General features: G+C 42.5%; 5 protein-coding genes and 1 long non-coding RNA gene across 7 annotated transcripts; 2 read left to right on the forward strand and 4 right to left on the reverse strand.

The window, feature by feature from the left end:
* Positions 1-4994: 4994 nt before the first annotated feature.
* On the reverse strand, positions 4995-6626 carry LOC142194531 (uncharacterized). Its single transcript, XM_075263701.1, has one exon. It carries the CDS (start codon positions 6622-6624, stop codon positions 5251-5253), a length of 1374 nt encoding a protein of 457 aa, XP_075119802.1. The 5' UTR covers positions 6625-6626; the 3' UTR covers positions 4995-5250.
* Positions 6627-18451: 11825 nt separating this feature from the next.
* ITGAE (integrin subunit alpha E) lies at positions 18452-85645 on the reverse strand. Its single transcript, XM_075263736.1, has 32 exons — positions 85564-85645; positions 77780-77891; positions 72206-72318; positions 71546-71616; positions 57680-57806; positions 56462-56548; positions 55002-55103; positions 53737-53852; positions 53097-53251; positions 51302-51455; positions 50737-50881; positions 50389-50456; positions 49470-49611; positions 48115-48257; positions 46948-47088; positions 46621-46836; positions 45826-45956; positions 38924-39048; positions 37852-37997; positions 36818-36943; positions 30716-30789; positions 30502-30634; positions 30208-30309; positions 28333-28412; positions 27961-28038; positions 26695-26767; positions 26504-26605; positions 26200-26256; positions 24174-24272; positions 23609-23704; positions 22066-22176; positions 18452-18544 (listed from the first exon to the last, which is right to left on the reverse strand). The coding sequence occupies exons 1-32, from the start codon at positions 85643-85645 to the stop codon at positions 18491-18493; spliced, it is 3561 nt and encodes a 1186-aa protein (XP_075119837.1). The 3' UTR covers positions 18452-18490.
* Positions 85646-97063: 11418 nt separating this feature from the next.
* Positions 97064-163255, reverse strand: LOC142194555 (transient receptor potential cation channel subfamily V member 1-like). Of its 2 annotated transcripts, XM_075263758.1 has the most exons (17): positions 163001-163255; positions 161878-162114; positions 146385-146682; positions 139413-139555; positions 133812-133964; positions 119205-119345; positions 118395-118693; positions 117076-117252; positions 116138-116296; positions 113360-113455; positions 110009-110079; positions 109026-109191; positions 108456-108522; positions 105991-106292; positions 99958-100085; positions 99459-99568; positions 97064-98830 (listed from the first exon to the last, which is right to left on the reverse strand). In XM_075263758.1, the coding sequence occupies exons 3-17, from the start codon at positions 146606-146608 to the stop codon at positions 98733-98735; spliced, it is 2334 nt and encodes a 777-aa protein (XP_075119859.1). In that variant the 5' UTR covers positions 146609-146682; positions 161878-162114; positions 163001-163255; the 3' UTR covers positions 97064-98732. The 2 variants fall into 2 exon arrangements, with proteins under 2 accessions (XP_075119859.1, XP_075119858.1); XM_075263757.1 differs by lacking the exon at positions 163001-163255 and having other exon boundaries at positions 161878-162211.
* A 45492-nt stretch (positions 163256-208747) lies between these two features.
* LOC142194044 (uncharacterized) lies at positions 208748-233783 on the forward strand. Its single transcript, XM_075263071.1, has 8 exons — positions 208748-208813; positions 211222-211360; positions 212725-212867; positions 227091-227208; positions 227721-227849; positions 228350-228573; positions 231809-231899; positions 233647-233783. Exons 1-8 carry the CDS (start codon positions 208748-208750, stop codon positions 233781-233783), a joined length of 1047 nt encoding a protein of 348 aa, XP_075119172.1.
* Positions 233784-236320: 2537 nt separating this feature from the next.
* Positions 236321-237589, forward strand: LOC142194580 (uncharacterized). Its single transcript, XR_012715041.1, has 3 exons — positions 236321-236407; positions 237258-237333; positions 237553-237589. It is a non-coding gene; the product is annotated as an uncharacterized LOC142194580 (long non-coding RNA).
* Positions 237590-259401: 21812 nt separating this feature from the next.
* On the reverse strand, positions 259402-263114 carry LOC142194532 (polyubiquitin-C). The gene is made up of 2 exons (XM_075263702.1): positions 263007-263114; positions 259402-261807 (listed from the first exon to the last, which is right to left on the reverse strand). The coding sequence occupies exon 2, from the start codon at positions 261798-261800 to the stop codon at positions 259515-259517; it is 2286 nt and encodes a 761-aa protein (XP_075119803.1). The 5' UTR covers positions 261801-261807; positions 263007-263114; the 3' UTR covers positions 259402-259514.
* Between the last annotated feature and the right edge of the window lie 25244 nt (positions 263115-288358).

The raw sequence follows: 288358 nt of genomic DNA on the forward strand, positions 1-288358 counted from the left end.
TGAAGAACATCATTGTGGGGTTGGAGTTGGTCTGGCCCGAAGGCCTGTGAATGCTGTGTTGGCGCTGTGTTAACCATTTTAATCGGTGTATCTAGTACTGATTCTCACTTTGGCTCTGAACTGCATCTGCTGTCCTAACAGATAGCCATAAGAACATACATTCTGGACAACCCCTTTAAACACTATTAGTGCAACATTTAGCATATTACAAAGTGAGTAGTAAAGGTATCTACTGTATACGGATAAAATGACTTAATGGCTAATCCATAAAAACCAATAAGTTATCTAAACTACATTACAACATTAGATGGGTGACTACCACCAGCATCTAGAATGAAAGGGCATTCTCCACACCTTTGTCTTGATACCATCATCTCTGCTAGGCTGATATCATTCCACTGATAAAGATGAGGCTGTAAAGTTCATATACCTTGTAGGACCCTCAGGATTACCAAGAGATATGGAAATCTCTGAAACAGTTCAAGCATGACCAATGTAAGCTGAAGACATAACTCTATGGGAGACTAGTCATTGGTTTCTAAGGCCCACAATGTCATCCTATAAGATCAAAATAATGCGCTTAAAGACAAATAAAAGCAGATAAGCCACGCCCTTACACTATTGTTAGATATAGCTACTGAAACTATAGAGTGGACAGGAGCTTCTTCAGGATCCTGTACAGTACACATTGTATCAAAATAATAAAATGGAGCCGCCCTCAAATGGTATCCCAAGGAGCAGCTTGGCCTGGGTAATGCTGCTGCAGAACATGTAGTACTGTGCTATGCCTGCACTTCAGTAATACAGGTGTTCTACTAGTGATACAGATTGGATACATATCCAGGGGCATAATGCGGCCAATTCATCAGGAGGGGATATTTTTATGCAATTTTCTGACTTGGCTTATTTTTTGCTAGTGGTTTTTTGTGACACTAAACGTCTCATGCTGGCTCATAAATTCACAATTCAGGTCAAAATTCTCTAGATGGATTTATTTTTTGGTCCATTTTCTAAACATTTGGACAAGCCAGCTTCATTTTGGAAGAAGGTCCTGCGGACTGATGAAACAAAGATTGAGTTGTTTGGTCATACAAAAAGGCGTTATGCATGGCGTCCAAAAAAAACAGCATTCCAAGAAAAACACTTGCTACCCACTGTACAATTTGGTGGAGGTTCCATCATGCGTTGGGGCTGTGTGGCCAATGCCGGCACCGGGAATCTTGTTAAGGTTGAGGGTCGCATGGATTCCACTCAGTATCAGCAGATTCTTGAGAATAATGTTCAAGAATCAGTGACGAAGTTGAAGTTACGCCGGGGATGGATATTTCAGCAAGACTATGATCCAAAACACCGCTCCAAATCGACTCAGGCATTCATGCAGAGGAACAATTACAATGTTCTGGAATGGCCATCCCAGTCCCCAGACCTGAATATCATTGAACATCTGTGGGATGATTTGAAGCGGGCTGTCCATGCTCGGCGACCATCAAACTGAACTGAACTTGAATTGTTTTGTAAAGAGGAATGGTCCAAAATCCCTTCATCCAGGATCCAGGAACTGATTAAAAGCTCCAGGAAGTGACTAGAGGCAAAAGGAGGATCTACTAAATATTAATGTCACTTTTCTGTTGAGGTGCCCATACTTTTGCAGCGGTCAAATTTTGGTTTAATGCATATTGCACATTTTCTGTTAGTACAATAAACCTCATTTCAATCCTGAAATATTACTGTGTCCATCAGATATTAGATATATCAAACCGAAATGGCTGCTGCAAACACCAAAATATTTAGAACTAAAAATGATTAAGATTAATAGGGGTGTCCAAACTTTTTCATAGGACTGTATCTATCTATCTATCTATCTATCTATCTATCTATCTATCTATCTATCTATCTATCTATCTCCTATCTATCTATCTATCTATCTATCTCTTATCTATATTTCTATCTCCTATCTATCTATCTATCTATCTATCTATCTATCTATCTATCTCCTATCTATCTATCTATCTATCTATCTATCTATCTATCTATATTTCTATCTTCTATCTATCTATCTATCTATCTATCTATCTATCTATCTGTGTTTGTTTCCATACATGTCTACCATTATACATACTATTTTATAATGTGATGTTTAGGCCTGATTCACATCTGCGTTCAGGTTTCCGTTCGTGGAGTCTGCTTGGGGACCCCCCCAAACGAAAACCTATACGCATTGAAAAGTGGTAACCTTCAGGAAACCCGCGGGCCCCATAGAATATAATGGGGTCTGTGTGGTTTCCGCACAAAAAATGAGGAGAGAAAAGTGTTGCTTGCAGGACTTTTCTCTCCACATTTTTCATGCAGAGAGGGGAACGGAATGGCCCAAATGCAGATGTGACCCGGGCCTTTGTATATTGAGATGTTAAAGGGGTTAGCCAGGAATTACAGTTTTCTGCAAGAAGGTTGGAGAGAGATGCAAAATAAGAAAAAGAAAACCCATACTCACCTGTTCCCGATGTCTCCCGCGGCTGTCCAGTCCAGCGACGGGGGCTTTGTCTGGCAGAAGTCCTTGCCACACGTGACTGCTGACGCCGATCAGCAGCCAAAGGAAAGGACACGTGACATCACAGGTGACTTATGTGAGACATCCCAGTTCCTTTCATTAGGCTGCTGTGGCCCCTGATTGGCCTCATTGGTTACGCTGGTTTCACACTAGCGCCCGGACTCCGTTCTGAGCTTTCCGTCTTCTGCATACAGAAGGCGGAAAACTGTCAGACCGAGTCTGGCCGTGAGCGCCGGTGAGCGTTTTATGTTCTCCGCCGCAGAACCGTTTTTTTTTTTTAAACCGGACACAAAGTACTGCATGTCCGACTCTGTGTCCAGTTTTAAAAAAACGGTTTCGAGGCGTAGAGCATAAAACGCTGACCGGCACTCACAGCCGGACATCTTTCAAACCCATTCAGAGCTAAAAAATTGTCGCCATATTAATTCCAGCACAGATGTCATTTTTCCTTGAGCCCAAACCACACCCAAGCAATATGTTCTGTAAGTTATATTGCCCGATATGTGAATTAGGCTCTCTACTATCAGGTGGCCAATCTTGGGCTCGAGTGGACATACAGGGACCACCCACCGGAGAGCACAGAGCATAATTAGCATATTGGGCGCTGAATATAACAGAAATGTTTGCTCATGAAGACTGGGGGCTAGAGAAAAAATTCTTACAGTGATGGAATCTGAGAAGCAGCGCCTATTGAAGGATCTAAAACATTATTGGTGAAGATGGTGAAAGGTCGTTTTTAAGGACAAAAGTAATAATGGAATATATTTTAAGACATTTGAATGTTAATAAACCATTACTACCGTATATACTCGAGTATAAGCCGAATTTTTCAGCCCATTTTTTGTGCTGAAAAAGCCTCCCTCGGCTTATACTCGAGTCAGCCAAAAAAAAAAAAATTATTTTTTTTTTTTAGGAGGGTGGTAATAGGAGCACTGCACCCTGGTCTATGACCAGCCACAATATCAATGTATAGAATCTCACATAAAATAGTGCAACAAAAAAAAAAAGATTTACAAAAAATAAAAGTTCTTAATCCCTCCTTTCCCTAGAATACATACAAAAAAAGAAAATGACTGTAAAACACACACACACACACACACACACACACACACACACACACACACACACACACACACACACACACACATCAGGTATCCCTGTGTCTGACAGTGCCCAGTCTACTGAATATAGGGGATCTGCAGTGCTCCTATTCTGTCAGGAAGGGGGTAATAGGAGCACTGCACCCTATATTCAGCCAGGCTAAATTCCAAGTGGGGGAAGAAAAAACTCAGTCCTCAAGCTCAGGGAAGGAGCAGACAGACAACCAAAACACCCCCTCCCCTTTCCCAGCAACTACTGCACCCAAAAACTCCAACCATTTAAATTTTTTTAATTTTCCAGTAGCTGCTGCATTTCCCCCCCTAGGCTTATACTTGAGTCAATAAGTTTTCCCAGCTTTTTGTGGTAAAATTAGGGGGGTCGGCTTATATTCGGGTCGGCTTATACTCGAGTATATACGGTAGTCTTGTTGTCACACGTCAGCCATAAATCTTTAGAAAAAAATTAGTTATTACAGGGATAGCATCATGAAAGCAAACCCTTTCTAAAAGGAAGCTAACCCACAGGGCAGCGTTGTCATTTGCCCCTGAAATCAAAGCAAAACTATGTCTGGGGAAAATGTTTAGGTCATACCCCTGCCCACCCATTTGTACATCAGAAAATCCCTCTTTACTGGCCTACACACAGTGTAATGTCCCCTCAACTGGCCCTTACACAGTATATTGTCCCCTTTTATGACCCCAACTCAATACACTGTCCCCATTTAAGCCACACACACACACACACAAAGTACCCCAAGGTATCCCCACAATACACTGTTCCCTTTTATGGTCTCCACACAACATTGTTGCCTTGGAATTTTATTGGAAGTTTGATCTCTTGCTAGGTGATTTCATGGAAAAAGATAACATCAAAACTGGGAATATTTCCCCATAAAAGATAATATTTAAAAGTAATCAATAAAACCCCAAGATAATGCCGAAATTTTTGACATATATCATCATAAAATGCATTCATTGTAAGGAATGAGAAATAACTGGAATTAAGCTTGTTGTTTTGTTATACACTTTTATTCAAAAAGTTAAGATGCTGTCTGGTAACTTCCGAAAAACCCTTTATGAAACCAACATAATGATGAAGAACATTACAGAAGATCAAGTAAGGCACCTAAATGAGCGTATTCATAGTCTATATGTGTACTTTCATCCTTCACCTTTACCAACCACCACTAAGGCAAAACATTAACGAAAGAATGAATCTGTTCTATCACCCTAAGGCTTATTATTATCTGCTCTGAAGTTATTTAGTACTGGCATTACTTGATTGGTTTGGATACCATAATCTCTGTTATAGGCGTAGTATGGTCCTACCACAAGTTCAAAGATTTTGCCTGTTTGGTTTTTGATAATGACGCGGAAATCACCTCTCAGGTGAAGAATCAGATGAAGAGTAGACTCTTTTTGGATGTTGAAGCCTGAAATGGTATGGCCATCTTTGAGTGTCATACCATCTAAGGTCAATATTTGCTGATCTGGTGGGATGTCTATTTCTTTGTCATGTATCTTGGGTTTCACTTTCTCAATAGTGTCCGTAGTTTCTATTTCAAGTGGGATGGTTTTGTCTGTATCGATTTTGATAAAGAACTACATACCACCTCTCAGACGAAGAACCAAATGAAGAGTAGATTCTTTCTGTATGTTGTAGTCACATAGTGTGCGACCATCTTCCAACTGCTTACCAGCAAAGATCAATCTTTGTTGGTCTGGTGGGATGCCCTCTTTGTCTTGGATTTTGGCTTTCACATTCTCAATAGTGTCACTGGACTCAACCTCTAGAGTGATGGTTTTGCCTGTTAAGGTTTTAACAAAGATCTGCATGCCACCTCTCAGACGTAGCACAAGATGAAGGGTAGATTCTTTTTGAATGTTGTAGTCACATAGTGTGCGACCATCTTCCAACTGCTTTCCAGCAAAGATCAATCTCTGCTGGTCTGGTGGGATACCCTCTTTGTCTTGGATCTTTGCCTTCACATTCTCAATAGTGTCACTGGATTCAACCTCAAGGGTTATGGTCTTTCCAGTTAGAGTTTTCACAAAGATCTGCATACCACCTCTCAGACGTAGCACAAGATGGAGGGTAGATTCTTTTTGGATATTGTAGTCACATAGTGTACGTCCATCTTCCAACTGCTTTCCAGCAAAGATCAATCTCTGCTGGTCTGGTGGGATGCCCTCTTTGTCTTGGATCTTGGCCTTAACATTGTCAATAGTGTCACTGGGCTCAACCTCAAGGGTGATGGTTTTGCCTGTTAAGGTTTTAACAAAGATCTGCATTCCACCTCTCAGACGTAGCACAAGATGGAGGGTAGATTCTTTTTGGATATTGTAGTCACATAGTGTACGTCCATCTTCCAACTGCTTTCCAGCAAAGATCAATCTCTGCTGGTCTGGTGGGATGCCCTCTTTGTCTTGGATCTTGGCCTTCACATTCTCAATAGTATCACTGGACTCAACCTCAAGGGTTATGGTCTTTCCAGTTAGAGTTTTCACAAAGATCTGCATGCCACCTCTCAGACGTAGCACAAGATGAAGGGTAGATTCTTTTTGAATGTTGTAGTCACATAGTGTGCGACCATCTTCCAACTGCTTTCCAGCAAAGATCAATCTCTGCTGATCTGGTGGGATACCCTCTTTGTCTTGGATCTTTGCCTTCACATTCTCAATAGTGTCCGTGGGTTCAACCTCAAGAGTGATGGTTTTGCCTGTTAAGGTTTTAACAAAGATCTGCATGCCACCTCTCAAACGAAGCACAAGATGGAGGGTAGATTCCTTTTGGATATTGTAGTCACATAGTGTGCGTCCATCTTCCAGTTGTTTACCAGCAAAGATCAATCTCTGCTGATCTGGAGGGATGCCCTCTTTGTCTTGGATCTTGGCTTTCACATTCTCGATAGTGTCATTGGGCTCAACCTCAAGAGTGATGGTCTTCCCAGTCAGGGTTTTCACAAAGATCTGCATTCTTATCTAGAACAGAAGATGAATAATGATGGATTACATTCACATCTAATTTTCTGACCGAATAAAGTTAAATATGGTGCATTATACGCGGTGTGCTGAATTGATACAATAGATTAAGCACGTTTTTTCTAGTATATTGATAGAATGTAATTAAAAGCAATACATCAACCACACAGATTTTACATTGTGTATATAGTTTAAAAATTTTAGACCTTTGTTTAAGGAGAAAAAAAAATATGTGTTCCTACAAAATATCAACTTAGTGCCTTTGTTGCAGGATAAATTAGTATTTTGGTGAGAAAATATAAATCAGCAAATTTGTTCCTGAAAACAGACGGAAACTGATGACAATCTACTTATGTAGAATCAATGTTGAACAAAAACTGATCGGTTTCTCTAGGACAAAAAAGTAGGAAATATCCTACAAATAAACTATATTTTAATGGATGTCCATCAGTTTCTAGCCATCTACAAAATAGGCCAATGTATCTAGTATTATTTCAAGCATATGTAGGTTAAACAATAAGGTACACTGGTAAGTTAGTAGCGTCATTACCACGTAATTACCTAGTAGAACCTGGGCAGGAAAATACAAAAACTTAAAAAGAAGAGGAATACGATGATTTCATCCACTTTCCTCTGTTTTTAGAATCAGTTTTGAATGCTTTTTTCCAATACATTTTTAATAATATTCAAAATGAAAAAAACAAACAAACAAAAAACATCGTGTGAGCCTTTGAGGAGTTGCTCTACAGACATGATGTCCCAAAAATCTCATAAGATAAAGTGAGTTTACAGATTCTACCTTGGAGATTTGCTCTAGAGACAGGATGTCCTATCTATCTCATACAACCATACATAGTGTAGTAAGTGTAACATACCTTCTTGCTCTCCAAGGGTGACAGCCGAAGTTTGGTTCTGTCGAAGTCTAAGTGGTGAGAGAGTCCAAGTGATCTCAAGCTAACCACAAGCTAATATATATACAGAGTCATGAGTGACGACAGAGAGTAAACCGACCAGTTCTCCTGGTCCAAAATATCGCTTGTCATTGCGCAATGAGTAATTCTTCATCTCTGTAAGTCTTTAATAGGTTGCCAAAAAGGTCACCGCCTTATAATTAAACCTTCCATATATCCATGTGTCATCAGGAAAAACTGCTAAAATGAAGCAAGACAGGAATGACTAGCTCATACCAAGCTGCTAAAGTCGGCCATGTTTCTTGCAATTACCTACAAACAATATGGGACACGTAGAAATTTTCATTTTAGGTAGAGAATATATATGAAGAGAAAGATATGTGGTGTGACACGGTGAAAGGAACATTCCAGGCAAGGATGATTCACAGAATAACACAGATATTCTCCCTTTTATTTTCCATGAATATCAGTCTTGCATTGCCCCTGAGTGCCGGCTCATGTGACAGCGTCTTTGTTTTGCCTGGATGCTACTGAAAGTGTTCCCTCAGGTCTGTAGGAAGTATAGAAATCTGTAAAGGTGCCCAAACATATTACATAACTGTCAACCAAACGTTCATGCAGTCAACGGCTATCTCCCCCAATACCCTGATACAAATTCACGATTGTTTCGGCCACATGTCCATTTGTTATTAATGTAAAGAGGGGACTTATCTCATGCCAGAACAAAAGGATCAGACATTGAAATTCAACATGGTCAATTCTCTTTGCCAACATCAACTGTTGAGGAGAATCGAGAAGATCCCTTATACATTAGATGCTCAGCTGATACCAACAATCTGATCGGTGAGAGGAGGCTGTAGGCAGTACCTGGACCGATCAGCTGTATGGGGCTGCTTCCAGTGCCTGTACTATACACTGCATGGGGTCAGAAGCAGATAGCTCTGATCCCTGCCTAGTGGCCGCGCGATGGTACTGCAGTTCAACTCCTGTTCAAGTTAAAGGGGCTCTATCAGCAAAATTATGCTGTACGAGCCCCACATATGTGTGAATAGCCTTTAAAAAGGCTATCCAGGCATCGCTAATGTTATTTTAACATCCCTCCTCCCGGTTTTAAAATCAAACCATAAAAACATATATGTAAATTATACTTATCATGCATGGTGGGCGGTGATGCACGGTCTGACGTCATCTTCTGGCATGCCTTCCTCTTCTTCTTTCGGCAACGCCCTCCTTGCGTCCTTGAGGCAAGCGATACTGCCCACGCGCCAGATTTGAACCAATCCCGCCGGAAGAAGAGGACGAAGAGCCAGGACTGGAGGGCGTCACCAAAAGAAGAAGAAAGAAGAGGACGGTTTGCCAGAAGATGACGTCGGACCGTGTATCACCGCCCTGCGTGCACGATAAGTATAATTTACATATATGTTTTTATGGTTTCATTTTAAAATGGGGGGGGTGGGGGGGAATAACATTTGCAGTGCCTGAATAGCCTATTAAAAGGATATTCATGCATATATGGGGCTCATACAGCATAATTTTGCTGGTAGAGCCCCTTTAATAGGAGCTGAGCTGCAATACTGACACCTGGCCACTATACAGGGCATAAAGCCAACTGCTTCCAGCTCCATGTTGTGTATAGTACAGGTCTTAAAAGCACCCCTATACAAATAATCAGGGCAAGAGCCGGCTGTTGGACCCCCACTGATCAGATATTTTTGACTTTTGCTAAAGATAGTGTTATGAGGAGGACCGAAGCCTCTGCAGAGCTGTGCGGAAGCTGCCGGCCCTCTCCCTGCTGCGCTCCCAAGTCCCCGTTTCTGGATCTCAGGAGGCAGGCCAGAACCTCCGCAGCATAGTGCATTGTCCAGTTGCCAGTCTCCTCCTGATCCAGACGGAGGACTTCTGGTTTTGGCCTAGCGGCGGGCCGGAGCCTATTTAAGGAGGGCTCTGTCTCCAGACCACCGCTGGCTATTCAGTTGAACTTCATATCCTAGTAGTAAGCATTCCCTGTTCTGATTGCCTGTGTTTTTGACCCTTTTGCCTTGACCTTTGACCTTGCCTCTGCCTCCTGATTCTGTACTCTCCCTGTTCCTGTTAATGACTTCAGCTTGCCTCTAGATCACTGCTCCCTGAACTCTGCTTTGTACTTCGCTACCATTCCTGCTACTGACTCGACCTGCCTGACATTCCATTTAGATTTCCCTCTGTACTGCGTTGCTCTCTTGCTGATGACCCGGACCGTACGACTAAGATTTACTCTCTGCCGCCACCTCCTGACCACCGGCCTCAGCCTTCTGCAATCTGAAACATCTGCTGATAAGAGATCTCAGTGTCTGGTTTACTGTGATTTATGGTGCGCTGAGTGTTTGGTGTTTCCAGACCCGTACCGCTCTGTCCAGCAGTGCAGCCAAGTCCATCCCCACCATCTGGGGCTCTGAAGAACATCATTGTGGGGTCGGAGTTGGTCCGGCCCGAAGGCCTGTGAATGCTGTGTTGGCGCTGTGTTAACCATTTTAATCGGTGTATCTAGTACTGATTCTCACTTTGGCTCTGAACTGCATCTGCTGTCCTAACAGATAGCCATAAGAACATACATTCTGGACAACCCCTTTAAACACTATTAGTGCAACATTTAACATATTACAAAGTGAGTAGTAAAGGTATCTACTGAAACAGTTCAAGCATGACCAATGTAAACTGAAGACATAATTCTATAGGAGACTAGTCATTGGTTGTTTTTTTTTTTGTTTTTTTTTTAATGTAGATTGTGAGCCCCACATAGAGCTCACAATGTACATTTTTCCCTATCAGTATGTCTTTTTTTTGGAATATGAGATGGAAATCCATGCAAACACGGGGAGAACATACAAACTCCTTGCAGATGGTTTTTTGCCCTTAGTGGGATTTGAACACCAGGACTCCAGCGCTGCAAGGCTGCAGTGCTAACCACTGAGCCACCGTGTGGCCCCTAGTCATTGGTTTCTAAGGCCCACAATGTCATCCTATAAGATAAAAATAATGATCTTAAAGACAAATAAAAGCAGATAAGCCACGCCCTTACACTATTGTTAGATATAGCTACTGAAACTATAGAGTGGACAGGAGCTTCTTCAGGATCCTGTACAGTACACATTGTATCAGAATAATAAAATGGAGCCGCCCTCACATGGTGTCCCAAGGAGCAGCTTGGCCTGGGTAATGCTGCTGCAGAACATGTAGTACTGTGCTATGCCTGCACTTCAGTAATACAGGTGTTCTACTAGTGATACAGATTGGATACATATCCAGGGGCATAATGCCGCCAACTCATCAGGAGGGGATATTTTTATGCAATTTTCTGACTTGGCTTATTTTTTGCTAGTGGTTTTTTGTGACACTAAATGTCTCATACTGGCTCATAAATTCACAATTCAGGTCAAAATTCTCTAGATGGATTTTTTTTTTGGTCCATTTTCTAAGCCAAGTTACAAGAGGAGTGTGCTTGCGCAAAACTTAAACTTATACACAATGTAAACCATACTCATATGCCAGACAGTTTTCATAAAAGACACAATAGGCATGTATCTGTTGTCAGGGTCTGGGGTTGCTAGGTGGGGTGGCATAGACACCAAAGTCCAGATTCTTTTACACCAAAACAAAGGTAGAGTTTAAATAGAAAAAATATATACGTAATCAGCTCACCAGTCCATATATAGTTGAAATCTCCTGGGAGACCAGATATCGGAAAGGACTTTTCCCGAAGAAGTACTCCACAAAAATTAGTCAAAATCGGCTCCAACCAGGAAGACAATCCATACACGATCCGAGGTATATTTCTTATTTTAAAAGGTATAAATTTTATTTGTTATCCATTAAAAAAGGTTGTGAACAATCTCGTTAGCTACGCGTTTCGGCGCCATTGCGCCTTCCTCACGGCATACAACTAAATGACAACAACCCACATTTAAAAGAAGTGCAGACAGTTCACTCCTCCCACTTTTTTAACCCCTGAACAATATAAACATATAAACACATTCCATATAAACATTCCATATAAACATTGCCTATACCTCTGATTTAACAAATACAACATGAATCATATGACATGACATTCATCAAACAACATTAAACAAGTAAAGAAAAAGGAAAGAGAAAATATCATCTTACCCTATTTATCCACCCAAAGACCAGGCCCGACTCATCAAGTTCACACGGAAGTATGATCCCCCACATCGGAAGCAAAGAGTCACTCCCACACACCATGGAAACTACAATTCCCATGGGGCTAAGCTTTCTACGCTACATACATCCGGGGTAAATCCCATTACATACCTCACAATTTCCTTTCCTTACTATGTAGCCACTAGTTCATATTAATAAATGAACGACAGGTCAGAGCGTATATTTAAGCCTCCTGGACTACGCGTACCTAGACGCATAATCCAGAAGGCTTCTCTCAGGAGGAGCTTCTTCCTCCAATCTCCTCCCCTAGCCGGTTCTTTCACATATTCAATGGCATAGAATTTTAGACCTGTTGTATCACCTTTATGTAATTGTGCAAAATGCTTAGAAGCCCCCGAAGTATTCTCAGAGAATTTACCACTATCCGTGATGTGCTCAGAAATTCTATTCTTCACTGGTCTAATCAAGCACCCCACATACAGTTTGTTGCAAATTTCGCATTCAACTATATACACCGTATGGTTGCTGTTGCAGTTCATGAATGATTTAATTGGAAAAGTTTCAGTACCGTTAACACCACTAAACGTCCCGAGTGGACGTTGAGGCGGGCAGTGGATACTGCAGCTTCTAAGACACAAATAGCATTATTGGAGGACAAAATTAAGGTTAGGGATGGAGATAGCAGAGAGGGCTTGACCTTCTCTACCCCATATAGCCGACAGTACAAAGAAATTGTGAAGATCTTTAAAAAGAATATAACTATATTGAATCAGGATGCCACTACTAGAGAATTGTTACAGGGTGGCGTTAATTTTGTTGCTAGACGGGGTCAAACCCTGGGTGATATATTATCACCTAGTATGTTCAGAGAGAAACCCAGGGATAAAAGCAAGACCTGGTTGGAGCTGAAAGGGTTCTATAGATGTGGTATGAGCCGCTGCACAATGTGCAAGTTTGTAAAGAAATGTAGGACGTTTAGTGGTGTTAACGGTACTGAAACTTTTCCAATTAAATCATTCATGAACTGCAACAGCAACCATACGGTGTATATAGTTGAATGCGAAATTTGCAACAAACTGTATGTGGGGTGCTTGATTAGACCAGTGAAGAATAGAATTTCTGAGCACATCACGGATAGTGGTAAATTCTCTGAGAATACTTCGGGGGCTTCTAAGCATTTTGCACAATTACATAAAGGTGATACAACAGGTCTAAAATTCTATGCCATTGAATATGTGAAAGAACCGGCTAGGGGAGGAGATTGGAGGAAGAAGCTCCTCCTGAGAGAAGCCTTCTGGATTATGCGTCTAGGTACGCGTAGTCCAGGAGGCTTAAATATACGCTCTGACCTGTCGTTCATTTATTAATATGAACTAGTGGCTACATAGTAAGGAAAGGAAATTGTGAGGTATGTAATGGGATTTACCCCGGATGTATGTAGCGTAGAAAGCTTAGCCCCATGGGAATTGTAGTTTCCATGGTGTGTGGGAGTGACTCTTTGCTTCCGATGTGGGGGATCATACTTCCGTGTGAACTTGATGAGTCGGGGCTGGTCTTTGGGTGGATAAATAGGGTAAGATGATATTTTCTCTTTCCTTTTTCTTTACTTGTTTAATGTTGTTTGATGAATGTCATGTCATATGATTCATGTTGTATTTGTTAAATCAGAGGTATAGGCAATGTGTATATGGAATGTTTATATGGAATGTGTTTATATGTTTATATTGTTCAGGGGTTAAAAAAGTGGGAGGAGTGAACTGTCTGCACTTCTTTTAAATGTGGGTTGTTGTCATTTAGTTGTATGCCGTGAGGAAGGCGCAATGGCGCCGAAACGCGTAGCTAACGAGATTGTTCACAACCTTTTTTAATGGATAACAAATAAAATTTATACCTTTTAAAGTAAGAAATATACCTCGGATCGTGTATGGATTGTCTTCCTGGTTGGAGCCGATTTTTACTATTTTTTTTTGAAAGGTAGAGTTTATTTTCTCTCAAAAAGATAGTGCAGCAACAAAGGAAACAATACAAAAATAAATACCTGCCCGGCTAGGCTCTAACTAAGCATAGAATAGGTTACCTCACCTAGACTAACAGAAATCCAAAAACCAGTAGAATCATTCAGGACACAGCTCCAAAAATATCACCTCTTTCTTTGGCTCTCCAGCCAAGCTCTGCCACAGTCTGCTGCTGGACCAACTTCTTAAGCTCCCTTGATGAGCAGACTCTCTGCAGCTGAGTCGCTGCCGGAACATCCCCCAGCTTTGGACTGGAGGGGGTGGAATGACAGGTTCCACTACCAACCTACCTGCCATTCCTAAAAATCCAGTCCAATACTGGGCATTTACCAAAATGCTCAGCAGACGAAAGTTGTCTGCTGAGAACAAACATTCCTTCTGGAGTTTTCTCATCTCATCCACCTTAGTAGTCTGGGTGAGATGTACATCCCCTCCATTACCTGACCAGCCATAGGCTTACACTGTATAAAAATGGCGAACACCATTAATGAATTTGGTGCACGGTATAATAAAACATGCCACAATACAGGTACAAAATGATGAACAAACTGGCCCCTAAGTGGTGAATATCTTGCAACTTGAGATCGTTGTAAGTTAAGGAACCATTGCAATAGATAGTATACCAGGATGTGCCATCACCTGCTGATCCATTAGGTACCTATTCCAGTCAGTCTAAGAAGGTATGACATTGAGAGGTCCATAACAATGGTGAGTTCAGCACTCCAGTACATAGCCGGTACTATTTTAATAGTCACATTCAGCACAATATCTAATCTGAATACTCCACCATACACTAAAATGAGTAAGATGCTAATAAAAACCATCTATTTTCTTTCTCTTTTATACGGGTCATGACAGACCAGTCTTATCCATCATGGACACTGTAATAATGGACGCCATAATGTTAGGGTGAACATAGGTGGAAGTATTATAAAAGGATATCCCAGTGTAGTATGATTTGTATGAAAAGAATAAGCGGTGTCTTTCCTTTTTGTCTACAACAATCTTCCTAGTATAGATTCTATTTGTCTCCATTTTCCCTCTCCCCTCTTTCCATATCCAGTTGAAGATGTTACAATTCCTTTTTGGCCTGTATTGACCCCTGTGTTAGTTCTTTAGCCTTGATGTCTATGGTCACAGTGTGGTTTGTATAAAGATCATATATTGTAGGTTATGTGAGTATACAATGACTCATAGAAGTTTTGTTTTAGGTGTGGTGCTGAGTAAAAACTGGTGTACATACATCAATATACATATCATTCTCCTGAATGTGCTGTGACCTGTTCTGACGCTTGTACTAGTGAATATTAGATGGTCAAAGGCAACGTGAAAGAAGAGATCCTTAAGCTAGTTGTGGAAACACTATAAGTATATATATTATATAGTATATATATAATATACATATATATATATATATATATATATATATATATATATATATATATACTGTATAGCTGTCCTCTGTTTGTCTGCCTGATCCTGACAAAGCAGTTTTGCAGATATCATGCTGTAAATAAAGTTGTAAATCTCCTCTTGATCTTCTCCATCTTTGGCTAGAGACCAATCAAGGCGCTTAAGCAAGGGGATGGAACTTAAGGCTTAGAAAAGCTTAACATGGTAGTGGAGGAGGAGGAAGAACATGGATGATGTCCTGGGCGCAAGGGAAATTTCTCAGTTTTATCTTTAATAGTACACACATGGACCTAGGATATAGTGTGTTAGTGTTGCATTAAGTGAGGTTCTTTGTCAGCTGACCATAGATACAATGAGAGAAAGGAGATGGACAGCGTTGCAAGTAGTTTCCATGAATTTGCTTTTATATTTATTAGGATCCAACACCAGAATCCATACATTTTAATACAGTCACTTAATAATCAACAGTCATTCCTTGACCGGTGAGTAAAATCAGAATCAACGTTTTGTCAAGACTGCCCTTCATGGTGTACTGGGTGTAGATGTAAGGAAGAAGAAGCAACGTTTTGTCAAGACTGCCCTTCATGGTGTGTACTAGGTGCGGATGTAAGGAAGAAGGATGATAGACGCCGAGCATGGCAATGCAGCGGCCACAACCCGCCATACTTGGCAGCTATCGGGAATATCTCTCTCCCTCACATCTATCTAGCGTAGCACACCTAAATGTCTGATGAAGGACAGTGTTTCCCAAAACATTGCTTCTGATTCTACTCATCAATCAAGGATCAATTGTTGATTCTTAAGCAACTGTATTACAATTCATGGATTCAGGTGTTTGATCTTAATAAACATAAAAAAGCTCACTACGTGGAGTATTGCCTGTCTTCCTTTTCTAAAAAATACTATATGGCGAGTGCCCTTAGAAATTGTGCACCCACCCACAAACAAAGGGAATACTGCCTGACCTACACAATGCATAGATACAGTATATGATAGTCATCACTAATCTAGTTATTAAAAACAATAATTATTGCGCTTTTGTGAAAAGATCAGTTACGACCAGTAGAAGTTTGTAATACTAGACATGTTTCTAGACATGAGCCATAACATAAAGGTGCAAATTACCAATTGTAGATAGTGATTATACAGAAAATGAGTAGCCCCTTTGTCACGTACGTCCTAGCACGTCCTACTACAATGTCATTCTTCTATGCTGCCATAGGGTTTCCTCAGGTTTGTGAAAGAAATACATGAATCACATAGATTGGGATATTGTGTCACATTGAAATTTTCTGAAATCAGACATGAAAGAACAGATCATGATAACCACACACGTGTATTAGAGAGATTTATTCAGATAGATTCTTCCTATTATTCACAGCCATAGCATGCAACATGGCCTATCTACAGGAACAATTTACTATTCACCCTTCATTATCATGACCGGCCTACTAAAAGCCCAAGAACCACTTGCCCTACTTTGTTTATGTTGAACTAGATATTACTCATGCCAATGTTCTCTGTTTGGATGTAGGGGTGGTGTAGTTTTGTTTATGGGTGTATTGGATCATATGATGATGACTATATAATTATATTTATCTATGCCTGAAAACCGGTTCTACAGAACTAGCAAGTCAGCAATATGCAGGACACCGAGTCTGCTGGTGGAGTTGTTTCCCGGGTGCAGTAATTTGAGGATAACAAGCAATGTACAGTACATGCAGAATGATCTGTACCAGTAGTAAAAGTTTACTAGAGAACATGTATTCCTAAGAATTCATTATTCCAAATATATATATATATATATATATATATATATATATATATATATACAATTTATTTACATACATTTATATAACAGGAATTTACATATGTGGATGAAATATGGTTATCTAATCTTTTCTAAAGATGAATATATACCGTATATTCAGCACTTTAAGTGCAGATTCACATTTTGTGTACCCGCATGAATATACTGGAAATGTCATACTTGCAATAATCTAATATACAGTAGCAAAGAAAGCATTGCACAATAAGGACAATATGGAACCCCAATGATCTAAGAATAATAACATAAATATCATTGTAAGGAAACCATTTTATACAATACTGAAAGGTTTATTACAACGTGAACATTTATTGGCTAGCCAGCGGATTAAATTTGTTGGGGTCTCTAACAATGCAATGTCGTATTTGTAATGCAAATGGCAGACACATAAATTACATATCATATACTGTACATATACACCATGGTTGTAGAACATAAATAGCCATGCAGCCATTATACAGATACATACTAAGTTGGCATGTATAGCTTGGGGAAATGTGGGTATTTTCTTCTTTAATAGTCTTATCTTACCTTGTTCCTTACAGGAAAGCACCAAATGTTCATATAGTCTTGTAATAAAGCAAAGAAAACTTGTGGAGAAACTATTTTACTCAGTATACAGATAATATACCGCAGTGAAGGCTGGTGTGACCGTAGCTGTGAATACAGACGGCTTATTTGGTTGATAGTGGCAAATTTTATAATGGATCTTTCTTGAGATAGGAGAACTATAGACAGACTCATCTTCTAGATGACCATCAGTAGGTGCTAAAGTCTTGGAGTGCTGTCTGGCTCTAAACTGAACAGAGCAGGTAGTGGTACAATTTTCAGGCAAGTTACAATGGGTGACATAACACAGAGACAGACAATGTGGCTGCTATTATGGGAGAGATGCCCCCAAAACCTGGTTGGTCTTATCCTCTTCGCTACTGGGTGTTCAGAACCTGTGCAGAACTCCGTTCAACAAAGGAACTACATTGTTAGCAACAAGTATGTGGTGGGAAATTGGGTCACAAAATAAAGAGTGGATCCGGAAAAATAAATCAGACTTGGCACCATATATTTGATCTTCGTCATAGGACCCACCTTTTCAAGGTACGTCATTGGACACCTGAACTTCTAGGTAATTCTGTATTTACTTACATTCCATTCCTTAAACCCCAGCCACAAGGTTCTTTATTTGTAAGCACAGTACTCAGTTTAGCACTTTGGTATACTATAGCTCATGTCACGTTAGCCAATACATGACAACTGTTCTTGAACGTCCAGGTTCGTCCCACAAAAAGGGGAATGCTTCTGCATCTGCCGGACTCGTATTATACAGTATGTGACGTGGGTGTAATAATTTGTCATAAAAGGAGCTGCCATACTCAAAAAGGGATGTGACACCCCAAAAGGGATAGGGCTGTAAAAAGTAGGAGGTGCGTGATGTGGCTCCTGGACAAATCTTTGAAAAAGTTGGCAAGCATGTCGTAGCTTAATTCTCTATTAGTCGCCTTTTTTGTAGACTACTCCGAACTTCATCATCGAGTATATCATTGTGCTTCATTTTGGTCAAAATTTTTATATTTTCTTTTGAAGAAACCGCACTGTGAAAACCAAGAGGAAATAATAATTAAAAACTTCTGTAATAGTCCACAGTTACTCATCAAAGTGTGACACTGACTACAAATGAACGCATCATCTTCCAATCACTTATTTGCATAAAATCTTTGATATGTCATAGTGAGAAGTCAAAAGTTTAGATCACTGGTAGTCTGGGTGCTGAGACTACCAAGTATTGCTGAAACTAAAGTGGGGAAACACTTTGCAGAGTGCTGAGCCTCTTCATCACTGAGCAATCTCCTTGGTTAGATGTAATTTTGGATCAAGGTTCTTTGGGCACACCAAATAAAATTATTCTGGGGCCCTCTGCCCAACAGCCCCTAAGATAAAAGACCAGAGTACCCATCAAATATGGGTGTCAAGGCCCATTGGCGGATTCACTGGCCAGAAGGGATGAGTGGTGAATGACCTCATAGAGATTTATGGGCCCTATACTGCTGACAACTCCTCTTCAGAGAGTCAATCAGAACCAATCGTAGTTTAAAAGACTCAGTAGTCTGTTAAGAGAGCTTTACCTTTATTTCAGTCTTGATGGGGGTCTCAACACCCAGACCCCACCAATCCATAAATCTGAGATATCACTATAACATAGTTTTATAAAATGACATACTCTTTACGGAGACAGGTTGTATTAATCCCATCTGAACTGATACATGAGAACAGTAAATGTTAAAAATATTCAAAAAATTTTAAAATTGAAGGGATTTCTCTCTTAATCTTCTCTTGTCAAAAAACTGAAGAATATATATATATAAATATTCTCCATGAGTCCCAGGTAATCGGTAATTTCCTATGTTTCCTTATCCAATCCTGTGCATGGTTGTATAGCACTTGGCTGAAGTAGAAGTCCCCCCCCCCCCCACTAGGAAAACTATAAGTGGCCATTAGGGTTAAGCGATCAGGATCGGAAAAGATCGGATCCCGATCGGCAATCAAGTAAATTTCACGATCGCGATCGGGTTCCGATCCCGCCTAAAATAGATCGAGAACGGAATTCTGTGTCAGGATCTTGTTTTGTTCAACTCTTTTTTGCCAGCAGTCAAGATGGAGTTTTTTGTGTTTCCTGCCTGTGACTTACCCTGGTTTCCTGATTCTTGACTATTTAGCATGTGTGTTGTGATTACCCAAGTTGCCTGAGTATTGGTTCCAGAAGCCTGTCTTCTACCAAGTTCCTCAAGCTCTAACTGACTGTTCCAAGTTAGTTATTCACCTGCCAAGTTGGTTTCTACCTGTAACTACTACCCCCAGCAAGTCCTCCTGCTACCAAAGACTTGCCATCCACCTGGTCCATAGGAGCCGTGGAACTACTGGCCCCAGCAAGTCCTCCTTCTACTAAAAGACCTTGCTATCCACCTGATCTATAGGAGCCGTGGAACTACTGGCCCCAGCAAGTCCTCCTTCTACTAAAAGACTTGCTATCTACCTGGTCCATAGGAGCCGTGGAACCACTGCCTCCAGCAAGCCCTCCTGCTGATAATAGGACTGCTGCTTCCGGCCAAGCCTCCCTGCCTTCCATTGAACGGACTGTAAGTCTATCTGTGCATTGATATTGTTATACTCCCTGTTTCCAGACACTGGTCTCTAGACTACTAGTAAGGGTATTGCGACATTCCGATCCCGATCGCTCAACTTACCTGCACAGATCCGTTGCCGCTGTCGCTCTCCGTTCTTCTCGGTCCGATTCTCTCTCATTTACTGGCCTTCAGAGCGCCGTGCGTGCCCCCGCCTCACAGGTTAGCGTTACAGACCTAGGAAGAAGGTGGGGCTTGTGGCTTAGGAGAGTGTGGGTGGGTACTGGGAGGGGAGACGTGAGTGATGCACTCACGTCTCCGTGCCCTGTACCCACCGACACTCTCCTAAGTCACAACAAGCCCCGCCTACTCCCAGCATCTTTAACACTAGCCTAGGGAGGCGGGGGCACAGCACTCTGAAGGCCTGTGAATAAGAGAGAAGAGGAGCGAGAAGAACGTGGAGCGGCAGCAGCAGCGATCTGTGCAGGTAAGTGGACACAAGGGGGAACTAAGTAGCCACTACACAGCGTGGAGTCTAAAAATTAAAGCGTTCAATTTTTGTACTCCATGCTGTGTAGTGAATAGAATCGTTTTTAAAATCCGATCTTCAATTATTAAAAAAATCCCATTGACTTGCATTAGGATCGGAGTCGAATGGAAAATGATTGGAAATCGGATTTTAAAAACAAGGTCAAGGTCAGCTCAACCCTAGTGGCCATACATATTAGATGTCAGCAGAACCAGCATTGGTTTATCCAATTCAACTTGTGTAGAACTGCACTTCCCTTGTGTCAAATTTGAGCTGGAATGGAAATGTACGCCAGTTCCAATCGGGTTTAGATTTCTAGTAGTTACTAGTTGAATTTTTTTTTTTTTTTTTATGTACCGTATATACTCGAGTATAAGCCGAATTTTTCAGCCCAGTTTTTGTGCTTATACTCGAGTCAGCAAAAAAAAAAAAAAAAATTTTTTTTTTTTTTTTTTTTTTAGGAGAGGGGGGTCTATGACCAGCCACAATATTAATGTATAGAATCTCCCATAAAATAGTGCAAAAGGAAAAAAAAAGAAGATTTTAAAAACATAAAAGTTCTAAAACACTCCTTTTCCTACAATACATACAAAAGTAGAAAATGACTGTGAAACACATACACATTAGGTATCCCTGTGTCTGAAAGTGCCCGGTCTACTGAATATAGGGGATCTGCAGTGCTCCTGTTCCGTCGGGAAGGGGTTAATAGAAGCACTGCAGATCCCCTATATTCAGCCAGACTGAATTCCAAGTGGGGGGAAGAAAAAACCCAGTCCTCAAGCTCAGGGAAGGGGCAGACAGACAACCAAAACACCCCCTCCCCTTTCCCAGCATCTGCTGCACCCAAAAACTCTGACCATTTTAATTTTTGAAATTTTCCAGTAGCTGCTGCATTTCCCCCCCTAGGCTTATACTCGAGTCAATAAGTTTTCCCAGTTTTTTGTGGTAAAATTAGGGGGTCGGCTTATACTCGAGTATATACGGTAGATTGTGTGCCCCACATAGAGCTCACAATGTACATTTTTCCCTATCATTATGTCTTTTTTGGAATATGGGATGGAAATCCATGCAAACACGGGGAGAACATACAAACTCCTTGCAGATGGTTTTCTGCCCTTGGTGGGATTTGAACACCAGGACTCCAGTGCTGCAAGGCTGCAGTGCTAACCACTGAGCCACCGTGTGGCCCCTTCCTAGTAGATTTGTGAAGAGACCCCAGCCTATTCATACATCTCCAGTTCCCTGCACTAGTTGGACCATTCATAAAGAGTGGCATATTAACACCAGTCTTAAAAATTTTTCCCCTCTAAGTAGGGTTGCATGACTACCAAGGAGGTCACTCTCTGATCATTGGTATCTGGCCATAAAATGATCTTCCATTTTTCAGATTAAAACATTTTGTGTTCCAATAATTTCTTCTTCAATTCAAGTTTTAAACATTTAGTGTCATCTTTTTGTAACTCACCTTGACAAGAATTACAACAATAATTAAAAGAAGCAAAACACCCCCAACAGAACTACCAATGGCCACTGGCAGGAGATTGATGACTTTTGGTTTAAGAATTGTAATGGATAACTGAAAAATAATAGCAGAAAAGAAAATTTATTCCGGTCGACAATGACAAATATTCCTACATAGTAAGAGTTTTCCATTATGGAATTTTAAAAGAAATGAACATACTAAAACATAACATAAAAAACAATATAGATGGGTTTGGAGCTAGGTCGACAGAGGACACTGTCCAAATAATACTGCTATATAATGCACAAAATAATGGCACCATCATATCAAAGTAGCACTGCTATGTACTGTAGTGCCTACATAATACCATATATAGTGCCCTAATAATACCGACCTACACGGCCTGCACAACAGATTAAATAGGCTATTAATACATCTTGGAGATGGTGGTGGAAGACCCTGGATAGTCTAGACCCTTCTAGCTTGGTTTACACCTGCAGTCGGTTTTCCGTTCAGGGGTCCGTTTGGAGTTCAGGGACAGAAACCCCTAACGGAATTCAAATGCTGGTGGGAACCCGGCCTTACAGACAAAACATTTTCTTTATTCATTCTAACTATTGAGGTTTTTAAAATCTCAGAAATAGGCATGAACAGATTTACTTCTTAGGGCTCGTTCACATCTGCGTTCTGCTCTCCGTACTGCAGGTTTCCGTTTCCTGCATAAAACAGAGCAGGAGACGGAAACCTGCAGGATTCTTTCTCACCCATTCATTTGAATGGGTGAGAAAGCTGTCCGGCGGTGAGCATTTTATGCTCTTCGCCACAAAACAGGGTTTTATAATCCGGACACAGAGTCGGACATGCAGTACTCTGTGTCCGGATTAAAAAAAAACGGTTTCGCGGCGGAGAGCATAAAACGCTCACCGCCGCTCAAGGCTGGACCCGGTCTGTGGTTTCCGTCTTCTGGCATGCAGAAGACGGAAACCACAGAACGGAGACCCTGAACGCAGGTGTGAACCTAGCATTACTGGTTCTTGTCTCTGATCTCCCTTGTATCAAAAACAAATGCAAAATGACAGACTACAATAAAAACTCCAAATATCATGTTCCCTAAAAATATTAGGGAACATCTATTTGGTTGTTTAGGCCAGGGCCCCTTTTGGCATAATGCTGCGGTTTGGCCACAGCAGAACCCCTGCAAAATGGATGGGATTTTGGTCAACATGATGTTACATGAAGGTGCTAGAATTCCATGTTGTGAAAACGCTGTGGCACGAATGGCATGGCAAAAAAAAGCAGTGTTTTACGTAATTTACCTGCAAAGTGAATTTGGATAATCTGCAGTGGAGATTATGCAATATCAAAAACGCTGTAAATCACAGAATGTCATTTATACCTACGGAAACACTGGAGTTTTCTGTATAGGTACAATAGAGGCAGAGAGTCTGCAGAGGAAAACTTCCTGTAAAAAACGCTTCTTCCCAACAATTGTGCCACACCTGTCCATTGTGGGTTGTGTTTGATATTGCAACCTTCTTCGACTTACCTGCGTCTTGTGGTCTGGCTCCTTGAGGTTTACATACATGGCTTGGTTATAAAGAATTTCTCCAGTGACATTAAAGACTTCAGTATCCGCTATAAGCTACAAAGAGAACAGAAATATACAAGAGTTACTTAAAGGGAATGTGTCGCCAGGAAGTTATGTTTTTTATGTTAAACATCATTTTTAAGTTTGTTTGGTAATGTTATTTTTAATTTTCCAAATTAATATCTACAGTATATTAAACAAAAATCTTGCCGTTCCAACTTTTACCATTAAGCGTAAAACATTCTGTGACCTCTTGTTTTCTATGGAAGGACCAGAGGCCATAAACACAAGGACTTGGAGCAGACCCTATTCACTTGAAAGGTTTTCTTGGCTTATCCATTGGTCAAAAGTGGCCATTCAGTATAAGTTTTCATTTTGGGGTTCAGATGTGTCAGTTTCTATTGTTACCCCCAAATAACTGCAGTGAACGCTGAACAAAAAGAGTGTAAGAAGACTCACAGAAGAAAGATGAATCAAGGATAGAATTTGGCTTTGTAATGTATAAGAAATAATCTAGCGTTACCTCTTTAAGGTTTTGCAAGAATAATCTTGATGTTATATTTATCTCTTCCCTTCCAGATGTGACTTCACACAAGATAATAAGGCATAGGGTTTCTTCATTCTGATAAATAAAGGCAGATGAATTGGGCATTAATGTACAAAGTAAAGGCATAGAATTTTGTGTTGCATAGTTGGATTATTTTCCAGCCATGCTTACCGTGCAGGGATTGAAGGGTTAAAAAGTATATGTATTTTTGGACATATTCTGAGATGCTTTTGAGACATTTTACAATGGGGTCCGAGTGTTCCATGCGGTGTCCATACAAATTATGCAGACAGAAAAGTACTTCATGAACTACTTTCCTCTCCGCCTGGAGAGAAAATTCCTCTGTGCAGATATAAGCTCAGCCTACCTCTCAGCAATCTCATGTGTATAGCCAGCATAACACTCTGTTCACATGAGCGACATGGTTTTCATCTGTAACAGGAACCATTACTTTAAGATGGAAAGAACTCCATTGAATTATAATGAATTCCATTGGGTTTTCATTGGAATTTCATATTAAGAGTAGCATTGCATGTAGCACTATTCTTGCCGTGAAGAGTCATGGAACCTTCAGTGGATTCTTTGGAAGAATATGTGTGCAAAGACTTAGTCTAAGGCCCCATGTAGTGGGCTATAGCAAAAAGCCTCTATGTAAAAAAAAAAAACACACTGCGGCAATGCATCGTAGATTTTCCAGCAACAATTTTCACAGGAAATCCGCAGAGGTTTCCTCTGTGGACTTTCTGCTTCCATTATACCTATAGGGAAACCACCGGCGTTTCCTTAGGTATAATTGACATGCTGCGATTTCCAAAAACGATTCCCATTCACTATGCAGGGACTGTACAACGTCACGCCTTGTGGGGCCCCAGCCTAAATGACACTACAAGAGGGTGAGGATTGATGGGTCCCCTTTGGTTTAAGAGTCCAGAATCCTTTCTTTACATGCATTCTGACTGTGTCCTATGGAGTACCGTATATACTCGAGTATAAGCCGAATTTTTCAGCACAGTTTTTGTGCTGAAAAAGCCCCGCTCGGCTTATACTCAAGTCAAGCAAAAAAAAATAAATGTTTTTTATTTTTTGTTTTTTTTTGGGAGGGGGTGTCTATGACCAGCCGCAATGGTAATGTATAGAATCTCCCATAAAATAGTGAAAAAAAGAAGCTTTAAAAAAATATAATAAAAAAATAAAGTAAATAAAAGTTCTAAATCACTCAATCCTAAATACCCTATATTCAGCCAGGCTGAATTCCAAGCGGGGGAAAAAACCCAGTCCTCAAGCTCAGGGAAGGGGCAGACAGACAACCAAAACACCCCGCCCATTTCCCAGCACCCAACATCTACTGCACCCAAAAACTCCGACCATTTTCATTTTTGAAATTTTACAGTAGCTGCTGCATTTCCCCCCCTAGGCTTATACTCAAGTCAATAAGTTTTCCCAGTTTTTTTTGTGGTAAAATTAGGGGTCTCGGCTTATATTCGGGTCGGCTTATACTTGATTATACACAGTAAGTTAAATGCAAAGTGTATTCAAAGCCATCATGAACGCACGTGGTTGTCGACTCTTCAAGTAGTCATGCCACTGAAGTCGGTCATACAATCCATTCCTTCCAGACATCTCATTTTTCTGTGTGTTTGCTGGACAGATTGACCTACTATTTTATATCAGTCAGACTATAGAGGATAGTTGGTGAGATTTGATCAACACTTATAGTAAAAGACATAGACCTGGATTTTGACCTTTCTGGCCAAAAGATCTTTCTGCTATGAAATAGCCATGTTATCTCAGTGCAGCTGATCTGTGGGGGTACTGGGTATCAGACTCCCCACAGATCTGATATTAATGGCCTATCGGATAGGCCATCAATACTATAAACCAGATCACCTCTTTAATGTATATTAAACAGTTACTCCGCAGAACCCTACAGATACAGTGGATGTTATTTATGAACATATGGTCTATTATATTGTATATATGATACTGGTCCTATAAAACTTACATTCAATTTATTTCCACATTTGCGAACTTGGGTTTCAGTTTTACATTGAGTTGAATTCTGGAACAAAATACAGAATAAAAGCTTAAGAATAGAAAATATGCAGTATAATATGATTTTTATATCACGATTTATATCGGTTTTCTTATGGAAGCAGAAAGTCCGTGAGGTTTCCTTTCTGTGAAAAGCGCTGCGGGAAAAAACGTGATATGTTGCCGTCACGATTTCCCACAGCGCTTTTTTGCTGCGATATGCCACGTGGGGCTTTCGCCTTAAACATTCTTCAGATCCTGGCCATAGAACACACCTGTTTTTGGAATAGTACTCCTGAAATCTTAACACCTTTCAGGGTAATGGGGACCTGCAATTCCAGGCTCAGTTCAGCAGCAAATGGATTTTCGGCAATCACCTGTGGACAGAATTATACATGTAAGTATCAAAGCCTGGCAAACCAACTACTTGCAATACAATAACCTGTGTATAGCCTCATGCACTTACATGAAATGTGTACTGGAAATCCTCATACGTTGCGTTAACAGATGGTATTGTTACATAGAGGTTAGCCTGTGAGCTAGATCAATAGATACATGATAAGTAGTCGCATTGCATGGTAAAGTAGGCTGTGCCATATATTTCAACCACTGATGTGCCAGCGTGTATCAGTTAGTGCCGGCTTATGAACATTTCTATGTCAGTGGTGGTCTCAGAACCCCTTTTAATCAGGAGTATAGCTAGGGAGTGCTTGGCACGGCATGTGTCAGGGGCATTGTGCACCAAGGGGCTCCAAGCAAGCCACTCTACCTTACCCAGGGTATGTAGAAAAATGTCCGCAATCTAAATTTGACCGTGGAGAGGAAAAGTCAAACTTTGATTCTAGTTTATTTAGCGGCATTGCCATTTTGGTCCAAGCTGTGTATTTTCTACACCAGGCAGATCCAGCCTCTAGATTCTATCTGCAAAATGTTGTATACTGTGTAACAGCGCTACCAGAGGTCACTGCTCTTAGGAGACTCCATTGGCTCCAGACAAACCCCAATGGGGTCAATGGGGTTTCTCTGAGGTCTTGATATCCATTGCATAGCTTATGTAAATAGAAACCCCAATGCAGTGTGAATAGATGTTTTTGCACAGTGTAGCCTAGACAGTATCAAAGGTCTTATCCTTTAAAGAGGACCTTTCACCACCTTCACCAACTCTAGTACTTTGCATCCTTCAATAGGCATCTCTCCACTGATTCCAGCACAGTTGGATTTTAGCTCTATACCCCACTGTACCAAGCAGTGTCCTTAGTTTCAGCGTCCGATATGCTAATTGGGCTCTCTACTGTCTAGTTAGTGGGTTGGCTGCTCCAGGTCCAGACTATCCCCCTGACATTAGAGAGCTAATTCGCATATAGAGTGCTAAAACTAACAGCCCTGATTGCTCAGGAATGGTGGGGTCTATTTAAAAAAAACCAAAAAAACCAAACAACTGTGCTGGAATCAGTGGAGAGGCGTCTATTGAAGGATACAAAGAGTTGGTGGACATGGTGAAAGGTCCTCTTTAGATGCAGATTATTGTTGCTTACTTTGTTATTCCTGTTATAACCATCTTCTTATGGCCCTACCTATTTTTTCCTGAGGGCAGCGAGTGTATATGGGACTATGTTATATAGAGTATATACCTATATACTGTATCTATGTTCGGTATCAATGTTACATAACTGTTATCAAATCTACCAATAAAAAAAAAATTGTAAAGAAAAAACACATCTCAAGGACTTACACGGAGAGGACAGCACTGAAGGAATGTCTTACAGGGAGAACAGTTTTCTGGACCAGCGGTGCTGAGACATTATTAAAGCTGAAACCAATGAAATTATATACTGAGGACCAATAAAAAACTTCATAATCATAAAATAAACTACGGTAGTATTTATTGAGCGCTACAGTACATCACATTTCTGGTATTCTGACAATTGCCAGATCTGACATAGGGTAAATACAACTAAATGTGAGCCATATTTCACTTCACATACTCATTTTTTACTTTCTACATTATGATGGCAGATCAGCCCAGATCCTGAATTTAAAAAAGTGAAAAAGGATAACAAAATTTTTAGAATTTCCAAATATTAGAAGTAGATATTCTACTTACTTGTTAACCACATAATAAATGGCGACCTCCGAAGTAGAAAATTTCTCTTCAGTTAGTTGCCAAATGATTGTAAATGTCTCCTACAAGAAGATAATTATATATTGGACAAAGTCAGACTAGTCATGGTTCTGTTAACCATTTCTTGCCCTACAGCTGGAGGGTGCCTTCAAGCACAGGTGGGAGCTGGGCCTTATTAAAAGGCTTATAAAAAGTTGTCAAAAGCTCAGTCCTGAGCAGTTCCTAGGGGAGAGGAGGAGCTGGATTGTGTCTCAACAACTTTGAAAACTGGTGAGAGTCCAGTCTGTACAGCTATCATTGTTTTTGTCCTGTGTGTTGACAGTGTGGCTGAAGTAAGCCACATGTACAGTTAGGGTATTCTCTGTATAGTTAGTAGCTCAGACGAGCAGGATTTCTGTTATTTTTTTACCTGAAGCTAAGGCTTATTTTGTTTTGCCATTTTTGCAAAATAAATGTACAGGGTAAAACCTGTTTGCACCTGACTTTTTGTGTCTGTCTCTGACTTTCTGGGTCCACTGCTGCTACCACTGAGCCTATCCTCCCACACTATAATGTGAAAAATATGGAGCTGGGGACCACTGGAGACAAAGGTCTTTTCTGCCGACAAGTAGAATAAAGACACATATGCAAAACCTTGCATTTGTTGAGGATGTATCAATTTTTCATATATGGAAACTAGCCTTGCATTAAATGTGTCCCTGTATTTTGTAAATTCAACAAACAACTTGTAGAAAAAAAAAATATATATATATATAGTAGGCACTGCAAAGGAACTCGCCATATTTTTCAATGTGTCTCTCCAATGTAGGAAACTTGCCTAGAGCTTCCCTTATAGAACGAACTTGAAGAACTTTACTGGACTTTACTTACTTATGTTGATATCAAGTTTGACTCATATATCCATCTGTATACCTAATACTCAGATCTGAACACATGTTGAGATCTTGCCAAAGATATAAGTTTCCATGTTTTCATATAATCTATAGATTTCACTTTGGTATGCCATATTTTTGCTTCTACATAGCTCATCATGATTCTCAGCATGCCACATGTGATTGGGCCACAGTGCTGACCCCCGGGCACAGGATGTCACCTAGGAGGCCTGAGACAGGAGCAGTTGCGGGGCCATAAAGAGGTGAAGGAAGGAGGATATGTTTTTTTACTGAGCCTCCTCAGCACTTAAATTGGTCCCGAACACGCCAGAACTCAGTTCTGGCATAATTACAAGCTGGCTTTCAGCGTTCTGCTATAAAAAAAATCAAAGCCCCAATAAGTAAATGTGTCTGAAGCAGAATGTGGAACATAAAAAACATTGTTACTTACCTCTTCTGGCTCTTGAAGGCTTCAGGCCTACTTGGTGACATCCCAGACATCACTGGGGCTGGGGCTTGCATCCTTATGTGTCGCGATGCAAGCCCCAGCACACGTGACGGTCCCGTACATCATTGAAGATGGCCGATGGGGAGTCTGCGGGGAGTACAGCCAGGGGGAGGTAAGTAACAGTGTTTTTTATGTTTGTATCCTCCCCTTGGTCTCTGATTATTATACTCTGGGGTGTGAAAAGACTCCAACGTATCACAATTTCACTTCCAGTTCACAGGTGACTACTCCAAACGTTTTGTGTTCTTATAAGCTCAAAACTTTTGGAAAATTTGTGACGAATCGGGTTGACTCATCTCTAGTGGCCATACCACCAGTGATCAGCAAATTGTCACCTATCCTGTGAATTGGTGAGAACTTCTTCAGTTTGTCTAACCCCTTTCATTATATGGTCGAACATTTTATTCTTCTGGATTCAATCATTATATAGGAACCAGGGTACAAACCGACCTTATATAGGATGTAATAGGAACTTACAGTGGAGGCTCTAAACACCGGATGTCTGATTCTACACGTCATAGTAGAATTAGATGATGGAATGATTTTGGGCGCAGAACATTCGACCCCTGGATTTTTGGGCTAAAAGTGAAGCACATTAAATTATAAACTTTAAGAGATAATGCATGCAGATAGTGAATTATATCATGATTTCAGTAAAGTTAGGAAAGCACCAGTATTACTGATTAAGATACAAGATTATTGACCTATAGGACAGCAGGCTAACAATTCAATAACATCAGATGATATTATAGTCATTTCTGATTCATTTACCGGTTTTATTAAGGTGAAGAGAAGGTTTTCTGGGTAAATTAGCGTCACATTTGTCATATAAGAATGATCGCCAGAGTTTGTAAGGGACAGATTCACCGTCACATCTTTGGTATATCCAATAACCAGCTGATTTCTGAAATGAAAGATAATATATGATGATCAATAGAGTAGGAGTCTATGAGGTATTATCATCCATGAGTGTCACCAGTCTTACCGAGATACTTGGGTGGTCAGTGCCAGGCTCGGGATACAAGTTTCCTTGTTATTGCAATCCTTTTCATACGGTAACTATACACATATACAACAGAGTTACTTGTTATAAGGTCAGGCTTATATAAAATAAATAAGACTATCACTCCTAGCTATACTTATAGTATATGTATCTTCTACTGAGCACGTTAGTACTTACTTTTGGACATATTTTAATCCTTGTATCTCTCACAAACAGATCCCCTTGTATATACTAACTTTGGTAGAGCTGTATTCTGGACTCAGCCAAACCTGTGTAATTCTAAGGATCCATTCACACTAATGCCTAATACAGCTTTTCTTTCTTAAAAGGCTATGTACATCTTTATGGTAGTTTTTTTTAATTATTGCACTAGCAGTTACCCGCGACTTCGTCTGCAGGTTGCAAAAAAGGGCCAAGTTGTCAAATTGTGGTTACAATCCAGGACAAAAGAGGACCCGCACTGATAGGATTAGGTGAAGAAAAATGACTTTATTGGAACAACACACAACGCGTTTCGGGCATACACTCTGCCCTTCTTCAGGTGTAATGGTTCCTCTGCCGCCTCCAAAGCTGCTGTAGGCCCGATCGTCGTAGGTATCGTAATCCGCCATATGGTGGATTACGATACCTACAACGATCGGGCCTACAGCAGCTTTGGAGGCGGCAGAGGAACCATTACACCTGAAGAAGGGCAGAGTGTATGCCCGAAACGCGTTGTGTGTTGTTCCAATAAAGTCATTTTTCTTCACCTAATCCTATCAGCGTGGGTCCTCTTTTGTCCTGGATTGTAACCACAATTTGACAACTTGGTCCTTTTTTGCATTCTCATACACCCTTGTGGTGTAAGGTACCCCGCAGCTGTATCCAACTACAGGATCCCTGCCTGGATCTTGTTGCCTAGAGAAGTGTTGTGTATCTACACAACTCTGAAAGGTGAGCCTAAACTTTTATTTCACCAAACCCTAAAGTCACAGATCTACACTACGGTTTGCTCGGTGTCTTTTTCTTTTTTCGTCTGCAGGTTGGCGGTGGCGCTGATCCGCTTATATGTACGCAATCGCTGCTCCAGTTTCATGTCCCCCTATCTCTGCTTCCAGTTGCTTGTCCCCCCATGTCTGCCTCCAGTTTCATGTCCCCTCATCTCTGCTTCCAGTTTCTTGTCCCCCCCCATGTCTGCTTCCAGTTTTATGTCCCCCATCTCTGCTTCCAGGTTCATGTCCCCCCATGTCTGCTTCCAGTTTCATGTCCCCCCATCTCTGCTTCCAGTTTCATGTCCCCCCATCTCTGCTTCCAGTTTCATGTCCCCCCATCTCTTCCTCCAGTTTTGTGCCCCAGTGTCATGCTGTTCTCTTTCCTGCTCTTTATCTGCCCTCAGTTTCCTAGGCCCCTTACACTATGTCTCCCTTCGATGTGTAACACAAATAAATAGTTGGACTCACCTTCCCACGCTCCCCTGCCGCTCTCTCTGTGCACTCAGTCCACTGATGCCGGCACGCAGAGGAGTCTCCGGGGCCGGCGTCAGGTTCCTATGACAGCCGGAAGCCTTGTGCTGGCTCCCCAGCCTGTCAGTCTTTCGCTATGGCAGGTAGACTGCAATTGAAGCGCCAGTTTTATGCAATGCACTGCAGAATACCGGCACCTCTATTGCAGGCTATGCAGCCAAGGCTGCAATAGAAGCAAAAGACTGAGAGGTCGGGGAGCCAGTGCAAGGCTTCCGGCTGGCATATCAACCTGACGCCGGCCCCGGAGACTCCTCTGGGTGCCGGCGTGGAGAGGGGGCATGGCTGCGCTGACGGATGACATGTGTTGAGGGGGAATGTGGTTGATCCCTGGAACAACCCCCCCCCCCGCCCCCCGGGACAGCGACCTGGGGACACCCCTCCCCCCCCCCCCCGGGAATGCCAGCTTCTACAGCCGAGCCCAAGGGTTCGGAGTTTGGAGGTCACAGTGGAGATTTGGGGTGAGTGACCCACATTTAAAGTAGCCTATTACCCCTTCCTGGGCAGTGTGTGTGTGTGTGTGTGTGTGTGAAATTTCAACAAAATCCATTCAGCCAGTTTGGCTGTGATTGAAGAACAGACATCCAAACACACAAACTTTCACCTTTATAATATTAATAGGATTATATCTATTAAAATAGTTTTCACATAGGGTTTTAATAAAAATTCTTCACTTGCTCTCATATAGTGTAATCTGCTCTTTCCTCTTCTCACAGAGATCCGCCTAAAAATCTGTCTGAGGCTGAGGCCCCACTTTGCGGAAATGCCGCTTTTTTTTTGTTGCAGCTTTTTTTGCTTTTTTTTTGAGCCAAAGCCAGGAGTTGCTTGAGCAAAAGGTAGAAGCATAAGAAGTTTCCTATATGGGGCAACACGGTGGCACAGTGGTTAGAACTTCAGGCTTGCAGCACTAGAGTCCTGGGTTTGAATCCCCTGCCAGGAACAACATCTGCAAGGAGTTTGTATGTTCTCCCTGTGTTTGTGTGGATTTCCTCCCATTCTACAAAGACATACTGATAGGAGGGGAAAAAAAAGTACATTGTGATCCCTATATAGGGCTCACAATCTACATAAAAACAACAACAAAAAAAGTTTCCTCTATATTTCCCATGGTGTAAATGGCCCAATCTGGCCATGGCAGAAATGCCACGGGAAAAAAAAAGTGGTGTTTTACAGTCACTGCAAAGCAAATCCCATCTACATGTTGCGGAAAAATACATGGTACGATTTCCAAAACCGTTGCGGGTATTGGAAATCGCAGGAAGCCAATTACACCTACGGAGATGCTGGTGGTTTCCTTATAGGTATAATTGAAGCAGAAAGTTTGCAGAGGTTCTCTCTTGTGAAACGTACTTTGGGAAAAAACGCAATGCAATTTCTGCTGTAGTTTTTCTGACAGTGCTATGTCCTGTAACGTGGGGCCGTAGCCTGAAGTTCAATGTGTGAATGTCTTCGTGAGAGTTTTACTGGTGTTTAGTCTTTCTAGTCTATTAGCGCCCCCTAGCACATTAGTGTTCATATGCTATGTACATTCTCCATGTAAAGTACAGACAATCTTAACCCCTTAAGGACCAGGCCATTTTTTGGTTTCGCATTTTCGTTTTTCCCTCTTCACATTTCAAGAGCCATAACTTTTTCATTTTTCAGTTCACAGAGTCACATGATGGCTTATTGTTTGCGGGACAAATTGTACTTTGTAATGGCACCATTCAATATGCTGTGCAATGTACTGGGAAGCTGGAAAAAAAATCAGAATGAGGTGCAATTGGAGAAAAAATGCATTTGCGCCATTTTCTTATGGGTTTAATTTTTACAGCGTTCACTGTTTGGTACAAATGACATGTTACCTGTGTTCTACGTGTCAGTACGAACGCGGTGATACCAAATTTATATAGTATTTGAAATGTTTTGATACTTTTAAAAAAATGATAAACTTTGCAAAATAGAAAAAAAAAATTGTGTCATCATGTTCTAACACCTGTAACTTTTTCATATTTCCATGTATGGAGCTGGTTGTGGTGTCTTTTTATGCGGGACAAGATGACGTTTCTATTGATACCATTTGGGGAAAGATCTGATGGTTTGATCACTTTTTATTCAATTTTTTATAGGAGGCAAAGTGTTGAAAAAAACGCTTTTTGGCTGTTTTTATTTTTTTTGCCGCTACGCCGTTCGCAGTACGGGATAAATGTTTTAATATTCTAATAGTTCGGGCATTTTGTAGCGCGGGGATACCTAATATGTTTATGTTTAATATTCTTTAATTACTTTTATAGCTAATCTAGGGAAAGGGGGGTGATTTGAACTTTTATATTTTTTTAATTTTTTTAATACTTTTAAAAACTTTTTTTTTTCTTGTTATACATTTATGATCAGACCCCTTAGGTACCTTGAAACCTAGGGGGTCTGATCGCTCATACTATTCACTGCAATACTACCGTATTGCAGTGAATAGCAAAATCGCAGCACTTCTATTAGACGATGCCTCTGGCATCGTCTAATAGATCTCGGGCAGAGACAAGCCTGGAAGCCTTCAATAGGCTTCCGGCTGTCATAGCAACCGATCACCGCCCTCATGTGACGTTCAGGAGGGCGGCGATCGGGGAAACATGGCGGAGCCCATGCCGCCGGCGCTGTTTACACGCTGCGGTCGCGTTTGACCGCAGTGTGTAAAGGGTTAACAGCAGCGATCGGCTCGGGCACCGACCGCTGCTGTTATTGGCAGGTCCTGGCTGTATTATACAGCCGGCATCTGCCGTGTATGGAGCGAGCTCAGCGTGTGAGCTCGCTCTATACATCCCCATGCGACCCATGACGTACAGTTACGTCAAGGGTCGCTAAGGGGTTAATAATATTATAAAGGTGAAAGTATGTGTGTTTGGATGTTTGGATGTTTGTTCCTCAATCACGCCTAAAGAGGCAAACAAATTTACCTGAAATTTAACACATACATACCTTGGGTCCCAGATTGAACGATAGGCTACTTCATATCCCCGTACTCCACCGGAATTCACGTCCGCCGACGGTGATTCTCAATTCAGCGTTCGCTCAAGGACCTGAGAGATGTCATCCCAGACACTTCAGCTGCAGGACCTGAGATGACGTCATCCCAGGCCCTTCATCCTCTCACCCCATTGGCTGGCGCTGCTCTGTGTGGGCGGAGCTATCAGGCGCACAACAAACAAACCAACATGGCGTCGCTGTGCGCTCCGTAACGGCTGTGCACCAGGGAGACATGCAGGGCTTGCTGCCAGATCACCCTATGCTGCCGCGGACAGGGACAGGCTCGCCTGCGCCGATGTCAAGAAAGCCTGCTGTCCCGCACCGCCTGCGGCCTACAGAGTCTGCAGGTCAGTCGGGTATCTAGAGCTCAGCCACACTAGGTCTGCGGTCGCACACCATCATTCCACACCAGGGCACTACATGTCATGCCAGTGGAGTTAGGCTATTTTAGGGAGGGGGGCCTGCTAAACGGGGGGGGGGGGGGGGTACAAGGAGTGCCTCACAGGTGCGGAGTCATAGGAGGGGGGGACTGCATGAAAAAGGGGGGGCAAGGTTAATCTGGGGTGCCGCATAACGGGGGGGGGGGGTGTTGGGGGTACAAGGAGTGCCTCACAGGTGCGGGGCCATGGGGGGGGACTGCATAAAAAAGGGGGGGAAGGTTAATCTGGGGTGCCGCAGAACAGGTAGGGGGGGGTGCTGGGGGTACAAGGAGTGCCTCACAGGTGTGGGGCCATGTGGGGGGGACTGCATAAAAAAGGGGGGGAGGGTTAATCTGGGGTGCCGCAGAACAGGGGGGGGTGTTGGGGGTACAAGGGGTGCCCCACAGGTGCGGGGTCATAGGAGGGGGGGACTGCATGAAAAAGGGGGGCAAGGTTAATCTGGGGTGCCACGGAAGAGAGAGGGGGTCGGAAGGGGGGGCCTGGAAAAACAAAGGGAGGAGGGGGGTTACAAAAAGGACACCATGGGGGAGCCACAGCCTGCGCTGAAGGTGGGTCGCGCAAACCAGGAACCCTGCCACGGAGGAAGTCGCGGGTACTAGGGGGGGAAGAGGGCACGTTCCTGGGGGGCAAAGGGGCACGGGGTAGGTGGAAGGAGTAACCACAAGGGGAAGCAGGTATAGAGAAAGGGGGGTGGCGGCTGCCAGGAAGGAGAGGAGGTAAACACTTCCAGCGGGCTGCACGGGGTCGGTAACACGGGGACAGGCGGCATGAGGAAGGGGGAAAAAGGGGGCCCAGAGTAGGTAACACGGAAGAAGGGGGCCTGTTCCTGGGGAACAAAGGGGCACGGGGTAGCTGGAAGAAGTAACCCCAAGGGGAAGCGGGTAGGGAGAAAGGGGGGTTGCGGGCGCCAGGAAGGAGAGAAGGTAAACAGTTCCAGCGGGCCGCAAGGTTGGCCCCGAGGGTCCATGGACCCTCAGGTGTAGGAAGCGCCCGCTGCGGACACAAGACAAAGGAACAAGCCTGCGCTCCGCTCCAGGTGCGTCCCGCAGGGGGTCAGGGTTCCGCGGACGAAGTCGCGGGTAAAAGCTAGTAAGACATATACAGACAGTAATATCATCTCCTTGTTTCTGTTACCATATTTTTACCTTAATATAAGTGTAATCTTGATCATAAAAATCCATCACTGGTGGTGGGAGATCTCTTCGCTTGTTAGAATTCAGAGCATAAGATATCTTGACCACAATATCACTGAAACAATCGTATGTACAAGGCTGAAAAGTAGAAAAGCGGACAAGAATTATATACGCTGGGTTGATATGCTGGGTTTTTGTGACAGATTTCCGTCGGGTAACCGACTCATTTTATATACACAGCAAAGTGGATGGGATTCTAGCAAATGCCTTCCCTACTTTGGGGTAAAATATGTGCAGTGGACACGATGCAATTTCCAAAACCGGTGCGATTTTGGAAATCATAGCTTATCAATTATACCTAAGGAAATTCCGTCAGTTTCCTTATAGGTATAATTAAAGGAGAAAGTCCGCAGAGGAAACCTCTGCAAATTTTCTGTGAAAAGCGCCGCAGAAAGAATTGTGATGCGTTGCCACCATGGCTTTTCCCACAGCGCTTTTTTTGCTGCAGGACGCTACATGGGGTCTTAGCCTTAAGATGTGTATACATAACAAAAAGAGCCCCTATACTTTTTCAAAATGTATCGCTACTAGAGATGAGCGAACACTGTTCGGATCAGCTGTTCCGAACAGCACGCTCCCATAGAAATGAATGGAAGCACCTGGCACGTACGCTTTGGCGGCGGCCGGTCACCGTGCCAGCTGCTTCCATTCATTTCTATGGGAGCGTGCTGTTCGGAATGGCTGACCCGAACAGTGTTCGCTCATCTCTAATCGCTGCAAGATCTGCAAAAATACAAACCAGGCTCAGATAGCAGCACAAAAACTGTCCGTAAGTCACTTATCTTTCTCATAGAAATAACATTAAGCAGTTGAATTGTCATCCTCAATAGTACAGGTATCTACGGTGTAAAAAGACTTGAGGAACTACTATTTATAGTAGTAACATAGGTGTCACTAACTAGAGCAGCAGTACAAAGCAATCTCCAAACTCCACCATGTGAATTTAGCCTAATACCATTCTTATATGAGGGCACATATATAGTTACCATCACTGTCAGTGGAAACGAAGTACAATTTTGTTCTGAGAAATAGAGTTGTTTTGTAATAAAAGTTTTATCTTCATGTGAAATTCGTTTTTGCTCCATGAAGACATCCAGCTCCATTTTATAATCGAGAAAGGATTTGTTTAGTTCTGTAAGAAAAACACGTGTGAAGATTACCAAAGAATATAAGTTCTCTTTTTCTATACCGATGTAGCAGAGTTAACCTGAACTTCTGCAATTGGTTAAACTGCTGCAGCAAGATATCTTATCACAGAAGACCAGTGGCGTAACAAGTGTCTTGTGGGCCCGGGTGCAAACTTTTGTTCAGGCTCTCCCCTCTTCCCACTAGTGCCCCATCCTCAGAACCCAGAGTATAGTAATTGGAGGCCGAGGGAAGGTGAATAAAAATAACAAACACTAATATTCACCTTGCCTCACCTTTCCTGGGCATCCTGGGTCCAGCTGTCTTCAGCCATCTTCCCCGACGTCCCTGCTGAGGCCTGTGATTTTGTGTGTTTTTTGGTCCTCAGTGGTCACTTGGGGGTGCACTGATGTCATTATGCTGCTGCGCCCCATGTGACCGCTGGGGCCTAATCAGACAGAAAGGCATCGGTGAGGACGCTGAGCCCAGGAGAGGTGAGTATAACTATTTATTATTTTAAGTCACCTTCACTGGGCTAGTATGTATAGCGTTCAGGAAACCGGGCTTTCCCTGACCACTGTCATGATTGTACAAAGCCACAGCCATCTCCAGCTGGCTGCGGGCCCTGTACCTTGCCGGGCCCAGTCGCGGTCGCACTCCTTGCAAGGATAGTAGTTGACCTGATCCAAAATACAGTCACAGCTGATACAGCTCAGCCACACAATGTGTCTGCAGTATGTAAAAATATACTAGGTAGTTTCTTAAATAATCTACTCAGTATATTATACTGATATGTAGCATGGCTGAGGTGTTGTACGATGAGTATCTGTATGAATTGCAATGAGTGTACTGTGCCATGTCAGGGTGAACAGGGGGGCCCACCTAGCTCAGGGGCCCACTGGTGGATTCACCTGTTTCCTGATGTTTGCTTACCTGTCTGGTTAAAAGGTATCACAATAAAGCACAGATTAACCGTCACATTTTTATTTGCATGAGTTACAGAGATTTTATTCGGCTCAAAAGTCAGGATGGCCCTTATTTTAACCACTGGGCAAGACCTGTAGAGAAATAAATGAATATTTTAGTGAAGCAAATATGGAAATGAGACCCCCTTAGTGGAAAAAGGGGACCTTGCTCTAACAACAACTTGATGCTAAGTTCACACTAGCCTTTGGGCTTTCGTTCTTCTGGTCCACTTGAGGACCCGAAAAATAGCAACCCAATAAGCTTAAAAAGTGGTTACCCATGGAAACCTGCAGACCCAATAGACTATAATGGGGTCCACCTGGTTTCCGCCCAAAAAATGCAAAGCGAAAAGTCCATTTTAATAGTACATTTTCATACCTCCCAACCGTCCCGATTTCCGCGGGACATTCACGAATTCGGTGTCCTGTCCCGCAGTTCCGGTCGGCAGGAGGTATGTCCCGATTTCAACTCATCGCTGTGCTCCGGCTTCGGCGTGTGTAGGCGCAATGTGATGACGTCACTGTAAGGATCCAGTTCTGTTTTTACGTTTCACCTGTCTGTGGGCAAGTCTGCCTCGTTGTAAGATGGCCGCTATAGCTTCGGTGGCCATCTTGCCTGCTCTTGAGGCTATATTAACGAATGCACCTGTGTTCCTCCCTGCTTGAGTATCAGTCAGATCTTTGTCTCGGCTGCCTCTAGCTCTCCGCCTCTATTGTGAAGAGTCCTGTGGTTCTCTTGTTCCAGAGTTCTGCCATTCCCTACCATACCTGCATCTAGATACCTGTCTTCCTCCCGGCTGTTGCCCTTCAGCTTATCCCCTCAGCTGCACATGAGCTCCCCCTGATTGATTCAGTCTCTCATCAGGAAAACCTCTAGTGCTACACAACCTGCCTTTTACTACCGGCCGAACGCTACCCAGCTGTGCTGCAACTGACTGTAAGTTCGTCTCTTCTTTGCTGTAACTATTGTCTGCTGTGCATTTCCCCTATCAGCCATAGGTGTCCACAGAGCATTCACACATAGTGTAACAGGATACTCAAGCCCACAAGATGGAGGCCGCTGAGTCTGGGGACTTGGAGACCCGTGTTAAGAGAATACAGCAATACACAACTTCTTTGTATACAGAGTTGCAGTCGCTAAAGTCCAAGATAAATTCTCTAGAGATACAAGCTAACAAAAATGTGCAGGATCTTGGCAAAGCGATGCAGGACTTGCATACACGGACAACCGCGGTTGAGGCTTTGAAGTCAGCTCCCCCCGTAGTACTGAGCCCCCCAAAATTGCCACCATTTAGGTTTGGTGGGGACCGCGACAAGTACCGTGGCTTTGTAAACCAGTGTAAACTCTATTTTGATGCACATATCGGTCAATTTCCAAATGATCGCGCCAAGGTACTCTGCATCATCATGCTTCTGACACACAAGGCTCTAGCATGGGCAAACCCGCTAATTGAGACCGCTGATCCTTGTCTAGATAGTCTGACTCAGTTCCTTGATGGCATGGCCCTGATGTTTGATGATCCTAATCGTCGCGCCACTGCAGAGACCAACTTACTGGCGCTTCGACAGGGCCGACGTACGGTCACAGAGTATGCCATGGAATTTAAGAGATGGGCAGTGGACACGACTTGGAAATCTGAGGCGCAACTACCGTTGTTCAGGAGAGGATTATCCAGCGCCATTAAGGACGAACTGGCCCGTTCTGAGGCTCCCTCCAAGTTTGAAGAGTATGTACACCATTGCATACGGATTGATATCCGCTTATCCGAACGAAGACAAGAGAGATGGGCAGCAATGAATCGCAGGGACAGCCCACCAGCATTTTCTCCTGCATTTCCCAAGGAACCTTCTAATAGGCCCCCACAGGAGACTGAGCCAATGCAACTAGATGTTGTACAGAGGTCTGAGAGTAATGCTCGTAGGGAACGCCGGCTGCGTGACGGTCTATGTCTCTATTGTGGGGAGTCCGGTCACTTTCTCATAAATTGCCCGAATCGACCTCACAGGACTGTCGCAGCCGTGGCCGAAGGAGATTTGTCTGACTGTGAATCAGAAGCCTCAGAAGCGTCACAGCCTTTGAATGCAGTTATTCAGACCCTGTCGTCGGTGGCTTCACACCTGGAGAAGAGGAAGAAGGAGACCCATTGCCTCCTGCCAATTCAGATTTGGACCAACATTCGTTGGATTTCCACCTCAGCAATGGTGGATTCCGGAGCTAGTGGCAACTTCATGGATCTGGCCTTTGCTAAAGAACATGGTATCGCAACCCAACATAGGGCCTCACCCGTGCTTATGGAGACTGTGGATGGTTCCCCCCTGGTATCGGGGCCAATAGATCAGGAAACCAGATCCCTAAGGGTATCCATGCCGCCTGATCATCAGGAAGAACTATCCTTCATGCTTATCTCCTCTCCTCATTTTCCAGTAATCCTAGGCCTCCCATGGTTGAAAAAGCAGAACCCAGCTATCAACTGGGAAACTAGAGAGTTACGCTTCCCTGCAAAGAAGAAGTCAGCCATTTGCCCGGTCACATCTGTTCCTGACAATCCTTCTAACCTTTTTTCATCAGTCTATTCTGACTTCTTGGGCGTGAGTGACAAGAAGAATGCAGATAAACTTCCACCACACCGGCCATATGACTGTCCAATTGAGCTTTTGCCCGGTGCAGCAATACCGTTTGGCCACATCTATCCTCTAGCCGGGCCGGAGTTAAAGGCCCTCAAGGACTACGTTGATGAAAACCTGGCAAAGGGGTTTATTCGTCCTTCCTCATCTCCAGCAGGTGCTCCAATCTTTTTTGTGAAAAAGAAGGACAGGTCCCTCAGACCCTGCATAGATTATCGGGAACTCAACAAAATCACTGTTAAAAACCGTTATCCACTTCCTCTAATCCCCGAACTTCTGGAACGAGTTCGCTATGCCAAGATTTTTTCCAAATTAGATCTTCGAGGAGCATACAACTTACTGCGGATTAGAAAAGGAGACGAGTGGAAAACTGCCTTTCGGTGTCGGTACGGACACTTTGAATATCTGGTCATGCCGTTTGGTCTATGCAATGCCCCAGCTGCTTTCCAACATTTGGTTAATGACATCTTCCGGGATCTCTTGGATCAGTTCATGGTGGTGTATTTGGACGATATCCTTATTTTTTCCAGCTCTCTACAAGAACATGAGGAACATGTGAAGATTGTTCTGGACCGCCTACGAGTAAACCAACTTTACATTAAACTCGAAAAATGCGAGTTCCACAAGACTGAGATCCAGTTTTTGGGCTATGTAATCTCACAACAAGGATTGTATATGGATATCAGTAAGATCCAAGCAATCATGGATTGGCCGGTCCCGAAGAATACCCGAGAGGTACAACGTTTCATAGGCTTTGCCAACTTTTACCGGCGCTTTATTAAGCACTTCTCAGAGATTGTCAGTCCCATTACCCAACTTACCAAGAAGGGGACAGTGTTCCGTTGGACACCCCAAGCCCAGGAGGCATTTACTCGCCTTAAGTCAAGGTTCACATCCGCCCCAGTATTAATACATCCTGATCCGGAGTTGGCATTTATAATAGAGGTGGACGCTTCAGACAGTGCCGTGGGAGCTGTCTTATCTCAGAGAACAGGAGAGAAGGGTCTCTTGCACCCTTGTGCATACTTCTCCCGAAAGTTATCTTCTGCTGAGAGGAATTACGATGTCGGAAACAAGGAACTGTTGGCGATCATCTCCGCGTTCAAAGAATGGAGGCATCATTTGCAGGGGGCTTCTCAGCAGATTGTCGTACTCACCGATCACCGTAATTTGGAGTTTGTCCGATCCGCAAGATGTCTTTCTCCCCGACAGGTTCGCTGGAGCCTATTTCTAAACCAATTTAATTTTATCATCTCCTATCGACCGGGCTCCCGTAATGGCAAGGCTGACGCCCTTTCCCGGATGTTCTCTACCGAATCGGATTCGGCTCCCTCATTTGAGACTATAGTACCCGACGCCAATGTGGTGGGAGTGATACAGAATGAAGACTTAATTAACGCCTTTAAGGAAGCCTATGTCACTGATCCTCTCTTGTCCCAGCCGGCTAATGACGTTCATCTGACCTTTAAAAATGGAGTATGGTTCCAAGGCCAATGCCTCTACGTGCCTAAGTCTGCCAAACTAAGAGTACTAAGACTGATGCATGACTCCAAGGTGGCAGGTCATAAAGGGGTGCAGAAGACTCAGGAGTTCCTCTCACGATTCTTCTGGTGGCCGGGGTATCAGAGGGATGTTAAAGACTATGTCCGTTCTTGTGTCATCTGTGCCAGATGTAAGACACCTCGGTCTGCTCCGACTGGATTGCTACAACCTCTGCCAGTGCCTTCTCGTCCATGGGGATCCATATCTATGGACTTTATTGTCGAATTACCTATCTCTAAGGGTATGAATACCATTCTAGTTGTGGTTGATCGATTAACGAAGGCTGCCCACTTTATACCTTACCCCAGACTACCAACTGCTAAAGACACTGTGGAATTAATTATTCAAAATGTCTTTCGGCTGCACGGGGTCCCCGACGAAGTCATTTCAGATCGAGGAGCGCAATTCATGGCGAGATTCTGGCAAGGATTTTGTTCAGCATTAGACATTAAAGTCCGCTTGTCCTCTGCCTACCATCCGCAGTCAAACGGCCAGACCGAGAGGACCAATCAGACTTTGGAACAGTACCTGCGTTGTTTCATCAGTCATTTGCAGGATGATTGGCTGGATCTCCTTCCTCTGGCAGAATTCTCCTATAACAATTCCCAGAGTGCTTCTACAAAGGTGTCACCCTTCTATGCCAATCTGGGGTTCCACCCCAAAGTTTTTCCCAGGCTGCCAAGTGATGTCACCATACCGGCAGTTACGGAACGTGTGGCAATCATTCAGCAAAACTTGGAAGTGTTGAAGGAAACCTTGACTGCAGCTCAGGAGAGATATAAGAGATCAGCGGATCAGTCCCGCAGACCAGAACCCATATTCAAAGTTGGAGACTTAGTCTGGCTTTCTACAAAAAATTTAAAACTGAGAGTACCCTCCCCGAAGCTGGGGCAAAGATTTGTAGGACCATTTAAGATAAGTGCCATCATCAGTGCAGTGGCCGTTAGATTAAAGCTCCCCAACACCATGAAAATCCATCCAGTATTCCATGTTTCCCTATTGAAGGCTGCTATCCCTAATCCGTTCCCGGGACGCGCTGCCCAACCACCCGATTCAGTATTGATTGATGGTGAGGAACAATTTTTGGTGGAAGAGATTCTGGATTCTAGAATCCATAGGAACCAATTACAGTATCTGGTCAAGTGGGAAGGGTACCCGCCTGAAGAAAATTCTTGGGAACCTGTTGATAATATAAATGCTCCCCGTCTGGTGTCCAGGTTCCACCGAAGACATCCCGGTAAGCCTGCCCATAGGGTGTCCGGAGGCCACCCCTAAGGGGGGGGTAGTGTAAGGATCCAGTTCTGTTTTTACGTTTCACCTGTCTGTGGGCAAGTCTGCCTCGTTGTAAGATGGCCGCTATAGCTTCGGTGGCCATCTTGCCTGCTCTTGAGGCTATATTAACGAATGCACCTGTGTTCCTCCCTGCTTGAGTATCAGTCAGATCTTTGTCTCGGCTGCCTCTAGCTCTCCGCCTCTATTGTGAAGAGTCCTGTGGTTCTCTTGTTCCAGAGTTCTGCCATTTCCTACCATACCTGCATCTAGATACCTGTCTTCCTCCCGGCTGTTGCCCTTCAGCTTATCCCCTCAGCTGCACATGAGCTCCCCCTGATTGATTCAGTCTCTCATCAGGAAAACCTCTAGTGCTACACAACCTGCCTTTTACTACCGGCCGAACGCTACCCAGCTGTGCTGCAACTGACTGTAAGTTCGTCTCTTCTTTGCTGTAACTATTGTCTGCTGTGCATTTCCCCTATCAGCCATAGGTGTCCACAGAGCATTCACACATAGTGTAACAGTCACATCGGGCCTACAACTATGTGAGTGGAGTGAGAGAGCGGGGGGAGCATTGGAAGGTCAGTATAAGTATTTGTTTGTGTTAAACATTGAGGGGAACGTAATGTAGGGGGCCAATGAAACTTGGGGCATATGGGAGGGGAGAACGGCATTACACTGGGGCAAATGAAGGGAGGGGGAACGGAATGACACTGGGGCAGATGAAGGGTGGAGACATGAATCTGGGGGCAGAGATGGGGGGACATGAAACTGGGGGCAGAGATGGGGGGGACATGAAACTGGGGACAGAGATGGGGGGACATGAAACTGGTGGCAGAGATGGAGGGGGGACATGAAACTGGGGGCAGAGATGGAGGGGGGCAAATGAAACTGGGAGAGATGGGGGGAATATAATTTACAGGTTACTGTAGGAAGATTATACTGTGTGGGGGCACATGAAAAATGAATGAGAATGGGCGGAGTCTACATAAAAGTGGACGGAGCTAATTTTGCCACGGCGCGCCGCATATTTTGTCCCTCTTTCGCCTCTTCAAAAGTTGGGAGGTATGCATTTTAAGCTTCTGTCTGCATCACGGTCATGTTTGGGTTCCCTATATAGTAGTGAGTGGACCTTTGTATAAAACTATTGTAGCGCCCCACAGAGTGTGTCACTACAAATGTCATCTTATGTGATCTACACTGTGTACTGTGAAGGTATAGTGAGATCCAGTCAACCTGTTAGCATACACAAAGTTCCACAGCCACTATCTCTTTAAGAAAAGGGGAGGAGCCTGCTCGCACCGTGAATCTACATAGGCCGAGCTGGGGCGACTCACCATCAGGGTCAAATCTTCAATAGGAACAAGTGTATTGTTAGAAGGGGTGCAACCATTTTACAGTACATGTTATTTAAAAGTTGCAACAACTTACTGAAGAACCAGAACATTTCCCAAGGCCCCGACTGCTATATCAGGATATCCATCTCCAGTAATGTCCAGGCCCCCATCTACTGACTGGCCAAAGAACTGCAACTTCTGTCTGAAATCTGTTGCTCTAATTCTCTGTAATAGAATTATTATATTATAATACATATATGTAACCTTCACATTGTACAGGATTAGAAAAACAGGTCTGCTCTCTTCTGAAAACATCACCACATGTATCACTGGGTTGTTTCGGCAGCTCTGCTCCACTGAAGTGAATTGTGAACTGTAATGCCGTACACAATCTAAGCAAAGGTGTGGTGCTATTCAGAAGAAAATATCACAGACCCTTTTAGGCTAAAATGCTGTGGAAAAACAAAACAGTAGCTGCAAGGTGAATGAGATTCTGTGGCTTTGGCCTAAAACAATTGCAGCAAAATTTGCAACAAAAAAAGCTGCATTTCCACAACATGGGGCATCAGCCTAAATGGAACCACAAAAATAAGCCCTCATACAGCTCTGTGAATGGAAAAATAAAAAGTTATGACTTTCAGAAGGCATGTAATGGCCATGGAGTAAAGGGGATAAAGAAGTGCTATACTAGTCATGAATACTACAATTTACACAAAAAGTTCAACTTCCCTATAGTTAAGTCTTACAATATTTTTCTATCTGGTACCATTACTTGTGTATTTAAAACAAAAAGTAGTGGTTTGAACGCTACCATAGAAGCCTCCTTGAAATGGCTGAAGTGGACTTCAAGGTTTACAGGTAGTCTAATATTCTTTGCATTGACCCATACCTGAGAGGGTGATTTGCGGATATCATCTTTAATACTGTTATAAATATAAACACTTCCAAAAGTATCCGGATCCTCCAAGTGCCCCTCAAGAGGTGCTCCTATGGCAATATCTTGAAATCCATCATGATTGATATCCCCGATTTCAGCTATGGAGTAACCAAACCTTGCAAATGAATAGTATGGTTGCTCCAGTTTGGAAACAAGTGTGAACATCCCCTTTATGGACAAAAAAAAAGATCAATGAACATAAACAAAGAGTAAAACCTCGTGTATGACAATGTAACAACATATAGTGAATGGTTCTAAAGAGAAAAATGGAAATTTTACCCCAACACTGAGCTTATATAGATAGACTCGTCCTTCTTCTCCCTTGATATGGTAAAACGGTGCGCCAACCAAAAGGAAATCTGTTTGTCCATCTTTATTGATATCTATGGTGCAAAGCTGATGACCAAAGTAGGATCCGAGCTGTGTTCACAGGAGTAAAAGGAAAACTATTAATCTTTAAAATCCTTTAAGACTAAGGTGAGCCGCAACAAATGGCAGTCATAATGTGCTGCGGAAAAGAACATGGCGGAAACGCAACACGTTTTTTCCCACATCGCTTATTACAGAAAGTTCACAGAGTTTACCTCTGCAGACTCTCTGTCCGTACATATAATCTTTCAGGGGACATAGCTTTTGAATGTTGCTTTTTTTTATCGCTTTTGAGCGATTCTGTTTGGGGTTTTTTTGTCCAAACATAGTTTAGCATTTTTTTTTTCAGGTTTTTTTTCCTATAGAAAAACAATTGAAAAAATAAACCCTGAGAATATTGTATTTTGAAAATTTGGGAAAATTCATGGTGCCTAGTATGACAGAAAACATACGAAAAAGTCAGATTTTTGTGCAACTTTTTTCTTTTATGTCGTCCTTTCTGCAAGGAAGTGTGACATAGGTGGATCCATCAGATTTATTAGCACTTATGCCAGAAAGCAGGAGTAAATGATGCCTAAAATCTTTGCCACCTTTGATATCTCCCCAGCGGTACATCCTCCTCAAGATCAGGAGATATGAATACATCAGTCATCATAAATCTTCCCAAGTGAATTTCTGAGGAAAATGGCAACAAATGTGGGGCTTTTCGTAAATTACTATTGTGGATAAAGAAGAAGTTTTTTCAGACCAAACCATTTTTTTACAATATCAGTAAAAAAAAATAAAATTCTAGATATAAACACCCAACACACACCTATGATCTATCTTTTTTTTTTTTTTTTTAAAGTAGATTGTAAGCCCCATATAGGACTCACAATGTAAATTTTTCCCTATCAGTATGTTTTTGGAATACGGGAGGAAATCCATGCAAACACAGGGAGAACATACAAACTCCTTGCAGATGTTTTGCCCTTGGCAGGATTCGAACCAAGGACTCCAGGGCTGCAGTGCTAGCCACTGAGCTACCGTGTTGCCGCTCCTACGATCTATCTTTAACTTAAATAAAGAGTAAATTACCTGTTCCCCTGTCAGGGTTTGCCAAAGGTGATAGTTTGTAATATCTTTTTCAAAGACAAGGACTTTCCCAACGTTGGAATGTCTTGGTGCTCCAGCTATATACATTGGAGCGTGCCTTCCTTTTGCCGTGCTTACACTGTATCCTGTTATCAATATTGTGTAATGAAGATTAAAACCTCAGAATGAATGTTCTCCAAATTTCACATATATAATAATTAAATCAGGTAATATCTGATATCATCCAATACCATTGAATAGTCTAAGGACCCAATGGAAATTAATGGATCTGTTTTTAACAGATGTAAAAAGGATTGATGTCTAAGTTAACAACCTAAAAATGCAATCAAAGCCAAGACAGGCAGAACTCTCTTCTAAGCAGGAGTGGAACAAGTTCTGTTCAAAGCAGGGATGGGACAAGTTCTATTCAAATTAGGGGTGGGACTAGTTATGTTCAAAGCAGGGGTGGGACAAGTTTGATTAAAATTAGGGGTGGGACTAGTTCTGTTCAAAGCAGGGGTGGGACAAACTCTGTTCAAAGTAGGAGTGGACAAGCTCTCTTGGTGCCCAAGGTCATGATTTCAGAATGTAATCTACTATTTCAATCTTTCAGTAGATTCTACCATGTGGCACCTCCTCCTCCTCAATTCCTAGCATTCTTAATCATACAAGAAAACTTAATTACACAAGAAATTTAAAGGCAGAATGATGTTTTAATAAAATTGGTCCTTTCTTCTCAGAGGTTTTCTAAGCAACTATCTAATGTACCTTTTTCTAGTCCATCCTAAAGAGGACCTTTCGCCATCTCCACCAACTCCAGATCTTTGCATCTTTCATTAGGTGCTGCACAGTTAGAATTTTTTTCTCTAGCCTCTACTATTCCTGAGTAATCTTTGCTTTTAATTTCATCATCCATTATGCTAATTTGGCTCTCTATTGTCAGGTGGTATTGGACAGCAGGAGGAAGCCAGGGACCGCCCACCTGACAGCAGAGAGCATAACTGTGCTGAAAACATTAGAAATGATTGCTCAGGAATGGTGGCGGCAGGAGGAAAAATAATTGCACCAGAATCAATTGAACAGCACTAGTGATGAGCGAGTAGTATTCGAATACCTCGCCGGCATAGGAATGCGTGTAATCGGCCGAACACCAAGGGGTTAAACACTTCAAATATTCGATGTGTTTAACCCCTTGGTGTTCGGCCGATTACACGCATTCCTATGACGGCAGGGTATTTGATCGAATACTACTCGCTCATCACTAAACAGAACCTATTGAAAGATACAAAGAGTTGGATTGATCAACTAAGGGATATATTTTAGATCTATCTTACTAACATATTTGATGTTCATCTTACCCAAGTAACTGTAGTTTTCTGTCTTTGTATGATCAGATGTCTCACTGAGGAATCTTACTTGCGGTGTCTCAGAATCTGTGAAATACAGCATCATACCACCCGACCAATCGAAGGCTCCAACTGTTCCAAGCACCAGAGTATTCTGCGCAGGTAATAATAGGTTGTTAGTACTGATCATTTACAACATTCATGTGTGACTATAGGCAAATGAGTCAATCGACTCATGTAAGAGAGTCACACATCAATATGCAGTATGTTTGTCTTTGGGACTCTTTGGGTTAAATTGATTCCATTTGATTAACGAGAATTGCGGAAAAACTACATTCACACAACTAATAGTTGTGAGACGTCCATTTTTTAATTGACATCACACGGCAACATTACATTCTATGCCAGTGATGGACCATCAATATATAGGTAATGTCTTATATTTTGTCAGTTTTCATGGATCCCTCCACACACAGTAATGTATGGGGGATAAGTGAAAATGGCCGCCCCATGGGTGCAAATGGACGTTTCACGTTGAAAGTACTGTACAATACAATGTTTTTTGACAGTGAGTTTCCACAGAGGGAACGTAGGGTTTCAGCCCTAAGGTGGACAAGGCAGGTGGAGTAAAGTAAAGCTAAGGGCCCGTGCACACGGAGTTTACGTGCGTGCATTTTAGCATAATACATGAGTATAGAATACGCATGTAAAAATAGCAGTCCCATTGATATCAATGGAATTTTGGTGCGTTTTTTTACACGTGTAAAAAATTACATTGAAGTCAATGGGACTGTTATTTTTACACGTATATTCTATACCCGTGTATTATGCTAAAATTCGCGAACGTAAACTCCGTGTGCACGGGCCCTAAGGGTTTACATCTTTATTCTATGCACAAAAAGATCTTACGAAACATGCATAACTCACATACCTTATCTTTCAAGTGAGCTGAAAATCCAACTTCAGCCAAGTCAAATTCCAATGAATCACCTTTAGTACCTGCATGTGTGCGAAACACATTTTACTCATCTTACTATGAGGTTATATTGTGAAGATATATTGTAAGTGGGTAGTAGGCATATTGTAAAGCAAGCTAAAAAAAAAATCGAATGTATGTAGCCATGTAGTGCTTAAGAGGGTTGTCTGCTATGTACAGCCCATATTCAATGGTCCTTAATAATAATAATAATAATAATAATAATAATTTTGGGCAAATTTTTTTTCAGGAAAACAGGCTTAAATGCTTTAACCCAGGAAATTTTTCAGTTTCAAACTTTACCTTCAATTCCAGCCATCTTCTGCTGCAAGGAAGAGATAAGCCCATCCAGTTTGGAGTAGTCTTCTACTCTTATGACATGCTTTTCATCGTTAGCAATAAGTTTTAGCTCTCTGTAGGCCTTAGTCTTGTTAAATGCTTCTCCAACCTGTAGAGAACAGCAGTGGGGAGATCCATACAATTTTTATTCTTTGAACTGAATGTTCTTCGTTGTTTTCTACATTTTGTATTGTATAAATTTAAAGGGGCACTCCGTGGAGTCAAGTTGGAGCCTACTATTCATTCACACAGAACTAATCACAGCATAGCATTTTATAAATACTGAAAGGAGAAACTTCACGAAACAGACCCCAGAGAGCCCCGAGAGAGCCACATAGGAAATTAGAGTGGTTTTAGAGGCAGATTCAGGATTTCCCTGAAACTTTCAACCCTTGCAATGCCAAGACTGAAGCAGAGGGATATCCACAGCAATTCAACAAGGAATATTGCAAGGAATACTGAAAAACCTGGTGTTTTCCTCTTTTGTACCCAGCCTAATACTGAATAAAAATGTGCAATACATACTAACCCCAATACTAAATCGTTCAATGGTTTGCATTCTTGTATCATTGATGACAGTTGTTAAGTTCACTGGATCCATGAATATATCTCCATCTGTCAATACCAAGATTATTTTGTTGGCACTTTCGCTAGATCCATGACTTTCATTGAAAATATTGTTTCTGTAAAATGAGAAGGAATCAATAAATGTATTGCAGTTGTGACAATAGCACGTTGTATCGTGTATTATGGAATGTTATTATAGTCATTGGAGGACTTGGGAACTTGGTTGTGAGAACCCACTATACTCACTTGGGGCTACTCTTGAAGACATTATGTAAGTGGCCTTATGGTTTTCACCCTGTTACCCCCATACAGAAATTGAGAACCACCAAGTCGCTGCCTGTAGGAGTAGTCTTAGTCCAGTGGCTGTTCACCCAAACAGGTCAAGAGACAATAGGTTGGGGCAGGTGGAGTTCGTTCATCATGGTATTCAGGCAAGAGGTCACATTTACAGAAAAGTAAAGTCATGGGCAATTACAGGGTGGCTTGCCTCAGGTTCATGCACTTTATTTGAGCTTCTCATCCACGCTGTCCCAACTGCAGCATATAGTCACCACCCTCACTAATACTCCTAGGGAACAATAGCTAGACTTCTCCAGCATCTAAAACCGGACATAATATAAGGCCACCCGATAAAATGCTAATCTCCTAGTTTAGTTTAAGTTTTTAGCTTCTACTCCAGCAAAAAATTTTCTTTTCTTTCCACTTTTACTTTGTACCAATTTACCCCCCTCTCCCCTAGCTTATGACTTAATTTGCCTTACCCTTGATGTGATCCAAGATTGCCTCCACTGTTTTGTGTTTCGGGGCGCCTCATCCCTATCTATCTTTCTACAATTTTCCCTACATGGCTTCACAATCAAAAATTTCTGGCAGTATGAACTGAGAGTGTAACGCTAGTTTCTGCCCATCTTACCTATCACAGTATCCTGTTAGGGATGTAGGGGCATAACTAGCAAAGACCCCCCCTTCCCAACTGCATAGTGCCTCCTTCCTGGCCCCCACACAGTATAATGCCCCGTTTAGACACACAGTAATGTCCCAAAATGGTCTCTTCACACTGTATAATGTCCCATAGTGGCCCCTCCACACAATATTATTTCCCATAGCATTCTCTGCCCACAGTGTAATGTTCCATAGTGGCCCTTGCACACAATATAATGTGCCATAGCAGGCTCCATACAATATAATGTCTCACGGTGGTCACTCCACACAGTATTATGTCCCATTGTGGCCCCTCCACACAGTATTATGTCCCATTGTGGCCCCTCCACACAGTATTATGTCCCAAAACTAGAAATTTGGGGGGGAAACCACCCACATGCTATAATTATACTCTGGCTCTCTTGTAACTTTTGTGGACTGTGGTTGTTACTCAATAGTTAAAACTATCAGTAACGCTACAGTAGTCACAAAGTAGCCTTGGCCTTTAGGGGAATCTGTCAGAGTGATTTGGGACACTAAACCAAGTATAAGTCCTTATGATCTGGGGGTTTCCTGTACCAAATTGCCTTGTTATAAAGCCATCCGTGCACTCAATAGAAATAAAAAAGCTTTATACTCCCCCTGCCACTGTACTCTTTCCACCGATGCAGATCTTCACTGAAGCCAGAGGAATACACATCAGCCTCGTACCCGAGTGGTTTAGAATCCCAAATTGTACTGACAGGTCCTCTTTAATGTCAACACTCAGTTTACTCTATATACAGTATATAAAGCCATCAATCATGTATGTTTGTAATGTTACATTAGTTACTCACAGAACATGGAGAAGGGCTGATGCTGTTTTTGTGACTTTTCCAACTTGCTGAATCTTTTGAACCTTATCTAGAATAGAGCGGCTGTCCTTATGACTGTCCAGGAGGTTAAATTCTGTCTGTATTACCTCTCCATACTGTACAACAGCAAACTCACACTGACAAAGAGAGAACAAACACAGGGTAAAACACTAATCTTAGATGGATTACTAGACGGAATGGTATAAATAGATAGATAGATAGATAGATAGGAGATAGATAGATAGATAGATAGATAGATAGATAGATGAGAGATAGATAGATAGATAGATAGATAGATAGGAGATAGATAGATAGATAGATAGATAGATAGATAGATAGATAGATAGATAGGAGATAGATAGATAGATAGATAGATGAGAGATAGATAGATAGATAGATAGATAGATAGATAGATAGATAGATGATAGAGAGATAGATAGGAGATAGATAGATAGATAGAGAGATAGATAGATAGATAGATAGATAGATAGATAGATAGATAGATAGATAGGAGATAGATAGATAGATAGATAGATAGATAGATAGATAGATAGATAGATAAAAGATAGATAATTTTCCTTTTTGTCATTTCCCATGTGAGCGAATGCTTCATCTTACAAACCTCAAAACATTTTTCCCAAATTTTAGTGATCAGGTTTGATATAAAATCCTTGGCCTTCTGGAAGTCATCAGACTTTATACTACCAGATCCATCTAGAACTATGGCAATTTCTGTTCCTATAAAAATGTAAGACATTGTGGTTACAATAGATGTGGTATTGTAGTGAAATACATGAGAATACTATATCTGTTCTAATAATATAAGAGACAAAAAGATGTAAATGTGTTGTATAAAATACATATGTTCAGATGGAGGTGAAGGTTAGTGACCCCAGACGATGGGTAGCCATCCTGCCGGTCTCTTCCTAAGCCTTCACACCATTTTAGATTAGAGGACAGATCATGGCTACCAGCGCTACGTCAGACAGAGGTAGTAGGAATGGCTGGGCATAGGTGGAAGGAAGGCAGCAGTTAAGAGGATCAGGAATACTGCCACCTCCCATGTTATATTTCTGGGTACACCCCAAGAAATCATTCAATAAGCAAAACCATCTACAAAATATGGAGATACATGAAATATTGGTGTAAATACTGAACAAACCCATGAAAGTTACTACACCCTGATACTCAATAAGGGTCGTCAGACCAAGACATGTGTCCTTCTATGTGCCCTATTACAGTATATATATAGAAGTTCCCCTGTGATTTAAAGTTGATAACAGCAAAGTATCAGAACGTTTCTCTCTGACAGACCCGACCCATCTATGAATTACATAGACTACATGGACAGCAGTTCAATGAACAGGTGCCATGTAATGTACTGAAGTTACAGGCAGTGCCAATGGCCCTATAGACTAGTGACTCCATGGCTCGCTATCATATTGGTCTTCAAATGGCATTTTGAAAAAACATATAAAAAGTTATAATCTGTGGAATTTATATATGGAGTTATATTTCGTAAAATTGGGGTCAATTTACTTTGTAAAATACACCAGAATTCTGGTGTAATACGCGCTAAAAAAAAAGCTGTCTAACACAACAGTGGCATTAGTTTTAGACACACTGACGATGAAAAAAGGAGTTAGGTTAAGTTAAGACACCATGTGCCAAAAAACGTGTCAAACTTTTGGTCTTAATCGGAACCAACCAATAAGTGGTGTAAACTTAGACCAGACAGTCTAGTGATAAGCCAGATTTATCAATCACCATCAAATTAAATCTGGCACAGATTAAGACTGTCTAGTCTGATTTTGACCTTCCTAAAATTTTAATTGGATTAGAAGATCTGCAAAGCAAAGTAAATAGGTCACTAAGGAAAATACCTACCTCCTTCATCATCTACGTCATAAGCGTTATTATTGTTATTACTGTTTGCGTCTTGTTTATCGCTTTTCTTCGATTCCAGTAATTTATCAGTAAAAAAATCACCTAAAAAGAAACAATCAGAACTGTTAGTGTGAATATAATGTACGAGGTCACTTGGATACACAACTACTGTACAACCCCATCGTACGCTTCCTGTACGTTCCTGTTGCTGGTTATAAGTTGTTCTTGTTAGAGTGCACTGCCCACCATTGGTCAGAAACTAGGGAGAGTTTAAAGAGACCCTACCAATACCATCACCACCAAGTTTTTACCTCCTTGCCTGCTCATTCCACCTGGCAGTATAAAGTCTAATCAGGCTATGAGGCACCAATACTATAAGCCCAGGTTGCTCAGGAATGGTGGAGGCTAGAGAAAAAAAAAATTCACCTGCACTTGAATCAATGGAGCTGTGCCTACTGAAGGATGCAAAGACCAGGAGTTATTGGAGATGGTGAAAGGGCCTATTCAATAATGAATATACTAGTCAGTCTAGGGTCACGATAACCCAAAAACTAAGGTCAATGAGATATTTAACCCTGAAATCACCAGCATACAAAAATATCCTAAAACCACACTAAGGAACCAAGCTAGTGAGATAAGATCATTAGGGATTGTATTGTTACCATACTTACTACAACTATAATTTATAATTTTTTTACATCAAATAACCAAGTAAAACTTACATTTTACTAGATATCTTGCTCTTTCTAGAAATAATTTAGCATTTAAGGTCATCATTTTTAGTCCGTGTAGTTGCATTAATAAACAAAGTTGAATTATTGAGTTCAAATGGAGCTGAGTAGTACTGCAGTGAATTCTACTTAAAGATCTTTTTTCACCTCCAACTCCTTGTATTGCTCAAATGGCAGTGCTCCACAGATTCTGTCACAGCTGGAATTTCTCCTCTACCCTTACCGTTCCTGAGAAATCAGGGCTGTTAGTTTCAGCATTTTAACCAATATGCAAACTAGTCTTTCTACTGTCAGGTGGGCGGTCCTAGACTAGAGCAGAGAGTCACAGGGAGGGCTAGCGAAATATATACAACTGCGTTGGAGTCAGTGGTGTGTTGCCTATTGACAGACATAAAGATTTGCAGATGGTAAAGGTGGTGAAAGGTCCTCTTTAAGGTTAGACTTCTCCATCTTCTCATTGTTGGAACAGTCTGGGCCTTGTGATACAGATTTGTCTAAATACCTAGGGAAGACAAATCAGGTTAAAGTGACATCCAGTCACAGCTTCTTATAGGCATGTCACTGAGGTCAATATATCACTGCACAGTTGCAGATGTCAACTTAGTCTCCTTTTTATTTTTTTTTACAAAGTAGCTCAATCCACCACAATGGATACGTATACCAAGATGGTTTAGTAAGTTTTCTACAGTATGTGCCATTATTCTGAGTATTAGCTCCCACAATATTCACCTTTATTGAATAATAGTCCACCCATAGGGCCATTGTTGTTGTTGTTGTTTGAGTTCTTGTTCTTCTCCTCCTCCAGGAAGTCAAACACTGCAGGAGATATAATGTGCCAGAATCAGTACAATCTGCAATGTTATTAACTTTGGGTCAAATCTCTAAACTCAATCCAAAGCTCCTGGGCCCCAGTACAAAATACTTTATGAGGTCCCACTCACCACATGTTAATAATAGTGTAGAGAGGATTTTAGGGCCCCTGCGGCTCCAGGGCCTGGTTGCAATTGCATCCTATATAGTTACACCCCTTGTTCAATTTTTTCTGACAACTTTAGAGTCACAAGTTGCAAATGCAGTTTTTGCAACAAAGTTGCAGCAGTTGAAATATGTAGCATCAAAGGCCCGGTTCACATCAGTGCATGGGTTTCCGTTCAGGGTCCGCTTGGAGACCCCCCGAATGGAAAGCTAATCCACATAAAAAAGCAGTTACCTCAGGAATCCTGCTTGCAGCACTTTTCTCTCCACATTTTTCATGCGGAGAGGGGAACAAAATGGCCCAAATGCAGATGTGAACCGGGCCATACTGAGCAAACAATGAATCCTAAGGTACTAGAAGCGTGAAGGTGATTGCTGTTTAAGGCCGGGGCCCCACGTTGCAATAACACCATGCCAAAAACCTTGGCATTTTACATTGCCTCCAAAGTGGATGGGATTCTGACTAATCCCTATCCACACACTGCAGGAAAAATCAGCAGTGGAAATACATTGCATTTTTGTAAACCGCAGCTTGTCAATTATATCTATACAGAAATGTTGAAGGTTTCCATATAGGTATAATAGGAACAGAAGGTTCGCAGAGGAAAACTCTATGGACTTTATGTGAAAAGTGTTGCAATACCCTGCGCAGGTACTGGTGCTATACAATGTATAGTGGTGTTTGTGGCAAACAGTTATGAGGCTGTGGCTATAAACTCTCCCTTTAGGTAAGTCTTGTCTCCATTTCAGGACTTTTCCCTCAAATCATGTTATATACATTGGGTCTCTCATATAAAATTTATTTCACAGAAATGGAGGTAATGTCCCACAGCAACCAGAGATCATCTTTAATGCGCTAAATTGCATCAGGAAAGTGAAATAAGCCTTCAGAATGGTCGCTGGTTGTAATATCATAATATATATAAGACTCTGACCAATTACATGGAGCCATATATAATACTTCATACATACCTGTTGTTGCAAGATCAGGATAGACCCGCTCTGTAACAGAGCCGTTTTCATTGATACGCAGTGAGCAAACTCCATTTATTTCACCTGTTGTGGTTTTTTGTTTCCGACTCTTGAACTGCTGGCACATCTATAAGGGAGTAAGAAAATATTAGTTGCTTAAGATACCAAGCTCAGGAAGATTTACCCTAGATGAAGCTCTATACATAGATTGCAGATTTCAAGGCACCATGGTGTTCTCCCGCAGCGCTTTTCATACAAAGTCCACATATGTTAGCAAATATCTTAGTAAAATGTTTAAAATGTTGAACTTAAAGCTGCATACTTGGTGTCTGAGATCTTCAGGGCCACAGCTGGACTCCATAGGGTATTGGCAGTTGTATTAAAAAATAATGGGGGTTATTTGTCATCTGCACCTTTTTCTGGCCAAAAGATCTCCTGTTTTTTTTAGATTCAATGTTGTGTATGTGTCAGTTAGTTTAGATGCATCTTTATAAGCTGTGGGCACTTTGCTCCTTTGACCCTTTTTAATACTATCTGACCTGACTGTTTTTTTTATGCTGCCCATGTACTGGAGGACATGTGCATCTTTTTTAACCCTTTTTAGAAAGGTACTAGCCATGAATACAGTGTGAAAAGGATCGCTATTAGAGATGAGCGAACACTAAAATGTTCGAGGTTCGAAATTCGAATCGAACAGCCGCTCAATGTTCGTGTGTTCGAACGGGTTTCGAACCCCATTATAGTCTATGGGGAACATATACTCGTTAAGGTGGAAACCCAAATCCGTGTCTGGAGGGTCACCAAGTCCACTATGACACCACAGGAAATGATGCCAACACCTCTGGAATGACACTGGGACAGCAGGGGAAGCATGTCTGGGGGCATCTAACACACCAAAGACCCTCTATTACCCCAACATCACAGCCTAACAACTACACACTTTACACACTCAATACCACCTCTCTGACAGTAGGAAAACACCTTGAAACATGTGTATTTGGCACTTGCAGTGAGGAGAGCTTGTCACCAGCAGTGAATTTGGCCCTTGTAGTAAGTTGAGGTTGGCACCAACATTTGTTTTGAAAATCAGGGTGGATTGAGCCTCTAACCAGCAGAGTTTGGGCAAATTCATGGTGGAGGGAGCCTCTAAAAACCCCAGTTTGGATCAATTCATGGTGGAGGGAGCCTCTAAAAACCCCAGTTTGGACCAATTCATGGTGGAGGAAGCCTCTAAAAACCCCAGTTTGGACCAATTCATGGTGGAGGGAGCCTCTAAAAACCCCAGTTTGGACCAATTCATGGTGGAGGGAGCCTCTAACCAGCCCAGTTTGGACCAATTAATGGTGGAGGGAGCCTCTAAACAGCCAAGTTTTGGGAAATTCATGGTGGAGGGAGCCTCTAAAAAACCCAGTTTGGACCAATTCATGGTGGAGGGAGCCTCTAAACAGCCCAGTTTGGGCAAATTCATGGTGGAGGGAGCCTCTAAAAACCCCAGTTTGGACCAATTCATGGTGGAGGGAGCCTCTAAACAGCCCAGTTTGGGCAAATTCATGGTGGAGGGAGCCTCTAAAAAACCCAGTTTGGACCAATTCATGGTGGAGGGAGCCTCTAACCAGCCCAGTTTGGACCAATTCATGGTAGAGGGAGCCTCTAAAAAACCCAATTTGGACCAATTCATGGTGGAGGGAGCCTCTAAAAAACCCAGTTTGGACCAATTCATGGTGGAGGGAGCCTCTAAACAGCCCAGTTTGGGCAAATTCATGGTGGAGGGAGCCTCTAAAAACCCCAGTTTGGACCAATTCATGGTGGAGGGAGCCTCTAAAAAACCCAGTTTGGACCAATTCATGGTGGAGGGAGCCTCTAAAAACCCCAGTTTGGGCAAATTCATGATGGAGGGAGCCTCTAAACAGCCCAGTTTGGGCAAATTCATGGTGGAGGGAGCCTCTAAAAACCCCAGTTTGGACCAATTCATGGTGGAGGGAACCTCTAAAAAACCCAGTTTGGACCAATTCATGGTGGAGGGAGCCTCTAAACAGCCCAGTTTAGGCAAATTCATGGTGGAGGGAGCCTCTAAAAACCCCAATTTGGACCAATTCATGGTGGAGGGAGCCTCTAAAAAACCCAGTTTGGACCAATTCATGGTGGAGGGAGCCTCTAAAAAACCCAGTTTGGACCAATTCATGGTGGAGGGAGCCTCTAAAAACCCCAGTTTGGACCAATTCATGATGGAGGGAGCCTCTAAACAGCCCAGTTTGGGCAAATTCATGGTGGAGGGAGCCTCTAAAAAACCCAATTTGGACCAATTCATGGTGGAGGGAACCTCTAAAAAACCCAGTTTGGACCAATTCATGGTGGAGGGAGCCTCTAAACAGCCCAGTTTGGGCAAATTCATGGTGGAGGGAGCCTCTAAAAACCCCAGTTTGGACCAATTCATGGTGGAGGGAGCCTCTAAAAAACCCAGTTTGGACCAATTCATGGTGGAGGGAGCCTCTAAACAGCCCAGTTTGGGCAAATTCATGGTGGAGGGAGCCTCTAAAAACCCCAATTTGGACCAATTCATGGTGGAGGGAGCCTCTAAACAGCCCAGTTTGGGCCAATTCATGGTGGAGGGAGCCTCTAAAAACCCCAGTTTGGACCAATTCATGGTGGAGGGAGCCTCTAAAAAACCCAGTTTGGACCAATTCATGGTGGAGGGAGCCTCTAAACAGCCCAGTTTGGGCAAATTCATGGTGGAGGGAGCCTCTAAAAACCCCAGTTTGGACAAATTCATGGTGGAGGGAGCCTCTAAAAAACCCAGTTTGGACCAATTCATGGTGGAGGGAGCCTCTAAACAGCCCAGTTTGGGCAAATTCATGGTGGAGGGAGCCTCTAAAAACCCCAATTTGGACCAATTCATGGTGGAGGGAGCCTCTAAACAGCCTAGTTTGGGCAAATTCATGGTGGAAGGAGCCTCTAAAAAACCCAGTTTGGACCAATTCATGGTGGAGGGAGCCTCTAAACAGCCCAGTTTGGGCAAATTCATGGTGGAAGGAGCCTCTAAAAAACCCAGTTTGGACCAATTCATGGTGGAGGGAGCCTCTAACCAGCCCAGTTTGGACCAATTCATGGTGGAGGGAGCCTCTAAACAGCCAAGTTTTGAGAAATTCATGGTGGAGGGAGCCTCTAAAAAACCCAGTTTGGACCAATTCATGGTGGAGGGAGCCTCTAACCAGCCCAGTTTGGACCAATTCATGGTGGAGGGAGCCTCTAAAAAACCCAATTTGGACCAATTCATGGTGGAGGGAGCCTCTAAACAGCCCAGTTTGGGCAAATTCATGGTGGAGGGAGCCTCTAAAAACCCCAGTTTGGACCAATTCATGGTGGAGGGAGCCTCTAAAAAACCCAGTTTGGACCAATTCATGGTGGAGGGAGCCTCTAAAAACCCCAGTTTGGACCAATTCATGATGGAGGGAGCCTCTAAACAGCCCAGTTTGGGCAAATTCATGGTGGAGGGAGCCTCTAAAAACCCCAATTTGGACCAATTTATGGTGGAGGGAGCCTCTAAACAGCCCAGTTTGGGCAAATTCATGGTGGAGGGAGCCTCTAAAAACCCCAGTTTGGACCAATTCATGGTGGAGGGAGCCTCTAAAAAACCCAGTTTGGACCAATTCATGGTGGAGGGAGCCTCTAAACAGCCCAGTTTGGGCAAATTCATGGTGGAGGGAGCCTCTAAAAACCCCAGTTTGGACCAATTCATGGTGGAGGGAGCCTCTAAAAAACCCAGTTTGGACCAATTCATGGTGGAGGGAGCCTCTAAACAGCCCAGTTTGGGCAAATTCATGGTGGAGGGAGCCTCTAAAAAACCCAGTTTGGACCAATTCATGGTGGAGGGAGCCTCTAACCAGCAGAGTTGTGGGAAATCAGGGTGGAGGGAGCCTCTAACCAGCAGAGTTGGTGGAAATCAGGGTGGAGGGAGCCTCTAACCAGCAGAGTTGGTGGAAATCAGGGTGGAGGGAGCCTCTAACCAGCCTAGTTTGGGCAAATTCATGGTGGAGGGAGCCTCTAACCAGCAGAGTTGTGGGAAAGCAGGGTGGAGGGAGCCTCTAACCAGCAGAGTTGGGGGAAATCAGGGTGGAGGGAGCCTCTAACCAGCCCAGTTTGGGCAAATTCATGGTGGAGGGAGCCTCTAACCAGCAGAGTTGTGGGAAAGCAGGGTGGAGGGAGCCTCTAACCAGCAGAGTTGGGGGAAATCAGGGTGGAGGGAGCCTCTAACCAGCAGAGTTGGTGGAAATCAGGGTGGAGGGAGCCTCTAACCAGCAGAGTTGTGGGAAAGCAGGGTGGAGGGAGCCTCTAACCAGCAGAGTTGTGGGAAAGCAGGGTGGAGGGAGCCTCTAACCAGCCCAGTTTGGGCAAATTCATGGTGGAGGGAGCCTCTAACCAGCAGAGTTGTGGGAAAGCAGGGTGGAGGGAGCCTCTAACCAGCAGAGTTGGGGGAAATCAGGGTGGAGGGAGCCTCTAACCAGCAGAGTTGGTGGAAATCAGGGTGGAGGGAGCCTCTAACCAGCAGAGTTGTGGGAAAGCAGGGTGGAGGGAGCCTCTAACCAGCAGAGTTGTGGGAAAGCAGGGTGAAGGGAGCCTCTAACCAGCAGAGTTGTGGGAAAGCAGGGTGGAGGGAGCCTCTAACCAGCAGAGTTGTGGGAAAGCAGGGTGGAGGGAGCCTCTAACCAGCAGAGTTGTGGGAAAGCAGGGTGGAGGGAGCCTCTAACCAGCAGAGTTGGTGGAAATCAGGGTGGAGGGAGCCTCTAACCAGCAGAGTTGGGGGAAATCAGGGTGGAGGGAGCCTAGTATTAGCAGAATTGTGCAACGCTTATGGTGGATGAGTATGAGGATGCGGAGGAATTGGAGAGGTTGAGTACAGACATGGAGTTTCATGTTGGGGTGCTTTACACAGGTGGGCACAAAAATGAAGGCTCTATCCAGTGGTGGTTCATTTTTATCAAAGTGAGCCGGTCGGCACTCTCAGCTGACAGACGGGTGCGCTTGTCAGTGATGATGCCACCGGCTGCACTGAACACCCTCTCAGATAGGACGCTGGCGGCAGGACAGGACAGCACCTCCAAGGCATATAGGGCAAGTTCAAGCCACAGATCCAACTTCGACACCCAATACGTGTAGGTCGCAGAGGGGTCGGAGAGGACAGGGCTGTGGTCGGAAAGGTATTCCCGCATCATGCGCCTATACTTCTCACGCCTGGTGACACTAGGACCCTCCGTGGCGGCACTTTGGCGAGGGGGTGCCATCAAGGTGTCCCAGACCTTAGACAGTGTGCCCCTCGTTTGTGTTGACCAGTGAGAACTTGGTCGCCTACTGGAGGAACTGCCCTCCCTGCCGCCAACGTCACATGCTGGAAACATCTCCATCATATTCTGCACCAATTGCCTGTGGCAAGCATTGATGCGATTGGCCCTCCCCTCTACCGGAATAAAAGACGAGATGTTGTTTTTATACCGGGGGTCAAGGATAGCAAAGATCCAGTACTGGTTGTCCTCCATGATTTTGACAATACGCTTGTCGGTTGTAAAGCACCCCAACATGAACTCAGCCATGTCTGCCACAGTGTTAGTTGGCATGACTCCTCTGGCCCCACCGGAAAGTTCAATCTCCATTTCCTCCTCATCCTCCATGTCTACCCATCCGCGCTGCAACAATGGGACGATTCGAAGTTGCCCGGAAGCCTCCTGTATCACCATCACATCATCGGACAACTCTTCTTCCTCCTCCTCCTCCTCCTCCTCCATTAAACGCGATGAAGCGGACAGATGTGTGGACCTACTCTCCAGCTGTGACGGATCGGATGCTATCCCTGACTCCTCTGTGTGATCTGAGTTATCCCTGATGTCAATCAGGGATTCTCTCAGAACACACAAGAGCGGGATTGTAAGGCTCACCATCGCATCCTCAGAGCTCACCCTCCTTGTGGACTCCTCAAACACCCGTAGGATGTCACAAAGGTCTCTCATCCATGGCCACTCATGGATGAGAAACTGCGGCAGCTGACTTTGTGGCACCCTAGGGTTTTGTAGCTGGTATTCCATCAAAGGTCTCTGCTGCTCAACCACTCTATTCAACATCTGAAACGTTGAGTTCCAGCGTGTGGGGACGTCGCACAAAAGCCGGTGTTGTGGCACATGCAGGCGTTGCTGGAGAGATTTTAAGCTAGCAGCGGCTACTGTCGACTTGCGAAAATGGGCGCACATGCGCCGCACTTTCACCAGTAGCTCTGGAACATTGGGGTAGCTCTTTAGGAAACGTTGCACCACTAGGTTGAAGACGTGGGCCAGGCATGGAACATGTTGGAGTCCGGCAAGCTCCAGAGCTGCTACCAGGTTCCGGCCGTTATCACAAACGACCATGCCTGGGCCCAGGTGCAGCGGCTCAAACCATATTGCCGTCTCATCGAGGAGGGCATCCCTCACCTCGGAGGCAGTGTGCTGTCTGTCCCCCAAGCTGATCAGCTTCAGCACAGCCTGCTGACGTCTACCAACGCCAGTGCTGCAACGTTTCCAACTCGTAGCTGGGGTCAATCTAACAGCGGAGGAGGAGGCGGTGGCGGAGGAGGAGGCGGTGGAGGAGGAGGAGGAGGGGGGTGTTCTTCTCGTGTCCCTGCCAGGAATGTTAGGCGGGGAGACGAGGTACACCGGGCCAGTTTGGGAAGCAGTCCCAGCCTCAACTACATTCACCCAGTGTGCCGTCAGTGAAATGTAGCGTCCCTGTCCGCATGCACTTGTCCACGCGTCGGTGGTCAAGTGGACCTTTGTGCAAAGCGCGGAACTAAGGGCCCGCCTGATGTTGAGTGACACGTGCTGGTGCAAGGCGGGGACGGCACACCGGGAGAAGTAGTGACGGCTAGGGACAGCATAGCGAGGTGCCGCAGTTGCCATCAGGTCCAGGAAGGCGGGAGTTTCAACAAGCCGGAATGCCAACATCTCCTGGGCCAGCAGTTTAGCGATGTTGGCGTTCAAGGCTTGCGCGTGTGGGTGGTTAGCAGTGTATTTCTGCCGCCGCTCCAATGTCTGAGAGATGGTGGGTTGTTGTAAAGAAGCGCCTGATGGTGCCTTTGATGGTGCAGGAGAAGGAGATAAGACAGGAACAGGGGAGGATGAGGAAGAAGTCAACAAAGTGGCGGAGGCAGATGAAGTGGTGTCCTGGCTCGTCCTCTGGAGTGCATCGCCAGCACAGTCAGCAGTGGCAGAGGCAGTGGCAGTGGCGTGAACGGCAGGCGGCCTTTGTCCTGCCGTTGCTGCCTGCCACTGATTCCAGTGCTTGGATTCCAAATGACGGCGCATTGAAGTGGTGGACAGGTTGCTCTTCTCAGAGCCCCTGATCAATTTCGAGAGGCAAATTGTGCAGACAACACTATATCTGTCCTCGGCGCATTCCTTGAAAAAACTCCACACCTTCGAGAAACGTGCCCTCGAGGTGGGAGTTTTTCGGGGCTGGGTACGAACTGGAACATCTTGGGAGATTCCGGGTGTGGCCTGGCTTCGCCTAAGCTGCTGACCTCTGCCTCTGCCTCTAGCTACCCTTTTTGGTGCTGCACCTGCCTCAACATCCACACTACTTTCCCTGCTTGACATCCCCCCTGTCCAGGTCGGGTCAGTGTCCTCATCATCCACCACTTCCTCTTCCAACTCCTGTCTCATCTCCTCCTCCCGCACAATGCGCCGGTCAACTGGATGCCCTGACGGCAACTGCGTCACATCATCGTCGATGAGGGTGGGTTGCTGGTCATCCACCACCAAATCGAACGGAGATGGAGAAGACTCTAGTGTTTGAGCATCTGGACACAGATGCTCCTCTGTTAGGTTCGTGGAATCGTGACGTGGAGGGGCAGGTTGAGGGACAATGAAAGGAGCGGAGAACAGCTCTGGGGAGCAGGGACAGTTGGGGTTATTGTTCCGTGAAGCTTGGGAATTTTGGGAGGAAGGAGGACAAGACTGTTGGGTAATAGGAGGAGAGGAGGCAGAGTCTGACTGGCTGCTGGACAATGTGCTGTAAGCGTTCTCTGACAGCCATTGCAAGACCTGTTCCTGGTTCTCGGGCCTACTAAGGTTTGTACCCTGCAGTTTAGTTAATGTGGCAAGCAACCCTGGCACTGTGGAGTGGCGCAATGCTTGCTGCCCCACAGGAGTAGGCACGGGACGCCCTGTGGCTTCACTGCTACCTTGCTCCCCAGAACCATTCCCCCGACCTCGCCCACGGCCTCGTCCACGTCCCTTTCCGGGAGCCTTGCGCATTTTGAATTCCCAGTTAGAAACTGGCACTATATACCAGTAGCAAAAATTGTGGGTGCACGTAACCCCAATATATTCTTTGAATTACCAGTCAGAAACTGGCACTATATACAAGTAGCAAGAAATGAGGGTATTTATAACCCCAATATATTTTTTGAATTCCCAGTCAGACAATGGCACTATATACCAGTAGCAAAAATTGTGGGTGCACGTAACCCCAATATATTCTTTGAATTACCAGTCAGAAACTGGCACTATATGGCAGTAGCAAGAAATGAGGGTATTTTTACCCCAATATATTCTTTGAATTCCCAGTCAGACAATGGCACTATATACCAGTAGCAAAAATTGTGGGTGCACGTAACCCCAATATATTCTTTGAATTACCAGTCAGAAACTGGCACTATATGGCAGTAGCAAGAAATGAGGGTATTTGTAACCCCAATATATTCTTTGAATTCCCAGTCAGACAATGGCACTATATACCAGTAGCAAGAAATGAGGGTATTTGTAACCCCAATATATTCTTTGAATTCCCAGTCAGACAATGGCACTATATACCAGTAGCAAGAAATGAGGGTATTTGTAACCCCAATATATTCTTTGAATTCCCAGTCAGACAATGGCACTATATATCAGTAGCAAAAATTGTGGGTGCACGTAACCCCAATATATTTTTTGAATTACCAGTCAGAAACTGGCACTATATGGCAGTAGCAAGAAATGAGGGTATTTGTAACCCCAATATATTCTTTGAATTCCCAGTCAGACAATGGCACTATATACCAGTAGCAAAAATTGTGGGTGCACGTAACCCCAATATATTCTTTGAATTACCAGTCAGAAACTGGCACTATATACAAGTAGCAAGAAATGAGGGTATTTGTAACCCCAATATATTCTTTGAATTCCCAGTCAGACAATGGCACTATATACCAGTAGCAAAAATTGTGGGTGCACGTAACCCCAATATATTCTTTGAATTACCAGTCAGAAACTGGCACTATATACAAGTAGCAAGAAATGAGGGTATTTGTAACCCCAATATATTCTTTGAATTCCCAGTCAGACAATGGCACTATATACCAGTAGCAAAAATTGTGGGTGCACGTAACCCCAATATATTCTTTGAATTACCAGTCAGAAACTGGCACTATATGGCAGTAGCAAGAAATGAGGGTATTTGTAACCCCAATATATTTTTTGAATTACCAGTCAGAAACTGGCACTATATGGCAGTAGCAAGAAATGAGGGTATTTGTAACCCCAATATATTCTTTGAATTCCCAGTCAGACAATGGCACTATATACCAGTAGCAAGAAATGAGGGTATTTGTAACCCCAATATATTCTTTGAATTCCCAGTCAGACAATGGCACTATATGGCAGCAGCAAAAATAGTGGGTGTATATAGCCCCAATTCTATTGCTAGGGGACTTGCAGTGTATTTCTGGGGTGAAGGTGGGGGGGGCACACCGTTGGAACGGGTATCGGGGGTATATATAGGGTATACGGGAATACACTGTCAGTGTATTCCATTCAGGATCCTGGGAAAGCTGGGTTGCGGCGATTGAGCCCGTCAGTGCCACGTTACACTGACAAGCTTCTCCCTGGAATTTAGCTCTTATAAGAGCTGTTGGTTGTCTTCTCCTTCCTATCCTAGCCTGTCCCTGCCTACCCAGAATCTAAGCCCTAGCTAGCTGGACGGAAACCTCCGTCCCCGGTGAATTGCAAGCTCAGAATGACGCGAAGCTGGGCGTCGCTGTTCTTTTAAATTAGAGGTCACATGTTTTCGGCAGCCAATGGGTTTTGCCTACTTTTTTCAACGTCACCGGTGTCGTAGTTCCTGTCCCACCTACCCTGCGCTGGAGCAAAAAAGGCGCCAGGGAAGATGGGAGGGGAATCGAGTAATGGCGCACTTTACCACGCGGTGTTCGATTCGATTCGAACATGCCGAACAGTCTAATATCCGATCGAACATGAGTTCGATAGAACACTGTTCGCTCATCTCTAATCGCTATATAGGCCATGCCCACTTTTTCTTACAAAAATGCATCTGGAAAGAAGGCACAAATACTTAACTACTGCATGTCTGACTCTGTGTCCGATTTAAAAAAAAAAAGTTTTCGCGTCGGAGCGCATAAAACACTCACCGCCGCTCATGGCCAGATATCTTTCAAACCCATTCAAATGAATGGGTATGAAAGAGTCCTGAAGGTTTCCGTCTCCTGCTCTGTTTTGTGCAGGAAACGGAAACCTGCAGAACAGAAACCTGGCGCAGATGTGAATGAGCCCTGAGAAGTATACTGTCAACATACAGGGGTGCAGGAATATGGTGAGCTTAAGTAGCAGTCACTACCAGACCATGGGGTCTGAGAAGGCCTAAAGGTCTTTCTACAGAATAAGAAGACACCAGTATTAGGGTCCATTCATACTGAGTTTTTTGGTGAGGATTTTGGCGAGGAAAAAAAATGCGCTTCAGGATTTAGGAAATGTTTTTTCCTCCAGTACAGTGTATGGAACTTGAAAAAACTGCTAGCGGGGAAAAAACAGCCAGCGGAACCCATAGAACTATATGGGGAGGCGTTTTTTTCCATGTGGATTCTGACATGGATTCAGCGCCAAAATCCTCGCCAAAAAACTCTGTGTGAATGGACCCTTAGTCTGAGTTCACATGGAATTTTTTGGTCAAGAATTTGGTCAGGAATCCGCCTCAAAATCAAGCTCCAAAATAAGCCTCCCAATAGGGAGGCTTTTGTTTGAGGCTAATTTTGAGTTAGATTCCTGTGAACTCAGCCTTATAGCAAGCACATGCTAGGGGGGGGTGGGGGTGGGGGGGCAGTAAAGATTTTGCATTGGGGTCCAGGAGCTTCAAGTTATACTTCGGTTTGCATACATTTGACTATGTACATACTGATAGGGGTCCTGTGGTAGAAGTTGCTACCAGGCCCTGAACTCTCAAGGGGAGCCAATGGGTCGTCTGCCTCATAAAATGTCCCACTATTATAAATTAGACAAGATAGGGGCCCCGGAGGCATAAGTTATGCCTCTGCTTACTGATATATATTATAAAGATTTACAGAATGAGCTATACGAATTTGGTGAGATAAAACTTCTGTGACGAGCTGGCGTATATGAGTACACGTGTACTACTTCTGTAAAAAATATCTATCTGTATATGAAAGAAGTGACACTAACAACTTCTCTCAAAATGCAAAAGTGTGTCATGAGCCCCAAAATTTGTGTTATCCCTTTTATGTACAGTATGTAGGACAAGTCACCATTGACAGTTTTCAGTTTAACACCTGTAATGTATTCCTAAATGTGTCCTGCTGTATGCATGTATATACTCATGTCTATGGCTCATACAGTGTTGGCCAAAAGTATTGGCACCCCTGCAATTCGGTCAGATAATACTCGTGTTCTTCCAGAAAAAGATTACAAGCACAAACTCTTTGGTATTAATATCTTCATTTATTTTGCTTGCAATGAAAAAACACAAAAGAGAATGAAAAAAGTCAAATCATTGATCATTTTACACAAAACTCCAAAAATGGGCCAGACAGAAGTATTGGCCCCCTCAGCCTAATACTTGGTAGCACAACCTTTAGACAAAATAACTGCAAACAACCGCTTCCAGTAACCATTAATGAGTTTCTTACAAGGCTCTGCTGGAATCTTAGACCATTCTTCTTTGGCAAACTGCTCCAGGTCCCCCCTGAGATGTGAAGGGGGCCTTCTCCAAACTGCCATCAGATCTCTCCTCCCCCACAGGTGTTCTATGGGATTCAGGTCTGGACTCATTGCTGGCCACTTTAGAAGTCTCCAGGGCTTTCTCTCAAACCATTTTCTAGTGCTTTTTGAAGTGTGTTTTGGGCCATTGTCCTGCTGGAAGACCCATGACCTCTGAGGGAGACCCAGCTTTCTCACACTGGGCCCTACATTATGCTGCACAATGTGTTGGTAGTCTTCAGACTTCATAATGCCATGTACACGGTCAAGCAGTCCAGTGCCAGAGGCAACAAAGCAACCCCAAAACATCAGGGAACCTCCGCCATGTTTGACTGTAGGGACCGTGTTCTTTTCTTTGAAGGCCTCTTTTTTTTCCTGTAAACTCTATGTTGATGCCTTTTCCCAAAAAGCTCTACTTTTGTCTCATCTGACCAGAGAACATTCTTCCAAAATGTTTTTGGCTTTCTCAGATAAGTTTTGGCAAACTCCAGCCTGGCTTTTTTATGTCTCTGGGTAAGAAGTGGGGTCTTCCTGGGTATCCTACCATACAGTCCCTTCTCATTCAGACACCGACGGATAGTACGGGGTGACACTGTTGTACCCTCAGACTGCAGGGCAGCTTGAACTTGAACTGATGTTAGTCGAGGTTCTTTATCCACCATCCGCACAATCTTGCATTGAAATCTCTCGTCATTTTTTCTTTTCCATCCACATCTAGGGAGGTTAGCCACAGTAACACGGCTTTAAACTTCTTGATGACACTGCGCACGGTAGACACAGGAACATTCAGGGCTTTGGAGATGGACTTGTAGCCTTGAGATTGCTCATGCTTCCTCACAATTTTGCTTCTCAAGTCCTCAGACAGTTCTTTGGTCTTCTTTCTTTCCTCCATGCTCAATGTGGTACACACAAGGACACAGGACAGAGGTTGAGTTAACTTTAATTCATTTCAACTGGCTGAAAGTGTGATTTAGTTATTGCCACCACCTGTTAGGTGCCTCAGGTAAGTAACAGGTGCAGTTAATTACACAAATTAGAGAAGCATCACATGATTTTTCAAACAGTGCCAATACTTTTGCCCACCCCCTTTTTTATGTTTGCTGTGGAATTATATCCAATTTGGCTTTTTGACAATTCTTTTTGTGGTTTTCCATTGAAGACAAATTAAATGAAGATAATAATACCAAAGAATTTGTGATTGCAATCATTTTCTGGAAGAAAATAAGTATTATCTGACAGAATTGTAAGGGTGCCAATACTTTTGGCCAACACTGTAGCTGTGTCTGTTGTCCTTTAGACCACTTCATAACATAGTATGTGTTATACAGAATTTGACCACAAGGTGTCACAAAAATGTTGAAAAGCTATAATCATATACATAAGACTATTCTTCCAAGAAGAGGACCAGCAATCTCCAGTGTATGAAAAAATCACTTCAACTTTATTTATCAAAAATACTTATTTTCTTAAAAAATATACATAAATACACATTTTCAAATTCCGAAAAAATATGCTTTGAACAAACAATTAACTCACATGGTGTGGAGGAGCGTTCAGACTGACGCGTTTCGGTGCCAAATGTACCTTAGTCGTAGGCTACGACTAAGGTACATTTGGTACCGAAACGCGTGAAACTGTGACAGCTCCTGCTTTAATCGCCTATGTATTCAACTCCTCCGGACGCCGATGAATTGAAACTGGGACATACCTCCCGCCGACCAGGACCGCGAGACAGGACACCGAATTCGTGAATGTCCCACGGAATTCGGAACGGTTGGGAGTTATGCTATTATAGTCTTATACTGCAAAAACATTGTGAATGCACCATAAAGGATGAGCTTACATAATAGTGAATACTTACCAAAAAACTGTCGGCATTTCTGGCCTGCGCTAAAACTGGATATGAAACAGGTCTACCTACTTGGCCTTGTCCTAAAAAATAGTAAAATGTCTATGTAAGAAGAAAAGTGCATTGCTGATATGTTATATCATTTATGGCACTCATACTCACTAATGTCCTGAGTCATCTGAGACCTGTGGTGACATGGGTAAGCCAACTATCGTGACGTCATGATGCTTGGCATGCCCATGTGACCGCTACAAGGAGATCCAAAAGAGGTAAGGGAAGGTGAGTATGAACTATTTTTTTTATTTTTTACACCTCCCCTGGACGTCCACAAGAGTCCCAGCGTATAATAAAGTCACTTTCACATTGACAATAACTTCAGCTGTGTTTGCCTTAGGGAGCTAGAAATCCTATAGATCAGCTCCTAGGAGATGTGGTTGTACCGAATTTAGTCAACCCAAAACTTATGTTGGAGCCAAGCCACCCAAACACAAAATTAAACAAATCTTGAGGATTTTGCTCATCTCTAGAATCATCCATTGACAAACAACAGACCCTTGTGGATACAAAGTGGTCACAGATGTGTGAATAAGGTCTAAGTCTGTCTGTGAATCGCTATGTGGAAATCAAAGAAAGCCGTAACATTTTATGGGATGTCTGGAAGATAGAAGATACCTGTTGTATGTTTAATGTTGTCCATTTTACATTGTAGCTGTAGACCCGCATCTTTTAGCTCACATTTATACAGTTCTGGAAGCGCTCCATTCTCAGGGGAGAAAACGTAAACTCTGCAAAGAAAAGAAAGAAAATCTTATTACAATAGGGTGTGACCCGAGTCAGTATATTTATAGCAATGACATAACACGGAAATGAACGCCATTAGCAACACATTAATATAGTCGACGAAGCATTGGGTAACCTTGTCTGCCAAGTGTCTAAAAGTGTCTATGTAGATAACACAGAACAGACAAGCAGAGCAGAAGTGGGCAAGGGGGAACTATTAGGTTGCCCAATTCCTTGTTGGTCTTCAACCACATTTGCCTTACAGGTATGAGGAAGTAAACTCCTACACGAACATGTTATTCGTAATCTAAAACTGCACATTGCATGCAGCCACACTCTTATTCATGGCTGACTGAGTAAGGATGGGATCACTTATAGTTTTGCTGTAGTTTTTCGTGTACTTTTTTTTGAGCCAAAGCCTGTACTGGGATCCAGCAGTAAGGAGAAGCGCAAGTCCTTCACTTGTACAAGTATATCCCCTTTCTTTTTGAATCCACTTCTGGATTTGGCTAACAAAAATACATCAAAAACTATGCAAAAAACTGCCTAGGTTTGAGGCCACACGTTACGGAAACGCAATAATTTTGGAAATGCAGCATAAAAAAACACTGCATTTAACAGGGCCAGCAGAGAATGAGATTGAAATTAATCAAATCCAGCTCAAAATTCAGCATTGTCATGGACCGTCAAAATATAAGTCATGTCCTAGTTTTGGGCGTATTCACAGTCTTTGGCCGGAGCTGCACATTGCAAAAACGCTGCATTTTACATTACCTTCAAAGTAGATGGGATTCTGACTAATCTGCGGTTGCGGTTTTGGAAGTCACAGCATGTCAATTATACGTACGGAAACGGCTTTGGCTTCCCCATAGGTATAATGGATGCAGAAAGTCCGATGAGCAGCACATAGTAATATTAAAAAACAACCATGTATGATATTAAGTTATTGTTACAAGTTTTTCTGAGGATTTTTTCCTGTTTTCCATATTGATAGCTGTGAAGTTGTTTTGCACTTCTTTCATCTGAATGTAGCCTAAGGCTGAGGCCCCACATGCAAAGAATGGAGCTTTTTTTTGTTGCAGATCTTGCTGTGACTTTTTTTTTTAGCCAAAGCCAGGTGTAGATTTAGCAGAAAGGAGAAGTATAAGAACTTCCTATATATTTCCCATTCCTTTGTAGCTATTCTTGGGTTTGGCCCAAAAAACTGCAGCAAAATCTGCAACAAAAAAAAAAGTATCTGTTTTGCATTGTGGGGCCAATTCTCCCCTTCACATGGCAACTATGTTGGAGGGATTTTCTTTTTGCTTTCCTTTTGATCAGCAGTATATACTAATAGTTACTTGTCCAGCACATAGGACGCTTTGTATACTGATTAGAGATGAGCGAACAGTAAAATGTTCGAGGTTCGATATTCGTTTCGAGTAGCCCCTCAATATTTGACTACTCAAATCGAATATCGAACCCTATTATAGTCTATGGGGGGAAAATGCTCGTTTCAGGGGTAGGCAACATTCAATCAAATTATACTTACCAAGTCCACAAGTGAGGGTCGGGCTGGATCCTCCGAGCAGTCTTCTCCCTGCAGCGTCCCCGCGGCATCTTCCAGCTCTGAATTCACTCTGCCAGGCATCAGGCCTGGGCAGAGCCGACTGCGCATGCCCGCACTACAAGCAGACATGCGCAGTCGGCTCTGCCCAGGCCCGATGCCTGGCAGAGTGAATGAAGAGCCAGAAGATGCCGCGGGGAAGCTGCACGGAGAAGACTTCTAAAGGTAAGAGAAGAACCAGCGTTGATTGGCCGACTGTATAGCATTCGGCCAATCAATGCTGGTTCTGCATCAAACTTTTACATTCGAACAGCGAGTGGTACTCGATCGAGTACGAGTATTTCGAATACCGTAGTATTCAATCGAATACCTACTCGATCGAGTACTACTCGCTCATCTCTAATACTGATATCATGCAGAATAAATGATGTGGTGCTGAATAATGAAATACTGCCATTGTGTTACTTCCACCATTTAGCAAAATCCTTCCCCAAGAAACCTCAAACCTGACCTGATGTTAACTGGTCTCACACTTTTGGAGAAAAAAGTAGCACATACTTTATAAAAGAACAAAAGTGTCAAAGAAGTCCTATGAACACTTGTGTATGTGCAAAGCGGCTAAAATAAGGTTCTCACATCCCACGTGCAAACGATGAAATGGAGAAAGGTCACCGCAAATACATGGTATCCAATAAATATAATCTCCTGTATTTTAATACAGAGACAATGGCCTTCCCAGGCTTACAGTAGGACCCAGCAATTCTGTAAACCTTGACGTTTATATTATTATTTATACTTCTACTTAATATTACTTATATTATTCTCAATACTTAGATACATGAGACCACAGACTGGTAATGTGAAGTCATAACAGGACGCGAAAGACACAAACCACAACCTTTGTCATCTCAGACTGTGAGACGAAAAGAATGAAGAATATTTAGCATTTTCCTTTTAACCCCTTCTGGACATATTTGATTTGCATTTTGCATGCTTGCCTTCCAGGACACTTTGCAAATCTGAACCTGTGACAATTTTTACACTTGTGATGTACAATCTACTACATCTACTAAAAAAAGAGTTCCTAGATGACACCTCTAGCTATGTCTACACGTCTTCACAAAACCCTCAAAACTGAAGAAAAGTTTAAGTCGCAAATTTATATTTTACCTCTGATCATAGAACCATTTTGATAAATGTATAGTAGAGGTCAATGAAAGAAACTTTGTAATCTATCTTATTAACCCCTTCCCGCCGATGGCATTTTTTGATTTTCGTTTTTCGTTTTTGACTCCCCTCCTTCTAAACCCCATAACTTTTTTATTTCTCCGCTCCCAGAGTCATATGAGGTCTTAATTTTTGCGGGACAATTTTTTCTTCATGATGCCACCATTAATTATTCTATATAATGTACTGGGAAGCAGGAAAAAAATTCAGAATGGGGTGGATTTGAAGAAAAAATGCATTTCTGCGACTTTCTGACGGGCTTTGGTTTTACGGCGTTCACTGTGCAGCCAAAATGACATGTCCCCTATATTCTGTGTTTCGGTACGGTTCCAGGGATACCAAATTTATATGGTTTTATTTACATTTTGACCCCTAAAAAAAATTCCAAAACGGTGTTAAAAAATTTTTTTTCTAAAAGTCGCCATATTCCGACGGCCGTAACTTTTTTATACATGCATGTTCGAGGATGTATAGGGCGTCTTTTTTTGCGGGGCCGGGTGTACTTTTTAGTTCTACCATTTTCGGGAAATGTTATTGCTTTGATCACTTTTTATTCAAATTTTTATCAGAATTAAAACAGTGAAAAAACGGCGGTTTGGCACTTTTGACTATTTTTCCTGCTACGGCGTTTACCGAACAGGAAAAATATTTTTATAGATTTGTAGAGCAAGCGATTTCGGACGCGGGGATACCTAACATGTATATGTTTCACAGTTTTTAACTACTTTTATATGTGTTCTAGGGAAAGGGGGGTGATTTGAACTTTTAATTCTTTTTATATTTTTTAATATTTTTTTTAACTTTTTTTTTATTTTTTTTTTGCATTTATTAGACCCCCTAGGGGTGTTGAACCCCAGGGGGTCTGATCACTAATGCAATGCATTACAATGCTAATGCATTGCAATGCATTGCAAAAAATCATCATCTCTTTTGCAGGCTGCATAGACCAGCCTGCAAAAGAGAGAATTTGCAGACCGGCTGGGAGCCTTTAACAAGGCTCCCGGCTGTCATGGCAACTAAACGCGTTAACGCGGCGTAATCGCGCACCGTAAAAAAACGCGGCGTACACGCGCCGTAAACGCGCCACAATACGCGGCGCGTTTACTCCGTGTGAAGGGGCCCTAACACTACAATACTGTGCAAGCGGCCATTTTCTCGTGGCCTGTGGGCAGTCTGCTCTGTTCAAGGCCAGAGGCCTAGAAGTTACAAGCCACCGCCGGCAGAAGAGGATGAAGATGGCACTGCTAAAGAAGATGGAGGCGGCGCTGGAGAGATTTCTCTCGCAGCAATGGGGACGCCCCCAGTGCTGTTTGAGCACTGGGGCCTGTCCCCAGTACAGTGAGAGAACTAATTTGCATACCGAGAGAAACCGGGATTGTAGGCGAACGGAGGTGCGGAGAAGATGACGAAAGGTAGGAGAAGAATAGCCTTTCTTATGGCTATTCCAACGTGGTACCTAGAAAAAATTGTGTGTGAGTAATAGGATCCCTTTAAAATCACTGCCTGTCGTCCTGAATAGTGAGACAGCACCCAAAATATGAGACTCCATGGCTCGAACCAGGGTGGCTGAGGAGCCCCCTCAACCACGTGTGGCTACACCTATGGGTAAAGCTTCCCTGGGTTTAAACCTAAATTACTATATGCAACTTTTTCAAAATTTGCTAAATTTGTCTGGAAGCACACCCTACTTCTAACTTTGCCTCAAAAATGCACCAAAAATACTCAGCAAACTCTGGCAGCCTCTGCCTAGAGAATTGTGATGAATTTATTAACCAGTATAAGACAGTTTGAGAAACTGTGTTACAAAAAAATACACTAGTAAAAAAAATAAGTAAAAAAAAAAATTAGGTGCATCTCTAAGTCTGATACTTCTGTCCTGAGATGTTGTTACTTCACTTTTAATGCTATCCACAACCCTGACGTGAGTTTGTGACAGGCCGACCATGCCCACTTTCCTTCCACTTTTCAAAAGTGAAATAAGTGCTGTATCAGTGCAATGTGGGGCAAATATATTTGCAGAAATAAGCACAATAAGCCACACATCTCGATTTTGAAACTTTCTGTATACCAGAATTCTGGAGTGCAGAACTTGATAAATTTCCCTGAAGGATTCACTAGAGTCTACAGACTAATCTGGCTGATCAGATTCACTGAACTGAACTTTTATTTATTTTTTCATCAATTCATAATGCATGTAAAGACAACAAATGTTGTAGTATAGTTTATTAAAGAAAATTGCTTGTTTTTTCACTTATTTGCTTCCTTCTGCCAAAATCTGTATAATAGAAGTCTATGGAGGGGGGAGGAGAGAGGAAAAGGAGAGCTCCTAAAAGACACCTGTACTACAGAGAGACAGTTTTCTTTCACAACACAGCTAGAGTATCAGGAATTACTAGCCATCTTTATCCTCATAGAAATTAATCATTTAATGCTGTAGACAGCCTCAAATCTCTGCCTCTCTTCTTCCCCCCTCCCCTCTCCATAGACTTCATTATAAACTGACACTACTTGTGTAGTATGGACCAAAATCAGAATGAAAAGATGGAGATAATAGTAAAAGACACTGGCATTTTTCTTTAGTGATGTGTATTGCAAATTGCAGTTCTTTGCACTGTGGATTTCTGAAAAAAAAATTTTTTACCTGTGCATTAAAGGCCAATAAATCAAAATTCCTTAATTTGTGACCAACTTACCCTTTTTCTGAATCATGCTTATATTGCATTACATTTTGTCCGAACAGCGACCTCTTCCCAGTACTCCAAACCTTCTTTATATCGATATTAAAACATTCAGATGGAACCAAAACTGTAAAAAAAACAATGATAGAAAAGGTTATTACAAATGTGTTTTTTATTCATCTAAATTTTATGTAGTATAACTTTTAATTCACCTTTTATTAATATATGATAACTGCATGAATAGAACCCAGTGAGGTCTCTTTATCTTACTAATATTATAAATGTGAAAGTTTGTGTGTTTGTGACTCAATCTCGCAAAAACGGCTGAACGGATTTGGATGAAATTTGGCACATAAATAGTTTGTAACCTCGAGTAACACATAGGCTTCTTTTTATCCCGGTAAATGACATGGCTTCACGACTGTTATGAATTTATATTCATATACTATATTACACTGCTCTTGGCAACAGGACTATCAGCTAATTGCATGTTGCTGATAAAGCTGCTCTGTTATTTCTCTATGTAAACACACAGATAACCCTGAGTCCATTGTGTACAAGCAAGTGCATATTATCTGATCTGCTCCAGGCAGCGTGCTGACAAACCCCTTTAATCCAAATTGGCAGTTTGCCAGGAAAGAAGAAAAACTAATTTGTCGCAAAATTCTAAAACAGTGAGAGCTATGAAGGTAGACAGAAGTCACAGAGTTCTCCTGAAGCAGAGCTCAGGGGGATCATTGACACCAACAATACACTCATTATATGGTGTCCCAGCGAGATGCTGAGATGCTGGAACAATCACAGGCACTGTGCGAGGAACAAGTTCAGTGGCAGGCCAGGTTGAGAGCTGCCGAAACGCTGGAGCAGGCAGATCATTGATGCCAACAACACACTCATTATATGGTGTTCCAGCGAGCTGCTGATTTGCCAGAACAATCATAGGCATGGCGTGAGGAACAAGTTCAGCAGCAGGACAGCTTCAGAGCTGCTGAAACGACAAAGCAGGAGAACCATCAACGGCAGCAATTTGCTGAATATAGGCGGATCATCGACGGCAAGAACACGCAGACAAAGTCGCAGACAGAGACTAGTATGCCATAAAGGGTGATGTTCCATTGGATGTATTAAGGTGTTACACATTTACACAGACATGTAATGTGAGAAACCTATTTCTGAAATTGTGCAATGATAAAAGTCACAGTGTAAAGAATGAATCATTTTATAAACTAAACCACATGCTAGACAATGTTTTATCAGACAGATTAACATCTTGTTATAACTGTAAATTTACACTTTTTAGGGTTGCTTTAGGGTATTTTAGAAAATACACTAAAAAGTTTCAATACTACTAATGCATGATAATAAGGTGGGTGTGAAACCTGTCAAGTTTAGAATAACTATACGCTGTCTACCAATAAGTATTTGGACACCTTTGGTAGAATAGAAAAACAATATTTATTCATATTCAATAGTTGGTAGATAGAGATGAGCGAACAGTGTTCTATCGAACACATGTTCGATCGGATATCAGGGTGTTCGCCATGTTCGAATCGAATCGAACACCGCGTGGTAAAGTGCGCCAAAATTCGATTCCCCTCCCACCTTCCCTGGCGCCTTTTTTGCACCAATAACAGCGCAGGGGAGGTGGGACAGGAACTACGACACCGGGGGCATTGAAAAAAATTGGAAAAAGTCATTGGCTGCCGAAATCAGGTGACCTCCATTTTAGACGAATAGTGGATTTCAAATCCGGGTCATATGAGAATGTGAACTTTGTGACTATGAGACAGGGATAACTGTACAGGCAGGGATAGCTAGGGATAACCTTTATTTAGGGGGGAATGTTATTAAAAATAACTTTTTGGGGCTCTATCGGGTGTGTAATTGTGATTTTTGTGAGATAAACTTTTTCCCATAGGGATGCATTGGCCAGCGCTGATTGGCCGAATTCCGTACTCTGGCCAATCAGTGCTGGCCAATGCATTCTATTAGCTTGATGAAGCAGAGTGTGCACAAGGGTTCAAGCGCACCCTCGGCTCTGCTACATCAGAGCCGAGGGTGCGCTTGAACCCTTGTGCACACTCTGCTTCATCAAGCTAATAGAATGCATTGGCCAGCGCTGATTGCCCAATGCATTCTATTAGCCCGATGAAGTAGAGCTGAATGTGTGTGCTAAGCACACACATTCAGCACTGCTTCATCACGCCAATACAATGCATTAGCCAGTGCTGATTGGCCAGAGTACGGAATTCGGCCAATCAGCGCTGGCTCTGCTGGAGGAGGCGGAGTCTAAGCTCGGACCTGAATGGAGACTGGTGTGGAGCGATCTTAGACTCCGCCTCCTCCAGCAGAGCCAGCGCTGATTGGCCGAATTCCGTACTCTGGCCAATCAGCACTGGCTAATGCATTGTATTAGCGTGATGAAGCAGTGCTGAATGTGTGTGCTTAGCACACACATTCAGCTCTACTTCATCGGGCTAATAGAATGCATTGGCCAGCGCTGATTGGCCGAATTCCGTACTCTGGCCAATCAGCACTGGCTAATGCATTGTATTGGCGTGATGAAGCAGTGCTGAATGTGTGTGCTTAGCACACACATTCAGCTCTACTTCATCGGGCTAATAGAATGCATTGGCCAATCAGCGCTGGCCAATGCATTCTATTAGCGTGAACTGAGTTTGCACAGGGGTTCTAGTGCACCCTCGGCTCTGCTACATCAGATTGCTACATCTGATGTAGCAGTGCCGAGTGTGCATCAGATGTGTAGTTGAGCAAAACTGACTCAGCACTGCTAAGTCTCTGCATTCGCATAGGAATGCATTGGCCAGCCTTCGGCCAATCAGCGCTGGCTCTGCCGGAGGAGGCGGAGTCTAAGGTCGGACCTGAATGGAGACTGGTGTGGAGCGATCTTAGACTCCGCCTCCTCCAGCAGAGCCAGCGCTGATTGGTCGAGTTCCGTACTCTGGCCAATCAGCACTGGCCAATGCATTTCTATGGGGAAAAGTTAGCTTGCGAAAATCGCAAACTGACAGGGATTTCCATTAAATAAAGTGACTTTTATGCCCCCAGACATGCTTCCCCTGCTGTCCCAGTGTCATTCCAGGGTGTTGGTATCATTTCCTGGGGTGTCATAGTGGACTTGGTGACCCTCCAGACACGAATTTGGGTTTCCCCCTTAACGAGTTTATGTTCCCCATAGACTATAATGGGGTTCGAAACCCATTCGAACACACGAACAGTGAGCGGCTGTTCGAATCGAATTTCGAACCTCGAACATTTTAGTGTTCGCTCATCTCTATTGGTAGACTCTCCACGAGCGGCAATTACAGCCCCAACCCTCCACTCCAGGGCTTTCCACAAGTCGTATTTTATTCCATTTGGCTTGGAGAAAACAGGTAAGTTCTTTCACCGATTTTGGACGGCTACAGTTTCGGGGATCTGCCAACTCGGGGCACATTCCGACAATCACCGTTTACCTTACACTTCGTAATTAGAGATGAGCAAACAGTCAAATATTCGAGAACCAGCAGAACCAGCGTTGATTGGCCGAATGCTGTACTCTGTATGACATTCGGCCAATCAACGCTGGTCAATGCATTCCTATGGGAAAAAGTCAGCTCGTGCATATCGCAAGCTGACAGGGATCCCGACCAGATAGAGCCCCAAAGAGCTGGGTGAGTAACATTCCCACCTAAATAAAGGTAATCCCTAGCTATCCCTGCCAGTACATCTATCCCTGTCTCACAGTCACATAGTTCACAGTCTCAAATTAACCAAATGTTAAATCCACCATTCGTATAAATTGGAGGTCACCTGATTTAGCCAGCCAATTACTTTTTCCGATTTTTTTTTCAATGCCTCCGTTGTCGTAGTTCCTGTCCCACCTCCCCTGCACAGTTATTGGTGCAAAAAACGAGCTAGGGAAGGTGGGAGGGGATACAAATGTTTACTGCGTATGCCGCGTGGTATTCGAATGGCCTGATATTCAATTGAATACCTATTCGATCGAACGGTGTTCGCTCATCTCTATTCGTAATCACATAGGCCACTGTCAATTTTGGGTAATTCAGTTCACTTGCTATGTCCCTTAAGGATTGACCATTTCTGTGGTACCCCACAATTACCCCTTTCTCGAAATCAAACAACTCTGCACTTTGTGGCATCTTGCATGTAACTAATGCCAATGCTGTTTCCTACACAATATTTAACGGCGGAAGGCGCGACGTACATCACGACCGCAGATGTCTTCATTTGCATGGGTGTCCAAATACTTATTGGTGGATAGTGTACATTGATGCAGCAAAAATAATAATTTTTTGTGTCTAGGTGCAGCTAGTCCAACGGTTGTGATGTAAGTTGTAGCTTTTCAAAGGTGTTGTTAGCATTTTGCAATTTTTTAATTTCGTAAGAATTTGGAATCTTTAAGTACAGAGTGGACACATGTCTGTCTCTGCATGTATAGTGATACTGGAAAGACTTTCAATGACTCCATAGGACCGCCTACTGGACTCCTAGGAATTGAAAGAGAAGGATTAAAGGTAATAAAATTTCAGTTGTATTGAATCTATTCCCAAAAAATTATATATCTTTCTGCTCTGATCCTTCTGCTCTATAAGCGGACATCATAGTCAATGTGACAGGTTCTCTTTAACCTCTTGCTGACATGTGCTGTAATAGTACGGTGGATGTTGGCACTTTAAATATGACACAACTCAGGCGATGAGTCCTCTCTAATTGTGGGCACTAATCCTTCAGATTCCTTGGACATATGTGACCAAAGCATCAAGTCATCAGTGGCATGTTCTTCCGAATAACTGCTGTCTCCCAGATCTGGGTCTTTCTCCATGACTGTTGGGAGCCTACCGATTTCTCAATATACTAAAATACATTAATATTGCAGTATATTGCTCAGGTGACCAGACTCTCTAGGGTTTATGTCGGCAAGGGGGTCTAAAAAAATGTTTTTCAATTTAAAATTTTTGAAATTTAAAAAATTTCAATTCATCTCCCTTACCCTAGGTCATAAAAAAATTAAAGTCAAACATAAACACATTAAGCATGCCCGTGTCTAAAAACTCTCAAACTATAAATATATTTTAAAAATAAAAATGTAATAAAAAAAATTATTAAAACATCATATGATTGCCTAACAGCTGTAAAAAATACAACTTGTCTCACATAAAAATGCCTTACATAGGAATGTTAAAAAACACTGTTTTTTCACAGTTTCACTTCCCATAAAAATTTAATTTAAAGCAATCAAAACATCATAAATCCTTGAAATGGTATAAAAAAAAACCTTACTTCTTGCTCTGAAAAATAAAAAATTCCTTACATACTGTAGCTCTATACTCAGAAATATAAGAGTTACAGGTATCAGAATATGGGGACTTAATGAAATATTTTTTATTTTTCTAAGACAAGGTTCACACCTGTGTCTGGTCTATGTTCGGGGTTACCTTCCCCGAATCCACTTAAAAAAAAATATTTTTCCACCTTTTTCAAGCATAAACCCGGCGGACCCCATTATAGTCTATGGAGTCCGCAGGTCTCTGCAACTAACTTCTTTTTTAAATGGACTAGGTTTCTGTTCTTTGGGTCCCCAAGTGGAACAGAAACCCGAACACAGGTGTAAACCTAGTGTAAGAGATAACAAAAACTGCATAAATCTGGTATTGCCGAAACCGTACCCACCCACAGAAAATAGATAACTTGTCATTTTGGCTGCACACTGAACACTGGGAAAATAATATCCATAAGAAGATGTCACAAGTGCAGTTTTTTCCTAATTCCACCCCATTCTAAAAAAAATTTCAGCTTCCAAGTACATCGTATGGAATATTGAGTGGTATCATTATAAACCCTTTGTCCTGTAAAAAAAACATCTTAGAACACATTAAAAATATAAAACCATTACAGCTTTTGGAAGGTAAGGAGTAAAAAACAAAACCGAAAAAAAATGGCTGCAGCGGAAAGGGATTAAAGATATCACTTTGTGATACAAGATCACGTAACAATATTGTTTTGAAAAGCTAACTATCTTGTGACAGATCTGAACATGAGCAGTCAAGAGAAAAGGCAAGAAGCACACATCTGTAGCTGTCAGTCACCGAATACTACCACCCACTGGACTCCTTAGCATAAAATCAGGGTTCAAGTTATAAAAATATATAAATGTTGCTCAAAGTTGCCAGAAGATCGGTTATCTGGATTTCCATGACAGTATTCTTTTTACTAAATCCTTGTTTTTTACATAATATTCTGGATCATTTTTCCTTAGATCGTTGTGTTGTATTGTTCTCTTCTAGAAATGTATGTATGAATGGTCCAATGGTTGGGAGTGTCCCTATACTGTCTGGATCTGGACTGCCAGACTCTAGGCCTCATTTATGCATTTCTTTATAAAACCAAGGTCCCACGCAGCGAATCGCTGCAAACAAAACGCTGCAATGTGTGGATGGGATTAACCAGAATCCCACTCACTTTACAGGTACTGTAAAACACAGTGGTTTTTTTTTCCGTGGCCGAAATGCTGCATTTTTGCAACATGGGGCCTGCCCTAAAGTAGATATCAAATCCAGTCTGAAGCATCTATCAATCTACGATGATGTAGGTTCAACGATATGGAGCTGATTTATCGTGGCTTGACCAGTAGAAAACACAAAGTATGAAAAATCCACAAATTGCTAATTTTTACGATTTGCTTCGAGCATGCCATCATAGATGATGCAAGAAATCTACACAAGGCATAAACTTATTTTTCGGCACTTGGACACGGGTCGCCCGTGGATACGTGGACACTCTATTCAGATCATTACTCATGGGTGAGCAGTTGAAAAATTCTTTGGATATTATATAACAGACCCTTTACAATACATGTTTTCTGTAGATATTTAGTGTTGTAGGTGTATTATTATCATGGGGATTTTTATAGGACATTTTTTTGGCTTGGGAGTTAATTCACTGCTTAATTATACTGCCCCCATGTGGTAAATCTAACTATTGCAATTTACAGATGAAATTTTCACTAGCGTCTTTTTATATATGATTTACATTAGCAATTCTATTCATCTGGTTGTGATATTGTATCTTTCTAATTCCAATATAATATTGGTATTTATATGGAAATTTAATTATCCACTTAGTGTCGACCCCTTTGGGAAAATCTTCCTGTATTTATGTGTATTTATTCCTTTTTTTAAAAAAAATCAATAAAAATTGTTTTAAATTTTTTCATTACTTTGAGTTTTGTATATACCTCAATTCATTTTTTCCTTTGTTGTGGTTCTACATGGAGGTAGCAATATGTACATTGGTAGGGGTATGGGCTGGTCTATACATTGGTGGTTTACTTCTTTAATAGACATTTTTTCCAGCCGTGCTATGTTTTTGTGTTTTAGTTTCGAATGCTATAGCAGTTGTATAGGCAGCTGGGTATATTTTACTCTGTTACAAAGTTATTTTTAGGTCTATAATATAAAACTGCAGAGTTACACATTTACTATCTCAATTCTGCCAATATCGTAGATATCATATTAATCATGAGATTGGGCAGGACATAGAAGAAGAGCTGAAGATATATATACATATATATATATATATATATATATATATATACCACCAGCAATGCCATGTACAAACTAATACTAACCATAAGAAATCAAGAACACAAAGATGGTCCTGATAGTGAAACATGAGAACCAAGATGTTTTCAAGGGAAACACCTGCTTGAGCAAAGTGTTCCATTGAGAAGGAGGTTATATGATCCATCACCAAGAAAATAAATTTAAATAACTTACATATTAATACAAGGAGACAGCTTCCTATGCTTCCAATCTGAAATTTGAGAGAGGGCCAGGCGTGCTTTGGTAGTCCCAACATGCTGCCGAACTGCCTGATGTTCATAGAGAAATGACAAGTGATAGAAGAGGGAAGATACGAGCTGCTGTATGTCGCCTTGTGGTGTGCCTTGTGTCTGCAGTGCATGCGTTCTCTTCTTGTAAGGACTGTTCCACATTCTGATAAAATGTTCACCACAATTTCTATTATTTTTCAAAAAGGAACTGGATTCTTGTTCTTCTTTTACAAAAAAAAAAAAATAGGTAGCTCTTATAAGTGTCTGTATTTGCATACTGAACACTTAGTGTTGGCCAATAGGCCACTATGACTATCTAATCAAATTATAAAATTCGACCCTCTCTTATATTGCATCATTTGGCTTCAAACTGGTGGTAGAACTTATAGCCCTGTAATTGACATCTCACATGTAAGCACGGACTATAGCTATTAGTTCTTAAGGTAATGGCCTGAAAGAGGATCTACACGGTAATAGCAAGTCTGACTGTCAAACTGTTGCTGGGTGGGGTAAATAGATGAATCTGGGGCAGGTACTGTAGTAATCACGTATGGCATTGCCTCAAAACGACCTTCAGTACTAAAACAACTGAATAGTACTGGTAAATATATTTGTTTAACAAGATATATTAAAAAGTTTCTTACTTTGTTGGCCAAAAGTATTGGCACCCCTGCAATTCTGTTAGATAATACTCATTTTCTTCCAGAAAATGATTGCAATCTCAAATTCTTTGGTGTTATTATCTTCATTTACTTTGTCTTCAATGGAAAACCACAAAAAGAATTGTCAAAAAGCCAAATTGGATATAATTCCACACCAAACATAAAAAAGGGGGTGGACACAAGTATTGGCACTGTTTGAAAAATCATGTGATGCTTCTCTAATTTGTATGATTAACAGCACCTGTTACTTACCTGAGGCACCTAACAGGTGGTGGCAATAACTAAATCACACTTGCAGCCAGTTGAGATGGATTAAAGTTGACTCAACCTCTGTCCTGTGTCCTTGTGTGTACCACATTGAGCATGGAGAAAAGAAGGAAGACCAAAGAACTGTCTGAGGACTTGAGAAGCAAAATTGTGAGGAAGCATGAGCAATCTCAAGGCTACAAGTCCATCTCCAAAGACCTGAATGTTCCTGTGTCTACCATGCGCAGTGTCATCAAGAAGTTGAAAGCCCATGGCACTGTGGCTAACCTCCCTAGATGTGGATGGAAAAGAAAAATTGACAAGAGATTTCAACGCAAGATTGTGCAGATGGTGGATAAAGAACCTCGACTAACATCCAAACAAGTTCAAGCTGCCCTGCAGTCCGAGGGTACAACAGTGTCACCCCGTACTATCCGTCGGCGTCTGAATGAAAAGGGACTGTATGGTAGGATACCCAGGAAGACCCCACTTCTTACCCAGAGACATAAAAATGCCAGGCTGGAGTTTGCCAAAACTTACCTGAGAAAGCCAAAAACGTTTTGGAAGAATGTTCTCTGGTCAGACGAGACAAAATTAGAGCTTTTTGGGAAAAGGCATCAACATAGAGTTTACAGGAAAAAAAAGAGGCCTTCAAAGAAAAGAACACGGTCCCTACAGTCAAACATGGCGGAGGTTCCCTGATGTTTTGGGGTTACTTTACTGCCTCTGGCACTGGACTGCTTGACCGTGTACATGGCATTATGAAGTCTGAAGACTACCAACAAATTTTGCAGCATCATGTAGGGCCCAGTGTGAGAAAGCTGGGTCTCCCTCAGAGGTCATGGGTCTTCCAGCAGGACAATGACCCAAAACACACTTCAGGTCAGCACTAGAAAATGGTTTGAGAGAAAGCCCTGGAGACTTGTAAAGTGGCCAGCAATGAGTCCAGACCTGAATCCCATAGGACACCTGTGGAGAGATCTCTTGATGGAAGTTTGGAGAAGGCCCCCTTCACATCTCAGGGACCTGGAGCAGTTTGCCAAAGAATGGTCTAAAATTCCAGCAGAGCCTTGTAAGAAACTCATTGATGGTTACCGGAAGCGGTTGTTCGCAGTTATTTTGTCTAAAGGTTGTGCTACCAAGTATTAGGCTGAGGGTGCCAGTACTTTTGTCCGGCCCATTTTTGGAGTGCTTAATAAAGTCTTTTATTGTATATGGGCAAGCGCTGGTCTTTGGCTTTTCCTTTGGAGGCTGGTCCTTTTCTTCCTTGACTTTTTTTCATTCTCTTTTGTGTTTTTTTCATTGCAAGCAAAATAAATGAAGATATTAATACCAAAGAGTTTGTGCTTGCAATCATTTTCTGGAAGAAACTGAGTATTATCTGACAGAATTGCAGGGGTGCCAATACTTTTGGCCAACACTGTATGTTTCCTTCTTCCTTTATCAGGCTGAGTTACTTTATATTGAAGTCTATAGAGAGGGGAGGGGGGAGGGGCTGCCAGTAAAGATACACAGACAACTGCTGTTGCTATACTGCAATACTGTACTGACACTAGTGTATCTACAAGATAAGACCTTTCTACTGTACTAATGAGGCAATAAAACAAATAACAGCCCCTCCTCCCACTCCCCTCTCCAAAGACCTTTGTGTGAGAGCTGGATTCAACAAACTAAGATGAGAAGAAGGACAGCCTAATAAATGGAGATGGAAACATATTTCTTTAATAAGATATATTACAAAGTTTCTTATATTCACCTGTACTGTTCATTTATGAAAAGTTCTTTTACAATTGAGAGTGTGCATTAACTACTGTAAGGGCTGTTAGTACGGGATAGTAGAGCTGCAGTCATCCTGAAACTCACAGTATTGTAAATCACTATATTGCTGTGAGTTCAGATCACATGAGCTATGGTCAGGTCAGGAGATACAACCATCACAATGTTTCCTGGTCCAGACACGGACAAGTCACATGATCCTTAGGTTCAGTTCACATGGTAAGGACACAAATGTACATCAGCACAGTCTTGAAATTCTCTATAGGTAAAAGCACATTACTTGTTAAAGGGAGCCTGTCACCAGACCCAAGTGTATCAGCCAACCCATACAAGGTAAGGGTCACCTAAATCAAACAGCGTATTCCCGTTATGAATTAAAACCTCCGCTGCCAAGATCTCGCTGTTTTGTCAATATGCGAATGAGCTCTTTGGAGCAATGAGGATGCTAATGTTGCTCCATTTACATAATAGCAAAAATGACAATATCTTGACAACAGGTACCAGTTCACAAGGGTTTACTGTTTGGCCATTGACAATGACTTTGTTTTTACTTGCACTTAATGTGAAGATCATGTAAATCTACATGTCAGTGCTCAGGTCGCATCGGGATGGGATTCCAACTTGCAGTGTTACCTTGCTTCTATCAAATCCCATCCTCACACAGTGATAAAATACGCGCCGCATACACGCTGCGATTTACAAAATTATTACGGAAATCGCAGCAAGTCAATTATACCGCCTGTTACATTATTTGGGAGAAAGAAGGATAATTAAACTGCCCCCTCCCCCAACAGGTAGATATGGTACAGTCTCTAGCTGCCCATGCAATGTATCATGGGTTGTTAGCAGAGCAAAAAGAAGATGCCAAGAAGCAGTCTGATCAGGTGCTCAGAAATAGATGGAGTAGAGGGATGTGAGGGCAGTACACATAATAGAAGCCTAGAGAGAGACATACCATCATTTGATGGGGACCAGAATGGAAAAGGTTTTGGTTTTTTTTGCTGGAAACATTCTTTAATCTCAGATAATGTTATTAGTTTTTTTTTTTTTTTAATGTAGATTGTGAGCCCCATATAGAGCTCACAATGTACATTTTTTCCCTATCAGTATGTCTTTTTTTTTGGAATATGGGATGGAAATCCATGCAAACACGGAGAGAACATACAAACTCCTTGCAGATGGTTTTTTGCCCTTGGCGGGATTTGAACACCAGGACTCCAGCGCTGCAAGGCTGCAGTGCTAACCACTGAGCCACCGTGTGGCCCCCAATGTTATTAGTTTTAATAGAAAAGCAGGCATTGGCTTCTAAGGAGATACCTTCCAAAAGATGGCTCGAAACCAAGTTTCCCTTTTTCCATGAATGAGATACTATTTGATTCCTAGTAAATCATGCCTGGTCTGTTAGACTGTACACTGCCGGATGGCCTGCAAAGGTAACCTCTGTGGAATTTCTGTCCAAAGTGCTGAGGGAAGGACTGCAATGTGTTGCCGCCACGTTTTTTCCACGATGCTTTTTGCTCCAGATGCCACGTGAGGTCTTAGCCTTAAATAGATGTTGTGTTTTGGCTTTAACCCCAGTCAATATTACTAGCTTTCTTAGGGCTCGTTCACACGGGGGGCGGGGGGGCGGATTTTGACCATATTTTGACTCAGGTAGCCAAGTCAAAATCCGCCTGCCACGATGTCGCGGTCGCGGCTTCCCCCACCCCGGAGTCGGCTCAAATAAATGGGCCGACGCCAGAGGTTGCGGCTGCCAGGTGGAAGCCGCGGTTCAGCGAGCCGTGGAATCTGCCAGAAGAAAGGGCAACTCGGTTTTTTTTTTCCGCTATAGGCAATTGCTGATAGCGGAAAAAGAATGCTAGTAGTCTCCATAGACCACCATTGTAAAGGGGCAGATTATGACGTGGATTCCGCTGTCAAAATCCGCCCCTTTGGCCCCGTGTGAACTAGCCCTTAGAAAACCAGGCATTGATGTATGGTATCTATTCTGCCACAGATGCATGTTAGAGAAATCTCTGAAGATGTGAGATTGTAATTTCTTTATGTAAGCTAATGGCAGATAGCAGAACGCGCTGACATTTCATTCCCAGCGTTCCCAGGTTGCATGTGGAGAGATGCAATGGAGTTGCTTCAGGTAGTTTATTTGTCTTTACCTTGAGAGATGATATGCCATACGGTCAAAACACAATTCCTTTCTGAGCTATACAAGATGGTTGCTCAGTGGTTACAGACTGAATAACACATATCCAGGAAGAAGATGCAACAAGAAGGGAGGAGTAACAGAAACAGAGAATTATGGGAGAAAACTACTTAAAGAGCCCTGCACACAATATCAATGTCTATGCACCAGCATTGCACAAGATATGAAACACACTGTATGAAAGTCAAACAACCAAGAATGAATGATACAATATGAACAAGAATCATTACTTCAACAATACCCCTGCTGTAACAGCATACTCCCCGTCTGAAATCCTTGGATTTCACTACTTAACATAAATGTCCATCTGGTATATTCTGGAACCCTGAAAGACAAAATGCAAAAACAAGGAAAAATAACAATAACTGTGAACATGTATTCAGGAACAGTTGAAAATATTGAATGCGTCAAACGCACGGTATATCGCTGTTCCTGGGATAGTCCAGTGACGAGTCAACTGAGTCAATGTACTTGCAATGTTCTTTGCTTGACTTTCTCATGATAATGCCGTATGAGCAATGTAGTAACATGGTGGTGGGCAGGAATAATGAGAGGATTCTTTTCAAATGTCTCTAACTCGGCCTTGTTCAGGCGACCACCTACCCTTAGCATACCATGTTTGTCAATCACTGGCTTCAAGTTGACAATAGGGCTGCTTTTAGGAATGTCCAGTTTGTCATGGAGACATTTCAGTTCCATGTGAAAGGCACTCTGCTGTACATTACGTATCACTAACTTCTCACTTAGTGTAATGTCTTCTGCAGAGAGGGGCTTGTGACAGATGTGCCAACCATGACATTCAGAGTTATCGTTCTTGGTGTGAAAACACTGTGCATTGTGAACTAACCTTGCGATGGTGCGTACAAGCTTCAGCCATCTAGAAAAGTGTTCAAAGCGGTGATAGTCCAGGCCGGACCTCCTTACAGAACTGGTGATGAGGGTACTCACTTCAGGACGAATCTCGGGATCGTTGTCAGGATCTTGAAGATTGAAGACGTCTTGACCAGATGTTTCTTTTCCTTCGTTCAGCAAGAATTCTGGACCTGTTAACCAAGAGGATTTAGCAAAGGCACTGACCGATGATGGTCTGGTGGCACAATCTGCAGGGTTGAGATGAGATGGAACATAGTGCCACTGCTCAGGTTTAGAGGATTTCCTAATCCTTTCAACGCGGTTACTAACATAGACGTAGAAGCGTTTTGTCTGGTTGTTTATGTAACCCAGGACAACCTTGCTGTCTGTGTAGAATTGAACATTGTCCACATGAATGTCCAGCTCATACCGTATAAAGTCTGCGATCTCTACAGCCAGTACAGCGCCACAAAGTTCAAGCCTCGGGATAGTATGTTCAGGTTTAGGGGCTAGTTTAGCTTTCCCAAACAGAAATCCAACGTGAGCTTTAGTGCGGTTGTCGATTACCTTCAAGTAGGCAACAGCTGCGATGGCCTCAGTCGATGCATCCGAGAATATGTGGACTTCCCTTCTCTGGCTTGTGGTGAGAGATGCTGGAGTGTAGCAACGTGGTATGTGAGTTCTGTCCAAGGCATGTAGGGATTCTTTCCAGGACTCCCACTTTGGCTGCTTGTCATGTGGCAGTGGAGCATCCCAGTCCTCAATCGTCTCTGAGAGCTGCCTAAGTAGGAATTTGCCCTGTACAGTCAATGGTGCTACAAATCCCAGTGGATCATACAGGCTATTCACCACAGAGAGAACTCCACGCTTAGTGAACGGCTTGTCTGCACAATTAACCTGGAAGCCAAGAGAATCGTTTAACAAGTCCCATCTCAAACCCAGACTTCTCTGCATGATCGCTGGGCTGGAAAGCTTTCATGACAGCAATACTGTTGGAGGCTATTTTATGCAACTCTAGACAGCATACCTTGAGTCCTTCTCAGCAAGTCTATGGCTTCCTCAGCAGTGGGCAAGGACTTGAGTGCGTCGTCCACGTAGAAGTCTTTTTCGACAAAGTGACGAGCATCCTTTCCAAATTCTGATTCACCATCAGAAGCAGTCCTTCGTAGGCCATATGTTGCAACCGCAGGTGAAGGACTGTTGCCGAACACGTGCACTCTCTTGCGGTATTCAATCATTTCCTTGTTGGTATCACTGTCTCTGTGCCACAGAAACCTCAGGTAATTCCGGTGGTCTTCTCATACAATAAAACAATGGAACATTTGCTCAATGTCAGCTGTAATGGCAACTGGCTCCTTTCTGAATCTCATTAATACCCCTACCAGGTTGTTGGTCAGGTTTGGACCCGTGAGGAGAACGTCATTCAGAGATACGCCATGATGTTTGGCACTTGAGTCGAATACCACCCTGATCTGCTTGGGTTTTCGTGGGTGATATACTCCAAAGGAAGGAAGATACCAGCATTCTTCATGCTCTTGCAGAGGTGGAGCTGGCTCTGCGTGATTGTTGCGGAATATCCTTTCCATGAATGCCACAAAGTGATCTTTCATCTCAGGCTTGTTTCTCAGCGTACGTTGCAAGGAGATGAATCTAGATAATGCTTGTTCCCGGTTGTCAGGAAGTCTGGCCCTCCCAGTCCGAAAGGGTAAGGGTGCAACCCAATGGTTAGATTGATCTTTGAAGCATTCACTGTCCATTATTTTGATAAAGTCTTTATCTTCCATGGATAAAGCTACTCTGTTGTCGTCTTGTGTTGTGTGAAACACTGTGGCTCCTAAGTCGTCATAAGGTGTAGGGACGATGTCTGGTGCCCTTTTTAAGTTAGGAAGATGCTCCTTTGCCTCATAGTGATGAAGGCATGGCTTGAAGTAGGTTGTGCGTCCATTGTTGAGCACAAAGGTTTTAAAGGAGTTCACTTGAGATGACATGAGACTCTTATCCTGACATACATTGCCAATGATTACCCAACCTAAGTCAAGTCTTTGTGCATATGGAGCATCATGTGGACCATTGCATTGTTGACGTACCTTATGTACTCTGAGAATGTCTCTTCCGAGCAAGAGCAGGATGTCAGCATTCACATCCATAGGAGGAATCTCCTTAGCCAGGTGTCTCAAGTGGGAATGATGATATGCAGCTTCCGGCGTAGGAATTTCTTCCCTATCATCAGGCATCTGGTCACATTCAATTAACGTTGGTAGGGATATGTGAATATTCCTGTTAATTGGAGAGATAACGTATCCAGTGGCTCTCCTGCCAGAAGTCTTTATGCGACCAGAACAAGTGTTAAGAGTGTATGGTATTGCTTCTCCTTCTATACCGAAGATCTCGAAGAACTTAGGCTTTGCTAGAGACCTGTTGCTTTGTTCGTCTATTATGGCATACATCCTGATGGCCTTTTCAGATTGCCCTTCTGGGTAGACATTCACCAAGCACACCTTGGCACAGCACTTGGGACCATTATCCTTGCCACATACTTCCATGCAGGAGGAGGAGACAGTGGTAGTAGCTGAAACTTGAGCCGATGGCTCCCCGCCATGCGCAGTGACGGCTTTAGATGCTGCTTGAGGATGTGAGTTGTCAGATGAAGAGGTAGGATGCATGGCTGCGACATGTTTGTCGCTACTGCATTCAGTACACTTGATGACAGCCTTACAGTCCTTAGCAAAATGTTTTGAAGAAGCACAACACTTGTAACACACTCCTAGCTCCTTGAGCATGTCTCTGCGTTCTTGCAAAGTCTTTGCCCTAAGTCCTCTACACTCTTTCAGGGGATGAGGCCTTTTGTGGATAGGGAACGTACTATTAGGGTCTTTATCTTTAAGGACAGGAGTGTCCTGTTTGGTGGTGCAGGGTGCAGTGATTGGGACGTCTGTCTTCCTAACAGATACTGTTCCCCTTAAGTCTCTACGTTTGCTTGTTTCATACCTTGAACATGATGATGAAGCTGGTAGAGAGGATTCTGTGAAGTCAAAGCTGGGATCATTCTTTTTCCGAGCTTGGTCACTGATAAATCTGGAAAAATAAGAGAAAGGAGGGAAGGACACATTGTGGTCTCTTTTATATCTAGAACCTAGGTCGGCCCATTTTTCTTGCATGCCATATGGTAGTTTGGATACCACTGGATTAACACCATGAGATGTGTCAAGGTAACTCAGACCTGACAGACGTGGGTCCACTTTGGCTAACTCTAATTCCTTTAGTAGGTCGCTCAGATCTTGAAGCTTGCGGTTGTCCTTGTTGGTGATTTTTGGGAACATATGAAGTCTCTTAAATAAGGCACTTTCTATAGCTTCAGAACTGCCATAAGTCTGTTCAAGTCTCTCCCATGCCGCAGCAAGACCTTCCTCTGAATGGCCCGCATGAACTGCTCTCAATGTCTTTATACGTTCTGCAGAATCTGGGCCTAACCAGTTAACAAGCAAGTCAAGTTTTTCTTTGGCAGTGAGGTAAAGATCACTGATCACTGCTTCAAAGGTGGATTTCCAGGCTCTATAATTCTCAGCATGGTCATCAAACTTTGAGAGACTTTTCAGCTTTTGCCTCTGCTTGCCTTTGTGCCATTTCAGCTTTTGCCTCTGCTTGCCTTTGCGCCATTTCTACTTCCTTCTCAGCAAAGGACCGTCTAACACTGGCCTCCTCTGCATCAGCACGGATATCAATAAGCTTGTCATGTAATGCTGACCTTCTGGAACGAGAGGATCTGGAGGATGACATCGTATGTTTGGATGAAGTAGACCGATGGAACCTTACTTCTTGTAGGTGTGCGATGCGGAGTTCTGCCTTATCTCTGGCGTTTTTCACTGCGGCATCTTTCGTTTGGAATAGGTTCTCCCTCTCAGTTAGCTCTGCTATAGCATCATCAAAATCAGCGTTACTCAAGAATGTGACGTATTTTGCGGACAGTCGCTGATAGCGTTCATAGGCGGCAGATAAGCGGTTTAGTGTAGTGACCAATTTTGCTGCGTCACTGTCATGGCGTGAGAGCGCTTCTATATAGTGTTCAGTTCTTCGCCATAATTCATCAAGATTATCACAGAACTCTTCATTAGTTATTTCAAAGTTCTCTCTAATCTTTTGTGTGGGTTTACTGACACGTTTTAATCGCTCAATTTGTACATCCTGAAACATGGAGTCTGTTTCCTGCACATCTGAGTCCCTGATAGCAGGATGCACTGTCCCAGATGCAGTGACAGCGGAATCCACATAGCTCCTTGTGGACATGGTGCCTTTGTGTGGAAAATGTCAATAAAGATGGCACTGCCCCTTATTTCACTGTGGTGAGGAGAACATGTGCTCAAGATGGAGGACAGCTGTGAGCTCCCCTGCAGGCTGTGTGGCGCCCTGCAGATTATGCTGTATTCTGACTGTGCTTGCTTGCAGGCTGTCTGTAGATCCTGCAGGAGCTGCAGATATAGCTTGTTTTAACTAGAAAGCTGTGTTTTGACTATTCTGCCACAGATGCATGTTAGAGAAATCTATGAAGATGTGAGATTGTAATTTCTGTATGTAAGCTAATGGCAGATAGCAGAACGCGCTGACATTTCATTCCCAGCGTTCCCAGGTTGCATGTGGAGAGATGCAATGGAGTTGCTTCAGGTAGTTTATTTGTCTTTAACTTGAGAGATGATATGCCATACGGTCAAAACACAATTCCTTTCTGAGCTATACAAGATGGTTGCTCAGTGGTTACAGACTGAATAACACATATCCAGGAAGAAGATGCAACAAGAAGGGAGGAGTAACAGAAACAGAGAATTATGGGAGAAAACTACTTAAAGAGCCCTGCACACAATATCAATGTCTATGCACCAGCATTGCACAAGATATGAAAAACACTGTATGAAAGTCAAACAACCAAGAATGAATGATACAATATGAACAAGAATCATTACTTCAACAATACCCCTGCTGTAACAGCATAGTATCTACCTTTCAAAAATTAGGGCCAAGTTTTCCTTTTTCCATCAGGGACAACTTATTTGCATATTCCTTTTATGAGATAAACTGCAAAGCCCAGAGGACAATATTTAGGCTCAGATATGATGTAGTCTGGGGGAAAAGCGGGGTCCTAAGCTTGCTCCTGAAGCGCTCTATGGCTGGGTTCAGACAGAGTTTTATGGTCTGGATTTTGACACGGAATCTGCGTCAAAATCTGGCTCAAAAAATTTAATGGGTTCCTTTTTCTGCGAGCGGTTTGTTCCCACTTGCGAAAAAAAGAAGCGACCTGCCCTTTCTTCAGGAGGATTCGCAGTTGATTCAGCCGCAGATGTCCGCCTCGCGACACTCCCTCCCGACTAGGCCCATTCATTTGGGCCTAATCCGGAGCGGATTTGGGCCTAATCAGGACTGCATTGGCATTCAGTTGCAGCTAGCCGTTTTTTTGGACCAGATTCTGAGGCGGCCTAAGCCTTAAAATCCGGACCAAAAAACTCTGTCTAAACCCAGCCTTAAGATTTTCAATTGCAGGAGGTTTGAGATTGTAGTATAACACTCAACAGGATCTTCCCATTACGTGATTTTCAACAGATCATGACCTAATTATTACAGTAATTACTAAAGCAGTAAGGTCATTATTAAGTAATAAATGAGTCATAAAGTAACACCATAGTGATATGTAAACAATATTTATTATGAATAGACATGTAGGACTGATATAAAGGCAGGATTCCATAAAAAAACACATTACAAGTAATATAAAAGCCAATACAATTCTGTCTCCAGTACAGCTAATAAAATAAATGCATCCACGGCCGTACATCTACTGACAACGTGCAAAGGTTATATTTTACTGACAGATAACAAGTAGATTTAAAGCAGAGTATTGTATTGTATATACACCAGCAGACAGTTATAAAGATCCAGCACATTTACTAATGGTTTCCCTTACACCATGCGATGTAGACATCAATACCTAATGAAAATAGCATTTATTTGGCACTCCGCTATCTTCTCGACTTGCTACACCCCTCATTTCAGCAGCTGTGCACAGTTAACTAAATATTTCATAGCAGAAATCTGTATTTTATTTATTAAATCTGAACAATAAATGAACATTTAGAATACAGAGGTTCCAAGTGCTAGAGATCCCACTGCAAACCTTACTGTTGACACTAGTCATAGTCGTAGCAATGTCCCAGCAGTGGGTCATCACTATGGAAAACAAGGGGATAGGGCGTGCCGCGGTATAGTGGACACCCTCCTGTATGTACATTGCAGTATACAGCGTATTTCCCAATGCAGTCTGTATATGAATATTAATAAGCCAGATCCTCTGTAGGACCGTGAATGTCAACCATTACCAAGAACCGTTCCCTGCCTTGAACCAAGTAGAGTAAGAAACATTTAGTAAAGCAGACTACTTTTCAAAAATAGTTTTGTTCTAAAGATTTCTCTTTAAAGGGACTTTACTATCCTTGGTATAGGTCATCAATGTCCAATTGGTATAGAAGTGTGACTCAATGCAACCCCACCAGTTGAGTGATTGAAGTTGAAGGGGTCCTGACTCCTGACCCTACAGATCCAGACGTGACACCATACATTGTGTAGTGTGCAGATCTTCTTCTGGTTCTGAAACATGTTGACCACTTCAATCACCCTATCACATGTGGAATCCCCACTGTCCTGACCTAAGGATAGGTCACAAGTCTGTGATTTTACCCCGACTCATGGACAGCCAATGTCACTATGGAGCACTGGCCTTAAAGTGCATTTCTACTTTAAACAGAACCTTACGGGAGGACGATCTGATAAACCGATCAATTAACCTATTCTGTTCTGTAATCCGGGCTATTAACTCTTTGGTATTATGGAATAAGTTCTACAATGACAATGATAATAGGCAGCCATGACAGTTGTATATGGACTAGAGTGATGGTCATAGCACTCCTCCTCCATATATAACTATGAATCATTACAATTCCTCTTAGTTTGCTTTTTCTGTATTGTGAGATGATTTTTTTTTTCAGTTTTTGATTTTTCAACAAAAATAAAATAAAAAAACAAGGATAATACAGGATGGTATAAAAGTCATACTAAGTACAGAACAATATCCAAGTAACAGGATTGTTGTGGGATGATTTATCCCTTCTCACACCTATAGCAATGAGCTGAAAAGAGAAAGAAATATAAAACCTCGGCACATTTTATTGAATTAGACTTTGCAGTGAATATGACTTGGAATAACTACTATATTGCTATAACAAAACCAATATTGAAGAACATTAGTATCTCCTCAATCTGGTGTATGGCCAATGTCAGTGAGATGTACAGTATCATCGGTAAACATAAGCAGCTGAATATAGGATGACATCGATCTTAGACTTTATCTGATGGACTTGTGGACACCGAATTTAATGGCACTTGCTCTTCCTCTCGTGCTCTTTCTTGAACTCTAGTAACCCAATGGCTCCATCCTGTAAAAATAATAATTATAATTATTATATTGTCTTCACATCTAGGCATATCTATGAAATGACCCTATTTATGTATGTGATAGTGACTACATCTATGTTTTTAGGCTAAATATAATTTCCAATATCATGTTGATGGCCCACCCTTAAGATAGGACCTCAGTATCAGATCACTGGAGATTTGGCATCCAGAAAACCCACTACATGCTATCTGCACAGTGTACAGAGCAGGAAGCAGATGGCTCTGTATACTGTGCAGTATCCGGGCTACATGATATCAGCTGAATTCCCATTCAAGTAAATGGAAGCTGATCTACCATAGCACAGCAAGGCCACTACAAAGAGTACACAGCAATCTGCTGCCAATCCTGTATACTGTGCAGATATCAGCTGATCAGTGGGGGTGCCAGGTGTTGGACCGCCATCAATATGATTGTGATTATCCTAAGGATAGATCATCAGTATCTCATCTTGGAAAATCCCTATTTTTACTCCTTCTTTTAGCCATGTAACTCCTTCTATGGAGTTTGAAAAACTCTCAGTCATAAAAGTATCTAAAGCACATAAGAAATTGCCATGGCTGCCCCTTTTTTGCATTCATTAGCATATAGATAATTATTTGCTTCCTTACCTTTGGGTTGTTTGTACAGTGACTTCAGTTTTGCTGTGTCTTTGTCACCAGGTTCCTCATTAAGGTTGTAGTGATGTTTCCCAAATGATCCCCATTGCATTTCCTCCACCCTACAGAGCAAAAATACAAATTATTTGTTTCGTTTTTGATAGATCTTGGCAGGCGCCTAATTATAAGGGGTGCGGATGAGTCTAGGGTCTAGTAGATGGGGCTGTGTTGAAGATTTTGTATGTGGGCCTGGGAGCCTCAAGTTATGGCTCGGGATCTAATATTCAGTAACTATATACATTTCAATCTGTAGATTAAGTATGGTGGCTGAATGAGTGTGGGGAGTATTTTAGATGTGACTCAGACAGCTATGTCGTGACTTCCCAGAGCTCACCTACACAGACAAGGAAGAAATTTACTCCTAATAGTCAGTCAGATTTACTACACTGGACGTTCCAGACAGAACGGCTTAGGCCTTTTACAAGTCATCAGTAAAGTTACACATTCCTACCTAAAACACCATCTTTCATCTGGTTTTCCTTCAGGTGTCTTCCCTACTGCCAGGCGGCGACCACATCTCAGTTTTTTCCTAACAGACCTTGGCAGGAACCTCTCGATATCCAATATTGTGGCAGCTCTCTGTAGAAAAATATTTTACCACAAATTATATATAGGATTTCATACATAAAAAGCTGAATTGTTTCATACATAATTTTACCCACCCAATAGTATATGGTAATCACACTAGTCTGTATTAAGGGGTTGTCCCATGAACTGAATACCCCAGGACCTTTCTACAGCTCCATATTCAACCTGAGAACAGATGGAATCTACGTGGGCAGGATTGGTGGTGGTTGGCGCTCCGCTTCACTTCAATTTTTTAATGTGTATGTATGTGTATGTGTGTTTAACATACTGTATATATGGGTAGTGTTTATACTGTACATAGAGATATGTGCGTGTAGTATATATGAATATGTGTAATTAAGCATTTATGTGTGCAGTAATATTTTTGCATATTGTATAGTAGTATTATTTCTTTGTATGGTAATGCAGTACTAATATATGTATTACATAGTGTTACAGTTATTGTATAAAGTTTATACTATAAACTATAGCTGTACTATCTATATGTATAGTATATTAATATTCTTTATACATACAATTCAGTTTGTGTTGAAAGACTAGTGATATTATTTCTGTATAGTACTACTATAATTTTGTATAGTGCAGTGGTACTATTCATATACACACTATAAGGGTATTACTTATGAGTACAGTGTAGTATACTATTCATGGGATTCTACCACTAAATCGCTTTTTTTTTTTTGCTTTAGACGTCGGAATAGCCTTTAGAAAGGCTATTCGTCTCTTACCTTTAGACGTGGTCTCCGCGGCACCGTTCCTTAGAAATACCAGTTTTAACCGGTATGCAAATGAGTTCTCCGCAGCAATGGGGGCGAGTCCCAGCACTCAAACAGCGATGGGGGCGTCCCCACTGCTGCCAGAGAGCTCTCTCCAGTGACGCCTCCATCTTCAGTTGCAACCCTGCCTCTTCTGTCTTCCGTGTTGGTCCAACCTCCGACGCCTGCGCAGTACACTCCTGTATTGAACTAGTAGTTCAATAGAGGAGCACACTGCGGCCTCCCAAAAATGGCCGCCAGACACAGTACACTCCTGTATTGAACTACAAGAGCAAGAGCGGCCTCCCAAAAATGGCCGCTCTTGTAGTTCAATTCAGGAGCGTACTGCGCAGGCGTCGGAGGTTGGACCAAGACGGAAGATAGAAGAGGTGGGGTTGCAGCTGAAGATAGAGGCATCGCTGGAGAGAGCTCTCTGGCAGCAGTGGGTACGCCTCCCATCGCCGTTTGAGCGCTGGGGCCCACGCCCATTGCTGAGGAGAACTCATTTGCATACTGGTTAAAACCAGTATTTCTAAGGAACGGCGCCGTGGGGACCACGTCTAAAGGTAAGAGACGAATAGCATTTCGAAAGGCTATTCCAACGTCTAAAGCAAAAAAAAAAGCGATTTATTGGTAGAATCCCTTTAACATTATAACAAGAGACGCCTCTTATAAGATGACGACAGGTATAATTTAGTGCCCAATTTTCTGAAAAAGTCCATAATGACTAGTAGAGATGAGCGAACACTATTCGAAACAGCCATTTCGAATAGCACGCTCCCATAGAAATGAATGGAAGCGGCCGGCTACGTCTATTCATTTCTATGGGAGCGTGCTATTCGAAACGGCTGTTGCAATGTAAGGTTATTCCCATGATCATACCTTTTAATTTAATCATGTTTTAAACATTTTTGCAAATATAAGGAATTCAAAATTTTGCAGAGTTTTGAAATTTGGTTTTTAGCAATGACAGTCTTATTTAGTTGCCAATGGATACAGCAACAAATGCAGAAAATTTCTATGGTCTGGGACTTGTCAGAAACTTAGCCATTTCCTTACTTATCTTCTCATACATGTAGTGTCTCTGCCTGATAATTTGTCCACAATAAGGAAATCCTAGATGTGTTTCTGACAAGTTCCAAACCATAGAAGGTTCCTGCATTCATGGTCATATCAATTGGCAACTGATCTCGACAAAAGACTCTCATCACTAAGATGGTAAGAGAAAATCTTTAAAAAGCTTCAAAGTTTTGCATTACTTATATTTGCAAAAATGTTACACTTTTAACTGTCTACAAATGTAAATCTGGTTATGTTCACGGGAAAATCCCTTTAAGTCTACAGAACTAATACTGAAAATTAGACATCAGACATTTAGAAAAATTGTGATGCAAAGTTGTAGTGTTATTCAAGTGCCAGACAACCACTATGGTGACATCAATCTGATACTAGATTATGTAATTCCTAAAGCAAAATGTTAGCAAATAACATCCTTTTACAGTAATGAAGAGGCAAGAAGAATTAAAGCAGAGGGCACCAGATATCTTTACTATATATTAAGCATGTAGGGTCACTTTAAGCTCTGAGCCAAGGTCGGCTATTCATGCCCATGTGTTTCTTCTCATTGAAGATGGCCAACATCAGTGGGGAGTGCGCCGGAACCCAGGAGAGGTAAGTAACAGTGTTTTTTTTTTTGTATCCTCCCCTGGGTCACCGATTAATATATTCTGGGGTCTGACCCCCAAGTATAATAATTGTTCATGGGTAGTCCCCAATGGGACATAATACTGTGTGAGGTAAGGCGTTCAGGGTGAAGGCCCTTGTCAAAAGTTTGCCAAGGGGCCTTGCCATTCCTAGTTACACCACTGATGATCCATGTTTATTTTTGAATTGGTCAAAATGAAGAAAAATTGGGAATACTCCTTGTATTATATTTTGACTTATCTAACAAAAAAACTTTTCATGCCCACTATGAGATTTGTGCCACAATCTTGTGCCACTTCACCTAACTTTCCAGGGAGACCATGCTAACTTTTGTTACCAGATTCCAAATTTGATGGGTGAGAGTCAAAGCAAAATTGTGCAAATTTGCTGGACATTTTATTGCCTTCTAGTCCATTTTATACAAAAAACTAAGATCAGTGACCTTTGTTCATTGAAGCGTTATCAGTGGTCACATGCTGCACCTCTAGATCTCAAAATAAAGATCTCCTAAGAGAGGTCATATGATATATGTCTGTATATTATAAGCAGTCTGCCGGTGATGTTATCTGTAATCCGCCATCCTCTGACCAGTGTGAGTCATATTTTGTGACAATTATCAGAACTGAGAAGCGTGAGAATAGTTTATGCCTCTGTCTGTAGTGAAGTTCTGTTTTTTGGGGGGGTTTTTCTGCCAGAACTAGGTGAATAGGTTCCATTCATATAACTGTATTACATGTAGGAAAAATCTGCAACATCTACCATATGCTGTGTGAACCAACCCTAAGGTATCATTATAATTGCATAATGAACATTGTTATCTATATCTCATTTCTAAAACTATGACTGCCAAAGACTGACTCTACTGAACTATCATGTCTGAGACCAGAGAAGATTTGATCCGGCAGACATCACAAGTTCAATCAATGTCCAGGTGGTCTGAAAATACACCAGATTTATCACAGTGACTGATGGTGGATGATAAATCTCCATAGGTTTAGACGGTTTAGTCTACATGTATACCATTTTTTGTTGGTTTACTTCAAACTAGAAGTTGACGACACAATTTGGCATATTTCGATGAATTTAAGCCACACACCATTTTCTGAGAAGCCACACACATACAAGTCAAACAAGTCAAAATAGTTTAGCCGCAACTAGATGTGCTACAAACATGCACTAAAGATACACTATGTTAACATCAGTTTTTAGCTGTAACAACAATTGTAGATTTTGGACAGTGTATCTGTGGCATCCAGTCTCTCTCAAACGACCTAGTTGTCCATTTGAAAACTGGGCTTACAACGAGGAAAAAAGCAGCTTGACATCAGTCACAATGTACCAATTACCATTTCAGACCATGGTTTTAAACAAGGTATCTTATTTATTTAGCTTACTTAGCACCATCATAGTCCACTGTACTACATTGTCAGTCACCGTCCCATATAGGGCGCTATGTTTTTGGAGTGTAGGAATTAAGCACTGCAAGGCTAAAGTGCTGATCTATATTCCTACACTGCTGACTATGTCGCAAGCCCTAACCCCAGACCAGACAGGCTGAAGATCAGAAACCTCACCTAATGCTCCATGTACACAACCATGTAAAAAAAACAGAAAGGAGGACACACAGATTAGTCATTCGTGATTTTCACTGACCTGTACATTTAAATGAATTGACCAAGCTGCAAATATAGACAGGCATAGGACCTACTCCTTATTTTGTAGCTCTTTTCTACGGCACAGACACACATCTGTTAAAATGATGTATGTGTGCATGGCGCCTTACAAATGAATGGGTTTATACATTTATCCGCAATTGTAGACCCGTATGGGAGCGTAAAACACAGAGCAGTCATGACAGATGATGGATATCAGAGACATGTGAATAGTTTATTTATGGTCTCCATATTGTAATAGACTGTAGTATTCAGTGACTGCAATTTTTTGTTGTGTAAACTCCCATTTGTGGTGCAAAGATCTCTACTATATATATATATATATATATATATATATATATATATATATATATGCACAGTATACTTTTAAAGCGTGCCACACTTGCCTTTACTTTACTCCGTGCACATTTTATTGAGTGACTACCTTATATGTATATGGTGTTTGTCTTACTATGTCTGGCCTTACTTTGGATCTCTCAGCCAGTCTGTGTATGTCATTTCCTTCCTCTTACTGCGGTGTATTACTTTTCGTTACTGCTGTGTGGTTTGTAAGCAGTGCAGTATAAGCACGTCTGCACACCTGTGACACAGTTTGTAGTGCACAACTCAGTCTATATATCTGTCACACACATACAATGTATACATTAAACTAAAATGAGGGTATCTTCATGAATCCCATTACATCAAATTTAATGTTTCATTAAAACAAGTGAATAAACCATCATTCATGGCCATTATATTTGGGTAGAGGTGCCACATTCTTTCTCAGGCTTCCTACATCTGACTGGCTCCTGCCACAATCATACCCATTGGAGCCATACAGTCCAGCTGGCACGGATTTGTGTTAGGACTGAAATAACCCCTACTATGCACCTTTACTCTTACACTCACGCTACGCTCAGTATCCAATATCTCACTTAATGCTCATAGTTAGCTTTAGGTAATGCTTGTAATCTACCCTAAAAAAACTGAAAAACCACATTCAGACGGGCACAATATGGCTTCGTATTTGAGCTATATACAGTATTTTGCACCACCAATTCCTGATTCCACCACAATAAAGCAAGAAAACATTACCCACGTAGACTCGCTCTTCTCTGTGTTGTCATCAGCATTGTGGTCATGGCTAAGGCTTGTGATTGGGCACGGATATGGGCACGCCAAGCATTATGATGTCATGACGCTTGGCGTATCTGGTTCAGCGCTGGGACCTCTGCTTGGGCCAATGTCGAAACAAAAGAGCACCAGATACCATAAGGAGGCCCAAGAGAGGTAACTATACTAAAGTTAGTTTGAGCAGGTTTTTTTTTTTTTTTTTTTTGTCAGCTCCTGGGCTTCAATCTATTACACTCTGGGAACTGAAGAGAATCCAGAGTATAATCTGGTGGCCATTTTAGTTTGCACAAGACAAATCGCCATTTGTTTGGTTTAGTTAAAAAACAAACAATTTGGAATATTTGGGATGAACCAATGGGATGGATCAATCATGAGCTGATTGTCTCATCTCTAGTTAACACTTCCCACCAGTGTACCAGGAAATTTTCTGGTGAATTTAACACAATAATGACCAAACAAGTCCTGCAGAAGACAACTCAGCTTGTAGCCTTTAAGGTATATTCCTTTTGGGTATATTCACAAATGACTTATTAGACCTTGGTCATACTAAGTCCAATCTGGCCTACAAGGACGACATTGGTGATACACTTGTTCTACTTGTAGTCAGGATTATAGAAAGTATTATAGTCAAAAAAATATTCAACCCACCTGGAGTTTCCAAATGCTTTTACTTTCACTAGAGACTTTGTTCACCGTTTCACTCATTAAAGCAATGAGCATGTTAAGGAGGAGGACGTAGGTGAGGACCACATACAAGATGAGCAGGAACATGAAGAAGTGCTTGAATTTCAGATTCTCATTGAACTCCAGATCTCCCATGCCAATAGTAAATTTGAACAACTCCAGAGATGTGATGTACAGGCCAGAATAGGAGTTCGCTGCTTCTTTCTCTTCAGATTCAGTGCTGTTTCCACTCTGTTGTGGTGCTTCACCGATAAGCGTTACCAAAGCTGTGATAGGCAAGACGGGGGTGTAAATGATTTGTGTTAAGATTAAGACTCAACTACAAACGGTTTAGGTTGGATAGGGTCTAGTGCAAAAACCTTCCATTGAAGGCCCCTCTTTTATGTGACACCACACGGTGCACAAATAACATTGCCTGGTAGTTTACTAAATGCCATTTAGTTACCATACAAATAAACAATGGGGTGAAGCTTCATTCAACACAGCTGCATTTCCACACTTGGAAACCAAGTGTGGGTCAAGTGCAAGTTCCAGGTGCCCGGGTTATTAGGGATTATGGCCACCCACTGAATAATAATAGGAAACAGGGCCGGTGTCAGCACTCAGCACACCTGGGCAAGTGTAGGGATCCAGAGAGGGTGCTGACTGGACATCCATTGACCACTTGCATTAACACAGATTGAAGCGCTCATTGCCTTGGTAAAAGCCCTGGGGGTGGGCAGCAAGTATGGACTTCATCATTACTCCCTGCTATTAGCCCTCTGTAATCCTATCCCTGTCTCTGCTTCAGCACCAGACCAGCAGGAAGTTTGGGTGGAGCATTATAGTGAGGGGCCTAGCATTATAGTGAGGGTGGGAGATAAGGGTGACCATTATAATGTATCTGGGCATATGAGGGCCTACATATTTTGTGGAGGCATAGGGGTATAATCATACTATGTGTGGGGCATAAGGGTCCGTTATACTGCATGGGGCATAATGGAACCATTATTATGTGTATGGGCCATTATACTGTGTGGAGACATAATAAGGGAGCCATTATACTACATGGAGATCAGAAGAGGAATACTATATTATATGGGGGCATAATAAGAGTCAATATACTGCAATTCCAGGAGGTCTGCCGCGGCAAAATTCACCTGATAGCGGATATTTTATGCTGCTGCAGCTTATACAGCAGTACATTGCCACCAGGGGTGAACCTGCATTTTTCGGACGACAGAAAGCCGCCCCCACCCCGGGAGGAGGGGGCGGAGCGGGGGGGGAGCAAAGGGGATGGGGCGGAGCAAAGGGGGTGTGGCTTAGCACCGTTAGCAGGCAGAGAGCAGGCAGGGAGAGGACCTGCTCTCTGCCTGAGCGTGAGGGGAGGCTGCAGCGGCCTCCCCAATCCACCGCTCGGTGCTAAGCCAGTCCAGGACAGCTTGTCCTGGACTGGCTTAGGTAAGCAAAAATGCCGCCCTCCCCGGGGCCCTGGCATAGCGCCGCCTGAAGCGGTCGCTTCAGGTCGCCTCATGGGAGGTGCGGCGCTGAATTTGCCACCACATGAGCTGGGCCCACTGAGGCTGGAGCCAGACCTGACAGGAGTTGATCCCTGAGTGACAGATACACTTCTATGGCGATGTCTATTTCATTTTAAAGTAAAACTGTGATTTGGAACTACTTGTAATGAGTAGCTGGCACTAAACAAAGCAAGGTTATGTGATCCCTGGCACTAATGCTTCCCATATGCAGTGGCATACTAATATCCAGTACAGTGCAAAAGTTTTAGGCATGTGTGGAAAAATGCTACATAGTAAAAATGCTTTCAGAAATAGAAGGGTTAATAGTTTATTTTGTAGATTAACAAAATTATGTGAAAGAAGAAAAGAGAAATCGAAATCCCATCAATATTTGGTGTGACGTTTGAAGAAGGAGTCCTGGGAGTGATGACATGGCCACCACAGAGCCCTGATCTCACCATCATCCAGTCTGTCTGGGATGACATGAAGAGACAGAAGGATTGGAGCAAGCCTACATCTACAGAAGATCTGTGCTTAGTTCTCCAAGATGGCGGGAACAACTGTTGAAAGTATTTTATTATTATTTATATTTATTATTATTATTATTATTATTATTATTTATTTAAGTTTTTTTGTAAGTCTGGTGAAGCCTGCAGACATCGCACCCTGTATATGTAACACAAACTTTACAACAGCAATAGTGACATCTGCTGGTGGAAATAGTGAAAGACGTGCAAGGAATACCATAAGCTTTGACAATATTCAATGGTAGTCTTTTTATTCTATCTAATTATTGTTTAGTTTAGTATCCGATATCTTCCATGATTTTATTAGATTTGTATACTTTTACAATATGTATTCACAGATGAAGCAAGTCTCAGATGTGTGGGGAAACATAATGTGCATGCAAAATCCTACTAATACTATTACCTGCTGCAAAACCAAAGAGGAAGACTATGTAGACCAGAAGGAAGCGAAGCATGTCACGCAGAATCGTCTGAAAGAAAAAGATTCATTTTCAGTATTGGTTGTGTAATATTTGTCCAGCATCTGTGAGAATATATACCGTACTTACATAAACCAGAAATTAACATGTGACCTGTGAGCAACAAAACTGATGAATATAAAGATTTATTAAGCAAAATACAACTAAATTCTGGAATAATTTATACCAAAAAAACTGTCTAATATGCCAAACACCATGTTTACTAAGTGATGTAATGTTAGACTATACAGTATAACAACACGCCAAGTTTATCAAACAGCATCAGATAAATCTGGCACAATTTAAGACTAAAACTTAGACACTCTTAGAAAATCTCCCCCCCGTTAGGTTAGCCCTAGAATCCCCCCCCCCCTCCCCATGAAGGGGCCACAGGCTAGTGAATTCAGGCAAAAAATGAACGGACAGGTTAGAATGTAGATCCTGAGACCCCATTTGGCGATAGCTGTATGACCTAAAGGTGGGACCCACATTTATTAGACAGAGGAAAATCTGACCTTCTGAATCATGACACTGTAGATTCCAGTCTGCTGGAAGCCGCGAGTATAATATAACATGTCCACCCATCCGATCACCAAGGAAAACACCATAAGTGCCACATAGACTTCACTTCCTGCAAGGTAGATGATACCGCTGCACAGCAGGAGCGCCGCTTGAAAGAAGCTGTAAGGAGAAATATTATACGATTATATTGGCTATTGATGCTATAACACACATGAAACACAATTGCTAATAGACAGACTGGCCTATAGACAGCTGCAAGTAAACTGGCGCTCCTCTGTAGCCACTACCCAAGACCCCTGTAGTAAATCACAATTTCAGCCTCTGCCTGCATCCTGGCTGTCTGTAGGAAAATATGGCATATCGTACCCTCTGGGGCACTTGCAGGCTGAATTGCATATCCATAAGAAAATAATTATCTCTGATATTTTTTCTGATAAATGGTGTTATCAGCCACGTGGTGGGCCCAGGTTCACTATTACACACTATTAGGACCCAAAGGTTCAACAGAACTGACAATTTTTATGTCTTAGAAAAGATGCACTGAACGCATCTATGCTCCTACATACTGTATGCCATAAGAGTGTCCAGGCCGGTATGTGTTGCTATATCTTTTTTCCATAGTAACCTATGCTATTTCGTACAGAGGCATCCAGTATATAACCATATACTGCACAGTATACAGTACACTCTGTTTTCACATTAGGGAGTTATGAGTGACATATGCCCCTACATGTGTATACATTGGCACATATTGAAGCCTCCTGACATATAACTTTGAAAGAAGACTGCAATTTATTATCAAAATAGTCAAAACTGTATGAGCAGGACGCACAATAAAAATAGTATAATTTAGGATATCAGTATACAAGGGACATTTTCTGTATCCATTGATGGAAGGTCCTTATTTCCTTATCTGTATCATCTCTCTATAATTACTCCATAGTACCGGTAATTCCACAAATTAGGTGAAACTTACAAAAGAACTTCAAAGTAGCCATCCATCATTAATATTTGTAGCGAAGGACGTCTCTTCCAAAAATATATGATCTGTACAGAAAGAAAAGGAATATATCTTGTAACAACCAAAACCTGATCCAAAGTATATAAAATATACTAGTAGAATACAATATGTTATATTGTTGGTTATGCTAAAGTAAAATTTTACAGCGTCATACTAAAATTTACATTTTCAGAGCTACAGTAAATCTTTTTTTCCACTTAAAATTTTTATTATTTTGTCATTTAACTAATTTGTCGTAACATTGATGTGAACAACAACTTTTTTTTTTCATTTCAATATTTTTATATATTCAATACATAATATGTAGTATAAACTCTAGAGCAAGCAACGTACAACTTTCCATGTGAAAATCACGGGCTCTCTAAATTAATGCCGGCTACTTTAAGTGATTGACCTTGTGCTTTGTTTATAGTCATAGCAAATGCAAGTCGGATTGGGAACTGCAGATGCTTAAAATTGAAGGGCATGTCGCTTGGTAGCAAAGGAATACGCAGAATGCAAACATTTGCTCCCTTAGGGTGCATTCACACAATGTCTTTTGGCACGTAATGTGGCACGTTTCAATGGGAGCGTGGATCGTATACGCGGCGCTATTTTGCGGCCGTGATTTTATGGCCCGCAAAAACTCCCGCGGTGTAGACGTGCCACATTACGTGCCAAAAGACATCGTGTGAATGCACCCTTAGAGTTTCCCATAAGAACAGTGGCTTTAATAACATTGGGCATGAGACTCTTAAAGGGATCCTATAATTAAACTCAATTTTTTGTCCCTAACATGTAGGAATAGCCTTAAGAAAGATGTTTTCTCCGTTCCTGAAAAAGATGGAGGTGGCGCTGGAGAGTTCTCTTGCAGCATTGAGGACACCCCCAGTGCTGTTTGAGTGCTGGGGCCCGCCTCCAGTGCTGCAAGAGAACTCATTTGCATACCGACGAAAACTGGAATTTCTACGGAATGGCGGCGCAGAAAAGACATCTAAAGGTAGGAGAAGAATAGCCTTTCTTAAGGCTATTTCTACATGTTAGGGACAAAAAATTGAGTTTTAATGATAGGATCCCTTTAAGAACAGGTAACGTCAGGCAGAAGTCACCTGCAAAAATTACCATAATTCCCCCATTAAACAGTCGGTTCTCTGCAGCTCTTTCAAGGTGCGATCAAGGGCCTTGACCGCTTTCTTGTGTGCCATGGTACATTCATTCCAAACAATTAGTTTGCAAGTTTGTAATACCTTAGCTTTCCCAGAGCCCTTAGATTGGGTTCAGACAGGATTTTTTGGAGCGGATTTTGACGCAGAGGCCGCCTCAGAGTTTGATCCAAAAAAAGGGATAGCTGCGACTGGATGCCGGTGCAGTGCATACAGTGCACCAGCAGCCAGTCGCGGCATTCTGCTCCGGATTAGGCCCAAATGAATGGGCCTAATGGGGAGGGAGTGTTGTGCTGCGGACATCCGCGACTGATTCAGCTGTGGAATCCGCGTCAAGAAAGGGCATGACGCTTCTTTTTTCTACGAGCACAAACAAACCGCTCGCAGAAAAAGAAACCCATTGAATTCTATGGGAGGCGTTTTTCAGAGCCGGATTTTAATGCGGATTCCGTGTCAAAATCTGGACCAAAAAACCCCGTCTGAACCCAGCCTAAGTGATAATACAGACAACGCTAGATTTAAGGGCAATTATAATGCTGACTGAATCGAGCACCCTCCATCTAAAAGAGTGGCAACAACCCCAGATGATGCAACAGCCAAGGCAATGTCATTTTTTAAGAAAATTTCTGCAAGCAGCAAATTAAAAATATTTTACCAGAACCTCCTGGTGCATCTAGGAAAAATAGTCCCCTGTTTCCACTGGAAATCTGAGCCATAATTGCCAAAATTCACAGCTTTGTACACAAAGAAATCTATGGAACCGCCAAATCCATGGCCCGGAGGCCCGTGATAAATACTATAGTGTGCAAACAGCCACTAAGGATACCAGACATGTTTTGTCAGTATATGTCATGTGTGTGTGTGCACGCCTGTGATCCATGTGTATGTATGCGTGTGTGCATGTACGTGTGTGGTCCGTGTATATGTATGCATGTATGTGCGCTTGTGATCCATGTGTTTGTGCATGCGCAGTGCAAGTGTCCATCCGTGCGGTAGTTGTGTGTGATTAGACATGTGCTCTGTTCGTCCGTATGCGTAGTGTGCATTCATCTGAGTGTGTTTGCATGCATGTGTGGTCCTCTCGTGTGTGCGCGCGCGCGTGTGTGTGTGTGGTGTGCATGTGGTATTTGTGGGGTGGTTTTTGTGTTGTGTGTGTCTAGAGTGCGGCCCCTTTAGCAGCGACTCATTGGCACAGTCTCTATAATCCGTTTGTGTGATGTATTGTGACATTTGTGTGTGTGCTGTCTGTGTGATGTTTATATGATGTTTGTGAGATGTCTGTGTGTTGTGTGTGGTGGTGTGGCCCCTTTAGCAGCGACTCTTTGGCCCCATCGCTATAATCCATTCCTGTCAGTCACAACTGTTGTTTTCCCCTCAGCACTGTCGCTTTCACTTTTCCCCATTATATGTATAGGGCCTAGCTTCAGGGAGCCCAATCTCATGACGGGGGTATGCTAACGAGATGTAACATACGCAATATTCTGCTCCTGTGGGTGGAGAGGGGGCGTGCCAAATTTCACCCAAATCGGGCGAAAACTATGGATTTGTATAGAGCAGACTACTACAGAATTTGAGTTTTATATATATAGACAATATAAATGCAATTTCTGTGTCTATAATGACAAAGTTGCTGTTGTCACATGGCTGTTTTAATACCCGTACAAGTCTATGGTTTTATCTACATGTCTATTTATTTTATTTATTTTTATTTATTAAGGACAATGAAAAAGGTCAAAAGAATGATATGTCATATACAGTATATGTCGATTTCAATAGTAAAAAAAAAACCCAGATGTATGAATACCAAAAACAATGTACATATCGACTTCCCTGGAAATTCCAGGTCCCTCATTGTGTTATGTGGGGTGCCGGAAGTAATTTTTGCCATGAAAGTCCATGAAACTCACAGTTAGGCTCTCACAGACTTACTGTCAAAGAATATATATATAATTTTGTATGTCAGACGGCAGATCATGTGACACAACTCAGGACCCAAATGGTGGCTGTACAGTGAGCAAAGTGTCAGCACTGCTGTTGACAAGACGCCATTACTAACAGGCAAAACAACAAAAAAAAAAGTTGGAGTACTACTATAACCAGAAAATGAATATTTTTGCACATTCAGTTCAAGAACAGGGTATAGATCACTAAGATGCCTTTGTACCTGGCAAACAAAGATGTAAACGGCTCCAAGCATGATGAAGACTTCTCCAGCAACACGTGCATTATCTTTAACTGTTCCTTGCAGTGGAAAGGGAGGCTGAAATAGAAATGTCACATGTTATCTATCATAGACAATGTACAAAAAGTAGCCAGATATTTATAACCTAAAAAGGATTGCCAAGACCCCATGTGTATTGGATGCTGATGACTTATTCACAGGATGAGTCATCAGTTTTGATCAGAAAGGGTCCGACACCCAGACCTTACACCGATCAGCTGATTTGGCTGGAAATATGACGTCCCTCAGGGCCTTGACCCAAACAGGCGTGGAGGTGTGGGGATGAGCGCGCACAAAACGAGTATTCAACCCAACGTGAAAAGGTAAGAGGTAGAGATGAGCGAACACTAAAATGTTTGAGGTTCGAAATTCGATTCGAACAGCCGCTCACTGTTCAAGTGTTCGAACGGGTTTCGAACCCCATTATAGTCTATGGGGAACATATACTTGTTAAGGGGGAAACCCAAATCCGTGTCTGGAGGGTCACCAAGTCCACTATGACACCCCAGGAAATGATACCAACACCCTGGAATGACACTGGGACAGCAGGGGAAGCATGTCTGGGGGCATAAAAGTCACTTTATTTCATGGAAATCCCTGTCAGCTTGCGATTTTCGCAAGCTAACTTTTCCCCATAGGAATGCATTGGCCAGGGCTGATTGGCCAGAGTACGGAATTCGACCAATCAGCGCTGGCTCTGCTGGAGGAGGCGGAGTCTAAGATCGCTCCACACCAGTCTCCATTCAGGTCCGACCTTTGACTCCGCCTCCTCCGGCAGAGCCAGCGCTGATTGGCCGAAGGCTGGCCAATGCATTCCTATGGGAATGCAGAGACTTAGCAGTGCTGAGCCAGTTCTGCTCAACTACACCGTGTGCCGGTCAGTGCACACTCGGCTCTGCTACATCAGATGTAGCAGAGCCGAGGGTGCACACTCGGCTCTGCTATATCAGATGGGCTGACCGGCACACGGTGTAGTTGAGCAGAACTGGCTCAGCACTGCTAAGTCTCTGCATTCCCATAGGAATGTATTGGCCAGCGCTGATTGGCCAGAGTACGGAACTCGACCAATCAGCGCTGGCTCTGCTGGAGGAGGCGGAGTCTAAGATCGCTCCACACCAGTCTCCATTCAGGTCCGACCTTAGACTCCGACTCCTCCGGCAGAGCCAGCGCTGATTGGCCGAATGCTGGCCAATGCATTCCTATGGGAATGCAGAGACTTAGCAGTGCTGAGCCAGTTCTGCTCAACTACACCATGTGCCGAGTGTGCACACACGGCTCTGCTACATCAGATGTAGCAGAGCCGAGGGTGCACTAGAACCCTTATGCACACTCGGCTCTGCTATATCAGATGGGCTGACCGGCACACGGTGTAGTTGAGCAGAACTGGCTCAGCACTGCTAAGTCTCTGCAGTAGCAGGCTCTGCTACATCAGATGTAGCAGAGCCGAGTGTGCACACTCGGCTCTGCTATATCAGATGGGCTGACCGGCACACGGTGTAGTTGAGCACAACTGGCTCAGCACTGCTAAGTCTCTGCAGTAGCAGGCTCTGCTACATCAGATGTAGCAGAGCCGAGTGTGCACACTCGGCTCTGCTACATCTGATGTAGCAGAGCCGAGTGTGCACACTCGGCACACGGTGTAGTTGAGCAGAACTGGCTCAGCACTGCTAAGTCTCTGCATTCCCATAGGAATGCATTGGCCAGCCTTCGGCCAATCAGCGCTGGCTCTGCCGGAGGAGTCGGAGTCTAAGGTCGGACCAGAATGGAGACTGGTGTGGAGCGATCTTAGACTCCGCCTCCTCCAGCAGAGCCAGCGCTGATTGGTCGAATTCTGTACTCTGGCCAATCAGCGCTGTCCAATGCATTCCTATGGGAAAAAGTTTATGTCACAAAAATCACAATTACACACCCGATAGAGCCCCAAAAAGTTATTTTTAATAACATTCCTACCTAAATAAAGGTTATCCCTAGCTATCCCTGCCTGTACAGCTATCCCTGTCTCTTAGTCACAAAGTTCACATTCTCATATGACCCGGATTTGAAATCCACTATTCGTCTAAAATGGAGGTCACCTGATTTCGGCAGCCAATGACTTTTTCCGATTTTTTTCGATGCCTCCGGTGTCGTAGTTCCTGTCCCACCTCCCCTGCGCTGTTATTGGTGCAAAAAAAGCGCCAGGGAAGGTGGGAGGGGAATCAAATTTTTTTGGAGTTTGCCACGTGATGTTCGATTCGAATCAAACACATCGAACAGCCTGATATCCGATCGAACATGTGTTCGATAGAACACTGTTCGCTCATCTCTAGTAAGAGGCCATATATTGGTCTTTTTCACTTTCCACGTGCGAATTTACTACACTATCATTGGCGCTCGGTGTTTCTCCTTTTTTGTTTTTTATAGCTGATTTGGCTGTCAGAGACTGTACACAATTCAAGTGAATAGGAACAGAGTTGCAGTTTCATGACATCTCCTCTACAGTGTATGGCATGGCTCTGTTCATCAAAGGCATTAATGTCTTTCACTGATCACTGGAGGTCCAAGTGATGGACAAGTGACTGGAGCATCAGCCCACCAGCTTTCCATTCTCATGAGACACTCAGACCCCCATTCTCCTGATGGCTTGGTCAGAAAACCATCAATCCAATATCTAACCCTTATTCACATGATATGAGATAAGTGCATATTATTGGAAAACATCATATTCTGTATATCTCTCCATACCTGCCCTTCCAGAGGCCGGTGGTAAGCTGTGGCTGTGAATATACTCATATATACAATGTACATGATGAACTTGAAATAAAATATCTTTCCAGCAAAGGAATCCCACTTCTCCTGTAGCAAATGGTTCAAGGGTTCCAGTACTATCATTTTGTGCCGATTCTATGGAAAACAATCAGACTTGTGTTACATTGCAGTTGATGTTTACTAGACAATGACTATAACTTGTAATGAGAAGATATATTGATGTTTTTGGTTTTTTTAAATAAAAATTGTGACTCTTCCATTGACCAATGGCATGCCATCCCTTGTGAAACTTTTCATCAGTGTATAGTACAAGTGAATTTAAGACACTTTGTAATATATCTCATTTTAGAAATCTGTATATTCTCTACTTATCACATGGAGGTACTTTTTGCAAAGATATCTATGGCGAGGGGAGGGGAAAGAAGCAAGTTGCTGTTGCTACACTTTGATACTCTATGAGTGACAGATCTCTTCTGCTGTATCTTTAAGATAACCATCTACCACTGCACAGAATGAGGCAATATATTTGCCAGCAGAAGACTTCTCCTCCCCCTCCCCTCTCTATAGACTCCAGTTTAAGAGCTGCATAAAGATATCTAAGTAAATTGACAGTCTGATATGGGAAAGGAAAGCATCCCAATGGGAGAAGCCAACTTTTTTCTTTAATAAGATATTTTAGCGTTTCTAATATTCACGTTTACTATTCACTTAAATATGCAAATAATTTTCATCACCCCTTCACTCCAAGGCTAAAAATGACATGTTAACATTATTTACCAAATGTATCTAATTTTTGTTACTCCACGTGGAGCCCCCAGCCTCAAGCAGGCATGTTTTAACCATTTGTTACCCACACTAATGGTATGACTAGCCTTTTTTCTACAACACTTTTGTAAACTTTGAATGACACTCACATAGGCACGACTCTTGAATACAATGGTTTCCAAAACAGAGTCTGGCTCGTGTGTATCCACAGAAGAAATATCATACAGAGAAGTGTGAACTGGCCCATAGGTCCATTCAGTGAACTTCCTAGACAAATGTTTATACTCCGGCTCTTCAATTTCCCTCCGAATGATGTGCTTTAGCAACTAAAAAGATTAAAACAGCCGATGTCACAAATGACAAATATGAAGCTAATATAAAACAGTCACTCACAGATTCACTTTGCATTGAATGTGCTTTAGAGGTAGGGGATCTGAGACCAGCTGGAGATGACTGGGACCCACAGCACCATGAAAGCCTGATTCCCTGACCGCTATCTCCACTATATACCTCTAGCAGAGGAGATAGACACTCATCACTGCTGCCTAATGGAAGGTGCCATGATGTCATGTGATGTATGTACATGCCACCGGGCCATTTTCCATTAGAAGCCTGCCCAGGGATGGTAAGTAAAAATAACAAGCACTTATACTAACCTCTCCTGGCCATCTGATGGGTCCCAGCATCTTCTTCAGGCCTGCAGCAGACATCATGCACCCCAGGGGTCACCGATGAAGCCTGTGAATGGGCACGTGATGTCAGTCGCAGGCCAGAAGAGGCCTGAAAAGGATGCTGGAGATAGCTGGACAAAGCAAGGATGCCCTGGATAGGTGCGCAGGGTCAGTGTTATTTTATTTTACTCACCCCACTGACCATTCACTTATTACACTCTGGGGTCTAAGGAGACCTCAATAATAGCACTGAAAGAAACCATAGGGTTTGTAGTTAAACCAGCTCCTACTCTCCTGGGAAGGCTTTGTATAAGATTCTGGAGTGTGTCCATGGGAATTATTACTCACTCATCCAGAAGAGCAGCCATGCCATGCTCCCACATTTGTCATGCCAATGTTAATGCTTGTAATGCTTGTAAATATGACTCCATATCTAACTGTTGGATATTTTATACTGGGTCAACTAAACTGAATGAACACCTGAGTTCAATGATTAAGATGTGTTGCACATCTATTCCACTTTGCAGCTGGGTGTTATTCTTACAATATGCCAAGTATTTGATTTCAGAAAATGTATGGGTAATGAGATTATTATGAGACAACTCCAATGACATACAATGGTTTAGAATGGTGGACTTTAGGTCAATATTTATAAAGCAGTTCTATAAAATTACTCATTTCTTTTTGTCTTTGGTTTCCATACCTGTCTCAGCTGTTACTGTCAGTTACTGTCAGTTCCTCCAACAAAAAACTTAGAACAACAGTGTAAAGCTCAATAAAAGATAATTTTGACCTACCTCAAGTTTACCCAATTTTGCTGCCAGTTTCATGGGAGTAAGACCGGCCACATTATACTGATCTTCAAGTCTCATCTTTGGATCCATGAGGACTGATTTTTTCAAAATGTCATCATACATGGTAGTAATAATCTCAGTATTCTCTTCAGTGTCATCAGCCACTTTGACCAGAGCATGCAGAACTGTATTTCCATGGCTATCCTTGGCAGATAAGTCCGCTCTCCGGTGTGGGTTATTTAGGAGATAGTGTACAATATCGGGCTGGTTAGTGCAAGCAGCAAGTGAGAGGGGGAGTTCTCCTGAAAAACAAAAGTATGACGGACATCTTATCCAGCATTGCATTTCCCTGCCGTCTCTTCACTATAATATGTACAAGACTAACTTGACCAAATGTTAGAAAAATTAAAGCGGACCTACCTATCAGCTCTAACAATATGTCTGGTTTAGTAAATACATGCATTTCTCAATATATGCGGAAAAAGGACAAAGTAGCACATTTTTGGGCAAAAAACCCTTCACTTCAAACTTCACTTTCTGCGAGGAAACTGTTATGAATTTCCCCCTGTTGATACCTTTCATTCCCCTCATTGTTTCTAGGGTAAAATACTTACACAATATGGTGTCATACAAAGGTATCATATGGCATTACAGGGTATGTCTACACCTTGGTCACCTGTAAGTATGCAGACTCCAAGCAACCAGTGTGCATGAAGCCAAAGCTAAACCATAACGATAGTGTTGCAAACTTATTATTACACATGGTTATTCAACTGATTTATTAGACCATAGCCATATTTGTGAAAAACTTACCAAAGTAGAAACTGACGCCTTTCTTCTTCTGTTGGAAGAACAGCCCATCTGCCGACGCGTGCACATCAGCCTTGTTTTCCATCAAAAGCTTCACCAAATGAAAATTTCTCTTTTCTATTGCTATGTGAAGTGCGGTCTGTCCTATGGGAAACCAAAAGAATAGAGCCATGGCATTACAAATAATAAAAAATGAAAAGCTCAGTGACATGACATGGGCATACAAGTAAAGGGAAGGTTGTCCATCATAGTACGGAAACACCCACTGGACTCCTAAGCTTAGCATGAGCAGCAGTTTAAATAAATAAATAAATGAGAAGTTATATTGGAACTTTTATACCAAAACTATACATAAATCTACTCAGCCCCTCCTCCGCTGTAACACAATGCTGGGCCGACTTTTCATGATGATGGCTTGCCTTTAAATTTCCTGGCACAAATATAAAAGTAACTACCGTATATACTCGAGTATAAGCCGACCCGAATATAAGCCGAGGCCTCTAATTTTACCACAAAAAACTGGGAAAACGTATTGACTCGAGTATAAGCCGAGGGGGGGAAATGCAGCAGCTACTGGAAAATTTAAAAAAATTAAAATGGTCAGAGTTTTTGGGTGCAGTAGATGCTGGGTGCTGGGGGTGCGAGGTTCCCTTGGGACTAATAGACATTAACCAAGATAATGGACCCCTCATATTAAGAGATTGTATACATATTACTCTATGTTAACATTATCATTCACTCATTTGAAAGAAAGACGTCTTATTGCAATGTCTAAAGTATAAGCATTTTCTTGTAGAGCGGTTAAAAGGTACCGTATATATCTGTTGCAGAGTCCCCTGAAAATCGGTGGAGAAAAAATTCCTGCGCAAAGGACTTCTTTCTCCACCGCCTTCAGTTTCAAAACAACAGATATCCGATGGACACCCGACATACCCCATTATAGTCAATGGGGTCCATATGTAACCACTGTTTTAGCGGTCCACCTCTCTGTTGTTTGGGTCCTCCGATGCTAGTGTGAACCTAACCCCAGCATAGCTATATTAGAAGGAATACAATGATCCTCTTTATATGGCCCCAAAACAATAACTGTCCTATAGGTCCAGGAATCATACTTTATACTTCCCTTATTTTTTTCCTCAATAGAAGCAGAACTGAAAATGTCTAGTAACCACACTCTTAGCCTTGTTTGTTAGGTTAGGCAAAGTGTCTCCTGTTTTAGTTTTCATTGTATTTCTTTTTTTTTTTTTTTTTTTTTTTTTTTTTTTCTTTTTTGGTAGAGTTGGAAGGGACCTCAAGGGCCATCAGGTCCAACCCCCTGCGAGTGCAGGTTTTCCTAAATCATTCCAGCTATATGTTTATCCAGATTCCGCTTGAAGATTTCCATTGATGGAGCGCCCACCACCTCCCGTGGCAGCCTATTCCACTCTCTCACTAGCCTCACTGTCAGAAAGTTTTTCCTAATGTCTAATCTGTATCTCTTTCCCTTTAGTTTCATCCCATTGCTTCTTGTACTTCCTTGTGCTAATGAGAATAGGGTAGATCCCTCTGCACTGTGACTACCTTTCAGATATTTGTAGACTGCTATTAAATCTCCCCTCAGCCTTCTCTTCTGCAAACTAAACAATCCCAGTTCTTTTAGCCGCTCCTCATAGGACATGGTTTGCAGACCTTCCTCCATTTTGGTTGCTCTTCTCTGGACTTGCTCCAATATATCGATGTCTTTCTTGAATTGAGGCGCCCAGAACTGTACACAGTATTCCAGGTGTGGTCTGACCAGGGAAGAGTACAGCGGAATAATGACCTCTCTTGATCTAGATTCAATGCTTGTCTTAATACATCCCAGAATTTTATTAGTCTTTTTTGCAGCAGCACCGCACTGTTGGCTCATGTTGAATTTGTGATCTACTATTATGCCCAAGTCCTTTTCCCCTATGCTATCACTTAGTTCTATTCCTCCCATACTATATATGTTTTTTACATTTCTGTTACCCAGATGTAGAACTTTGCATTTGTCCCTGTTACTTTGCATTTGTCCCTGTTACTTTGCATTTGTCCCTGTTATTGTCCCTGCATTTGTCCCTGTTATTGGATTTCTTTACATTTTGCTTCAGTTGAGATTATAGGGCCCAGCAATTCAGACATTGTGTTTCTAAGGGTTTATACTCCGAAGAGACACCAGAGTATAATAGTGGTACGTGGGTAGGGAACCCCAAGATATTTGGAAAATTCATATAGAACAAACTGGTTGACTCATCCCTACACATAACCTGTAAGACGCCAGAAACAGTCCATTACAGCTCTATACTATGGACCTATAGGTATTCCATGGGACAATGCATGGTGCTTCTGTAATGTCACCAAGAAATGAGATAGTATTTGATATTATATAATGATCATGTGCATAGCTATATGGGGTGCAGAGCTACCGGGCCCTGGAAACTCAAGAGACCCCTGCTAGGTGGCCACAGGTTGGCCAAATAAATAGACTGCATTTTATGGCTTTCTACAATTCATATGATGCCTTTAAGGTCTATATGAACAATCTACTCTTTTGTTGGTAATGCTAATCTTTTCATGAATTATTAATATTACAGCAATAGTTTTATGTCTTTACTTCCCCCAAGGTGCACTTTTAGTATATTTATTGAAGGAAAAATTCTGCTGTATATATTTATTTTCTTGGCTTAAAAACATATTGAACTGCTTATATCTCAAGGGACATATACTGTATAACTTTACTCTTATTACTTATAGAAATTCACTAAAGCATTTCAAATCAATTAGAATATATCATTCCAAAAATATATATTTTAAGGGGTTGTACAGGGTTAATAAACAGCGCCACACCTGTCCACACGGTGTGTGAGGTATTGCTTATCTTAGCCATTTTCTGTTCAGTGGAACTGGTATGCAGTACCATACACCACCCATGGTCAATGTAGCACTATTTATAGAAGAAAGCACTACCTTTAAGGCCGGGTTCACACAGGGCATTTTGGACCAGGATTTGACGCAGAGGCCACCTCAGATTCCGGTCCAAATGGGTATGTGCGACTGTATGCTGGTGCAGTGCACCGGCATACAGTCGCGGCACTCCACTCTGGATTAGGCCCAAATGAATGGGCCTAGTCGGGAGGAGGGAGTGTCTTCAGGCGGATGTTGCGAGGCGAATCCGCCTGAAGAATGAGCATCTTGCTTCTTTTTTCCAGGAGCCGGAACAAACGACTCCCGGAAAAAAGAACTGACTGGCTCCCATTGATTTCAATGGGAGACATTTTTTTGGTCAGGATTTTGAGGCGGATTCCGCCTCAAAATCCTGACCAAAATTCCCCGTGTGAACTGAGCCTAAGAGGTGGGCGATTTTATACTTATGGAAATAGATCATAATCTAAGGCTCAATAACTACCAAATAAAACAAAGAATGGTAATAACATATAGGGTGAGTAAGACCTACAGGTATATACAATATCTAAGAGTTCTATCAAGCATAGACTATGCTCATAAAAGTATAACTGATAAATGAGCATCACAAAAATGGCCAAATGGTTAAAAAAAATAATCTTTATTAATGCATCATTAAAGATACAATCATCAGGGTTAAGAAACAAGTATGACAATGACATAACAGGCACCAGGAAGAGTCTTAGGTTCCTACTTGTGCGTCTGATAAAACAGCGGTTATCTGCAGACACCTGCGGACCCCATAGACTATAATGGGATCCACTGGGTGTCTGTCAACTTTCAGCTTTTTTTATATAGAAACTGGAGGAGAGAAAAGTCCTCTGTGCACCCGCATTGATCTACCTCCTCCCTCCTCTGAAGTGTTCAACTGTACTATAGGGACTGGGTTTAGTATTGTGAACACGGGAGAAGAGGTGTTGGTTCCAATCATGTAACACAATCATGTGAGGGTCATACAGGAACCAGCCTGGGAAACCATGGTTAGTTCTAAATAGAATAATTATTTTGGATTTACAAAAAGGGCATTTTTCAAGCATTGGATTACATGTATCAGCCCACAATAAATAGAGCATCAACTGCTGCAACTCTTGGGCTAGGTTCACACGTAAGAAAATGTCACTGAATTTCATACTGAATTTGCTGTGTAATTTGCACAGCAGAAAATTTACACTTCTGAAAATTCAGACGGATTCTGCTTGTTAAAAACCACAGTGGAATCTTTTTTTTTAATGTAGATTGTGAGCCCACAATGTACATTTTTCAGTATCAGTATGTCTTTTGTTTGGAAATCCATGCAACCACAGGGAGAACATACAAACTGCTTGCAGATGGTTTTTGCCTTTGGTGGGATTTGAACACCAGGCTGCAGTGCTAACCACTGAGCCACCGTGGAATCTGACACGGAATCCATTTGATGAATGAGCATGATGGGTTTTTCCGCTAGCTGAAAAAATCAGCTAGCCAAATAAAAACACTACACACTCCCATTGATTTCAGGATTTCATGCGGAATTTGATGTGGATTCTGTGTTAAGTTCCACTACATTTTCCTCCATGTAAACTTACCCTTACAAGTCTTGTACAACATAGAATTACCTATCACATAATACTATTTACCAATCATAGGAAGATCAATAAAAGCCCCCTACCACTAAGGAATATCGTTACTAACCTCCAGTGATATACTCAAGAATTATCTCAGGGATTCGGGGTATAGTGGTATTATTGGCATTATAGTGCATAGAGGTAGTATAGGGATAGAGGTGGTATAGGGATAGAGGTGGTATGAGACAAAGGAGTGTGCCATTGACTGTTTTCTTCCTGGATTTGAAGGTAATCTGTAACAAGAATCTGTAAGTGGGGAATCTTGTATTTATGGGTCTTTTGCTTTGTATTCGGATAATAAACACAAGTTTGTAGCTACATCTTGTGCTAATCCCGTAAATTGCTGAAAGAGCATCTACATATAAATCCACTAACAGATAAGAGCGCCATTTAGTGATTATCAGATTTATCCGTGTTTCTTTCACCTCCGCCTTAGCACAAATAACATTAGCAAAGTATAATTGCCATTAATGTATTGTGATTGTGAAGAATGAACTAAAAGGCATTAGAAGAAAAGCTTTCACATGTATTAATAAGAAATGATGTTTTTTTTCCCTTTCTTGGATTGATTTTCATCTGCTGACCTGACCCATCCTATTTTATTAACTACCTGACAATAGCCACAAATTTAAATATGGTGTGGGATGAGATTTATCTTCAGCATTCCCATATAGTCCAATCATTGATATTATATCATCAAACATTCCCTTATAGAAGATCTTTCAGCGCCTCCAGTAACTCCAGTTCTTTGAATCCTTCCATTCATCTTTGCATCTTGGATTTTTTTCTCTAATCACAACTGTTCCTGAGTATTCAGTGCAGTTAGTTTTGGTACCTGACTTGCTATCTAGATTCTCTAATCTCAAGTGCGTGGTGTCAGGCAGGGGAAGGCAAGGGGGCGTGAATCTGAGTTCTGACACTGATTGGAGCTCTGAGTCACGCCCCCTTGTCTGCTCTTGCCTGACATTAGAAAGTCTAGCATATTAGGCACCAAAACTAACTGCACTGTTTGCATAGGTATGGTAAGGGCTAGAAAAAAAATTCCAATTACACTGGAATCAGTGGAGAGATACCTATTAAAGGATGAAAAGAGTTCAAATTGGTGAAGGTGGTAAAAGGTCATTTTGTGTTCTGCTCCTTTAAGTAATCTGGAGTAGACAACCTTATCACAGAACTAAAAGATTAAAGGAGTTTTCCCAGGTCCTTCTCTCACCAGTTTGCCTGCTGTCTCTTCTTCTCACTACCTGTATTCTTCAACAAGCTTTGACTGTATGATGGATAAGACACAATGAAGTACCTCAGTAGATATAGACATTGCCTTTACCATGATAGATTTATCATCATTGCTAACTGTCTAATATAAATGCAGATCAAATAATATGCATAGTAAATGTTTATTACATTACACAGGTTTGGAAAGAAAAAACTTACATGCTGCCAGGACTTGCACTAATTCAATATTATGAATCATTGTCCGAGTATTTATCAGCAAAATGTCATTAGCTAACATGTTGCTGACCCAAGAGCAGGAGATAACAGCTCTAAAAGCAAGGGCGATCTGAGAACTCAGTCACCCTCACCTCCAAAGAGTCATGTCACCCATCCCTTAATGCTAGATAAGGAGAGATACCTTGACAAGGTTGTCTAAACAATGGGGAGGAATAATACAACAATGTTGATAAATGAAGTAGCATTTGTAAAGCAATGTATTTAGAAAACTCTGGAATTTACATACATTAGCAATCCCAGTTCCATTTGGTTCCAATTGGTGCCTTGTATTTTGTATGTACAGTATGTATGTTTTGACAACCCTATTGCAGTATACACTATATGTACACTTGGTAAGGAGTTTTCTACTGGCGTAATCGCAGGATCCCCACTATTGGCTAAAGCCAAGAGATAACTGTCAATGGAGCCTCATCGTAAGACAACTAGGTGGACTTGGAGAACTTAGATTAGGTTGAGGATCTCTAATGAGAGACACTTTATGAACAGAACATAAAACAGTGAATTACTTTAATCAGCGTTTACAGACTGGAATAGACAGGGGTAAAATACAAAAATAATTTTAAAAAATAAAAATTCACATCAAAATAAAAAAAAAACTCTAAAAAAAAAAGTTATAATAATGACTTGGTTGACGCTCACAACACCCTGGAAGCGGAGGTCAGATGGCTCAAAATTAAAGCTGCTGGCGCTGAGGATCGGTCTAGACGCAATAATATTAAGATCCGTGGTGTCCCCGAGGATGTGGCATCGGAGGACTTGATGGCCTATGTTCAACGTCTCTTTAAGAAAATTCTCCCGCAGCTTACTGAACTGGAGCTCACTCTGGATCGGACCCATCGTATTCCAAAAGCGAACTCTGCTCCTGTGGATGTCCCTAGAGATGTGTTAACGAGGGTCCACTTCTATCAAGTTAAGGACTCGATTCTTGCAGAAGCCAGGAAATGTGGCACCTTACCAGCTCCTTTTGCATCCATTTCCCTGTTCCCCGATTTATCCGCAGCTACTATGCAGGCCAGACGTGAACTGGCTCCCATCACCAAGATCCTCAGAGACCGGGGCATACGGTATCGTTGGGGCTTTCCTACCAAGCTGCTGATTCCCCGCAATGGGGTTTTCCATTCCGTCCCTGATGTGGAGGCGGGCATGTCCCTCCTCCGTAAATGGAAGCTGGCCCCTGCTGACTCTCACCCATCTGTGCCCGAAGCCTCAGTGCGGCCTTCTCATCTTACTAAGGAATGGACTGTGGTGGGCGGTCGTAAGTGAATCTGTTAGCCACCTCGGCGGACTGACTCGCCTTGCCTAATGTTATGACTTTATCCTTTGTTTTAGGTGACCTGTGTGCCTTTCTAATACTCACTCTCGCTGAGTGTTACTGACCTGTTTTTCTCCCCCCCCCAACTGATTACTCTTGGTTATTCGGTGTTTTTTGACACTATGCTATTTTGTTTGCATTCTTTGTTCTTGTTTCATACCTGGAATGTCGTATGCTTATTATGCCTGTTCACACATACTTTATGCATCCTTGTTTTTCTGTGTAGCCACCTGGGTCTTCTGCCATTTTTCTTTAGTTTGTCACTATGGTACTCCGTATCTCTTCACTTAATGTTAGGGGTTTGAATAGCCCCTGTAAACGGAGTTCTGTCTGGAGGGAGGCCCGTCGCCTTCGCTGTGATGTGCTCTTTCTCCAGGAGACTCATTTTTGTGTTGGCAAAAGTCCTAAGTTTTCTAATCCCTCTTTCCCTCATATATATCAGGCTTCTTGCAATGCTAAGCGTAAGGGTGTTCTTATTGCTGTGCGGGATTCAGTAGCTTTTTCCCTTGAATCCACTTTAGTTGATCCCGGGGTCGGTTTTTGGGGCTCAATTGCCTTATTAATAATGTTAAGTATACTTTAGTGACTGTTTATTTCCCGAACCATTCACAGGCGCAGTATTGGAAATCTGTGCTCTCCAAGATTCGAACTTTTGCTACTGGTATTTTGATCATTGGTGGGGATTTTAATTGCTTAGTTGATAATTCTCTAGACTCTTCCAACCCCAAGAGATGCTCCCCTATATTGTCTTCCTCTTTGATTGATCAGGGCCTTTATGACGTCTGGCGTTGTCAACATGGCGGGGAACGAGATTATAGCTATTTCTCTTCTTCGTCCTCCTCTTACTCCCGTATTGACTTCTTTCTTACTGATAAAATTGGGTTGATGCAGACGGAATCTACGGCTATTGGGCTGATCACCTGGACTGATCATGCTCCGGTGTCCCTCTCTCTACATGAGAAGTTTTCCACTGCTATGCCTACCCAGTGGCGCTTGAATGAGTATATCCTAGATCATCCCTCTTATGATGAGCACCTCCGTGAGGCCCTGAGGGAATATTTTTCCCTCAACTCCCCCTCCGTATCAGACCCTCATGTGCTCTGGAATGCTCATAAGGCATATATGCGAGGGTTACTTATTCAGGCGTGCGCGAGGGCCAAAAAGGAACGATCTAAAGACACAGATGCTGCACTTCGCTCCCTATCCTCCCTCTCCGCAATTAATAAGCTTAACCCTACTCCCACTGTCTCTGCGGAGATTAGGCAATGTCAACTCCGATTGCAGGGCCTTCTGGCTTGTCAACAGGACTTAGCTTTTAAGCGATTTCAATGTCAGGCCTATGTGCATAATAGTAGGGCTAGTGCCTTTTTAGCCAGAAAAATCAAACAGTCGCGCCCCAAAACCCGTATTGCTCACCTCATGGATGACTCGGGTACTAAAGTAATTGACCCCTGCCTTATTGCAGAGCAGTTTCGTTTATATTATAAGTCGTTATACAATCTTAGGGATGATCCCCAGACGTACCAACCATCTTGGGAAGAAATCGATCGATTCTTAGATTCTGTGGCCCTGCCCCGCCTTTCCCCTGCGCAGTCTGCCTCCCTAGCCTCGCCTATCACTTTATTTGAAGTTACGGAAGCTATAGCCTCGCTGAAACCGCTAAAATCCCCTGGTCCTGACAGCTTTTCAGGGATCTACTACAAGAAATACGCAGATATTTTGTCCCCTTATCTTTTAGTTGTGTTCAGAAAGGCGGCGGAGGAGCAATGCTTCCTGGAAGAAATGTTGTCGGCCACTATAGTGACCATCCCTAAACCCGGCAAATCTCCCACTGTCCCGGCTAATTTTAGACCTATTTCCCTCCTGAACACGGATATCAAACTGTACGCTAAAATCCTTGCTGAGCGGTTGCTCCTCCTACTCCCCCAGTTGGTTAGTCCTGACCAGGTAGGTTTTGTATTTGGTAGGCAGGCGCCAGACGGCACACGGAGGTTCATAGACCTTGTTCAGAAAGCCGAAAGAGATGGTACACCTTCTTTGCTTCTGGCTTTGGATGCTGAGAAGGCTTTTGATAGGGTCCACTGGGGTTACTTAGACAGCCTTTTGGATAAGTTTGGTATGGGGTCAGTCTTTAAATCTGCTATTCTGGCTCTGTACTCCCACCCGTCGGCTCGTGTGCTCTCATCGGGCTTCCTGTCTGAGCCCTTTCGGATCTCGAATGGTACCCGCCAGGGTTGCCCTCTTTCCCCTATTATCTTTGCGCTTGTGATGGAGCCTCTGGCGGAGTCCATTCGGTCGGCGGGAAATATTGAGGGTATTACTGTGGGTCGCCAGCAGCATAAAATCGGCCTATATGCTGATGATGTCATACTGGCCCTGACTTCTCCTGGTTCCTCCTTGAGTGCTGCTACGGAGGTCCTAGAGGGATTTGGTAGAGTTTCTTATTATAAGGTAAATTCCTCCAAATCACAGATATTGCCTGTTATCATCTCCCCCTCGTTGAGACGGGATCTCAGTTCTCAATTCCCCTACCAATGGATTGACTCCCGTGTAACTTATCTTGGCATCTCCCTGACGGCCCCTAGTTCTGACCTGTTCTCTGCCAATTACATTCCCCTTCTGACCAAAGTTACTTCTCTTCTTGCCTCTTTCTCACAACCGATGTTGTCTTGGGCTAGCAGAATTGCCATCATCAAAATGATGGTGTTGCCCTTAATCTTGTATATGTTCCGTACAGTCGCTATCCCCCTCCCTGACTCATATTTTACCAAGCTTCAGTCTATTCTTTCCAACTACATTTGGGAGGGTAAGAGATCCAGGGTCCGACTTAAGGTGATGACGCGCCCTTGGTCCCATGGGGGTGCGGGTGTCCCAGATGTTAAAAAATATTATATGGCGTCTGTCCTAGATCAACTTAAGGTCGGGTGGGATGAGACTTCTAAATGGCGCTGGGCCGAAATTGAGGAATGCCTTCTGGATGCCCCGCTTATGAGTATTTTACGCCCTAAGGATTCAAGTCCGCCCATCACTTCCCCTCCCTTACTGAGTATTAGGGCCACAGTGTCTGCTTGGCGTTATTTTTTGTCATATACCTCCAGAGAAGACCTGGTCCCTTTATCTAAGCTACCCATACTATATTTAACCTCTTTTCTCCCCCAGCTGCGATGGATGGGTCTCTAGGGGTCTCTATAAAGTTGCTCATCTGTATACGGATGACGGGCTTAAGTCGTTCTCCATGTTACAGGAAGAGTTCCAGCTCCCTAAAACGGATTTCTTTAAATATTTGCAGTTGCGTCATTTTTTTCAATCCTACGAGCCCTCTAGATTGACCTTTCCCAGGTTAGCCTTAAAACTGTGGAATAGGTCCTCGCCTGTTAGAGGTGGGTTATCTGTGTTTTATGGCTTTTTCTCTGTCCCCCCGGAGCGGGTCAAACCTCTTCACCTGCTCTGTTGGGAGGCGGATCTTGCCAGACCCATCCCTCTGTCGGATTGGTATGTGGCAGCTGGGTTTGTTAAACGTGTATCTAAGGGGGCAGCACATTGGGAAACGGCTTTGAAAATCATGCTGAGGTGGTATAGGACTCCGGTCCAAATGGCGCATATTGATCCTTCTTGTTCCAGACTCTGCTGGAGAGGATGCGGCCAAGTAGGTTCCTTCTTGCACTTGTGGTGGGACTGCCCACCGGTACAAACCTTCTGGATAGCGGTATTTCATTTCATGTCCGCCATAGCTGGTTTAGATATCAGTCCTTCTCCTGGTCTCGCCCTTTGTTTCTTAGATATTGGTAGTTTTCCCTCGGAGATGCAGGTCGTTCTGGGGCAGATCGTGCTCGCAGCTCGGGCCATGATCGCTCGTCAGTGGAAGTCCGCTCTTTGTTTGACCTTAGCTGAACTATTTCACCATGTGAACTTGGCATGTACCTTGGAACGTTTGTTGTCTAACAAAAACCATACTTACGCCAAGTTTCGATCCCAGTGGTCTCTCTGGATTTCGTATGTGGAGTCTAATAAGGGTGTTCTTCCTCCTCGGCCTCAGGCCGCCCCCATGGGGACCCCTTGATTACTATTTACCTACTATGTTGTTATCCCAGGTGGCTTTATTTTATTTTATTCTATTTTTTGGATGTATTTTGTGTTTCTCTGGTACTGTATTCAGGTATGTAGTTTTGTTGTTTATGTTATTGTTTGGTTTTCTTGTCCTTTTCTGTTCCTATTCCGTCTCCCCTATTTCTCTCTTTCTTGTTTCTTTTCTGTTCCCTTCTGGTTGTGTTCCCCCTTTCATCCCTTTCTTGTCTTCTCGTAGAATTGGTGTCTTTGTAGCGTTTGTATATCTGGTCCTTTGGTCTTTGTATGTTTGGTCCTGTTTGTGTCATCCGTGTTTTTGGGTTGCAGCCCGAAGTTCCAGCTTACAATGCCTATTCTACTACTTGGACTTATGCTGATTCTTCCTATGTTTGTAATTGCTTTTTTGCTATATTGTAAAAGCTTTCTTCTTCTCAATAAAAATCATATTTAAAATAAAATAAAAAAAAAGTTATAGTCATTAAAGGAACACCACAGTTAAACAATATCCGGTCCTAAAGGCCCAAATTTTCCTAGACCTGAATTAGCTACAAGCTGGCCACCAAGATTTTCTAACTGAATAGAGTAATATTTCCATACTTCTGTAAGTAGTTCAGGGGAGACATAGTTAGTCTTTGGTAATTGTCAACTAGCTGTATTGAAGGAAATGTGTCATATGACTATATTGCCCAATTTTTAAAACTAAATTTTCACATGAACTATATTTTGAAAGATTTTTGATGATATTTGAAAGAGTTTTCCATATCACTACCTATATTTAAAAAAGGAGTCGATCCTGCAATTTTCACCCTGGCCACTAAGCTCAATAATAGCCAATTTTGTAGAAGTTTTCTTTGCAGTGGTCACCTTATTCTATGTAATACATACAGTATTACAATGGAAGATAGCATATCAAATAAATAAATGATTGAAAAAAGTGATAGATTTCATTGTTTGGTTTTGGTTTCAATAAATTAAAAGAAAACAGCAACCCATTCCTTTTATGTAGATAATGAGCCCCATATAGGGATCACAATGTAATATATATTTTTTTATCCTATCAACATGTCTTTGTAGAATGGGAGGAAATCCACACAAACACAGGGAGAACATACAAACTCCTTGCAGATGTTGTTCCTGGCAGGATTTGAACCCAGGACTCCAGCACAGCAAGGCTGCAGTGCTGACCACTGAGCCACTGTGTTGCTCCACAACACAATCCTTTTAACATTATGATCACGAAGCTGATATATGAGACGTCCCTTTGGTGAAAGCAACCCGGCAGGAGCAGTAAAGTATAATACATCATAATTATAAAGCATGAGAGCAGAATCCGTGGGAATGAACATTAAAATGTGATGCTCATTTTTTATGATTACAGAAGCTCTGTAGGTGTCATTTGTATTAAAATTTTATTATGTATCACACAGTTTTATACCCGCTTATGTGGATTACACAATGTTAGCTTGAGGAAGGCTGAGTGCAGAAACAACTGCAACTCTAACATGGTTGACTGCAAGTCTGATTTACGTTCCTGGCCACTCCTGCAGCCTGTCTGTAAACTACATCCTGGGCAGAGAGTGTCATAATCTGCATGGGAAACTCTATTGGAAATAACTCACTGCAAGGAGTATGTACACAGTGACTAATATCCTATCCAGGTTCCTGGGCAGGTCAGACTACGCACTGCATAGACCCAAGTGTACAGATATACTGCAAGACCATGGTGGTGAGGCTTTGCGGTTGAGATGACTGCCTCCACTCCTGGCAATAGTTGTATTTTTGATTCGATTTTTGTCCAAGATATAACCTACAATGTATTCTGTCAAGCAGCGACCGGGAAAAACACCATATGACGTTGTAATGTCTGTCTAAATGCAAACAGATAGACAAACAATGTGCTGAGGTTCAAGCCCAGACACCAAGGCATCTGTCAGCTAAAGGAGGAAGACAAAATGGGAGGAATATCTATAGTGGGCATAGAGGTGGTAGCTACACCTAGGCCCTGATGCCTGAGAAGGCCCAAATGCCAAATAAGAAGGCACTAGTATTATAAATGAGGTATGGTACGTAGCGGGCACTATTATAGATTTTGTCTCTAGGCTCAGAGTTTTAGGCTAATGTCCCACATTGCAGAAACACGGCTTTTTTTTGTTGCAGATTGTGCTGCAGTATTTTGAGCCAAAGCCAGAAGTGGATTGACCAGAAGGTAGAACTTCCTAGATATTTCCCGTTCCTTTTGTTGTAATTCTTAGCCTTGGCTAAAAAAAATGCAGCAAAATCTACAATTAGAAAAATCTCAGTTTCCACAACGTTGGGCCTCACACTTGTAGGTCATGCCTCTGGAGGCTGTAGCTGTTGCCTGCCAGGCATCCAATTATGTTCGGGTCATGCCTACTGTATCAGAGACATTGGGGTAGACTTTTTACGACTGGCTTTTTGTACACCATTCTTAATGAAAACCCTTGACAAACACAAAATGCACTTGATTCACTGAGAGGCTCCAGAAGACTTCTGTACACCAGAATGAAAATCTAAGGGTATGTTCACACAGATTTTTGCAGGCAGATTTTGAGGTGGAATCCGCTTCAAAATCCACCTGCAAAAAGGCCTCCCATTCATTTCAACGGAAGTTCATCGCTTGTTTTTCCTGCTAGCAATTTTTTTCAGCTAGTGGTAAAAAGAAGCGACATGCCCTATCTTCCCGCAGACTCAGCGGCGTCTGCATCTCAAGACTCCCTCCCGATTAGACCCATTCATTCGGGCCTAATCAAGAGCAGGATGCCGCGGCAGGATATCAATGCACTGCACTGTATCGGCATCCCGTTACGGCCTAGCCGCGCAGAGAATTCACTTGGCGGAAAATGTTTCCGCCGTGTGAACATACCCTAAGATAGTCAGGAACTTTCATATATTTCCTGTTTAACTCACAAGAGAAAACTGGCATAAGTTATAATAAATAAAATTATAAGTCTGAGGCCTGTCCCCTGCATCCACATTCAGAGAAAGTGGCAAGTATATAAGGAATGGGGCAAATCTTTGGCACAAGAAAGGGCACTGAGCCATGTATATGCTACATAGCTAGACCAGAAAACTAGATAAGGTGCATTAAAAAAAATCCTCAGAAAAACTCAATAAATATTATATCTCGGCGTGACTTACCATGATAATAGTCATTAGTATATGCTGCATTGACCAGTTCCTCCAGATGACCAGTGTTCTTAGCAGCTTCCAGCAATATCGGGATAGTATTATTCCTTCCATTTCTTAAATTCCACAATGCCTTTATTAAACATGTCTTTCCAGTATCAGGATCTGGGTATTAAAAATAAACAAAGAGTCTGTATCTGGTTTGTGGTTGCACATTACAGAGTTGGATTACACATTTACCAAAAGCCTACTTCAATCCATAACCTTCAGCGGCCTTGTTCAACATGGTTGCACCAAAAGAACAAAAACTCTGGTTACTTTGCCTGGTTATGTGCACACAGCACATATCTTGAAAATGTGATTTTTGGATGTCATAGAATGTTTTTTTAACACTTTTTTTTCCAATAGACAGTGCTCCCACCACTACGACCTACTCATTTGTCAAGAATGGGGTACCCAGCCCCCCTTTTTGTGGCTACTTTTACTTATAAAAGGTGAGTTCAAGGGGAGTTCCAAAAATAGCCACAAGACCTTCTTTCTTGGGATATGCGCAGGTCTCAGAGGTGCATCTATTGGACATTTTTGGTATATCCTATGGATATACCATAAATGTCCAAGTTGGAAACACCCCATTCACTATTGATAAACAGATAAAGAAACATGAGTTTCAAGGAGATCTTCTAATAAGGTACATTACAGATAATTTTACCCATAGCAGTTGATGGATATTTTTTTTTCTTAATTTTAGTAATACCTTGGTTGGTTTTATAGTGAATAAGGTTAAAAAAAAGACACAGGTCCATCAAGTCCAACCTATGATCCTACTGCATTGCTTCTGCTCAGATTTCCTAGTATATGGTATAAAAGATACTTGTCCACTATATAGGGTCACCGCTTGTTACATGTAATGTACAGTTAGCTTGAGGTACAGAGGGAATTTGGATTATAACCTATGATAGATCTCTATAATTTCAATGGGCGCTGCCCTATCTGGAATAACGCTAGGTTCACACTAGCGTTCGGGGCTCCGTTCTGTGGTTTCCGTCTTCTGCATGCAGAAAAACAAACCTGTCAGGGCGGGTCCGGTCATGAGCGGTGGTGAGCGTTTTATGCTCTCCGCCACAAAACCGTTTTTTTAAAACCGGACACAGAGTACTGCATGTCCGACTCTGTGTCCGATTTTAAAAACCGGTTTCGCGGCGTAGAGCATAAAACGCTCACCGGCGCTCAAGGCCGGACATCTTTCAATCCCATTCAAATGAATGGGCTTGAAACATGCCGGCAGGTTTCCGTCTCCTGCCTCTGTTTTGTGCAGGAAACGGAAAACTGCATAACGGAGACCCGGGCGCAGATGTGAACGAGCCCTAAACAGTTTAGTTCTGGGCACCAGTTCATAGAAAGGATGTCCTAGAGTTGGAAAAGGTTCAATGGAGGGCTACAAAACTGATAAGGGGTGAGCGGGACCTCAGTTATGAGGAGAGAATAAAGGAACTAAAGCTGTTGAAATTATAAAATTGAATAAATATATAAATGGTCCATACAAGAAATATGGGGAAAAGCTGTTCCGTATAAAATCCCTTCATAAGACAGGGGGACACTCCCTCAGTCTGGAGAAAAAACCATTTAATCTCAAGAACCAACAAGGCTTCTTCACTGTAAGGACTGTGAGCCGGTGGAATAGCCTACCCCAGGAGTTGGTTCTATACTGTAAAAACTATGAATCTGTGGATTAGCCTACTCAGGAGCTAGATCTATACTTTAAGGACTGTGAATCTATGGAATAGCCTACCCCAGGAGAGGGTTCTATACTGTAAGGACTGTAAAACAGTGGAATAGCCTACCCCCGGAGCTGGTTCTATACTGTAAGGACTGTGAATCTGTGGATTAGCCTACTCAGGAGCTAGATCTATACCATAAGGACTGTGAATCTATGGAATAGCCTACCCCAAGAGCTGGTTCTATATTGTAAGGACTGTGAATCTGTGGATTAACCTACTCAGGAGCTAGATCTATACTGTAAGGACTGTGAATCTATGGAATACAATTACGACTTTATAATAAAAAAAACAATATATAAAATTGAATAATGGAAATGAAATCTGGTTCAAAATATATTAAACTTTCATATGAATGAATTAAAAATATATGTAGAATTATCCATCTGCGGGGGAATCACTGATGTTTTTTTTACGTAGATTGTGAGCCAAATGGGGCTCACAATGCACATTTTTCCCTATCAGTATGTTTTTGGAGTATGAGATGGAAATTCACGCAAACACAGGGAGAACATACAAACTCCTTGCAGATGGATTTTATGCCCTTGGCAGGATTTGAACCAAGCACTCTAGCACTGCAAGGCTGCAGTGCTAACCACTGGGCCATCATGTGGCCCTGATCATGGATGTTTTTGTAAACACACTCTACACCCGTCAGCTACTGTCTTCCATTTCAGACTAGCAGATGTTTGTGACGATTCTTTATTTTCCACTAAATAGGCACAAAGCCTTATCTTTATTTTCTGTGCAGCTGAACATATGAGTTGTTGCCTGGCAGCAGCTATTTTGTACAAGGGCGAGACGAGTTATAAAGAACCTCTATGGGGTTAGTGACAGGAAGTGCAGCCGACGGTCACCACTTTATCTCATACATCTGACATTTTTGAAGGTTTTACTGTATTATCTGTTGACTTCACCTTAAAAGGGTTGTTTTATCCAAATACTCGATAACGGAATTCTGGGCTAATAGAGAGGCGTTATCTGTTCAAGAGCTAAAAACAAGATTAGGCACGTCCATGTATTGCACCAGCACCCTGAAACTGGTGTCTACGATAATTTTTAAAGAATTTTTGAGATTATCTTCAAAAATATATTGAATTGTATCTCTTATGGGCACTAAAACATTTCCTAAAAGTTTTCAAGAACTGTACGAAAAAAAAGTGCAGGCAGCAGAGTAGGTTATGTTCATGTCTGAGTCAGAGGTGCCATCATAGAGTCCAACAAGTGGACAATGTGGTCCATTTGGATCCATTTGTCTCCATCACATGAAGGATCTGGCTCCACCTAGCTTTCTGTTTCTATAGAAAAACTGAAATATTGAAAGCCCAACAGAGATGTGATCTCAGCCTAAGATTGATTGAGAATTTTTATTAAAAACCAATAAAGACAAATACCCATAATAGGTACAATGCATAAATAAAATTAAAAGATTTCCATAGGTATGCATAGACTATAAAGAGAGTGTGTCGTCATATAATTACCTACTGTTTAAATCACGTTTTTATATTAAACATATATTTTAAGAATTTTTGACCATGTTGTTTTTAATTTTCCATGTTATTATCTGTACTTTAAAGAAATTCCAAAGATCTTGCAATTCCAATTCTTGCCACTTAGGCTAGGTCCACATCTGCGTTCCATGAGCACTCATATAATCCATTCCCCACTGCAAGCAGGATTTTTCTCTCCGCATTTTTTGGGCGAAAATTCAGTGGACGCCATTATGTGTCCATGGGTAACCACTTCGTAAGAGGATTGGGTTTTCATTTTTTGGGTCCCCATGCAGACCCCAAGAATGGAATCCCGAGCGCAAGTGTGAACTTAGAACATTGGCCCTTGCTCTGGGGATTCCTCATTCCAAAATTTATATCTATTGACTTCTAATAGGATTCTTTAAGCGTAGTTGTCTATACCAGCAAATAGTGTTCCATTACAAGACATAGCCAGTATTATCAGCTGCTGTTCTGCTTGTAATCATTTTTCGAGGACGCCTATAGCAATAACACAGAACATCAGCTGAGGCATCCTCATGTGACTGGGCATCAGACAAATTGCCTTTTCAGGAAGAACAGTTATATACAGCAGATTAAAGCCCTGCAATAATCCTCTAAGTGTTGGAAATCAATCACAAGTGAAAATCAAGTTACCGAATGAACTCAGCAATTTAATAAGAACACTAATTTTAGGTGAAAGCCCTGCACTATCTCTCATAGCTGTGTGAAATGTTACAATAAGCAAAACTTATCTTATTATGGTCACTGACAAAACACATTTTTCAGGAGTTTATTATGCTGGTAAGTGGAATTCCCATAACCAGTGTGAAGTTTTTTACTGGCTGGAAAAAAATTACAAAAACACTATTTAACAAATATAAATTGTGCAGGCGGCATGTGTTACAGGGTGGTGTATATGTGATTGAAACCATATTGTGTGTGGTTTGACTTTGGGGCTGAATTTTATGACTATTGTTATTTCTCTACTGTTGCAAGAAAAAATATCTAAAAAGGGAGTCTACTGATGCCAAACTCTTCTAAACCACTAATATGTCCAAAGGGGAAGGCTACCACCACCAAAATCTCTTCTAAACCACTTATAGGTCTAAAAAGGGAGTCTACCACCACCAAAATCTCTTCTAAACGTCTTACATGTCTACAAAGGGAGTCTACCACCACCAAAATCTCTTCTAAACCACTTACATGCCTAAAAAGGAATCTACCAACACCAAAATCTCTTCTAAACAACTTATATATCTATAAAGTAGAGATGAGCGAACACTATTCGAAACAGCCGTTTCGAATAGCACGCTCCCATAGAAATGAATGGATGTAGCCGGCACGCGGGGGGTTAAGCAACTGGCTGCCGGCAAAGTCTGCGTGCCAGCCACTTCCATTAATTTCTATTTCTATTCCACCACCAAAATCTCTTTTGAATCTCTAATATGTCTAAAACGGTAGTCTACCACCACCAAAATCCTTTTCTAAACCCCTTATATTTCTAAAAAGGGAGTCTGTCACCAACAAAATCTCTTCTAAACCACTTATATGACTAAAAAAGAAGTCTACCACCATCTAAATCACTTCTAAACCACTCATCTATCCAATTTCCAGCACCCACAACCCCATAGAAGTGAATGGAGCACTGATCATGCAAGTGCATGGTGCTGCATTCACAAGGAACCCTGAGAGGGCCTTTTAGTCCTCCTGATCACTGTAGATAGCGGATAAGTGTCCAAAATGGGACAATCCATTTAAGTTTTAGGCTTTAAGTTTTAAGTTTTATTAGGGTTCCAATTTAGGAAATGTACAGATTAACCTATTTTATACTATGTGTTTGGTTTGAGGGTATATCGTCACCTTATAGGGAGAGACCACCATTTAGGTGTGTGGAGTCTTATTAAGCCATGAGCACTCCACTGTGCAAAGGAACATGGGAAGAATATGCAAATCTGACTTCCATGATGTAATTAGGAAGACAGAGCCTCAGGCATGCACACCAATAGAGGGCGCTCCCTTTAACATCATGCCACCCTTCTCAGAGGCCTTTGTTTTGCAAACAAAGGCCTCTGAGAAGGTCGGCATGATGTTAAAGGGAGCGCCCTCTATTGGTTTGCTTGACTGAGACTCTGTCTTCCTAATTACATCATGAAGATAGACTTGCACATCCTCAGTGAGCGCCCTCTATTGGTGTGCATGCCTGAGGCACTGACTGCCTAATTACATCATGGAAGTCAGATTTGCATATTCTTCCCATGTTTGGTTTGATTAATTTTACTTTACTTCTCTGTGCATACATGGGTGAAATGTCTGAAACAACAAAAGCTCCATGCATCCTTCCATACCTGTAAATTCAGCATTAGTCAGCTTCTTCATGGTTTTTCGCAAATAGTTCTGTAGTCCTGCCAGGTCTTCAGTATCTTCATTAGCCACTGCAGCAAAGATTCTGTCTCTTGTGTAGACATCCTTAGGGTCAATGTCAGGGGTTCTGTTAACACAATAGTATTATTTATACAATAATATAATAAATTGGTTGTTGTAATGGACACTGGTTGTTTCTGTATCTTGTATATCAATTTTAACCTTGTCCAGCTAAAATGCTTAAAGAGGACCTTTCATGTCTTCGGCACACAGTTTTATATACCGCTAGTAATTTTATATACCGCTAGTAATTTTATATACTGCTAGTAGTATGGTGAATTCAGCGCACTGTCAGCTAGTTACCAATATCTCTTCATTGTCAGACAGTCTAGCTGGGCTGTGAGGAACGCCCCTCCTGATAATACTCGTCCATAGCCCCGTACTGTCAGAGGGGGCGTTCCTTACCGTCCATCCATGACACTAAGCTATGAGGAACTAGGCTAGCGTCATGGCTGGGCAGTAAGGAACGCCCCTTCTGACAGTACGGGGCTATGGACAAGTACTGTCAGGAGGGAAGAACCCTGCAACACTTAGTATGAGATGATTCAAGATTTGTCTCTGAACTATTTCCATGGAGATAGACATGCGTATACTGTATAGAAGCTGTATACATAAAACAGGAAAATATAATTTCCCAATAGATACATTGCAACATACTAAAAATGGTTGCACAATTGAACAACTGAACAAATTGTAATTATTTAGGTTCATCAGAACAAGAAGTAAGAACTTTGCGTCATGTTTGCTATAAGCTTTGAATATTTATGACTCATTGCAATGTTTGTAATGGCAACATTAAAGCTCTATTCATACTGAGGTTCACAGATGAGTGCTGCCATCATCTGTAAAAAAGTAGAAAATGTTATACTATGTGACTGATTCCACAGACCCAACTCTCCCATTCAATGGATCCAAGTTTTAAAGGACACCACACTGGTACTGACTCGACTGGAAGCAATTAAAGTCTTGTGGCCTTGGTGCAAACTTTGGTGAAGGGTCCCCTGCCTATAGCTAATTCTTGATAGTCAGTTACAGGTGCTGCAGCAGTATCTCAGATACTTCGAAGGAGTACCCACAACTGCAGTTGTGAATAATACAGTGAGTGAGCAGCGCAGCGAACAGCACGTAAACAATACTGAGAGCTGGATGCTGTGGAAACAGCTGATCTGCATGGTCTTAACAATCTAAGAGATGTAAGATATTGCACAGAATCTGTTTGATAATCACCATGCAATGTTATTACAGCCTGTATTAATAGTGCACGGCTGCTATAAAACAGATGGTTTATAGTGAAGGATCCCCACACATTTTAATATGCTCTACAGTGACCCCCACAGTATAATATGCTCCACAGTAATCCCACACAGAATAATACTCTCCACATTGGCCCCTACACAGTATTATATGTTCTACAGTGGTCCCCACACAGTATTATATGCTCCACAGTGGTCTCCACACAGTATAATATTCTCCACAGTGGACCCCACAGAGTATAATATGCTCTAGTATAATATGCTTCTCAGAGTGGCCAAACACAGTATAAAATGATCCCAAGATCCTCCCTAGAGCCGCTTCAGGTGAACCCCACGAATATTTGCAAGGTTTGGCCTTCTGCTTCAGTGCTATTATTATGGTCTGGGGTCTCCAGATCTGGGGTCTCCAATCACAGGCACCAGCAGTGACATCTGGGGCGTGTTACCTCAGTCACAGGCCGGAAAAACCCTGGAGAGGATGCCCAGGAGAGGTGAGTATAAGTATTTCTTATTTTTAGTCGCCTACACTGGGCTAGCATCTATTGGAAAGGGGCCTGTTAACAATATGTATAGTGTCAGGGAACCGGGCTTTCCATGATGACTATCATGGCAGTCCAGGACCCCAACCATCTCCAGCTGGCTGCAGGCCCTGTACCACTTCAGGCCTTGTAGTGTCTTCTATGCAATCTGCAATACTTGACATTTACTTAGATACAAATAAATAAGTAGACCTTATAGAATAAAGGACTCACATCTACAATGTATGTTATTACTGTTATTATTATTATTATTATTATTATTATTATTAATAATAATAATAATAATAATAATAATCATTATAATTTTATGCACATCATTTTCTGTTCAGTTTCAGACCAATATTATTGTTTGTATAGTAAAAAGCTGTACAATTTTCCAATATATTTTCTGTATCCATTCATCACAGTTTTATAGATCTCTGCTCACTTTCATTTATTCCGCTTACTAGCAGTGGATAATAATCAGTCCATGGTCACGTCATATACAGTCCGTGGTCATGTGATATAACGTCCATGGTCATGTGATGAACACACAGGTGCACAGCTCGCTACAGTCACAGCACAGTAATCAGACATCTGCCTGGTAATCAGCTGTGCACCTGTGTGCTCATCACATGACCATGGACTGTATATCACATGACCACGGACTGTATATCACATGACCACGGACTGTATATCACATGACCATGGACTGTATATCACATGACCATGGACTGTATATCACATGACCATGGACTGTATATCACATGACCATGGACTGTATATCACATGACCACGGACTGTATATCACATGACCATGGACTGTATATCACATGACCATGGACTGTATATCACATGACCATGGACTGTATATCACATGACCATGGACTGTATATCACATGACCACGGACTGTATATCACATGACCATGGACTGTATATCACATGACCATGGACTGTATATCACATGACCATGGACTGTATATCACATGACCATGGACTGATTATCCACTTAAAGTAAGCAGAATGAATGAAAGCGAGCAGAGATCTAGAAAACTGCCAGGAATTGATACAGAAAGTATATTGGAAAATTGGGTGGAGTAGTTCCACTATATTTACAATACATGGATGAATAACAATAATAAGTCAGTTATCTTCTATATAATTATATGTATATATTCTATAATATAAAATATCTAATGAAATATATCATAAAGTAATTGCATATCTGGAGTTTTTGTTTTGGGTGACCTTTATCGGAATGTGCAGTATGAAGGAAGACATGTTATGTCTAAGGATTTATAATGGATAGTCTTATGACTAGTAGCACTGGAGGAAGAGATTGCTCAGAGAAATTAAACAGGTCACACTCAGTTCTCAGCTGAGGGGACGGTGACATGGAAAAAGTTTTGTAAAAATTTCATAAAAATTTTATTTCATACATAGGAGTGAGTCTGTTTCTGAAGACCTATGAATGGATTTCTGCAATGGTACAGTCACAGACATTTCTGAAATAAATGTGCCCAGTGTGTACATGTTCTTATAGTTATTCATGAATTCCGATGCTAAAAATGAGAACTGAACAATAACTTTATGAAGGGGATGTCTGGTTTAGGGTAAATTCACATCTACTTTGTTTAATCCGTTCTTCTGTTCCATTGTATGAACAAGAGAATGGATTAAACCATGAAAGTGTATCCAATTTATGAAGGACAAAAATGGATCCAAAGGCTGTAAGGGGTGTGTTGGGTACCCATTGTTTTCTTCAATATAGCCAGAAAAAAGTCAGGATTTGACTGTACCCTTCCAAAACACATTTTCATCTACACTATTAGGGAATTTTGAGTTAATAGGGGATGGTCCAACATTCAGGACATTCATCGATTATACAGAGTAGAGAACAGTTCTCAGTTCTTTCCTTTCTCTCAAGAACCAAAAGTGTCCATGTGTTACATAGAAGTGTCCACTGGTAGTTCTCCTTGGATTCTCTCCACCCATTTCAGCTTGACTTTTGGGGCACCTATCGTATACTAATCATATAGTAGCATGGTCAGGTTGACAGGTCCCCTTGAGAGTTCATAAATAACCATTTGCAGAAACAGGATTTCATATAAAATTATTGAAAAAGGGAACAGGTATATTTGAGAGGTCGTATCTGGTTCTGTAAATGCCACATACTGAGATCTAAATATAATACTGCAGTTTTCCAAGAGCTAAGGAAGGACTAAAATAATCACTTAATATAGAGAAGTAGGCGCCTCTTACAATGACTCTACCTCTTTGTATCATTAAAGGGGATTTCCCATATTAACAAATTATTTGCTATCTGCAGGATGGAGATAACTTATTACATATCAGTGGGGGTCCCACTGGTGAGAACAGCATTGAGGAGAAGAATGAGCTAATTTTGTCCCTCATTCTGAATGGGTTGAGGGTAGTTATTATTATTGGGTTTTTTTTAATTATTATTGTTTACTTATATAGCATTAATTCCATGGTGCTTTACATTTGGGGGTTACATACAGTACACAAAATATACAGGTAGATATAAAACTATCAATGACCGACTGGCACAGTGGGGTAGAGGGGCCTGCCCGCGAGGGCTTACAATCTATGAGAGAAGGGGGTAGAGACAGAAGGAGAGGGGGAGACTGTACAGATGGCAGTGCGGCGATAGTGTTATTGGAGGTTGTAGGCCTTCCTGAGTAGGGGAGTCTTCAGGGCCTTCTTGAAGCCTGTGATTGTGGGGGTCAGTCTTATGTGTCTTAATAAGGAGTCCCAGAGTATGGGGGATGCACAGGAGAAATCTTGGAGACGGTTGTGTGAGGAACACATAAGAGCAGAGCGGAGTAGGAGGTCATTGGAGGATCTGAGGTTACATGTGGGCAGGTAGCTGGAGATTAGTTCAGAGACATATGGAGGGGACAGGTTGTTATTTTGACCATTTGATGGTGATCATGTGAACATTTATCTTATTCCCTATTTTGTTTGCAAAAAAAAGCTAAAAGGGTCCTAAGAAACCCTGTTTTTAGGGTAATAGCGACCTTGGTCTTTTCCTAGTTTGTGTTTCAGACTTGTTCTGGATGAGTGCTAGACACTTCGTATTTCTACAGCTGGACAGTGCTGGACGCTTTGTATTTCTACAGCTCAGCCCAATTCATGTGACTCACAGACGTAATGTCATTTCCTGAGTTGATGGAGTTGAGCTCAGTATCAGGGTCCTTGATAACCCCTTTAAGCTGTCAATTTTGGATAGACCAGACAATCAGCTAATGTGTATGGAGGCCTCCTGACTACCCCCCGATGAGAGATGTTGGGGGTAAAAAGGATCAGGTAGTTAGATTTCAATATGCCATATGCTCAACTGATACAAGTGTCAACTTCTGGATATGGTGATGGGAGTGAGCCAGATTCCTCCGGTGGCAACTTATCTCCCTTGAGAACAAAAAGCATATGTATAAGAGGGTCACATGTATAAGAGGGTCCAGAGGACTAGCTTGGCCATTATCTTAAGTCATTGGCAGCCTTAATTTGAAAAATAACTAAAGATCCTTTTTATCTCGCAACAAGATGGTGCCCTAGACCGTCACTCTCTCCTAGTCTGTATGGCAGGGATAGGCGACAGGTTATTGATATCATGGGTATTACACTATTTTAGACTACTAGGTATCACTGACTAAAGCCAGGATCTGTGTAATGGAATCTTAAGCCACATTTAACACTGTACTATTTACATCCTGTAAGCCTGACTACAGACACAACCCCATGAGCAAACTACATAATCCTTTTGCAATGCAAATACTGAGCAGAACGAAAAAACCTCATCTAAACTTTACGTGGTTTGTTCTTTCCCTCGTTAAAATAGATCTATGATTTTGCATATCCTCCTCATAAATGTGAATTACAATTTAGGAATAAAGGGTTAATGCACACTATGTCACGTGAAACTTTTTGGCCGTAACAAGTGCATAGTTTTAATGTTACCCTGGATTTTATTTCAGGGGTCGGGGAAGAATCTTTAAATCACCACTAAAAGAGGAGACGAAGTAGAAAATTAGAATTTATGTGATGTCAATGAAATCACACGGCACAGCAAGGGAAAAGAATAAAAGCAAATAAAACCAAGGCAACCAACCTTATTTTTCTAATGCTATGCTGTCAGTTCTGAAATTCACAGGCATGAGGAGAACTCAAGGTTTGCTTAGCATTTGATGAGAACGGTTTCTGTATTTAAACCCATTAATGTAAAAAAATAAAATGAAAAATGACATCTTGCAATTTCTTAAATTCTTTGCAATCGGTAAGTTGTTTTTTAATGCAAATTGTGACAGTCCTTTTATATAATTTAATGTGTCACAGTAAATACAGATTTTTTTTTGCTCGTATTTTTGTATTTTTTTATAATGTTGCCAAGATTTGCAGAAAATCACAGGGAAAGTCTGTTCATGATGGCTCACCCTTCACTAGTAGAGCCTACAACAATACTTGGGTCTTAGATGAGATCGAGGGCTGTCCAGTCCATTCAATACCACATTCGGACCACAAAGGGGCAGGTTTACACAGGGTCCCCCTCTATGATAGTGTAGAGATGTCGAGAGGATACACGAGTGGGCACACTCATCTGATTCCAATGGTGCCATAGTGTGTGTAGCCATCTATCTTCTGCAAGAGAACCATATGGGACCACTAATTTTTGGATTCTAGTAAGGTCCCAGGATTTTCAAATGGACTTTATATGTACCACCCCACCAAAACCGTCTTGCTACAATTGCCTTCATTTTTACGGAAGACTTTCCATTAGAATATTCTTAAATGTGTAGGACTTACATAGCCAGTACATGAACTACAGATATTGGGAGCTAGTGAAGACACTAAACAAATCTCTGCCTTGGCCAGATAATTTAGACATTGGACTACGACAGAAAATATATAGTTGCCCTGGACTCTAATATTCATTCTTAGTAGTATACACAGTTATTTTTTTTCTTCTTTTTTTTTTTTTTATTCTCCATATTTTTTCAATATTTTAATCAATATTTTTGGACCATATTGATTCCAGTTAAACTCCCCAGCACTACTATTAAAAAATCACTCAGATGTAAAATGACATACAAACGATAAACTTACTTGCCACCATTTCCTTGGACTGATGCCAAAAAATCTAAGTTGAAGCCAATATTTGCAGGGATGTTGTCATTTTCTTTCTGCATTGTCGAATCCATTGGCGGTTTAGTTTCTTTCTTTCCATCTTTATCCCCTTTCTCAAAGGCAGCAAGTGTGTCCTTGTCATGAGCCTCTAAGGAGAACCTACGTCTAGGTGTACCAGCGTCTTCAGAATCTGAATTAGACATGGCGTCTTCTGGAGGGGCAGCGCTAAGCCTAGAAGGATCCTGGTAGAAAAGCAATCCGCATCTGCTGCTAATACCTGGGGCACAAAACAATGTTTGGATTAGACAAAGATGGGACAATGACACCGCAGCAGTTTTGTTTACCCACTACCTGTGAGTCACTTGTTGGAGGAGCAACAGCTGTCAGGTGTATACATAAGCAAATGAACAGTAGAACAGTCTTCGTAACCACATTTATACCCAACATTTAGGTTTAATTTCACTGCAGTTTGGTTGCTTCAGTGTTAGATAGGAAAGTAGGTTCAATTTTTTTAATAAAAATCAATAAAAGTGTATATTGAGAAGTGGTCTTAAAGGGGTTGTCCACTTTGTTTAAATTGTCTTCTGAGAATAAGCTTATCCCAGGGTAGGGTGTAAGTCTTGGGAGACTCATAGGGTAATTGCCCCGGGTGCTGATGTCAAGTTGAGAACCAACAAGCCTTGGCTATGGTTTTAAGATATAAGGCAAGGGCAATAAACTTGGAGGAGAAAAGGCTAGGTAAGGGGGTTTCTTAAAGTTTCTTAAAGTTAAACATTTTTCCAAAGATAAGTAATTAAGAATGTTGAAGAGTTTTAACGATTTTCTCTAATCATCTTAGTCATGATTGCCTTTTGTCTTGGTCAATGGATACGACAATAAATGCAGGAACTTTCTATGATCTGGCACTTGTCAGAAACCCAGCCGTGATGTCCTTATTGTGGACAGGTTATCAGGCCGGGACACTATAAGTATGAGAAGATAACCCAGATACAATACAACAAAATCATGAGTATATTTCTGACAATTGCCAAACCATATTAAATTCCTACATGCATGGTCATGTCTATTGGCAACCTATGAAGACAAATGAAAATATCATTATATTAATGAGAAAAAAAAAACCTTTTAATGCTAAAGCCCACATTGCAGATTTTGCAGTGTTTTTTTGAGCCAAAGCCAATAATGGCAACAGAAGGAATGGGGAATATATATAGGAATCTATTAATTAAATCTATTAAATTTCTGCAGAGTGGCCTGAGCCTAAAAGAAATAGAGTAAATTGATGTCCCTGTCCACCCACGTGACTTCTGCATCCAATTACTGACCAAGCAGTATATATCACTAGACCCCTGAGGCTAATGACATGAGGGTAGAATGAGGTGTCATCACTACAGCCAACCAAATACAAACTAGTGTAGAGCACTGGATAAGCAGAGTTGGACTCATGGGGTACTTATCAGGTAAAATATATACAGCCATGGTCAAAAGTTTTGAGAATGCCACAAATCTTCTATTTTCACATGATCTGCTGCCCTCTGGTTTTTATGTGTGTTTGTCAGATGTTTTTATCACATACAGAAATATAATTGCAATCATATTATGAGTAACAAAAGCTTATATTGACAGTTAGAATGAGTTAATGCAGCAAGTCAATATTTGCAGTGTTGACCCTTCTTCTTCAGGACCTCTGCAATTCTCCCTGGCATGCTCTCAATCAACTTCTGGACCAAATCCTGACTGATAGCAGTCCATTCTTGCACAATCAATGCTTGCATTTTGTCAGAACTTGTAGGTTTTTGTTTGTCCACCCGTCTCTTGATGATTGACCACAAGTTCTCAATGGGATTAAGATCTGGGGAGTTTCCAGGCCATGGACCCAAAATCTCTATGTTTTGTTCCCTGAGCCATTTAGTTATCACCTTTGCTTTATGGCAAGGTGCTCCATCATGCTGGAAAAGGCATTGTTGATCACCAAACTGCTCTTGGACGGTTGGGAGAAGTTGATCTTGGAGGACATTCTGGTACCATTCTTTATTCATGGCTGTGTTTTTAGGCAAGACTGTAAGAAAGCCGATTCCCTTGGCTGAGAAGCAACCCCACACATGAATGGTTTCAGGATGCTTTACAGTTGGCATGAGACAAGACTGGTGGTAGCGCTCACCTCGTCTTCTCTGAAAAAGCTGTTTTCCAGATGTCCCAAACAATCGAAAAGGGGATTCATCAGAGAAAATAACTTTACCCAAGTCCTCAGCAGTCCACTCTCTGTACCTTTTAAAGAATATCAGTCTGTCCCTGATGTTTTTTTCTGGAGAGAAGTGGCTTCTTTGCTGCCCTCCTTGAGACCAGGCCTTGCTCCAAGAGTCTCCGCCTCACAGTGCGTGCAGTTGCACTCACACCTACCTGCTGCCATTCCTGAGCAAGCTCTGCACTGCTGGTAGCCCGATCCCGCAGCTGAAACACTTTTAAGAGACGGTCCTGGCGCTTGCTGGTCTTTCTTGGGCGCCCTGGAGCCTTTTTGCCAACAATAGAACCTCTCTCCTTGAAGTTCTTGATGATGCGATAGATTGTTGACCGAGGTGCAATCTTTCTAGCTGCGATACTCTTCCCTGTTAGGCCATTTTTGTGCAGTGCAATGATGACTGCACGTGTTTCTTTAGAGATAACCATGGTTAACAGAAGAGAAACAATGATGCCAAGCACCAGCCTCCTTTTAAAGTGTCCAGTGGTGTCATTTTTACTTAATCATGACAGATTGATCTCCAGCTCTGTCCTCATCAACACCCACACCTGTGTTAATGGAGCAATCACTGAAATGATGTTAGCTGGTCCTTTTAAGGCAGGGCTGCAATGATGTTGAAATGTGTTTTGGGGGATAAAGTTCATTTTCTAGGCAAATATTGACTTTGCAAGTAATTGCTGTTAAGCTGATCACTCTTTATAACATTCTGGAGTATATGCAAATTGCCATTAGAAAAACTGAAGCAGTAGACTTTGTAAAAATTTATATTTGTATCATTCTCAAAACTTTTGGCCATGACTGTATATAGATTTATTTATTTTTATTACCATGGAAAACCCCATCAGCTATAATCAGCCCTTTGTGGCACAATTCACCTAGCAGGAGTGTTTTCCTTTAAAAAGGCTCCGAAGCACAAAACACCTGAAATTGTGTGGTTGTTGCTGCAGTGACCTGCTGGAATGCTTTAGTTCTTCAGTTACCTTTGACCTTTATATTGCAAAGATTGAAAACCATGGGTAAAATTTGCTGCTATAATTAATGTGCCCCCATGCGTATAATGGCCTCATTACACCACAGTAGTATAATGTTCTCCTTTTGCCCACATATAGTATAATGGTCCCTTATGCCCCATGCAGTATAATGTCAACTAATACACCCATGCAATACCCCTTTATGCCCCTATACAGTCCTATGAAAAAGTTTGGGCACCCCTATTAATCTTAATCATTTTTAGTTCTAAATATTTTGGTGTTTGCAACAGCCATTTCAGTTTGATATATCTAATAACTGATGGACACAGTAATATTTCAGGATTGAAATGAGGTTTATTGTACTAACAGAAAATGCGCAATATGCATTAAACCAAAATTTGACTGGTGCAAAAGTATGGGCACATCAACAGAAAAGTGACATTAATATTTAGTACATCCTCCTTTTGCAAAGATAACAGCCTCTAGTCGCTTCCTGTAGCTTTTAATCAGTTCCTGGATCCTGGATGAAGGTATTTTGGACCATTTCTTTCTACAAAACAATTGAAGTTCAGTTAAGTTTGATGGTCGCCGAACATGGACAGCCCGCTCTCAAATGATCTGAAAACAAAGATTGTTCAACATAGTTGTTCAGGGGAAGGATACAAAACATTGTCTCAGAGATTTAACCTGTCAGTTTCCACTGTGAGGAACATAGTAAGGAAATGGAAGACCACAGGGACAGTTCTTGTTAAGCCCAGAAGTGGCAGGCCAAGAAAAATATCAGAAAGGCAGAGAAGAAGAATGGTGAGAACAGTCAAGGACAATCCACAGACCACCTCCAAAGAGCTGCAGCATCATCTTGCTGCAGATGGTGTCACTGTGCATCAGTCAGCAATACAGCGCACTTTGCACAAGGAGAAGCTGTATGGGAGAGTGATGAGAAAGAAGCCGTTTCTGTACGTACGCCACAAATAGAGTTGCCTGAGGTATGAAAAAGCACATTTGGAGAAGCCAACTTCATTTTGGAAACAAAGATTGAGTTGTTTGGTTATAAAAAAAGGCGTTATGCATGGCGTCCAAAAAGAAACAGCATTCCAAGAAAAACACTTGCTACCCACTGTAAAATTTGGTGGAGGTTCCATCATGCTTTGGGGCTGTGTGGCCAATGCCGGCACCGGGAATCTTGTTAAAGTTGAGGGTCGCATGGATTCCACTCAGTATCAGCAGATTCTTGAGAATAATGTTCAAGAATCAGTGATGAAGTTGAAGTTACGCCGGGGATGGATATTTCAGCAAGACAATGATCCAAAACACTGCTCCAAATCAACTCAGGCATTCATGCAGAGGAACAATTACAATGTTCTGGAATGGCCATCCCAGTCCCCAGACCTGAATATCATTGAACATCTGTGGGATGATTTGAAGCGGGCTGTCCATGCTCGGCGACCATCTAACTTAACTGAACTTGAATTGTTTGTCCAAAATACCTTTATCCAGGATCCAGGAACTGATTAAAAGCTACAGGAAGCGACTAGAGGCTGTTATCTTTGCAAAAGGAGGATCTACTAAATATTAATGTCACTTTTCTGTTGAGGTGCCCATACTTTTGCACCGGTCAAATTTTGGTTTAATGCATATTGCACATTTTCTGTTAGTACAATAAACCTCATTTCAATCCTGAAATATTACTGTGTCCATCAGTTATTAGATATATCAAACTGAAATGGCTGTTACAAATACCAAAATATTTAGAACTAAAAATGATTAAGATTAATAGGGGTGCCCAAACTTTTTCATAGGACTGTATAATGGTTCCTTATGCCCCAGTACACTGCCCCTTTATTCCACCATACAATGGTCTCTCATGCTCTTATATAATAGAGTGCCCCTTTATTCTCCCATATAATAACCCTTATTTTCACATATAGTACAGTTACAGCAACCCAGTGGAGGAGCCCAGAGAGTGAGAGCAAAGATGACACTGCCTGTGCCACCTGCATGACCAGGGGCGCTGCTCACACACTCCAATCCCACTGCAGGGCTGTATACAGTCAAGGGGGTCCTGCAGCACTACCTGATGGTGGTGATAGTGGTCTTATTTCCCCCGGGGCACTCCAAGTTGGAAAAGGGACCTCTCTACACTGAGCTGGTCTGGTGTTGTTCAGGAGAGCCCTGATGGTGATGCAGGCAAATGACTCAGGGAATCCAGAATTGCAGTGAACCAAGAAACTGTTTATTTTCAACTGTATCCAGCTGTTAGAATCAGCAACTTTTGCAAATGGGGGTATCAATTGCAGTTCAGGCCCACTGCCTTGTTCATAGGAGGCTGCCCAGGGATGTCACAGGCCAGTGGCGTAACTACCACCGTAGCAGCAGAGGCAGCTGCCACAGGACCCAGGACATTAGGGGCCCGGTGACAGCCGCTACCGCTGCATTTTTTTTTCTTAATAGGCCGGTAACGGACCCTATTTAATAGAGCACGCAGGAATGCGTAGGAGGGGGTCGGTCGAGGTCTTCGGTGTCAGTCGGGGGGGCCCGCATGTCAAAAGTTCGCCACGGGGCCCCGCCATTCCTAGTTACGGCACTATCACAGGCTCTACCATACAAGTCCTCCACTATTCCTCCTCTCGTGCCACTCCCAATTTAGTGACATGGGGATTCTAGTAGAGCAAGGAGTTGCTAACAGGAATCTGGATACCTCAAAGCTAGGCCCAATTGCACACCTCCTGTCAGTTCCTCCGTTGCTCCTCCTGGCATGGCTGACAAATGTTTCTCAGAGATGCTGCACACCCCCCTATTTTAATCTGAGCCGCCCCCGGAGAAACTTAGCCCAGGCTAGGGAGATGCTACAGAGAACAAGACGACATAAAACATGTACACATATGTTGCATCTGTTAAGCGGCAAACAACAACCAAACCATTATCATGGAATAAACAGTAGAACCTGCCACGTCAGACACAGGTATGTAAGTGTCCAATCTCAAGCGCAGTCAAAAGAGCAGATTATTTATTTAACAGAGCATAAGAGTTCTTTGAGGCGCCAAGACCTATCAGCGTCCTTGTCAAGGGCTCCGTAAAACAAATAGGAGACTCCAGGGCACAAGTATGGTAGTGTCCATTCCTGGAGCATGGGGACAGGAAACAACAGATGAACTGGGGCAGTGTCCACAAGTTCGGCACTAGTAAGGGGGCAAAAAAACATGCTGGCTATATTACAGTGTTCAGGGAATTACTCCAGGGTGCTGCACAGTGTCTCCTTATGCCCTTATATAACATCCCCTAATCCTCCATACAGTACAGTACCCCCTTAAGCCATACCCCCACCCCTTGCTGTATGGGGAGAGAGTGGTAAGTGCAGATTTCACTTTCACTCACCGCACGTAGCTCCTCGGACATCCACCCCTTCCCTGGTCTGGGTAAACTATCAGTACTGTAGCAGGGAAGGAGCGGGGGTCCGAGGATCTAGGAGTGGTAATTGAAAGTAAAATCTGCCAGTGCAATGAGCGCTTACATCTGTATTAATAGAAGCTCTATGAAAGCGCTAATGGCCAAACCCCAGTGGGCCCTGGACCAGGTTTGCTGGGTGCTGGCGCCGGCCCTGCTTTACACTACAACTCTTACTGATTTTTAATCCAATAAAAAGATTATGAAACCTATATAACCCAAATATAGTGGGATATTCTTTTCTTATAGAAATACTTCCAGTTAGGGCCCCAAATGCTTTGACACACAACACACAACATGAATGCAGATGGTTTCCCACACTTCCTAATGCAGAAACAAGAGACATCATGTTCTCTTCCCCTTTGACCTATTCAGCTGACAGGATGTTGTCATGAATCCATTCAGTAGTACTAACATATGAGGTCATAGTCTATGAGAAGTAATCATTCACTTGCCAATATGGAGGCCTGAATTTCATCCAAACTACTATTACAGAACAGGAAGAGACTGTAATCATGTGAACTCGTACATGTGGCTCCATTCCATATTATGGAAAAACTAACACAGAGGAAATGTGGTATTTCCTTATGGTAAAAACCGGCCAGATCACAACTTCTATGTTTCTACTTCAGGTTACAAAATAAAAGTACAACCCCAGATGGTTCCTGGGGAGAACATCTGCACTTGTCTTTTTTACTAGTTTGCATAAATCCCCTACTGGGGAGAGATTTCGCAAAACTAGTGCAAAGGAAAAATAGACAATCCAGATCTTATTTTTCACTAGGGTTTAGAAAATGAGAACAAGTTCTAGACGGGATGACACATAAGCCCATTAGGGTAAATCTATTTCATTGAGAGGGGACATGGTATGCAAGACTATTTATCTGGACAGTTAGTATGCAGTGTGGAAGTATGAAGTACGCCTAGACAAGGCTTCCCTTGCCAATAACAGCTGATTGACAAGGGTTACCAAAAGTAAACACCATGTGATAAATGGATATGCACCCAGTTTCTTTTAAAAAAAAAAAAAAAAATCCTACAATTCTGATTCAGGCTGCTAAGCCAAATAATATGCAGACACTTCCTGTTTTCTATTGTTTCAGTCAATGTTATTTGCAGGGTTAATTACCAATTTGCTTTGTCATTACGTCATGAGCCAGCAATTGATATTCCGGTGTGAACGACCTCGGCGAGGGTTTTTATGGTGATTATTTTGTTATGAACCTTGTGCTAGGACTAAGGGTCTTATGCACGGAAACGCGTAAGTGGGTTTAACATGTAGTGTTTTCCATTTTATATTTTCACTTTTTTCATGTTAATTAAAGATTAAGTTTTACATATTTCTTACGACTTTTCGTGTGCTGAATAATTTCTTGTGGTTTGTAGGTTGTTAACCTAAAGGGTTTATCCTGTACCTTCGAAGGTCAGACTCCGATCCACACCGGTGACCCTGGACATGTGAGTGGGCTATGTAAAGTCCATAGGATCAGATCCTAACCCCTGTGTGTTTGACCCATAGTCCATCTCCAGCAAACAGGAAGTCACAGACTATTTTAGGCTTGGTGACAAGAGTTAGAATTGCAACATTTTTATAATTAAAAAAAAAAAATATATATATATATATATATATATATATATATATAGATATATATATATATATATATATATATATATATATATAATTACAAACCCCCCTCTTTTGATAAAATGTGAAGGAGCCTATATTACTTTACTGGGACATCAAAATGTCTGGCCGTGACATCATTATAATTATTTTCTTCATATGTTGTGATGTCACAGTGTACAATGATATTTTTTGTGTGCATTTTCCCTGTACTGTGACATCACTGTTTATATTACTATTGTACTGTGACATCACTTTTGTACTGTGACATCACTTTTGTACTGTGACATGCATTATTCTTGAACTGTGACATTGCTGAGTCCATTATTCCAGTACTGTGACATCGCTGTGTGTATTATCCCTGCTCTGTGGCATCACTGAATGTATTATCCCTGAACTATAACATCACTGTGTATATTATCCCTGTGCTGTGACATCACTGTGACAGCATACCTCCCAACCGTCCCGATTTCCGCGGGACAGTCACGATTTGGGTGACATGTCCCGCGGTCCCAGTTGGAGGGAGGTATGTCCCGATTTCAACTCAGATCTGCGTCCAGAGGACGCAGATCTGAGTTGAACACATATGCGGCTGAAGCAAGGAGCTGACACATGTCAGCTCCTCGCTTCGCCGCTGCGCGCCTCTCTCGCTGACACATATGCGGCTGAAGCAAGGAGCTGACACATGTCAGCTCCTCGCTTCGCCGCTGCGCGCCTCTCTCGCTTACACATATGCAGCTGAAGCAAGGAGCTGACACAGGTCAGCTCCTCGCTTCGCCGCTGCCCGCCTCTCTCCCTGACACATGCGGCTGAAGCTGCTCGCGTGCTCGCTTCGCCGCTGCGTGTCTCTCTCGCTGACACATGAGGCTGAAGCGAGGAGCTGACCTGTGTCAGCTCCTCGCTTCGCCGCTGCCGCCGGCTCCTGGCTTGTAGACGCGATGTACAAGCCAGGAGCCGGCGGCAGCGGCGAAGCGAGGAGCTGACACAGGTCAGCTCCTCGCTTCAGCCGCATGTGTCAGCGAGAGAGACACGCAGCGGCGAAGCGAGCACGCGAGCAGCTTCAGCCGCATGTGTCAGGGAGAGAGGCGGGCAGAGAGTGGCGAGGGAGCGGAGGAGAAGGTAAGTTTAATGTGGAGGTGGAACGTGAATCTGGGGGCAGATGAAGGAGAGGACGGCATGACAGTGGGGGCAGAGATGGAGAGGACGGCATGACACTGGGGGCAGAGATGTGGGGACATGAATCTGGGGGCAGAGATGGAGAGGACATGAATCTGGGGGCAGAGATGGAGTGGGCATGACACTGGGGGCAGAGATGTGGGGACATGAATCTGGGGGCAGAGATGGAGGGACATGAATCTGGGGGCAGAGATGGAGTGGACATGAAACTGGGGGCAGAGATGTGGGGACATGAATCTGGGGGCAGAGATGGAGGGACATGAATCTGGGGGCAGAGATGGAGTGGACATGAAACTGGGGCAGAGTTGTGGGGACATGAATCTAGGGGCAGAGATGGGGGTACATGAATCTGGGGGCAGAGATGGGGGACATGAATCTGGGGGCAGAGATGGAGGGACATGAATCTGGGGGCAGAGCTGTGGAGACATCAATCTGGGGGCAGAGATGGAGAGGACATGAATCTGGGGGCAGAGATGTGGGGACATGAATCTGGGGGCAGAGATGTGGGGACATGAATCTGGGGGCAGAGATGGAGAGGACATGAATCTGGGGGCAGAGATGGAGGGACATGAATCTGGGGGCAGAGATGGAAGAGGGACATGAAACTGGGGGCAGATGAAGGGTGTATATGAAACTGGGGGAGAGATAGAGGGGGGACATATAATTTACGGGTGACTGTAGGAGGATTATACTGTGTGAGGGCACATGAAAAAAATAATGAGTGGGTGGAGTCAACACAAAAGTGGGCGGGGCTAAATTTGCCGCGGCGCGCTACGCGTGCCACGCATTTTGTCCCTCTTTCAGTTCTTCAAAAGTTGGGAGGTATGACTGTGTATATTCTCCCTGTACTGTGACATCACTGTGTGTATTATCCCTGTACTGTGACATCACTGTAGGACAATCTAGATGGACATGTAGGACAATATACTGTAGTCTAGATGGAGAGGTAGCTTCCCCCTTTCCCTTTTCTTAGTAGAAGCAAGACAGTGAGTTGCTCAGCCATCACATCTCAGTAAATTGTGGATTGTTGGCTTCAAAGCAAGTGTGCATTGGTGCTAGGATGTCTAGCTCTGGTAGGTGTCCTAAAACTGCTTCACTGACTTGGTTATTTTATAATGAATATTCCCACTTTCTTGAGGAAATCCTGTGCACACCCCTGAAGTGACGCACCACCCATGATCAACAGTGGCTACCTAATAAGCTGGTACAGAATATATACAGACAATATATACAGACTTACTTCCAGAACAATATAAGGTGATTTAATCCATCCTGGTGCGTCAGAAGAACTGATTAAACAATAAAGATGGATCTGTTCTATGGTTGACTATAATGGAGTCCATTGGGTATCCGTTGTTTTCTTCCCGACATTGTGATTGAAGGATTTTTTTGTCCACGATTTTAGACGAGCTCTGCACTCCAAATGGAGACTCTGACACAAATGTGAACATAGCCTTACATGCGAATCCCTGAAACTTTTTGAAATTACTAGGCTGGCGTGGATGTGTTAGTCCTCCAAAGGAGAAGACACTCTTCAATAAATGAGTGAAAGCTCAGCAACAGTAATGGCATCTGGCCACTGCCATATATATATATATATATATATATATATATATATATATATATATATATATATATATACAGACCAACGGCACCACTGATCTCTACGGGGTCAGGTATCGGCCCACCACTAACTAGATATTTTTGGTCTATCCTACAGAAAGTCCCCTTTATACAGAAGAAGAATTACTGTAGTGAGGTTATACTATATACAACGTTATAATAAACTATAGTAAGCTTTAGTGTAGTAACCCCAGCATGTAAAGTATGAGAAAAACAAATAGTTGATAAAACAATCATTCTGCATTTGCAGAAGCACCACACCTTTTGTGAAACATTCTCTTTTTTCTTTCCGCTTCTGTTGCACACATTTTCCATACATGCAGGTTACATGAATATTTTCCCAAAAGGTCAGTGACTCAAGCCATATCCTGTGCCATAGATGAGTGTCTGGCATGGATTGTATCCAGAAAGGTGCATGACATGAGAAGTTCATTGTTTTCTTTCCAAAATGATACATAGAGATAAGAGAATCCTAAGATTTGTCCATAACTATGTTACTTTTTTGTCCATAACTATGGGACAGAGGTGTCATTAGATATGACTGTTATCAGACACCGCAGAGGATAAGGATGGCTTCTTTTTCCTGCTTGACATATAATATTAATCATATGATACCTTATGAGATTGGGTAAAGTATAAATTTACAAGCACCGCACCCCATTGTGCTCCACAGGGGGACGCTGTGAAAGGTCAGGGCCTCTAGACAATAATGATCATGGGCCCGTTACCAACCATTGTAGCTATACTAGGCTAAGGCCAGACACCATGCCAGAATTTTTATATCTTTGATATCCATATAAGCCTAATATTGTCATACTCCATATCCAGGGCCGGTTCCAGGTTTTTATGGGGCCCTTGGGCGACAGAGCCTCAGTGGGCCCCCTTGTGGAGGAAGCAGGGGAGTCGGGACACTGCACGTCACAGATGAAGCGAGTGACGTCACACAGGAGTGTGGCGTCACCAACACCATACCTCCCAACTTTTGAAGAGTAGAAAGAGGGATGAGCTGAAATCGGGACAGGCAAGTGCTGGGGCGGGCAAGTGCCAGGGGGCCCCCAGAGGCTCTGTGGGCCCTGGCTCTTGCCTGTGCGCTGACGCCGGCCCTGTCCATACCAGCTGAAAACTCCCCTACTGACAGTCCGTAGCTCTATACTGTCAAAGGGGGCGTTCCTTACCACCCAGCCATGACGCTTAGCTGTGAGGAACGCCCCCCCAGTACTAGTCTATGGACGTGTACTGTCAGACGGGAAAGACGTTCATCTCCGTTGAGCGTAATGGGTTATTCCGATCCTGATCTACAGTTTCCCTTTCTCCTGTATAGCTCTACATGGTTTATTACATAGTGTATACCTTGTTATAGATGTATAAAAAAAAGAATACTTCTTTGCACTTCAATGTTACGTGTGTGCGGCTAAATTATTGTTCCTCCCATACAGATTTGGGTTTGAGGAAAAAGAAGAGAAAGTCAAAATGTAAGTTAAAAAGATGGGGGAGTCAGGTCTCTGCCCTGTTGGAGTCCCTGCTCAGCTGTAAGGGGCCCTGGTGGCCAAGTTAGGGAGAAGGTGGCTAAGTTAGTGGGAGTCTTGACTAAGCTAGAGGGCGTCTTGGCAGTCCTTGGCAAGGGATAAATGAAACATGAAATATTGAAGCTAAGTAAATTATGGTATTGATTCGAGTGCTCCCTTTCTCAGTACAAGGGCCTCTAATGTCATTTTCATATAGACTGTAAAGGCGACACTTTAGCTCAGCATTTTGACCAAATATGGGAACTTTTCAGAAAGACGCTGCAACTTGTCTGGATTTCCGCAGTTTATACAGAGTTTGCAAGGCCACGGGAAACTCAAGATGCAAAGGTTTTGAATGGAAGAAGAATCAGCTACAAAAATATATATTAAAAAGTTTAAGCTAAATTCCCTGTATTTGGATATGTAGCTATGTATAAAGAAGTATACACGGTAAGGGGACTGAACTATTATCTTTGTCAGCACTCAGAAACACATGGAAACTGATTCCAGTGGAAAAAGCTGTAACCATTGGCAAAAATCCAGCAGAGTATTCTGGATTCTTGGCTATTTTTAAGGCTTGGCTGAAATGAGGAATAAGGAAATCTCAGTTGAGGAGAATTTCTTTCTAAAAACCAATGTCAAGTCTCAGATTTGATTGACCTTGGAACATTAAAGGGGTTGTCTTAAAATTTGGCAAAGGGCTCATAGTGGGTTAAGATGAAGGCACTGTCATATCACTGATGGCTTAGTGCTTCCATTTTACCAGGTCTCATCTCGAAATGACTGTTTAGCCGATCACCTGATAAGGTGATTGGTCATAGCAAGTCCTAGGACCAAAGGGACCGTGGTCACTGGTAATTGCAAATTAGGGTCTACTAGTCAACACAGTCACACAGAGACCCCAACCAAAGTGATAGTATACCCTAATCTGAATGAGCAGTAAAAGGGCTTATATCCTTGGAATGGATGTGCATAAACAAAACAACAAAATGCTCAGGGTGACAGCGCTGGTCAGATCATTTATGGCATTGGATTTTTCAGACCTGATGACAGATTCTCTTTAATCCTCCTTTGATCACATAAAAATGCTAAAATGCTAAAGATCTTAAACCAGCCCTTGCAGTATATGACAAAAAAGATCAAATCATCAGGTTTCCCTGCTACAAGATGGCACAGCCATTATAGTTCTCAATGTGCAGATGTTAAGGTAGACTTAAAATGGATGCCAAGGGTATTGGTGATATGGAGAGAGACCATCAGTATGATTTCTTGTTACATATGTGATACCAAAGGGTATGTCAAATAGGAACATACCCTACAATAGTGACATAGCTGAGTCAATGGCATTAATAAAATTGGGGACAAGGGTAAAGATGGGCATATTTGTGATTTGGTATATTTGATAAAGATAATCTCATCTCTTACACTATACATATGTTGGCTGTATTCTGTTTGCATTTAGTGATTGAGATATATATATATATATATATATATATATATATATATATATATTATTATTATTATTATTATTATTTATAATTATAATATTAATAATTAATATATAATTGTATATGTAGATATATAGCAACACATATAACATATATTTACATATATACAATTGATTCAGCAAACATATATATATATATATATATATATATATATATATATACACATATATATTTGTATCTGTAAATACAATCAATAACACAAACCTATGTGTAGGGAAGGAGTTAAATCCTGCAGGCTGTAACAAGAATCTCCTTTTCTGTATCTCTTAAAGACAAATGCATGTTCCCATGTAAAAATGACCAGACTAGACCTCAATGTGATGAAGCTTTTCCAGTCTATCAGATTTTGGCAAGCCCCCACAAGCCCTCAAAGCCTCCCAGTAGTGAAGGCATCCAGTACCCTCACATACTTCACTGACTTTAAATGATCCCTATGTGTAGGAAAAATGACATTTTTACAGTAATCCAACCTAACCCAAGGCACATACAAAGCATATATACTATACAAAGACAGACACATCCACAGCAAACACAAGTAAATGAATACATGAGACAGTTTTATGTGACACTGTGTTATACACTGGAGTCTTCATTGCTCTCACACCAGTTCCTGTGGGAACCAACAATAGTTGTTTTTTTCCCATGCAGAATATCCAAGCCCCTAATATCTCCCCCACTGCTGCTCTGCGAATATCTAGCTGACCATACTGAAAAAGCAGAAATTCCTATGTGTAAACTTGTAGCAAGTATGACCGATGCCCAAGACACACCCTAGTTTCTATCCTAGAAGGAAAGAGTAAGAGCTGGTGCTTTACATATGGAACCTATTAGACTTTCCTCTAGAATAAAACACTAATACAATGTACAACAGATGAGTAAAGGTAACAAAGACTAATAAAACTCCTTCATAGACTCTACATAGCATTGGCAAATTGATATAAACAATCTTAAGACATTTGTGAAGTCTTTTCAAGCTACTTCCATCCATGTTAAAGGGAAGATTTTTAATACTGAACCCCTTAGAAGAGCTAATATGGATTTCTAAAGACTGATCTCCAGCCAGTAGCAAAATTAGGGAGACATACCCAGACACAAGATCCAAAAACCTCCTGAAAACCTCTTATGAAAGCTTTTCTTTTTCTTCCACCCTTAATCTAACTCATCATCTTACAGAACTTGACAATCCTCTGGCTGCAAACATCTCAATCTTTTCTTAAAACCTCTAAAAATGAAGACATTGTACCTAGTCCCCCCTCTGTCCTCTCCCCAGCTCCCTGGTAAACTACATCAGCTTGCTTTAGTCTTAAATTTCAAGCTAAAACTAATATGAACAGGTAGAACAGTTTCTACTCAATACTAAGAGATATGAAATATCCACTTACTGTATATAAGAGCAGGTCTGAGATCTCTCTCCTGGCAGATGAAGCCACCAAACAGGCAGAAAGTGACAACCCTGATCAAGTCCTATGTGCAATGTAAAGTCACAGATGAAGATCCAATGCAGAGCAATAGAAGCCTAGCACACTCCTGTGCCTAAAATCCCATCTACAAGCCTTTGCATGCCATTGGATGGACTGTCTGTCTTTATAAGTCACGTTGTATGAGGTTAACCCTATGTGCTGAGGAAAGAAGTGGTGGGGAGATGGAGTAATAGTAACTTTCTGCAGCATTTTCTATGGATATATAGGTTTTAGCTCTTATAGGACCATTGTATAGACCCCTTATATGAACTTTATCTTGTGGTAAGACTTCCCTGGCACCAAGCATAACATCCAATCCCTTCTGTAAAACCCCTCTTACCCCTCCCTTGTTACATCTGAGTGCCCCCTTTTCTTCTAGCTCACACAATCCCTCCCTTTCTTCTCTGTCTGTTCCTCCATTGTGCTCTCCTCTCTTTCAGAGTTATTTGCAGCCCTTATGAGTTCTTAGGTTACTTTTTTTTAGGATATTTATGTCATTCTTTTAGCTGTAAACAGGACACAGTAGTTTTTGTTACTTTGTAGCTGCAATATCTCTAAAATAAACACTTGACAAGAAGAAACAGATCTGTCTGTATAGATATATTTCCTGGGTTGCTGAACCACCCATACTATGCTGGTGTTGGAGATAAGAGCACACCCAACCTAACCACAAAACTTACAAAATGGGGAACTGTAGAGAGGACACAGATGACACCATGTACAGCGCTGTCACATTGCAAACTGACACAGTCCATCTCATGACCATCACTAGTAGTCCTATAGCATACTAGCTATTGTAATATACTGGACTAGCAAAACCACATTGATCCATTCAGATCATAAGGCATATAATGACAATACAGAATATTGAGACTTGTGCTTACATACCCTAAACCAACTGTTCCCCCAGAACTTGGCACTTCTATATACAAGTATTCAGGATATGGATCTATCAAATAACAGACCAGCAATGAATAATGATAAAGATGTTTTATTGTGAACCATTACTTGGTAGAGTCTTAAAGTCTTCTTATCTTCTACTTACATAGAGAACATCCACTTGTGAACAGTAGTTCAATCCATTATCTTCTTCATTGTCCAACCCTTGACTGTTCACTCTCCAGTGCTGAAATGGTAGTCTTATTGCTTCACATTGCAGCCTTGTCCATAGTCACATACCGAAATCTAACCATATGTGAAATAGACAGATCCTTCCTGATAGAAAACTTCTGCCTTCTTACTAATCCTTGACCTTAGTGGCGGCAGATCTAGAAGCGCAGAATGCTCCTGATTCCTCCTTGTGATGACAGGTTTGCACTGTGCTCGGCGCTGGCTACTGCTGTTATGTCTTAGAGACTGAGCAGGAGATGCAGGAAGTTCTGTATAGAAATGATGCACAACTGAGCACCCAGCAAAATAAGAGAACTGACACCAGGAAAGGAGGGGGCTGGAGCTCACCATCATCACTGAAGCCTTATTGTTGTAAGTTTTCCATCATGCCCTTGTTCACATTGTGTCTAGACTCATTCCCACTTTGTATGTGGCTTGTTACTTGGGGCTGCACCTGACATGTTTCTCAATGTAGGACAATTAGATCATTTTCTTTATTAATAATAATACGTTAAGATCTGATAATTCCATATAGGAAACAATGATGAAAGAGTTAATGTGCTTGATGTCATCCCTTTATTGTAGGATTGCTTATCCATAGTCTATATGAGCAGGATATAGCGTAAGACTTATATTAATACTGGTGAATAATGAATGCATTTACCTGTTACCAAAAATTGTGTAAATTGTACCAAATATATAGAATTAGAATGTACGACATAATATATTTATCCAACTTACTAGAAATACTATACATGTTTGTTACCTTATGAACGGAATACATGTCACATGGTCTTTGATGAATTGAATGATCTTCATCGTGTATCTCTAGAAACTTTTTCAGGATGTTATCATAAAGAAGGCATAGAATCTTTCTAAGGCTATGGCCACATGTACCCTGAGGTAAGGTCCATTTCACATCGTGCGTTCCTGCAAGCAGTACTTTTCCCTCTGCATTTTTTGGTCAGGAACCGAGTGGAAACCACACGGACTCCATTACAGTCTATGGGGTCCACTGGTTAAATAAGGTAACTACTTTTTATGCAGATATCTTTCCATTCGGAGGATCCCCAAGAGGACTAACCCAATGGAAACCCAAACACAGATGTGAATCGGGCCTGATTCAAATGGAAAAACCACAGTGTTTTTGCAGGTAAAATGAGCATGCTGAATTTTTCAGTAATACATGAGTTTTCCCCATTTGACTTACATAGAGGGGCAAAAATTCTGTGGCCTCCCCTAAACACATAATAAATGCCCTTGTTACACAGATGCAAACAGAGCTGTATTTCCTGACTCCAATGAAGGGGGCAGAGCTGCCACAATCACCTGGGCACCTATAGCATGTAGCCATCACCACCACTGACACTTGATACCCAAATGGGAAATGAAGTGCAGGTCCACAGAATGTGGCCACTTTCTATACTTTATTGGTGTTATTCATACACCTTAGTACAATATAGTTTGGGAACTATATGATTAACACAACATCATACACTATAGGAGAGATAGACAACCATATAGAACATAGCACAGGATTCCAACCAGCAGACAGGTGCAACATGGGTCCCAATTCAAAATCTGTGCTAGAACCCCCCCCCCCCCCCCCCCCATCCCAGGTGCCTGGATATTACTGCAACCTCTGCACCCCCATTAAGTTATACCACGTCCAGCCCATGACTATATTGTAATATGTCATGATCACTCATTTATAGACCTCTGATATATACAATGAAGGTTTCCAAGTAATGTCAGCAAGCAGAGACTTTGAATACCATGAGGAATTGATACAGAAGGTATATAGGAAAAATGTAGAACTGCTTTCTATGGTGAATAAGCTTCATTTGCAGAAACTGTAAGAGCTCCTTCAGTAAGTGAAGCCGTTAACACCATCCTCCTCCCCGCCACACAGGAAGTGGTGTGAAGAAAATGACAAAATGTGCGATTTCAGTTATTTAAATATTTAATGTGTTTCCTATAAAAGACGCCGTCTACAATGTGTTTGTTTTTCAATAAGTAATGAGGCAGAATTGGCTGGGACTGTTACCCAGCACATTACACTCATGGGTTAATGGCACGTTCCCATTGTCTGTTTTATGTATAACAAGTTCGGGACGTGAAGACAGTTATTGTTATGGCAAAGGGGAGACGAAACAAACTCGTGATTATCAATAATTTGCTGTTCCTATTGTAGTTTCTGTTATGAGACATTGTCTATCTGGAACAGAGTTTCTCACCCTTTTCGGGAAGTTTCAACCAAGGGACACTGGTGTCCGTCATGTTATAGGTTCTGCTCCCTCTGTCCTGCTTTCCTAAGTGGGAAGGAACAAAACCCTTTTGCTTATAGGGGCACCTACTGAGGCCACAGAAAGCTATACGGATTTTTTAGATTCTGACCAACTTCTTGCTTATTAGATTATGGATCAGAAACTGTCTGTCTATTCAGTGCAGACTGCCCACTGCTGTAGAGACCCCCTAACCCAACCTGACATCTTATAACATCTGCCTTTGCTTGTCAGCTACTTTGCCTCAGTATTTGCATTTGGTGGGTGGTTTGGGCATCACTAGCCCCCCAGGAGCATTGGAACCTGTGCATTTGCTAAATCTGTCATTTCCAGAGCACTGGTTCTCAGCCATAGCACATACACCCTAGGATTACATGGCGTACCCCATGGGTACACATACCATAGGATGATCTAGAGCCTGAAAATAGATATTTCCATGGTCACGCTGAAAACCTCAAGTCAGGTACATCTTTACTTTAACTTCTGAATGATACAGTATCTGTTCAGACAGACTGATTTGTACATTTGGGGCTCTGTATGTTGTATTACTAACCATTATCCCCTTCATCTCCAACTGCAATCAATCCACCACTGATTCTGGTACAGTTGGCATTTTTCTGTAGTCCCCACCATTCTTGAGCAATCATTGCTGTTAGTTTCAGCAATGTCTCTGCAGTCTCTTGGTGTTCCCTGTCGTTCTATTCCAGCCCAGGACTACCCGCCTGACATTAGAGAGAATAATTGTGCTGAAACTAATACAAAGGATTGCTCAGGAATGGTGGGGTCTAGAGAAAAAATTATAATATTAAGTAATAATCACTTAATTTATAGCCTTCTCATGAAGACAACCCCTGTCCATATTTCCTATTAGGAAATATGGACATTGTGGAATGGGACCGCACCAGTATGATCTAAAATCATGACCTGGTTAGTGAGAGAGACTTCTATTCTAGTGGACCTGTCCTTGTAATACATGGGCAACCATTCATTTTAATGGCTGGGAACAGGACTTGGAACATTCGGCTGATCACTGCGGTATCTCTAATGAGACAATCCTTTAAGACATTCTCTGCCATTAGTTGATTTTTGAGTGATGAATGAGTCAGTGTTTTGCTGCAAATGCTATTTTGTTAGGGCAGACTTTACAAGTACTTAGCCTGTCAGTTCTGATAGTGTCTTTTGTGATAGAAATTTGGCTACGTTCATGTTAATGAAGGCTCAATATACAAACTACCATCTGAGGTTCATTGGATCCACCAGATGAAATAAATTTATAGACTCATATTCTATCTACACACAGGATATGACATGAATAAGATCACTTATATTACTTGTCAATCTGCCCATGAGAAATAGACCCTAGTACCAAGTGATAGGCAGCTGCAAATGGAATTGTCTTCTGTTGTACATGTAGGACCTATTATTATGTCAGGCATCGGGCCGACCAGAGTCCTCTAGTATTCTGATAGTCTAGCCTTGTAGAGATGCATTCCAGCTTTTATGTAACTCTGTGCTGAGGCCAAATTCTTCAGATAAAGAAAATAATTCTGGAAATAGGTCATATTATTTCCTAACATGAGTAACAGTCAGGCAGGAAAGATATGAACACATGTAAGATCTGTGAAGTATTGAATGATGTTACAGTTCACTCCCTATCTGATGTCATTCCTATACAATAATTAGACATGTTGTAAATTATATATACTCAAGGATATCCAAAATTATACTCAAAGGCGTAACTAAAATCTTGTGGGTTCAGTGAAAACTTTTGTCCGGAGCCCCCTACCCCCTTCCTACAGTGTACTCTTGATAGTGATGGTTACGGGCACTGCAGCACTATCCTAGATACTTGAAAGGAATACAACTATGGTATCCACAACTGCAGCTGCATGCTGTGGGAAACAGCTGATCTGCAGGGTCCTAACAGTCTAAGAGATATAAAAAAATAAGTGGGGGTCCAACACTCAGGGCCCCTACTGGCCAACTGTTTGAAGATACTGTGGTGCTTTTGCAAATGCCATTGCATTGCACAGGATCTGTTTTAGAATCACTATGTGATGTTATTACAGTCTGTGCTAATAGTGCACGGCTGCTATAAAACAGATGGCATGTGATGAGAATAGTGAAGGAGCTCCTCACAGTTTAATATGCTCCACAGTGGCCCACACACAGTATAATATTCTCCACAGGGGGCCCCACATAGTATAATATGCTCCACAATGGCCTTCACACATTATAATATGGTTTACAGTGGCATCAACACAATATAATATGCTCCCCACAGTGGACCTACACAGCATAAAATGCTACCAAGAGCCATCCCAAAGCCACTTCAGGTGAACCCCATGAAATTCAAAAAATAGTTATGAAGTTTGGCCCTCTGCTTTTGTGCTATTATTATACTTTGTGGTCTCCTCAGACCCCAGGGTCTAATATGTAGGGGCCCAAGGAAAGTGATTAAGAATAACAAACACTTATACTCACCTTGCCTCATTTCTCCTGGGCATACTTGTTCCATCTGCCTCTCTTCAGTAGCTTTTTTGGCCCTCTTTTGCCTGCGACTGAGGTGACTCACCCCAGACATCGATGTTGGGGCCTGTAATTGGGCCTCAGCAGTCACATGAAGTGTGCTGAAGTCATGACTCCAGTGCGCCCCATTTGGCGGCTGGGGCCCAATCACAGGCATGTGACCTCAGTTACAGGCCAAAAGATCCTCGGAGAGGATGCTGAGGATTGTCAGAATCCCAGGAGAGGTGAGTATAAGTATTTATTATTTGTAGTCAGTTCCCCTGGACTGGCATCTATAAGATAAGATAAGATAAGATAAGAAAAGATAAGATAATCCTTTAATAGTCCCACAATGGGGAAATTTCAGTGATACAGTTTCATAGATGGTACAGTAGTATATAACAAGAGAGAAACACATACAAGCTCATGGCAGATAGACAAATCCTAGGAATCATAGCAACTAAAAAAGAAACACAGACACACTGCAGGATCATTTAGTTCTCTGTGCGGAGTGATGTTCATAGTACAGCCGAATGTGGTTGGAGGACACGAGGAGGGGGGTCACAGCATGTAGATATAACAGGCAGAAATGGGTTTTTTTTTTTGCAGAGGTGGGGGACATATGCAGCGATCATCATAACATGTGGCAGTTCCTTTGGTAGGTAGTGAGATCTCCTGCTCACAGCTGATAGTTCGGTATCTTGCATCAGCGCTATTGTCCATTAACCAAAAAAAAAAAATGCCCCAAATGTCCTTCATCACAAGCCCTCCTCCTTCTCCTTTCTTCTTACCACTGTGTTCTACTGCCCAGAGAAGACCGAAGCCATCTAGGTAGACAGGGTAAACAGGTATAGGATAGAAGCTTAGTGTTATGTCAGGCCCCTTTCCATTAACAATATATATAGTGGTCGGGGGAACCAGGCTTTCCTTGACTGCTATCATGGTAATCCGGGGCCCCGGACGTCTCCAGCTGGCTGCGAGCCCTGAACCCCGATGTTACACCCCTTCTCACACTATGTAGGTATATTATCACTTTTAAAAGGGCATGAGCATATGGACATCTTTTAATAAGCTAATCACCAAGTACCCAATGATATAACCTGAAGTCACAGCTCTAGAGATCCTGTATTCATTGTTGAGGTCCTGAACATTACTTATTGTCAGTAAGTGTATTCAGGTAATGGCCGTTCGACAAGGCTTGTCACTTGCTATTTCTCTGTGGTCTCTGTTGCTTACTCATGTCTGCATACATTAGCAGAAGCTAAATACTGAACACAGGCCAATTTATGTCAATTGCCATTAAGGTATCCATGTGTTATATGTCATATAAATTCAGCTAAAGGCTTGGTATGTTTAATGGAATGTCAGCAAATCTATAGCAGACAGATTCAGAGATTAGTCCTCTATTTAAATAATGTTGAATGTAATGAGATCAATGAAAATGCCGATATACAGAACAGTAACTCGCAGAATACAACGCCGCCATTATTCCTAAAGTTATGGATGTGCGACTAGATATTAGCATACATTATAACTGAAAAGCAAACATTTACCTGCTGCCATATTCTAGATAGCCGTGTTTGCATAGTTTAATCACTGTGATAAAGATATGAGCCAGTGACATATGCTGCCTATCTGTGCCTGATATCCCCACAATTACAGTCATGGCCATAAGTGTTCACCCCTGACATTTTTCCATAAAATGAGGTATTTATCCCAGAAAATTATTGCAATTAGATATGTTTTGTTATACACATATTTATTTCCTTTGTATGTATTGGCACAACAGAAGAAAAAAAGGCAAATTGGACATAGGCAGGACAAAATTGTGGACATCTTTTCAAATTGGGGGTAAATTACTTTGTTTCTAGCATGTGATACTCTTTTAAACTCAACTGCGGCAAGTAACAGGTGTGGGCAATATGAAAACCATACCTGAAACCAGATAAAAAAAAAGAGAGAAGTTGACTCAATCTTTGCATTGTGTGTATGTACTGTATGTGTCACACTAAGCATGGAGAACAGAAAGAGTAGAAAAGAACTGTCTGAGGACTTGAGAATCAAAATTGTGGAACTATATCAATAATCTTAAAGGGATTCTACCACTGAAACACATTTTTTTCTAGTTAACACGTCGGAATAGCCTTTGAAAAGGCTATTCGTCTCTTACCTTTGGAAGTGCTCTCCGCCGTGCCGTTTGTTCAAAATACCGGTTTGTACTGGTATGCTAATTAGTTCTCTCGCAGCGATGGGGGCGTCCCCATCGCAGGAGCAGCGATGGGGGCGTCCCCATTGCAGCTCGAATACCGACCGCAGCGCCGCCTCTATGGTCTTCTGTATCCTCCCCTTGCTTCTTCAGCGTCTCTGTCAGACGCCTGTTCGGCGAAGATTGACAAACGTACTGCGCATGCGCGAAATTGCGGTGCTCGCACTATGGCTGGGACCGCAATTTCGCGCATGCGCAGTACGTTCGGCAATCTTCGCCGAACAGAGCGTACTGCGCAGGCGTCCGACAGAGACGCTGAAGAAGCAAGGGGAGGATACAGAAGACCATAGAGGCGGCGCTGCAGTCGGTTTTCGAGCTGCAATGGGGACGCCCACATCGCTGCTCCTGCGATGGGGGACGCCCCCATCGCTGCGAGAGAACTCATTAGCATACCGGTACAAACCGGTATTTTGAACGAACGGCGCGGCGGAGAGCACTTCCAAAGGTAAGAGACGAATAGCCTTTTTAAAGGCTATTCCGACGTGTTAACTAGAAAAAAATGTGTTTTAGTGGTAGAATCCCTTTAAGGTATGCATTCATAAAATTGTCCACTTGTCTTTATGAGACCTGATTTTTGCTGCACCTAACCTTTGGACTGCACTACATGGTCTCTCCTACCCTCTGTTTATTGAGTATATTCTTATATGGGTTTCACAGTAGGCTCCAGGATTTTCCTTTGCTTCTCCTATACTTTATATCTCACAACTGCGTTATACTTAAGACTGCAGACAGCATCGCAACCTGAAGACCCACCTCTTAAGGAAAGTCTACAATCTTCAATATTCTGACTGCCACCACACCACACCAATAAATAATAATTCCTTGGTGGAACTTGATATATATACAGTACTTGACAGGGAGGTTTTTCCCGCCATCTTGGAGAACTAAGCACAGATCTTCTGCAGATGTAGGCTTGCTCCAATCCTTCTGTCTGTTCATGTAATCCCAGACAGACTGGATGATGCTGAGATCAGGGCTCTGTAGGGACAGTATCACCACTGCCTTTTATCAGTAATACTATATAAAAAAAAAGTGTACCTTTCTTTGGTTTTGTGACCGATGTCCTATATATGATACTTATCATCCATTTAAAATAGTAAAGCTGATTTTCTGGCGGGATATCTTCTTACCAGTTCCTACTCCAAGGACAACGTTATTTTGTTTCCAATACAAAAGCTGGAACATTTATAGTAAACATTCTGTGATTTCTTGAGATTAATGTTCCATGCAAACGATTTTCACAGACCTTGTAACTTGTGTATCTTCTGTATCTTGTGTTCTTTCTCCTTGAAAGTTCCATAATCAAAATATTCTCAATTCTTTACATGAAAGTATTTTCATAGAGCATAGCATAGGGTAATATTTTTGGTATTTCGTACCAGATGCCTTTCTGGGGAATGTCCTGGCTACGTATAAACATTTAGAGACTTTTGAAGACATTTAATCAGTTTAATGCACCAGAATTCACATTTTGGCCCAAAATTTTGCAGCAAAATCAGCCAACCAATGTATAAAATTAGAAAAAAGGGTCTAAAGGTGCAGAAATTGTATCATCAAGCTTCAACCACTAGGATAAATTTGGCGCATCTGCCTGTCGAAATATTAGACACAATAAATCTGCCCCTTTGTACTTAGCTCTTTGAACTGATCCTCCCAGCCTGAGCTTCCCTGCATTATATAAGAGCCTGCCCCTCCTTACATCTAATGAAAGCAGTATACAGATCTCAGCTCTCCATAGAGAAACTGTAGGGAGTAGGACCTCTGCAGTGCTGTGCTGTGGCTGCCGGCCCTCTCATCGCTGTGCTCCCGAGTCACTGCTTCTGGATCTTGGGAGGCAGGCTGGAACCTCTGCAGTGATGTGCGGGAGTTGCCAGTCTCCTTCTGAGCCAGACGGGGGACTTCCGGTTTTGGCCTAGCGGCGGGCTGGAGCTCATTTAAGGAGGGCTTTGGCTCCAGATCGCTGCTAGATATTCAATTGGACCTCATGTCCTGGTAGCATTTCTCCTGTTATCTGATTGCCTGTGTTTCTGACCCCTTGCCTTGACCTCTGACCCTGCCTTTGCCCCCTGATTTGTGTACTGTACCTGCTCCTGTTTATCACCCCGGCTTTCCTTTAGACCTCTGCTTCCTGAACACCATTTTGTACTTCTCTACCACTCCTGTTACTGACTTGGACTGCCTGACATTCCCTTTGGATTTCCCACTGTATTGCGTTGCCCTCTTGTTGATGTCCCGGACCGTACGACTACGAATTAACTCTGTACTGCCACCTGCTGACCCCCCGCCTCCACCTTCTAGATCCTTGGACCTGCACCGCTACCCAAACATCTGCTGGTAAAAGATACCAGTGTCTGGTTTACTGTGATTTGTGGTGTGCTGTGTGTCTGGGGTTTCTCCGCCCAGCAGTGCAGCCAAGTCCATCCCCACCATCTGGGGCTCTGGTGAACACCCTTGTGGGGTTGGAGTTGGTGCTTCCCAGGGGTTGTGGGACATACAGCGCCATGTTACCAGTGTATCTAGTACTGGTTCTCACTTGAGGCTAAGATCTGTATCTGTTCTCCTAACAGAAACAAGTGAAAGAATAAAGAGGCTCAGGATTTCACAGAAAGGAGCTAGAATGTGTTAATACAGTATATAACTAAATGTATTAAAGTTCTTTGAACGTGTAGTTATGCTTTATATCCCTGACATCCCTGAAATACAAGGCCCTTTAGCCATAGCAGCATTACCTATTCTATTGATAGTTCTGCAACCCATATTGACCGGAGGAATCGGAAAGTACTGTCTACAGGAAAAGACTCTTCATTGACAGCGGTCCATAGATCACGTATAATGATATGGCTGTCTGATCGTTGCTTTGATAGACAAGTGACTGTAATGATACATAGAGAGGAAGCACTTTGCTTAATCACAGTGAGAGTACACGTCCACTTTGTGCAGGACTGCATTACTGCGCTGATTAACAGTCTGAATTACTTTCTATTAAATGTCTGCCTCCCTGAACTGAGAGTGCTTAGTTCAGCACCTAAAACTGCTTCATTATCCAATGTGACATAAGTGACCATCAATACAAAATGATTTCCATTTTCCGAAGCAATTCATGGTTGTAATTCCTAATCTAAGATGCTTACTATATAGCTATTGCTTTTTTTTTCATTTTAGATGTACTGTATATGAGCAGTTAATAATAATAATAGCTGTAGATATTACATATCTTGCTGTATTGGTATATCATTTTATGAAAGAAACCCAAATTCTTGCCGGTCTTTACCACATGCTCTGAGCAGTTGCAGATTTTGTATATAGATATATAGATGTTTCTTCTTTCTATATTTCTCCTGTATACAATACATGTTACTGAACAGTTACACAGTGACTTTGGTTGCTTTAGTTGAAAATAGACACGTCCATCGCATTCAACCTTTCTCAGGTTAATTATATATCAATAAATGCTACATTATTTATCACTCTCTTGCACTTATGGTACCCTCTTGCAGATAACCATGGCTGAGATCAGTGTGCTATCAGTGTGCTATCCGTGTTTTTCCCACACTAACCCATTCACTTCTATGGGTCCCTGCACAAGACCATACAGTAATTTCCATGGATCAGTGTTCAGGACATGAGTCTGAGTCCCAAAACATGGAGCAAGTCCTATTCTGTTTAGTGTTTGTGGCACATACTTGTCTATGAAAGACTAGAAACCACAGATGGAACACGTATGTATTCCGTGTGTCGTCCGTATTAGCGGAACAGTTACCTAGCTACCCACAGGATATTTTTTGTTCAGTGTGTCATCCACATTTGCAGATCCACAAATATAGATGACACATTGAAGCAATGTTGTCTGTTTTTGCGGACATATGGCACTAATACTGACAACACACTGATGACACACAGTCCGCAAAAACTGAACACTGAATACTAGTTTGTGGACTGCAAAATATACATGGTCATCTGCAACTAGGCTTAGTCTCATTGTACAGGACAGTGTGTCTACCACCGGCCATACCTTTCATTCATGTCATCCATGTCAATCTGCTTCCGCAGCCCCATTCATTCAATAAATAGGAGCTGCGGAACCAGGGCTGCAAAATCGGACATTGATGTCTCACGTCATATGCCTTTCCTCCACAATTAATCCCATTTCTTAATTATTTTCTGTGACTTTATCCCTCTTTTAATAATAGGAAAAACTCTCTTGGAGATCTTATCTCACCAGATAACAATAGCAGCTGTTCATTGCATCTTTATGCTATTCTGATCGTTTTAAACCATTATTTGACAGCAGAATCCCACAGCACTGTTCTTTAGGAATACATTCACGGGGTTCCCCTAACCACAAAATGGAACTCTACACTACTTCCAGTGATCATACGTATTATCTCAGTTCCACCATAGACTGTTGTTTAGTTCCACAAGTGATTTTTTAGTAACTTTAGTTGTGTGAGTGCCCTTCTAAATATTACCGCCATAACTATACCACTAATAATACAGTACTGTATATTAATGCATACCGATAGCAGATCTGAGATCAATATAACCATTAACCCATTAATCTAGGTGACACTCAAGTGACTAAACACCTACCAAAAGAAATTAGAGCCAATTGTATATAAAAGTATATCACAAAAGTTATTTAAAAATATCACACGGAATTTTATATTTAATATATTTATTGGTTATAACTATAAGTATTTGTATTAATGTATGTATACCAAGAGAGTAGATCCGCACTTGTATTAATATTTATAAAAGAAAATAGGGGTTTTTTTAGGTGTTCTTATATAATTAGAATAATTTTTTTAGAATAAAAAATACTATAAATATGTATAATAATGTATTAACAAAAGTAAGTATAAAATGTATTTATTCAAGACAAAATAATATGTAAGACTTTCTTATAAGATAGGGGACATATATCGATGACTGTCGCTCTTTCTTTGTATGTATATTTCTAAAACAAGTTAGTTTTGCGTTAAAGGGGTTTCCCAATAAAACTGGATTCAACATCAATATGTTGAAAAATAGCAAAATATAGAAATTCTGAATAATGTGTTATTCCTGTGCAACTAGTTTTAGGGTTTCCTCTTAGAATTTATCACTACCATTTTGTGACTACCATTCTTGGTGTATAATGGACTGAGGAAGACTGGAATGATGTCATAGTAGATATGTGACACTTGCATCCCAGTGGAGATATAGTGACTGCAGCCATTTATGTGAGGTCCAGTATCCGATGCTCTTGTGCTGTCTTAGTAAAGAACAGGGTTGGTGCATGAAAGCTACTGAAATAGCAATGATTAAATATAAGGCTGGGTTCACACTTGCACCTGCTCTCCGTCCCCAAATCTGCTTGAAAAGTCCTGCAAGCATTGTTCCACATTTTTGGGGCAGAAATCCGGAAGACCACATTATAGTCTATGAATTCTGCGGGGCTCCACCAGTAACCGCCCATGAAACAGATTATATTTCCGTTTCTCAAGTCCTCAAGCAGACCTCAGGAGTGGAAAGCCAAACACTAGTGGAAATCTAGTGTTAGTTTGTTGTCTTTGTTTTTGTATTCCATTTCTGGTAACATTTTCAGCATAACAGAAACAATAGCATAACATTAGCATGCCATAAATATATACAATAACGCAATAAGAAAAAAGAGTCATAGACTGGGCCCTAAGTCAAGATAAAATTAAGGTTGGCTGCCAAAAAGAACATCAGTAGGAAGCATGGTGGCTCAGTGGTTAGCACTGCAGTGATGGAGCCCTGGATTCGAATCCTGCCAAGGGCAACATCTGCAATGAGTTTGTATGTTCCCCCTGTGTTTGCACAGGTTTCCTCCCACACTCTAAAGACATACTGATAGGGACTATACATCAGTATAGTCAATAGGGTTTTAAAGGTCTAGCAGGGCTCAAGTACATCCATGATACTTAGACTAGTAGAATCTGAGACTCTCAATTCCAAATTATACTCCGTGTGGGGATACTAGGAGGCATGCTGGAGAATATCATTGGTAGTCCCATGTCGGTTGTAAACAGAATATATTTGGAGATCTTATAGGAAGTAAGACATTTCTGGAAGGGTACAATAATGTCTTCCCCACTCTTGGCAGTCTATATACCATACACCGTTTTGGAAACATTTGAATATATCTTAGAGCATGGAGGATAGCGTGGGTAGTAAGTTTGTAGAGGGCAGTATTTTCACCAGAGGCCTGGCCTTGATATGAAACTGCCCTATTGAGTTTGCGTTTTCCAAGGCCTAGTATGGATAAAATGGCCTCACGCAATTCCTGAACACAGTTAAGACTTGGTTAAATGCCTGTTTTAAGAGAAGTTACAGTGGGTCTTAGTTTTCTTGGTTTGATCCTCAATAAGTTTAGTTTGCTTTGCCAAATCCTTCTTTGAGGAAAAGAATAGACATGGCAGGTTAACAACCAATAAGCAACGCTATATAACAGACTAAAGGTGCTTCAGGGTCTAATGCCCCCGGGAGAGAATATCCTGAATAGAGTGGCCATCACAGAAAGTCTTAGACTACCACATCGCCATATGGCCAGTAGTGACGAACCACTGCCAAATGCAGAACCTGAACTTAAACCTCCTTTTAGGTTGTGCACTTGGGCCCCCCACTTACCATGTACCATCATGATACTGGACTCCTCTCTCTTCTGCCCCAGCTGTTATCTGGGTTTAATAATCTGTGTATAGGAATTATTGAGGAAACCAAACTATACAGGAGAGCTCCTCTTTATTATGTTCCTCAGATCTATTTTTTTTTCCTTCAAAACATGAGATCTGAAACAGTGAGAAATAAACTAATATATCTGAAGGAGTCCAGAAGAGACTGGTCAGAATGGTCCTGTATGTCTGTTAGATACTGGTGCAGTGACATCCTGTATAAACACTGGAGCCCTTACAATGTGCAGAGATAGAGTATATGGACTGTGAAACATCATGTACATGTAACAGTACATTGAGTTTGGGGTATTTTTACACGGCACTGCATTTTCGTGTATCTTGAACTTCACAGTTCTCATTAAATAAGTTTTAAAAAAATCTTACGGGAAAACTTTGGGACAACATTTTAAAGGAGAATAACGAAAACATGTAAGAGATATTAAGTAACCGAAGCATAAAGTATCTACTAGCCTGTGCTATTGTTCCTGCCCTGGGTCTCTTCATTACATGTCTCCATTAAAACAATTCCTCTCTGTACCATGGAACAGTCTAGCCTTGTCATAGGGCATTGAATGGATCCACAATGCTACCGACATCAGTACTCAAACAGTAGAGTAGAGTATGCACTGTCTTGTATGGTGTCCCTGGGGATTTAAGATATCCCCATAATGTACTATTTGTCTGATTCTTATGGATTCTAAACTTCCATAAAATCAGAGGTGGCTTTTTCGTTCGGCTAGCCGCGACAGAATGATATTTGGATTGACATTTGCGTGTTATCGTGGTGCCTTCCATGATACACTCTCCTCTATGGGGGCTTCCGATACATTCTATTGTGATGACACAATTCAGGATAAGATCTGCTCTATATTCATCGGAACAGAATGGAGCACCAGACGCCCCCTCGCGACAGCTTTGGCCTGCAAACTTGGTTGTGTGTATTAGGCCTAAGGATAAGTTTGCTATTCAGTACCCCCTGCTGATCAGCTATTCTGGGCAACTTATACACAGAGAATGGGGCAGGAAGCAGATAGCTGTTTTCTCTGATAGTGGCAAAGCCAAGTTACTGCAGCTTAGCTTCTATAAAATGAACTGGACAACCCCTTTAAGTATTCCCTAATAACTGCCAATGTATTTAGTGCTGGATTAGGTTATGCCGCAAAAACGGCTACTTTTTTTCCAAAAAAAATGTGTGTGAAGCCTCCTGTAGAGTAACCATACCTAGTGATCAGCTGTTGGCCCAATGTTAGTTTACCTGACAGCCATTCCCACCAATCTCCTTGTACACCTATTCTCAGCTTGCAACACTTACACCATGACAAAAGTTCCCTATTCAAAATCAGCATTTTTTCGTCTACTGTATCTAGCCAATACAGCTTGTGGTAGGGAAAAAATATAGTGACACATTCCCTTTAATTTTGATGCAAAGGAGAAATGAAAAAATATTGACTCCAAAAATGGACACTCCCTTTAAGCCTGTGAGTGCCAGGTTACACACAAGCAGGGCAACCTATGTTTTGCATGCTGTATATGAACAATATAATTGCTTGTTAAGTGAACCCCTGACGGCCAGCAGCGGCATGTCCTATTACATAGAGTAGTGTGCAGACACGTAATTATGTGGTGACTCTGATCTACCCACATTGCTGAGCTCTAGTCCTCAGATTGGAGTCCAAAGATGACATCACATAACCTAGTTACAGATATGCTACACGCTAGAGAGACAATGTCTCATTGCTGGCTGATCATACTAAATTATTCTATTGTTAATAGTCATCATCACTATAGTTTATATTACTGTTGTAATGACTTACTGCAATGGAAGTTCCGTCGCTCAGATCCATTGGAATATATTTATTTGCAGACCATTTATTAGGATCCTGTGCACTGGAGACAGTTTCTTCCTGGCCCTGGATACATTAGGTTTTATTAGCGAGAACAACAGGGGGTGAAATAACAAGTATATACCATCAATATCTAGAGACACAGGGCAAAATCGGAAATAATTTCAACTGAGAAATCATATTATGAGAAGTTTATTTTACACAGCTTGATGTCCACTGTGACTTGCGCCGATTGGCAATATAACATGATGATTTACATTCTCATGTATAGAACTTTAGGAAGATTTACACCTTACTTTTCTGTACAAAAGCACATGCATTTTTGGAAAACATGGGTGTTTTTTAGAAACGCATCCAGTTTTCATATAAATGTGCTTGGATTTTGTGCAGTAAAGCATTGCATAAACCCAACCTGTGATCATTACCATTACCCATACCCCATAATGACTGGTCAATGGCAGACGCATGTAGTTGTATACACATTCTGAGCAGATCCATCATATATTGCTGGTCGAAAAGTTGATGGGATCCTGACTTCATCCACCAGTTTTAGTTCAAAAACAAACCAGACACCTCACAGATACCTAGCCAATGGATCCATTATAGTCAATTCAGATTCATTGGTGTCCATCATTATTTCCATCTTCAGAAAGACCATTTTACCATTCCTCTAGGACCAGAAGAACAGATTTTCCAGTGTATATATGTACATAGCGTAACTGAGCGTATTCAACCTATGGGGTCCATAGCAGCTGCTATGGCTGTACTTATGCCAATGTGTTCACAGATACATTGTATCAGAGGGAGAAATATTACAAACAGAAAGTTAATGTTTCCTGTGTATAAAGCAAGAAAATAGAGATATAGTCAAGTTTAACTCTAAAGTATTTTATTGTTATGTGAGCGACTGTTCTATGCGGTTTGTTCTCTTCCAATATGATTTTCTTGCAGGCGGAGTGGCAGCAGGCTTAGAGTCAGATGTAATAACCTGGATGTTTACACTTGGTGTTTCTTTACCGTGCACAGATGTTATCCTGCAATAAAAGGATATGAATATAAAGTAAATATGTGTCCCTGATAGCAGATCCTGGCAGTAAAGGGATGTTCCAAGTCTATTTTTTTTTTTACCCCTACCAAAGCTTAAAATAATAAACACTTTATACTCACCTCTCCATTTTGCCGGGAATCCAGCAGAGAATTTCTATTCGGATCATTGTTGGTCATGAGCGTGTCAGCCAATCACTGGTCATTTGAACAGATCATTACTATGTAGCCACTGATTGGCTGACACGCTCCTGCACAGGTCAAGCGTCATGGAGACCAAGGACCCAAAAGAAAGCTGCTCAATGGGCATCGGGCTGAAAGGAGAGGTGAGTAGATAGCATTTTTCTTTTTATTTTAAGCCTTGCAAGGGGCAGAAAAATAAGGAATTGGAATACCCCTTTAATGCACAATGACCCAAAATTATCAAATATGACTAGCAATAGCAGTTTGCAGCAAAACGTCAGAGCCAGGGATTTAGGAGTCATCTAACTGTGGCTTTTTATGTCCTATTTGTCTTACATTCATCCCTGTTTCATACTTAAAGGCATATTCTCATCTCGGCTATTCATGGCTGACATGACAACATCCAGCTGCCTAACATATCCGGGAGTTATGGAAAAAACCAAACACATATTTTCTATGCTGTTCCATAAGATTCCATGCACACAAACATGCGCTTTATCAGTGTGTTAGCACTGTTCAGATATTTCCAAACTCCTAGTGTTTTGGCCCGGACTTAGAGCCACACATTCCTATTTCAGCCATGACTAGGAAAAGATAAAAGAAAAAATATATCCTTGTACCATGTTAGCCAGTGGATAAGAAATGAAAGACATTTTTTCGAGAGAAGTCCTCAGTAGTTGATACCTTTTTTAATGGTTAACTTAAAAAGTTTTTTGATGACATATTTCGAGCTTTCGAGACTCTATAGAGGTCTCTTCATCAGGATGGTATAACACAATTTCTGAAGGTGGGCATATATATACACAGAGGAGTGGGGTGTTAGATGCAAAATAGATGGAGAACAGAACATAATGTAAATAAACAGTAAAAAAACATATATATCAGTTTTGTCAGTTATATCATTTATATCACTTTTGGTGACTGCATCTACCTACAGCAGACTGGCACCGCAATGGGGAGCAAAATGGCGCCACAGTACGCTAATCTCTTCATGGCCAAGCTTAAGAGTGACTTCCTCTCCACCTGCACCACCAGGCCTCTGGCCTACTATCGCTTCATTGATGATATCCTAATCATTTGGACTGGGTCTGAACAACAGCTGAAAACCTTCCATGAACAATTCAACCAGTTCCATCCCACCATCAACCTGACGCTCAATCACTCCTTCTCTGAAATAAACTTCCTGGACACAGTCATCAAGATACAGGACAACAAAATTGAGACATCGCTGTATCGGAAGCCGATTGACCGCCCTACCTACCTAAGATGGGATAGCTTTCATCCGAAACACATAAAGAGCTCCATTGTCTACAGCCAGGCCATCAGATACCATCGCATATGTTCAGACCCGGTGGACAGAGACAAGCACATTGGGGGCCTCAAAAACACATTCTTGAGGCAGGGTTACCATCCAAGAACAGTTGAAAACCAAATCAACAGGGCCACGAGAATACCGAGATCGGAGTTATTAAAATACAACACCAAACAGGAGAACAATCGGGTACCCCTGGTTGTCACATATAACCCACACCTGGAGATGCTGAGAGGAATTACACGCAAATTACATCCACTACCGCAAAAAGACCACCATCTAAAATCCATATTTCCAGATCCCCCTCTCCTATGCTACAGACAGCCACCAAACCTCAGGAATATGATTATTAGCAGCTCACTGTCACCTCCAACTAACAAAGGAACATTTCCATGTGGAAATAAGAGGTGCAAGACCTGCCCTCACATACTGACTACGGACAAAATAAAGATCCCGAACTCTGATCGACACTACAAGATCCCAGGTAACTTCACCTGCAGCACACCTAATGTAGTATATTTGCTATTGTGTACTAAGTGTCCTGAGGGCCTGTATGTAGGTGAGACAGGACAGTCACTTAGGATGAGGATGAACTCACACAGACATACGATTAGAGAACAGAGAATGGACCTCCCTATACCAAAACACTTCTGCAATGAAAATCATAATATGACCCAGGATATGAAGATCCTGGTACTAAGAGGAAATTTCAAGAGCAGAAAAGATCGCCTCATATGGGAGGTTAAACTTATGGTGAACTTTAACACTCTCCAGAGGGGGTTAAATCAGGACCAGGGTTTTATGACCTTTTACAACCACTAAACAACACGTCACTGATCAAAAAAGCTACAAACCCAGAGAACTTTCCTATGAACTGATATATATGTTTTTTTTACTGTTTATTTACATTATGTTCTGTTCTCCATCTATTTTGCATCTAACACCCCACTTCTCTGTGTATATATATGCCCACCTTCAGAAATTGTGTTATACCATCCTGAAGAAGAGACCTCTATAGAGTCTCCAAAGCTCGAAATATGTCATCAAAAAACTTTTTAAGTTAGCCATTAAAAAAGGTATCAACTACTGAGGACTTCTCTCCAAAAAATTTCTTTCATAGGAAAAGATAGAAGAGGAGGCTGAAGGATCAGACTACAGAGGGTTTGTTTGTAGTTGTAACCATGGTGCACATAGATCTGCAGATTTGCTGTATACACAAAACAGGTTATTTTTACTATTATGAGTAATTGCCAAATTGCTTAACTTTTCTTTAGATGCACTGGAGTAATGAAGAAGATCTTGGTTGCATAGGAGGACATACCCTTTAAGTCTCATACTGTTCCAGGTAATATATAGGAACCGAGGGCTGAAGAGTGCCGTCTAACAAGGACACACATGACAGTGCCACACACTCTGGAGAATGCTACCAAAGAAGAAATTATTAAATGTTAATTTTAAGGGAATATTTTATATCAATAGCTTTATATCTCCAAGTCTCTCTCCCTATATACACTCACAAGCCTTATTCCAGACAAAGCGTGGAGCAGAATACAGATGAGTACTGTATATCAGCTTGTTTGCCTGTGGCTGCAGCAGAGATATATTTGCTTCCTCGAACTTCTCAGTTCCTCGGCTTATTACTGTGATCCGTTCTGAAGATCCAGCATTTACAATGCCTCATTTATCCTTTTGATGTACTTGTCTGCAAGCTGAAGAGCTCAAGCCGTAAGACTATAAATTCTTTAGTTGTGTTCCAGTGAACCCTGAAGTGGATAGTTATTAGGCTTTTGTAAGTTTTCAACAATTGGCAATTTGTCCATCATATATATATATATATATATATATATATATATATATTATATTATATATATATATATTCTCGATATTGCTTAGTTTATGTCTCTTAGCACATCTCTGCTCATTTAGGCTTTATATTCACAGCCATATCATAGCTCAATATCAACACATTGCTAATTCTATGAAAAATCCCAGACAAAAAAAAATTCCTGCACAAAGTATTTTACATCCCATTTTTTCAACCAGAAAAGGGCTTATCTACTGAACCTGCGGAGAGGTTAGCATCAGAGCCTGGGCCACTGGACAGACAGGGCATCTACAGTAGTTCCGTAGCACAAGTATCAGCCACACTTAGAGGGAAAAGATTGGCACCTTTATATAGAGAGATACTGGCATGTATATTGCATTTTAGCAGACTGCTGGAAGTACCATTTCTACCTCCCCACCATGCACAGGGAACTCTCCATGTAAGAGCTGTTTCTTTAGATAGATGAGAACTGTTTCATCTACAGCCCTGTGTCTCCTGAGTCCACTCCTTACCTGTAACCACCATCATGGGCTCTTCCAAATTCCACCTGGCTCAAAAAGGCCAAAGACCGTTGGGAAGTACCCATCATCAGGTAATGACTACCACCAACAGGTACCCTATTGGGCGCCCAGCTCTTCACCAGCCCAGGAGGTGATCTGGAGGATTGAGTTTTCCCCAGAGAAATCTACTACAGGTAAATAGAAATCTTATGCCTCTGTGTCTGCCTCTGTGCCTTGTCCATGGGGTTTAATGGTCCAAATTTAATGTGTATTTTTCTTAACAAAAAAAATTGTGGATTACCACCACATATGCTGCATAACAAAGCTTTTGCATATATAGGAGGATATCTCCATATTAATGAATTGCACAGGCCCTTCAGCCTTTCCTTTATACTTTCCTTCTGAATTCAAAACGACAGGTGTAATTCCAGTCTCATAAAATCATCTTTCTTCTATCTGGGACGGCTGCCGCAGAAGGCTGTACATATGCCGAAAATGACTAAGTGCGCGTTTCCTCCTTCTCCATTCAGACATATATACTTCTAGCTCTATCACACAAAATATACAGTCCTATGAAAAAGTTTGGGCACCCCTATTAATCTTAATCATTTTTAGTTCTAAATATTTTGGTATTTGCAACAGCCATTTCAGTTTGATATATCTAATAACTGATGGACACAGTAATATTTCAGGATTGAAATGAGGTTTATTGTACTAACAGAAAATGCGCAATATGCATTAAACCAAAATTTGACCGGTGCAAAAGTATGGGCACCTCAACAGAAAAGTGACATTAATATTTAGTACATCCTCCTTTTGCAAAGATAACAGCCTCTAGTCGCTTCCTGTAGCTTTTAATCAGTTCCTGGATCCTGGATAAAGGTATTTTGGACAAACAATTCAAGTTCAGTTAAGTTAGATGGTCGCCGAGCATGGACAGCCCGCTTCAAATCATCCCACAGATGTTCAATGATATTCAGGTCTGGGGACTGGGATGGCCATTCCAGAACATTGTAATTGTTCCTCTGCATGAATGCCTGAGGATTTGGAGCGGTGTTTTGGATCATTGTCTTGCTGAAATATCCATCCCCGGCGTAACTTCAACTTCGTCACTGATTCTTGAACATTATTCTCAAGAATCTGCTGATACTGAGTGGAATCCATGCGACCCTCAACTTTAACAAGATTCCCGATGCCGGCATTGGCCACACAGCCCCAAAGCATGATGGAACCTCCACCAAATTTTACAGTGGGTAGCATGTGTTTTTCTTGGAATGCTGTTTCTTTTTGGACGCCATGCATAACGCCTTTTTTTATAACCAAACAACTCAATTTTTGTTTCCAAAATGAAGCTGCCTTGTCCAAATGTGCTTTTTCATACCTCAGGCAACTCTATTTGTGGCGTACGTGCAGAAACGGCTTCTTTCTCATCACTCTCCCATACAGCTTCTATTTGTGCAAAGTGCGCTGTATAGTTGACCGATGCACAGTGACACCATCTGCAGCAAGATGATGCTACAGCTCTTTGGAGGTGGTCTGTGGATTGTCCTTGACTGTTCTCACCATTCTTCTTCTCTGCCTTTCTGATATTTTTCTTGGCCTGCCACTTCTGGGCTTAACAAGAACTGTCCCTGTGGTCTTCCATTTCCTTACTATGTTCCTCACAGTGGAAACTGACAGGTTAAATCTCTGAGACAACTTTTTGTATCCTTCCCCTGAACAACTATGTTGAACAATCTTTGTTTTCAGATCATTTGAGAGTTGTTTTGAGTAGCCCATGATGCCACTCTTCAGAGGAGATTCAAATAGTAGAACAACTTGCAATTGGCCACCTTAAATACCTTTTCTTATGATTGGATACATCTGGCTATGAAGTTCAAAGCTCACTGAGGTTACAAAACCAATTTTGTGCTTCAGTAAGTCAGTAAAAAGTAGTTAGGAGTATTCAAATCAATAAAATGATAAGGGTGCCCATACTTTTGCACCGGTCAAATTTTTGTTTAATGCATATTGCGCATTTTCTGTTAGTACAATAAACCTCATTTCAATCCTGAAATATTACTGTGTCCATCAGTTATTAGATATATCAAACTGAAATGGCTGTTGCAAACACCAAAATATTTAGAACTAAAAATGATTAAGATTAATAGGGGTGCCCAAACTTTTTCATAGGACTGTATATTAACGTCCAGCTGTCACTATTAGCTGCTGTAGCAGTAAGGGAAATGTCTAAGTAGGAGTAATAAGGACACTTAGTCACATTATTATCTGGCACCCTATAATAACACTGACACGCCTGTATAACAATGAGTCTATGGCATCGCTGAGGCTTCGTCTCCATTTCCCTTTTGTTAACCATCTCTACTATCCCCACCTTGCCTTGCAGCACATGAGTAATTGTGGCGCTCACATTCACCTACTCTTTTCTCAGACTTTAATGTGAATCGATAGACTTTCTCACCAAGAAGAAAAGTTACAATCTGCACCTGCAGTCTAAGATCTAATGAAAGTGTCCTGCATTGCATTGTGTTCTGTAATTCATTCTTATGGCCATTTGGATAAACATTAGCAGCACTGCATAACCATTCATTCATTCATTCATTCATGGCCACCATTCATAGGTGGAAAATGCCCTAAAAATGTCACTGGGGTTGAAATCACTTTAAAAAAAGTTACAACACATGGTGTGGCAAGGCAGTAGAGGCCAGATATTATGCGTTATCCAAATAGACATGGAGGAAACATGAGATTTGCTCCTGAAGGCCCCACGCGGCGTCACTACAGTCACTACTAAGTGACACATTGCAGGAAAAAAATCCACTTTTGCCATATAAGTGCCTTATCCTCACACAGATCATAAAACATAAGACTTCAACACATATAGCACAATGACCTACGCTGCATGACTCTGATTTGGGGTATTTTTTGCCATAACAGCTCAGGGACAGTGAGTTCACACGGAGTAAAGTGCCGCGTGATGTGAGCTTTTGCGGGCCGTTCACGCTCCCATTGATTACAATGGGAGCCGGGATCGTATACGCAGCGCTATTTTGCAGCCTTGATTTTGCGCGACACTCTACTCCATGTGAACTCACCCTTAGCGTGTTATCTCTAGTAACACATTACAATGCATTTATGATGTACGTTTTTTTAAAGGCCCAAAAAAGGAACAACTGCACTCCATTGCATGGGAACGGAATCACAATTTCCTTGAGGTATGTCTACTTAAGATTTATTATGAACTTAGATTAGATACATGGAAAGACATTACAGAAGAATGGTGCAAGTAACTAAAATGAGGCAAAAAATATGCAAAGAAAAAATTCCCCCACTTTATAAAAAAAAATAATAATAATCCTCCAGGATGTGGGAAAGCTTAAGAATATCTTCTAGAATTCACTAGCTTTCAGAACAATTTACGGACAATACAGATCGTCTTAATCGTCTTCCTGTTCTATTGAAGGATAGAAATAAGATGTATTAAGCTCTGTGCAGACGAATAATACCGCCCTTACAGTAACTCCAGAGAGTGGGAGAGAAAAGAGCTTACGACACAGGCAGTAACAAAGATACCAGTGTGTTCCTGACATCACAAGGACGCTACTAATAGAAATGTGTTCCTACAAACACTTTCTATAATGTGCAAAGTTCCTGCTCCTACCAAATGTCTCTGTCATCAAAGGAAGAACGTTCAGGCCATGACTATAGAAATGTGAACAGAAACAGAAAATAATGTAACAAGGTCTGAAATATATATATACCTGTATATAAGATATATACCTAGCAATACAGATAACACTCATGTACACAACCATGGTATAACTACAAAAACCTCAGAATTTCATGGAGACATAAGTTGGTAGTACACCAAGGGCGGTATATATCAGGACCGTATAAACCCAATTTCATACAAAGGCATGTAAGCAGAGGCGTAACTTGAAGCTCTTGGACCCCAATGCAAAATTTGTACTGGGGCCCCCATTTACCATGTACTATCTGTAATACTGGTGTCTTCTTATGTTGCAGAGAGGCCTATAGGCCCCCTATAGGCTCCAGGGCCCGGTAGCAATTACTACTTCTGCACCCTTATAGCTATACCTCTGTATGTAAGTCATTTTGTGCAAGGGCTTAAATATTTTTTCCTCTTGATGTATATTATGTATTAATGCATCTTCAGCTAGAATCGGAAAAATAAAACAATAACCAATGTTAATAGATAAAAGGGAAAGAAATGAATTATAGATGAACCTGTTAAATATTAACATGAGAATTTGCCGTCCCAATTCAGCTCTCAGCTTCTAAGGAAATAATTTGATAAAAGCAGCTCCAGTTTTATTCCTATCCCCACTAGTCAGTCCCAATTGCAAACGTCCATGGAAAAGATGCTTGTCTGGTTGAGTGTTATCCACTTACTTCATAGGCATATTCGTCCTACATACTGGTAGGTCACAGAAGTCTATGGTGCGCCAATGTAGTGACTTTCCTAGGTGATGGCCAAGTGTATTGGAAGAAGTAAGAACCTGCAAGTGGCAAGGACGTCCAGTAAGTATCTGTTCACATCTAACGCCTGAAATAAATTTACCTCAAATCGGAACACATTTTGGGTGAATCAAGGCATAGGATCATATGCAAAAATATGGTACAAGTACAGTCAAGCAACTTTTTGTTGTTATCTTAAAAGGGCATTAACACGAAAATGAGTAAGGGTTTTATTCCTGAAATGCATAAGCGGTATGGAGCGCGCTAAACCATGGTTTCAATTCATCATTAAAGGTTATGTATTAATTTAACCCTACATCATTGGCAATGGATCCACCTTCAGTTTTTGGATTCCCACAAATATAACCATATTTGGATCCGTAGACAATTAAAAGTTAAATATTTTTGCAAATATAAATAATTAAAAATTTTGCAGCGTTTTAAAGATTTCCTCTAACCATCTTAGTGGTGACAGTCTGTTGTCCTATCGGTTCTCATTGAATACCCCTTTAATAATCCAGATTTTCCTGAAAAAGTTTAACTTTTAATTGTGTACACATTTCCATATGGTTATGTTCATGGTGAAACCACAATGTAAGTGAAGACACCAGTGACACCGTCCAAAGCCGCATCATGTCTTCACCCATAAGGTCTGATCTCAATTAATGAAAGATTCTCATATGTTACCCATTAGCGAATAAATAGAGAATTGGATAATTCTAGACATATACAACCAGGATCCCTGAAATAGGGTCAGTAAAGCACAAGGCACAGCATGTGACAATCCCAAAAGATAGTTGTGAGCTATATAGCCCCTATAGGATCAGTATATATAGCAACTAATATTACACTTCCTGTTACAATTATATATTGTAATAACTTCTTACTATTGAATAACAAAGTGAATTGTTACTGCTTTCCAGATCTTCATGTGCTAGAGAGTCCTACTTGGAGGGGATGCTGGATCAGTGTTGTGGTCAGAGTTCTAACCATGACTAGTCCAGGGATTACAGTTCAGGTTATGTGTACAACTTTCTATGTAGTGTGCTGGCATAAATGTGTATTAGAAAATGGATATGACCTTATTTAGTTATTCCGTTCTATCTGAAACTTCATGGGATCCTTTACTTCTGTTGGGTCATATGATCTCACAGGTTTCCAACAATGGAGGGCACAAACTCCTTATCACTGTCACATAGTTATAGTGAAGGGGTTTCCCACACTGGGGGCAGTTTGTGATACTGATGACGTTCCCCCAGGATAGGTTACGGTGATATGTTAGGTTAGGGATTAGGGATATGTTAGGACACCCAACAGGGATTAGCTTCAACTGAGCCTCTGCACATCTTTCCTGGGCACTCCATACACTAGGGCAGGCGCTACCCAAACCGACAATGGATGGTAGGTGAGTATTACTTATTTTATACCACCCCTTACCCTCAATGACTCTAGCATTTATCCATGAGGACCGCATTAAGTATACGTAAGTCTGAGAACTACCCAGGAGACTTGTTTGCCTCTCTTTCGTTGACTTATATATTTGGCTACACATACTGAATTTTTGTAAAGGTTGATATATTTTCCACTATATCTAAGCTTGCATCATGAGATACTCTTCATTTTGTGACAAGTGCATTGAAATAACCTCTTCACTAATACCCGCTATACATGCAGGGAGGTATATTTTGCAGCTTTGCATGCTACCATGTCTGTCTATTGCAGTGCTGTCTGAGTTATTTGGCAACTTATAATACATGAATAGTATTAGAATACTGTGAATATAACACAGGCCTGATAACATTACAAATATTTTTTACATATGTGCCAATGAGGGAGTTACTGGTTAAAGAAAGAAATCTGATGTTTTCTCAGCACCAAGTAACTCATGTTTGCACTCTGCCAGAGACAGGGCTCCATTTTGTACATGATCTCATAATTTCTCTGGCCTATCACAATCCAACAATAATTGGAAGATGAGGGGATCATTAAAGTGGTTTTCTCGGACTTGTAAACTATGACCTATGTTTAGGGTAGCACATCAATTGAAGATAAGTGTGGGTCTGACACCTGGGACCCCTGCAGATCAGAAGGTTTGAAGTGCTAGCAGGACTCCCTGAACATGGTTTCCGCTATACAGGCCATGTGATGTCACGCTCATCAGACAAATGGCCTGATCATAGGTCAGTCTCATTCAAGTCAATGGGCTGAGCCGCGATATCAATCACAGTTACTGTACAATTACCGAAGAGCCTTCACCTGAACGCTGCAGCCTTTGCAAATGGTTGATCGGCCAGGAGACCGAAGTGTCAGACACCTGCCATTCTTTAACTTAAAGACAGGTCATCATTTATAAAGCCTTAAAAACTCCTTTTAGGCTAAGGCCCCACGGGCCGTATCTGCAGCACTGAAGCGCTGAGGGAAGAACCGCTGCGTGAATGTATTGCGGTTCTTTCCGCAGCGCTTTTAAGAGAAAGTTCACAGAGTTTTCCTCTGTGGACTTTCTCTTAACATTATATCCACGGGAAAGCCGCCAGCATTTCCGTAGATATAATTGACATGCTGCGATTTGCAAAGCCACTTTCCGCAAAGTGGGGATGGGATTCGCATGAATCCCATACACTTTGCCTGCACTGTACAATGCCGCGATTTTTCCCACAGTGTTTCCACCGCGGGCAAATCGTGGTGTTTACGTCCCATGGGGCCCCGGCCTTAGGTTAAGGAAAAACCGCGGCGGGAACACATCACAGTTCTTCGCACAGCGCTTTAAACAAAAAGTTCACAGAGTTTTCTTCTGTGGACTCTCTGTTACAATTATATCTATGGTAAAGCCGCCAGCGTATCCGTAGATATAATTGACATGCTGCGATTTCCAATACCGCGCCGGTTTTGAAAATTGCAGCGTGTCTTCGCTGTGGTTTTTACCACAAAGTAGGCATGGGATTTGCACAAATCCCATCCACTTCACAGTTACTGTAAAACGCTGCAATTTTTCCGCTGTGGACAAATCGTGGCATTTCTGGCCGGTGGGACCCCTAAGGCCTCACAAAGCGAGGAGCAGCCAAAAAGCGCTGTTGGAAAAAAACTGCAGTGGAAACGCATTGCGGTTTTTCCTGCAGCATTTTTCACAGAAATTCCGCAGAGTTCTCTTCTGCTTCAATTATATTTATAGTGAAACCGCCAGCATTTCCATAGATATAACTGACATGCTACGAGTTCCAAAAATGCAACGGTTTTAGAAATCGCAGCATTTTCAATGTTCATATTTTTCTGCAATGTGTGGATAGGATTCACTTTGTAGGGACTGTAAAACGCTGCGGCCAAACTACGGCGTTTAGGCCACATAGGCCCCAGCTAAGGCCCCACGTTGTGGGACGCAGCAAAAAAAAACAAAAAAAACAATGCATTTCTGCAATGTGGGGCTTCAGTCTTAATGCTGTTTCCTACAGACAATGTTATAAATAGCAGTAATAGTTTTTTAGTGATGGTGGACACTCCAGGTGGTCTGCAAGGCAGTTATGTTCCAATGCGGAGAATGCCATGCCTCATAGAGACATCATGCAATGACACACAGTCCATAGGGACTCCATCTTACCACCGTACAGGGTCTTCACATGCAGCTTTGCTGTGTATACAGGTCTATGCTGAATGCTACAAGTGCTTTCCTTGCAAATAATACAATAAAATAAATTGGATTTTGATGCGCCATAAGTTTAGAGGACGAGTACAAGGAGATTTGCTGTAAGAGTAAAATGGTGGAATTGGTCCATAAATGATTTTTCATGACCCCAGGATCCTCTTCATGAAATACAGGTTTGGTGTGTACAGTTATTGTTTGTGTTTGGTCTCACGGTTGGTTTTCCTCTTCTGCTTTGTTTCATGTGATATTTTATATAGCGCCTATTGTAAAGGAAATGAAATAAGACCAGAATTGTAATGTTAAGAGACTGTTCTATTCTCTAATACTATTATTGTCATAGGAGTGATATCACATTTCTCTTATAATTCTGTACTCTAGAGGAAAAAGCGTTGTGTAAGATGTATCGCAGCGTTCAATGATTCACGTGCGAGAGGCCGGGTGGATCATTCCATATCCTAACACACAAATATAAATCTCATATTTCAAAGCTCTAAAGGTAATGTACTTGTACACTCAGTGGCGTAACTAGGAATGGTTGGGCCCCAAGGCGAACATTTGACATGCCCCCCCCCCAGACCACCCACCTGCACAAACCGCGTTCCTGCACACAGTATTATGCCCCATAGTGACCCCTGCACACACTATTATATCCCATAGTGGCCCCTGCACACAGTATTATGCCCCATAGTGGCCCCTGCACACATTAATATGCCTCATAGTGGCCCCTGCACACAGTATTATGCCCCATAGTGGCCCCTGCTGGCCTGTCCTACGTGACATGTCACCAAACAGGCCCGCAAACTTCTGGAGCACAGGAGAGGTAAGTAACAGTGTTTTTTCTGTTCCCTCACCTCACCTGGCCCTCCAATCATTATACTTGGGGGTCTGAAAAGACCTCCAAGTATAATGATAGCAGTGTTTGTGGGGTTCGTGGGCCCACGGCCTTACTTACAGACCCCTACTATTGATTACAGCCGCCTCCACTTCCGCAGAAGGGGAAGCGCAGGCACTCATGAACAAGAGCAGAGACTAGTAAGTAAATGTGGAAAAATGTGGCAGTAATGCATCTCCATACATGGAAAAAATTAAAAAGTTATGGTTATCAGAATATGGTGACTCTAAGAGTTTTGGATTTTTTTAAGAATCATTTTAATCCATAGAATACAAGTGACATGTCATTTTGGCTCCACGGTGAACACAGCAAAAACAAAGCCGTAAGAAAGTCACAAAAATGCAATTTTTCTCCAATTCCACCCAATTCTGATTTTTTTTTTTCTCAGTTTTCCAGTACATCATATGGAATATTAAATGGTACCATTACACATTAAAATTTGTCCTGCAAACATTATGCCCCTATATGGCTGTGTGAATCAGAAAATAACAAAGTTATGGGGTTTATAAGACAGGGAGTCAAAAACGGAAATCAAAAAAATGCCTGCGGCAGGAATAGGTTGAAAGTGGAAAAAAATCGTCCATACTTCATAACAATTGTCCATACGTCATGGTTTATTTTCACTAAATCTCACTGAAAATTAATTCAACAAGGCAAATTTTTTTCCTTACGCTTATCTAGACCCAACATATTCATAGTATTGTATAGAGATCACTCACTTCAGTCTTTGTCTCAGACACAAACACACACGTGGGCCAATGTCATAGCAGTGGTTAGTACCTACCAAATGTTATTCGTTGAAGGACAACTGGTAAACCGGCATCAGGGACACAGAGGTTCACTGTGTTCATCGATATGTGTGGGGAATGGAGGCGAACCTGTCTGTTCCCATCCCTTAGAACAATTACTGTAGGGCAAATTGTTGAAAAAGTTAATGTTGGGTAGAATAGAAAAGCTTCAGTGCATCCCAGTATATAATTCCATGTAATTGTGGATGAGACGTAGTGCCCATGTTTATCTCCCTCAATGCACCTATAATAAGAATGTGAGACTCAGAACTGGACCAAGGAGCAATGAAGAAGAAGATGTCCAGGTCTTATGAATGATGTTTCTTTTACCCGGCCAAGTGTATGTGTGTTATATACTAGAGGAAGACGTGGCACCAGGATATACCATTGGAAGAAGAGGAGCTGATAGAGGAAGTATGGTCAATGTTGAGTAACCTTGGGTTTCCTACCTTCCTTTCCACTTACCTAAACATCATTGCAGAGCAGGCAAACCCCTTCATGAATCCTATGAATAATATTCTTTTAGAACGATGATGTAACTGGGCACACTGCAAAAATTATTCAGAACTGGTTTTAGGACCATTCGAAGAGTTCATGGTTACTTTTTCTCCAAATTCCCTAGATATCAAACCTTTTGAGTATCTGTGGGATGTGATGAAAAAACAAGTCAACACAGCAGATCCCTTACCTTGCAACGTCCAAGTAGGCTAATGTCTTCTGTCCAGTTTCCACAAGACATCTTCAAAGGTGGAGTCCATGCCTCAATGGGTCAGAGATGCTTTGTTGGCACAAAGGGGTGTGTGTTCAGAGATTCCATAGCATCACTTTTTTCCATTTTGGAAGATGCCAAACAGATAAGACATTTGCATTGATCTCAGAATGTCATCCATCAATCCTCTCATAATGCAGGCGTGTCAGGTGGTTAGTAAGTAGATCACTCAGAGTTTGTTCTCCTGCACTTGTCTCATTGACGGCTATGAGAATTGCCCTACAGCAGTTTTGCTTAGCTCATGTTCACTCCAGGGATATTCTATTTTCACTCATACAAACCTGTCAAGCACTTTCTCATAGAAAAGACATGTAGGAATGATGCTGGTTCAGCAGAGAACACCTTACATATTATACAGAAAGTAAACAGTACAAGTATAGACATGTTTCAGAAAACCAGAACTGAGCTCGGTTGCCTTACCATCCACATATGTACAAGATGGACCAGCACTATAGAGGGAGGGTAATAAATGTGGGTGAAAAGTGGCTCATTGGTCCTCAATCCAACCAAAAAGCAGAAGCACGCAAGAAGATGAAGTCTCAGAATTTATTCACCCATGTGAAGCCCAAGATAACTTTTGGCTTCTCTATGGAACCTTTGCAAACCCCAAATATCTCTATGGGGGAGATGACAAGTTGCCTTGTGAACATGGGTGGATAAATTCTCGATATAAAATGTTCCTTCTTCTTCGTGTAGGTTTTCACATCATCCAGGTGTTTTCTTGAAACAAGACATGCCATACTTGAGGAATCTGAGGAATGTTTTCATAGTAACATGTTTTACCCTTTCATTGCTGGTAATCCTGTCGTGCAGATAGAAAAAGAAAGTCTATACAAAAAGCAATAACCCTATGGAAAATGTTCATGTTTTATTGTGTATCATTATTACAAAGGGTCATTAATAGAGATGAGCGAGTACTGTTCGGATCAGCTGATCCGAACAGCACGCTCCATAGAAATGAATGGATGCACCTGGTACTTCTGCTTTAATGGCGGCCGGCCGCTTAACCCCCCGCATGTCGGCTACGTCCATTCATTTCTATGCGAGCGTGCTGTTCGGATCGGCTGATCCGAACAGTACTCGCTCATCTCTAGTCATTAATATGTTTTTTGAACAGAGCCATGATAGTATTGTAATACCTGGACCTCCCAAACAGCTGTATGCACCAGGCTGTACAGAGTCACATACCCTGCAAATCTGTACTACTGATATATAGGCCTTCCTTGTGCTGCCATATGGTGTTTTTTTATGTAGATTGTGAGCCCCATATAGGGATCCTAATGTACTTTTGTTTCCCCTATCAGTATGTCTTTGTAGAGTGGGAGGAAATCCACGCAAACACAGATAGAACATACAGACTCCTTGCAGATGTTGTTCCTGTCGAGAATCAACCCCAGGACTCCAGCGCTGCAAGGCTGCAGTGCTAACCACTGAGCCACCGTGATGCCCCTGCCATATGGTGTTTTTTATGTTGCCGTATCAGGAAGATCTTCTCAGTATCACTGCATGATAGAGCATGGCCTGATCTATACTTAACCCCTTAGTGACCAGCCTGTTTTGGACCTTAATGACCAAGCCAAATTTTGGAAATTTGCCCTGTGTGACTTTATCAGTGAATAATTCTGTAACATATATTGCATCCAATAGATTCTGATATTGTTTTTTCGTGAAATGCTGTGCTTTACTGAGAAGGTAAAATTAGACTGATATAACTTGTGTAAATTTATTTTAAAAACTCGCAAATGCTGAAAATTTTGAAAATCTTTAAATTTTTTCCATTTTCAGCTGCGATATCTAACATATACACAATAATACAGGGCAAAAAAGTTAGTAGTTAGATATTTCCAAATGTTCCTTTTGTGTTTCAAGCATATTTGAAATAATTTTAGCATATTTGAGTAATTTAGACAATTTACAAGTTTATATGCAAATTTTGGAAATTTTGAGTATATACTCGAGTATAAGCCGAAAACAATCGGGTGCCCCTGGTCGTCACATATAATCCACACCTGGAGACGCTGAGAGGAATCACACGCAAAATTCATTCACTACTGCAAAAAGACAACCGTCTAAAATCCATATTTCCAGACCTCCCTCTCCTGTGCTACAGACAGCCACCAAACCTCAGGAATATGATTATTAGCAGCTCACTGTCACCTCCAACTAACAAAGGAACATTTCCATGCAGACAGAAAAGGTGCAAGACCTGCCTTCACATACTGACTACTGACAGGATAGAGATACCAAACTCTAACAGGGAATATAAAATCCCAGGTACGTTCACCTGTAACACACCTAATGTGGTGTATTTAATAATGTGCACCAAACGTTCCACTGAAAATCTGTATGTTGGAGAGACTGGTCAGAAGCTGAGAATGAGAATGAACGCACATCGCCATACAATTAGATAACAAAGAATGGACCTTCCTGTGTCAAAACATTTCTGCAACGAAGATCATAATATCACCATGACATGAAAATTTTGATTTTAAGAGGGAATTTTAAATCCAAGAAGAACAGACTGATTTATGAGTACAAGTGCATGACCTTATTTAACACTCTGGAGAATGGAATGAACCTTTCATATGGGTTCATGGCATCCTACAGAAATCACTGACCTGAGACAGCCATAAAGACACTCTGAACTGATAAGAACCTGGGAACTGGGGATTTGTTTACATGTACATACCAATAAGCCTCTTCCCCCTTCCCCACTCCCTCCTAAAATTCTATCCCTATGTGTCCTGTTGTACATAAATATGCAGCCTTCAGAAATAGTTTTTGTTATATCTGAAGAAGAAGCCAGGAGCTTCGAAACGTTATAATCTGTCATCATTATGAGTTAGCCATTAAAAAAGGTATCATCTACTGAAGACTTTCAAGGTTTTTTTTTGTTTTTTTTTTATATTCAATGAATAGTGACAATCACCGAACTGGGGTCGGATAATGGCCGGCCCATGGATGTTCACCAGGTTGTCAACTAACATAGTTAGCTGAAAACCCGGTGAATTTCAGCACTGATAGGGTTAAAACCTATCCTGACTGCCCAATGTAATTTTACTATAGGGCAGTCAGTCAGGACCTGTCAGGGCCGACGTAATTTTACTATGGACCGGTCGTTAAGGGGTTAAAGGGGTTTTCTGAGATAATTGCAAAAACTCACGGGGGGGGGGGGGGGTTAAGATAAATAAAAGATGATACTCACCTACCCCTGTCCATGGTTTGGGCTGTGCATCACACATTCCCTTCAGTGCATGGACTGCACAAGGCAAAAGTGTAGAGGCGACTGCTGTGATCAGTCACTGGGCGCATGTTAGATACTGGTGATGTATCAGAAGCGACATCATCTATCCTAACATAGGACTATTGAAACTAGTGAAGCAGTGACTTGGGCTTCTGTACTTCTGGCTTGAGCAGGGAAGGGAACAGGTCTATGTGCCACCCAAACAGAAGACTGGTAGTAGGTGCGTGTTTTTATTTTATTTTACACCACCCCGGTCCGCAGTGATTTTGTCATCTATTCTGGGAAAACAGCTTTAATCCAACAGTTAAAAGCCCTATGTAGAATTCCATAAGTGCTGTATTATGCCTCTAACTCAGACCATGTGCACAAGAGGCCTTACAATGAGCTGAAAACACCCACATGGCAGTCCACATTGACAAGGTGGTAGAAACTTTTACAATAAAATGGCAAAATATGTCAGTGTTTGTATAGTGTATCATAAGGTACAAGTTTTCTATCTCACCCCAAGCAATTTGTTCACATCAGTAATGGTCTGCACTTCTTTATAATATCTTCCATGCTCAGAGTAGTAACTTGAAGAATATGGGCCCCAAAGCAAAATCTCTTATGGGGCTCCAACTTATGATATGCTCAGTGATGTGACTAGAAATGGCGGGGCCGCATGGCAAACTTTTGATATGCCCCCCACCCGACCGATGCCAAAGACCCTGACCACATGCACTATTATGCCCCATAGTGGCCCCTGTACACAGTATAATTTCCCCTAGTGGCCCCTGAACACACAGTATTCACAGTATTATGCTCCATTGTGGCCCCTTTACCCAGTATTATGTCCCATTGTTGGTAACCCATGAACAATTATTATACTCTAGAGTGTTTTCAGACCACAGAGTATAATAATCAGAGACCCAGGGGAGTATACAAATATAAAAAACACTGTTACTTACGTATCCCTGGCTCTGCTGCGATCGTTGCCTAAGGCCTACCCAGAGCCCGGAGAGGTAAGTAACACTGTAGTTTATGTTCCCTCACCTCTCCTGGGCCTCTGATCAATATACTCAGGGGTCTGAAAAGATAACGGCCTGTTTAAAAAAAAAACCTGGCCCCCTAATGACCCGGGCCCTGTGGCAGCCGCTACCGCTGCTACTTTGATAGTTACACCCCTGCATATGCTATCTATAGTACTGGTGTATTCATATATTATAGGCAGGCCTTTGGATCTTCTTAGGCTCCAGAGCCCAGTAGCAACTGCTATCTTTCCCTCCCATATAGCTATGTTCCTGTCCATGTTGCTTCCATATTCACCGACTGTCTTGAATTTGCTGAGACAGCCCAGAAACAATTCTGTTAAATTCAATCATGTCCCAACCCAAAATAGGGTAGTCCCGCCAGTTTGGGAGCAAACCTGCAGTGGTCCCATAATGGAACCTATAATGTGTGGTCCAATAATATCAGCCTAAATTGTGTAAATATTCTGTTTCTGAGCTGCCTGTATTATTATTTATGTGCAGATACATGACTTATCCTGAAAAGTCATCTGAAGGTTTGGGTATGTTTTAGAGCACCAAAAAAGGTGATGGCAAGAAAATAGACACGTGTACAGTAAACACATTGTACTCTATAATTTCCCACCATAAATCCTTTGCATTGAATATTCTATTTAACAGCAGCCAAACAGGCCGTAGGACTAGAGACAATCTGCGGGATAAGAGCTGGTGATTATTTCTGAGCCCAGCCAGCCATGAAGATGACAGTATATAAATACCGAGATTACATCCTTGGCGGATTGTAAAAACATCCTGGTCACGTGACTCCAGCTCAAACAATTCTCATTCTCCTCATGTTCTCCTAACATTCATTTTTACGCTGGAATATTTGCCTTCATGCGTCTACTGTTTGCTTTTCCTTAAAAAGGAACGAAAACCAGCCCTGCAGCAAGTACGGCTGTATTATCAGTCTAGAAACCTGAGGCCGTGCGAGCCGATAAATAGCTAAATCTTTATCTCTATAGAAAAGAATGTTCAAGGACAACAAATATGCTGAAAAAAGATAATATTGGATTATTAACCACTTCCGGACCGCCCATAGACTATAAACGTCCGGAAAGTGGTTGCCTAGTTCTGACAGGACGTACTGGTACGTCCAGTCAGAACACAGCAGCTGCACGGAGATCATGCAGCTGCTGAAGCTGGGAGCCGGCTGTAACTTCAGCCGGAGCTCCCAGAGAGATGGCAGGGAAGGTTTATTCCCTTCCCTGCCTTCTCGATCGCTGTGTATACAGCGCTCAATGAGCGCTGTATACACGGCTATGGGCGCCGCCATGATGCGGCCACCCTCTGCCCCGGTGGTCACGTGTTCCGCCGGGCTCAGTGTCTTACAAGAGCTTCTGGGTCCTACAGGATGTTTTCAGGAGGAAACCACTTAAAAAAAAACGCTTAAAAAAAAACGCTTCATTAAACGCCTAAAAAAATGCCTCAGGGATTTTCTTGAGCGGATTTTTCCTGACCAAATTCCTGACCAAAAAACGTCATGTGAACATAGCCTAAGGGTTTACTAATTTTTTTCATATTCCATACTTTTTTGCTAGAAAGATTCCCAGATGATAATGAGAGATTTGTGGGACTATCACTGATCAGCTGTAGTATATGCGAAAACTAAGGCTGGGTTCACACGATGTATTTTGGCTCATAATGTGGCACGAAGACGGCGCGGGAGCTTTTGCCGGCCGTATACGCTCCCATTGATTTCAATGGGAGCCGGGACCGTATACGCGGCGCTATTTTGCGGCCGTGATTTTGCGGTGGCCGCAAAAGCTCCTGCGCCGTCTACGTGCCACATTACGAGCCAAAATACATCGTGTGAACCCAGCCTAACAGTAAGTATTGCAAGTATGCCTGTAGTGCCGCCATAGATAAAATTAAAAGGGTTGTCCAGGAGATGCGGATTTTTTTCCTAGAGGCCAGGGTAGGTGAAAAATAAAAATCATACACCACTCTTGGTGCTTTTTTTAATTTTCGTCTTCAGATGAGATTTTATCTTTAAAGGGATACTATCATTCAATCACTTTTTTTTCTCCCTAACACGTCGGAATAGCCTTAAGAAAGGCTATTTGTCTCCTACCTTTTGGTGCCTTCTCCTCGCCGCCGTTCGCCTAAAATCCTGTTTTTTCTCAGTATGTAAATGAGTTCTTTCTCTATGGTCACTTACATAGTATTGTAAGCGGCCATTTTCTCGTGGCCAGCGGGCATGCACAGTTAGCTTGCCCTAGGCCCAAAGCCTAGAAGTTAGAAGCCGCCACTGGAAGAAGATGCGGTGAAGCCGAGAAAATGGCCGCTTACAATACTATGTAAGTGACCATAGCGAACAAACTCATTTACATACTGAGAAAAAACGGGATTTTAGGCAAACGGCGGCGTGGAGAAGACAACGAAAGGTAGGAGACGAATAGCCTTTCTTAAGGTTATTCCGACGTGTTAGGAAGAAAGAAAGTGATTGAATGGTTGGATCCCTTTAACTACTCTTTATTTTATTGTTTGAAATATTTTAACGTTCCCTCCATGCAACCTATAAGCAGGCCTGTCTGAAAGCTCATATGGCAAACACAGTGAGGTTTTTGCTGTCTTTTTATAGTACAATATAATATTATGCCTGTTAAACCAATATATCTGGAAATAATTAGATTATGTGTTCACAATTAAAAAATAACTATACTGTATATGGAAAAAGCAAGAAAATGTGAGGTTAACCAAAACCACTGGGCACCAAACTTGTAATTCAACAATGCAATGAGTAAGCAATTCCTATCAATGTGAATGGCAGGTTGTTCTGTAAGGGGTGGATATGTATCCAGGTGGTGGCCGTATTTAACTAGTGGCCTATAAAAACACGCCCAGGGTTACACATACAGTATAAGAAGGAGCTGGGAATTGCAAATAAAATACTTGTGTTCAGAATTTTGTGTGCTCGTGTTCTCTCCTGTTATTGGATATGTAATACGTTCCCATAGGAATCTTAGTAAATGCTAAATTTTTACCCTAGCTTTGGGATTCATGCAGGACGTAGAAGGATGTAAACAAAACTAGGAGACACTAGGGCCCCCCAGAAAAACCCAGAAATCACTGAAAACACACTAAAAAGTACATCTATTAACCCATTAATAGCACCAATAGACATTAAAAAAAAATAATTTGTTGCCCAGAAAACCCCTTTAAGATCTCTACAATCCCCCCAAAAAACCCTCTGCTTATTTCTGCAAGCCTATCAGAGCTTTAAACCGGGGACCTCACATGGTGTAAACACGGGGAAAGAACCACAGCATATTACAGTAGGGCCTTAGTCCTAAGGTGCAGACCCAATCAGAGATCTGCCTCATTCTTCAATTAAGAGTTTAGGTGGGGTATTTAATCCTTGTGGTACTTCAGTCTTGTACTACTGTCTTTCTACTGATTGCCAGGTTCAGACTGCTGGCTTATTATCCTGGTTTACTCCATTGGTTTCTGATTTGGATTTGGCTTTTACTTCTTTGATTTGACTTTGACTTGGACTTTTACTCTCCTCTGATTTTGGCTACTCCTTGAGTCCTTATTTTCCTGGTATAACCTTTTCTAGTTTTTTTTTATTCTGCTTGTCCACCTATAGATAACTACTTTTGTTCTTTTTTCCACTAGTGCACCTGTCTTATACTCCTTGGCTTTGTGACCTTGGTCTCAAGCTAATAAATTTATCCTGCCTGGCAAAAGATCTTAGATGCCTTAGATTCCACATTCAAAAATTGTGTTGGGCAATTGGTAGCACAGTTTACTTGCAGAATTCTGACCTAATATGTTCCTAGGGCATTTCAGAGAATACCTCTTCCTGGAAGTTGCAAATTTGGAACCTCTAACAGACAGGGAAGGTATCTCGGTGCACTAGCACTTACTCCAGTGGGAGCAGTAGCAATGTACAGGTCTTGTAGATAACTATACGGACTTGTGTTCTACTGTAACCTTTATATGCAGGGGTGCTGATTTCAGTGGGCATTGTAGAAAAGGATGGTATTAAAAGAAAACAATGGGAACGGGAAAGCCCTTTCATTTATCAAATATAGGAAAGTTGAAAATTAAGCCTCGAAGACTTCCTTGAAGAAAGTTACATAAATAGGGTTAATAGAATACGACTATAGAATAAAAAGCTGACGGTGGGTCTGAGAGGAACACATCTAGACTGAGAAAATTGCTCAAGAATGGTCTAAATCAGGCTGAAAATGTATAAGGTAATTGATGCCTGGAGGACTAAAAGAAAATAACTGGAAAGACATAGTATTTTTTCTGTAAAAGTTCCCCAGATCCTGCATTTGTCTCATGCCGGGTTAGTAATGTGCTGTCTATTTCATCTTCTTCAATTCTGGCCTTTTTTTTTTTTTTTTTTGTTGTGTTCAATAGCAAATAAAATTTGTCATACTGGGTGTAATACGTGCACAGAGTTACAAGCAGGGCAAGGCAGAGCCATGACGTCGAAGTTTGGAACGTCTATCATGTATTTGACTAATCATTTCACTTCTGTTCTGCTGACGTCTTCCTAACTCAGCAACATGATGATGAGTTGTGTTTGCAGTTGAGTAATGAGTTTTGGCTGTCTGGACTTTCTCCAACTGGAGGGTGTGAGCAATGAGCCATTAACTATCCAGCGACTCATAGAGGTGCATTAAAAATTAGGTGTCCATTATTATTATTATTATGCAATTCCCCTATGCATTTGCACACGTTCAGTGTTTTTGCATACATCCTCTAATGTGCAAGTAGCAGTGACAAACAAGAGTGCCATCATCACTAACTGCAGCCAGCACTCTACCTGCCCTATGTAGGAGAAGGGGATTGTGCCTGACCATTAGGGACCCTCCACTGTCTGTCTTGTTGTAATATATAGCAAGCAGTCCTGTCTCTTTAAGAGCAGGGACTCATGGGAACAGGAATTAGGAAGGAGATTCTTAAAGGGTACCTGATTCTTAAAGGGTACCTAAGTTTTCATCTAAAGTGGAAATATCTGCAGAGTTTTCATGGACATTCTGTTCTCTGGCTGTATGTCTTTGTATGTGGTGACCTGTCAGATTTCTGCTACTAATAGCCCCATTATGGCTGCAGCACATTTTTCTCTCTGTGACAGTGTACAATACAGAGCAGTACCCATCCATTATTGCTATTACTGGTTTGTTTACAGGTAATTCTCTGCCAGGAGTAACTGTAAAATAGCAAACTAATAACTGAGAGGTGTGCATCTCTGTTAAAAGTCAAATGATATGGAATCATTTCCATGAATACACAGCCTTATGGTTGTAATTTTACATTGAAGTTCTCGAGCAGAATCCTAGTGACATGTCCTAGAAACAGCTATGTATTTACTGAGACAAACATTTAATGTGCCAAATGTCTTTTTCATGCTGATGATCTATGCACAGGATAGGCCAGCAGTATGTGATCTATGAGGGTCCAGCACCCGGAACCCATACAAATCAGCTGGCCAGGAGCCTCCAGGCATCGCAAGCTGCTGCAATGGATGGAGAGCGTGTGCGGTCTCTTGCTATTCAATTAATAGAAGCTGCAACCCTGTCCACTATATGGTGGTGACGTGAGGAAACTTCAATCCTATCCTATCCTACTTAATATTATAAATGTGAAAGTTTGTGTGTTTGGATGTTTGTTCCTCAATCATGCAAAAATGGCTGTACGGATTTGCCTGAAATTTGCCACATACATAGATAGGAACCCCGATTAAAACATAGAATTTAGGTTCACACAACACTAAAGGACCTGTGATGATGTCATCACAGGTCCTTGAGCCATTCTCTGATAGGATCAGGCTATGCAGTGGGCGGAGCTACATACTAATTTGTGGGCGGAGCTATATTGGATGAGGCTTGACAGTCTGAAAGCTGAAGAAAATGGAGTCTCATGGAAGATCAGGAGACTACAGAACATGCACTGTGTGTCTGTATAAGAGGAATATGTCGGGAGTAGAGTTTCAGTGAGTACAACGGGGAATGTGTTGTTCTGCCTTTGATGGGGGAGGGGGGAGAACTGTGGCACATTTCACCAACATCCGTTCAGCCGTTTGTAACACAGAAGCTGCTCAGACACTCTCACACAAGACAACCCCTCTGATCCAAATTGCCAGCGCGGTAGCACAGCTTGCTCTGCTCTCCATAGGGATGTACATACAGCTACGTCTGCTGCGCATATGCACAGATGTAGCAGAGCCGAGACGCGAACGCAGGCGGATCATCGCCAACCGCATTTCGCTAAATCTAAGCGGCTCATCGCCAACAACAACCCGCGGATGAAGTTGCGGGCAGAAGCTAGTATGTTATAATATATTATACTCCTACCACTTCAATAAGAGCAGACTGCATGCGCTCCCCGTCCACTGCACCAGCTTCTGGTGCCGTGAGGCTGCTGGAACAGCTGATTTGTGCAGGGTCCGGGAGTTGGACCCCAACAAATCACATACTGATGACCTATCCTGTGAATAAGTTAACTTTGGGGCTTGTTCCACAGCGTTTCTGCCAAAACTGGTATCCTGATACATTTCTGTATGACGTGGTGTTTACATTGGTGTAAGTGCAAGTGAAAGTATATTCAATGCATCCAGAAAATAGAGTTATTTCAGTCCATGGAAGAGCTTAGCTGTATGTCCTTCAAATGTAAATAAGCTTGGGTACACAACATGATTTGCATGGGTTATGTAGCAGCTGATACTCCTGTACTCTGAATATACAAATCAGGAGAAGACATGGGAGCGATCTGAGCAACATTAGGGAGCTAAATAAACCTTTACATATCCCATAAACTACCTGAACAATGATAAACTGTGAAAAAAGAAAGAGAGATTTCTGGCAGACAAACATCTTATTATATAAATAAATAGAATAGGTAATATCTACAGGATACTATATATATAAAGAAAATGTATCCAATGAGTAGAAATTGAAAAGAAATCATATGTATATATTAGTACTTGAAAGTACCATGGACCTTTTGATTATGGTATCTGTTTTGAAAACTGGGTGACAAATAATAGGACCTGTATTAGAGTATTCGCAGTGGTTGTCACCCTGTCCTCCGAGCCTAGTTATGCAGTAAAGGAGATATCCTTGCAGAGCTAGTTAGATGTTACAAATCGCCTTTCATGGTGACAAGATACCTTGACTCCCTTAATTTAAAGGGTTGTGGGGATAACGTCTATCCTTAGGGAGAGACCACCTTCTCAGGTGTGTGGAGACTTATACAGCCATAGTTGCTCCACTGCAAGGGAACATGGGAAGAATATGCAAATCTGTCTCCCAAGATGTAAACAGGGAGACAGTGCCTCTGGTATGCTGCCTATGCTGCCTTCTATAGCAAGCACCCTGAACATCATGCCCGACTTCCCAGAAGCCTTTGCTGCATAATGCGAGGTTATAACCAAATCAATTTCTCAGCTTTAAAGGGGACAGCCTCATACTGATACATTGATATGTGCTGTGCAGAATTTGACCACTAGATGGCAGACAGTTAAAACAACAAACCTCTCTTTAAAAGATGTATGTGCGAAATAGATCATTTATCTTACACCAGCATATTACCCAATAAAGTAATGGCTTTGTAGGGAAACAGAGTCCAGACCAGGAATGAGTTGGGTAACACTGACCCTTGTTATATATCTTCACATGTGGGTGGTTAGATAAATATCCACTTTTTCATGGAGGTTTCACTATTTTTTGTTATGCATCATCGCCATTTAGTAAAATACTATACAGTATATACACAATATCAGTACGATACAATCATATAGGATAGGTGCTAGATACTACACCGATATCATCTGCAACACAGTATTAGATTTATTGATGTAGACATTTATAAGCAAAGAATACACAAGAGTACAGAATCCAAACTCTGTAGGAGGAAATGTCGCCTCTCCTGACATGTCTGTTTTAGAAAACACCTGTATTCCTCATTAAATAACAATTCTGGTGCATCTTTGTAATGTCTAACTTGAATGCTAGCGCATGTTCACTAGTAAATCTGCTGCAAAGTTCTATAGTAAATCCCTGTTTTATACAAATAACAAGTTCACTTCCGTCATTGCCCCTTATGACATAGTTAATGAGTACACTGTGAGGCACGTGACAAAAAATAGACAATTTGCATTAGGCAGATAAGATTTTAATTACTTATTTTCTGCTCATACATAATCCTGCGTCTCATGTGTAATGAATTAGTACAGCGCTTTATACATTTACTGTAGAATAGAAATAAAACATGCATTTAATGGACATGAAACAGTGCATATGGTAGATGTCAGGTGCACAAGGCGGAAATTTCCATAAAAATGCGTAGTAATTAGAGATGAGCGAAAAGCGTTTGATCGAATAGCTATTCGATCGAATATCAGGCTGTTCGAGATATTCAATTCCAATCGAATACCACGCGGCAAACTCAGTAAAAATTTGTTTCCCCTCCCACCTTCCTGGAGCTTATTTTGCACCAACAACTGTGCAGGGGAGGTGGGACAGGAACTACGACAATGTAGACATTGAAAAGAAATAGGAAAAAGCCATTGGCTGCCGAAATCAGGTGACCTCTGATTCATAAAAATAGTCAGCCATGTACTCAGCGTATACTCAGTGTGAAGGCTAACATTGTTCGCTTTTCCCACAATGCTTGGCCAGTAGCAAAGCATTGTGGTAAATAATCACCGATTTCGATCCCACCTAAAAAGATCATGTTCGGAATTCCGATGGCGATCGTGAAATTTTCTCGATCGCCGATAGGAATCCGATCTTTTCCAAACACGATCGCTCAACCCTAGTAAAGAACTGTAGGAGGAGGGATCCTGTGTAAAGAAGGGGATGGTGAGAACCAGGGAAGGCTGATGACGCTGCGGTGCTCAGAAACATCGAGAAGGTTTCCAGATCCAATGATAGACTCCCTTTAATATCCACATAGAGTCCAGCAGCAAATATGCAGAGATATAACTTATTCCACTTCCTCTATTTAGGGTCAGGAAGGATTGTTTTCCCCAGTACAAGTACATCACTTATACAGGGGTTTACCAGTGAAAAAAACCATGCCCCAACTATGCATTTTATGGAAAAACTGGTTTCAAGGTAAATGGTCCAGTAAAGATTATTGTTTGCTGAATATATTGTATGCAGAGAATGTAGTAAACTGACAGACTGCTGTATCTTACTGTAAAGGCCAAACACTGTCAGACACATCAGCTCTTTCCAGAATTAATGGCATGAAACAAGGCGCAGATTTTAAAGGTTATCCTTGTTTTGCATCTCAAGGTCTTTGCTCCCCATTAGGAGCCGATCTGTAACATTCTAGCAGCTTGTCATTTGGTTTTTCCAAAAAAAAAATGCTTGTGATAATTGTGAAAGATAAGAAGCATTGTCTGACAAGGTAAATACGGCCTAAAGCGTAATGTACGTAGCTCATCTCAAATTTGTTACATTTCATGATATAATTTTTGCTGGAAAAGTCATCTTACAACTTGAGTGTATTTTTTTCATGCAATAGTTTTTGCTGTAGTTTTGGTCCATATGCTATCCATGTTTAGGGATCAGTGAAAATAGATATGGACACTTTCATTTCTATGTCCCAGTAGAGGGCAGTATGTCAATGGGAGGCAGGGGCTCCTGACATCACAGATAACTATACCGCTAGGAGTCCTCTCCTGACTTTGGCTCAAAAAATGCAACAAAATTTGCAACAGAAATACTGTTTCCGCAACGTGGGGCTTTAAGCTTAGACTAAGGTCCCACTTGGCGTCCTGCAGTAAAAAAGTAATGTGGGAAAATCCGCCGTGGCAACGCATCATGGTTCTTCCTGCAGCTCTTTTCACAGAAAGTTTGCAAAGGTTTCCTCGGCAGATTTTCTGCTTTAACGACAGGGAAACTGCCAGCATTTCCGTAGAAGTAATTGACATGCTGCAATTTCCAAAACTGCAACGGTTTTGGAAATCGTCATGTGTCTGCTCTGTGTATTTTAAGGCAAAATGGACAAGGGATTCGCTAAAATGCCACATTTTTTTTCCACTGCATTTTTTTACACTACGTGGGGCCCCGGGCAAAAGGAGTTTTCCATGCTTTAACACTACTCATCTACCCTTCATTGTGCTAACTGGAGAAGTTCCCAGGAGTGACATCTTAGGGATCAGACATTAATTACTATACGGATCATTGCAATTTTAAGACAGTGATTAAGTAAACAGAAAGACACAGGATAAGTTTGCAGCCACTATTAGATACCCTTTGTATGCTAAACCCTTCTAGAAAATAATGGGTTAACCCCTTGTGTCTCCTTGCAATGTACAGTACTTGTCCTTCTTCCTGGTCTGCCTGCTGCAGCTTTGCATAGTTTGTTGTAGCAACTTCTGTGCTGCTGATATACAGATCAGGAGGAGGAGATATGGCAGCCGGCTCAGCAAGTCCCCTGTGGCTGGAAAACACAAGGCTGCAGATCCAAAATCTACAGGTAAAGGACTATCTGCTCTTTAGTAGATATTTAGTGGAAGCTCGCATAGAAGTTCATCAGTTCTGTTATAAAATCTGATCAACACAATGAACAGTCATTGACTCTGATTTATGGATTATCAAAACTGTAAAGTTTCCCATGCATAAGATTAGGGCAGCGTGACTGTACCCAGATGACCAGGGTCTGACTAGCACAACCAGTACTAGAAGCTCTGTGAGACGGCTCAGGTTCTGATATAATACTAGGCTGAATAGGTCAGGTTTCTGGGATTGACTTTGATGTTTCTTGCAACATGTCTTACACGTTGATTAGAGGGATTCTTTAGAAAGGCTATTCGTCTCTTACCTTTAGAGGTGGACTCCGCTGCACCGTTCCTTAGAAATACCGGTTTTTACCAGTATGCAAATGAGTTCTTTCGCAGCGATGGGGGTGGGCCCCAGCACTCAAACACCGCTGCCAGAGAAGTGTCTCCAAGTGTTGCCGCCTTCTTTGTCCGCAGCGTCATCTTCAATGTCTTCTTCTGGCGCAGGCTCGTAACTTCTAGACTTCGGGCCTTGGACAGAGCAAACTGCGCAGGCTCACAGGTCACAGTAAAATGGCCGCTTGCACAGTATTGTTAGCGGCCATTTTCCCATGGCCTGTGCGCTTGCGCGCTCTGCTCTGCTAGTAGTTACGAGCCTGCGCCGAAAGAAGTCATTGAAGATGATGCGGCGGACGAAGAAGGAGGCGGCGCTGGAGACACTTCTCTGGCACCGGTAGGGACGACCCCATCGCTGTTTGGGTGCTGGGGCCCGTCCCCATCGCTGCGAGAGAACTCATTGCATACCGATAAAAACTGGTATTTCTAAGGAACGGTGCAGCGGAGACCACGTCTAAAGGTAAGAGACGAATAGCCTTTCTAAAGGCTATTCTGACGTCTTATCCACAAAAAAACGGTTTTAATGGTAGAATCCCTTTAACAATAACCTTTTAGATTCCACTATAATACCTCATGTCCGGTATGTGCAATAATATCTACAAAGTTTAGGAAGGAACCAAAAAGGGTTTGAGGATTTCACTATTGATGACCTATCCTCAGGATACCATGTGGCCATCAACATGATTTGTGGCTAACACTGTGGCATTACCTAGATTTTGCACCAATCTCCCATGTAGATATCTACCGATTTTCTTCCAAAATCATCAGGGTATTATTGCTTCTTTTATTTCAGATAACAGTTGGGCCTGGGTAGCTAGTGATCTTCTGAATAGATCTTGGGATGAGAGTCATGTGGATGGCCATACCTATAAATATATTACTAGACGACCCAGATCTCACATCTCCCTGTTTTTGTTTTTTTTTCATTTCAACACACAGGTGCACAGCTCGTTACCAAGCAGATGTCTGATTACTGTGCTAGTACTGTAACGAGCTGTGCACCTGTGTGTCTATCACATGACCATGGACTGTATATCACATGGCCACGAACTGTATATCACATGACCACAGACTGTATATCACATGACAATGGACTGTATATCACATGGCCATGGACTGTATATCACATGACCACGAACTGTATATCACATGACCACGGACTGTATATGACATGACCACAGACTGTATATGACATGACCACAGACTGTATATCACATGACCACAGACTGTATATCACATGACCACGAACTGTATATCACATGACCACGAACTGTATATCACATGACCACAGACTGTATATCACATGACCACAGACTGTATATCACATGACCACAGACTGTATATCACATGACCATGGACTGATCTTTATCCACTAGAAGTAAGCAGAAATCTAAAAAACAATTGTCTCTCAATATTTGTCTGAAACTGGACAACCCCTTTAATATGGATGCTATCTGTGTTGATGGTCTGTTCCAATCATTCCAGCAACTCAGGGCTACTTTAACCATAGGCCCCGGGCCCTAAGGTAGTGGAGGCGGGCTATTCTGACCCAGAACAAGTAGGACAGACTGACATTTCAGACGCTATCCTGCTGTTCTGGGGCAGCAGGCAGCAATTTAAATTCCTGAGGGTCAGGGGGCTTTATGTGCGGGCCACTTTAGGGGACATTAATTTATGGCGGTCCCACTATGGAAACCTTTGAATCAGGCTCACTAAAGTATTAAAAAGTTCCACAGTAACTTCTATCAGCTATCACCTGCCATATCTTTAACTCCAACGAGCCTTTAAACACAATTCTCCCTCCGTTATTTGCTTTATAACAGCTTTCCCATCCCAAGATTCATTCTGAAGCCCCAAGTTCAGGTTGTAATGATCTCTATATTGTACTGAATGCTCATATCCAGTAGAGGGATCCTGTCCAAATAAATTGAAGGTTTTCACATTGATATTGAGCCCAACAGATTGGTTTTTCATTTTTCTGCTTTGATAGGAGTGGAAGGAATTTACAAGTAAATTATATGATGCCGTGCAACAACAGATGACTGAGAGTAACATCAACTTCTTCAATGACCTGTCAGAAACCGAAAAGATTTTTGTCCTGGAAAAAGCAGCCAAAGCTCTAAAGTCAGGTATTTATCATTAGCACAAAACCTGTTTGGGGCCTGTAGCACAATCATAGGCATATACTGTACCCTATTACCAAATCAGAGCTGTCCACAAACACAGTGATGTCCATTAGACTTTCAGCTCTCCACAATCCAGTACCAGAAATGGTGAAAATGGCAAGCGATAGTAATAGTAGTAGTTTTTAATAGATGATTGTCCTTATTAATAACCTTCTGCTTGGTTATTTGTTAGCACAATCCAAAGAGTGAACAAATAAAACGTAACTTTTACCAATACCATTAGATATCCCTTAAGGGCATCAAACAGAGATATAAGAACAGCCAAATGAACAATTGTACGTCACTTACTACAGATCGCCAACTTAAAAGCCCTGGAAAAAAGTATGCAAAGGCAGTGGTCTTATGTCGTTGTGGTGGCTCATAGACCTAATAGGAAACAAGTTGTTCCAAGTGTTGAGTGATAGGTGAAGCTGTGTCAAGGTCTGTGTAGTAGCTCAAAAGGTGAATAGGCTCTACCAAAGCCGTGCAGCCTTCACGTGGTCGTGTTGATTTTGGACTTGCCTTGTGGTAGCTGACTGGGCCAATGGACTGCTGTGCTCTGTGTGGCCATGTTACTACGCACCACCACCCCGATGGGGAAGGACCATGGTGAGCACTGGAGACAGTGGTATTATCTGGGCCAAAGTTACGAGACAAAATGGTTTCATAATGGCAAGAAGTGAATCCTGTTCTGCTTGCTGTTGAGGGTCTCATCATCCATAAAACCATCCTTGATCACATGTGCTGATGTTACCATAGACCTCATAGCAAAGAATCCACCTCACCACTAGCTCCTGCTAACTTGCTGAGTTGTGGGCACTAAGGGAGCTGTTCTGCTTGGTTTGGGGGTACAGAAGGAGCCATTCTACTGGGAATGAGAGTATGGCAGCACTGAGGGGACAATTATACTGTGAAGGGAACTTTGTTGGGACAATAAGAAGGCATTATACTGTGTGGAGGCACTAAGGGGGCATTATACAGACTTGCCATCAACCCCAGAACATTTTCAAAAAACGGTTGACCTCCTGGATTCCCGGAAGAGTGGGCAAATCTCAATACTTCCTTCCTTCTCAGAGCATATTGCCTTATAATGTGGCTTGCCAGGATTACATTGCGGTGTCCACAGCTGAATACTGTGCTATTCTTCCCATCAGCTCTGACATAACTGCTGACTGAGGCTCTGAACAAAACCTTATTCTCGTAACATGTATAATTGATCTTGTTGGGGATTCTTTGGTGGAATTTTTTTCAATAGGGGATAGTTTGCTTGAAAAAGTTGAGAAACACTGCTATAAATGATAGACAATATGGAATCTTCCCACTTCCAGGTGACATTTACAATCAACTTTCAGCTCGTATAAGCTCCAGCTTGGAAGAAAATATGCTCAGTTATGTTGCTCGGGAACAGCAAGACAGTAACTTTCCAAGAAGTCAGTCAGATGTTATGGCTTCACATATTCAGGATGGAGTGGTAAGTGTAATGTGCAGTGGCGTAACTAAGAATGGCGGAGCCCCATGGCGAACTTTTGACATGGGCCCCCAACCGACACCGACGCCGAAGACCTTGACCGACCCCCTCCTACACATTCCTGCGCACTCTATTATGCCCATATTGGCCCCTGAACACAGTATTATACCCCATAGTGACCCCTGCACACACTATTACGTCCCTCAGTGGCCCCTCCACACAGACCACAGAGTATAATGGAGACCCAGGGGGAGAAAAACATAGAAAAAAAACTCTGTTACCCACCTATCTCCCGGCTTTCTTGCCTCTCCTGGGCCGCCGATCATTATACTCGGGGGTCCGAAAAGACCCCCGAGTATAATGATATCAGCGGTAGCGGCTGTCACCGGGCCCCTAATGTCCCGGGCCCTGTGGCAGCTGCTTCTATGGCGGTAGTTACGCCACTGGTAATGTGGTATTCTCCAAGCCAAGGAAGAAGGAAACAACAGGTGATGCTGGACAATGACTACATGTGTCAATATGTACAAAACCAAAATCTAAGTTGCTAGCTCATGTGCAAACAATTTTGATTACATATCTCCCACCGTTTTGTGTCTACAGTTCCAATACAGACCTATATGGCTTTATAGTGATGGACTACAAAGATCGCCATTAATCAATCAATGTCTTAATTCCTGCCAATCTACCCCATATAGGTTAGAAAAATATTAAGGGACAATGGGAGTATGACTGCAGGATCAGACTACACAGGATATGTTTGCAGTCTGCTGCCATGGAGACACACAAGTCTTCATATGAGCTTCATAACAAGGGATAAACAAACAAAAGGTAGAAAATGCTTAAATAAATAAACAAATTTTTATTAACTATACACAGACAGTACATAACATGTTAAAAGGTGACTGAAAAACATCTACCAACAGGTAGGTGTAGAGGGCAAACCCAGCATATAAAGGGTATGAGTAGGATGAAATAACAAATGCTCTAATGCACTGAAATTTCAGCATGAACAATGTTTGTTTTGGTACCGTGTTAGCCAGTGGTTATAAAATATAAAAAACAAAAAAAACTTTGCAAGTCTTCAGTAGGTGATACCTTTTTTAATGGCTAACTCATAATGATGACAGAATGACACAATTACTTCTCCTTTGGTGACTGCATCTATTTACAACGGACCGGCACCGCAATGGGGAGCAAAATGGCGCCACAGTACGCTAATCTCTTCATGGCCAAGCTTGAGAGTGACTTCCTCTCCACCTGCACCATTAGGCCTCGGGCCTACTATCGCTTCATTGATGATATCCTAATCATTTGGACCGGGTCTGAGGAACAGCTGAAAACCTTCCATGAACAGTTCAACCAGTTCCATCCCACCATCAACCTGACGCTCAATCACTCCTTCTCCGAAATAAACTTCCTGGATGCAGTCATCAAGATACAGGACAACAAAATTGAGACATCGCTGTATCGGAAACCAATTGACCGCCCTACGTACCTAAGATGGGATAGTTTTCATCCTAAACACATAAAGAACTCCATTGTATACAGCCAGGCCATCAGATACCATCGCATATGTTCAAACCCTGCAGATAGGGACGAACACCTTGGAGGCCTCAAAAACACATTCTTGAGGCAGGGTTACCATCCAAGAACAGTTGATAACCAAATCACCAGAGCCACCAGGATACCAAGATCGGAGTTATTAAAATACAATACCAAACAGAAGAACACTCGGGTACCCCTGGTTGTCACATACAACCCCCACCTGGAGACGCTGAGAGGAATCACACGCAAATTACATCCACTACTGCAAAAAGACAACCGTCTAAAATACATATTTTCTGACCCCCCTCTCCTATGCTACAGACAGCCACCAAACCTCAGGAATATGATTATTAGCAGCTCACTGTCACCTCCAACTAACAAAGGAACATTTCCATGTGGACAGAAGAGGTGCAAAACCTGCCCCCACATACTGACCACTGACAGGATAGAGATACCAAACTCTAACAGGGAATATAAAATCCCAGGTACGTTCACCTGTAACACACCTAATGTGGTGTATTTGATCATTTGCACCAAATGTTCCACTGAAAATCTGTATGTTGGAGAGACTGGTCAGAAACTCAGAATGAGAATTAATTCACATCGCCATACAATCAAACAACAGAGAACTGATCTTCCCGTGCCAAATCATTTTTGCCAGGAAGATCATAATATCACCAATGACATGAAAATCTTGATCTTAAAAGGGAACTTTAAATCAAGGAAACAGCGACTGATTTATGAGTACAAGGCCATGACCCTATTCCAGACATTGGACAATGGGATGAACATCTCACGTGGGTTTATGTCTTTTTATACACATCATTAAGACAGCCATTAAGATAAGAACTGGGGGATCTGGCAATTGATTGTTTGTTGTTATAAGTATATAGTAATAAGCCTCTTCCTCCCTCCTGTAATCCTATCCCCTATGTGTCCTGTTGTACATAAATATGCAGCCTCTAGAAAGTGTTTTTTAGTTATATCTGAAGAAGAAGCTCAGAGGAAAGCTTCGAAACGTCATATTCTGTCATCATTATGAGTTAGCCATTAAAAAAGGTATCACCTACTGAAGACTTGCAAAGTTTTTTTAGCATGAACAATCTAAATGTTATATCCCTAATAGAGATGAGCGAACAGTGTTCTATCGAACTCATGTTCGATCGGATATTAGGCTGTTCGGCATGTTCGAATCGAATCGAACACCGCGTGGTAAAGTGCGCCATTACTCGATTCCCCTCCCACCTTCCCTGGAGCCTTTTTTGCTTCAATAACAGCGCAGGGTAGGTGGGACAGGAACTACGACACCGGTGACGTTGAGAAAAGTAGGCAAAACCCATTGGCTGCCGAAAACATGTGACCTCTAATTTAAAAGAACAGCGCCGCCCAGGTTCGCGTCATTCTGAGCTTGCAATTCACCGAGGACGGAGGTTTCCGTCCAGCTAGCTAGGGCTTAGATTCTGGGTAGGCAGGGACAGGCTAGGATAGGAAGGAGAAGACAACCAACAGCTCTTATAAGAGCTAAATTCCAGGGAGAAGCTTGTCAGTGTAAAGTGGCACTGACGGGCTCAATCGCCGCAACCCAGCTTTCCCAGGATCCTGAATGGAATACACTGTCAGTGTATTCCCGTATACCCGATATATACCCCGATACCCGTTCCAACGGTGTGCCCCCCCACCTTCACCCCAGAAATACCCTGCAAGTCCCCTAGCAATAGAATTGGGGCTATATACACCCACAATTTTTACTACTGGTATACAGTGCCATTGTCTGACTGGGAATTCAAAGAATATATTGGGAATACAAATACCCTCATTTCTTGCTACTGCCATATAGTGCCAGTGTCTGACTGGTAATTCAAAGAATATATTGGGGTTACGTGCACCCACAATTTTTACTACTGGTATACAGTGCCATTGTCTGACTGGGAATTCAAAGAATATATTGGGAATACAAATACCCTCATTTCTTGCTACTGCCATATAGTGCCAGTGTCTGACTGGGAATTCAAAGAATATATTGGGGTTACGTGCACCTACAATTTTTACTACTGGTATACAGTGCCATTGTCTGACTGGGAATTCAAAGAATATATTGGGAATACAAATACCCTCATTTCTTGCTACTGCCATATAGTGCCAGTGTCTGACTGGGAATTCAAAGAATATATTGGGGTTACGTGCACCCACAATTTTTACTACTGGTATACAGTGCCATTGTCTGACTGGGAATTCAAAGAATATATTGGGAATACAAATACCCTCATTTCTTGCTACTGCCATATAGTGCCAGTGTCTGACTGGGAATTCAAAGAATATATTGGGGTTACGTGCACCCACAATTTTTACTACTGGTATACAGTGCCATTGTCTGACTGGGAATTCAAAGAATATATTGGGGTTATAAATACCCTCATTTCTTGCTACTGCCATATAGTGCCAGTTTCTGACTGGTAATTCAAAGAATATATTGTGGTTACGTGCACCCACAATTTTTACTACTGGTATACAGTGCCATTGTCTGACTGGGAATTCAAAGAATATATTGGGAATACAAATACCCTCATTTCTTGCTACTGCCATATAGTGCCAGTGTCTGACTGGGAATTCAAAGAATATATTGGGGTTACGTGCACCCACAATTTTTACTACTGGTATACAGTGCCATTGTCTGACTGGGAATTCAAAGAATATATTGGGAATACAAATACCCTCATTTCTTGCTACTGCCATATAGTGCCAGTGTCTGACTGGGAATTCAAAGAATATATTGGGGTTACGTGCACCCACAATTTTTACTACTGGTATACAGTGCCATTGTCTGACTGGGAATTCAAAGAATATATTGGGAATACAAATACCCTCATTTCTTGCTACTGCCATATAGTGCCAGTGTCTGACTGGGAATTCAAAGAATATATTGGGGTTACGTGCACCCACAATTTTTACTACTGGTATACAGTGCCATTGTCTGACTGGGAATTCAAAGAATATATTGGGAATACAAATACCCTCATTTCTTGCTACTGCCATATAGTGCCAGTGTCTGACTGGGAATTCAAAGAATATATTGGGGTTACGTGCACCCACAATTTTTACTACTGGTATACAGTGCCATTGTCTGACTGGGAATTCAAAGAATATATTGGGGTTATAAATACCCTCATTTCTTGCTACTGCCATATAGTGCCAGTTTCTGACTGGTAATTCAAAGAATATATTGGGGTTACGTGCACCCACAATTTTTACTACTGGTATACAGTGCCATTGTCTGACTGGGAATTCAAAGAATATATTGGGGTTATAAATACCCTCATTTCTTGCTACTGCCATATAGTGCCAGTTTCTGACTGGTAATTCAAAGAATATATTGTGGTTACGTGCACCCACAATTTTTACTACTGGTATACAGTGCCATTGTCTGACTGGGAATTCAAAGAATATATTGGGAATACAAATACCCTCATTTCTTGCTACTGCCATATAGTGCCAGTGTCTGACTGGGAATTCAAAGAATATATTGGGGTTACGTGCACCCACAATTTTTACTACTGGTATACAGTGCCAATTTCTAACTAGGAATTCAAAATGCGCAAGGCTCCCGGAAAGGGACGTGGACGAGGCCGTGGGCGAGGTCGGGGGAATGGTTCTGGGGAGCAAGGTAGCAGTGAAGCCACAGGGCGTCCCGTGCCTACTCCTGTGGGGCAGCAAGCATTGCGCCACTCCACAGTGCCAGGGTTGCTTGCCACATTAACTAAACTGCAGGGTACAAACCTTAGTAGGCCCGAGAACCAGGAACAGGTCTTGCAATGGCTGTCAGAGAACGCTTACAGCACATTGTCCAGCAGCCAGTCAGACTCTGCCTCCTCTCCTCCTATTACCCAACAGTCTTGTCTTCCTTCCTCCCAAAATTCCGAAGCTTTACAGAACAATAACCCAAACTGTCCCTGCTCCCCAGAGCTGTTCTCCGCTCCTTTCATTGTCCCTCAACCTGCCTCTCCACGTCACGATTCCACGAACCTAACAGAGGAGCATCTGTGTCCAGATGCTCAAACACTAGAGTCTCCTCCATCTCCGTTCGATTTGGTGGTGGATGACCAGCAACCCACCCTCATCGACGATGATGTGACGCAGTTGCCGTCAGGGCATCCAGTTGACCGGCGCATTGTGCGGGAGGAGGAGATGAGACAGGAGTTGGAAGAGGAAGTGGTGGATGATGAGGACACTGACCCGACCTGGACAGGGGGGATGTCAAGCGGGGAAAGTAGTGTGGATGTTGAGGCAGGTGCAGCACCAAAAAGGGTAGCTAGAGGTAGAGGCAGAGGTCAGCAGCTTAGGCGAAGCCAGGCCACACCCGGAATCTCCCAAGATGTTCCAGTTCGTACCCAGCCCCGAAAAACTCCCACCTCGAGGGCATGTTTCTCGAAGGTGTGGAGTTTTTTCAAGGAATGCGCCGAGGACAGATATAGTGTTGTCTGCACAATTTGCCTCTCGAAATTGATTAGGGGCTCTGAGAAGAGCAACCTGTCCACCACTTCAATGCGCCGTCATTTGGAATCCAAGCACTGGAATCAGTGGCAGGCAGCAACGGCAGGACAAAGGCCGCCTGCCGTTCACGCCACTGCCACTGCCTCTGCCACTGCCTCTGCCTCTGCCACTGCCACTGCTGACTGTGCTGGCGATGCACTCCAGAGGACGAGCCAGGACACCACTTCATCTGCCTCCGCCACTTTGTTGACTTCTACCTCATCCTCCCCTGGTCCTGTCTTATCTCCTTCTCCTGCACCATCAAAGGCACCATCAGGCGTTTCTTTACAACAACCCACCATCTCTCAGACATTGGAGCGGCGGCAGAAATACACTGCTAACCACCCACACGCGCAAGCCTTGAACGCCAACATCGCTAAACTGCTGGCCAGGAGATGTTGGCGTTCCGGCTTGTTGAAACTCCCGCCTTCCTGGACCTGATGGCAACTGCGGCACCTCGCTATGCCGTCCCTAGCCGTCACTACTTCTCCCGGTGTGCCGTCCCCGCCTTGCACCAGCACGTGTCACTCAACATCAGGCGGGCCCTTAGTTCCGCGCTTTGCACAAAGGTCCACTTGACCACCGACGCGTGGACAAGTGCATGCGGACAGGGACGCTACATTTCACTGACGGCACACTGGGTGAATGTAGTTGAGGCTGGGACTGCTTCCCAAACTGGCCCGGTGTACCTCGTCTCCCCGCCTAACATTCCTGGCAGGGACACGAGAAGAACACCCCCCTCCTCCTCCTCCTCTACCGCCTCCTCCTCCGCCACCGCCTCCTCCTCCGCCACCGCCTCCTCCTCCGCTGTTAGATTGACCCCAGCTACGAGTTGGAAACGTTGCAGCACTGGCGTTGGTAGACGTCAGCAGGCTGTGCTGAAGCTGATCAGCTTGGGGGACAGACAGCACACTGCCTCCGAGGTGAGGGATGCCCTCCTCGATGAGACGGCAATATGGTTTGAGCCGCTGCACCTGGGCCCAGGCATGGTCGTTTGTGATAACGGCCGGAACCTGGTAGCAGCTCTGGAGCTTGCCGGACTCCAACATGTTCCATGCCTGGCCCACGTCTTCAACCTAGTGGTGCAACGTTTCCTAAAGAGCTACCCCAATGTTCCAGAGCTACTGGTGAAAGTGCGGCGCATGTGCGCCCACTTTCGCAAGTCGACAGTAGCCGCTGCTAGCTTAAAATCTCTCCAGCAACGCCTGCATGTGCCACAACACCGTCTTTTGTGCGACGTCCCCACACGCTGGAACTCAACGTTTCAGATGTTGAATAGAGTGGTTGAGCAGCAGAGACCTTTGATGGAATACCAGCTACAAAACCCTAGGGTGCCACAAAGTCAGCTGCCTCAGTTTCACATCCATGAGTGGCCATGGATGAGAGACCTTTGTGACATCCTACGGGTCTTTGAGGAGTCCACAAGGAGGGTGAGCTCTGAGGATGCGATGGTGAGCCTTACAATCCCGCTCTTGTGTGTTCTGAGAGAATCCCTGATTGACATCAGGGATAACTTAGATCACACAGAGGAGTTAGGGATAGCATCCGATCCGTCACAGCTGGAGAGTAGGTCCACACATCTGTCCGCTTCACTGCGTTTAATGGAGGAGGAGGAGGAGGAGGAGGAAGAAGAGTTGTCCGATGATGTGATGGTGATACAGGAGGCTTCCGGGCAACTTCGAATCGTCCCATTGTTGCAGCGCGGATGGGTAGACATGGAGGATGAGGAGGAAATGGAGATTGAACTTTCCGGTGGGGCCAGAGGAGTCATGCCAACTAACACTGTGGCAGACATGGCTGAGTTCATGTTGGGGTGCTTTACAACCGACAAGCGTATTGTCAAAATCATGGAGGACAACCAGTACTGGATCTTTGCTATCCTTGACCCCCGGTATAAAAACAACATCTCGTCTTTTATTCCGGTAGAGGGGAGGGCCAATCGCATCAATGCTTGCCACAGGCAATTGGTGCAGAATATGATGGAGATGTTTCCAGCATGTGACGTTGGCGGCAGGGAGGGCAGTTCCTCCAGTAGGCAACCAAGTTCTCACCGGTCCACACAAACGAGGGGCACACTGTCTAAGGTCTGGGACACCTTGATGGCACCCCCTCGCCAAAGTGCCGCCACGGAGGGTCCTAGTGTCACCAGGCGTGAGAAGTATAGGCGCATGTTGCGGGAATACCTTTCCGACCACAGCCCTGTCCTCTCCGACCCCTCTGCGCCCTACACGTATTGGGTGTCGAAGTTGGACCTGTGGCTTGAACTTGCCCTATATGCCTTGGAGGTGCTGTCCTGTCCTGCCGCCAGCGTCCTATCTGAGAGGGTGTTCAGTGCAGCCGGTGGCATCATCACTGACAAGCGCACCCGTCTGTCAGCTGAGAGTGCCGACCGGCTCACTTTGATAAAAATGAACCACCACTGGATAGAGCCTTCATTTTTGTGCCCACCTGTGTAAAGCACCCCAACATGAAACTCCATGTCTGTACTCAACCTCTCCAATTCCTCCGCATCCTCATACTCATCCACCATAAGCGTTGCACAATTCTGCTAATACTAGGCTCCCTCCAACATGATTTCCCCCAACTCTGCTGGTTAGAGGCTCCCTCCACCCTGATTTCCACCAACTCTGCTGGTTAGAGGCTCCCTCCACCCTGCTTTCCCACAACTCTGCTGGTTAGAGGCTCCCTCCACCATGAATTTGCCCAAACTGGGCTGTTTAGAGGCTCCCTCCACCATGAATTGGTCCAAACTGGGGTTTTTAGAGGCTCCCTCCACCATGAATTGGTCCAAACTTGGCTGTTTAGAGGCTCCCTCCACCATTAATTGGTCCAAACTGGGCTGGTTAGAGGCTCCCTCCACCATGAATTGGTCCAAACTGGGTTTTTTAGAGGCTCCCTCCACCATGAATTTGCCCAAACTGGGCTGTTTAGAGGCTCCCTCCACCATGAATTGGTCCAAACTGGGCTGGTTAGAGGCTCCCTCCACCATGAATTTCCCAAAACTTGGCTGTTTAGAGGCTCCCTCCACCATTAATTGGTCCAAACTGGGCTGGTTAGAGGCTCCCTCCACCATGAATTTGCCCAAACTGGGCTGGTTAGAGGCTCCCTCCACCATGAATTGGTCCAAACTGGGGTTTTTAGAGGCTCCCTCCACCATGAATTGGTCCAAACTTGGCTGTTTAGAGGCTCCCTCCACCATTAATTGGTCCAAACTGGGCTGGTTAGAGGCTCCCTCCACCATGAATTGGTCCAAACTGGGTTTTTTAGAGGCTCCCTCCACCATGAATTTGCCCAAACTGGGCTGTTTAGAGGCTCCCTCCACCATGAATTGGTCCAAACTGGGCTGGTTAGAGGCTCCCTCCACCATGAATTTCCCAAAACTTGGCTGTTTAGAGGCTCCCTCCACCATTAATTGGTCCAAACTGGGCTGGTTAGAGGCTCCCTCCACCATGAATTTGCCCAAACTGGGCTGTTTAGAGGCTCCCTCCACCATGAATTTGCCCAAACTGGGCTGTTTAGAGGCTCCCTCCACCATGAATTGGTCCAAACTGGGTTTTTTAGAGGCTCCCTCCACCATGAATTGGTCCAAACTGGGCTGTTTAGAGGCTCCCTCCACCATGAATTTGCCCAAACTGGGCTGTTTAGCGGCTCCCTCCACCATTAATTGGTCCAAACTGGGCTGGTTAGAGGCTCCCTCCACCATGAATTTGCCCAAACTGGGCTGGTTAGAGGCTCCCTCCACCATGAATTGGTCCAAACTGGGGTTTTTAGAGGCTCCCTCCACCATGAATTGGTCCAAACTTGGCTGTTTAGAGGCTCCCTCCACCATGAATTGGTCCAAACTGGGGTGGTTAGAGGCTCCCTCCACCATTAATTGGTCCAAACTGGGCTGGTTAGAGGCTCCCTCCACCATTAATTGGTCCAAACTGGGCTGGTTAGAGGCTCCCTCCACCATTAATTGGTCCAAACTGGGCTGGTTAGAGGCTCCCTCCACCATTAATTGGTCCAAACTGGGGTTTTTAGAGGCTCCCTCCACCATGAATTGGTCCAAACTGGGCTGTTTAGAGGCTCCCTCCACCATGAATTTGCCCAAACTGGGCTGGTTAGAGGCTCCCTCCACCATGAATTGGTCCAAACTGGGGTTTTTAGAGGCTCCCTCCACCATGAATTGGTCCAAACTTGGCTGTTTAGAGGCTCCCTCCACCATGAATTGGTCCAAACTGGGGTGGTTAGAGGCTCCCTCCACCATTAATTGGTCCAAACTGGGCTGGTTAGAGGCTCCCTCCACCATTAATTGGTCCAAACTGGGCTGGTTAGAGGCTCCCTCCACCATGAATTTGCCCAAACTGGGCTGGTTAGAGGCTCCCTCCACCATGAATTGGTCCAAACTGGGTTTTTTAGAGGCTCCCTCCACCATGAATTTGCCCAAACTGGGCTGGTTAGAGGCTCCCTCCACCATGAATTGGTCCAAACTGGGGTTTTTAGAGGCTCCCTCCACCATGAATTTGCCCAAACTGGGGTGTTTAGAGGCTCCCTCCACCATGAATTTGCCCAAACTCTGCTGGTTAGAGGCTCAATCCACCCTGATTTTCAAAACAAATGTTGGTGCCAACCTCAACTTACTACAAGGGCCAAATTCACTGCTGGTGACAAGCTCTCCTCACTGCAAGTGCCAAATACACATGTTTCAAGGTGTTTTCCTACTGTCAGAGAGGTGGTATTGAGTGTGTAAAGTGTGTAGTTGTTAGGCTGTGATGTTGGGGTAATAGAGGGTCTTTGGTGTGTTAGATGCCCCCAGACATGCTTCCCCTGCTGTCCCAGTGTCATTCCAGAGGTGTTGGCATCATTTCCTGGGGTGTCATAGTGGACTTGGTGACCCTCCAGACACGGATTTGGGTTTCCCCCTTAACGAGTATCTGTTCCCCATAGACTATAATGGGGTTCGAAACCCGTTCGAACACACGAACATTGAGCGGCTGTTCGAATCGAATTTCGAACCTCGAACATTTTAGTGTTCGCTCATCTCTAATCCCTAATCCACATAACATTGACTCCATGGCCATTTAAACACTATTCAGAGCAAGTGCATAGCGTAGTAACATGAGCCAAGATACGATGTAATAAGGAAAGTATATTCATGTATATTTTTCAATGCTAAGAAGAGTCAATAGGTATATACACTCACCGGCCACTTTATTAGGTACACCTGTCCAACTGCTCGTTAACACTTAATTTCTAATCAGCCAATCACATGGCGGCAACTCAGTGCATTTAGGCATGCAGACATGGTCAAGACAATCTCCTGCAGTTCAAACTGAGCATCAGTATGGGGAAGAAAGGTGATTTGAGTGCCTTTGAACGTGGCATGGTTGTTGGTGCCAGAAGGGCTGGTCTGAGTACTTCAGAAACTGCTGATCTACTGGGATTTTCACGCACAACCATCTCTAGGGTTTACAGAGAATGGTCCGAAAAAGAAAAAACATCCAGTGAGCGGCAGTTCTGTGGGCGGAAATGCGTTGTTGATGCCAGAGGTCAGAGGAGAATGGCCAGACTGGTTCGAGCTGATAGAAAGGCAACAGTGACTCAAATAGTTACAACCGTTACAACCAAGGTAGCCAGAAGAGCATCTCTGAACGCACAGTACGTCGAACTTTGAGGCAGATGGGCTACAGCAGCAGAAGACCACACCGGGTGCCACTCCTTTCAGCTAAGAACAGGAAACTGAGGCTACAATTTGCACAAGCTCATCGAAATTGGACAATTGAAGATTGCAAAAACGTTGCCTGGTCTGATGAGTCTCGATTTCTGCTGCGACATTCGGATGGTAGGGTCAGAATTTGGCGTCAACAACATGAAAGCATGGATCCATCCTGCCTTGTATCAACGGTTCAGGCTGGTGGTGGTGGTGTCATGGTGTGGGGAATATTTTCTTGGCACTCTTTGGGCCCCTTGGTACCAATTGAGCATCGTTGCAACGCCAAAGCCTACCTGAGTATTGTTGCTGACCATGTCCATCCCTTTATGACCACAATGTACCCAACATCTGATGGCTACTTTCAGCAGGATAATGCGCCATGTCATAAAGCTGGAATCATCTCAGACTGGTTTCTTGAACATGACAATGAGTTCACTGTACTCCAATGGCCTCCACAGTCACCAGATCTCAATCCAATAGAGCATCTTTGGGATGTGGTGGAACGGGAGATTCGCATCATGGATGTGCAGCCGACAAATCTGCGGCAACTGTGTGATGCCATCATGTCAATATGGACCAAAATCTCTGAGGAATGCTTCCAGCACCTTGTTGAATCTATGCCACGAAGAATTGAGGCAGTTCTGAAGGCAAAAGGGGGTCCAACCCGTTACTAGCATGGTGTACCTAATAAAGTGGCTGGTGAGTGTAGATAGGTCAAAGGATGACACACCAAGTGGTTTAAGAGCATAAGGAGTAGTAAGTAAATAAGATCAGGAGTTTACATACCCATAGATGGAGAGTACAAAATGCTGCTGGTCGGCCCGCACACCTAGTCCCTTTAGAAAGTCTATTCCACACCTGCCTTTAGTATGTAAATTGCCTCAGTGTTTTTTGAATAAGTCTGTTTTTGTTCATATGCTAATTAGACTCTTAGTGCACCATAGTGCATCCTCTTTGCTATTGTTTCCTATGGGTGTTTACAGCACAGGCTGCTGCTGATGATTTCCTGCTTCCTGCTTGCACACACAGATAGGAGGTAATACCAGAGACGAGTGCTTCTGGGAACTTCCTGTGCTGGCTGGGAGCTCATTAGCATATGAATAAACACAGACTTATTCAGAAACCACTGAGGCAATTTACATACTAAAGGTAGGTGTGGAATAGCCTTTCTATAGGCTATGCAAAGATGTGATTAGTTAAAAATGACTTTTCCCAATGATAGAACCCCTTTAACTCTTTAAGGGTACATCTGATATTATGATGCCCAATTCATATCTCATTAATATATTTAATTTACAGTCAATACATTTTTCTTTACAATGGCCTTGTGCTGTCTAATATACTACAGAGAATATGGGAAATTCCATTTAATGTTCCTATCCAACCCTAGGTATACATATAATGACAACATGTACATTACCTAGACCTGGAGTGTAACCTGAAGCTCCCGTCCTCCAATGCAAACTCTTCCCCAACTATAATGTATTGTTTATAGGCCTGATCTCCTTCTATGGGGAAGAGACACCATATAGGCCCCCTATGGTTTCTGGGCCCATATATGGCTATACCTTCTGCTGCCCCTGGTTGGGACATAACACCCATTACTATTTTATTGGTAAAGTCCTATTACATTAAGATATTGTTAATAAGCAAACCTTGACTTCAAAGGACTGGAAGGAGGGCTGTAGACAAAGACTTGAAAAAATTGGACAGAAGGCATGGTACAATGGAGTTTCAATTAAAAGCGAGTATAGGTAACACTCTGTTGGACCTATCTACCTAAATCTTATGAGTTCTAAGAATATTTAGTATTGTAAACCTTTAAAGGGATCTTATCACTCAGACACAATTTTTTCTAGGTACCACGTCAAAATAGCCTTAAGAAAGGCTATTCGTCTCCTACCCTTTGTCATCTTCTCCGCACCACCGTTCGCTTACAATACCGGTTTCTCTCGGTATGCAAATTAGCTCTCTTGCAGCACTTGGGCAGAGCAGAAAATGGCCACTTGCACAGTATTATAAGCGGCCATTTTCTCGTAGCCTGTGGGCATGCGCAGTCTGCTCTGCCCGAGGCCTGAGGCCTAGAAGTTACAAGCCACCGCCGGTAGAAGAGGCTGAAGATGACACTGCTGACAAAGATGGAGGCGGCGCTGGAGAGAGTTCTCTCACAGCATTGGGGATGCCCCCAATGCTGTTTGAGCACTGGGGCCCGCCCCCAGTGCTGCGAGAGAACTAATTTGCATACCGAGAGAAACCGGGAACGGCGTCGCGGAGAAGACGACGAAAGGTAGGTGACGACTAGCCTTTCTTAAGGATATTCCAACGTGGTACCTAGAAAAAATTGTGTCTGAGTGATAGGATCCCCTTTAAACATTCATGGAAAATTACATACATTGCATGTTTATGGTTAATGTATTTTAGCTACAAAATTATTTTGTAACTGTTACATTTTTTTCTAGATCAGTATTTTAGAAAACAGACCAAGCATGAAGGTAAAATTACGTGCGCTCCTAAATCAGCCCATACCGGTCACACTCCGAACTCTGGCCTGGAAATTACAATTATCCAATACAAAAGGTAATAGTGATATAACAAGTAAAGGGAGATTTATTAGAGGTGCTTTCCAGGCCAAATATATAGATGACCTATCCTTACATCATCAATAGACTGACATAATAATGTAAAAAACAGCACCAAAAATTCTTAAAGTATGTTTAATATTAAAGGTTCATATTGAAATTAGGCTATTTTTAATGGACAGTATAGCATAACATGTTGCAATATTGTATCCAGCAAAAATAGGTTCCTGATATAAATCTTATCCATTAAAACGCAAATTAAAAAAAAAGAATCAGTCAAATGTCTCATGACTGATCATAATGGATCTGTCATATCCATCAAAGCTCTTGTAAACATGGAAAATAGGATACCAGTGTGAATAGAGTCTAAAGCAGATGTGTCATAATAATTGACAGGTCTACTTTAAAAGACATTGTTATATTGAATAGTTCCCAACTACAGTACTCATGATGTATTTGTGTGCTTGAGATCTTGAGTGGACATCACTTGTGGCAACCATGTTCCTACAGCCCGCATGGATTATCTGACACATGTGTCTATGAACAAGGCCCGATCTGTACTAGACCGAGAAATTGCTCTACTTTGTGAGGATCTGCTCTCAAAGGAAGAAACATTTCAACACCTGAAAGATAACAAGGGTAAGTGTTGTATGAAGGCCAAAAATGGATCAAAGTAGGGACAGATCAATTAAAAAGCTAGCTAAACCCTTTAATTCTGCACTGGGACATACAGGATATAGCACAGGAGGTGTGGCACAATATGCACCAATTTCCTGCTACACTAGTTACGATGAAAGATAAGTCTAAACCACTTAGATGCCCCTGTCAATAAGGTATTATACAGAGGGTATGTTCCTCCTTGGCATCCCCGCAGAGCTAACATGAGGTGTCAATGGTTTGTTATGACAGCTACGGTAGGTCCCCACTTCTGACCACTTTTGGCATCTATTAGACCCTTCCAGAACCTATTAGACCCTGCCAATCATCTTGAATATTTATAGTAGATCTACAAAATATCAAACATTTCCATACTTTGCCAATTCTTGACACGTTATAAATCCCAGCATGTAATATATCACAGACATTTCCTTAAAGGTAATATGCCACAAAATTATTTACCCTTTACCCCTTATTTTTAGGGATCGCAAGATGTATGCGGAATGTGATGTCCTACCTTCATAAACATGCCAAGATCAGCCTTTTAGATGAGGACTATCTCTTGCTTGTGCCTCTAGCACAGACAGTGTTTTCAACTTCTAAACCCAGTACAACTCTAGATTCACTGTCTACTCTATTGGTTGAAGAATATATCACTTTTATGGGCTCCCGACCATCTATCATGCATAGAAATGAACAACCAGAGGTAAATGTTTGTCACAGCATATCACTATATACATGTACTGGTAAAAAGGTATGTTTTTTCTCTTTGCCAGAAATGAAAGCGAGTTTTTTCGATGAAGGAGTCTTCCAAACTCCCCCAGAAATTTTCCTATTCACAGGATAGGTTCTCAGTATCTGATCAGTTGGGGTCCAACACCCAGACCCCATACTGATCAGAGAATCCAGCTGCTTCAAGGCACCAGAAGCTGCTTTGTTCCTATTCAAATAATAGGAACAGACCTGCAGAACCCCAGTGCCACCATTATACAGTGGATAGTGTTTTTTCTGGCACCATTCACTGTATAGTGTTGTTTCCATGGAGCTCTGCTACAGCAGCCAGATCACCTAGGATCTGGTTGTTGGATCCTAACCACTCAGATAGGTTATCACTATGAATAACAAACATGGTGGCCTAGAAAACTCATTGAACTGTTAAAAATATACAGTATCCCCCATCATCAGCGCCGCACCTCCCATGAGGCGACCTGAAGCGAGCGCTTCAGGAGGCGCTATGCCAGGGCCTCAGGGAGGGCGGCATTTTTGGTTACCTAAGCCAGTCCAGGACAAGCTGTCCTGGACTAGCTTAGCACTGAGCGGTGGTTTGGGGAGGCCACTGGAGCAGCGCTGCTCCAGCAGCCTCCCCTCACGCTCAGGCAGAGAGCAGGTCGTCTCCGTGCCTGCTCTCTGCCGGCGAACGGCGCTAAGCCCCGTCCCCTGCACTTCGCCATGCCCCCTCCGTTCCGCCACGCCCCTCCGCTCCGCACCCTCCTCCCGGTGGTGGTGGGGGGGCAGCTTTCTGTAGTTCGCCTCAGGCGGCGAAAGGGGCAGGTTCGCCCCTGCCCATCATCCACTTAAAACCCTCTAAAAATACATATCCTGATGTAAAAGTTTGTCGTCTAAAATGCAACAAATACAACACTATTCATTCCAGTATGGGGCAGGATAGAAGGAGACTTGAATTACCGTAGTCCTTTACTTCCACCCTGCCCAAAAGAGATAGAGCTAAAATAACATGAATATTGAACTTGAATAATTTGCTGACACAGGGACTTACAGGTTTTTTATTGCCTGTAGAACGAATTTCTAGGACTCTCAGACACATCAGAACTAATTCAAGTAGACAGCGTTTCCATTAACCATTGATGACTGAGGCACCTAAATGGCACCAGTGCATGGGACCGCCATATTGGTACCAAAAGCCACCCCGCTAGAATGTTAATTGGGGTTTTTTTCCAATTCCACACCATTCAGATTTTTTTCCAGCTTACCAGTACATTATATATTACATTAAACATTGCCACTATGAAGTACAATTTACCCCACAAAAGCTGTAAGCCCAGAAAAAAATTAAAAAAAGATAAAAAAATTTTAAAAAAATTACTTTGGTAAAGTAGTGCTGAGGACAGAAGCAAAACGCTAAATTGGAGAAAATTGATGTCCTTTCTCTTTAAAAATTCCAGCAAATCTAAATATGGATTAAAATATTGACTGCGTTTTACCTGTTTGCTGGAAATAAATAACGTTTGTTTTAATTAATCCAATACGATATTGTAACCGGATTAAAGTAATGAAATCGCTTTCATTTCCCTCAGAGACTGTTACATTGGTGCGGCAATGATTTATCCAACTCTCCAATGCCAGCTGGCATGGGGGAACTACAGACCTAATCTAATAGCAATATACAGCCTGGAATTCACAATCCCTCATCCAATATTTAGTTAATTATTTATGGCTTTTAAGAGACAGATTTCAACTTGTTTTTTCTGGAAAAATCTAAAGATTAATTCGTAGATGTATAGGGGTTGCTAAAGGAGGTAAAAATATAAAGACAATTGTATGGGAAGAATAAACAGACAGATTCTAAGGGATAGTTCACACGGGCATTCTGTGTGTGCACATTCCATCGCCTCTGCCGCTACGGGATGCTGGTGCAGTGCACGGCATCACGTCGTGGCTTTCCACTCCGGATTAGGCCCAAATTCATTGTTTTATCCTTGAAACGGAACAGAAGTATAAAAATAGCAACTTTGGTGTGAACATGCAGGTAGGTATGAACTCTTAGCAGGTATAAGGGTGCATTCAGACTACGTAAACGCCGCTGTTACGAGCGCTCCCATTGAAGTGAATGGGAAGTGTTCGGCAGTCTGCCGTAATGCCGGCGTGTACGGCTCTCATACACGCCCGGCGTTACGTAGTCTGAATGCACCCTAAGGGTGAATTCACACTGAGTAAACGCTAGCTTATTCTGAACGTAAAACACGTTCAGAATAAGCGGCGTCTAAAGCAGCTCCATTCATTTCTATGGGAGCAGGGATACGAGCGCTCCCCATAGAAATGAATGGGCTGCTTCTTTCACTCCGTGCAGTCCCATTGAAGTGAATGGGGAGTGCCGGCGTGTACGCTCCGGTATGAGCAGAGCTTGCCGTACACGCCGGCACTCCCCATTCACTTCAATGGGACTGCACGGAGTGAAAGAAGCAGCCCATTCATTTCTATGGGGAGCGCTCGTATCCCCGCTCCCATAGAAATGAATGGAGCTGCTTTAGACGCCGCTTATTCTGAACGTGTTTTACGTTCAGAATAAGCTAGCGTTTACTCAGTGTGAATGCACCCTAAAGGTGAACGAGGCAAACCCACCAGATTCAGAAAAACTGACCAATCATTCTGTTGTATTAGATGTTCAGCTGACATTTGTGTTGCAGATGTTGAATAGGTTCAATACGTACAACATTTTCTGATTTATGACCTATCCTTAGAATAAGTCGTGCATCAAGAATCAGTAGGGGATCCCACACCTGGGACCCCCGTGGATCAGCTGTTTGAGTCAGCAGCAGTGCTTCACAGGCCATGTGATGTAACATACATTAACCACATGGCCTGTTTGCAGCACCATTCAAGTGAAATGACCTCAAACACAGCCACTTGGCGGCATGGTGGCTCAGTGGTTAGCACCACAACCTTGCAGCACTGGAGCCCTGGGTTTGAACCCAATCAAGGAAAACATCTACAAGGAGTTTGTATTTTCTCCCTGTGTTTGTGTGGGTTTCATCCCATACTCCAAAGATATACTGATAGAGGGGGGAACATAGTTGCTTTACAAATGTACAGGACTGTGCTTCATTTCCAATGAAGAGGCTGAAGTGCTCACCATCATTGATGGCGTTTTGCCACCTTTAGACATATAGAGTACATAAATCCTATTTCTGTATTTACACTAGGAAAGTGGAGTATTCCAAAAAATGTCTTTATCATTACAAAGTCAGGAACAAAACCTAGCACAGACCATCCAGAATATCTATGCAACTGAAGGTGAGATTTATATTTTAATGTTTCTGTACAAATAATTGTGTTAATTGTTCCTAATTTCTAGTTTAAGGCCGCAGCCACAGGTTGCAAAAATGCTGCAATTTACATTACCTGCAAAGTGGATGGGATTCTGGCTAATCCCATACATACATACATTGCAGAAAAAAATCCACAGCGGAAAAGCAGCGTGTCAATTATACCTATAGAAACACTGGTGGCAGAAGTCCACAGAGGAAAACTCTGCATAAATGTGATGAAAAACACTGCAGGGAAAAAAAGGTGATGTGCTTTCAGCGCGTTTTTTTTTCTGCAGCATTTTTTGCTGCTTCTCTTGACATGGGGTCATAACCTAAAGCAGTTGTCCAGTCCCAAATCTGTGTAGATGGATAGGTCATCAGTATAAAATTTCGATTTCAGGTTGAACAAAGTTGGATTAGCCTTACTCTTTGCATCCTTCAATGCTGTACTGCTTTCTATATATTCTACATGTATAGTACCGCTCTCTATATGTTCTACATACACCATGTGATCAAAAGTATCCAGACACCCCCAAAAACATACGTTTTTCATATTAGGTGCATTGTGCTGCCACCTACTGCCAGGTACTCCATATCAGTGACCTCAGTAGACATTAGACATCGTGAGAGAGTAGAATGGGACGCTCCGAGGAATTAACGGACTTCGAACGTGGTCAGGTGATTGGGTGCCACACATCACACAGGTCAATGCCAAACGATGCTACGCTTGATGTAAGGAGCGTAAACATTGGAAGATTGAACAGTGGAAAAACGTTGTGTGGAGTGACGAATCACGGTACACAATGTGGCGATCCGATGGCAGGGTGTGGGTATGGCGAATGCCCGGTGAACGTCATCTGCCAGTGTGTGTAGTGCCAACAGTAAAATTCGGAGGCGGTGGTGTTATGGTGTGGTGGTGTTTTTCATGGAGGGAGCTTGCACCCCTTGTTGTTTTGCGTGGCACTATCACAGCACAGGCCTACATTGATATTTTGCTTCCCACTGTTGAAGAGCAATTCGGGGATGGCGATTGCATCTTTCAACACGATTGAGCACCTGTTCATACTGCACAGCCTGCGGCGCAGTGGTTACACGACAATAACATCTCTGTAATGGACTGGCCTGCACATAGTCCAGACTTGAATCCTATATAACACCTTTGGGTTGTTTTGGAACGCCGACTTTGTGCCAGGCCTCACCGACCTACATCGATACCTCTCCTCAGTGCAGCACTCCGTGAAGAATGGGCTGCCATTCCCCAAGAAACCTTCTAGCACCTGATTGAACGTATGCCTGTGAGAATGGAAGCCGTCATCAAGGCTAAGGGTGGGCCAACACCATATTGAATATCAGCATTACCGATGGAGGGCGCCACGAACTTGTAAGTCATTTTCAGCCAGGTGTCCGGATACTTTTGATCACATAGTGTATATAGTACTGCTCTCTATATGTTCTACATGTATAGTACTGCTCTCTACCTGTTCTACATATATCATACCGCCCTCCACCTGTACTGCATAAAGCTCCCTGTACTACATGTAGCCATATAGGCTCCATACCAATGTGAATGAGCCCTAAGGGTGACGTACTGTTGAAATGCCTTTAGAAACATTAAAAATAATTTCTGATATTCATATATTTGTTGCTCAGAACAGAAGTCTTCATCCTTTTGATCCATAACTAGATAAGTTTCCACTGTTATCACTTTGTTATGTCTTTTTTCAATGAAACAGCTGGAAGTCCAGAAGATGCCTTGACACTTGGTCTACAGAAGATGCTGCAACCCATCTTCCAAGTCCTTTTTGTTGGTACAAATGATTTTTCAGTATTTGGTGATTCCTGTATCTTCAGCCCCAGTGTTAACACTTAGAACAAACCTAAGGAGAACTATAGACCTTTGAAAGCAGTCATTTCTCCCATCTTCCCCATACACATGCACATACTCTGCTCAGCGTGATTGTTTGCTCAATGGGGAGATTGGGATTAGTTGGCAGACACCTCTAGCACAACATACAGCTTTCAGCAGGTTGCATTCACTTCTGTGGGAGATCCATGAACAGCTCATCAAGTGCATGCTGGGAGTTGTGGTTACACAACAGCTGGAGTGGCTGACCACAGCTCTAGATAAACACTATTCATATTGTCATTGGAAGTCAAAGTCATCTTCACGTCAATGTCCAGCATTTGATTTTTCCTAGATTTATTCTGATCATACAAGAAAATCTGTGCATATACGCTATGTAGACATGTTAATGAAGAATAATTGGGTTGTCGCATTTGCTGGGTATTTATGCGTACAACTCATACGTCTGTGACAAAATATATGAGTCTGAGGAGGCCATCATTAAATTATCATTGCATTAGTTCATCCATTGTCCTGTCTGACTTTCATTAGGACCTGATTTTCATGGTAAATGAAGGAAATGGAGGAAGACAACATCTCATTGAGGTCTCTGGCTTCATATGTAGAATACTAAAAATAGCTAAAGGACACTTTATTTCAGACACATAAAGTCACCTTACTGACGCCAGAAAAGTGATACGCTAAAAGGGAGGAAAACGCTTGTTCTAGGAGCAAAAAAAAACAAAAAAAAAGTTAGAATAGTATGTATATTTTTGTTAGGTCCGGTTTACATCCGCACATGGGTTTCCATTTGGGGAGTCCACTTGGGGATCCCCACAATGGAAACCTAATCCAAATAATAAAAGCGGAAGCCCACAGACCCCATAGACTATAATGGGGTCCATGTGGTTTCCACTCGGTTTCCGCACAAAAAATGCGTTGAGAAAAGCGCTGCTTGCCGGACTCTTCTCTCCACATTTTTCATGGAGAGAGGGGAACAAAATTGCCTGAACACAGATGTGATCCAGGCCTTAGTTATAGTGTCCTGGCATCTGAAGTGCATTATGACTTTTCTGCTCTTTACTAGTCCTGCCATATTTTCCCACTATTCATTGTGAGATATTTCTATCATCTCACGCTACAGGTTACCTGAATATGAAGACATTACTATACGTGTGGGATCAGTATATCCTGGGACTCGATGAGCCAGAGTTTAACTGTCTTCCAGCTTTTGGTTTAGCGTTCCTCATATTACTGCAAAGACATTTCAGTGACTCAACCACAGTAAGTAATGAATGACGTCCATATTATAGGTTATAAATGCCCATATATTCTTGTATATTAAGCCTTGTACTCAGTCTAGCCCCTACATGTGCTGTTACAGAAGATCTATCCCCTTTCCTTACCGTTGGTTTAGATATTGCTATCTCTCCCATTTCATCCACCCGTGACCAGCGGTGCTAAGAAGCCACTTCTATTGTGCTCATTCCTATTGGCTGGCCTATATAATAGCAGGAATTAGGCTGCCAAATGTGTATAAGAGGACCCGAGTAATGGAAGGGAGCATGTGTGACCACCAGTACTGACTCATAAGGTGGACACTTTGAGAGGAAATCAAAAGAACACCAGATGGTGCAAATATATATTTATGCACATTATCATTTTTTTAATAAAAAGATATATTTTACATACTCATTATACAGAGTATATTATATTTATTTTATAGGGAGACACTCATGTGATGCAGTGCTATCATGTGCCTACATCGTATGCCGTTGTGCAGGGTACAAACCTTCATTATTATATTATTAACTTTTGAAGCTCCATTGACTCTAGCATACCTTTTTTTTAACTGTATATAGTAAACCCAGCAGACCTTGATAGAGGGCCACCACAAAAACCATAAACCTTTTTTTTTTTTTTTTTTTTTAAATGGTGCCCTATGGGCAATATACAGTACAATATACCACTGTATGATTATATAGTAGGATATGTTAAACATTGTTACACATTGAAAGCAATAGGTAAAAAAAGCCTCTCAGTGAGTTCAATTGGCAGCGCGCGTAAGGGCTCCTTCACACGGCGTAAGCGCTCGGCTCTTTCCGAGCCGTACACGCGAGCGCTTCTAAACACTTCCCATTCACTTCAAAGGGAACGCTCGTAAAGCTGGCTTTACGAGCGCTCCCATTGAAGTGAATGGGAAGTGTTTAGAAGTGCTCGCGTGTACGGCTTGGAATGAGCCGAGCGCTTACGCCGTGTGAAGGGGCCCTAAGACGGAACCCATTGAACTCAATGGGATTCAGTTTTACAGCGCTGCTTATTTTTTACACAAGTTTTGTGGCCAAATCAGTGCCACAAAACTCTGTGTGAATGGACCCTTACAGTTCAGTATAAGGCCCTTATATTCCCTCACCTGGGTTGATATGCTATTCTGGTGACACACTCCCTTTAACAGAGAGTAAATGATCATTTTGTTACTGTTTTTCTTTTCCTTTAGCCAAGTAACGTGCACGCAGTACTAAAGACAGCAGGGGCATCTTTATCAATTCAGGAATTCCAGACTATTATAAATAGGTATTTTTACCAAGATCTCTTCAGTTCACTGAACAAGGGAGCCAGCAGTGAGATTCCAGTTCATGATCCAACACAAGGTTTGTAGAACATATTCTGGTTGAAGGTGGCCATAGACATCCAATGAATATACTGAGTTGACCAAATTCTTGATTTTAGTAGACCCAACTGAGAATATAATGTGTATGGAGGTGTTCTGACTCTCCCTGATGTTGGGTGTCAGGGAACAAAAGGATCAGACATGTTGAATTTCAACATGACTGAGCATTTGTTATCACAGAAGATACTCATAGGCTTAGTAACAGTTTGTCTAAAGGGCAACAAATTTCTAACCTATACCCATTCACTTACTAGCATACCCCCTGAAATATTTAGTTAAACATAGTTTTATTGCCTTCATATTTCTATTAACTGCATCTTACCATTTAGGCATTCTGTCAATTAATTGTACATATTAGTGGGGGTGCAGTTGCACCGGGCCCCAGGAGCCCTAGGAGGCCCATAAGCGCTGGCATCAATATTGAGATTGCAGCTTCCATCTGGTCCATAAACCAAGGAGACTCACAGATTACCATAACCACGCTAAGGTGGATTAAACTCCTTAGTATCCATAACCCTCACTATCAAGAATTCCCTGTAGGGAAAAGGTAGGGGACACCGGGCAAAAAATTGCATCGGGGCCCACAAGACTTTAGTTATGCCATTGCATATTAGCTCACCTGATTCTCAAGGGTCAAGAAAATTGCTTGTAATTTTCAATGTAGTGCATTGAACTTGTACACTTGGCCCAGTAAAAGATTATTGTACACTTGGCCCGGTTATAAGATATGTTACTAGCTAGCCTAGGATCGATGTCGCCAGCCAGGGCAAGCAATGCACACTGTCGGAAAAAAAAAGTTACATTTAATGATTGTGTTTGTATCTTTGAAGCTATACCCCACTGGAGTTATGTGACCAAAATGACAACATATCCAAGAACAAGGCCACAAGATAGAAGACAAGCAAGGTAGATTTTGTTAAATAAAGTTTGATACAAATGAAATTCCATCTAAGATGAAATGTTTCCATTAGAATGATGCTAATAGAAAAAACCCACAGAGACAGTTTGCTGAAAATAAAATGATCTCAGCCATGTTAACAGGAGACGGCACAATAAGTCATCCGATTAGTCATATAAATGTCAGTGTTGTTGACCTAATGTCTCTCACTATTTGTGTAATTGCAGAGAAGAACGGGAAACCTTAAAAAGGCAAATGGCGGAGAAAGAACAGAGAGAAGAACTGAAGAGACGTCAGAGAGAAGAGGAGCAAAAAAGGTGAGCATGCGGTATTATATGTACATATAAATGCAATTCTCTTAAAGACGTACACAACACAAATTACAATTTCTCAAATGTATTTCATGGTGGGGCAATACGGTGGCTCAGTGGTTAGCATTGCAGCGCTGGAGTCCTGGGTTCGAATCTCGCCAAGAACAACATCTGCAAGGAGTTTGTATGTTCTCCCCGTGTTTGCGTGGATTTCCTCCCATTCTACAAAGACATACTGATAGGAGAAAAAAAAAAATACATTGTGATCCCTATATGGGGCTCACAATCTACATTAAAAAATATATATATTTCATGGCAAGCCACATTAAAAAAAAACATACAGAGGTCTTCGAGGCCGACAGCTGTTTCTCAAAAAAAAAAAAAAACAACAGAGTTTTCCTGCTTTAAAACTCTGATCGTGTCCCCAAGGCGGCATCAACTACCCGAATAGTCTGAAAAGCAAACAATATGAAGTGCAATTCAGTTCTATAAGAGGCAATCACTGACTATACAGTCTCTTTCTACATTCAATGTGTGTACATAGGCAACAGGAAGAAAGGCTCCACCAAATTCTGGCAGAAACCCGGAGACAATATGAAGAGGATAAAGCTACTCTACAAAAGCAACTTCAGCAGGTTTGGATGATAACTGCAATGACTTTTCTGTCCCTGAATTTTACCTATTAGAAGTTGTTGCAAAACATAGTTATTCACCTTAGGAAATTGCCTTGGTGCAGACTTTCTCGCACTATCATTGGCCGAAAACGTTCAGGAGACAACTAATATGTGTATGAGGATCATTGCAGTGGCGTAACTACCGCCATAGCGGCAGAGACAGCTGCCACAGGGTCTGGGACAGCTACTACCGCTATGTTTTTTTTTTGTTCTTGTTTTTTTTTTAATAGGCTGTTACGGGCCCCATTTACTTACCGATCCTGGCTGGGCTGGGATCAGTAAGTGACACCGCGGGCCCCATAAACACTATCATTATACTCAGGGGTCTTTACAGTCCCCCGAGTACAATGATCGGAGGCCCGGGAGAGGTAAGAAACATAAAGAACACTGTTAACTCAACACAATCCTGCCAGGCCTCCTTCCTAGTTGTCTGACGTCTCTGACGTCACATGAACCCGGCCTGTGTCCCGGGTCATGTGACGTCCAACGTCATTGAAGAAGGACCGCAGCGGAGGCTGACAGCGTAGGACCCAGGGGACAGGTAGGAAACTTTTTTTTTAATGTTTTTATTCCCCCGGGTCTCCGATTATTATACTCTGGGGTCTGAAAAGACCCCAGAGTATAATAATTGTTTATGGGTGTCCACAGTGGGACATAATAGAGTGTGCAAGGGCGACTATGGGACATAATACTGTGTGCAGGGGCCACTAAGGGACATAATACTGTGTGCAGGGACCAATAAGGGACATAATACTGTGTGCAGGGGCCACTAAGGGACGTAATACTGTGTGCAGGGGCCACTAAGGGACATAGTACTGTGTGCAGGGGCCACTAAGGGACGTAATACTGTGTGCAGGGGCCACTAAGGGACGTAATACTGTGTGCAGGGGCCACTAAGGGACATAATACTGTGTGCAGGGACCACTAAGGGGCATAATAGAGCATGCAGGAATGCGGAGGAGGGGGGGTCGGTCGAGGTCGTCGGTGTCAGTTTGGGGGGGCCCATGTCAGAAGTTCGCCACGGGGCCCCGCCATTCCTAGTTATGCCACTGGATCATTGGATACCAGTGTTCCAAATACTCCACAAAATGAACCTGTTTAGCACAAAGTAATAATATCCACCACTCAGCTACATAATCTCAATATTAGTCAAGCAGCTGTATCCATTATAGTCAGTCCCTCCATGAACCATCTGCCTGCTTATAGCCAGCTTACCCATAGACATAGTAACATAGCTGGATAGTGGCCCATCACATTTTAATGTCCCATCCAAAGTGTCCCCATACATTATAGTGACCCCCTCTCAGTGCGCCCATTATTTACCTCACTGCTCCCAGACATGCTTTCTTCCCTACACCAGGCGCAGATATGTCACAGCGGTGTGTCTGGAGCAGGGGAGGAGGGTGAGCAGTGACAAGGAGAGGTAAGTATATACACTGAAGCTGTCCCTTAGCTTTGTGACCTGCAAGTCTGGGAAGCTTTAGAATAAGAGTCAGCAGTTCTTTTCTCACTGGCTCTGCCAGTCCAACTTGATTGGACAGTCCATGGAGAAGGTTGTGGGACACAGATTGCAGCCTCAGTGGCCACATGCAGATCACAGGTAGCATGTTTGAGACCCCTGTTTTAGATGGTCACCTGGCCCCATCAAAATCATCTGGTTCAACCAAAATTCATCTAATGTGTATGGGCACCTTAAAATTGTTTTCGCTAACACTGTTGTAGATTCTCTTTCTTTACCGTTCTCATTAAAGCGAATGTCCAGGATTCTCCTTCTCAGGCCAATGACATCACATCTATTGGTCACATAGGCATGCCGCAGCTCAGTCCTATTGAATTGAATAAGGTTGTGCTGCAATACCAACCACAGCCACTATACTGTACAATTACAGGGCTTTGCTTGGTAAGCAGTGAAGAGGCCACAGCAAACATTATCATAGTCCTGGACAACCCCTTTAAATAAGCATATCAATACAAGTGATACAAGGTTATATATATCTATATGTAATTGTAAAATATTATAATTGACCTATAAGTTATCACAATAGATTACGTACATGAATGATGCTTAGATAATTTTTTCATGGTCCCGTTTTAAACCAGGAACAACAGCACAGCTACGAAATAGAGAAAAGAGCGACGGAGCAAATAAATGAATTACAAGGAGAGATCAGACGGCTCCTGCAGCAAAGAAGGGTAAAGATCAATATGGATCTTATTGTAGACTTTCCACTGTTCTAAACTTAGTGAAGGATTTCCTTATTTATTCTGCTGAAGTGTTTCTGTACCTGAGCCAGGTCTAAACTGCAACCGTATGACAAGTGCTACTGACCAATTCCTGCAGGATGGACATACTAAGTTATATTATTCTGCATATTATCCAAATAACACATAGCAGGTCTCCAGAATGTCCACTAGTGGTCTAACATACATTGACCTCATTCAAGCATCTTTGTTCTGCCCTGTCTATATCTTAGTATTTTGTTTGAGTGCTAAATAAGTGCTAAATATCTGTATCGTATCTTATCCAGTCTGAACACTTATACCATTGCCCAGTCATTATTAGACCAGCAGGATACAACAGTATAAAGCTTTACAGTCAGTGGCGTAACTACCACGGAGGCAGCAGAGGCAGCTGCCACAGGGCCTGGGACATCAGGGGCCCGGTGACAGCTGCTACCGCTGCTATCATTATTCTCAGAGGTCTTTTCGGACCCCCGAGTATAATGATCGGGGCCCCCTGTTGGTGGAATACTTTCCACCAACAGGGGGCCCCGAAGCTGCAGCAACGGCTGACACACAGGAGCTGCAGGTCTGGCTCCTATCAGCGCTTCAGGACGCTCCCCCTCTCCCCCCCCCCTCCCTTTCTCTGCCTGTCCTCTGACCACCAATGAGAGGGCTGAGGAGAGCCCAGGAGGCGGGGCTTATCCCTGCCGAGCTCCTGCCGTCCTGCACTCAAGAGGAAGAAAGGAAAAAGGAAAATGAAACTAAAGATACACAGGTACATACTGGGGTTACTATGCTTAATGTCAGGCATTTGGGGTGATTACTTTTGTTTTAGTAACTCCATGTGCCTCATATTAATAGCAGTTAACCCTATCATGTCCCTCACATTAACCCCTGTGTGCCTCACCATAAGAGTTACTAATATGTGAGACATATGGGGGTAATAATAATGAAGATACTTCACAAGGGCTTGTCATAGCCAAGTACAATCATATAACGTATTAGAGGCAATCCTTTAGGAATTTGATATATATATATATATATATATATATATATATATATATATATATATATATGTAAGGTACTTTTATTGAATGAAACAAAAACAAAAAATCCAGGTAACATGATAAACATCATCATATCATCAAGTAGTACATAATACATTATACCATTTAGCAGATCCCAAACGTTTCGATCCTAAGACAGGTCAATGGGATGGAGGTGACAAAGCTAAGAAATAGAAACCATATTTTACCGTATAACATTATCAACTATGTCAGCCCTTACATGAGCTTGGAAACAATCCTGGTATCAAAAAAAAACCCTCATAGTAAACTAAAACCATATAGGGATAGCCTATATAAAGGGGCTATTCATCCCTTACCTTTATCTTGAAGTCAGCGCTGCCGTTTTTGAATTTTGACTTGTTTTTTCTTTATGCTAATTGTGCTCAGAAAGCTCAGGGGCTGTTCCCCGTGGGCTCTGAGCACAGCTTGTTATCCATGCAGCACTACCTTTCTTCTGCTCCGTCCGTCCTCTTCTTACAGGACACCAACGCAAAATGGGTGACTGCGTATGTCTGTCAGTCATTTTGGGGTGGTGTCATGTAGGAGACCACCACAAAATGGTGACAAAACATGCGTCGTCGGCTGTTAATAAATGCACCCATATACCTTTAGATGCGCTTTGAGCGATTTCAGGGTGTTTCTCAGAGCTTCTGGTATCTCATGCATTTGTTTACATGGTTCATCTTCATGCTATGTAACTTCTACACTAACCCCTCTCACTTCACTCCCCCCCTTACCATACACCCCCTCCCTATCGCTCTAGGTATCCTGCTCATCCCTACCTACTCAGCCCTACCCTCGTCCCCATTATCACGGATAACCCCTTTAAACTAACGCTAGGTTCACACTAGTGTTTGGGTTTCCATCGTTCGGATCCGCATGGGGACCAGAAAGACAGAGACTTGGTTATAATGGGCTCCACTGGGTTTCTGCGGGGTTTTATACTGAAACCAGCGGACAGAACAGTCCTCCTTGCAGGTCCTACGGCAACTGCGACGCTTAGACCTTATCCTAGTAGCCAAATAGGAAAAGCAGCAATTGCCTAATATGATGTTATCCTAGGAAATGCTTTCTTTAGCCACAGGAGTGAATCCAGTATTATACACTCACTGCAAACCCGATGACAGAATACAGAGTGGTGTTTATGAGTGGGGTAAATGGTGTTATGAGGTTTAGCTGTTTTATCATTTGTAGCTGTGATATGAATATATAATATTTTTTTTTTCTGTTTTTTTTTTTTTTTTTTTGCCTTTTAGGCATCTACTGGCGGCAATTCAGTAGAAAGGTAATGATAAATGGAACTTGTCATTTCAATCCCTTTGTCCCATTTGTTATCCTGAGTACTGTTAATCACAGCCCAATAAGCAGCAATGATGAGAAGTAGCCGAGTGCAACATAACGTAACTGCCATAACATAGCTAGCACAAAAATAGCAGGTTCTGAAAAATAGTAAAAATGCCGAAAAACATACTTTAAATTCTAAAGTATTGTAATTAAATTGGATATATTTGTGCAGTATCATGGAGGGGCCTTTAACCCTTAAGGACGCAGGGTAGTTTGGACGTTAATGGTCGGTGACTTTTTTATTATTTTACTTCCCCGGCTTCAAAAATTTACAACAGTTTATTTTGTCATCAACATCGCTTTATGAGGGCTTATTCTTTGTGTGATGAGTCATACTTTATTTGGCATAGTTTTGGGGTACATACAATGTTTGATTAGCTTTTATTAATGTTTTGGGGGTCCACCTAAAAAAAACCCACAACCATCTATTATTATTTATTGCATTTTGTTCCTACAGCGTTCACTTTACATATGAAGAACGTGGCATCTTTGTCCATCGGGTCATTACAATTTTGACCATACAAAATTTATATTGGTTTTGTTATGTTTCACAACGTTTAAAGGATCATTTTTTTCGAAAATGAATGATTTTCCTGGGATCACCAACGACTATAACTTTTGTTGATGGAGATATGTAAGGGGTCTTTATTTGCACAGCCTTCAACTGTCAGAAAGGATAAAATTAACCCTTTCATGGTAACGACAACAAAAGAAAATAACAATTAGCGATTGGCCAGCTGCATATAATGAAGTAGAAATTCTGTGGGGGAGGCTGGGGCACAAATGGGGGCAGGATTATTATGTGAGGGGCAATGGCAAGGGATAAATAGCTTGTGTGCGCAGGTATGCTGTGAAGAAGTCTTGAGTCTGGGCCCAGATAAAGAAAGTGAAATGTAAATGGTGCAAAAATGTTAGGATATAGTGTGGCTAATGGTTTTTAGGGGTTTCAAAGGGGAAGAAGTCTAATTTAAGCTAAGGCCCCACGTGGCTACGCATTGCAGTTCTTCCCGCAGCGCTCTAGACAGAAAGTTCACAGCGGTTTCCTACCTATGGGGAAACTGGAAGCGTTTCCTTAGATATAATTGAAGTGCTGCGATCTCCAAAACTGTGCCGGTTCTGAAAATCGCAGCATGTCCACAACGTAGTTTTTACTACAAAGTGGGCATGGGTTTCGCGAGAATTTCATCCACTTTGCTCTGACTATAAAACTTCTCAATTTTTTCCACGGCGTTTCCTCCACGTTGGATACCGGCCTTTAGGATTTGCACCAAGGCCCTTAAGTGCCTCTGCCCATCAAACTATATTAGGGCAAAATGTGCGATGGGGCTGTGGGTGGAGGTCATGGCATTCCATGGTCTGTATTTCTTGTTTTATACTCAGATTAATTCAAATGTATATTTATCGGCATATCTTGGATATGTGGCTGATAGAAATGGCATTATTGCCTATTATGTAACATGTTGTTATAATATCACATACCAATACTCTCACAGTGTAATAGTATATTACATACCAATATTGTTACATGTTATATTAATGTATATTTTTTATACCTGTGTATTAGATGTATCTTTTGATGCACACCACATTCTGTGATGTCTTAATACAAATGCATTGGTGCAGTTATATACTTGTCGTGACCTAGCCTTTCGAAGCCTGATTCACAGCTGCGTTCGGTAATCCGTTCGGGGAGTCTACATGGGGACCCCTGAACAGAATGTCGAACGCATTGACAAGTGGTGAGCAGTGAAAGCACACAGACCCCATAGATTATAATGGGGTTCATGTGTTTTCCGCACAGTGTCTACACGGAACATGTGGACAGAAAAGTACTTCCTGTCCACATGACTCGTGCGGACACTGCGCGGAAAGAACATGGATCCCATTATAGTCTATGAGGTCTGTGTGCTTTCACTGCTCATCACTTGCCAATGCATTCGGTATTCTGTTCAGGGGATCCCCATGCAGATTCCCTGGACAGAATACCGAACGCAGATGTGAGCCAGGCCTAAGTGTTTTTATATATTTTTAATATTTTCCTTTGTTGGAATAATAAATTTTGATATTTTTTTGGTTAATTTTGGTTGTCATGTTTTATTATTTGGGTCTGATCATTCCTGATAGGTAGCGGATTCATATTGGTAGGGATGTTTAGTAGGTGCTGCTCAGTAAATCCCACTATATACTGCACTGCCTGCACCTCTGACAGCATGTTCAATGCGACAGGGTCTCTTTAAGGTGCATTTTGTTAAAAGTGAATATCAGAGAACAGTTTCAGTTCACAGCCCATTCCCCCTACGCCAAACAGCAGCACAAGATGGGGTATTCCTGCCCCTGTGTGCTGTTAGGACAGGTGGAACTTTTAATTAGCTAACAGTTTTTCCCCCTATAAGAGGCCAGAGCGACCTCCTCCCCCCTGTGTTTTTTTCTGTCCTGTGCGACTGGACAGGTGGAGGAGGCTGTGGCCTCCTCTATGGTTTAGATTAAGGTGTCTTAGATCCTTTCTTCTCTTTCCCTTCTTTCTGAGTGAAAGATCTAGGTTTATACTGCAGTCTTTTGTCTTACCTGCCTTGTGCAGGTTACTGACTTTTTCAGCTGCAGTTCATTTACTGCCCTGCAGTAAGGTAAGCCGTGTCCTCTTTCAGCTTTCCCTCTGTGTTCACTGCAGAGACTAAAAGCACTAATTTCTATTTGCTATGGGCACTCTGTCAACTTCACAATATCGAAGTCGATTCACCGCCATTATGGTAAGATCCAACCAAATTTTTGTATTTCTTGCGGTTTTTCAATGTGCATTTAATTCCTAAGCAGGGACTATATGCTGTGAACCTAAAAGAAGGGTTCAGAGACCTATGTACTATCATTACTTATTAGGTGCATATTTGCTTATTGCTCACATGATGGTGGATGCTCTAAGGCAATTTGTTGTAAGGTTATGCATGTCTGCACTGCTGTCAGTACGGGGTCCTCCAGCTAGGAGCCCTTCATTTATTGTTGTCATCTCCTGGGTGAAGGAGTACATGCAGATTTCTGGTAAGGTTCCCTCTCCCAGTTTTCATAAGAGGTCTTACTTAGAAATAGAAGCCCTAGTGGCTCAAGCTGTAGGGTTACAGACTTGTATGCCTGAATCCACAGTATCCTGGGTTCAATCCCAGTTGCACTTTGCATTTGTGATATGAAAAAAAAAAAAAAAATTAATAAGGTACTTGTGGTTCTCATGGTCCATTCACATGGAGAAAGTCTCTAAACTTCATGCTGGACTCTGTCTGCTTGAAAATCTCCCTCCTCTAGGTGGGAAAAGATCATATCAGCGGTGCATTATTTATAGGTGATACAGCGGGTTTCCATCCTAACTGCCAAAGGTTACTGGATCTTATGTCAGGGTCTGCAGTTGCAGTCCCTTGGGCCATATAGCGCATGCGGCCTGCAGAAGGTAAGTCTGAGGCCTGGAATCACAACCCGTGGGGCCTGGAGGGGCTTCATTTTAAGGGCTGGATGTCCATGTCCAGATAGTCTGGACCCTGTTGACCACAGAGACAGCCCTCTCCGGTAGAGAGCGCATCTACAGGAGATTCCCATACGGGCAATGAGGAATTGGATGGAGGAGGCTGTGTCATCCAGCTGACAAAAAACTCAGCAGTCTGGGTCAAGCCAATTTAGTTATTCCTCAAAATTTGTCTTTCATCCAGGTGGTGTTCCATCTTAAGGACGGGATGTTCATGGTCCAGCTAGCGCTGGACCCTGTTGACTATAAACGCCCCTCTCTCACTAGTGGGGCGAATCTAGAGAAAAGTTCCATAGGAATAAAGTGGAATCGGATGAAGAGTTCATGGTCCAGTTTACCTGGACCCTGTTGCCCACTGATGCATCCCTCTCTGGTGGAGAGTGTCCACGGTCCAGCTAAGGCTGGAACCTGTTGACTACCTATGTCTCCCTCTCTGGTGGAGAGAACATCCAGATAAGCGTTCCATAGGAGGAACATGAAATTAAATGTAGAGTCCATGGTCCAGTTTACCTGGACCCTGTTGACCACTGATGCATCCCTCTCTGGTGGAGAGTGGCCATGGTCCATCTAACGCCAGACCCTGTTGACTACCTATGCCTCCCTCTCTGAGGAGAGCACATCTAGATCGGCTGGGTAGGCTATTTGGTCTCATCATATGTCCGCCTGATCACGGCTTATCCAAGATCCATTGGTCCTTCAACTTGTTCAAGCCAGACAAATACGTAAGGACCCTCCCTCTTCAGGGCATCAAGCAACTTTATCTAGACAGCTCTCCCATTCGGCAAATCCTTGGCCCCCCACACCTTCAAAAAGGTAGTGGCCCCGGTCGTAGCCGCCCTGCGCCTCCAAGGGATCTTATTGTCCCATAACTAGACGAATGGCTCCTAAAAGCCCGGTCAAAGGAGGTGCTTGCCACACAGTTGGAATCCACTGTGGCTTTCCTAAATGAGCTGGGCTGGCTAATAAACTGGCAGAAGTCGGTAGTGGTTCCATCTACCCCGATTCAATTTCTGGGTTTATCTTGGATTCTCTCAGCATGATGATCTCCCTGCCTCCTCCTTGGAAGGAGAAGATTGGTCAAGCGGCTCATCACCTATCCACAACCCGGAAGGTTACTATCAGGACCGCCATGAAGGTCCTAGGTCTCATGTCCGCAGCCATCAAGGCAGTTCTGTGGGCCCTATGGCACATGCGCCCCTTACAGTGCGAGATCCTGAGAGTCGGGAACCACAGTCCTTCGGGGCTACAGAAGCCTATCCAGTTATCCATCAGAACCCGTCGATCACTGGCTTGGTGATCCCAGCTCAGAGACGGGAAATCCACGGTCCAGACATCCTGGACCCTGTTGACCACAGATGCCTCCCTCACAAGATGGGGAGTGCTTCTGGGGGAGACCCCGGTACGTGGGACCTGGAACCAGCTTAGAGAAGGCTCATTTGTCCAACTGGCGAGAGCTCACTGCGGTGCACCGTGTGCTTCTAATGTTTGCACCCCACCTGCAAGGGAAAGCTGTGAGAGTGAGAACAGACAACTTAACAGCAGTCCGATATATCAGCAAACAAGGGGGGAACCAGATCCCCCTCGCTTCTGCAGGTGACAAATCTAATATTCTCCTGGTGGAGAGGAATCTTTCACAACTATCAGCGGTTCATATTCAAGGTGGGCTGAACATCCTTGCGGATCAGCTAAGCAGAGGCCTGGTGATGACAGGCGAATGGTCCCTAAATCCGGACATCTTTCATCATCTCACTGAGATGTGGGGTCTCCCCGAGGTGGACCTGATGGCCACCCAGTACAACGCCAAAGTGACGAGGTTTTGCTCCCTCTACCGGGAAGACAATCCTTTGGCGGTAGATGCCCTGTCAATACCTTGGAGGTTCAAACTGGCATACGTTTTTCCTCCTATTCTGATGATTCCGAAGGTATTGGCGAAACTCAGGCAGGACCAGACTTCGGCAATAGTGATCATGCCGTTCTGGCCAAAAAAGGGCATGGTTTACCCACCTCATCCTAATGAGTCAAGGGACCTACTGGAGGCTTCCACAAGTCCAAAACCTGGTAATTCTGAACTGACAGCTCTGCCAGGACCTGGACAGGTTCAACCTCATGGCCTGGAGGTTGACCGCATCGTATACGGAGATAGACGATTATCCCAGGCCGTTCTAAGAACGTTGGCCCATTCAAGAGCGGATTCAACTAACAGGAGTTACCAAAGGATCTCGGATAGGCAGCTTAATAACTCTGCTATCGAATCGGTCTTGGAGTTCCTACAGAGTGACCTGGATAAGGGGCTAACTCCAGCTACCCTGAAGGTTCATGTTTCAGCACTTTCCGCTCTTCTAGGGACCTGGTTATAACAAGATCCTCTATTAAAGTAATTCCTTAAAGGGGCCTCTAGGCTCCGCCCTCAGATGCAGCCCCCTGTCCCGCAATGGGACTTGGCTGCGGTTCTTCAGGGGCTTTGTTCTCCCCCGTTTGAACTCTTAACAGAAGTGGACTGGAGATATCTCTCCTACAAGGTAACCTTCTTGTTGGCAATTACCTCTGCCAAAAGGATTGGAGAATTACAAGCTTTGGCTGCCTCGGAGCCATTCATTACCTTTTTCCCTGATAGGGTTCAACTTGGGTTCATCCAGGGATTTTGTCCTAGGGTCGCATATATCTGCGCATATATTTGGATTGTACAGCTTCCTTTCGAAGAACCTGCTCATCAATACCTACGGCCGTAACAAAGGTGTTAAAGCCACCCTGTCAAGATGGATCAGGGAGGCCATCGCTTGCTCTCTTCGCGCTCAAGACCTACCAGTACCGGAATTGGACCAACTTCCTGGTCAGAGAGACGCTCGCTCTCCTTAGAGCAGATATGTTCTGCTGCTTCCTGGAGGTTTCATCTGATGTTCGCCAGACACTGCAGATTGGACTGGCGCAGCGCAGAGGCCACAGCCTTCGGACATTCTGTCTTGGCATCTGCTTGCCAAGATCTCCCACCCTAGTTGGGATTTTACTTGCTAGATCCCCATCTTGTGCTGCTGTTTGGCGTAGGGGGAATGGAAGATTATGAAGATAATCTGTTTTCCCTTAGCCCAAACAGCAGCACAAGGCTCCCTCCCATTGTTTATGGTAATGTTTGTATTGTTATATTGCCTTTTATACTTTTTGACTAACACAGGGGGGAGGAGGTCGCTCTGGCCTCTTATAGGGGGAAAAACTGTTAGCTAATTAAAAGTTCCACCTGTCCTAACAGCACACAGGGGCAGGAATACCCCATCTTGTGCTGCTGTTTGGGCTAAGGGAAAACAGATTATCTTCATAATCTTCCATAAATTGGCTCCTCAGTAAGTGAAACTGTGCGAACATCTCACCCAGGAACTAAAGAAACTTGAAAGATCAGCAATATGTATCTCAAAGCTATTTTTTACAAATATGAAATAACATGAAACATGTATTTTTGCAGCATTATGGCTCCACCTCCCTCCATCAATTCACAGACCCCCACCCAATTGGGGGCAACTGTTAGTCGCCCGTCAACCACAGAAAGGCAACCTGGTCAGTAAATGTCACCCTTATAACGTTATATATCAACCTGTATGGAAGAGTTTTATCACACATTTCTCTATCTGTGTTGCATCTGCAGAAAATACTGTTGATGAAGTAAATGGGAAGACGGCCGATATGGTTATAGCCGACTTGTTACAGAAGATGATGGCGTCTGCAGATGAACGTGGGTATTAATGTTTCCTATAGTCATAAAACAGAGCCATGAAATCCATTACATACATTCAGGCTAAATTGGAGATTGTGTTACTGAGCCCTTGTATGCAGTAACAGTCCACACACATCGTCTTACCATTGTCACCCACATTACTCCTTATTTCTATTATCCGTACCTTTAAAGGGGTTATATGGCAGGATCTAATATTTGGCAAAGGGGCTAAGTGAGTTAAAAAAAAATCCTTACCGATACCCTAAGTTGCCAACACTCCAAGAATGTATACAAAGGGGGAAAAGTAGGCAAATCTCCAAGCCCTGTCATTTCATAGGTCACCTGGATCCAGTCTTGTCTGAAAGGATGTGGCCAGCATTTATCTCATGTGTATGGCCAATATTAATTTACAATTTTTTACATTGTTTTGTAGGTTTGTTTTACTTATTGCCAGAGAAGAGGCAATAGAAGTGATAGTAGGGCAGCCTGGAATGGAAGGAAGCAGACAAGCCTGAATGTTATATAGGTTAGATAGGACAATACTGATAAAATCTATTAAGACATCTAAGCAAGGGCGTAACTTGAGGGGGTGCAGTTACCCCGGGCCCAGGAGCCTTAGGGGGCCCATAAGCACTGGCATCAGTATTGAGATTGCAGCTTCGATCTGGCCCATAAACTAAGGAGACCCACAGATTCCCCTAACCACACTAAGGTGGATTCAACTCCTTAGCATCCATAACCATCACTATCAAGAATTCACTGTAGGGATGAGGTAAGGGGCCCCAGACAAAAGATTGCACCGGGGCCCACAAGACTTTAGTTAGGAGGTGGCTTCTTAATGAGAATCTGTGATGACGATATGAGACACTAAACCACCCACAAGTCCTTATAGACCAGGGGTTCAGTGCCCCAAATCACTCTGTTATAAAGTCATCTGGGTTCGCAATAAAAGAAAGCTTTATACTCACCCTGTCGCTGTACTTCTTTACCGAACCGAGAGGAGTACACCTTGGCTTCAGTGCACATGCCCCGTACCTCAAAAACTTGTGCAGTGAAGCTGTGGTACATTGCTTCACCGAATAACTGCGCAGGCGAGCACCAGAGACTCATCGGAGTAATCTCTAGGTAAGTATAAAGGATTTTTTTTCCTCCACAAATTGCAGGCACAGATGGAATTAAATCCGGGAGATCAGAGACATTAAACCCACCCACCATCTTTAAGGACCCGTCACATATGGTAAATCACATTTGAACTTGCCCTTGAGTCACTTGCATAGCCTTTCCTGAAGAAATATTGATCTCACTTTCAGTGATATATTAGGAAAAAATGTAGTCCCATAATGACTTCAGAAAGAGAGGAAATAAGTCATTTCTTCTCTTTGGATTTCAATAAAATTCAGTGCAGTGTCAGCCATGAACAAGACTACATGAGTTACAAAATGAGAACCAAGGAAGCAACAGTGCCACACTGTGGAAATGTGATAGACAGCAGAAAGTCATTCAAAGTGCTGGCGGCCCTTCATCCTTCCTGCTTGAGTTACCCATTTATATCTAAATACTAGACGCAGCACTCTATAGTTTGTGTTGCACTACTGATACATAATGTTGAAATATGCAAAACAAGTCTTGAAGTGCAATGTAGCTAGTCATAGACTGATGCTTCTTTTCTCCAAAGTTTTCATTATATTATTTGTTAATATTTGTTACTTTCTAGTTATTAATGGTCAGACACTTGCAGAAAGGGATATTCTGAATAGTATCACAAGAAAGCATCTGAAGCAGTACAGAGAAGATGTAAAGAGTGCAGAGGTAAGTAAACACTTCTATATATGAAACCATTTTTACTTTGCAGCATTTTTTCCCATTGTTGCCTAAAACTTTTGCACAGTACTGTACGTGCTTGCTGAAATCCCACAATAGATGTTATTTAGCTGAGTGGATTTTTATAAATTCATTTATGCAGTTTTTGTCTAGACTGTAATGAAGATCTCTATGTCCAAAGCTTGATGTTGTTACTAACGGCCCTTCTACCTAACCTATCTATCAAAGTTACCACGCTTGGAACCACGCTTATCCCTGTCCCACAGGTCTGTTTCCTTGGGACAACCCTGGACTCTGACCTATCTTTCAAGTCGCATGTCCAAACCCTCAACACCTTCTGCCACCTCAAGAACGTCCATCAAATCCGCTCCTTCCTCAGCCCTGAAACTATAAAGATGCTAGTCCATGACTTCATAATCTCCTGCTTAGATTACTGCAATACCCTTTTCCATTGCCTCTCTGCAAATACTCTCGCCCCCCCTCCAGTCCACCTTAAACTGTGTAGCTCACTTAATACACTTCTCTCCCCATTCTTCATCCGCTGCTCCCGTCTGCCAATCCCTTCACTGCTTACCCGTTGCCCAGCGAATAGAGTTCTAGTTACTAACACTGACATACAAAGCCATCCACAACCTGTTCCCTCCATATATCTCTGAACTAATCTCCCGCTACCTGCCCACATGTAACCTCAGATCCTCCAATGACCTCCTACTCCGCTCTGCTCTCATCCGCTCCTCACACAACTGTCTCCAAAATTTCTCCCAGGCATCACCCATACTCTGGAACTCCTTACCAAGACACATAAGACTGACCCCCACAATCACAGACTTCAAGAAGGCCCTGAAGACTCACCTATTCAGGAAGGCCTACAACCTCCAATAACACTATCACCGCACCACCATCTGTACAGTCTCCCCCTCTCCCTTCTGTCTCTATCCCTCTTCCCTCATAGACTGTAAGCCCTTATGGGCAGGGCCATCCCCCCAATGTGCCAGTCGGTTATTGTTAGTGTTATATTTGTTTTGTGTATTTTGTTTACTGTGTGTAAACCCCCCAATGTAAAGCACCATGCAATTAATATAATAATGTACATCACCAGGGAATTAATATAACAATGTACAGCACCATGGAAATAATATAATAATGTAAAGCACCACGGAATTAATATAATAATATTACAGTACCAGGGAATTAATATAATAACTTACAGTTCCATGGAAATAATATAATAATTGTGATGTACGGGGGATTCAGAAGCTCTTGTTTCTTTCCCAAAAGCAGTCTTTATTGCAGCAGACAAGCTTAAAGGTACAGGTAGTGCTGCTCAGCGTGTCAAAACAAACCAATGAAAATAAAGACCTCTCCGGCGGCTTACTAAACGAGTTATTCCCTCACTAACCAGGGGGTCAGCCTACTGCTGTCTCCTAACAAACAAGGTTCGCAAGTAAACAAGGGGTACACATACCCGGCACTTTAAAAGCGTCTTTTTTGGCAGAGCTTTCCCTGACTGGTTGAGTGTGTGTTTCAGTCTCTCTCTCCCCCTCTTACTAACCAGCCCACCTGTGCTACTTACAAAGCCCTGCTGGTCTGTTTCTAAGCCTGGAATGGATTGCCCTGCAGGACTGACCCGAGCTTTACTCCAGTCCGAGACCTACAAGCTAAACTCCTGTGCATACTGCAACAGTCTTGGAGAAAAATAGCGGTTCTCCCACACTATACCCCTCTCCACCACACATAATGTACAGCACCGTGGAATTAATATAATAATGTACAGCACCGTGGAATTAATGATGTTATATAAATAAATAATAATAATACTGTTCTATGAAATTCTGTTCTTCCTAAGGAAAGCCATTAACTGAGCTCTTGTCTTTTAGATTGAAATATTTGGTCATGAACTGGAGTCAAATGAACTAGACGCCATAGAAGAACCCAGGAGGACGGCAATATCCAAGAGGTTATCCGTAGCAATAAAGAGACTGTCAGAAGCACGTTATATGGCTACAGTGAGAGCAAGTGCACAAAACCTATCAGAGACTGTTACTTACTCCATTTAGATTTAATAAACCCCTTCGATACATTGGTTAGCTTTGAGTGTAACATGTAACGCATTAAAGAAGACCTTTCACCACCTCCACCATTTTTGTTTTCAGCATCTACTAATGGACAATGCTCCACTGATTCCAGCACAGTTGGAATTTTATCTCTACTGTTCCTGAGTAACAAATACAGTTAGTTTTGATGCCTTATGTGCCATTTAAGCTCTGTAATGTCAGGTGGGCAGTGTCAGGCAGGGGGTGTGATGTAAAGCTCTGATCAGATGCAGCCAGTGTCAGAGCTCAGAATCACACCCCTTGTCTGCTCCTGTCTGACACCGCCCTCCTCACAGTACAGAGCCTAGATAGCATGTCAGGTGCCAAAACTAATAGCATTGATGACTTGGGATCTGACCACTGGGACTCCTAAAGATCAAAAGAATGGGGGACTACTATGTGAAGAGAATGGTGGAGTGGATGTCAAGGACCCCATTCTTGTGATTGCAGGGGGTTCCAGCGTTCTGACTCCCATTGGTCACGGATCTCCCCTATGCAAGTATTATCAGTGGGAAATACCCTTTATAAAGAAAAGTCTAAATTCAAGATTTTGTCGCTTCCCCACGTATCACATTCTCACATCATACATGGGATGGGAATTATTCTCCAGCATGGAACTCACCACAGACAGTATCCTTCAGTCACCCACCATCTGTACTGGGTCCAGGGGGCTCCCCAAGACATTGCTGGCCCTTCTAACCAGCCTGTCAAGTCTATTCCTATCCCTGGTTGGTATGTTACTCCCCCAGCAGGCCACTCCAAAGAAGATGGGTGATACCACTACAGACTTGAAAAGGCCCCAAGAAGTGGCCCCTGAACTCCAAAGGTCCTCAACTTCCTAAGCAGGTGGAGCCTGCTGTGACCCTTCCTGTGCTGTGCATCCAGGTGATCAGCCCAGTCCAGCTTATTATTGAGGAGCACACCCAGGTACTTGTAACTGTTGACTATCTCAATGCCCATCCCCCAGTTGTCCACTTGTTTTGAAGCTCATCTCCACTAACTAAAGTCCACCACAATCTCCTTGGTCTTGCCAGTATTAATCCTGAGGTGGTTCTGCTAACACCATGCCACAAAGTCCTGGTTTAATTCTCTGTACTCCCGGTCATCACCATCAGTGATAAGGCCTACTACTGCAGTCATCGGAGTACTTTTGTAAGTGGCAGCTAGATAAGTTGCGCCTAATGTCAGCAGTGTACAGTGTGAAGAGAAAAGGGGAGAGAACTGTACCTTGTGGTGCCCCCATACTACAGAGCACAGTGTCTCTCACACAGTCCCGGGCTCTCTCATACTGAGGGCAGTTTGTGAGGTATGCTAGGATCCAGTTGGACAGGTGATTGTCCACTCCAACAAGGGCCAGCTTCTTCCTCAGTAGCCCTGGCTGAATGGTGTTAAAAGCACTTGAGAAATCAAAGAACATTATTCTCACAGTGTTCCTTGGTTTCTCCAGGTGAGAGAGAGCTCTGTGAAGGTGGATGATGGCGTCATCTACCCCAATGACTGGCCGATAAGCAAACTGGAGGGGGTCCAGAGCGGAGCCCACTAGGAGGGCGGAGAACTAATCTAAGGCCGGGTTCACAGGAGGACTGGACCCTGAGGCAGAGGCCGCCTCAAGTTCCGGACCAAGATACGGGTAGCTGCGACTGGATGCCGATGCAGTGCACCAGCATCCAGTCGCACACTCCACTCCGGATTAGGCCCAAATGAATGGCCCTAGTCGGGAGGTAGTGTCTTCATGCAGAAGTCATGAGGTGAACACACCTGAAAGAATGACGGTAAGTTCACACACATTTTTTTTTTTGGTCAGGAGTTTGAGACTGTATTCATCTCAAAATTCTGACCAAAAAGGTCAGGTATTTTTCCGGGAGAAGTTTGTTCCAGCTCCCAGAATAAAGAACAGACCTGCTCATTCCGAGGTGAATTGACCTGAAGACACTCCCTCCACCCGACTAGGCCCATTCTTTGGGCCTAATCCAGAGCGGAGTGCGCAACTGGGTGTCAGTGCAGTGCACCAGTATTCAGTCGCGGCTACCCGTTTTTTGATCCAGAACCTGAGGCGGACTCTGCCCCAGGTTCCAGACCAAAAACCCTGTGTCAACTTACCCTGAGCACATCGCTTCCTTTTTTTCCGGGAGTCGGAACAAATGGCTCCCATTGATTTCAATGGGAGCCGCCTTTTCGGTCAGGATTTTGAGGCAGATACAGCCTCAAAATACTGACCAAAATACCCTGTGTGAACTTACCCTAAGACCATCAAGTGGGATGTGAATGCTACAAGTCTGCAGCGTTAAGATCTGCCAGATGAGGTGTCTTTGGAACTTGTACTACACAAGATGTTTTCCACAGTTGATACCATTCCCAACTTCAAGCTCATCCTGTACATGTCTGTAGTGATTATAGTAAATCTGGCCAACACACAGAGCTTCACAGTTGAAATGCCATTTGTATGCAGGGTTGTACCACTGTTAAATCTACGATTGTTTTGTATTTTTGCCAGTTCCAGATACCACACTGTTTTGCCTTTAGGAGACTGCATATACTTATTGAACAGGTTTGTAAATGTAGGTTTTCTAATATACCTTATGGCTTAACACAAAAGAAAGTAACTACAAAACCATTTACTATATGGGCTGTAGTGAATATACCCTTGTGAAATCCACAATCTGTATGACATGAGCTGTAGGTCCATACAGGTAGAGATTGCCTGACTACTCATTTTGCATGTGATCACTGCACATCATGACTTCCAGGACAGTCTTTATTTAAAGGTCATGCTGCAGGGCAATTGGTGACCAGAGGCCAAACCTGATACTCTGACAAGCACAGCCAGAGGCATAACTAAAGGTGCTTAGGCCCTGGAACGAAAGCTCAGTAGGTTATGCTTATATAACAAACTGGCACTAGAAGCTTCATTACACCCCAGATAACCCCTTTAATGGGTTGTCAAGAATAAATATTCTCCCAAATCCCCCACCCCAACTTTGTAAAATAGATATCTCTCTTTTTCAATATTGGATTGTTTTCCAGTAATTAGGAAGGGCTAGTAGTGGGCAGGCTAGCTAGGGAAACAGAAGAGGTGAGGGGGAAGGGATGCAATTCAGCTCGGATTGGCCATAGAAAAACATAACATGAAGATACCCATATAACAAATGAAGAGAGTGACAGAAACTTTATTTTGGAAACCCCTTTAAGCATGAGGATGACAGGATTTTTTTTTATTTTAAGCCAGTGAAAGGTGTGTGCATATATATATATATATATATATATATATATATATATATATATTTTTCCCAGCAAGGTCCAGTCAGCCATTTTCTTCTAGCTTATGTCTCCACTGGGTGTGACTGCCAAGGCCGATCACAACCCCTATGACACTCCTGTTGTCCCTTGCAGAGGTCAATCAGGACAACAGATGTCACAGCCAGTGAGGACTTCATCATAACAGCATGATTGGACGGTGCTGCGAAGAACCAAAGCACTGGAGACAGGAATAAGTCATCTTCCGCAGCTTAAATTAATTTTTTTAATCTGGTCAATCTCTAAACCTGGTTGCAGAAAAAAGGTACAGCAATAAAATAGTAGCTACTATTGTACTGCCATCATGGGAAAGCTGGGTGCTTAGGCAGAAGTCAATGCTACAATAAAAAGTGTGCCATTTACTCAACAGGGCACATGTCCCACAGCGATATTTGGCTGAAGCTTGCTACTGTGTCTATATTAAAAATCTGGGACAATCTTTGCACAAATTACCACGTCATGATCTACAAAAATATGGCCAAAAAAGGCCAGGCCCAGATCTTGATCGAACAAATCTCCCCAGGACTAACCTGCTCAATTTCTCCATACAAAAACTAAGTTAAAAAAAAAACAACAACCCACCTTTCGTTACATAGTCTCAGTTCTGCTCAGTGCACCATAGCCCAGTATTGGAGAAAGACGTGACACGTTATTTAAGTGTTTCACTGTAAAATATTGTCTAAAGTCTCAGACTCATTTCTGGTGCTCCTAACACCTGCAGAGTTCTTTAGCAAAACCAAGGGCAGAAAATACTAATCAAAGAATAAAATACATTTATTAATTACAAAAAAAAAAAAAAAAGACACCATAAAAATCACTTGTACTACAGCAGGACAGATGAGCTAAGCTAAAAGAAACAAAACACATGGGCAGTCACAGATGACATTTATATAGCTGGCAGGTGGACCACAAACTACATGAATGCACAGCTTGTGGTCCACCTGCAGGCCATGAGTTTTGAGTTTCTTTTGACTTATGTTATCTGCCCTGTTGTACATGTTATTTTAGTGATTTTTTGTAACCATTCATATTTGCTTTTTAATCTCTTTGATCAGCATTTTCTTTGGCTCTTTTTTCCAGTATATATTCAAGTAAGCCACTAGTGTTATGGACCTTTGTTTTGTTTTTTTTGCACAAAAGTCCTGCATGTTCATGTCCTTTTATGCTTGGCACCCTCCCACCCAGGTCACATGGACATGTAGAAGGTTTAATGTCCCAGCTCACTTAAGTTGACCCAAACTCACAGCATAATGGTAATGGTTCTAAGTCAACTGCAGATTCTCACTACATACAGTTATAACTGCATTCAATCTTATGTCTGATTACTGACAATTTACACCAAAACAATGAGAAATATCCTGAGATCAATCTGTGCCTTGGGGCCATCAATAATTATTAAAAAGTACTTGTAGCCCAATAATTGAATGCCGTTAACCAATAAAGGGGTTGTCCCATCTCAAGGATTCTCTATTGGTAGCTTGTGTAAATTGAAGACTTTTCCTACATATATTGCTTTAGAAATGCTGCTATGTCTTTACTATGAACTTCTCTCTCCCATTGTTTACAGTTTCCATAATGCTAATCCTGTAATATGGACAAGTGATATCACTCACTGCTCTGCAGGCAGCACAATCAGATCAGTTAATGATGTGTTATCTCTACAAGCATGTGCATACTCTCTGACCTGCATAAGTATACGGTAGTTATACTTCAGTGTCTTGTTCAGGAGGGGGAAGAAATACAGGAAAGGGAGACTAGGCAAACTGCTGAAACAGTGAGATGGGAAAATCCCTTTAAGTACCTAGTGGGACTGATTTACTAAAGGTTCAGTGTAAACTTAGTCTGAAAATGTGCCCAATTTATCATCCAGCATTAGCCACTGAAATCTGGCATATATTTAGGACCGCCTTTTTTTTAACACTTACCACCTTTTGCCCATGTAAGTGAAAGGTCAAGTATACACCAGAGTTAGCCAGTTATGCTAGAAATTACCTTTAGGAGTTGTGTAAGAACTGTGCATGCATTAAACGAAAAGCAAAAGTGCTGTGCAATACTCTTTATTTTGCTATATCAAGTCTACAGATGTGACTGTAGCATACGACCAGACAAAGTGCAAGAAACAAACAACAACAACATGGAATGAAAGTCTCGGGTTTAACAACCACCCCTCAAACGCAGCACAAGGTGAAGGGTAGATTCTTTCTGGATGTTGTAGTCAGAAAGGGTGCGGCCATCTTCAAGCTGCTTGCCTGCAAAGATCAACCTCTGCTGGTCTGGTGGGATACCCTCTTTGTCTTGGATTTTGGCCTTTACGTTCTCAATGGTATCACTGGGCTCAACCTCAAGGGTGATGGTTTTGCCAGTCAGGGTCTTCACGAAGATCTGCATGCCACCTCTCAGACGAAGCACAAGGTGAAGGGTGGATTCTTTCTGGATGTTGTAGTCTGAAAGGGTGCGGCCATCTTCAAGCTGCTTGCCTGCAAAGATCAACCTCTGCTGGTCTGGTGGGATACCCTCTTTGTCTTGGATTTTGGCCTTTACGTTCTCAATAGTGTCACTTGGCTCAACCTCAAGGGTGATGGTTTTGCCAGTCAGGGTCTTCACGAAGATCTGCATGCCACCTCTCAGACGAAGCACAAGGTGAAGGGTGGATTCTTTCTGGATGTTGTAGTCTGAAAGGGTGCGGCCATCTTCAAGCTGCTTGCCTGCAAAGATCAACCTCTGCTGGTCTGGTGGGATACCCTCTTTGTCTTGGATTTTGGCCTTTACGTTCTCAATGGTATCACTGGGCTCAACCTCAAGGGTGATGGTTTTGCCAGTCAGGGTCTTCACGAAGATCTGCATGCCACCTCTCAGACGAAGCACAAGGTGAAGGGTGGATTCTTTCTGGATGTTGTAGTCTGAAAGGGTGCGGCCATCTTCAAGCTGCTTGCCTGCAAAGATCAACCTCTGCTGGTCTGGTGGGATACCCTCTTTGTCTTGGATTTTGGCCTTTACGTTCTCAATAGTGTCACTTGGCTCAACCTCAAGGGTGATGGTTTTGCCAGTCAGGGTCTTCACGAAGATCTGCATGCCACCTCTCAGACGAAGCACAAGGTGAAGGGTGGATTCTTTCTGGATGTTGTAGTCTGAAAGGGTGCGGCCATCTTCAAGCTGCTTGCCTGCAAAGATCAACCTCTGCTGGTCTGGTGGGATACCCTCTTTGTCTTGGATTTTGGCCTTTACGTTCTCAATGGTGTCACTGGGCTCAACCTCAAGGGTGATGGTTTTGCCAGTCAGGGTCTTCACGAAGATCTGCATGCCACCTCTCAGACGAAGCACAAGGTGAAGGGTGGATTCTTTCTGGATGTTGTAGTCAGAAAGGGTGCGGCCATCTTCAAGCTGCTTGCCTGCAAAGATCAACCTCTGCTGGTCTGGTGGGATACCCTCTTTGTCTTGGATTTTGGCCTTTACGTTCTCAATGGTGTCACTGGGCTCAACCTCAAGGGTGATGGTTTTGCCAGTCAGGGTCTTCACGAAGATCTGCATGCCACCTCTCAGACGAAGCACAAGGTGAAGGGTGGATTCTTTCTGGATGTTGTAGTCTGAAAGGGTGCGGCCATCTTCAAGCTGCTTGCCTGCAAAGATCAACCTCTGCTGGTCTGGTGGGATACCCTCTTTGTCTTGGATTTTGGCCTTTACGTTCTCAATGGTGTCACTTGGCTCAACCTCAAGGGTGATGGTTTTGCCAGTCAGGGTCTTCACGAAGATCTGCATGCCACCTCTCAGACGAAGCACAAGGTGAAGGGTGGATTCTTTCTGGATGTTGTAGTCAGAAAGGGTGCGGCCATCTTCAAGCTGCTTGCCTGCAAAGATCAACCTCTGCTGGTCTGGTGGGATACCCTCTTTGTCTTGGATTTTGGCCTTTACGTTCTCAATGGTGTCACTTGGCTCAACCTCAAGGGTGATGGTTTTGCCAGTCAGGGTCTTCACGAAGATCTGCATGCCACCTCTCAGACGAAGCACAAGGTGAAGGGTGGATTCTTTCTGGATGTTGTAGTCAGAAAGGGTGCGGCCATCTTCAAGCTGCTTGCCTGCAAAGATCAACCTCTGCTGGTCTGGTGGGATACCCTCTTTGTCTTGGATTTTGGCCTTTACGTTCTCAATGGTGTCACTGGGCTCAACCTCAAGGGTGATGGTTTTGCCAGTCAGGGTCTTCACGAAGATCTGCATGCCACCTCTCAGACGAAGCACAAGGTGAAGGGTGGATTCTTTCTGGATGTTGTAGTCTGAAAGGGTGCGGCCATCTTCAAGCTGCTTGCCTGCAAAGATCAACCTCTGCTGGTCGGGTGGGATACCCTCTTTGTCTTGGATTTTGGCCTTTACATTTTCAATGGTGTCACTGGGTTCAACCTCAAGGGTGATGGTCTTCCCAGTCAGGGTTTTCACGAAGATCTGCATTTTCAAACTAAAAAAAATAAAAATAAATTAATGTATTAAACCACCAGAGATAAAACAAACCACAACATATCCAGCTGCTTTGCCACTCTCCATTTTCACTGGTATATATAAGCATTTTGTACACCTCTCATAAGAACAAAGACTGTCAATCTTGTACCACACAAGTAGTTTTACATGTACACCTCCAACATCTGAAAAAAATCATGAAACGTATAGTTCTACAATTTTCCCATATAGTGTTCATATCAATATCACTTTCTAGCCATCTACTTGAGCTCATTCCGCTTCCTTTCAGTACATAAAATTCAGTCACAAGGCCATTCACTGTAAAAAATGAATCAGCTGAAGTAGAGGTAAAAAAAAAACAAAAAAAAAAATGGAATTCATAAATTAGTATTGGCTAATCCGACAACTTTTGTCCCAATATTTAAACCATAGAAACCCTGTAACATAGGGATAAAATGAAGAAATAACCATTCGATCTACAAGGTTATAAAGAGGTTAATTCAGAAACTGTGGTATACTACATCTCAGTTTAGAATGGGATTAAAGGGATAGTCCAAACAATTAAAGGCTCACATTGATCAAAACAATAAAGACACACCCCATTGTCCATGTTCAGCCCCACATACTGTAAGACACTCCCACTTAGCCAATTGCTAGTTAGTTAGTTATTGTCTGAGCAGGTATTTCCTGTGTGAACAGGGACCAGGAAGCAGTAGGGACAATGGGGGAGTCAAGGGACAAGAGTCAGACATGTTGGGTTTTTAGTGTGATTGTCAGCTGGACAATCCCTTTAGACATCACAACACAGAGGTCGAGGCTACCAATTGTATAACAGCTGTTATACAGTCATCACAAGCTACACATACAATATAACAATTGTATAAAAGGAAAATTTACAGTTTAGCTGCATCCCATAGTAAGTGATAATAGCCATGTATCGCCCTATCCAACATAGGCAAGAGGCAGACAACCATACAAGTACAAAAACCACCCATAAAATAAAAGCACGATTATTGAAGTCTATATAATGCTTAAACCTCCTAAATTCTCCTCAGAGTTATAATATCATTCATTTCCCGCCGGAGCCTCCTTCCCGCTCACCAGAAGCCGGGGAATAACATAACCATATACCCCCGGCTTCTAGCTTACATCCCCAGTATAAACATCAATAATCTACAGAAATTATAAGCTCGTTCTTACCTTCTAGTCTAGCAGACAATAAATAACAAACTCTCCAGTCAGTCGCTCAGTTCCTCTCAGTTGCTGTGTATAACTGTAAGCGCTGCGTCACACGCCTTTTTATATACAGCTCAGCGGTGACTCATCACTCCCACGTAATTGATTTGCTCATGCGCCGAAAAGAAAATGTAGCTCCCGGGAATAGGGCGGGGTAACGGTAATTCACCCGAAAATACTAGACAGTTCTTCACAGGATGAAATTAGTCGATAGAGGTTTATTACACTGGGTTATTATTAGAAAGTACCGGCTATATACAATGTATTAGTCCAAGCATTATCTCAGCGCGGAGGGATACCAAGTAGAGGGGGCGTAGACGGAGACTAGACCTCTAGAAGATTCCAGTCGGTCTTTGCTTGGGGCGTGTGTTTGGCGGGCTCTGATTGGCGGGATGTGACGCAATGTTGTTGCTGGGGCTGCCGGGCAGATTCTACATGTCCCGGCTGTGAGGAGATGTTTTCCTGCTTCCTGTTTCTCGTTGTTTATAGCGTTTACTGGAAGAATATTGAGAAACTAGGAACAGTGAACTGTGAATGATATAGCTAAGGTCATAGACTGGGGGTACGTCACATCTGTGGCATAGACTTTAGCAGAGGTTTTTGGGGCAAAGTCTGTGTCACACAGCAGATGAAAAAATCCTGAAACTCAGACTTGTTTGGCCAGTAAGCGAATTCCTGACCGGCCCCATTATTGTCAATGAGGATCCTTGGAATCGATTGTCTGTCGTAGAACAGATCCATCTTCATTGTTTAATCCGTATGATAGATATGTAGTACATGAGGTTGGATGAAGACAAAAGTCTGACCTATAACCCTACAATGTTAATCCTGAAGAAGGCAAAAAATCCATGAGGTTGATAATAATTGCCCCATGTCATGGCACAGATGAAAGAGGACCTGGGGCATGTGGTGTAATACACCGCTAGAAAGCCGACAGTGCGCTGAATTAGGTGCTTTCCCTTTCTGTGCCCCGGGTGAAGCGCTATCGGTGCCAGTACTGTAGCTCATCACTCAGACGGGCGTTTCTGACAGTCAGTCAAGAACGCCCTTCCTCACAGTAGCATCTATAGCGCAGTATTGTGAGAGCGGAGAGGAACGCCCCCCGCTCCTAATAATACTAGTCCATAGACAAGTACTGGGGGGTCGTTCCTCAGTGTCATCGCTGGGTGTTAAGCAATGCTCCCTCGCACAGCGTTATAGACACTACTGTGAGGAAGGACATTCCTGAGTGACTGTCAGAAACGCCCTTTTGACAGTGAAGAGCTACAGTACCGACACCGATAGCTCTTCACTGGGGGCACAGAACGGGAAAAACTGAATTCAGCACACTGTTGGCTGTAGAAGACAGAAACCTGAAAACGGAGATCGAACACTGATGTGAACCCAGCGTCAGAGATCAGCAAACTTTAGCGCTCCAGTTGCTGTGAAACTGACTGCAACTCCCAGCATGCTCAATTCACTTCCATGGGAGTTCCAAGAATAGCAGAGCAAGAATGCATAATGGGAGTTATAGATTTACCACAGCTGGAGTGCCAAAGGTTGCCTACCCCTGTACTAAGTAGAAGGAGTCCAGTATAACTTCTAGTTGGAGGGGACAGGTTATGTGATAAGACTGCCTAAACAAATGTGAACATAGCCTTAAAGGAATGGTACACGATTTATTTTTTTAAAGGCCTACCTAGTTCCTGTCCCACCTACCCTGCATAGTTATTGGTGTAAAAAAAAGCACCAGGGAAGGTGGAGGGGCATCAAATTTTAAAGCGTTTACCGCATGGTATTCGACCGAGTACGAGTATTTCAGATATTTCGATCGAATATCTTCTCACTCATCTCTAGCTGAGACATTTATTTCCATACGCTACCATGAACACATCGATATATTGTAAATGGGTGTTGCCCATGCTATGTAACACTAGCGTAATTTAAACTTTTTCTTGCTTATAGCTCCAACATATAGTGAAGCACTTTACAGACATTTTGCTCACTGACTGTACCCAATAGGCTCACAATAAATTTGCTTTCAGTATATGTTTAGTTGAGAAGAACCCGTAGAAGTCCTAAGTCAGATTTGAAGCCCTTACCCTAGTTCTTCAAGGGAACTGTACTTCAAACACGTCCGCCGACATATTGTGTCCTTGATCTTCCATAGACAGCACACAATCCTATAGATTTTTTAATTGAATAACCTTTTATTGAGCTTTCACGCGTGGTTTGCTTTCATATGGGATCAACCAATACAAAGGAACAAAAGATCCTATTGATTGGAAATGGGAGTTTCAGACATTCGGAGACGTGCTCTATTTTGGTCTGCTTAAAAACCAATCAAGTACATTAAAGTGCATTTAGGTCAGTGAAAATCACAGACAGAACAGTGTTTCTTGGATCCAAGAGATTATAAAATGCATCCATTTTGTTTAAAAAGGAAACATCAGCGATCTATTTTTTACTGACATGAAGAACAGAACAGCTGTGGACTAAACATATCCAAAGAATCAATAGGGCTGTTTGCTGTCTGAAAAAGGCCTAATGTGTATAGCCAGCCTAAGGATCACTTGCTACTACAAAGGTGAATCTTTTTCACATTTTGAAGACGTTGTGTCTGATAAACCAAATCTTCCCTTTTTTTAGTCCCAATTTTCATTATCTGAATAGCATATATCCAAAAGACTACATACTGGCAAGGAGCACAGAAGCTTCTCTTCCGATCACATAGGACCACTTTACAACTATCTAAATTTATTCCTGATTATTACCCCCTGTGTTGAGGGGAGTGTGCTAAGCCTGTCTCTTATTTTCTCTATGGTTTTTTAAATCACAGCATTTCTGGTGCCGATATCTTTTATGCTTTATGTGGGTGGGATTAGCCGCAATTATTCCTCCCCCATTCACCTTGTATTGGACTGTATAAACTGGAATTGTTCCTTCACCTTGTATTGGACTGTATAAACTGGAATTGTTCCTTCCGCATTCGCTTTGCATTGGACTGTATATACTTGGATTATTCCTCCCCATTCATTTTGCATTAGACTGCATAAACAGCGATTGTTCCTCCCCCAATCACTTGTATTGGACTAAACAAACAGGGATTGCCCCTCCCCCATTCACTTTCCATTGAACTGTGTAAACAGGGATTGTACCTCCCCTATTCATTGGACTGTGTAGATAGGCTCATGTGAATGAGTACCCATGAATGTGCTTATTGTCGATCAGTACTTTATACCTTGTAACTTTACCCTAAGTAACTTCATTTTAATTGTTCATACACATGAGATAATAACCAAAATAGCAGATTCTGGACATTTCAGCCAACTATTGCTTGAAAATTTCACACACTGTCTACTGAAAATGTTATCTGCTAGGTTTGAAAATATCATCCATGGTCAGCCAAAACTACATATATATGGCATGATTGACCAAACTTAGCTGGTCAATTTCTGCTTTGTGCCCAGTGTGAGCCAATGTACCCACAGCGGCCCATATTTACTATTGCAGTGAAGACTAAACTATGTCCATTTTTGCTAAAATGGGAACATGAACGCTAGTGTGAACCTCGTAACATTACATAGCGGGCATGCCTTCCATAGCAGTTCTTTTTTTGGTTTAGACAGGGGTCCGTAGTGAATGACCCCCCCCTCCCCCTCAATGTCCATATACCGTAATATAATCAGTCTTTCCCTATGATACAAGATACCTCATCTGTCATAAATCTTTTGTGTTGTTTTTCTTGACTGTCTCCTACTATTTGCATCAGGATGGTTTTGGCTACTCACAGACGTTACTTTGGCTGTTGGTTTTGGCATTTTACATGCTCCTTTCCACATGTAAAATACAACTGAAATATTAGAGAATGTCTGATAACATCCTGTATAGACGTACTTCTCTGTGGTCTACCACGGGTCAGCCTGGCTCCAGCCTAACACGTATACATTTCTTTCCCTTCCTCAATTGCTGCTTGTCAGTCCCAGCTTCTTGTCTGGTTCCCTGAAACCCACAAGAGTACACCAGTCTAATAATAGGTCAGATCTACATAGCAGACGGTTGTGACCTGCCGTGTTGCTCCAAACAACATTTTGCAATGTTGTGAGTGCAATGGTAAACTAATACTGCTTTCAGTTTGTTGTGAGCAGTTGTTAGATGACGTTGTAACATCGGAGGTGTAACATGAAGCTCCTGTGGCCCAGTACATGTCGGGCCCTTCACCTACTAGTTATTTAAGTGTGGGTGTCTTCTTACAATATGTGGCAAAGGGGCTTTTTAACCTGTTTTTCTTGTTATCAACTTGTTCAAAAATGTTCATTGGAAAGTAACATTTTTCTGAACAATTTAGAAAATGAGACCCATGCATAACAACTTATTGGTTAATGCGGACACAATAAAAGGGGGAGTCTCCTGCTCAAAATTGCAGTGTACTGTTTTGGTGGATATGTCATGTCTGTGCATTATATGAATAGCCATTCATTTGGAAATGTGTGTTATGCTGTGAATTACAAAAGCATACTCATCGCGATCAAGAGGATTTCCAAAAGGGCTTCTGCTTAAAAAGGGGTAGACTCATCTATCTTATTTTCTATGGTTATTGGAAATTCACATGGACATGAGGGTGTTGTGTGATGTCAATGTTAATCACAGACTGTATGCATACCCATTGATTTTAATGGGATTATACCTTAGTCCATGGAAAAAGAACAGAGACATGCTCAGTCCATTAGTGCATTTTGTAGCCACAGAGCTCCAATAAAGTCTGTGACCTAGAGACCTAGAGAAAGACATATTTGAATGAGGCCCAGGGGTGTGATCATTAGAAGTCCAATCACGGGGGTCTAGGATTCCCACAGATCAGGAGATCAGGAATCCACAAGAGATTGCCACCTACAAGTCCTATAGAAGTGAATGGAACAAGGGGTCTTGGGTATGCAATAAGGGCTCGTTCACACGGGGCAAGAGGGGGCGGATTTTGAGGCTGAAACCACCTCAAAACCCGCCCCCTCACAATAGAGGTCTATGTAGACCGCTAGCATTCTATTTTCCGTTAGCGGTGTGTTCCCCTCACAGAAAAAAGAAGCGAGCTGTGCTTTCTTCAGGCGGATTCTACGGCTGCGTCCGCCTCGTGACAGCACCCTCCGGACTAGGCCCATTCATTTGGATCTACTCTGGAGCGGGAAGTCGCGACTGTTGGAATCCACAACAGTCGCAGCAGGCGCATTTTGGTCCTATTCTGACGTGGCTTCCCGCGTCAAAATCAGGAACAAAATATGCGGTCATTAACCCCTTGTGAACTAGCCCTAATACTCCCAGTGGCTGAACCCCAAGAGATCATGCCCTTATCATATTGTTTGGGGGGGGGGGGGAGTCTTTATATTGGGGCCACGCTCTTAAGTTATAGGGCCCATTACTGAAATGTCCAAGTTTTTCCAACATTTCCAGACTATCCAGTGGCCTCAGCAGTCACGTGTCCTTTATGTACATATAACCACTGAGGCCAGTGCTGAGCAGTCACATGAACTGAACCCCTAAAATGCTGGGAGTGGGACCTTTACAATGTGGCTCATATTTTTTCTCTCTTTTCTAGGGTTCCCTGTCATCTGGAACAGTTGGACAACCTATTTAAATAGTAGTTTGGACAGAGGTTTTGCCAGTTTTGTTATTGCAAATGAATAACTAAGTTTTCCCATACAGGTATTATACAATTCTTTTGCCAGAACCTTTGTATCTCAGGTACCCATAAGACATTAGATGAAACTCAATCTTTTTTTTTTTTTTTTGAAAGGTGGAAGGATGGGAGTATCAGTTCCCACAGGAGTTATACTACGCTATCAGTGTTTTATACCCCCTTAAGCAGTGTATTTAATGTGAATCGCCACCTTTAGTTCAGAATCATAGCCAAAACACAGCGACAGGATCACAGACAAAACATAGAGCCAGTAGACATCACTAATATTCAGCATTCGAGGAAAAAAAACTATAATTATGGGTGTTGGCTGGTGTGGTTTGCCTTCTAGGGCTGCTTTTATTCCCAGTACAGTTCTGCCAACATTTACGATACCTTTGTTTTTTAGTAACACAAATAGACAGTAAATAGACAGTAAAATGGTTAAGACCTCCAGAGCTATCTCTTGCTTTGCTATCTGTACTATCTGGTGGGGGATTGAGAGAAGAACTTTTGAGGAGTGAAAGTATGATCTGACTAGCAAATATACCACCGTTACTGCCCTACGGCTAAGGCCATGAAGCGAGCCACAGAAAAAAAAAACGCTGTGGAAAACACTGGAGCGGGGACAACATGGTGGCTCAGTGGTTAGCACAGCAGCCTTGCAGCGCTGGAGTCCTGGGTTCAAATCCCACTAGGAACAACATCTGCAAGGAGTTTGTATGTTCTCCCCGTGTTTGTGTGAGTTTCCTCCCATTCTATAAAAACATAGGAAAAGAAAATGTACATTGTGATATGGGGCTCACAATCTAAAAAAAAAACGGAGCAGAAACACATAAGGTTTTTTCTGCAGTGTTTTTCACAGAAAGTCCACAGAGTATTTCTGCCCTATTACACTTATACAGAAAATGCCAGATTTTCAGCTGCAGTTTTTTTCTACAATGTGTGATTAGGATTAGCCAGAATCCCATTCTCTTTGCAGGTACTATAACACAGAGTTTTTTTGCAATATGGGGCCTTGTCCTAATAGTGGACCTACTGTCATAGGCAGGTTTATGCCACGGGTCTAGCTCTGTAAAATACTTACAGGACATATCACATTAAGATAAACTAGGCATAATATAACATTTTACACTTTTCACTAACAAAGGAGTTGCCTTTTATATTTGACATACAATAATATTCTGTACAGTAAATCAGACAAAGATATGCATATTATACTTGAACCTAAAATGTTGGATTCTGACTACAGATGAGCGAGTACTGTTCGGATCAGCCGATCCAAACAGCACGCTCCATAGAAATGAATGGATGTACCTGGTACTTCCGCTTTGACGGCGACCAGCCGCTTAACCCCCCGCGTGCCGGCTACGTCCATTCATTTCTATGCGAGCGTGCTGTTCGGATCGGCTGATCCGAACAGTACTCGCTCATCTCTAATTCTGACCTAATGTGTAAGGACTCACCTAGAAATTGATGATATGGGAAGAATATGCCCCTAACCCTAGAAATTGATGAGAAAAATATACTTAAGACGACCCCAAGTAGCGAAACGTAGCTAATAAACACAGTGAAAATGTCGCAAGTTTTTACTGTGTTTTTTCAGCGTTTTTTTCTTGCCCTATTAAATATATAGCGGAAAAGTTTGCGAGTCTGCAGCTAAAATTAACACCTTTTTGAAAACGCTGCAAGGAGTGGATGAGACTAACCAAAATCTCATTCACTTTTCTGGCACTTTTAAACACTACGTTTTTTCCATTGTGTTTCTGCAAAAGCCCAAAACTCTGCATTGGATTGACAGCCCCTATTTATAAAATGCAACCAGTGTGACAAATAGGTGACTGGCTCAGGTCAGACCTCAGCAGCTGCCATGTCATCCAGATACTGAGGACAGCATTTCACATCCATGTAATACATGAATAGTCCAGGTACTCCAGTCTGCTTGTGGTCGCTTCTGAATGGATGTCTCATAAGACAATGGTAAAAACTGCCATCTTGTCAAAATATTTCATCAAATAATAAAAAATTCTATTAAAAAAGAAAGGTGATAATTTTCTGAATCTCTCTAAGGCCTCATGTACACGACCATGTGTATTGTAAGTGTACTAGTCATGTATTCATGGCTAGCACACTGAGCCTGGGCAAAAATCAGACCAGATCCAATTCCACTTTACAGGTTGGCTCTGGATTACACTGGGTTCTGGCATTGATGGAAGTTTATATTTGATAATTTGCGACTTTGGAAATTTGTATGATCTTCATGTTTACTTCAGTGTATGAAACAATGACAACCCCCACCACCACCACCACCTTCCCAGTGTAACATATTGCCAGGGGGAAGGTCATACAAACAGTATAATTCATCCATGAATGGCCACATATACCGTCCACGTATAACATGTGGTATATCACCCGGACAGTGTTTCACTTCATTTGGGGCTCAAAAATTGACATAGTGAAGCGGACCATCATGTACAAAGATCCCGCAAGGGCAGGAAGGGTATCCAAAATATCCCAACTCAGATATTCAGATCGCCAGGAATTACCTCACGTTAAGAAGAGAGAGCGTCTCCATCCAAGACTATCGCAGAGTTTACTCCATCTTGGACAGTCTGGATGTCGAAGAAGAGGACTAACCCCCGTCTCCTTTCCTCTTGTGTGTTGGCTCTCAATAAAGTTTTGGGCCTGTGATCTCCCCCTCCCTACCCCCTCCTTCTCACATCCCTTCTCCATTACTTCTCTGATACTTTGTTCAGTATATGTTCTGTTGAAAGTTGATGGATGTTAGTGTAACGTGGTGTAATGTATAATGTAGGGAAACTTGTACTGTATGTCATGCTGTCATGTAATGTAAGACAACTGTATTTTTATGTCTTGTGTTCTGGGCATCAGTCTGCGCTGCATCGCTGTACATTGTATCCCTGTTGACGACTATTTGATAATAAATGCATTTTCAATTTAAAAAAAAGAAACATAGTGAAATGTATTAGAACATATAAGAATTTCTAGTTACTGAGCTCTAAAAATGAAGACAATGGAGTAAATATTCTGAGTAAATAGATAATATGAGCAGCTTTGAATACAGTGAAGAGAAGGCTTATACTGAGGTTGTTCTCTCTGCTCACCAACAAGTCATATGAGACAGGCACATTTTTTGACAATGTGTAATATGTCAGGTTGAGTCTTTGCGGTCCTGTAACAATAACAAACATGGCAACAACAAGTTACATTGTGTTATGGTATATTTGTTCTATTAGAATAGCTTTGTATACTACTATTGGATTATATTGACATTATTACAATTAGTAAAATATAAAATTGTCAGAGTTTCAGTATTTAGAAAAACAATGGATCATTCAGTCTATATGAACCACCATAGGAGTGATAACATAGGGGTCTGTCCAGCCCCACTGTGTCATAATAAAGCAAAACATAAAATGATTTAGTGACATCATATCGCTATGTAGTTATTCAGCCCTGACATCATATCTAATTCAAGGGTACGTTCACATCTGCATCAGAGTCTGTTGCGATGTCTGCCTGAAATCAGTGAACCAAAAAATCCTGCATGGATAACTTTTTCCTCCACCAATTTCAGTTTTAAAATGTCAGACACCCCACGGACCCCATTATAGTCAATGGGGTCTGCTGGGCTCCATGTGTATCTACTATTAGAGTGGTCTGACTCTCAAATGGACCACAACAATGGAAAGGCGATGCTAATGTAAACTATACATAATAGAGTTATACTATAAAATATAGCTCTCCCAAGGAATGAAATGTCTCATATGACATGTATGTCTCATATACCAGAAGTATGTTACCCTACTTGGCACCTAATGTAAATTTACTACTACAAATATTCTCCGCAATATTGTCATCTCACAAAAAAACACATTTGTGCATGATTTTTTTGAATTAACCTTTTGCTTGTGTTCTCCTCATTCCTATTTCCATGCTTTGGTTGGTGGCTAGGTGGAGCTGACAGTAGCGGGGTGTGGTGGTTTGTCTGCATTTACATGATAAAAAAAAATTAAACCTGCACCCCTGACTTGAGAAACTGTTTCTACTATTGAAAAACTTATGGAAAACACACCCCAGACCCATTTACAGGCTCGGACTGCTCCATAGGTGAATTCCCCAATGGGCCCCTGAGTCAGAGTAGGCCCTCAGCTAACCCTGGCATGGCACAGTATACTCAATGAACTTCATACAGATACTCATTATATAATATCTAAACCAGGCTGAGTGTTGGTATAATATATTGGGGAGATTCTTTAGGAATCTACACCGTTTATTTTTACATACTATAGACACATTAGGCTACTGAGATGATATCTAGGTGCAGAGTTAAGCGAACCATTATCCTTCCTTCCTTCCTGGGCACCATTTTGCAGTGTCTTGCTGCTTCCTGAGGTCTGCTGCTGTGTGGGCACACACGCCAGGCTCACAGAGCCAAGAGGGCCCTAGTTTAAGGTAAGAGCCAGGCAGCAGATTGCTGGCAGGACCCCAGGATAGAAACAATCCGAGGCAGGGGTTAGGCAGCAAGCTACTACTGACACTAAAAATGTCAGTCTTTACAGGGGGAATCCACATAGATCTCACAGATATGAGAAGATTGCAATAGTGAAGTATTCTCTGACCATTACTGATTTAGGTTACATGCACTCTAATGTGTGCTATAGGTTAGTGGGAAAACAGCATGGACAGCACATGCATGATACCCGTGTGACATCTGTGACCTTCACTGACCCATTCATTTCATGTAGTGAGCCCGGGCTGCAAAACGGACAGGAATAGAAACTGTCTGGAGTTTTGTCCCTGGGCTCACAGCACCCTACAAGGATCCGTGATAATAATACGTGGTCACTAAACTTCAAAGGCATTTCTCAGAAATCTGACAAAGCATATATACTATTCTAATATTTGACAGTTTATCTAGAATGTCACATTTTCAGTAACAGAAATCTCTGAGCAGTGCCAAAGGTATTTCCATGCTCTTTCACTTTGGATTAGTGGCGATCTGATTTTCACATACTTGACCCTTCAGGTTCTGTTGGGGAGCAGCTGCTGCCAGACTTCTCTCTTAATTGAATATATACTGAGCAAAGCTTGCATGTTATGGCAGAGTCAGGGGGAATGCCTGTAAGCTCTCATGCATATGGCCAGCTACACAAACAATGCCAACTCTTAGTATCTTTTAATAGGCGTCACTCAACTGAAGAGGACGTAGGTGGGATGTTTTCTCTAGGTGCCACCATTTTTGGGCAAAAAGTGACATTAGTTTTTGAGCCATATATGGTAATTAGGCTCTCTACTGTCAAATGGGTGGTCTTTGGGTGTTATTCTGAGCTCTTTGGTACTGTTCAATCAGTGTCGGACATTGTCAACTAAGAGAATCACGTCACCTTGTCTGTTCTGACCTAAGACCGCCCAGTTGACAGGAGAAAAAATAAATAGCATATTGGGTACTGAAAATAATTTCACCAATTGCTTGGGAAAGGTAGGAGCTAGAGAAAATTCCAAATATGCAGGAATCAGTGGAGTCACCCTGGTTAAAGGATGCAAAGACCTGGAGGTAGTGAAAGGTATTCTTTATGGTGGACATACTTCTTCAATAACTGGTGGGCAAATGTTTGGGTGGAGTCAGAATCAGAAAAAAAAAGTTACCAACTCTGGTTACAAAATAAAATGTTATCATACTGTATAATTAATCACATGTATAGTTAGTTACATACTTCATAGGAACTCAGTCAATGGCTTGTTAATGATTTAGAAGATCTCTGTCTGTCTGACAATGGTTGTTAGCCATTTATGAAAGAGTCAGAGTCAGGGCTCATTCACATCTCCGTTGGTATTCCGTTCGGGGGAGTCCGCATGGCATCCCTCCCCACCCCAAATGGAATACTAAACGTATTTTCAAGCGCTGTGCAATGAAAGCACATGGACCTCACAGACTATAATGGGGTCCGTGTGCTTGTTATGAGATCTCCGCAGGGAACATGCGGACAGGAAAGTACTTCACAATCTACTTTCCTCTCTGCATGACTTGTTTGGAGATCTCGTGGCAAGAACACGGACCCCTTTATAGTCTGTGGGGTCAGTGTGTATTAACTGTACAGCGCTTGCAAATGCGTTTGGTAGTCCTTTCAGGGGGGGGGGGGGGGGGGGTCACCATGCGGATTCCCCAAACGGATTACCAAACATAGATGTGAACAAAGGGTCAGAGTAGGAGTCTGAGTTGGGCTGCGGAATAATCCTAAAGTCAGAGTTGGTGGATTGACTACCAACTCCATAGCCCTGTTTCTTCTTGGAAGGCACTAGGGGTGAGGTAGCTTGGGAATAGAAGTGGAGGGTATTCCCTGCTGAGTACATTGTTGACAGATACCACTGAAAACCTAGAATTTAGAATTACAGATGTAGAAATGCATTCTATTTTAATGGTTTGCCCATCAGTTATGTGGTGCACACCTTTCCTTAAGTGTAAACTATAACCTACTTGACTCATAGTCACAAGGTTGTGTAATTTTCCTTTAGGTCATACATCAGATAGGAAACAGAAAGACTTATCTAGAACATGCTTTTATTGCACAAATATATAAGAAAAGATTAGATTCTAGTACATTGCTTGTACATAATGAAAGCTACACAAGATGTACTGGTATATAGGACATAGTGTATGTATTTACATAGACATGCAAACAGTTGTGTTTATTCTTTATATTCCACTATCTTGTTTTGACCTTTATAACATCCAAAAATCTACCGTCTTTCCAAATTATGGCTACAGACTAGAGATGAGCGAACCTCACAAGATTATTTTTTAATGAATATTCGTGAGGTTCGGCTCTCCAGTTTGTTTGGATAGACCCAGAAGTGTTAGTATTTGTTAGAGTTAAGTCCTCCATCTTTGTATTTTGGCAGCCATCTTGTGCTCTTTCACATATAAACTGATTTTTCTGCTTAACCCCTTAAGGACCAGGCCATTTTTTGGTTTCGCATTTTCGTTTTTCCCTCCTCACATTTCAAGAGCCATAACTTTTTCATTTTTCAGTTCACAGAGTCACATGATGGCTTATTGTTTGCGGGACAAATTGTACTTTGTAATGGCATCATTCAATATGCTGTGCAATGTACTGGGAAGCTGGAAAAAAATTCAGAATGAGGTGCAATTGGAGAAAAAATGCATTTGCGCCATTTTCTTATGGGTTTAATTTTTACAGCGTTCACTGTTTGGTACAAATGACATGTTACCTGTGTTCTACGTGTCAGTACGAACGCGGTGATACCAAATTTATATAGTATTTGAAATGTTTTGATACTTTAAAAAAAATGATAAACTTTGCAAAATAGAAAAAAAAATTTGTGTCATCATGTTCTAACACCTGTAACTTTTTCATATTTCCATGTATGGAGCTGGTTGTGGTGTCTTTTTATGCGGGACAAGATGACGTTTCTATTGATACCATTTGGGGAAAGATCTGATGGTTTGATCACTTTTTATTCAATTTTTTATAGGAGGCAAAGTGTTGAAAAAAACGCTTTTTGGCTGTTTTTATTTTTTTTTGCCGCTACGCCGTTCGCAGTACAGGATAAATGTTTTAATATTCTAATAGTTCAGGCATTTTGGAGCGCGGGGATACCTAATATGTTTATGTTTAATGTTCTTTAATTACTTTTATAGCTAATCTAGGGAAAGGGGGGTGATTTGAACTTTTATTTTTTTTTTATTTTTTTAATACTTTTAAAAACTTTTTTTTTTCTTCTGTTACATTTATGATCAGACCCCTTAGGTACCTTGAAACCTAGGGGGTCTGATCGCTCATACTATTCACTGCAATACTACAGTATTGCAGTGAATAGGAAAATCGCAGCACTTCTATTAGAGGATGCCTCTGGCATCGTCTAATAGATCTCGGGCAGAGACAAGCCTGGAAGCCTTCAATAGGCTTCCGGCTGTCATAGCAACCGATCACCGCCCTCATGTGACGTTCAGGAGGGCGGCGATCGGCGAAACATGGCGGCGCCCATGCCGCCGGCGCCGTTTACACACTGCGGTCACGTTTGACCGCAGTGTGTAAAGGGTTAACAGCAGCGATCGGCTCGGGCACCGACCGCTGCTGTTATTGGCAGGTCCTGGCTGTATTATACAGCCGGCATCTGCCGTGTATGGAGCGAGCTCAGCGTGTGAGCTCGCTCCATACATCCCCATGCGACCCATGACGTACAGTTACGTCAAGGGTCGCTAAGGGGTTAAGTCAAGGAGGCCCTTTGTTAGACTTTAAGGAATGTGATAATGAACGTTAATGCAGAGGTTGCTAATCCTTATCTCTCAAGGGCCTCATTTTGAGAAGACGCAGCTGACTTTGTATATCTCTTACCTCCTTTACATGATGTATGGACACATAACCAACAAAAGTATTAATCTTATGGTATCTGGGCACTCTGTCATATTTTATGGTATATGAAGGTCACTTAGAGTGTATAGACACAGGGTCTATGGAACATGTCATCTTATCTCTTTTGCCATGATATATACATATAGATAGTCTGGATGTTAGCTCACACATAAGTATTTGAATCCTTCTTTGTTTCATGGGAAAGTCCATCCCAGTTCTGAAAATTATAATAAGATGCAGATTATACCAGGCCTCAGCCAATAGTCATGTGCCAGGCTTGTCTTATATCTCTATAACCAATCGTGTTGTACCTGATTAGAATAGCCAAGCCAGCTCTTTGTCTGTAATGTATTTAAACTACCTTTTTCTTATAATAAATCAGAACTCTTTTGATACACCATCATCTTGTGTCTTTAATAAGTTCTCCAGGCTTAAAAGAAAGATGGCTGCAGTCCATCTAGGCCTGTTAATTAATTATCTAATTTGGAACTCTACAACATACGGAGGGATCCATTGCTGTCCCTGTCAAATCATACTCTGGGGTCTCCTTAGACCTATAGTATAGTAAGTGGAGGCCTAGAGAAGGTGAGAAAAAAAATAACAAAAATACCCACCTCTCCTCTAACTGGGCAACCTTGTGGCATGTTATTGTTAACATGACAACGCTGGGTCTTAATGTTGTGATGTTGCCACACCCACGTGATCGCTGGAGCCCATTCACAGGCCTCAGCACCGACCCCAGGTGACATCAGCCAGTGGTTCGAAGAGGCCTGAGGAGGACAACTGGGATAGCTGAGACTGAGATAAGAGTTTGTTATTTTTACTCCCCTTTCCTGGACCTCCACTTACTAGACTACAGAATATAATATTGTTTCATGGGTGACAAACCCAAAACGTTTAGAAATTTTGGGTCGAATCCGTTTCTAAATGAATCGATTTGCCCATCTTTATTAAAGACATACACTAAGTGGCCACTTTATTAGATACAATTGTCCTCTCACAGTTGGAGCTTCCCTGTGTAAAAATTAAACAGGTGACCCCATACTATCACATATAATCAGGTGCAGAGTTTCAGTGCAAATCCACATTACAATGGGAAAATCAAGCAATCTCAGCAGCTTGGAACATCATGGGTAACAGCTTGTCTCCTCTAGTTTCTGATGAAAGGTGTGGTCATTGTATTGACTCCATGTAGATACCCAATGTGCTAATGGCAGCAGAGCATGGTGAGACATATTGTGGTAGTCAGTTTTTATAAAACAGTTTTATGCTGACTTCTAAAGCCTCATTCACATGACCATTTTTTAAAGACACATTCTGTAGACAGTACATAGACATATTGGGGGAAATTTATCAACTCCTCTACACCGGTTTTATGGCATAGATGGTTAATATTGGGGCTCACATTTGGCAAAGGATAATTTCGTGCCCCGCATCCCCTATCCTGCTCCTTGCTCACCATGTTCCGTGAATGTGGGCAGAAAGGGGTGGAGAGATGGTCAGGACATGACAGGGACGCCTCAACCCCACACATTTTTGATAACTTACGCCAGTTTTCTGGAATGGGTTATACAAAAAAGCAACAGCACTTCATGGCTGGTGCAGATCTCCATTCATAGATGTGCTCCTGATTTATGAGAAGGCTGGAGACTGTCAGATCCTTTGTTAAAACTGGCGAAACAAATCACCAGTCTTACTAAATCTTCCCATTGATTTCAATGTATTTATTCACATATCTGGGTCACATGACAAGCTCTATTTCGGTATGTTTTACTGATCACAGATGCCCATTAAAGGATATAGGTCAGTAAAAGAACTGCCATCCGTTTTCTGTTTGTTATTCACTTATAAAACTATAAAATATATCTTTTTTTCTAAAAATGGTCCATCCATTTTTCAAATACATGAAAAATGGATGAACCATTGACACAATACATCCAGAAAATCAGTACATCTATGTGCTGTCAGAAGGAAACATGTATGTGTAACTAAGACCTGGGGGATTCATAACTTAAACCTATTGTGTACTATTTACGTTACTATTACCTTATTGTGACAGTTCATTTGCGGCGTTTTACAGTCACTGCATAGTAGATGGGATTTTAGTATATCCCATCTAAACACTGATACAGATTATGGAGAAGAAAGCAGTATACATTGTACTGAATCAAAATCTGTATGCAGTATACAGAGCCATACACTGTAGTGGTGGCTTCATTGAGTTGTAGCTCTGCTCCCATTCACTTCTGTTGGTTGCTTCTGGTTGCTTACTTGTATGTAGGATCAAAGCGCCAGATCCCCACTGATCTGATACTGATGATCTGTCTTGTGGACCGGCCATCGGTATCCGTTACATATGGCTCTTCAATAACCCCTTTAAAGATTAATGAAAGAGGCCACCCCTTTAGAAAGTCTACATAAATCCTAACTGTCCTGGATTCAGCAGGACAGTCCCTTATTCTGGGTGCTGCCCCTCTATCCCCATCAGCCAGAGGTATGATAGGACTACAACTCGTCTACGCCCAAGTCATCTGCAGTCTGCTCCCTGCTTTACCATTCGGCCCCTGTCTCTGATCCCGGTACCTTAGGAACAGTAGATGTGATCTAGTGACATTACTTACATCGCACCATCCGTGAAGCCTCCGCTAGCAGAAAGAAGAGAACAAAAGGGTGAGTATTCATTTTTGTTTGTTTGATCTGTTATAAAGTGGGCAACAGAGGGGATAATATATACTGTGTGGGCACCAGGAGAAGGACTTTATACTGTGGGGGCAACCGGAGGAGGACATTACCAATGTAGTGGCCTACCGTGTCAGGACCACTATACAACACTAAGTGAAAGTGAGTGGAGCTGGAGGTGGGTCTTACCCAATGTAAATTCTCATTCTACCCCTTCTTCAGTTTCTTTGAAAGTTGGGAGATATGAGCCTGCCACCCCAAAACTTAGTTCTAAAGCACTTATAGGTTCCTTATAGGTTCTTATGCACTGCAGAAGACGTATTTCTAAGGAACAGAAGATAAAGTGCAGACTTGTGATGGATTGCAGTATATTCAGTACTTATGTCATACAGGCCGCTAGTATTGTTTACAAAGTACACACAGTACAGAGAACAGGTTATTCAACCTCTACTAACACAAAACACAGGAACAAAAGGACATGTCTAATCTATAATAATATAATTCAATGATATAAATATAATGTAAATCTACAGGTTTATGCTGCATGTACAGCAATGCAAATAGGCTATATGATTACTGAGTACAAAGCCACATAGGCTCCATATTTTGCCATATGTAGAGAGATTTTCTCCCCTAAAAGCCATGTTTTTAGGGGAAACAGCACTGTACATACAGAAATCAATGTACTGTACATGTAGCATGTCTCAGTTTTCTTTCTGTCAGATTCACAGAGAATATATGCGAAAAAACACCCATTTCCTCCATATGACACTAGAAGCATACAGAAATATAATAGATGCCTTATGCAGATTATTGGCAGCGCTAGAACAACTTTGTAATAAACAGGCAATACAAGTGTGCACAATACTGCACTGTACATGAGTCCTCACGGTAAAAACACTACTCAGAAATATGCAAAACCAGTTTTTATCCAGTGATCAGGTTACAGTAATCTCTTTAGGTAAAGGTTGATATCCTTATTATGAAGCAAGAAGAACAAGGCCTCATGCACACGACTGAGCATGCAGGGGCCAGTGGGTTCTGATCTTTTTTTCAGAGATCCAAGTGCTTTCTGTCCTTCACTGATTTCAATAAGGTGGATTCTCCTCCATTCAGTCATGTAGTCCATATTCTGCAGAATGGAGCAATGGATCCCTGCTTGGACACTACATTCGGTAAAGTGAATGGCCTAAGGCCTTATGCACATGTCCATGATATTTTTACAGACTTAATGTCCGTGAAAAACAGCTGTTTCTGTCTGTGCAAGTGCACAGATGGCATTTACTCACAATTCAGTGAATAATGGTTATTGAAACCACTGTCACATGGCCATTATAGAAACCATGAATTAAACCCTTAAAGTGCCCCTCCCGCCGGCGGGTTAATCAATTTATTGCCTCATTCTGTGCACAAGTAGTCTCTTATTTACAACCTAGCAGTGTTAAAAAAAGCAAGAAATAACATTGCATGACGGCACCAATTGTTTGAGTGTCTTTTCTATTCTCCCTTCCTTCATTATGGTCTAATATGGAGAAAGTAACATATTTCTTTATCAAGTTACTTTACAAAGATTCTTATATTCACCTGCACTATTCATTTATGACAAGTTGTGTATAACTAGAGGTATGCTTTAAGACAGATCCATCATCTACAGCTGTATTAGAGTGAAAGATTTTATTTAATGAGCACTGCTAAGCAACAAAACTATTACACAGTCTGATGCAGAAGACTCCATCACTTAAGAAGTTGTTTCCATGGCATCTACTTTCATTGTTTACTGGCAGCGCAGTCTTCATTACACAGGGCTGGAAGCAAACTATGACCTGATGCCTGAGCAAACACTCACTCGTCAGGTGACCAGCAACACCATAAGACGGAGCCTTTTGACTCTCCACAAGAGCCTACAGTACAGCATGCAGCACTACAAGTCAAAATGACAAACCCCATTACAAGTTCAGTGGTCTCTGTCGGACATTGCTGTGTCCATCCTGTGACAAATCCAGTATAATGTCATTTTGTGCTTTCTACTTCTATGAAGATAAAAGAGATTAATAACCATCAGTGCAGATATGTACGTACCCTAATATAATAAGTCAGTAAGAGGTAGGGTGATAAACTGGCAGATTATCTGAATTGTACATTGAAAAAGAAAGACTGGGGTTAAGGCCAGGGCCCCACGTTGCAAAAACACTGTGATTTCACTGTTTTAGGGATAGTTCACACTAGGCAAGAGGGGCCAGATTTTGGCGTGGAATCCACGCCATAATCCGCCCCCTCACAATGGTGGTCTATGGAGACTCCTAGTGTTCTTTTTTCTGCTAGCAGCATGTTGCCGCTACCGGAAAAAAGAAAAGAGCTGCCCTTTCTTCAGGTGGAATCCGTGGCTGATTCAGTCGAGGCGTCCGCTTCGCGGCAGCACCCTCTGGGAAAGGCCCATTCATTTGGGCCTAATCCAGAGCGGAAAGCCGTGACGGGATGCCGTGCACTGCACCGGCATCCTGTTGCGTAAGCTGCAATGGAATATGCACACGCGTAATTGCGTGTGAACTAACCCTTACTGTACCTTGAAAGTGGACGGGATTCTGGCTAATCCTGTCCACACATTGCAGAAAAATATCCGCAGTGGAAATGCTGCAATTTCCAAAACCGTTGTATTTTTGTAAATCACTTTTCGAGGCCTTAACGTAAAGTGGTATTCTAGGTAGGGGCATAGCTATAGAGCTGCAGAGGTAGCAGTCTCTACTGGGCCCTGGACCCTGATGGGGCTCTAAAGGTACCTCTGCCACCTAAAATATATCACTATTTTAAATTAAACAAGCTACATAGGGTCCCCATTACAGATTTTGCAGTAGGGCCTAGAAGCTTTACGTTACGCTTCTGATTGTAGGTAATAAAACATACTTTTGAGACAGCTCAGGATGGTTACAAATAAAATGCAGACATGTTCAAGCCTCCGATCAGCCAAGAATCCTGTTCCAACACTGTCCAGCTCCACACTGTAGCTTGTGGGTCGCATCGCTAGTTTATTATAGTGGGTGACGTATACCTGTCCACACAACATGGCTGCAGCATGAAGCACAGGCCAGCAGAGGACCGAAATGCTTCCCCTCTTGAACTTTAAAAAAAAAAAATATTTGCTGGAATTTCTTTTTAGTGAAAACATTACATTCATATTTGACTATTGTTACATTTTACCACTACTGGGATGAATCCAGAGGCAGAACTTGAAGCCCCGGGTGGCACCAGTGCAAATTCTGTAATGTGGCCCCTACATATCTTGGGCCATTTAGTATAGTTGTATATTTTATGGGGCAGAGGGACCTTTGGGGCCTCATCAAAGTCCAGGGCCCTGTAGCATCTGCTGCCTCTGCACCCCCTATAGCTACTCCTCTGAATTTATTATTATGCAATGGTCATCGTCAGGGCTGCCACCAGGAATTTTGGGGCCCCATACACCCTAAGTGACGGGGCCCCATACACCCTAAGTGACTGCCCCCCCCCCGCCACTTTATTTTGTGACATACCAATTATGTATTACCTCCCAACTTTTGAAGAGCAGAAAGAGGGAGAAAATGTGCAGCGCGCTCTGCGCGCCGCAACAAATTTAGCTCCGCCCACAGTGTCATGTCATTCCCCCCTTCATCTGCCCCAGTGTCATGCCATTCCCCACTTCATCTGCCCCAGTGTCCATGCCATTCTCTCCCCACCCCCTTCATCTGCCCCAGTGTCATGCCATTCTCCCACTTCATCTGCCCCAGTGTAATGCCATTCTCCCCCCTTCATCTGCCCCAGTATCATTCCATTCTCCCACTTCATCTGCCCCAGTGTAATGCCATTCTCCCCCCTTAATCTGCCCCATGTAATGCCATTCTCCCCCCTTCATCTGCCCCAGTGTAATGCCATTCTCCCCCCTCATCTGCCCCAGTGTAATGTCATTCTCCTCCCCTCATCTGCCCCAGTGTAATGTCATTCTCCCCCCTTCATATGCCCCAGTGTCATGCCATTCTCTCCCCACCCCCTTCATCATGACAGTGTCATGCCTTTCCCCCCCTCCCCTTCATTTGCGCCCCAAGTTTCATGGGCCCCCTTCATTATGTTAAACACAAAACAAACACTTATTTACACTCACCCTTCCTTCCATCGCTCCCTCGCCGCTCCTCTCTCTGACGCTCCTCTCACTCCACTGACAGGTGTAAGCGCGATGTGACGTCATCACATCGCGCCTACACACGCCGAAGCCGGGCGCAGCATTAAAGCAGGAGCTGAGCTGAGATTCTGCTTTAATCGCCTGTGTATTCAGCTCATCGGCGTCCGATGGATGCCAATGAGCTGAAATCGGGACAGGCAAGTGCCGGGGGGCCCCAAGAGGCTCTGTGGGCCCCGGCACTTGCCCGACTATACTACAGTGACGCCGGCCCAGGGCACAATTGCTGCTGCGGGCGCCAGGGGGCCGGCCAAAACCGGGCCCCCCCCCATTTTTCTATTTGGCCGGGCCCCTGACGCCAGTAGCGGTAATACTGGCCTATCGGCGGCCCTGGTCATCGTAGATATTTCCAGAATGTTTTGTATTTCTGCTCTGAATTGTTACAACATTTGTGTATTCTTTGTTATTTCTGTAGGCGGGGTTCACATCTACGTCAGAGTCTCCAGCCATCAAGAATCGACAGATGAAAAATCCCTGGAATCCAGTGGTTTCGGTTAAAAAGGACAGACACCCAATGGGCCCCACTATAATCCACGGAGTCCCTTGGGCTCACTTTGTGTCCATCACAGAATAGATCAGTTTTTCCGTTCACACGCAGGTATGAACTTAGCCTTAGGGCCCATTCACATGGAGTAAAAGCGCACTCATTTTTGGCAAAAAACATGTGTAAAGAATACACGTGTAAAAATAAGACTCTCATTGACTTCAATGACATTTTTTAGACGTGTAAAAAACACGCCAAAACACGTGACGCGTTTTTTTACACGTGCAAAAAATGCCATTGAAGTCAATGAGAGTCTTATTTTTACATGAGTATTCTTTACACGTGTTTTTTGCCAAAATGAGTGCGCTTTTACTCCGAGTGAATGGACCCTTACTTTGTTAAAAGACAATCCTTTGCTTGTAATGTACATCAGAAAATAGTAAGTAAATGAAGGGTGATAATACACAGGTCTGGATATGGGCTCATAAGAAAATAACGGGTCGGGGTGCTATCCATTAAAAACACGGCTAGCACAGGGTTGTGCATAGAGCCTAAGGCCTTATTCACACGTCACTGCTTTGGTAATCAGCCAAAACCAGGAGCTACATGAAAACAGAGCAGGTATAAATCTTTCCCTTTTACCTTACCTCTGTGTAGTCTCCACCCACTGTTGCAAATCACTGACGTGTGAATAAGGCCTAACCCAGTGCACGTCTAATCCCTATGACAATCTCTGCGGGAGTGTCAGCTGAGCCAGCAAGAGTAGATTTAGCTGTTTAATGAGTAACCTGTAGACGTGGCAGCTCAGTCAAAAGTCTGTGATTGTACGATGTAAGGTCTAGATACCAGGACTATATTATTCTATATAGGTGACACCTTGTACCTTGTTCCCGACAGTACCATACAATACTACCCTCAGAGGGATTTTCAGATGTGTTATATCCTGCGGATCTGCCATAAATATCCTAGGTGGGGAGTGATATAGTTTCAGTGCCCATTGCTGTACTCTAAAAATCTACTAGAATATTGTCTTACTTGTGGTTGTAAAACATCAGCAAACAGAAATTTTTTAACCTGGTTCCTATTGCCGCATTATTAAGAACTGTATTCTGGTTGTAGCTATTAGGCAAAGGCTATATGCCGACATTTGTCGCACGACTGAAAATTGCACTGAAGTGGACATCAGTCCATTTCTATGGTGTCGCATGCGATATACGCAACAGTTGCCTAAAAATCTAACCTTGTTCATCTTTCTGTCACATGCGACATTGCTCCCATAGACATCAATTGCGTACCATTAAAGTCGTGCCACTCTGAAGTATTTAACACCAGTGGTAGAGGCCAGTGGCGTAACTAGGAATGGCGGGGCCCCGTGGCGAACTTTTGACATGCCCCCAACCGACACCGAAGACCTCGACCGACCCCCTCCTACGCATTCCTGCGCGTTCTATTATGCCCCATAGTGCCCCCTGCACACAATATTATCCCCCATAGTGCCCCCTGCACACAATATTATCCCCCATAGTGTCCCCTGCACACAGTATTATCCCCCATAGTGGCCCCTGCACACAGTATTATGCCCCAATAGTGGCCCCTGCACACAGTATTGTACCCCATAGTGGCCCCTGCACACAGTATTATCCTCCATAGTGGCCCCTGCACACAGTATTATGCCCCAATAGTGGCCCCTGCACACAGTATTGTACCCCATAGTGGCCCCTGTACACAGTATTATCCCCCATAGTGGCCCCTGCACACAGTATTATGCCCCAATAGCGGCCCCTGCACACAGTATTATCCCCCATAGTGGCCCCTGCACACAGTATTATCCCCTAATAGTGGAAACCCATAAACAATTATTATACTCTAGGGTCTTTTCAGACCCCAGAGTATAATAATCAGAGACCCGGGGGAATAAAAACATAAAAAAACCCACTGTTACTTACCTGTCCCCAGGCTCCTACACTGTTTTCTCTGCTGCCGTCCTTCTTCTATGACGTCGGACGTCACATGATCTGGGACGCAGGCCGGGTTCATGTGATGTCAGAGACGTCAGAAAGGACGTCAAGAAGGAGGCCTGGCAGGATCGTGGAGAGGTAAGTAACAGTGTTTTTTATGTTTCTTACCTCTCCCAGTCCGCCAGTCATTATACTCGGGGGTCCGAAAAGACCCCCAAGTATAATGATAGCCGCAGTAGCGGCTGTCACCGGGCCCCTAATGTCCCGGGTCCTGTGACAGCTGCCTCTACTGCTATGGCAGTAGTTACGCCACTGGTAGAGGCCATGTGTCAGGACTGAAATATACACCAACTCATAGCTGACGTAGATTTTTGCCATCATAAGCTTCAACTTACGTCAGACGTTTGCCAAAAACTGGTGTACAAGACATGACAAATCTGCCCCATTATTTTAATCCTTTATAGCATCATCAATATATTATATACAGTCCTATGAAAAAGTTTGGGCACCCCTATTAATCTTAATCATTTTTAGTTCTAAGTATTTTGGTATTTGCAACAGCCATTTCAGTTTGATATATCTAATAACTGATGGACACAGTAATATTTCAGGATTGAAATGAGGTTTATTGTACTAACAGAAAATGCGCAATATGCATTAAACCAAAATTTGACCGGTGCAAAAGTATGGGCACCTCAACAGAAAAGTGACATTAATATTTAGTACATCCTCCTTTTGCAAAGATAACAGCCTCTAGTCGCTTCCTGTAGCTTTTAATCAGTTCCTGGATCCTGGATAAAGGTATTTTGGACAAACAATTCAAGTTCAGTTAAGTTAGATGGTCGCCGAGCATGGACAGCCCGCCTCAAATCATCCCACAGATGTTCAATGATATTCAGGTCTGGGGACTGGGATGGCCATTCCAGAACATTGTAATTGTTCCTCTGCATGAATGCCTGAGTCGATTTGGAGCGGTGTTTTGGATCATTGTCTTGCTGAAATATCCATCCCCGGCGTAACTTCAACTTCGTCACTGATTCTTGAACATTATTCTCAAGAATCTGCTGATACTGAGTGGAATCCATGCGACCCTCAACTTTAACAAGATTCCCGATGCCGGCATTGGCCACACAGCCCCAAAGCATGATGGAACCTCCACCAAATTTTACAGTGGGTAGCATGTGTTTTTCTTGGAATGCTGTTTCTTTTTGGACGCCATGCATAACGCCTTTTTTTTTATAACCAAACAACTCAATTTTTGTTTCCAAAATGAAGCTGCCTTGTCCAAATGTGCTTTTTCATACCTCAGGCAACTCTATTTGTGGCGTACGTGCAGAAACGGCTTCTTTCTCATCACTCTCCCATACAGCTTCTATTTGTGCAAAGTGCGCTGTATAGTTGACCGATGCACAGTGACACCATCTGCAGCAAGATGATGCTGCAGCTCTTTGGAGGTGGTCTGTGGATTGTCCTTGACTGTTCTCACCATTCTTCTTCTCTGCCTTTCTGATATTTTTCTTGGCCTGCCACTTCTGGGCTTAACAAGAACTGTCCCTGTGGTCTTCCATTTCCTTACTATGTTCCTCACAGTGGAAACTGACAGGTTAAATCTCTGAGACAACGTTTTGTATCCTTCCCCTGAACAACTATGTTGAACAATCTTTGTTTTCAGATCATTTGAGAGCGGGCTGTCCATGTTCGGCGACCATCAAACTTAACTGAACTTGAATTGTTTTGTAGAAAGAAATGGTCCAAAATACCTTTATCCAGGATCCAGGAACTGATTAAAAGCTACAGGAAGCGACTAGAGGCTGTTATCTTTGCAAAAGGAGGATGTACTAAATATTAATGTCACTTTTCTGTTGAGGTGCCCATATTTTTGCACCGGTCAAATTTTGGTTTAATGCATATTGCGCATTTTCTGTTAGTACAATAAACCTCATTT

The sequence above is a fragment of the Leptodactylus fuscus genome, chromosome 2 (assembly GCF_031893055.1).
Source record: "Leptodactylus fuscus isolate aLepFus1 chromosome 2, aLepFus1.hap2, whole genome shotgun sequence".
NCBI classification, from domain to species: Eukaryota; Metazoa; Chordata; class Amphibia; order Anura; family Leptodactylidae; genus Leptodactylus; species Leptodactylus fuscus.

Excerpts from the sequence above, each read along its gene's own strand:
- LOC142194531 (XM_075263701.1), bottom strand. The coding sequence starts at position 6,624 with ATGCAGATCTTTGTGAAAACCCTGACTGGGAAGACCATCACTCTTGAG.
- ITGAE (XM_075263736.1), bottom strand. The coding sequence starts at position 85,645 with ATGTTGGGACTACCAAAGCACGCCTGGCCCTCTCTCAAATTTCAGATT. Across the intron at positions 53,853-55,001 it reads TGACGTAGATGATGAAGGAG|GAACAGAAATTGCCATAGTT; the intron begins GTAGGTATTTTC and ends ACATTTTTATAG. Across the intron at positions 37,998-38,923 it reads GATACCTTTTAACCAGACAG|AACTAAACAAATCCTTTCTC; the intron begins GTAAGCAAACAT and ends TTTTTCTTACAG.
- LOC142194555 (XM_075263758.1), bottom strand. The coding sequence starts at position 146,608 with ATGTCTAATTCAGATTCTGAAGACGCTGGTACACCTAGACGTAGGTTC. Across the intron at positions 119,346-133,811 it reads TACTAATGACTATTATCATG|GACAGACCGCACTTCACATA; the intron begins GTAAGTCACGCC and ends GGTTTCCCATAG. Across the intron at positions 100,086-105,990 it reads AAAGCATTTGGAAACTCCAG|AGAGCTGCCACAATATTGGA; the intron begins GTGGGTTGAATA and ends ATTTTTCTACAG.
- LOC142194044 (XM_075263071.1), top strand. The coding sequence starts at position 208,748 with ATGGCAGCCGGCTCAGCAAGTCCCCTGTGGCTGGAAAACACAAGGCTG. Across the intron at positions 208,814-211,221 it reads TGCAGATCCAAAATCTACAG|GAGTGGAAGGAATTTACAAG; the intron begins GTAAAGGACTAT and ends CTGCTTTGATAG. Across the intron at positions 227,209-227,720 it reads ACAATTATCCAATACAAAAG|CCCGCATGGATTATCTGACA; the intron begins GTAATAGTGATA and ends ATGTTCCTACAG.
- LOC142194532 (XM_075263702.1), bottom strand. The coding sequence starts at position 261,800 with ATGCAGATCTTCGTGAAAACCCTGACTGGGAAGACCATCACCCTTGAG.